We start from the raw sequence: 280603 nt of genomic DNA, 5'->3' as shown, positions 1-280603 counted from the left end.
GAGTGTCCTCCTCTCCTTTCTTATATAACACTGAACGTTCACTCAGAGAGCATGCTGACTAGCAGAACACCAGTATGTACATTACAGAACCATAAGTATATGGACACCTGCTCATCCAACATCTCATTTCAAAATCATGGGCATTAATATGGAGTTCCCCCCCCCCCCCCCTTTTGCTGCTATAACAGCTCCACTCTTCTTGGAAGACTTTCACTAGATGTTGGAACATTGCTGCGGGGACTTGCTTCCATTCAGCCACAAGCGCATTAGTGAGGATATGTGCTGATTTTGGGTGATTAGGCCAATGGGGTTGAGGTCAGGGCTCTGTGCAGGCCAGTCAAGTTCTTCCACACCGATCTCGACAAACCATTTCTGTATGGAACTTGCTTTGTGCACGGGGGCATTGTCATACTGAAACAGGAAAGGGCCTCCCCCAAAACTGTTGCCATTGTCATTGTATGCTGTAGCGTAAGATTTCCCTTCACTGGAACTAAGGGGCCCGAACCATGAAAAACAGCCCCAGACCATTATTCCTTTTATTATTTCCTTGTTGCAAAGGTGGCATCATATGATGTTGCCACGTTGAAAGTCACAGAGCTCTTCAGTACAGACCATTTTACTGCCAGTGTTTGTCTATGGAGATTGCATGGCGGTGTGCTCGATTTTATACACCGTCAGCAACAGGTGTGGCTGGAATAGCCAAATCCACTAATTTGAAGGGGTGTCCACATACTTTTGTATGTATATTGTACCTCAGGACATAAAAATAACAAAGTGCTCAGCTGTTCCTTTTTCATTATTGCGAAGTAATCTGTTTTTAAGAAATGCTTTGTGGAACACACTAAACATGGACCAAACCCTCTCTCTACTGCCCCTCTCAGGCCCAACCTCTCTCTCTACTGCCCCTCTCAGGCCCAACCTCTCTCTCTCTACTGCCCCTCTCAGGCCCAACCTCTCTCTCTACTGCCCCTCTCAGGCCCAACCTCTCTCTCTACTGCCCCTCTCAGGCCCAACCTCTCTCTCTACTGCCTCTCTCATGCCCAACCTCTCTCTCTACTGCCCCTTTCAGGCCCAACCTCTCTCTACTGCCCCTCTCAGGCCCAACCTCTCTCTCTACCCTGGCCCTCTCTCAAGGCCCACCTCTCGCTAACTGCCCCTCTCAGGCCCAACCTCTCTCTCTACTGCCCCTCTCAGGCCCAACCTCTCTCTCTACTGCCCCTCTCAGGCCCAACCTCTCTCTCTACTGCCTCTCTCATGCCCAACCTCTCTCTCTACTGCCCCTTTCAGGCCCAACCTCTCTCTACTGCCCCTCTCAGGCCCAACCTGTCTCTCTACCCTGCCCCTCTCAAGGCCCACCTCTCGCTACTGCCCCTCTCAGGCCCAACCTCTCTCTCTACTGCCCCTTTCAAGCCCAACCTCTCTCTACTGCCCCTCTCTCCTCTCAATACTGTACCACAATAATAACAAACCTGCCCTCTGAAAAGATGCCAAGTGTCAAAAAGCACACTTTAACTGTTCTGTGTTTTTTCTGTCTTCTTTCTCTCCCCTCTCCCCTCCCCCTCCACAGATCCCCTCTGCTGCTCTCCTAATGGAGGTGCTGTGTGTGAAGATGAAGGAGAGGAAAGTGCTGACAGAAGCGCTGGCCGCGCTCACAACACCAGTCAGCGAAATCGCCTGACTCCCACTCCGGGCTGAGGGCTGCGGCTGGGAAAAACTGTCATCCTCTCACTCTCCTCCTCCTCTTCTCTCTCCATCCCTCCTTCGTGCCCAGGCCTTTCTTTCTCAGCGGGGGCTGAGTTGGCCAAGTCGAACCTGAAGTTGCTCTCTGTGTGTGGCGTGTGCGTGAGCGCGCACGTGTATGAAGTTGCCTCCACGCCGCACTTCCAGAACAAATATTTACGAGAAAAGCGCTGTCGACTCACTCCGAGCCACTCGCTCACGCAGCGGTCTAGTGCCGTGCCGGGGCCCAGCCTTTGTAAATGAGCCCCCAACATCTGCGTTAGTGGTTAGCGTGCTCCATCTGCGAGACAGGGCCCTTTAGCGTCAGGCTAATTTACAGTACAGAGACAAACGCTCTCTATCTCTTTCTCTCCTACTCCAAACGCCATCCTGAGGTGATGATAACATTATGCTTACGTTTTTACTTCAAGTTAGACATGATTTGTTATGTTTTTTTTATTTTGATATTTTCAGTAATTTATTGTGGATCTCAAGGACCCCCCAGGGTGCTCGGAGTGGGACCTGACCCAACAGTGCAGACTCAACGAAAGAAAAAGTATCCTCTTAAAGTAAGAAGCAGACATACTCTCTCTCCTCTTAGGATATACTGGACTCAAACCCGACACATGCATTCCATGTCCCATTTGGACCGGTTGGATTCCATTGTTCCATTCACGTTTCAGTGACCAAATGCTCTTAACGTGAATGATAGCATAAAATATACATTTTGTGTGTTTTGTTTGTTATGTCTAGGTATATTCTGAATGTGTTTTTATTTCAGGATACTACTAGACATTTGTGTGTTCACTTCATACTGTATTTTACAATAGGTAATTATGTTATATTGTTAATTGATTGAAACTGAATTGAAATAAAAGTGCGTTGCCATTGTTTTATTTTTACACTATGGAGTCAAGATTATGGATCTGTCACATTAAAGTTGCACTATGCAGAAATCTCTCCACCATTTCCTGGTTGCTAAAACTCGAATCGTTTTCCTAATGTCAGTTTATGTAACAAATAAGTATAGGTATAAGAATATTGTACCATCTAAACCGCTGTGAAATATATTTTCTATAACCAACAATACAGTTTTTTCAGTTGTTTAAAGCTGTAATGTAGAAAACCAAAGTAAAATACACAAAAACACAACTTAAGAACGGGAAGCATAGAACAGCACACACAGAATGGATTTACCACTCCTTAGACTTGCTTTCAAGTGGAATGATAGATCTATATCTCACATTTCTATTGCATGAAAAGTTACATATGGCCACTTTAAAACAATGATTATTTTCTTCATGCATCATGTGCTGTAATGTTTTCATGTCCAGAATGTACTGTTGGGCCAGTGGTTAAAGTTGAGACCAAATCATTTCTATATCCAGGCTAGTCTCGTTAGAACTGAGGCTAATGGAAAGACAGTACTCTGTCCTGCCTTGTTGACAGTGATGGACCATGATTCAGTTCCTCTATTGGACGGGCGGAGGCGGGGCTCCCTGTCTCCAGATGATTGACAGGCGACTGGTAGACCATCGGCATGGTTTCCGACGGTAATGAGCAACCCCCACTGTTGACTTCATTAACGAGGGTCTTCAGTGGGCCACACACACAAGCAGCCCAGTGGTAGAGAGGGAGCAGTCTCACCCTTGACGTACCTCTCCAGCCCTTTATGTTTCTCTTCTCTCTCTCTCTTTCTCTTCTTTCATTATTCATAGTGAATATCAAACCGTGATCTGGGTCTCCTCTGTCCTTGAGCAGGAGTCCTACACCCGAGACCACCACACTTCTCTCTCTGATCATGTCTTCCTCTCCTTTCTCATCCCTTTGTTTTCAATTATTCCCTCTTTTTTTAAGTACAATTAACAACCTTATGTAAAATCATCCATTCAGGAATTAACAAGAAATAATTCAACTTTTTATCCCACCCCCCTTTCAAATATATGCTAATGATGTGTTTTTTTTCCTTTATCTTTCTATAATAAAGGGTGGATTAGCCCAGGACTGTCTCTCCAGCAACACAGGGACCAATTTAGCTGTGATCCCGGGGAGCACTATGCCCAGTGGTTAATTACCATTCATTAACATAGTTTGCATCTTTTATTCTCCGTTGAATACCCAGGAGCGAGCTATTGTCAATATTTGTCCCATATAAATTTGTGCTTGGTTTCTCTCCCTAGTCACTGTCCTCTGGCGTAATGCTGCTAATGACAAACATTAATAACTGAGAAATCCAGCGTGCAGTGGGGATGATACAAGAACAGAGGAAGGAGGGGGGGGGGGTGTAGTGTAGAGTCGCACAAATTAGCATGGAGCCCCCTTTTATTCTCTCTCTCCGTGTTTTAATGCATAGTCAACATGTTTGCTTATACCCGCACCATCCGGCCCTGTCTGCTTGACACTCAGCCTCTATTTATGTGACATATTCAAATGACTACCCAGAAACCTCTTGGGTTTAATTAACCTGGCCTTGGCTCTCTGTGCCCCCCCCACCCCCCCTGCCCCCGTGAAGACGTTAACAGATCCTGAACGCACCCTTCACACTCCTGCCTTCCCTTGTGCTAGTCCTCGTACCACGTCCACACGCTCCCCCCATCCTTCGCTCTATAGGAATGGAGAATTAGAGCCATCCACTTGTCGTTTTTCCCCTCCCTCTCTCGCTTTCTCTGTCTTCCTCCCCTCTTTCTCTCTCTTGTACAACTCTCATTAAGGGCAGGTCTCCGAGGGGAATTACTTTGATCACTAGTTCCAGTTGCGAAGTTTTCCATCTCCTTCCTCTGTCTTTTATTCCTCCCCACGTGATCAACTCTGTGGCATTTCTTTTCTTTGCCATTTCTTTATTTAATCCACCTGTCCAGTTATTTTTTCTGCAGAGCTTTCCTCTGGGGTTGCTCCTCTCCTGGATGGGGTAAGAGGGGGCCAGGGTCAGGAGTTGACTGGGAGGCCGATCAATGATAGGGGTTGAGGGGTGTGGTAGTGTCTCGGGGCACCCCTGGTGTGATTACGAAAGCCCCCCTATGTCACTTGGGTGGGGAGCGCTGGGAGAGAGCAGGGGGGCCAAGGAGTACAAAGACAGAGGTGGATCTCAGCTGCCAATCGCCGCAGCCTCCAGCCCATCACAATTAGCCCTCCGCCTCCCTCTCCTCCTCACTGCCTCCTCCTCCTCCTCACTGCCTCCTCCTCCTCCTCACTGCCTCCCTCTCCTCCTCACTGCCTCCCTCTCCTCCTCACTGCCTCCTCTCCTCCTCACTGCCTCCCTACTCCTCCTTACTGCCTCCCTCTCCTCCTCACTGCCTCCTCTCCTCCTCACTGCCTCCCTACTCCTCCTCTCTGCCTCCCTACTCCTCCTCACTGCCTCCCTCTCCTCCTCACTGCCTCCCTCTCCTCCTCACTGCCTCCCTCTCCTCCTCACTGCCTCCCTCTCCTCCTCACTGCCTCCCTACTCCTCCTCACTGCCTCCCTCTCTCTCATCACTGCCTGCCTACTCCTCCTCTCTGCCTCCCTACTCCTCTCTGCCTCACTCTCCTCCTCTCTGCCTCACTCTCCTCCTCCTCTCTGCCTCCCTACTCTCCTCTCTGCCTCACTCCCCTCCTCTTCCTCCTCTCTGCCTCACTCTCCTCCTCTCTGCTCACTCTCCTCTCTGCCTCCCCTACTCCTACTCTCTCTGCCTCACTCCCCTCCTCTCTTTCCTCCCTCTCCTCTCTGCCTCCCTACTCCTCCTCTCTGCCTCCCTCCCTCTCCTCCTCTCTGCCTCCCTCCCTCTCCTCCTCTCTGCCTCCCTCCCTCTCTACTTTTTGCTCTCTCCCTTTCCTCCTCTCTGCCTCTCTGCCTCCCTCTCCCCCTCTCTGCCTCCCTCTCCTCTTCTCTGCCTCCCTCCCTCTCCTCCTCTCTGCCTCCTCTCCTCCTCTCTGCCTCCCTCTCCTTCTCATTTCGACACTAGTGTAACAGGAACCAGGAGCCTGAGAGAAACAGCCTCCGGTGAGTTGACTGACTTCCCCTTTTCTCCCTGACACAGTTTCTCTCCCTGCTTCTCTCAGCACCAGGAGATGGTCTGGCTTTGATATGACAGACAACCAGACAGACTTGGCTCACTGTGTAAAGTAATAGGTGTGTCTGTGACTCTCAGCCAAATGCATTGTCAAATGTATAATGCAGCATGTTTACTGTACTGTTGATTCTACCTTGGAGAAAAGGAAGTGTCGCGTTGGGTTTTTTTTTTCTACTTTTTGGATTTAGATCGCGATCCAATGAAAATAATTGCTACCGTACGATAAAGATGTACACTGACCATCAACACTACATTTCACTACATTAACCGTTCAGGGTCTTTCACATAAGGACATATAAAAGGAAAGGAAACAAGGAAGGAGAGGGAGGGAGCCATTTTAAAACTATTGAGATGCACCCCAGCTCATATTAGGACCAGTCTCCACAGTATCAAGTCATGTTCAATGTCACCTCTCTTTCTCTCTCTATGGTGAAGAGGAGGACAGGAGGACTGCAGCTTCCCTCTGGTCCTCTGAGGAGGTGGATTAGACGGCCAGATCAGCTCTACTGCCTCTTCTCTTTTCTCCCCGGGAGCTCAGTCAACAAAGGCAGCCCAGGACATCAGAGGCAGGGCAGCGCTGAGCAGGGCTTAGTCCAGCCTGGGAAGAGAGAGGGATGAGAGGGAAAGGAGGAGCAGAGAAAGAAAGAGAGGAGTAGAGACTGAGAGGAAGACTAACGGGAGATGCAGAGTGAACGAGAGAGGCCGTACTAGGAATCCTTAGAGGATAAGGCCGTGGAACTCTCCCCAGAAGCAGTCTGCTATCCTGTCTTTTGCTTTTTTGTTTTTGAAAAGGGCCACATCCACAGATAATCTAGCGCTTTTTATGTTGTCTGTTGTCTGTGGAGTGGATAGACTTGCTCAACTATTAGATCAGTAATGAGTTTATATGGATCTCTCTACTAGATATCTCTCTACTAGAAGAGATACTGATCATGATGTTTCATCTGGAGAGCACGATCAAATCCCTCTTGGGGTTTCCTCCTATTGGAGAGATATCAGAAGTCCGACTTGGCTTCCAAAACTGGCTTCCTTTCATTTTATTGGCTCTGTGGGGTTCTAGATTGCTGTAGATGAAAGAGAGGAGACGAGGAGAGGAACTGTTGAGAATGAGATGCACCCCTGGACTGGTCTTGGTTTGGCTGGAGACTTTCTCCGTGGGTCTCGTCTTAGTGAGTGACTCTGATAGCTACTTCACCAGTCTTTCGTTATGATATCTGTACAATGGAAATATATTGCTCATGTTTTGTTTAAGTATAATTGATTATTGAGCAATATTTGTATATAGTACCATGTACAGTGCATTCGGAATGTATTCAGACCCCTTGACTTTTTCCACATTTTGTTATGTTACAGCCATATTCTAAAATTGATAAAATTAATGTTTTTACTCATCAATCTACACAATACGTTTTTTGATTTTTTTTCTAATTTATTAAAAATAAAACCTGAAATACCTTATTTACTTAAGTATTCAGACCCTTTGCTATGAGACTCGAAATTGAGCTCAGGTGCATCCTGTTTCCATTTATCATCCTTGAGATGTTTCTACAACTTGATTGGAGTCCACCTGTGGTAAATTCAATTGATTGGACATGATTTGGAAAGGCACACACCTGTGTCATGACATTGGCCTGGGGGTAGGTTTATGACAGTCATAAATACATCTTCCCCCTTTTCCTCTCTCTACCCTACTGATGTTACATTTGCAAAACCCTTGGTTAACATAGAGATTCTGGGAACATCAGAAGGGGACGGGGGGGGGGAATAAACTATATTCTGGTAATCTGACCAATTGAACATATGCGGTGGTACTTAATGAATATGATGTCAGTTCGGTTGTCATCTGAGACATTCTCATCAATGATAAGATGACAAACTCTACAGTGGAAAATCTACACATCAGAGTTATCGGATTCATGTGGAATTGTTGTTCATTTTAAATGTTTGAATATGAAATTATTCGTGATGGGATGAAATGTGAGTTTTGGGTTTTTCATAAGGCTCTGCTCAATCAGTGGCCCGTCCCTGTGAAGGGACATGGGCTATAAAACTTTTCAAACACGCCCTCCTCTCCCTTCCTATATAAAGCCTTGACGACAATATAACCTCCTGTTCCGAGGATGTGAGGACGACGGTCCTATGTCAGAATGGTTCAGATAATAACTACAGAACAAAGCCAACATCAGCGTAAGCTTTGGTTGCGAATGGTATGAACTATGAACTCTTATTCACTACAGAAGTGATACCTCCTAGCCGTTGAGTTAGCAACAGCCGCTGCAAACGAGGGTTAGGAAGGAACAGACAGAGTATCCCGTCTATCACACAACAACGTTACTACAACGTATCCATTGACAACCAGAGACATTCTTCAAAGGACTCGGTTGGGCAACACGGCCTTCCATCTACCGCCAACCTACCGAAGCGCAGCTCAGAGTAAATATTTATTGCATTTTCCTTTTCCAAATGGGCGGTAATGTAGAATGCATAAGATACTGTATTTACGATAGCACAGCTTCGCCCTTTGTTCCTCAGTCTTCCCACTCTTTCACTCAAACCCAGCCCTTTTATTTTGTGTAACAATCATGTCATATCTGTTCTGCCCGCTAAGGACGTTTTCCTTTATGACGTAATTTGTAATCAAGTTATGATTTAATTTTGTGTATGTGTAATTCTGTGTGATTAGTTAGGTATTTAGTAGAAAAATAATTGGTAGTTAATTACATTTACATGAATAGCTCAATCAGGTAATATTAATTACGGAGAAATTATTTTATAGAATAGCATGTCATATCACTTAATCCGGCATAGCCAAAGACACGACACCTGTCTATATAAGGTCCCACAGTTGACAGTACATATCAGAGCAAAACCAAGCCATGACTTTGAAGGAATTGTCGTAGAGCTCCAAGACAGGATTGTGGAGAGGCACATATCTGGGGAAGGGTACCAAAAAATGTCTGCAGCATTGAAGGTCCCCAAGAACACAGTGGCCTCCATCATTCTTAAATGGAAGAAGTTTGGAACAACCAAGACTGTTCCTAGAGCTGGCCATCCGGCCAAACTGAACAATCGGAGGAGAAGGGCGTTGGTCAGGGAGGTGACCAAGAACCCGATGGTCACTCAGACAGAGCTCCAGAGTTCCTTTGTGGAGATGGGGAAAACCTTCCAGAAGGACAAACATCTCTGCAGCACTTCACCAATCAGGCCTTTATGGTAGAGTGGCCAGACAGAAGCCACTCCTCAATAAAAGGCAAATGACAGCGCACTTGGACTTTGCCAAAAGGCATCTAAAGACTCTCAGACCATGAGAATCAAGATTCTCTGGTCTGATGAAATCAAGATTGAACTCTTTGGCCTGAATGCCAAGAGTCATGTCTGGAGGATTTGTGTATCTTGTTTTGTTCCATGTTAATTTATTTATTAAATTCACTCCCTGTACTTGCTTCCTTATTATTAGCTTGCACGTTACAGAATAAAGCCTCACCAAGGGAAGCAACAGCGATTTTTTTTAGCTTTTTTACTGGTAATGTCAGGTCCAAGGGCGGCTGCCGAAGCAACAGGGGAAGCCTCCGCTTGCTCGTTAGGCTTCCATGCCTCAGCTGGCTCGTCGGGATCCCATGCCTCAGCCGGCTCGTCAGGCTCCCATGCCTCAGCTGCCTCGACCGGTTCCCATACCTCAGCTGCCTCGACAAGTTCCCATGCCTCAGCTGCCTCGACAGATTCATCTGTTGGGGATGAATCAGAATTAGTTGGGTAACAGATAAATAAGATGTTTTATTTACTTTCATAATATACTTATGTGAGATACTTGTCATTAGAATGTCTCCTTTTGGACTATACTGTTGGCAGTTGCACTTTTCCCTTCTCAGCTAGGGAAAAGTCACTTGGGGCCCAGAGAGGGGAGAGGTCAGGCTTGTCTTCATATGTGAATGTATCTGTTAAACCATGTGAAGGGATGATTAAGGGGGAACCAATTATCTCTTGGCTCCACAATGTCTGTGCACAAGTCACGCTCCTCAGTGAGCTTGTCCAGGAGTGGGGAGGGGGTGTATTTGAGATGGGCGTATCTAGAGTTGACAATTGATATATGCCATTGGATGAGGTAATGTTTTGGTACTATGAAGTACCAAGAATGAGGTTAGAACCTTGTCTTGGAGACCAAACTGAATGATAATCTATAGCGAATGCTATCTGGCTATGGGATACTCCTCTCTCAAGTAAAAAGTTCCTGAGATCTGTGGTTCATCATGTGAGTGAAAGATACTAGTATTCTTTTGTAAGCACTCTCAGAATTCATTTACAGACACTGAATTGATCTGAGAGTCAAAGGGCTATGGTGAAGCTCATATAATTAAAGATGAAGTTTAAGTATAACTCTGACTGGTGTGTGGTTTGTAAACTCTCCTCATTTAGTAATACAGGAAATTACCACGACAAATCGCTGCTAAAGGTGCTTCAACAAAGTACTGAGTAAAGGATCTGACTTGTAAATGTGATATTTCTGTTTATTTTACTATACATTTTGCACAAAAAAATGTAAACTGTTTTTGCTTTGTCATTATGGGGTAATGTGTGTAGTAGATTGATAACTGGGGGGGGGGGGGGGGGGGGGGGACTATTTAATCAATTTTAAAGTAAGGCTGTAACGTGGAAAAAGTCAAGGGGTCTGAATACTTTCCAAATATACTATATTATATTTGTACTATATTTCTGTCTGACTAAGCCTATCATTCCTAGCCTGGTTAAATCATATTGAATAAGACCCCTAACCTAACTTTGTCTATTGTCTTTCTTTCTTGCAGGTGATGGCCCACACACACACACACAATAACATTCTTGCTACTTGGTTCTTCATTGATCATAGCTGCTTGGGGCAGCAGGTATAACCTCCAGGTTAGATCATTGGAACCTAAAGGTCGCTGGTTCGAATCCTGGTGAAGCCTGCCGCTGTGCACTTGAGCAAGGCACTTAACCCCAATTGCTCCGGGGCCCTGTAGGTGTCTCAGGGGGAGTTGGGATATGCAAACAACACATTTCCAGCACAAATAGAAGCATATATATATATATATATATACATATTTTTCCTTTTGTTTTCTCCTGTCTCTGTGCAGCGTACACTTTGGTCTGGGGCTGAAGCACCTCAAAGCATCCCTCCACCTTCACTAACTTTCTCTAGCCCTCATTAGCGAATGGCTGAAGTTATTGTTACAGGGGGTAACGGTGCCCACACACACACACACACCTCAGGTAATCATGGTAATGAATTCAGGCCCCCATCTCTCTCTCCATCTTTCTTTCGTTCTCTCTCGCTCCCCCTCTTTCGCTCAGTGGTGGGCAAAGAGCACGAGGAGCCCAAACAACAAAGGATTGTTTGTTTGCATAACATTAGGGTGTGCGCACACAATGGCGGGGCCGACCGCAGGACTGACTGGAGGCTTCCCGTGAACACAGGTGGAGCAGCCGAGCATCTGTGGGACCAATTAGACGAGCACAGGTACATTAGCATGTTTGAGTGGGGGGGGGGATGAGGAGATGGGAGAAGGGGTGTAAGGTATGTAGGCCTAATAATTAACCTCAAGGTACATTAGCATGTTTGAGTGGGATAGAGGGGGGAGGGGTAAGATGTGTATGCTCATGATAAACCACACCCTCTTGTCTTGACCAAGGTACATCAGCATGTTTGAGAGGGGTGGAACATTAAGGTGTGCAATGATTAACCTCTTAGTGGTATAACCTCTCCAAGTGGTGTGTTGTTGTTTTAAGCCATTTTTTTCCCGATAAGGTGAGTGTGACTGCTGATCACTGCTCCATACAGACTAAACACACCCACAGCTGGTCCCTCTTGTTATTAAAGGAGATTTTTGTCTCTGTCGTTTATTTCCACCTTTTCCTGTCTTAGATGATAGAGTTATAGCCACTGCAATTGGTCAGTTGTGTGGAGAGAAGAAAGTATCTACCTTTTCACTTTGGCCTGGCCTCTCACCATCTGTCTCCATGGTACAGGTAAGATTTATGGGCTCGAGATGACAAACGGAAAGAGACCTTCACTGGAGGTCTGGGAGACACACACACACACTGCTCACTCGGCCGTGGGATACAGCACTTTATCAGAGCTGAAGCCACTGACCAGTACTACTCATTCAGGACAACTGCATTCAGGTGGCTGACAGATGAGGTTGATATATAACTGATACTGTCTCTCTTTGAGTTGTTGTTTAGTTCTGTGATGTCATTTTCAGCTGTAATGTAGTGAAGTAGTATAGTATGCTTTTCTATTGAAGGATTAGTAACTACTTTGACTGGATCTGAATTTATACTCCAGTGTAGTGGTGAACCGTCGTTCAGGGCAAGAGCCCCACCTGTTTTGAGCCCCACACGTTTAGCTAAAAAAAATATATATATACACTGCTCAAAAAATAAAGGGGACACTAAAATAACACATCCTAGATCTGAATGAATGAAATATTCTTATTAAATACTTTTTTCTTTACATAGTTGAATGTGCTGACAACAAAATCACACAAAAATGATCAATGGAAATCAAATTTATCAACTCATGGAGGTCTGGATTTGGAGTCACACTCAAAATTAAAGTGGAAAACCACACTACAGGCTGATCCAACTTTGATGTAATGTTCTTAAAACAAGTCAAAATGAGGCTCAGTAGTGTGTGGCCTCCACGTGCCTGTATGACCTCCCTACAACGCCTGGGCATGCTCCTGATGAGGTGGCGGATGGTCTCCTGAGGGATCTCCTCGCAGACCTGGACTAAAGCATCCGCCAACTCCTGGACAGTCTGAGGTGCAAAGTGGCGTTGGTGGATGGAGCGAGACATGATGTCCAGATGTGCAATTGGATTCAGGTCTGGGGAACGGCGGGCAGTCATAGCATCAATGCCTCCTCTTGCAGAACTGCTGACACACTCCAGCCACATGAGGTCTAGCATTGTCTTGCATTAGGAGGAACCAGGGCAACCGCACCAGCATAGTCTCCATGAGGACATCGGTACCTAATGGCAGTCAGGCTACTCTGGCGAGCATGGAGGCTGCGGCCTGCAACACCATGACTGACCCACCGCCACGGTCACATGTGCAGAGGTTCTAGTCTCCACTCTGTCACTTGTCTGAACCTGCTTTCATCTGTGAAGAGCACACTCCAGTGGCGAACAATCTTGGTGTTCTCTGGCAAATGCAACGTCCTGCACGGCTGTAAGCACAACATGGATGGTCATACCACATGAGTCTGGTCTGTCTGAGCAGACACATGCATTTCTGCAGGTTATGCAGGGCTCTGGCATCCTCCTGCACAAAGGCAGTAGGTATCCTGCTGCTGTTGCTACGGCTCCACGTCTCCTGATGTAGCCTGTCTCCTGGTAGGCCTCCTTGCTCTGGACACTACGCTGACAGACACAGCAAAACTTCTTGCCACAGCTCGCATTGATGCCATCCTGGATGAGCTGCACACCTGAGCCACAGACTCGTCTCATGCTACCACTAAAGTGAAAGCACGCCAGCATAGGAACTTCCAGGCACCAGCATAGAAACTGAGAAGTGGTCTGTGGTCACCACATGCAGAACCACTCCGATGTCTTGCATGCCTATAATTTCCACTGTTGTCTATTCCATTTGCACAACATGTGAAATGTATTGAATTAGTGTTGCTCCTCAGTGGACAGTTTGATTTCACAGAAGTGTGATTGACTTGGAGTTACATTGTCTTTGTTCCCTTTATTTTTTGAGCAGTGTATATTTATTATGATATTTATTTTTTTGCCTGTTTTGCATGTTATTTTGGCATTAATACGTGTCACATATCAGTTTTCAAACAATTTAAAATATATAATTTTGAGTTAATAAACCCTCATACAAACATGGTCTCTTTTTGCTTTCTTGAGTAAGGCAGCTCCAAAATGCAGTTGTTTCAGCCTAGCTTAGTGCTTTCTGTGGCGGTGGGACAGCCAGCAAAAAATACAGAGTGTAGGTGTTGGTAATCTTCTCTGATTGCGCCGTAATTGGCTCAGTGTTCTGTCACTCATGGGAACGCTACGTCACTGCAACCTCAGTCTACAGGGAGAGCTAGAAAGTTAAAGCCCCCTTAGGTGCTGCCATAGATTTACATTAGAAGCACCCATCCAAGAAGGCTCAAGGTCATTGGCCACAGATAAAATGACGTCAAATCACGTTATATCTACAGTAGCTTTCTTTGGACTGATCACGTCAACCTTACTTTCAAAGTCTTAGCTAACAGTCATCATATGTCATGTCAACATCTTATTATTTCAATCCTTGTATTTGAAGAAAATTGTAGTTAAAGCGTATCGGTGCTCATCGGCCTTTAGACATAAACACTACACAAGTTGTAAATTGCAAATTCAACAATGAGTGGTTTGGAAGGAATCAGTTGCTAACTGCAAGCATTGCAAAGTAATCACTATTTAGCTTCCCCTCCCTGCTATTGGGTGGAGAGGGTGTGTGGTCCAAGTCTGGGTTTCAGGGTCTCTTTTCCAAGCTTAAAAGGATAAATATTCACACGCAACACCCTGGGCCAGAAAAGGTTGAATACATTGGCCATGCTGTCAATCCATCATGACTGCCCTGTTCAAAACAACTGGAAACTCGGAACTGGGAAATCTCAGACTTCAGTGAGTTCAAGACAACTGGGAACTCCGACTGGGAAAATAAGTTTTGAACAGTCATCCATCTCGGAATTTCACGTTGGGAACTCAGCCACTTTCTAGAGTTCCGACCTGAAGATCACTGACATCATGATTCGACCTTGTTTTTTTCTAGGTTCCCAGTAGTCTTGAAAGCACCATAAATCCATAGAATGCCAGACTGCCAAATTTTCCCACAAGAAGGACCGCCGCGCCACCTTCCTGTTCAAGTGAGCACAGCACAACGAGTCCAAATATATGTATGCTGAATGGTATGCTGCTGAATATGTATACTGAGGCTAAGAAAGTAATACTTAGTGTATGTTGTGTAGTAAGCTGTTAGTAGCCCATGTGCCTCAACCTAATAGTTTGGTCCCTTTCCCCCACATAACTTAGCCTACTGTTCTGACTTGGTGGTGCACATGTAGCCTATAGCCTGTTTTAGAGAAATGTCATCATCGAATATTGTAGGAGCTTTCATTGTCTCCTTATATGCCCCCTTTATTTATCATACGGTTCTGACTTGGTGTATAGGGACAATACTGTAATTCTGAATTCTGTACACTTCAAAAGTGCTGAACAAATAGCTATACTACGTCCGTCTTAGCTCGCTCCTTAATGTCTTAATCAAAGTTACAGATTGCCTCTTATCTGCTCGTTCCCTTACCACAGTTTATACATCTCAATTGTCAGTAGAAACCACATTTGTTAAGCAAGTCAGCCATATCAGCTATGTATTTATTTATTTTTAAGCCAGTAAATGAGGCTGAATAAACTGTTTCGAGGCCAGACATGGCTCTGTTGATAGCCAGGTGTAGCATGGTAAGTATTCACTCCATTGTGTTGAAAAGAAAGCTCTGCTGTTGGGACAGATTTATGTTGGCCTTAACAGTTTGTGGGCACCTTTGTCACCATTAATGCATTGTTTAGTGTTGTATTGTATAGTGGCTTTGCTGGCATACATCTAAAAAATATATGTTGAGTTTGCCCCACCAAGATTGACATGCTAAAATCGCCACTGCCCCAGTGGCATGTTAATTAGAGCGTAGATGCTTCTTCTGTCCATTGTTCATTCGCGGTGCGCCTAGGTCTACCCATTTGACCACAAGGTGTCGCCAAGACAATGTACTTTATCATTCAAGCAGACATGTATTTTAGCGTTTGGGCCTTACGTGCTGCGTATACCATTTGACCACAAGGTGGCGGCAATACAGTGTTATACAGTAGTTCTGAAAGAAATACATAGTGCCAGACAGTCATGTTTTTAAATAGATGCACTTTGGGTTGTTGTCCACATGATGGCCCTATTTCCATAGGAAAGACTGGCCTGCCTGCACTGGCATTGACAAACTACTTTGTATGCCGGTTTGGGCCTAAACCTACAAGCGAGTCGAATGTTGTGTTCACATTTGCTGGACGAATTAAATGGATTTGAGTCACACCGCCGCCTCCATGCCATATCACCATAATGCACTAATTACCTGCTTCTGCATTATTCACACGTATCACCATGAATCATACCCCATGTTGTTTATTAGTGTAAACCATATGTGTGAGTAAATAGTGTTTATCACACTCAATATGACTCTCTCTCACACACACACACACACACTGCGATCATGTCATAGGCCTAGACCTCCCACCACTGACCCGAAAATGCATAATATGGCTTCAGCTTGCAAAAATGAGCAATTAATCAGTAATACAATGTTATTGTTGCACATTGAGGCTGTTCACCAACAACCATAGATCTACTTGAGTTCTGTATTAGGGATAGTCAATGAACAGGGGGAAGAAAGTAATGAGTAAATTGAACTGACGTTATATAGTTACACAAGAATGAAGGCTACTCATTTCCAGGGCAGGCATATAAGCCAAGTCTTTAATTTCCACCAATATATATTTCAGAAGTTACCTATCACAGGGCCTCCAGCTACACCGTGTGTAATTTTATAGCTAGATATCGACATTTAGCTTGGGCCCTCTTCCAGGGCTGAAATAGTGTCCATATTGGATGCATCTCAAACTGTTTGCCAAAATGAAACTATCGGCCTGCCGTCTGGCGCCTAAGGGCTGAGCTGCAAAAATGTGAAGCTTCTTCGGCTCAGTGTTAATTTAAGGACCATAGCTAGGCTACTTTTTTATAGTAAGCAGGCCAAGAATATTGTGATGGCCGGATGGTGTGTAGGCTAGGTATGTTAGGCTATTCAATATGTGTGAACACATTTGATGTTTTAGTCGTATCATTTATTGGAATTAAGTTTAGATTGAATAGGCTCAACTTTTGAGCTCATGTATGTTTTATGTGTATTCATTGTTGTTCTTAATCTGTACCTTTACGACTTCAGTAGGACTGTAGTCATAAGTGTCGAATCTATTTAATGTGGAAAGGACCTTTAGCTCTGTGTGCCCAATCGTTCCTGCTTGAGCGCCCATGCTGGTTGCTGTCCATGGTGCTAGAACCGGCTACGTACGTGGTGCTGAAACTCCCAACTCATAGCTACTGCGGATACAATGTCTGGTAGGCTACTTTTTTAAACCTTTATTTAACTAGGCAAGTCAGTTAAGAACAAATTCTTATTTTCAATGACGGCCTAGGAACAGTAGGTTAATTGCCTATTCAGGGGAAGAGCGACAGATGTGTACCTTGTAAGCTCGGGGATTTGAACTTGCAACCTTTCGGTCCAACGCTCTAACCACTAGGCTACCCTGCCTCCCCATATGCCTTTTTAATCTGTGGTGTATAACAAGGTTGTAATGCACATTGTTCTATTTGGATTTCGTAGGCTATTAAAATGGGAATGAAAGGCCGATTCTTGATTCTAGCTTCAAGTGATGTAATTCCCTTCGTGCCAATTTGTTTTTTCATACTTGTCTGCCATGTCACGTCCCGATTTAGCGCTTATATCCCCTTATTCGCCACACTCTCCTCTAAAATGGCGTGATTACAGCGTATGGCCGTTTAAACATGCCGTGTCGTGCAGTGGTAGATAGACTGGCCAACTCTGTAGCCTACGCTGCTGCTTTAAAAAAAGAGCCTGGTTGCGGAGCGCTGACGTCACTGGCGTGTCGTACATGTGGGTTTGACATTCGGTAGACTATGCTGATCACTGATCACGGCCCCCGCTCAAAGGAGATTCCCAATAGTTAAGAGCAATACAGAGGGGTTTTCCTCGGAAGCAATATCATCCCACGCAATTAGGAGCCGAGATTCCTGCAAAACAATCCCACATCAGCTCGTAATCCATCTAGAATCGTCGTGTATAGCAGCAGCAGGAGCCATGTCTGTAGCTGGGTTTAAGAAACAGTTCCACAAAGCTACTCAGGTAAGCCGCATTGTTAATTCAAATAATACAGGACATTGTCGTGCCTTTTGGATATAGTAGCCTAATCGTGTAGATGCATTGAGAATGTCAAGGGTTTTCGTGATTGCTGGTTAATGCTTTGTGAGGTTGGTGTTGAAAGGATAACATAACGGTATCTGCCTCATTAGTTATGCGCAGCGTTTTTCCGTGGTAGACAGTTTGTAGCATATTCGCGGTTGCATCATGGCTAATACGCTTTATTGTGAGGAAATTGATCTTCCTATCACAACTGCACTGTATGCGCCTTCAATGGCGCTCGAATCCCCTAAATGAATGACATTAAAAAGGACTGGCGCGACGCAGCAATGCGCCACGGGCCGCATCATTCTTATCCCTCTGAAACGTGCAGAGAGAGTGATAAATTAACCTTTGACATTCTATGCAGAGAGTGATTTCAGGTCAAAAGAACAAAATGGGGATTGTTTTCACGATAATCCCTTTGCTCTACGGTCCGTGCTATCCGGGATCCTTGGGATGTCCCTAGCGGATTGGAAAATGCCATGTTTTAAATGGTTAAGATTAGTGTTTAGTGTAGGGACGTCCCAAGGATACCGGATAGTACTGACCGTCTACATCACAGACCGTCGGTACAGGACAGATGGTCTGAAAATGTGATGATTGGTACACCTTCTCCACTTCACATGACGTTCCGCCTGTACCGGAGAAAAACTCCAGCTTGGAACAACGAATAATGTTATTATCTGTTTTTTCTACCATAAGGGCTAGACCAGTGCGTTATTAAATCGCCTTTATGTAACCGTTAAATGGGTCCTGGTTGAAATCCTCCCAACGCGGTTGCGCAGGTTGACCTCGCCGCCCTCTAAAACCGGGCATCTCACGACCAACATCTAACTGTCCTGACAAACTGTCTAGAGTTAGGCCTACTGAATCTAATTCCTCCCAGGGTGCTTTCTCCAACTTGCTGACGATGCAGAAAACCGTACAATGTGTGAAATGATCCGTCATTTAAGTATAATTGTAATGCATCCCGGTGGACGCATCTACACACTGCAATATGGTTTAGGGCCATCCCAATCTCTGTTTAGTGTTTTACTGGTTTAAAAATAGACTATAGCTAATGCTGTTTTAATCACTTTGGACGGATTTAAGACACCGTTGGGAAGTGTCTGTGCGCCCCATTGGCCTGTCCCCTTTAAAACGCCCGGCTCACCGCGGTTCAGTCCTGCCAAAGTGATGTCCAAAGACGTGTTCTGCACCAGCCCTGAGTGTCTCTAACTGAAGGGCTTACATTTTATCTTCAAGCTGGGTTTAACCTCCCTGGAGAGTTCGCGGGGGTGTTGTGTTGGAGTGCAGGGTGACATGCGCTCTGGGCCACACGCAGCAGGAGGACCTAGAACAGGGCTGAGTCACCCTGTCACTCTGGCCATGTCTACACTTGACACTTGCATGTTACTTCTGCTATCAGAATGCGAAGATCGCATTGAAAAGACTGGCCTAGACACACAAAAGTGGCTTTGTGGTCTGATTGTGTTCAGATCTGGCTGACCACTTCAGGAGGTGGTCAGGGCTGCATTGTGTGTGGATTCCTCCTCAGTGTGGATGCAATCAGGCTACCGAAAGCGCATACAGTGGGCGACATCATCAGCACTTCTTCCACAAGTCTCCAGAAAACTTGTGTTTTGGGACCGAGAGGCACCTTTTCATTATAACATTGGAGGAAATGCGTTTCTAGCATGTGAGGAACATGTTTGCTGGCCTTATAAATGTTAGCCAGCTAGCTAATATTTAGAAAAACTATTTTTGTTTGGTAGTTCTGCTAACCTGTTTGCAATCCCTGTAGTGTTTGTTTGCTAGCTTGCAGGCTAGCTACAGAGGTTAGCTGGCTAGTTTGCTACGGTAGTTAGCAGCTGACATCAGTTGTTGTGTTATCATATTTAGCCTATTCCACCGTTTTGTAGAGTGAATACTGGCATTTGAATATAGCGCTGGAAAAGGGAATCCAGACACACTGTGGACACGCTAGACATGTTTCATGTAGATGCCTGACGCGTTCGGAACTCCATGATCAGAACTCTATGATCAGAACACTAACACGGCATGAACTGTCAAGTCTAAACAAGGCCTCTGTCCTCTCTCACACTGGTTTAGTACACTACACACACACACACCCCCCACACACACACATGACATTAGTCATCAGCTGACAGTCAATTCAGTAATATTGTATGTGCAGTCACTTGTTAAGAGACAAGCAAAGACAATGACTGAATCATACAGTCAATGAATACTGCCAAATGCACAGCAACAGGTCATTGAATGTCAGCTGCTTCGATCTCAACATTCAGTTCATGTTCAATACACTTTGAACATTGTGTCCCATAACTGTTACGCCACATGCAATGTGTTACCAATGAATGATGCAAGTTAATGGTTTCTAATGTATCATAAGGCCGTTTCAACCTGTCAGAGTATATGTACTACTACTTTGAGGAACAGTGAGTTGTACAAATATCCTTGTGGTAGAAGTAGCCAAGCCATGTCTGGGTAGAATAGTGATGTAGTTGTGGTCAAGACACCTGAAGGAGGGAGCTGTCTGTCACTGTCACCGTGGGAAACCTTTTCTCTCCCTTTAGATTTGACCTCGGAGCACCCAGAGACTGTGTGTATGTGTCACCATAGACATACAGATGTAGTCATACATCGTTGGTCTTTACAGCAATGGGCCTATATTTAATGTATTACTGTTATTTTACCAGGTAAGTTGACTGAGAACACATTCTCATTTACAGCAACGACCTGGAGAATACTTACAGGGGAGAGGAGGGGGATGAACGAGCCAATTGAAAGCTGTGGATGATTAGATGGCCATGATGGCATGATGTTAATGTAGCCAGGACACCAGGGATCTTTAGTGACCACAGAGAGTCAGGACACAAGTTTAATATCCCATCCAAAAGATGGCACCCTACACAGGGCAATGTCCCAATCACTGCCCTGGGGCATTGGGATAGTTCTTAGACCTGAGGAAAGAGTGCCTCCTACTGGCCCTCCAACACCACTTCCAGCAGCATCTGTTCTCCCATCCAGGGACCAACCCTGCTTAGCTTCAGAAGCAAGCCAGCAGTGGGATGCAGGGTGCAGTATGCTGCTTGCCAATATGAGTGTATGAGTGTATAAACCCCAAGAGGTATAGGAGGAGCTCTCTCCTGCTATCTGCCTTTACACACACACACACACGCACACACACACACACACACACTCTGCATGCTGCACTCAGTCTCCCAGGCAGTGACAGCAGGGCTCCCTCTATTCATCTGAGAGCAAATGTTATGCCTGTCCCCTGACAGAGGAGATCAGTGGGGAAGATGGGTGGATGAACAGGCCTAAGGAGGGAGGAGGGGCTTATGGGTGGGGTCTCCACTTGGCTGACCCTCAACACTGTACACCTGTAGTCCCTGTTCACCCACGACTGCGTGGCCACTCACGCCACCAACTGATTCGTCAAGTTTGCAGACGACACAACAGCAGTGGGCTTGATTACCAATAACGACGAGACGGCCTACAGGGAGGAGGTGAGGGCACTCGGAGTGTGGTGTCAGGAAAACAACCTCTCACTCAACGTCAACAAAACAAAGGAGATGATCGTGGACTTCAGGAAATAGCAGAGGGAGCACCCCTCTATCCACATAGAAGGGACAGCAGGGGAGAAGGTGGAAAGTTTTAAAGTTCCTCGGCGTACACATCACAGACAAACTGAAATGTTCCACCCCCACAGACAGCGTGGTGAAGAAGACGCAACAGCGCCTCTTCAACCTTGGAGGCTGAAGAAATTTGGCTTGTCACCCAAAACCCTCACAAACTTTTAGATGCACAATCGAGAACATCCTGTCGGGCTGTATCACAGCCTGGTACGGCAACTGCTCCGCCCACAACCGTAAGGCTCTCCAGAGGGTAGTGAGGTCTGCACAACGGACTACTTGCCCTCCATGACACCTACAGGACCCGATGTCACAGGACAGCCAAAAAGATCATCAAGGACAACAACCACCCGAGCCACTGCCTATTCACACTGCTACTATCCAGAAGGTGAGGTCAGTACAGGTGCATCAAAGCTGGGACCGAGAAGCTGTTTTTCAGTCTCTATCTCAAGGCCATCAAACTGCTAAACAGTCATCACTAACTCAGAGAAGCTGCTGCCTACATTGAGACCCAATCACTGGCCACTTTAATAAATTAATCACTAGTCACTTTAAATAATGCCACTTTAATAATGTTTACATATCTTACGTTACTCATATCACATGCATATACTGTATTTTATACCATCTATTGCACCTTGCCTATGCCGCTCATCCATATATTTATATGTAAATATTCTCATTCACCCCTTTACATATGTGTGTATTAGGTAGTTGTTGTGGAATTGTTAGATTACTTGTTAGTTATTACTGCACTGTCGGAACTAGAAGCATTTCGCTACACTTGCATTACCACCTGCTAACCATGTGTATGTGACCAATCAGATGTCATTTGATTTGGTATATGTTTTTAATATGTGGTCGTTCTGGTTACAAGACAAAGCATCCATCTCTAAAAGGTCAAAAGTGTATGTTGTTCCTTTGAAGGTTTACATCTGATCCAGGGTCACCTTTTGTGGCTTTGGCTCATAATGGTTAAGGTCCAGTGACCTGATCTGAAATCAGTTCTAACAGATGCAATGATCCAGAACATTATTGTACTGGATGTCCCGGGAATCTCAACTGACCCGACATTGACCAGAGCTAATGCTAACGGCTAATTACCCATCAGACCCTGCCTTGCCTGTGTGATTATGTAGCAGATGCTTTGCGGTGTATATTTTATGTTCCATTCCCCTCCTGCACGCTGTGCATTATCCCTTCTTCACTCAGGCTTTATGGGCCAGGGCTCTGTGGGGAACAACTGGCCATAAAAAGCTGCTGGTTTCACTGAGGGATTTAGTACACACACTTAAACAGTTGTGTACACACACACACTGTTCACTCTCTTACACAATCTCTCTCGCACGCACTGTACAAGGGCAACTGCAATGCAGTCCATTTAATATTGGTGAGAGAGGAGAGGGAAGCACGGGGCATGAAGGTTAAAGCAACCAAGTCTCCCTCCATCCCTTCACTGGACATGAATCCAGCTTTATAAGTTGAAATGAGACATTTCTCTAGAGAAGTTTAATAAGGTGCAATGAGAAATAGTCTCTCCTGCTCACTGGGAAACATGACTGTATTACGTCTTTTGATTTGGGAAGCAATTAGGATGACTCACGCCGAGGATGTTTTTCTCCAAATTGGTTGTGTTATTTAGAGTATTTCTAGAGAACAGTGTGTGTGTTACGCCATCCGTCGACTTTGTCCTTAGTGAAAGAGGAAGAAGGAAATGGAGAGAGGGATAGAGGGACAAAGAAGGAGAGCTATGAGTCAGAAGCATCAGTTAGTGTGGAGGAGAACAGATGCTCTCCAAATGTCAGGCTTATATTCCCATGGTAGGATGAGAGGCCCCATACTGAATGTTAGCCATGGCATGATTGACTCTCACACGTCATAGACTACTGCTTATCCACAGCTACCCACATCAACTAGGCTAACGTTTGTTGTGGGGCAAACACATGAACTAGGCTAACGTTTGTTGTGGGGCAAACACATGAACTAGGCTAACGTTTGTTGTGGGGCAAACGCATGAACTAGGCTAGTAGATTAGTAGAATGCACAAGGTGCAATTTCTAAATTGGGTAGTGCATCATCACTTCCTCGTGTCATGTAAGTCATGTCATTACTTCGAGAGCTATTTATAAATGTCCAGATCAAGTCGGCCATATCAGCTGTTTTTTTAATTTAGGTTTTTAGCCCGTAGATATTGTTGTCATTTTTTAGTCACTCAAATATCACATGAATACACATTGGACATGGCAAAATGTATAGAATTGCAAGACAATAAGCTTTAAACTTGCAAAATTCTCTCCACCACCAAGAGGAGTGTGAACAGTTTGTGTCATGAACAGTGCCTGTACCCATAGAAATAGATGTGGCGCATGCTGGATGTCCCCCAATGCTGCAAGGGTAGCCCCTGGTCTACCCCATGTTCTGTTATGCTAGAGGGGAAACCCTCTTCTTCACCAGAACATGCCCTCCTCAGAACATTGGTTGTGACGTTCTGTTTTTAGCCCATGGTAGCTCCGTAGTACATTGCATCTAATGGTAATAGTCTGCTAGCCTGGCCGACACGAGCCTGGCTGACACGAGCCTGGCTGACACGAGCCTGGCTGACACTAGCCTGGCTGACACTAGCCTGGCTGACGCGACCCACGTGAATCACAGCACGGGGAGAGCTGTGACACACTGGTCTAGAGGCCGTTTGTTAATGCAATTTTGTCTCAGAATTTGAGTGATGTGTTTGATTGGTTCTCTCAAATGTATGGATATGAAAATCCAACAGTAGTAATGGAAGGGGGCGGAGCTCGGGGCCTGTGTGGTTGTCCATAAGTCAGAAAGACATGGAGGAGAACCAACCAGGAAAATCACAGACCTCCTTCATTATAAACACATCGTGCTGACAACATGAAAGAGCCACTCCAAGCTCTAACATCCGAAGGAGGACTTTGAGAGTTAGGTCTTAGCCAGACTAACAGTCTGCCAACAGGTAACTAAAAATACCTTCAAAAACATCTACTGCTGGGGGAGGGAGAAAGAGAGAGTGTGGGAAGGAGGAGAGGAAATGGGGAACTTCAGAAAGTGTCTTTAGGGTCTTTGGCTGTACAGAAATGGATGTTTTAGATAAATGTCAGAAGGGAAACTCGGGCCGCCGACACATTTAGTTGATTTTAATGCTGTCGACATTGGTGATTCTAAGCTATATGGCTACTGTAATCTTCTTATACCCTATTACATGGCAGGTTATTCTACTGGCTAATATGGTTGGCTTAGCTACATGGGTGAGAACAGGAGTAAAATAGCATGGAGGTCTCTGTTCAGTAGAGGTTAAAGTAGAGCGTTGTGTGTTAAGTCACTGTTCTTAATGAAGCAGCATTTCTTCACTCCACTGCTGTGTCTGATAAATGATTCAAGCCTCTTGTGCTTTCTTCTTCTGAGAGCTACTGTGGTACAGATAGACCGCAGCAAGACAGCGAGCGAGCAGATGTGTCTGTCTGGTCTGTCTGGTCTGTGTGTGTGTGTGTGTATTCCTGAGATATGATGCTGCAGTTTCTCTATGGATATCAGGTGGCACTAAGAGCTACTGAACCAGGTCAGTGGAAGACATCAGACATATTTCCCCACATAGAAATTGAATGACAGAATTCATATCTATGACAGGTTCTATTTCTATGCTCCCCCATCACATGGTAGTTATCAGAATAGCATAGATGACAACTACAAGACGATTATGATGAGTAGAGAGATTGATAGTCATTTTGATGATGGCTTTATTACTAACTCCACATCTCCAAATAAAGGACCGGTGGGTGGTGTTTCTGTAACTCCTATGGACAGGTGTAAAACATGGCCGTGTTTATCCCAGGGTGGAGAACAGGTACCAGCATGAAGCAACGTGTGGGGGTTTTGTTTTGGAAAGGTTGGGTGTGTGTGTGTGACCGAGACAGAGACATCTCTCCATAATACGTGGAGGTGCATTCAACCTCTTATCTCGGTCAGTCCAGCGTGGGAAGAGCTGTAACTGAATACTATCTGTTCTAGACTACAGCTGCCATCATCATGCAGATATGGTATCAGAACAGCATGAACACATGAGGCAAGGTTATGTGCAAGAGGAATTGAGAAACTACAGCAGTGGTTATTTCCTACTTCTTCTTCTGTCTCTTTTGTGTTGTACAGTAGTTCCCCCTTCAGGGAGAAAATAAGTCGGTCCCATCTAGCCGCAATTCTTCTAATTAGAGATGGTCTGTAGTCTATTAGAAGAGAAGTCTCTCTTTCTCTCTGCCTCCTCTCTCTTTCTGCCTCTCTCTCTCTCTCTCTCTCTCTCTCTCTCCTCTCTCTTTCTTTCTGAAGTGTGTGCAGCATTTTTAAAACCTTTCGGTCTTGCATGACTTTTGTACACTTAAGATTACCTCTGCACTAATCTTTAATAACGAAGTAGATGTAGAAGCACGGTGGTTAGGAAAAACTCCCTAGAAAGGCATGAACCTAGGAAGAAACCTAGAGAGGAACCAGGCTCTGAGGGGTGGCCAGTCCTCTTCTGGCTGTGCCGGGTGGAGATTATAAGAGTACATGACCATTTAGGCCAGATTGTTCTTCAAGATGTTCAAAGATGACCAGCAGGGTCAAATAATAATCACAGTGGTTGTAGAGGGTGTAACAGGTCAGTCAGTACCTCAGGAGTAAATGTCAGTTGGCTTTTCATACCCGAGCATTCAGAGGTCAAGACAGCAGGTGCGGTAGAGAGCGAGTCCTAAAGAGCAGGTGCGGTAGAGAGCGAGTCCTAAACAGCCGGTGCGGGACAAGGTAGCGCGTCCAGTGAACAGTTCAGGGTTCTATCGCTGCAGGCAGAACAGTTGAAACTGGAGCAGCAGCGTGACCAGGTTGACTGGGGACAGCAAGTAGTCATCAGGCCAGGTAGTCCTGAGGCATGGTCCTGCCAGGAGGGGAGGGGGAGAGAATTAGAGGGGGCTTACTTAAATTCACACAGGACACCAGATAAGACGGGAGAATTCCAACAGACATAACAGACTGACCCTAGCTCCCCGGCATATAGACTATTGCAGAGCTTACAACGTTGGGCATTGTGACAGGTGTCCCTTAAAGGCATTTGCTCTGCCTCCTGTCATTCACATTTCCCTGCCAATCAGAAGATTGGTAGTGTCATTGATCTCTTGTTGATTGGTGTAAAGTGGTTATTTAAAGGAAGAAGATGAATCTGAGTGCTGTTTACCATAGATGGGAGAGATGACAAAGGCATTGATGATTGTAATTGAATGATTGTTTCCCTTGTATTTGATCTACTGTAACAAAGTACTGATGTTCTACCTTTGACCTGTTGAACTGCCCGTATCAAACATCTGCCAGTGTTGAATGTTATGGTGACCGGTAGACGCCACCCTGAGCCGAGGGCACACTGATAATGTCTCTGACATTATGTAGCAACTGTTGTCTTCCTCTCAGCCTCTCAGGCTGGTGTTTCCAGAACATTTGGTGCCGTCTGATTAGAGTATAAAGGGCCCGTCTCCAAGAGGCCAGCGAGACAAAACATCCACGACTGCTCTTCACTTCGGTTCACTTGAAAATCCCCTTTCCATGGCTTGTTGCAGAGGGAGAGAATCCATCCACTGTAGTAGCAAGCAGTCCCTGCAGCAAGGCCACACACAAACAAACACAATCATATTCAGCCTGTGTGTGTTTGCTGTGTCTGTGCCGAGTTGGAAGAGGGTACAACACCATGTACATCAACAGTGTCTGGAGGACACGCGTCATTAGCTGTCATCATTAGAACAGTCCAAAGGCTGCCTCTAGCACTGCAGACCAGGGTCACTCAGTACATGGGAATCCCTTTCAGCTCAGGAAGATGTAGCTGTGGATTCAGGACCACGGTATAATCCACCTGACCATAGTAATGCAGCAACGTATAACATTTAGCTTGGTGTCTTTGGTATGGATGTAGTTGAGGAGAGAGAGGCGTTGTGGGGAGAGGCTTTAGGATATGTCTACTTCAGGAATGGTGCATCCGTTGTGATGGATTTAGTAGTGTTCTGTGTGCTTGGTGTGCATCCATTATAGTGAGAGATGTGTGCATCCATTGTGATTGCTGATTTAGTAGTGTGTGTGTGTGTGTGTGTATGGCAGCAGCGTTGGACTCCCTGGATGTGGCTGCAGCCTGCCTAGGGGCCTGTAGGGCCGCAGATTGTGAGAGGAGAGGGTGAGTCATCTGGTCTGCCTCTCCTTCCTCTTTCTCATTCTGCTGCTCCTAGTCATGTATACTGCAGTGCAGTGCAGGGGAGAACCGATCCATCTGGGAGATAAGAGGGAGGGATAGGGCGAGAGGGGTGGAGAGAGAGAAATAAAGGGAGATGGTGGGAAAGGCAGGACTCATGCCAAAATACTGTAGGCAGGGGAACAAAGAAGAGAACAGTAGCTGAGAGGATCAAGTCCCAAACACCCGATGTACCTACACACACGGCACAATCTCTATAGTCATCTTTCACTGACTGGATTCTCACTTCAGCGCTGCCCTAATAAGCTAACACACACACACACACACTGCCTAATAGTCTTACACTAGAACTGCCTCATGAAGAAATCTGTATTGCTCCTGAAACCAGCTCAATATACCTTCATCAATGAGACGTTACGCAACGACTAACACTTTCTCACCCTTCAATCTTGGTCTATTTCCTGGTTGATTTTGTTTTTCTTCTGAGCTCATAGGAAGATATTGTTTATTTGCACCACTGGCAAAAGTCCATTACTCAGTTATTGATGGGTGGAGTAAATGCCTTTACAGCGGTTGTATTGATTTGGGAAAAGACTGTTATAGTGAGAGATGGTGGCGAGTAGCTATGAATCTCCAATGCTGCCTTTACTTCCTGTACTGAGCTTCAGTGAATACTCTCGGGCTAAAGCACCCGAAGACCAAGGATGCATGGATATTGTTCTGTTAGGAGTGGAGAATGGTAGATTTGTCAATTGAATTGTCCTAGAATGGACTAGCCGACAAATGTGTGTGTGTTCGTTCCTTGGTGCGTGGGTGTGTGTGTTCGTTCCTTGGTGCGTGGGTGTGTGTGTTCGTTCCTTGGTGCGTGGGTGTGTGTTCGTTCCTTGGTGCGTGGGTGTGTGTGTTCGTTCCTTGGTGCGTGGGTGTGTGTGTGTGTTCGTTCCTTGGTGCGTGGGTGTGTGTGTGTGTTCGTTCCTTGGTGCGTGGGTGTGTGTGTGTGTTCGTTCCTTGGTGCGTGGGTGTGTGTGTGTGTTCGTTCCTTGGTGCGTGGGTGTGTGTGTGTGTTCATTCCTTGGTGCGTGGGTGTGTGTGTGTGTTCATTCCTTGGTGCGTGGGTGTGTGTGTGTGTTCGTTCCTTGGTGCGTGGGTGTGTGTGTGTGTTCGTTCCTTGGTGCGTGGGTGTGTGTGTGTGTTCGTTCCTTGGTGCGTGGGTGTGTGTGTGTGTGTGTGTTTGTTCCTTGGTGCGTGGGTGTGTGTGTGTGTTTGTTCCTTGGTGCGTGGGTGTGTGTGTGTGTTCGTTCCTTGGTGCGTGGGTGTGTGTGTTCGTTCCTTGGTGCGTGGGTGTGTGTGTTCGTTCCTTGGTGCGTGGGTGTGTGTGTTCGTTCCGTGGTGCGTGGGTGTGTGTGTTCTTTCCTTGGTGCGTGGGTGTGTGTGTTCGTTCCTTGGTGCGTGGGTGTGTGTGTTCGTTCCGTGGTGCGTGGGTGTGTGTGTTCGTTCCGTGGTGCGTGGGTGTGTGTGTTCGTTCCTTGGTGCGTGGGTGTGTGTGTGTGTTCGTTCCTTGGTGCGTGGGTGTGTGTGTTCGTTCCTTGGTGTGTGTGTTCGTTCCTTGGTGCGTGGGTGTGTGTGTTCGTTCCTTGGTGCGTGGGTGTGTGTGTTCGTTCCTTGGTGCGTGGGTGTGTGTGTTCGTTCCTTGGTGCGTGGGGGTGTGTGTGAGGGTAGTCCTTGGTGCGTGGGTGTGTGTGTTCGTTCCTTGGTGCGTGGGGGTGTGTGTGAGGGTAGTCCTGGCCAATTTAAATGTAGTTCTGCAGTGCAGCAGAAGTGGTGCTGTACACTGGATCCTCTCATCATTCCAGAAACCTGAACATATTCCTTACCCCTCCTTTTCATCTGAGCTTTATTTTCTTCTTCAAAGTACCTCTATATTACTCTGGATATTTGCCTGCCAATTCCCTCCCCTCAGGATGTACTGTGTTTTTACTTACAGTACCACTTCTTGGAGTGTATTTGCTCAAAGTACTTTGGTTGTTGACGGGTGCACCGATGAGCTTCCCTGAGATGTTTGTGCGCAGAAATTATTTGGTTGTGCAAACCCACAGTTTCATCAGCTGTCCGGGTGGCTGATCTCAGATGATCCCACCGGTGAAGAAGCCGGACGTGGAGGTCCTGGACTGGTGTGATTATACATGGTCTGGGGTTGAGGCCAGTTGGACGTACTGCCAAATTCTCCAAAACAAGGTTGGAAGCAGCCTTTTATTGTCCCCAACACAATGTGGAGCTGTGTAATGATCTGTTTAAACCCCCCTAGAGTACATCCTAAGTAACATAATAAAAATGAATCTGTCAGTTTAGCTAGATATGTATTTTTCACATTGTTTGCGTCTCAATCCTATGCATCCGCCTATGGAAAGTAGCAGAGCTACAGCGCTGTTTGTCAGATCAGGAGACATCCCAAGAAATCAGCTTACATTCTGGATCAGCACTCGTACTCTGAAACGCTTTGTGAGTACAGGCCCAGTCCATTAGGGTATTGAGTGAGCTGAGCTTGTCAAATACAGAGAACGGGTAGTGCGCTGGGCTGACTCTGGATCAGTATTATAGAGGTTAATAGATGACATCCACAGAACCACTCCCGATAATCCTAATCCCTTTGCCCTGGGTTAGAACGCCCCGTAGCTAGGCAACTAATGCCTAGAGAGAGACAATGAATGGTGACATGGACACTGATTAGTGAACAGCTAATTCCACTAATTAGCCTACTGTTCTAAAGTTCTCTCTGTGTTTGTGAATGACTGACCATTGAAAGGGACACTTTTTAAAAAACTATCCTCTCTCGTCATAATGACTGTAGGCTGAAAGTGTTACCGGAGAGTGTAGTTCTATGAGCTGACGGCACAGTCACGGCCAGTCATCACTCATTCATTCCTTTGTATTTCCCCGTCCCTGTCTTGGAGAGTGATGACGCCTGGACAATAAACTAGGCAGTTTGGTCGGAGGCAGATATAGCAGCTCTCTCTTTCTCCTCCGTCTCTCCCTCTCCCCCTCCCCCCATAACATCAGTATTCAGGCCATGAAAGATGTTTTATTCAGGAGTTAGATATTACATATTCTGGGCATCACCTACTGCGGCTGGGAAACACAGGAAGGCTGGGGCTGAGAGGATGGACTGGGAGGGGAAAGTTCCAGAAGCCTCCAGAAGGAAGACAGGTGAGGGGTTCCTTAACACATGGTATTCTAAAATCTAAATATTGTTATTGGTATTATGTGTTGATGATAAGCTGTTTCATGTTCAGCATTGGCCCGGTCCAAGATGGAGGCAGTATTAGGGGCGTCACAAATCGGATGGATTCAATAGGAGTCATCAGTGCTACATCTGTGGCTAGTAAGGCACACCTGCATATGGTGACACGGCCCAGGAGAACACACACATGGTGACACGGCCCAGGAGAACACACACATGCACATGGTGACACGGCCCAGGAGAACACACACATGCACACTTACAAACACACATACACTTTCTCTGTGTTTAAACATGCGGAGCATCCAGGCCACACAGCTTTATTACCAGAATCCTATTAGGGATAGGATTCCCCCTACCTCTCTCAAACACACACACACACACACACACACACACACACACACACACACACACACACACACACACACACACACAGTGTCTCTGTGTCTGGAGACCAGACCACACACACCTGAGTTATGGATGGTGATAATAGATTGCTGTAGGGACATACAGTGCCTTCAGAAAGTATTCATACACCTTGACTTGTTCCACATGTTGTTACAGCCTGAATTTAAAATGAAATAAATCGATTTTGTTTCTCACCCATCTACACACAATAGCCCATAATGACAGTGAAAACATATATTTAAAAAAATGTTGGCACGTTTGTTGAAAATGAAATGTAGAAATGGACGTATTTACATCCCTGAGTCAATACATGTTAGAATCACCATTGGCAGAGATTACAGCTGTGAGTTTTTCTGGGTATGTCTCTAAGAGCTTTACACACCTGGATTGTACAACATTTACCCATTTGTTATTTTCTAAATTCTTCAAGCTCTGTCAAATGTGCTGTTGATCATTGCTAGAAAACCACTTTCAAGTCTTACCAAACTGTAACTCGGCCATTCAGGAACATTCACTGTCTTCTTGTTAAGCAACGCCAGTGTAGATTTGGTCTTGTGTTTTAGGTTGTCCTGCTGAAAGGTGAATTCATCTCCCAGTGTCTGGTGGAAACCAGACTGAACCAGGTTTTCTTCTAGGATTTATCTAGGTGTTTAACCATTCCAAGCATACCCATAACATGGTGGTCACGTCTGGCTCAGTTGGTAGAGGATGGTGCTTGCAAATGACTAAAATGTAAGTGATGCAGCGACCGCTATGCTTTAAACTGAGTGGTACTCAGTAATGGGTTGTAATGGATTTCTCCTCAAACTTAACACTGTGTATTCAGGACAAAAAGTTAATTGCTTTGCCACATTTTTTGCAGTTTTACTTCAGTGCCTTGTTGCAAACAGGATGCATGTATTCTGTACGGGCTTCCTTCTTTTCACTCTGTCATTTAGGTTCATATTGTGGAGTAACTACAATGTTGTTGATCCATCCTCAGTTTAACAGCTATTGAACTGTTTTTAAAGTCCCCATTGGCCTCAAGGTGAAATCCCTGAGCGGTTTCCTTCCTCTCCGGCAACTGAGTTAGGAAGGACGCCTGTATCTTTGTAGTGACTGGGCATTTTGAAACACCGTCCAAAGTGTAATTAATGACTGCATCATGCTCAAACGGATATTCAATCTGTTTTTTTTTTATTTGTACCTATCTAGCAATAGGTGCCCTTCTTTGTGAGGCATTGGAAAACCTCCGTGGTCTTTGTGGTTGAATCTGTGTTTGGAATTCACTGTTCAACTGCGGGACCTTACAATTATCTGTATGTGTGGGGTACAGAGATGAGGTAGTCATTCAAAAATCATGTTTAACACTATTATTGCACACAGCGAGTTCATGCAACTTATCATGGGACTTGTTAATCACATTTTTACTCCTGAACGTAATTTGCCATAACAAAGGGGTTGAATACTTATTGACTAAGACATTTCAGCTTTTCATGTTTTATTAATTTGTAAACATTTCGAAAAACATAATTCCACTTTGACATGATGGGGTGTTTTGTGTAGGTCATTGATAAAAACATTGCAATTTAATCCATTTTAAATTCAGGTTGTAACACAACAAAATGCAAATTACATTAAGGCAGTTTGTTACAGCAGGGAAATATTCCTACAGCAACAGGACATGTGGACTTTCTTTGTTTTTCAAAGTGGAAATGACCAACTTCAGAACCTTTTTCAACCTCATACACTACATGTTTTACATTTCCTGCAATGCTGAAAAGTTCTCCTGCAACAGGGCGATCAAATTAAGATCCTACATCTGTAACTATGATGGGTACTGCGGTCTCTGTCTGTCATTTGTGGACGTGAGCGTAATGCACTGGGTGTGGTGTCAGGGTAATATCAGTGATCTATAGTCTCATTGCTCCTCTGATATATCAGAGGGTCAGGTATTGGACAAGAGGGCATGAACCCATGGAGTATTAGTAGTTACAAGATTTCATTTCAAGCACATTTTTTTGCAGTGTAAACCCATTGTCAATGAGTAAATGTGAAGGGGGGTGCTAAACATTTTGGATCCTTGTATGTGAGTCATTGTAACTCAGGAAGAGAGGGGGAGTAGAGAGGAAAGGATGAAAGAGGAACAGAAGAGGGGCCTATGGGCTAGGGCACTTATCAGGCCTCGAAGAGAGGAGGAAAGGAAAAGAGGAGGAGTGGAAGAGAGGAGGAGAGGGAGAGGAGGAAGGGGAGAGGAAAAGGGAAGAGAGGAGGAGAGGAAGGGGAGAGGAGGAGAGGAGAGGGTCTGTACAGGACTCTGTAGCTGAATGACCCATGTGTCTGTCAGGTGAGATCAGCAGCAGGATAATGAATGGTGACTACAGAGACAGGGGGCCAACTCTGGGGCACTGTGTGAGGGTGCAGGCTTTGTGTGTGTGCTTTCATATATATGCTGTGTGTGTGTGTCGGTGAGCATCCGTTCATTCCCATGGACCAATCGGGTCGACCGATGACTCATAGACGCCACAGTGGAGCGTGTCATTACTGCACCAGCTGGCCTTAGCACTAACACGTGCTCCACCGCATAAACCCCCCTTGAGAAACCAGAGAGGTGTGTGTGTGGTATTCATGTGTGTATGCAGTATTGGAGTGTAATTGTGGGTGTGGGCTGTGATTAAGCGTGTGTGTGCTTGAAGTGTGTTTTGTGTGTCCCTACGCTTGATTCCTTTAAGGTCTTGGGGAAGATCAATCAATAAATCAAATGTATTTATAAAGCCCTTTTTACACAGCAGTTGTCACAAAGTGCTTATACAGAAACCCAGCCTCAAACCCCAAACAGCAAGCAATGCAGATGGAGAAGCACAGTGGCTAGGAGGAAACCTTGAGAGGAGCCAGGCTCTGAGGCGTGGCCAGTCCTCATCTGGCTGTGCCAGATCTCAATTGCGTACTCCTCACGTCCTCTTTTCTCTCTCCTTGGAGGAGAAGATCATTGTATGGTAACACATACAGGGTGTAAACCCTCAACATATACATACATACATACATACATACATACATACATACATACTGTACATACATACATACATACATACATACTGTACACATACATACACACACACACACACAATTCCACTGTGTTTTTACGCATGTAGCACATCCAGATCATACAGCTTTATTACCAGAACAGGATCCTCCCACCACACATTTGTTTCACTATCCTTGAGGGGACCAAACAATTGATTCCCATTCAAAATTCTATTTTCCCTAACTCTTAACCCCTAACTCCTAACCCTTAACCTAACCCCTAACCCTAATTGTAGCCCTAAACCTAACCACTAACCCTAATTGTAGCCCTAAACCTAACACCTAACCCTAATACTTTTAAAATAGACTTATTTTTTTTTCCTTCCTTCCTTCCTATCTTCCTTGAAGTACGTCCCAGATCTGACTTAATAGGTGAAAGCCATGTGAAGGTGAAGCACCCCAATGAACGAGGGATTAGAGAGTTTAGATTAAACGAGAAAATGAAGAAAGGATTTAGGTATTTGTAATTACTGTGTGAGTCACTTAGCTGGAAGTGTTGGTTTCACATTGGTCATCTGTTGGACATGTTAGACACCTGGTTAATACCTGTGGATAATGCCGTTGTGTTACGACTGTTTCCCCCTCACTGAATCGTGTGTGTGCGTGTGTGTGTGTGTGTGTGTGTGTGTGTGTGTACTGTGGAGAACACTTGTGGAAAAAGAAATGAATGATTGAGAGGTAGAACAAAGACAGAAAAGGGGGAAGAGGTCAGAGACTTGAGAGTTGGTTGGTATGGCAACGCTAAGAGGAGGAAGTTGACTGCGGTTCCGGCAGCCTTGGTTGTGTGTGTGTGTGTGTTAATGTTAATGTTAATATATGAAATCCTCAAAGGGGCTTTCTCCAGTCATTCCTAGGGATTTCCCAGTTGTGTGTTTCTGAATGACTCCTTGGGCACACTTCCAATTCCCATCAGCCCCGTCACCCTGAATTGTTTGCCTTAGAAAGGCTTTGAGATCCAGCAATTGCTTATTCCCGTTATCGCAGGCAGTAGTCGTTAAATATGGATGAGTACACATCACACATCACACACACACACATACACCGTACACATCACACACACACCCACCCACGTATGCTTCATTCATTCATACATACACACACTTACACACACACAGTACATACGCACACATATATATATATATATATATATATATATATATATATATATATATATATATACACACACCACACACACACACACACACACACACACACACACACACACACACATCGTGCACACACATGTGGTTTTGTGTTTTTCTCCCCTCCTTCCTTCCTTCCCTCCCTCCCTCCCTCCCTCCCTCCCTCCCTCCCTCCCTCCCTCCCTCCCTCCCTCCCTCCCTCCCTCCCTCCCTCCCTCCCTCCCTCCCTCCCCCTGTGCTATCTTAGATTTATAACCAAAGCCTGGATGTGTATTATGTCAATGGGGGAAGCTGTCTCAGTGCTTTCTCAAATCAAACTTTGTGTCACATGCGCCGAATACAACAAGTGTAGACTTTACTATGAAATACTTACTTACAAGCCCTTAATTAACCAACAGTGTAGGTGGTGTAGTAGATCCAGGATTGTAATGATCTACCCAGACCTCAGGGCTCAGACTGTCATCAAGCCAACTGAATACAGTAGGAGAGACGAGGGCAGTAGGAGAGACGAGGGCAGTAGGAGAGACGAGGGCAGTAGGAGAGACGAGGGCAGTAGGAGAGACGAGGGCAGTAGGAGAGACGAGGGCAGTAGGAGAGACGAGGGCAGTAGGAGAGACGAGGGCAGTAGGAGAGACGAGAGCAGGAAATATTTACCAAGTAGACTAAAGTAAAAGCCACTGAGCCACTGACTATTGAGATGCAGCCCTTGTCTCTCCTACTCTGTATTCAGTTGGCTTGATGACAGTCTGAGCCCTGAGGTCTGGGTATATCGTTACAATCCTGGATCTCCTTTCCCTCCCAGTCACAACCTTATCAACACAGAGGAAATTTAATCAAATAAACCCTGTGCTCAATGTAATAGAATGACATGTGAGTCTTTAAAGGGGCTTTGTAATTACTCACAGCGGGTTCAGTCACCAATGCCAATATTAGGCATATTGTTTTTTTGTGTGTTTAGAAAAAATATATATCTGGGCTCGGCCGGTGCTGTCTGATTGACGGTCTGCAGGAGCGTTTGCTTAGGTCTGTGAGGATGAGGAATGGGTTTCTACTGCAGTATTGATTTAGGCGTCCACAGCCGACTGCTTGTCTTTCCCAGCTCCCAGGCAAGCCGTGAATAACACTACTGCCCTCGATGGTTTGTCGCTGTAGTGAGACGGAGAGGGAACCACTCACATTTGTCTTTATCAGACTGAAATGTAGCGAATGTTCATTTGAGCTCGACTCCATTTATTTTCATCTTGTTTTATAAGATTCATCTGGAAGGTACAGTTTTTCAAGTAACGTAGACCAAATTTATAAACACCTTTTTATTTATGCCATGAATATTAGAAATGGCCGTATCAATGTATAGAGTAGAGGTGGTATAGGATATCACTAAGTTAATGTGCAGTGTGCATACTGTGCAGTAAGAAAGTAGCTAAGGATAAAGACTGTCATGTACAGTGAGTTGTAAGAAACAGAAACCGTTAACCATGGGTGTAATCATTAGTGCAAACACGTTTCTATTGGACACATTCAGGTAGGTCCCTCCCCGTTTTTGTTCCGTTTGGTTCCTAGTGAATACACCCCATGACTCGCTGAAACCTGACACCTGCTGCAGGCTGTAGTGATTCAGAAGCCCCTAGGAAGGAGATAACCCATGGTCCTCTGGCTGGGCCCCAGCCCTCCTGAATACCCCACCCTCATTGACATGCTGTCATAGCATCTGTCACATACTACTATGTTCTACCTTTCCATGACTTTTCCTCTCTCCTCCCACGCTTTTCTCTCCCTCTTTCACCCAGCCCTTCCTGCTCCTTCTCTTTTAGCATATTTTATCAATTTGTTCACTTTCATCCCTGCTCCCCCCCCTCTCTATACCTACAGACCCTGAGGTGGTTTATCACCAGCTCCTGAGAGAGACCCTGAGAATGAACTGCCATACAGTCACTCCTCCTCTCCTCCTTTCCTCTGCTTCCAGAATGTAATGAATAGCCTCTATATTTCCTTGTATTACCTCCTGGAGCTGTACATTATAGCACCATGAATACAGCCCACCACATACTACCACTCTATAGGAAGCTGTCAGTAACAGTCAGGTTCTTGTATGTCCCCTGCCGCTACTCTTCCCTCAAGCGACGTTAGCGACTGCAGCTAGCTACGTGGCCTCGGCTTTACATATTCTCTCCCAGATTTACATATTTTCAACGTGGTGTAGTGTTCATGCGTCGTTAAACGCATGCGCAGTTTCACCTTCTACTGTAGCAGATTAAAAGTACTTAGTGAAAATGGTGATTCCAAGTGGTGCCGTTGACCTGGGGCTCTGACCTCTTGACTTTGCGTGTTCATCCTGTCAGTTTGTCGTGACTGTGTGGTCTGGGTGAGGGCTTCTAATAGCCTGGAATCCCAACTGATAGATTCTGTTTGGTGTTACTAGGTGAAACGGAACGTATCGGTTGGGATTCTAGGCTGGGATTCTAATGGCCCACCATTGATGTCGTGGATCTTTGTGACTGTGTTAGGGTAGGGGATTTCTCCCTTGACATACACCAGTCGTCCAGACCATACTGACACAGAGAGGACTGGCGATGGATTCACCTACCAGAGAGGCCATTACTGCCTCCACAACCACTGGAGACGGAGATGCTGGATGGTGTGTGTTTACAGTTTATGTCTACACACACACACACACACACACACCCTCCAAAGACTCACATAATCTGAGCTCTTTCACCCGAGACAGAAATTGCTCCAGACCCATGTTTTATCTGGACAGTATCCTCTATTCTTATGTGGCCAGCTACAGTTTGATGTTTTACAACCCTATTCAGTCAATACAGTTTAGTTGTACCGAATCTGTTTTAGTCTGCCTTGTAGTGTCTGTCTGTTTGTAAATGAAGAAATGAAGTGTGCTACAAGAGCAAATATATTATAGTCTTGATTTTGTTTGTATAGTAATTCATCACATTTATAAAAATATATATTGTTTTGCCGTCTTCCGTTTAGATAAATAATGATTGGTTTATTATTTTTGACATGTCGCTGAGGATGCACCTTCTTGTTGGAGCTCAGGCTGAATGTATTTAGATAGGGCATTCAGGAGCGCTCTGAGGGTGAGCTAGTGAGTTATAGGAGAGGCTTTTCACGTTTCTTTCGGATAAATGGGCCTCTCATGGATCCAAGGATTAGGACACACACACACGTCACTAAAGGCATCTTAAGCTGTAAGAAATGTCTGTGTCAAAGGAATTGGTTTTGAATGTCAAGTTACATCAAAACAGACCGAGAGCATTTACTGTTTAATTCAAACGTATCATTGAGATATCAACCAGATGGTACCAGAATTAGGCTACATATTGTGAGATTGTATAGACGCATTCGTAGAAAAGCCTTTTTCCCAGCAGAGTACTAATGCCAATGATCTTATGATATTCATACCAACAAGATGGCGGATGCTAGTATCTACACTCTGTCCAGTACGCCACGCCTGAAGCCCCCGAGTAATAAGCAGAATCACCACTGACAAGCTGTTAGTCACTGTGTTAACACCCTAATCACATCCTCACAACATTATAATAACATTAGACAACCCCTCAAGGGCAATCCATCTCCCTGCGTGGTGTCATGTCGTAGGAAGTCGAGGCCATCTACAGTCAAATCCCTCTCATTATTCCATGTCATTATCCCTCTCATTCCTTTTCCCCTTTGAAATGGAGATTCCGGCTCAGGCTGGGGCTCGGGCTCGTGATGCATTGTTGGCATGACTACGATGCTGGAAAAGAGAAGGGGTGAGTCACTGGTCGTCGTGGCAGCAGCAGTAGTGTGGATGATGGAGCCTCTGCACTCCTCCGAGTCGTGACAAATTTCTCTCCTTGTCTTGTCTCGCTTTCTCCACCCTCATGTCTCTCGCTTTCTCCACCCTCATGTGTCTCTCGCTTTCTCCACCCTCATGTGTCTCTCTCTTTCTCCACCCTCATGTGTCTCTCTCTTTCTCCACCCTCATGTCTCTCTCTCTCTCTCCACCCTCATGGCTCTCTCTCTCTCTCTCTCTTTCTCCACCCTCATGTCTCTCTTTCTCTCTCTTTCTCCACCCTCATGTCTCTCTCTCTCTCTCTTTCTCCACCCTCATGGCTCTCTCTCTCTCTCTCTCTTTCTCCACCCTCATGTGTCTCTCTCTTTCTCCACCCTCATGTGTCTCTCTTTCTCCACCCTCATCTCTCTCTCTCTCTCTCTCTCTCTCTCTCTCTCTCTCTCTCTCTCCACCCTCATGGCTCTCTCTCTCTCTCTCTCCACCCTCATGGCTCTCTCTCTCTCTCTCTCCACCCTCATGTCTCTCTCTCTCTCTCCACCCTCATGTCTCTCTCTCTCTCTCCACCCTCATCTCTCTCTCCACCCTCATGTCTCTCTCTCTCTCTCCACCCTCATCTCTCTCTCCACCCTCATGTCTCTCTCTCTCTCCACCCTCATGTCTCTCTCTCTCTCCACCCTCATGTCTCTCTCTCTCTCCACCCTCATGTCTCTCTCTCTCTCCACCCTCATGTCTCTCTCTCTCCACCCTCATGTCTCTCTCTCTCCACCCTCATGTCTCTCTCTCTCCACCCTCATGTCTCTCTCTCTCCACCCTCATGTCTCTCTCTCTCCACCCTCATGTCTCTCTCTCTCCACCCTCATGTCTCTCTCTCTCTCTCTCTCCACCCTCATGTCTCTCGCTCTCTCTCCACCCTCATGTCTCTCGCTCTCTCTCCACCCTCATGTCTCTCTCTCTCTCTCCACCCTCATGTCTCTCTCTCTCTCTCCACCCTCATGTCTCTCTCTCTCTTTGTCCAGCCTCATGATGTGAGGCTTTCTAACCAGGATGAAAGCCTTGGACCCTCCTCACTAAATCCGGCGCTGGCAGAATAGTCGTCGCCCAGAGACGTTCATTTACATAACTCCCAAGGGCCCTTCTGAGACGCCTTCTGCCGTATGAGAGAGAGGGAGAGATGCCTACTGCCATGTAGCTGTTGAGAGAGGAGGAGAAAAGCGAGGAAGTTGGAGAGAAAATGACAGGTAGAGAAGTCGAGAAAGGCAGAGAGTAGATTGTTCTGTTATTCACACATTTAGCTAATTTCTCCTTGAACGGTGACTGTATGGGAGAGAACATGTTCTAATGCGATGTGTGGCTGTGGAATGACAATACCTCCATTTTCATTCTCTTCATATACAGTGGTAAGAAAAAGTATGTGAACCCTTCGTAAATTACCTGGATTTCTGCATTAATTGGTCATACAATTTCATCTGATCTTCATCTCAGCAATAGACAGTCTGTTTACACTAATAACGCACAAACATTTATGCGTTTTCATGTCTTTATTGAACACAATGTGTAAACATTCACAGTGCAGGGTGGGAAAGGTATGTGAATCCTTGGATTTAATAACTGGTTGACCCACCTTTGGCAGCAATAACCTCAACCAAACGTTTTCGGTAGTTTTCTGCACAACGATCAGGAGGTGTTTTGGACCATTCGTCTTTACAAAACTGTTTCAGTTCAGCAATATTCTTGAGATGTCTGGTGTGAACTGCTCTCTCGAGGTCATGCCACAGCATCTCAATCGGGTTGAGGTCATGACTCCGACTGGGCCACTCCAGAAGGACAGATAGCCTTACATTCTCCTGCAAAATGTCTTGATAAAGTTGGGAATTCATTTTTCTGCCAACGATGTCTGTCCAACGAAAGCTGTCCAGGCCATGAGGCAGCAAAGCAGCCCCAAACTATGGTGCTCCCTCCACCATACTTTACAGTTGGATGAGGTTTTGATGTTGGTGTGCTGGGCCTTTTTTCTCCACACAGAGGTGTGTGTTCCTTCCAAACAACTCAACTTAGTTTCATCTCCACAGAATATTTTGACAGTAGCGCTGTGGAACATCCAGGGGATCTTTTGCGAACTTCAGACGTGCAGCAATGGTTTTTTTTGTACAGCAGTGCCTTCTTCCGTGGTGTCATCCCATGAACACCATTCTTGTTTAGTGTTTTCCGTATCGTAGACTCGTCAATAGAGATGTTAGCATGTTGCAGAGATTTCTGTAAGTCTTTAGCTGACACTAGGATTCTTCTTAACCTCATTGAGCGTTCTGCACTGTGCTCTTGCAGTCATCTTTGCAGGATGACAGCTCCTAGGGAGAGTAGCAACGGTGTTGAACTTTTTTCATTTATAGACAATTTGTCTTACTGTGGACTGATGAACATCAAGGCTTTTAGAGATACTTTTGTAACCCTTTCCAGCTTTATGCAAGTCAACAATTCTTCATCTTCTGAGATCTCTTTTGTTTGAGGCATGGTTCACATCAGGCAATGCTCCTTGTGAATAGCAAACTGACATTTAGTGAGTGTTTTTTAAAGGGCAGGGCAGCTCTAACCAACATCTCCAATCTCATCTCATTGATTGGACTCCAGGTTAGCTGACTCCTGACTCCAGGTTAGCTGACTCCTGACTCCAGGTTAGCTGACTCCTGACTCCAGGTTAGCTGACTCCTGACTCCAGGTTAGCTGACTCCTGACTCCAGGTTAGCTGACTCCTGACTCCAGGTTAGCTGACTCCTGACTCCAGGTTAGCTGACTCCTGACTCCAGGTTAGCTGACTCCTGACTCCAGGTTAGCTGACTCCTGACTCCAGGTTAGCTGACTCCTGACTCCAGGTTAGCTGACTCCTGACTCCAGGTTAGCTGACTCCTGACTCCAATTAGCTTTCGGAGAAGTCATTAGCCTTGGGGTTCACATACTTTTTCCAACCTACACTGTGAATGTTTAAATGATGTATTCAATATAGACTAGAAACATACAATAATGTGTGTGTTATTAGTTTAAGCACACTGTGTTTGTCTTTTGTAAAATTGTATGACCAATTTATGCAGAAATCCAGGTAATCCCAACGGGTTCACATACTTTTTCTTGCCACTGTAGATATCTAATATACAGCCTGTTATTACAATGCCCTCTATTTAGACAGTCCAGTCCACTCATCCTCCCACTGTTACGTAATACCTGGTTATGAAGGAAATGACATTGAGGAAAGGTGTCGTGATAATTTATCGGCATCTGTTTTTTATGTAAATTTGATCAATTCATTGTATTATGAATACATTGCTAGCTGATTGAATGACACTAGTACAGCCATGATAGACCGTGTCAATGTCTTGTTGCATGCCAGGGTAGTGTCATCCACTGTTAATCACATGTGATCAAGTTTATGGTTAGTCCACTGTAAGGTAAGTAATACCACAGTGGTACAGTAGTCAGTGTACACTAATAGTAGATGCAGTGTTTATTGTGCAGGAAGGTCAGGCGAGAGACATACACTATGACCCCAGAGGAATGAGGTCGAAGTTATCGTGTGATTCCTCACAAAGCATCATGGGTTATGAGCTGCGCCACGAGTCTCATGCATGCAGGATTAGAATTCTCTCTCTGATAGGGGGATGAAGGTAGTTCTTACGTCTGGATTCCTCCTCTAGATTACACACACACACACACACACACACACACACACACACACACACACACACACACACACACACTCAAATCAAACAGTTTAGCAGATGTCATAGTGGGTGCAGCGATGTGCTTGTGTTACCAGCTCTTAGCAGTGCAGCAAAAATGTCAAACAAGTACACAAATAATAGTCAAAAGCATGAAATCACAAATGTAATAAGAATGAATCCATCACACTCGCATGACTCACCTTGACATGCACACAGCATAGACATTCTCAGTCTGTGTACTGTCATCACTCACGCACATTTGCACACTTATGAGTACAAAAGCACAATCTCTTTTGTACTCAAAAACGCACACACGAACAGTGCCAGCTGGTGCTCTTTCCCTCCCCTGTCTCTCCAGCAGCACATGGATGGGGAGGAATGGACACATCTCGCCTCGCGCGCCGACTCATCCTCCCACTGTTACGTAAGAGCCATGCAAAGGCTTACAGATCAGATTAGAGCAGCCAGGGGCCCTATACACAACACAACACACACACACACGGGTTGGTGACGCAGCACAGCCTGCCAAAGCCTGAGGCCCAGACATGGGTTTGGACATGAGGCTTGACCTCCTCTGTGTGGATGCTCCATTCAACATTATGTCTGGAGTCTCTCTCACTCAGATCTATAGAAAGACTGATGCTCTACTCCTGTGCTGGAAGGCACTGCTTTACCGAGAGGTAAATCAAGGTTTGTCTTGGGATTAGGGATTTAGACTCTAGCGGCTGAAGACTTGTTTTTGTAGGCTGACTTAAATGACACCCTGTTCCCTATATAGTGTACTACTTTTGGCCTGGACCCTATGTTCCCTGGTCAACAGTATGGTGCCATTTTAGGATGCAGCCTTAGATGATGTCATCCATCAGGTGGGAGGCTGTTGATGGGTGTTGATCCGTTGTCTCTGTGGTCTTGTCCACGTCACAGGCTTTCAATGCCGCTGTGTTGTCTCTGCTGCTATTGGGATCATTACTACTGTAAAGGTGGAGGAGTGGGCCGACCACCACCCATGTGCTCTTCGGGATTTGAGGATCACCACAATCATGATTTTCCTGGAGCGAGAGCGTCTGTGGTCGAAACGAAGGAAAGACAATGAGGGTATAGATTTGTTGTTCCGCTGTGTTGAAATTGCATTAATATCAGTCTAAATTTAGATGAAGCTCTTGTTTAAATTGTAATTGCTTGTCTCGATTCAGTATATATCTGTGTTAGTAGATTCTTGACACGCGTCTAAGTGTGCATCCAAACTGACACCCTATTCCCTTCTATAGTCCACTACTTTTGACCAGAGCCCATAGGGAATAGGGTGCCATTTGGGACGCATCCTAAATTAATGTACTTTGGTTTCTGCTGAGTCACAGTGCCGTCCGGTCCAGCAGAGAGGAGAGCTGAATCGTAGCATGAGAAGAGAGCTGCCTGCTCTCCCCACCAAAGTGTTGATGAGGACACACAGACCCCCAAGGACTTTGGGGGGGAGAAGGAGAGAGCGAGCGAGAGTGAGGGAGGGAGGGAGGGAGAGAAGGGAGTAAGTGAGGGAGGAGTCAGAGGCAGGGAAAGGGACAGAGACAGATACAGTGGGGGGGGGGGGGGGGGGACTGGGAGAGACGGAGGTGGAGGGAGAGAGGGAGGGAGAGAAGGAAAGAAAGCTCTTCTGGGCATTGTTACGCAAGTGTTTTCCTAACCACAACATTTGGCAAAGTCACATACCCCTCACCCATCTCCCCATCCACCCTCCCTCTCAACCGTCTGGACAGAGAGCGAGAGACTGAGGGAGAGAGCGAGCGTGGGGTAGAGAGGGACTAGGAGAGACTGAGGGAGAGAGCGAGCGTGGGGTAGAGAGGGACTAGGAGAGACTGAGGGAGAGAGCGAGCGTGGGGTAGAGAGGGACTAGGAGAGACTGAGGGAGAGCGGGAGGAAAGAGGGAAATATTTTGAAGCTTATGCTGCTCGACAGTGGAATGAGAGAGTAGTCAGAGGAAGGGAGGAATAACCTCCTCCTACTCCATGATTGCACATCGGGAGATCCCATGCCCCCTCTATTCTCCCCCACAAAGGGAGGAGGGATGAAAAGGAGTAGTAAATCTGAGAGGAAGTGACAGTTAGGTCTTTGTCCAGCCCAGCTGCTGGCCGGGACGCTCCAGTCTCTTTATAACCTCTTAATCTGGCCTGCTGTAGTTTTTAATCCCTGCCCACTGACACACGTATTTAAAGCAGGGGCCTCAATGTGCCCAGGCCGGATTAGAACCAGGGAGGAGAGGATCTGCTGGGATGGATGGAGGGAGGAAGAAGAGGAGAGGGGAGGAGAGATGGAAGGGAGTGTGGAGCAGCAGCAGTGGCCTCTCCATGTGTGGCTCACATGGAGCTCCATGTGACGCTGCCGGCCCTGATGCTACCTAGCGCTAAAGCTAATGTTGTATAGCACAGTAACACCCACTAATGATGCGTAGCGTGTTATTTTGGAACACTGCTGAGAGGACAGAGGGGATGGATGGATGGCTAGAGGGAGTTTGGGTACAGTGGGGGCTATCTTCGAGGATTGTCATTGATCCCTGTCACCCTGCCCAGAGATTTACACCAATGGGGAGAGAGAGAGTGGAAAAATAGGAGAGGAGGTTATTTCAGGCAGAGCTGCTACCCAGAGCACGAGCCAAAGTAATTACACCACATATTCCAATTAGATAATAGAACACACACACACACACACACACACACACACACACACACACACACACCATATCCTACATTCAGTGATATATCTACACATCTTCATACTGTCCATACATGTGGAATGTCTATGGGCAGGTTAAGGTTGATTATTGGGAGTAGGGAATCTGATCCTAGATCTGTGGGTAGGTTAGTGTCTAATGGTTAAGGTTGATTATTGGGAGTAGGGAATCTGATCCTAGATCTGTGGGTAGGTTAGTGTCTAATGGTTAAGGTTGATTATTGGGAGTAGGGAATCTGATCCTAGATCTGTGGGTAGGTTAGTGTCTAATGGTTAAGGTTGATTATTGGGAGTAGGGAATCTGATCCTAGATCTGTGGGTGGTGTTGGATTCCAGCTTGAAATATACTTATTCATGTTACCAGAACTTAGTAATTACTTTACATGTACAAAAGGGGTAAAGAGGAACTAGAAGAACATCTGATTACCGTCCTGTCTCTCTCTCTCTCACACACACACACACACACACACACACACACACACACTTCCACTCCCATGAGGGTCCTAGACTTAAGCAGGGCCATGACAATATCAGTAAGAGGAACCTACTGCGTTTCTGCCTAACAACAACAGGAGTGTCTATCTTAGTCATTCAAGGAGATGACGACTCCTAGTAGGGAGGTAGAAAGATGTGTGTGACTTGTATGTTGTGTTTGCAGCTGAAGCACCCGGTGGATTGAATAAACTTGCTTTGAGCTTTTTCTAGTCGTCCGTGATTTTTTTACTCTACTTGTTCAGAACCTAACAATTGGTTAGTGTGTAATGGTTAGAATTGGGAGTAGGGAATCTGATCCTAGATCTGTGGTTAAGGGTAGCTTCCACCACTGCTGTTGGATTGACTGGTAGTGTGAGAGCACACACCAAGCATCCTCTCCTCTCTTAAGATCTTACTGTGTATGAGGATTTCATCCAGGACGTTTGTCTTGCCACACCTATTGATGGACTTATATGCAGGACACTGGGCCTTGAGCTTAACACTCTCACATGGTGGCCAGGCCAGCAGCCTTTCTAGTAATCGGACTGTCTGGGTGTGTATTTATAGAGGAGGAAGTGGATGTGCTGGAGCGCTGCAGAAGGGAGACCGTCTCAGTGGGCACACAGTAGAATGAATTGGCTGAGTGCTCTCTCTGTCTCTCTGTCTCTCTCTCTGTCTCTGTCTCTCTCTCTCTCTCTGTCTCTCTCTGTCTCTCTCTCTGTCTCTCTGTCTCTCTCTCTGTCTCTCTCTCTCATCTGTTATTTAATTCACACAGTGGAACAATGGAGCTTGATCCACTCTGGAGGGGTTAACAGTTGTTTTGGTTTCTTTGGGTGTTAATAATAATCATAATCATATGTTTAATTTATATAGCGCTTTTCATTACACGAAGGGTCTCAAAGACGCTTTTAAAACGAAACAAAGGATCTTCTGGGTCTATTGTATCAGTATAGTTTTAAATGAGAGCGCGTCATTTCTCGGAGAAAGACACAAGCGTGTTGGATTAACATCTGGCCCTGAGCTTTGTTGAAGAAAACACTCTTGTGAAACGGCTAAATGGGATTTTGTTGTTGGAATGTTGTTTCACCTTGTAAAGAAAGAGAGGGTGGTGTAGGGAAAAAGATGGAGAGGGTGGTGTAGGGAAAAAGATGGAGGGTGGTGTAGGGAAAAAGAAAGAGAGGGTGGTGTAGGGAAAAAGAAAGAGAGGGTGGTGTAGGGAAAAAGAAAGAGAGGGTGGTGTAGGGAAAAAGATGGAGGGTGGTGTAGGGAAAAAGATGGAGGGTGGTGTAGGGAAAAAGAGAGGGTGGTGTAGGGAAAAAAGATGGAGGGTGGTGTAGGGAAAAAGAAAGAGAGGGTGGTGTAGGGAAAAAAGATGGAGAGGGTGGTGTAGGGAAAAAGATGGAGGGTGGTGTAGGGAAAAAGAAAGAGAGGGTGGTGTAGGGAAAAAAGATGGAGAGGGTGGTGTAGGGAAAAAAGATGGAGAGGGTGGTGTAGGGAAAAAGATGGAGGGTGGTGTAGGGAAAAAGATGGAGGGTGGTGTAGGGAAAAAGATGGAGGGTGGTGTAGGGAAAAAGATGGAGGGTGGTGTAGGGAAAAAGAAAGAGAGGGTGGTGTAGGGAAAAAAGATGGAGAGGGTGGTGTAGGGAAAAAGATGGAGAGGGTGGTGTAGGGAAAAGATGGAGGGTGGTGTAGGGAAAAAGATGGAGAGGGTGGTGTAGGGAAAAAGATGGAGGGTGGTGTAGGGAAAAAGATGGAGAGGGTGGTGTAGGGAAAAAGATGGAGAGGGTGGTGTAGGGAAAAAGATGGAGGGTGGTGTAGGGAAAAAGAAAGAGAGGGTGGTGTAGGGAAAAAGAAAGAGAGGGTGGTGTAGGGAAAAAGAAAGAGAGGGTGGTGTAGGGAAAAAGAAAGAGAGGGTGGTGTAGGGAAAAAGATGGAGGGTGGTGTAGGGAAAAAGAAAGAGAGGGTGGTGTAGGGAAAAAGATGGAGGGTGGTGTAGGGAAAAAGAAAGAGAGGGTGGTGTAGGGAAAAAGATGGAGGGTGGTGTAGGGAAAAAGAAAGAGAGGGTGGTGTAGGGAAAAAGATGGAGGGTGGTGTAGGGAAAAAGAAAGAGAGGGTGGTGTAGGGAAAAAGATGGAGGGTGGTGTAGGGAAAAAGATGGAGGGTGGTGTAGGGAAAAAGAAAGAGAGGGTGGTGTAGGGAAAAAGATGGAGGGTGGTGTAGGGAAAAAGAAAGAGAGGGTGGTGTAGGGAAAAAGATGGAGGGTGGTGTAGGGAAAAAGAAAGAGAGGGTGGTGTAGGGAAAAAGAAAGAGAGGGTGGTGTAGGGAAAAAGATGGAGGGTGGTGTAGGGAAAAAAGGGTGTTGATGCCTGAAGGAAAGGTCCCTCCCTCCCTCACTCTGTCACCCATTGGAGCGGGTGACAGTTCTAAAGGTCACAGGAGGGGGCATGCGATGTCACCACTCTGTGGGCTAATTACTATCGGCTGTTTTGAGCCTCCGAGGCGTTTAGTTTATTGGGGGGGGGAAATGAGTCCCTCTAACCTCTAGTAGACTAATGGTGCTTTCTGGTGCTGACATTCAGGTAAATACTCTTTAATTGTTTAGGTTATAAGCGCTTGTTGTATATAACCATTCTTCATATTGTTTTTTTCAACCTTTTTTTAACCAGGTAAGTCACAGTGAGATTGACATCTCTTTTTCACGTTAAGAAAAGCAGCAATTCATATGAACAAATCATAATAATAATTCTACTTCATTCATAACCATTCCTTCAACCATCATTTATTAACTCTGAAGAACCCAAAGCCCAGAATGGAGCTTCAACTAAAAATCCCTGCTAGAAAAACAACCTCCCTGCCTTTCACCACCTGAGCGCACAGTCAGATGAAATGGACTGTTGAGGAGAAAGGAGTTTTACTTATTTGTGACGGGAGATGTATTGATATGGGTTTGTCCCTGAGCTTTCAGTGATTACATTACTGTGGGTGCTCACTCATGTGGTACAGTACAATGCAGCTGTCCCAATATCTACAGCAGTGAGTGACTATGAGAACAATACAATATATCCCTTAACAGCATAGTAGGGCCTACACACTACCCAGTACCATATTCATCAACTGCAATCTGGAATCAAATCCATTTCATTCATGTAGGTGAATCAAGTTAATGAAAATTCTCCTTTTCTCCATCTGCAGCTGATTTTACAGAATTGGACTGGTGTAAATAAATTCCCAGAAGCACCCATTCCTAAGTGGCGTCTACCGCGCCTGTGTTGTCAGATCAATACAGGTGAGGGAGAGGAAGCAACTTTAGACGATGGAGATGCATCCCTAGGGGCTAGTTTCCCAGACACACAGTAAGCCTGGACTAAAAAGCCTTTTCAATGGAAACTCTCAGTTTAAATATTGTAACTCTTTAGTCTAGGACTGGGCGGTGTCTGAGAATCTGGACACTCATCTAATTAAGCATCGGATGTCCCTGCCCTGGTCAGAAGGTAAACAAAGTCATGCCAGTCTGTTTGACCCACAGTGATGATGTAACACGAATGGGGAGGATATATCAGGTGACAGATGAGCCGAGGTGTCCTCCATTGAACCAAACATACTTGACTTGGCAGAGTTTCTATAAATATCGGGGTAAATCCTAACTTCCTCTTTCACTTAGTCATGTATTGAGATCAATGGGCGACAAAGTAAAACAAATATAGACTGAAGTGGATGTTAGGATTCACCCTCCAGGGGAATATTGTGCATCTTGAACTCCGTTGAGAACAACAATGCCCAGAGATTCCTGTGGAAGCTATTCTACAGTATGTCATGCTGCTATGCCCTGGGGTGCTGTTAGTCAGTTGTGTGTACTTTTACCTGTTCTGTGTGCTCACTGTGTGAAGTCCTGTCCACAACACCACAGTCACTAGTGACGTCACTGCTTGCACCTCCAGGTGACTGCTTCAAGGCCACTATTCGCATAACTGACAGCATTAAGTCATTGGCTCTCGTGTTCATTTCAGGCTTTTGTCACGTTTACTGTCATGATTTTGTCCAGGAGGTAGAACTGAGCGATTTCCCCTCAGATAGGCCAGCTGCAATGTCAAAATTGTCTATATTGTAAAAATTCCTGAAAACAAGAAATACTTTTTAGTCTTAATTTAGGGTTAGCAGTGCGTTAAGGTTAGATGTAGGTTTAAAATCTGATGTTTCAAATCTGCGTCGACCAGCTCCACTTCATTCCATTTCCTGGTGTTCTTACTGTATGTCCCTCACCCCAACATGCCTTTTCGTTTCCTCTAATTCTCTGTTCCTCTTTTTTCTCTGTTCTCCACCTCTGGATCTCTTAGTACTGATAACACTACCTATGTTTGTTTTGTCTCTCCCTCTTTCTCCTATCTCTCTAATTATCCCGTCTTTCTCTCTCTCTCTCTCTCTGTCTCTCTCTCTATCTCTCTCTCTGTCTCTCTCTCTGTCTCTCTCTCTGTCTCTCTCTCTGTCTCTCTCTCTGTCTCTCTCTCTGTCTCTCTCTCTGTCTCTCTCTCTGTCTCTCTCTCTGTCTCTCTCTCTGTCTCTGTCTCTCTGTCTCTCTCTCTCTCTCACATATATTCACCTCTTCTCTCAGGGGCACTCCAGCCGTGCCCTATCCTTGCCAAGTGCTATCTTGGGTCAGGGCCACTTGCACACCATCCTCCATTTTGGCTCTGTCCTGCAGCAGACACTCCATTCTACAGTGTAGATCAGGAAAGTGTTGCAGTGACGGGGACACAAGCAGACAGTATACACCGTTTCTCCAGCCCACTGACATAGAAACATTACCGTGTCTCCTTAGAGAAGCAATGGGTCCTCATTGGTTCTGCGTGATTTAGTCGCTTTTCATCTAATTAGGTTCTAACGGCCAGACTTCCTGCTTTGCCGGGCAGAGCCCCTATTGTGCCAGTCACTGTTAGCTAAAGCTATGCTCCATTTCCTGTGTCTCCTCTCCCCTGCATCTTATTCATAAACACTTCATGAGTTGGGTTTGGACACACACCGACGTCGTATGCCGATCTCTATTAACCATCTGTCAATGTGTGCTCCCAATGTGTGCTCCCAATGTGTGCTCCCAATGTGTGCTTAACTGATATTTCAATCAACGGGATGTTTCTATTGAGGGGAACATTTGATTATCTGCTTTTTGTGTGTGTCCAGCAGGGGAAGCGATGAAGGCTGCAATGTGCAGTCATGGGTAGTCACAGCACTGGGGTGGCAGACAATCCATACACACACCATATCTGTATCCCGTCTTGTGATACCTCTCAATACGGTACATGACGTAGTTAAGGAGGAATGCATTAAGATACAGAGTTACTTTACCTATTTATAGTCCTGTGGAGAAATGCAAGTGGTGTCTCTCTCGCTCTCTTTCTGTCTCTCACTTTCTCTCCTTTCTTTCTCGCTCTCGCTCTCTGCCGAAATCAACTTTTCTATCTTAAAAGCCCTAAACTCCAATAGATTTGCAAAATGTCTGACAAGGGTCGGCCAATGTTGTTCTGACCATGATTGAATTGGTGATGTTCTGTGAATCGTGTTGTAGGATTGTCCTTGTAGTAATGAAATATGAGATTGGTACATGATGTCTGTCTGGCCTGACGCGTACACACACACACACACCCACACACAAATGCCCTGTTATGGAGGGCTTAATGTTCTGATGCCCGCCCTGTCTGTACCCTGCTCTCAGCCTCCGTGATGTGACACACTGCCGCATATTATTACATATCATTGACCTCCATTTTAGGACTCACAGCGTCACTGGGCTGGCATCACTGTCAGCATCACTGTCCTCTATCCGGAGATGATGATGACACAACCGCACTGCGAAAGAGTCAGAGGCTCTCTCTCTCTCTTCCTTCCTCCCTGTCTCTCCTGGGTTTGGCCTTTGATCGTTGTGGATGTGTCTGGTATTCCAGGAAGTAGCAGCGGGAGAGGAAACTGGAGTGGGGGAAGGAGTGGGGAAGGGGGAGAGGAAACAGGAGTGGGGGAAGGAGTGGGGAAGGGGGACAGGAGTGGGGGAAGGAGTGGGGGAGTGGAGACGGGAGTGGGGGAAGGAGTGGGGGAGTGGAGACGGGAGTGGGGGAAGGAGTGGGGAAGGGGGAGAGGAAACGGGAGTGGGGGAAGGAGTGGGGAAGGGGGAGAGGAAACGGGAGTGGGGGAAGGAGTGGGGAAGGGGGAGAGGAAACGGGAGTGGGGAAGGGGGAGAGGAAACGGGAGTGGGGGAAGGAGTGGGGAAGGGGGAGAGGAAACAGGAGTGGGGAGAGGAAACGGGAGTGGGGGAAGGGGGAGAGGAAACGGGAGTGGGGGAAGGGGGAGAGGAAACGGGAGTGGGGGAAGGGGGTGAGGAAACCGGAGTGGGGGAAGGAGTGGGGAAGGGGGAGAGGAAACGGGAGTGGGGGAAGGAGTGGGGAAGGGGGAGAGATTTGGGTGCAGGAGACACATAGCCAACGAGCCGAACCAGGCAGATGCCTGTCTCCATGGCAACAACTGGCAACTGTTTCACGGAGGATTTAAAGATTTCTGAGTGATGTTAAGCAGAAACTGATGACAGGAGAAGGTCTTTGCTCACTTCCTCTGCAGGAGGAATTTAGTGTCATTTTCACCATCTCATCATGAGTAGGATAAAAGCTGATTTTTAGAGCCCTTGTGCCTTCAATGAATTAGTTCCTCACTTAATACAAGTCATATCACCGTCTCTCTCTAGTAATCTTTCTATCTTGTTAGTCATTTTCCATCTGGTATGATACAGACTCGTAGGAGCACTGCAAATTCCCACTCTCCCTAAACAAGCTTGCTCACAGCAATTGATCCTTCAGTCACAAAATTGACTTCTCCTTAATTCCCTCTCATCTCTCATCCTGCCCTCTGTGAGCTGCTCGTCTGGCCTGGATGTGTCAGATTGTAGGCCTCCTGGGCACCAGGTTACTTCACAGGCTGTGGTTGTGGTGACTGACTTTATATCACAAAGCCTTGAATGAGACAGCTCCTCTAACGAGATGGTCTTTTTGGTGTGTGTGTGTGTGTGTGTGTGTGTGTGTGTGTGTGTGTGTGAAACTGTAAACTGCCAAGGTTAATCTGATATATGTCTCTTTGTGGTGTCATCATATTAATTAGAATATGAACAGGGGTCACAACCTTAGTGTTCGTGTACACTGATGACAGAGCAGACATGAGACAGCAACAACATGCAAGACACTGGCTCATATAGACGCAACACAAAACAACAGGAGGGGGGTAACCAGGAGGGTAAATAACTGTAGCTAGGAGAACGATTTCTGTTCAAATAGTTCAATGTCTGGAATTTATTCACTGCATGTTTTGAGAGACTGGCTGATTACAAAGGTAGCTGAAAATGAAATGAATGTGCTTTTGTCCAGCTACTTGAATAGTAAGACTTGATTAATAATGAAATGAGTTGTGAATTGAATTGTACACCCTGGGGAGTTTTCCATTTCAGTGTCCAACGAAGCTTTATTGACTGAAATAAAAATGAATTTGCCGTATAATTCTGGTTTTGGTATCTTTAACATTTGATTCCACCTTTGTTACATTCATCTATCGTCTTTCTTGAGGTGCAGAAAGCTTTTAAATGATATTAACCTTGACATGTTTTTGTGTCTTCTTGCAGAGGGTGAGTGAGAAGGTTGGGGGAGCAGAGGGGACTAAACATGATGATGACTTCACTGAAATGGAGAAGGCAAGAATTCTCTCTTTCTATTTCTCTAAGAATCCTCTTTCTATTTCTCTAAGAATCCTCTCTTTCTATTTCCCTAAGAATCCTCTCTTTCTATTTCTCTAAGAATCCTCTCTTTCTATTTCTCTAAGAATCCTCTCTATTTCTCTAAGAATCCTCTCTTTCTATTTCTCTAAGAATCCTCTCTTTCTATTTCTCTTCTCTAAGAATCCTCTTTCTATTTCTCTAAGAATCCTCTCTTTCTATTTCTCTTCTCTAAGAATCCTCTTTCTATTTCTCTAAGAATCCTCTTTCTATTTCTCTAAGAATCCTCTTTCTTCTTCAATATTACAATGTTGTCATGAATGAGCCCATTCTCCCAAGCCTTGTTCATTTGTGTTAGAAACTATATCCTCACCACTCCCATAGTCTTGTTGTATTACATTGTGCGGTGCACTGCACATTTACTTTTTTTCAATAAAAGAGAGACATTTATCTCAATTTAAATGCCTTGGAAAAATTCTTATGAAATTGCTTCTAGAAAGTGGGAAAATGAAGTGTGCGTGCGTTGTGATTGGGGAGAGACCAAGCCAAAACCATCATTCTGTAGTGCAGTGTCTTATTCTAGACAGCTGGGGAGGCTGAGGAGTGTATAGCAGAGCCATGCATTTAAATATAGGGCTCTGGCGAATAGTAGTGTGAGGTCTGTGTTGAAGAAGGCAGAGAGCTGGCATATCTGACCAGCATCAAGTGGGAACACAAAAGCAATCTTCACCAGCTGTCAGCTTTGTGTGTAGTCTCCCCCTCCACCTCCACACTACAGAGTACAGTCCTTCATGTTCTGTCCAGGCATGTTGTCTCTCCCTCCACCTCCACACTACAGAGTAAAGCCCCTTCATGTTCTGTCCAGGCATGTTGTCTCTCCCTCCACCTCCACACTACAGAGTAAAGCCCCTTCATGTTCTGTCCAGGCATGTTGTCTCTCCCTCCACCTCCACACTACAGAGTAAAGTCCCTTCATGTTCTGTCCAGGCATGTTGTCTCTCCCTCCACACTACAGAGTAAAGCCCCTTCATGTTCTGTCCAGGCATGTTGTCTCTCCCTCCACCTCCACACTACAGAGTAAAGTCCCTTCATGTTCTGTCCAGGCATGTTGTCTCTCCCTCCACACTACAGAGTAAAGCCCCTTCATGTTCTGTCCAGGCATGTTGTCTCTCCCTCCACCTCCACACTACAGAGTAAAGTCCCTTCATGTTCTGTCCAGGCATGTTGTCTCTCCCTCCACACATCAGAGTAAAGCCCCTTCATGTTCTGTCCAGGCGTGTTATCTCTCGCTCCATACTACAGGAACCAAAGCCTTCCTCCTCCTTCTGTGTTTTCTCTCGTTCTCTCCATCTTTTCTCCTTCTTCTCTCTTCCTCCCCTACACCCCAGCTTTATCTTCTGTCTTTCTGCCTCAATCTCCTGCTTCTCTCCTCCTCCCTCACCTCTCTCTTTTCTGTCTTAATCTCTTTCTTCCCTCTCACCCCCCCTCTCTTTTCTGTCTTTGTCATAATATCTCTCTCCTTTTTTAAATAAAAAAAATCTCTCTCTCTCTCTCTCTCTCTCTCTCTCTCTCTCTGTGTGGGTTGTAGAAGGTGGACACCACCAGTAGGGCGGTGATGGACATTATGACCAAGACCACTGAGTATCTGCAGCCCAACCCAGGTGAGAGACACGTGCCATGGCTGGTCTCAAATGGCACCCTATCCCCTATATAGTGCACTACATTTGACCTGAGCCCTATGGACCCTGCTGAAAATAAATGCACCGTGTTTTGGTCAACCCTTTTTGATAGATTTTTATTTAATTGAATAAATGATATGCATGACAATACACCATAATCAGGCACATGTTTAAAAAGTAAACTTGAACGGCAAGTTTGATTTGATTTAATTGATTGAGTGATTCATGAATGAATTGTTTGCGTGTACAGCCTCCAGAGCCAAGATGACCATGATCAACTCCATGTCTAAGATGCGTGGCCAGGAGAAGGGTCTGGGCTACATCCAGACCGAGACCGTCCTGGGAGAGTCCATGCAGAAGTTTGGCAGGGAGCTCGGGGAAGAGTCCAACTTTGGTAAGTCACTATGGCCGTGTCAGAATATCCGTACTTGCCTTCTAAATAGTAGGTTTTTGGGTATACGGAAATATAACGTTGTATAGGATGTGACATTTCTAAAATGTTGTATGTTTTAAATGCCAGGATGTTATACTCATGTAGTCTTTTCATCAAGTAGAATTCGCTGCACACTGTTTTTGCACTTGTTTGAACATGTTTGACAACAGCTCATAATCAGAGTAGGGGACTCGCTCTACAAAAATGTACGAATGACGGGGAACAAACTCGATTGTGCATTTGATGATGCCTTCTCAGTATGGATGAGTAGTATGTTGAAATGATAATGGTTCCTTACTGCATACTTTTCTACTAAACAGTATGTTCTAAACTGTATGTAGTACTATTAGTACCCAGTATATAGTTTTAGTTAGTAGTAGGCCAGACCGATTTCGATCACCGCCATTGTCTATTTATAATGGTGCTGATTGATAGACTGCCCCCAGATTTGTTTGTGCGGCCTTGCCGACTCATAAGACCAAACAAACAACGGAGCGGGCTAGCTTAGCGCTCATAAACAACATTGATGTGCAAACTCCTCAACTTGTCTGAAGGAGATGGAGGAGTACATGTTGTTATATTATGCCCCTGTGTGTTCCAGGCCTGGCTCTGATCGATGCTGGGGAGTCCATGCGTGAGCTGGGGGAAGTGAAGGACGCTCTCGACATGGAGGTCAAGCAGAACTTCCTAGACCCGCTGCAGACCCTCCACGACAAAGACCTCAAGGAGATTGCGGTGAGACTGGATTTATTCATTTTATTTGATATTTTATGCAACATTGAGACCCAGACTGGGGGAAAGTAAGGCCGCCTGGTAATACAACATGCCCAGAAACTATAGGCTACTACACCACTATTTAACATTGCTGCATGTCAGCCTCGAATTGACTGGAAACCGGGTGGTTTACCCTCCAAATTGCTTTGTGGTTTGAGGAGAACACTTACATTTTGTCAAGATGGAGATGAGTGGCCGAAACCGAGGTGCGCATGGACAACAGTGGATGAATCAATTCAGGCTACAAGTGTAGGCCAAATGACAATAGTAGAATGTCATTACAATACACACAGGTGTTTTTGTAACAGATGTCTCTTTCAATTCATCAAATTGCGGGTGCACAGAGCACTGTTGGGGTTTGAACGAATGTGTGCAGGTAGGCTACAGGAGCGCCTTGGTTAAGTGATTGTTTGACAATCAGATGAAAACATCATGACTGGTTGTGTTTATGCCACAATCAGAAGGCATAGGCGTGTCCATAAGGCTGGGGAAGCTGGGGAAGCTGGGGAAGCTGGGGAAGCTGGGGAAGCGTTCCCTAAAGTACATTTGAAGTAGCTTCTTTTTTTCTTTTTTTTAACTGTAGATTGTCTGAGATCTCATAGCCCACAGTCGAAGGGCTCGCAATTTGGGCAAATACCAAATAGATGATTGTTGAGTTGCGACTATCATTGAGAAGAAGAGAGACCCAGCCAGGCATATCGCAATATTTAAAAATACAATTGCAGAAAAACTGTTTGGAAAGCAAATGGCTATTGCTGTAAAGAGAAGACAATGAAGATATTCACCTGTCTTTTAGTTATCGAAATTCCTAACTTAATTGAGTGAACAGTAGCGAGAACATCAGCCATATCCCCGGTGAGTGTGCATGTTCACAGACTTTGTCATTGGGTCAGTACCACTGTTTTTGTTTGTTTTTGGACAAACATTTCCTCCTTCAGGTTGTATTTGTGTCTCCCCTTCCCATAGGCCGATTAGATGGATCAGACAACATCGGTTTTATTGATATGTTTGTCAGTCTCAGCAGAGTAGGCTACCCTGCAATTTTTGTAGTATAGGTGTCTCGTACCGGTAAGAAATTAAGTCTACTTTCACCCCTGGACCCAGGTCTCTTTTTTGAGTGAGTACTGCATTCAAAAAAATCCCTACATACAAAATACAAGGATAACAAGAACAGTGCACTCGCATGACATCACAAGGCAGACATAATAGCAAAACTGCATAACAGACATAACACAATAACAGCATAGCAAGCTAGACACACCACCCTAATAACAACACGGCAAGCTAGACACACCACCCTAATAACATCACGGCAAGCTAGACACACCACCCTAATAACAACATGGCAAGCTAGACACACCACCCTAATAACAACATGGCAAGCTAGACACACCACCCTAATAACAACATGGCAAGCTAGACACACCACCCTAATAACATCACGGCAAGCTAGACACACCACCCTAATAACAACATGGCAAGCTAGACACACCACCCTAATAACAACACGGCAAGCTAGACACACCACCCTAGTAACAACATGGCAAGCTAGACACACCACCCTAATAACATCACGGCAAGCTAGACAAACCACCCTAATAACAACACGGCAAGCTAGACACACCACCCTAATAACAACACGGCAAGCTAGACACACCACCCTAATAACAACACGGCAAGCTAGACACACCACCCTAATAACAACACGGCAAGCTAGACACACCACCCTAATAACAACACGGCAAGCTAGACACACCACCCTAATAACAACACGGCAAGCTAGACACACCACCCTAATAACAACACGGCAAGCTAGACACACCACCCTAATAACAACATGGCAAGCTAGACACACCACCCTAATAACATCACGGCAAGCTAGACACACCACCCTAGTAACAACATGGCAAGCTAGACACACCACCCTAGTAACAACATGGCAAGCTAGACACACCACCCTAATAACATCACGGCAAGCTAGACACACCACCCTAATAACAACACGGCAAGCTAGACACACCACCCTAATAACAACACGGCAAGCTAGACACACCACCCTAGTAACAACACGGCAAGCTAGACACACCACCCTAATAACAACACGGCAAGCTAGACACACCACCCTAATAACAACACGGCAAGCTAGACACACCACCCTAGTAACAACACGGCAAGCTAGACACAACACCGTAGTAACAACACGGCAAGCTAGACACAACACCGTAGTAACAACACGGCAAGCTAGACACAACACCGTAGTAACAACACGGCAAGCTAGACACAACACCGTAGTAACAACACGGCAAGCTAGACACAACACCGTAGTAACAACACGGCAAGCTAGACACAACACCGTAGTAACAACACGGCAAGCTAGACACAACACCGTAGTAACAACACGGCAAGCTAGACACAACACCGTAGTAACAACACGGCAAGCTAGACACAACACCGTAGTAACAACACGGCAAGCTAGACACAACACCGTAGTAACAACACGGCAAGCTAGACACAACACCGTAGTAACAACACGGCAAGCTAGACACAACACCATAGTAACAACACGGCAAGCTAGACACAACACCATAGTAACAACACGGCAAGCTAGACACAACACCATAGTAACAACACGGCAAGCTAGACACAACACCATAGTAACAACACGGCAAGCTAGACACACCACCATAGTAACAACACGGCAAGCTAGACACACCACCGTAGTAACAACACGGCAAGCTAGACACACCACCGTAGTAACAACACGGCAAGCTAGACACAACACCGTAGTAACAACACGGCAAGCTTGACACACCACCCTAGTAACAACACGGCAAGCTAGACATAACATGGTAAGCTAGACCGATGTACCGTTAATTTTCTATGTCCTTAATGAGACACATTGAAAGTCATTGCATACATTACAACATACAACTCAAATCCTAGTCACGTTGAAAGCAGACCAGGAAAATGTTGATTTAAAAAATGTAATGTTAATGCCAACGTTGCACCTTTATATGCACATAAATAAGTGGTGTAACAATCACTTCATCTAGACATTGACATCAGTTGGATAACTCCTAATGCTCAGTCAATGTTTACTGCCCTGGAGGGAGAGGCAGCATGTTTACTCTACTCTCTCGTTGGAGTTGCCCAATGCAATTACATCCGTCTCCCTGCCAGACCACAGAATCAATACTCAGCTGGTAAAGTTTAGATTCTCGGAGAGCTTCATTTAGACTTTTTTGTTCTAAGCGCAGAGGGAAAATCAACTCTGGTATACTAAAAGTTTATAATTAACTCTGAATAATCATATGCCTGAAGGTGTCTGATACGGGTAAGTATTGGTGATGGCACCACCTTCAGATTATTTTGGAAAAGCTGACCACGACTCCATTTTGTTGCTCCCAGCCTATAGACAGAAACTAAAACAAGAAGCTCCCGCGCTCAGGTCTGTTCAATGCTGGTCCGACCAATCTGATTCCACGCTTCAAGATTGCTTCGATCATGTGGACTGGGATATGTTCCGCATTGCTTCAAACAACAACAGTGACGAATACGCTGATTCGGTGAGTGAGTTCATTAGAAAGTGCATCAACGATGTCGTACCCAAAGCAACTATTAAAACATTCACAAACCAGAAACCGTGGATTGATGGCAATATTCATGCGAAACTGAAAGCGCGAACCACTGCTTTTAATCAGGGCAAGGTGACCGGAAACATGACCAAATACAAACAGTGTAGCTATTCCCTCCGGAATGCAATCGAACAAGCTAAGCGTCAGTATAGAGACAAAGTGGAGTCGCAATTCAACGGCTCAGACGCGAGGTATGTGGCAGGGTCTACAGTCAATCACGGATTACAAAAAGAAAACCAGCCCAGTCACGGACCAGGATGTCTTGCTCCCAGACAGACTAAACAGCTTCTTTGCTCGCTTTGAGGACAATACAGTGCCACTGACACGGCCCGCTACCAAAACCGGCGGACTGTCCTTCACTGCAGCCGACGTGAGTAAAACATTTAAACGTGTTAAACCTCGCAAGTCTGCAGGCCCAGACGGCATCCCCAGCCGCGTTCTCAGAGCATGCGCAGACCAGCTGGCTGGTGTGTTTACGGACATATTCAATCAATTCTTATCGCAGTCTGCTGTTCCCACATGCTTCAAGAGGGCCACCATTGTTCCTGTTCCCAAGAAAGCTAAGGTAACTGAGCTAAACGACTATCGCCCCGTAGCACTCACTTCCGTCATCATGAAGTGCTTTGAGAGACTAGTCAAGGACCATATCACCTCCACCCTACTTCAGGACTTCAGGAAACAGCAGAGGGAGCACCCCCCACCCATCCACATCGACGGGACAGGAGTGGAGAGGGTAGTAAGTTTTAAGTTCCTCGGCGTACACATCATGGACAAACTGAATTGGTCCACTCACACAGACAGTGTGGTGAAGAAGGCGCAACAGCGCCTCTTCAACCTCAGGAGGCTGAAGAAATTTGGCTTGTCACCAAAAGCACTCACAAACTTTTACAGATGCACAATGTATCACTAGCCACTTTAAACAATGGCACTTTTATATGTTTACATACCCTACATTACTCATCTCATATGTATATACTGTACTCGATACCATCTACTGCATCTTGCCTATGCCGTTCTGTACCATCACCATCATTCCATCATTACACTTGGGTGTATAAGGTAGTTGTTGTGAAATTGTTAAGTTAGATTAATCGTTGGTTATTACTGCATTGTCGGAAATAGAAGCACAAGCATTTCACTACAGCCGCATTAACATCTGCTAACCATGTGTATGTGACAAATAAAATTTGATTTGATCTGATGTGGCCGGGACCTCCGGTCATGTGGCTGGCATATGCCTGTCCAATCTGAGGTCAGGGGTTGTTTCAGGACTGGGCCATGCTGAGCTGGACCAGCACAGTACGGTTTGGGTTGGTACGAAAAGGATGAAGTCGTCTAACCATTTGGAGTGATCCATGTCTAACCTGTCACTCTTATCACCCTTTCTTCCTTCCTCTCCTCGCAGCATCACCTGAAGAAACTGGAAGGCCGCCGTCTGGACTTCGACTACAAGAAGAAGCGTCAGGGCAAGGTGACGGACGACGAGATCAAACAGGCTCTGGAGAAGTTTGACGATACCAAGGAGATCGCTGAGCTCAGCATGTTCAACCTGTTGGAGAGTGATGTAAGGAATATGTTTCTACTGTTACACACACACTGTGTGGGAAGTAGGTAGGTAGGTAGGTGTGTGTGTGTGTGTGTGTGTGTGTGTGCGCGATGACCCACCATTGACACATGAGCACCATGTTTTCCTCCTGTACTGTAGGTTCAGTGTGAAGTGGTGAACTAATTAATAAATGCAAGTATACTGTTTACCTGTGGGTCTAAGCACTAAATATCTATATTGCTAGTAGTGTAGTAAGCAGTAGTAGTAAGCAGCAGTAAGTCGTAAGCAAAAGTAGTAGTAGTAGTAGCAGCAGGTAATAGTGGTAGTAATAGTAGCAGCAGTGGTAGTAGCAGCAGGTAACAGTAGTAGCAGGTAATAGTAGTAGCAGTGGTAGTAGCAGCAGGTAATCGTAGCAGCAGGTAATCGTAGCAGCAGGTAATAGTAGCAGCAGGTAATAGTAGCAGCAGTGGTAGTAGCAGCAGGTAATAGTAGCAGCAGTGGTAGTAGCAGCAGGTAATAGTAGCAGCAGTGGTAGTAGCAGCAGTGGTAGTATTAGCAGGTAATAGTAGCAGCAGTGGTAGTAGCAGCAGGTAATAGTAGCAGCAGGTAATAGTAGCAACAGTGGTAGTAGCAGCAGTGGTAGTAGCAGCAGGTAATAGTAGCAACAGTGGTAGTAGCAGCAGGTAATAGTAGCAGCAGTAGTAGCAGCAGCAGTGGTAGTAGCAGCAGGTAATAGTAGCAGCAGTAGTAGTAGCAGCAGGTAATAGTAGCAGCAGTGGTAGTAGCAGCAGGTAATAGTAGCAGCAGTAGTAGTAGCAGCAGTGGTAGTAGCAGCAGGTAATCGTAGCAGCAGGTAATCGTAGCAGCAGGTAATAGTAGCAGCAGTGGTAGTAGCAGCAGTGGTAGTAGCAGCAGGTAATAGTAGCAGCAGTGGTAGTAGCAGCAGGTAATAGTAGCAGCAGTGGTAGTAGCAGCAGGTAATAGTAGCAGCAGTAGTAGTAGCAGCAGTGGTAGTAGCAGCAGGTAATAGTAGCAGCAGTGGTAGTAGCAGCAGGTAATAGTAGCAGCAGTGGTAGTAGCAGCAGGTAATAGTAGCAACAGTGGTAGTAGCAGCAGGTAATAGTAGCAGCAGTGGTAGTAGCAGCAGGTAATAGTAGCAGCAGTGGTAGTAGCAGCAGGTAATAGTAGCAGCAGTAGTAGTAGCAGCAGGTAATAGTAGCAGCAGTGGTAGTAGCAGCAGGTAATAGTAGCAGCAGTAGTAGTAGCAGCAGTGGTAGTAGCAGCAGGTAATAGTAGCAGCAGTGGTAGTAGCAGCAGGTAATAGTAGCAACAGTGGTAGTAGCAGCAGGTAATAGTAGCAGCAGTAGTAGTAGCAGCAGTGGTAGTAGCAGCAGGTAATAGTAGCAGCAGTGGTAGTAGCAGCAGGTAATAGTAGCAACAGTGGTAGTAGCAGCAGGTAATAGTAGCAACAGTGGTAGTAGCAGCAGGTAATAGTAGCAGCAGTAGTAGTAGCAGCAGGTAATAGTAGCAGCAGTGGGAGTAGTACTCATCATGTCTTTATACTGCATCTTCTGTCCATCACTGAGCACATGTTTTATGTTCAATAGTTTTTTTTTCTCAGCAAACTGTGTCTGTCTATTCTCTAGTCTCTGTCCTCTTCTCTCCCTCTCAGTCTCTAGTCCAAGTCACCTCCCCCTCTGGCCAGCTGCAACCACGGCAACAGAGGGGGGTCATGATTCAAAGCTCGTGTTCTACCTCTGTCAGTGGAAGAGCATCACAGGCTGACTTTGACTCACTGTGTATTGTCTGCATGTAACGTTGTGTTGTGTGGACTGGAGGTTCTCATCAAGGCAGTATCAGGGAACCTAGAGCCTCAGATATCAGATGAACAGGACTTCTATAAAGTTATAAATAATTATAATAACAGTTCTACGTTCTATAATGGCTCCTCCACCCATCTATCGATCCATCCAGTCTTTCTTGACCTTGTGTTGTCATATCAAAGTATCTGTACGTTAACCAGTTGTCCCGAACCGGCTCGTAGCCCGTAACAAAAAGGGAGAGAACATGGAGATCAAGGAATAGCAAAAATAAGTTGATGAACTAAAGTAAACTAAACAAGTAACAATGGTGTGTAGTCAGTAGTGTAAGTGTGGTTGCATGCATAAATGTGATAATGAGGGGTGTTGAAAGGTGCCAAAGCAAACAAACAAAACAGCCACAAAAATACCACACCCAACAGTGTGTCTGCATGGGGAGAGTCTCCCCAATGAAGGGGGGAAAGGTGTATTTATCCCAGGACACACCGGAGCCCACCGACATCCTAATAAGGAAAACAAGAGCAAAGAGAGAGAATTCGGTGGACCGAGTGGGAGGCTCGTCACACAGTAAGGCGGCTGTGTTGACCTGGCAGTATCACACTGTAGTTTCTGTATGTTAGCCAGACCAGTGAGTCCGGATGTATACGGTAGGACTTGGGCCACGCCGCCCATATGTAACAGTCGTCCCGTTGGGCCTTTTGTGTTTGCGTCAGCAGATTGAACAGGTGAGCCAGCTAGCCGCGCTGGTCCAAGCCCAGGTGGAGTACCATCGTCAGTGTGCTGAGATCCTCACCCAGCTGCAGTCCAAGATGGAGGACCGGTCAGTATTTATAATAATATATATATCATTATATATCATTATAATCTGTGTCTCCATGACCGGTCAGTACCGGCTGGAGGTACGGAGGATTTTTGCGAAATTACTGAAATTTACCCAAAGTTCACAGGTTTTTTATTTTGAAAACCTGGTTGGAGAAAAACCTGTGAATGTTGGGAAAGTTTCTGGAATTTTCGCAACCCTAGTAGAGAGTACGGGGGCAATACCATACCATGCCAATCGTCTTCGGATCAAGAATTGAAACCGCCTGATTATTCCTTTCCTGAATTCTCTGAATTCGCCAGAAGTGAGATGGAATTGATCCCAATAACCCTTGACCCCAAACCTTAGGTATGCCGCAGAAATAGAATGAATAGATTCTATTAATTCTTTCAACGAGCGATGCGGCAGGGGGTGGGGGGGTGGGGGATTGGGATCAGCACCCTCTTCACTATATGGGCTTGTTTCTGCAATGTATTATCCATAGGATAAGGGATTCCTCCAACAAGCCCAAGAAAGAGTTCATACCTAAGCCGCGTCAGTCCTTGGACCTCTCTAGTGAAAACCACAATGGAGCCATCCAAGGATCCAGGTCCCCAGGTGAGACTCTCCACTCCTACCATGAAACTCGACATCTCTCTCTCTCTCTCTCTCTCTCTCTCTCTCTCTCTCTCTCTACATCACTAGGTGTTATGAAATGTAATGTTATGTAGTATTTTAAACTGTATGTAACTGTCTTATGTTGCTGGACCCCAGGAAGAGTAGCTGCTACCTTGGCAGGAACTAATGGGGGATCCATAATAAATACAATCCATCCCTCTCTCTCTCCATCACTATCAACGTCTCTCTCTTCTCTCTCTTTTCCTTATGTCTATTTCTGTCTCTCTGTCTGTGTCTTCCCATCGTCTATCTATCTCCCCGTCTCTACGTTCATCCACTTATCAGGCAAATGGAAATATATACCTGTCTACTCTTTCTTCTCTTTTCCTTTCTGTTATTCCATCCAGCAACAAGGTCTCCAGGTGAGCTAAGTCATCCGTCTGTCCATCTATCTGGCTGGCTGGCTGGCTAATCATCTTATCTTCATATCTCTTCATTTCTCAATCTCGTCATCTCTCCATAGTTTCATTTCTCCATCTCTCCATCCATCCACTTCCAAATGCTATAAATCACAAATGTATTTGTTCTACCTGTGTGGCTTGCTTTGCATTTGGATTTCTCTCCTCTTTGCAGCAAGGTCTCCAGGTAAACCAAGAGTGAACCCTAGAGAGATACCATAATATGACTCTGTCTATTTCTATCACTGTCTTTCTATCTGTCCGTACGTCCGTCTCCGTCCATCTGTTTGGTGATTGTCCAAGCCATCTGTTCACTGCCATAACCCACCCATCCATCCATTTATACAACTATGTCAATTGCAGTTAAACATAAATACCTCTTCTCTTTCTCCCACATTTGCTCTCTCTCTTTCTTCCTCTTTGCAGCAAGGTCTCCAGGTGAGCCTAGAGTGAATTCTGGAGAGATACGACAGAATACCTCTATTTTATCACTCTGTCTGTGTCCATATGAACGGTCTGTCTCTTGCTCTTTCTTGGACTGTCTTTCTGGCTCCAGTCTGTTTCCTGATTTCTCTCCTGTCTTTCTCTCTGTTTGTATTCCAAGGTTTTGTTGTCAGTATTCCTGTCTTTGTTTCTCTCTATCTGCCTTTCTGTCTGTGCGTTTGTCTTTTCGATTTGTTTATCAATCAATCGACAACACAAACCAACATTTTTACGTCTTTCTCTCCTCTGATTGGCCTTGTCTCCCTTTGTCTGTCTTTCTGTCTGTTACTGTTGCACGATATACCGAAACGTCAACACTTTATCCATACTAGAACATGAAACACGGTTCCATATTTGCATAGAAGTGGCTTCTTTAATGAAAATGTGCTCTCTCTTTTTAACCAGTAATGATGTCGTTCACGAGGCAAAAAAAACAAAGTCAAATTGATTGTATAATTGATCCATTAATGGATACATGGCTGTCTCTGAAAATTGTTAACTTAAAAAAGTTAGAATGTGATGATATTGAACTCAAAAGATGCCCAACGATTGAACAGATCAGTAGCTAAGTTTCTGTCTGGATCAAGTGCCATTCTGTGGCTTTGGCTAATATGCCTTCTTTTTTTGCCATGGTATCATTTTGATATCGAGTATTGTGATGGTATTGAGTTTTTGTGATACAGTACTAAACCTGGTATCGATGTCAAAATTCTGGTATCGTGACAACACTACTGTCTGTTCAATATATCTATCAATCGATCACCTAAATACACATTCATTTTAATGCATTCCTCTCTTCTTTACCTTGTCTCCCCCTCCTTCTCTTTCTTCCTCCTCCGTCTGCCCTCCATCCCCCTTTCAGCAAGGTCTCCAGGTAAGAACTTTACTCCAGAGATAATCTTATCTTTCTTTTACTATAGGAATAACCCTAACTTCTATTTTAAGTCGAATTTTCGCTTAGTTGAATTAACTTCATTTTCGCTCATCCATTGATGTCAATTGGAGTCTAAGTGAAGATTTGACCTTGTGGAAGTTAGGATTCACCCCCATCTTTCTTTCTATACCATAGACCTCTCCAGCCATACACTATAACTCTGCTTTCTCTTCTCTCCATCTATCCCTTTCCATTGGTCCACCGCTCAATCTCTCTCTTTCTCTCTCTTTCACACTCTCCCCATCCCTCCTCCTTTCTTTCTCTCTCTCTCACCATCTCTCCATCCATTGCTCTCTCTCTCTCTCTCATTCCAGCTCCCCTAGACCAGCCATCCTGCAGGGCGCTGTATGACTTCGACCCCGAGAACGAGGGCGAGCTGGGCTTCAAGGAGGGGGACATCATCACTCTCACCAACAAGATCGACGACAACTGGTACGAGGGCATGATCCACGGCAGCTCTGGATTCTTCCCCGTCAACTACGTGGATATCCTGGTGCCCCTGCCCTAAAGTCGTTGCCACGGCAACGGCGAATCAGCAGCAGCAGTTTTCCCAGGCGACAAATCTTAATCCCTGCATCCCCAGCTCCCGCCACCCCCAAACATTCCCGGAAACCCTCCCTTTCACTCCGCTAAAAAGGAGATCTAACTACAATGAAGATATGACGACGAAATCGGCTGTGGCGAGATCAACAACAGCATGGTGTCACGCCAACGAGTGCTAACGAAACAGACTTTTGAAAAAAAAATACGAAAAATAAGCAATGATGCCGTTTTGAATGCCATCGTGGACATTTACCATCAAACCAATAAAATGCTATGGTTGTTTTTTCTTTTGTTTCCAAAAAGAGTGTTTCTCGGTTTTGTCCTCAAGTTTGTTTTCCTTCAGGAGCTTCTACAGTTCCTCAATCCTCGTCTTTCCTGGCTTCATCTAGGTTTACATTGGCTGTGTGTCTTTCAAAATGGCCGTTACTATCCTTCTCTGTACTTCGTGGAAACTTCTAGACTAGCATAATTTCATCAACGTCACATATTGTAGGCTACTATTTCTGGGCGGTTATCTGGTCCGTTAGATCACGTTTAGGTCATGTTTCACACTTTGTTAGACACTGTAGGTCAGGCATGTTTTAGTGTTTTATCTTATCAGATTTACTTCTTCTAAGTACGTTCAAGCTAAATATATGTTTTTCCCGTTTGAAAAGGGTAGCCTTCTGTTTGCATGCATGGATTGTTTCCTAGAGAGACTGTGTCCATTTCATGCTAAACAACAGATGTATGTTTATGACGGAGGGGATATCGTTTGATGTGTCTTTTCATACAGACCTAAACTGAGAGTGAGGTATGTAAGGATTCAGTGTGATTTAATCAAGATACCATAGTTAGACCAAACTGGCCACCTATGCAGGAGGGTAGGCCTACAGCAGGGCTGAGTGGTGTCAATGGCAGATCTACTCGCTTTTCTAACTGAGGGTGTAGTTCGTTTGCGATCTACATTGTTTTGTTGGCATTCTATATCACACAAGTCCTCTGTGTGATTTAGGTATGCCTCATGATTACATCTAGTGTATTTGAGTCCATGGTTATAAATTGGAGATTAATATTTACGGAAACAAAAGACTAAATTGTGTAGTTCAATTGTTTTCTAAGTGGCGTATAAGCAAAAACTGGAACCGTTTCCATAATATGAAATAATGTTTAAGAAATCTTCTCAGTGTGTATTTTACCAATGACGTGGAAATATTTGTGAAAATGGTTGCTGTATTGTGCTATTTCATATAGGAGTTTACCGCTTATCGGATTTAGCCTTATTTTCTTCAACCTGTTGGCGAAGTTGTTTTCACTGTATCAGAATGTCCTTTAGTCAGATAAACAAATAACACTATATTGAAGACTATAAGTCATGGAATCTGATAGGACTAGCTTTAGCTGATAATGCTCACAGACCAATACTGTGTTACGAGGCCAATGGAATACACAAGCAATGCTGTCTCAATCAGAAAAGGGAACATTTTATAAAAAGTGAACACGGTACCATATTTAATTCAAGGATACTAACATCAATAACCAGATGCAAATTCCCCTACCCCTTTGTGTCTTACACTTTGTCTAAATGTTGTCAGGCAATCTAGGCAACTTCTCTCTGTCAGGAGTCTCGGTCTGAAATAACCCATTCATACGGTATGTGTTGCTCTTACTGGTCCATACTGTATTTCTGTTTACTGAAGGTTCTGAGGATCCTTAGTCCCTGTCCCTTGTTGATTGTCCTTCCCTTGTCATATCCCAGGAATGAATGGCCGCACATGTAACAATACACAATATAAGGTACCAAAGCAACAGACTGTTGCATATAACAATAATCATCATTTGGTGGGAACAAGTGTGTATTAATATGCATGTGTGAGTTGGAAATGTGTTTTTTGCATATCCCACTCTCCCTGAAACGCCCTGGGAGAGTGGGGTCACGGCCAGAGTCTACTAAAGCAATTGGATACTACTGTACACTCCAAACTCTGGCCTCTGGATCTATCTAGGTTTTCTCCAGCATTTTGAGGACTTCATTCTCAGTGGTTTTCCCTTCTGCAAATCCAATGTGAAACTGTATGTGTGTAACAGACAGGGCAATAAGTGTTTCACCCATTTCTCATTGTTGTGTGACTGGGTGGGTGTGGTTTGGTTGGGCCGAGGTTGGTATGTGTTTTGTGAAGGGAGAAGGGGTTGTATGCGCCACAGGTGGTTTGGTCTACTGTGGTTTGTATCTATGACGTGTACATTTTCTATTTTTTCTGTCAGTATTATTTTTCCTTCATTGAAATCCTCCTGGATGTCTATTTGATAAAGGACCGATACAGTATAGCGCAATGATACTATTGACGAAGCTGAACCAACCGAAAACCCATCTATAGCGTTCATTTTTTTTTAAAGGGAAGCGCAACTTGAAACGGTCTCGTTTGTTGGCAGAATAAGCAGATTCAGATTGGAACTGGCTGTGCTTTCAAGTTTTATAAAAGGCTATATATTTCCTTCATTTTCTTTTCTCTTCTCTATCTTTTTTAAAACAATTATCGTGTGTATCTTTGCCCTCAATGAGGACTGTACAGCTTTTCAGTGATTTGTTTTCACCGTGTGTGTGTGTAGTAGCGCATCTACGGTATCGTATTTTATTTTTGTAACTGTGATAAAGTATATGCATATATATACAGTAATTATATAGAACTATTGTGATTCGAGGGATTGTTTGTGCTGCACACAATTGTCGTTTTTGGATTCTTTGTTTGTTTTGGTTTCATCCCTTGCACCGGATTACAAGACAATATGCTTGATGTTAAAAATGACTAAAATATCTCAATGTAATTTATTCAAATAAACAAGGTTAGAGTTGTTTGTTGTTGTTGTCTCTCTGTTGAGAAGGAGAAGTTGGTCTGGAAGGAACGTCTCTTTCTATAGAAGATCTGAAGGATATTCTCCTCCAATGCGTCTTGAGAAGGCGGCAAGGAGAGAGGATCAATGTAAGAAAGACCTTGAGAAAGATTAATAACAATTGCAATCTCCACCATTGCCGCCAGGTGGTGCGGTGATGGTCCAGTCCTGGGGAAAGCGTCAGGAAGAGGATATAGCTGTGGCCAAGGCCTCACACATACTTTAACAGCTGATTACCACTAGATGGTGCAGACAACCATCAAAATGATGCACAGATTTGATTTATGGCGTTATTGTGCGTGTGTGAGCATAAAAAGTGGGTGGCGACATGGAGTAAAGCTGTTACAGTATAGGCAGGGATGGGCAAAAAAAAATACAAAATACCATAAAGTTCAATGTATCAACATAAACTACAAAATACTTGTATTTTGAAATCTATTTATCTAAAATACATATTTTAAAATACAGAAATAGATTTGCAAGTAGCTGGCCCGAACAGCATCAACAGTCTCAGTAACAGTCACAGAAACGTTTAACTCACTATGACTGCGATGTTATCTACCTTAATGCCCTGACTGTGATGTTATCTACCTTAATGCCCTGACTGTGATGTTATCTACCTTAATGCCCTGACTGTAAGTCACTCTGGATAAGAGTGTCTGCTCAATTACCTAAATGTATATGTGAAAATGAACAACAAAGCACACTGGGTATTATTATTGGCCTTGTTTCATGGTCATATCTAGAAGGGATACAGTTTAACCTAATTCTCCCAACCTGCTAGTTAATTATCCTAACCTGTTGCATAAAGTTTCCTAAACCTGCTACGAATTAGTCAATTTTGACAAGCTGTATCATGTCTAGACAAAAGATTGTTTTGGGGCCGTAGCCATTATAATACTGATTTGTCCATTTTCCACACACATTGATATTTAGTTAATTTAGCAGGCGCTCTTATCACACCATAGTGCCATCAGACTTCTGATATCAATGCAGGGTGAAAGGGGGCCACAAAATGGTATAGAAAAGTATTTGGTTACAAAATATATTTGCGTTCTGACCAGTATAATACAAAAGACTAAATACTCCGAAATGAAATACTGCACATCTCTGCTTAGAGGTGGTAGGTTGGAGGGGGGCTGCGACATGGGTTGCGACCCGCACGGTTGCCAGTTTGAATCCCGATTGTAACTTGTTTTCCAATCTTACCCAACTTGTAATGTATTAACTTTGGGGCCAATTTCGATTTAGGAAATGTACGTCTTTCTACCGCACTTCTCAGTAGTTAGTGTTCAGATTTATCTAATGCAGATGATTAGGGCTTTGGGGGTGTGGTTCCCTTGCGGGCGCTGAATACATTTAATTAAACCGCTGAAAAGCCTCCCACTTTCTGGCCAACACATTTTCTATTGGTGCTTTCATTCAATAGGGTTTTCAGTACATTTATCTTAAGCAACCCCTTTAAATACGGTGTACCTTTAATTAGAATTTTGTTGACAGACTCACTAGAATACTTTGAGAGGACGGGTTCAGAATATACGGATCAATAAAATAAATCCATCTAAATATATATGTTGCTTCAGCACCAACTGGTAGATTTAAAAATACTCTGATCTTGTTGATTATTTAGGCACATTTTATGGTTTGGAATGGACCTATTAATCATAAAACGTAACGTTTTGGAGAGACTTTACGCACTAAATATATTGATAAATCAAAAATACAGTGGTTTGATTAATCCTGAAAGTTGTCATATTCAAGTTCAAACCCTGAATTATTGGAAGGTGGAAAGTGTACAATCAGGTTTGAACAATAAATCTATAAATCTACTCTAATCCTTACTAATCATGGAATTCAGTCCAGTCGTCGTGAACCGTGCGCCAGATTCCAGGTTAAAACTGCTACGTGTGGTCTGAGTTCCGTAATGATTCAAATGTGCTACTTGTCCCAAGTTATCGCACAATGTTATCCTAATATGATCCACTAATGCTAACGACCCTCGGGAACAACTACAGAGGCTTGAGAAAAGAAAGGTAAACGGAATGGAATGATGCAAAATGTAGTCTACAAATTGAAGAAAACGAACACTAAAATGACAGTTATAAATGTACGTGGGTATTACTGATGGTGGCTCCCGATAGTAGCTAATATTTAACATGATACAAATTGTAAGATAAAACGGATCCCGAGCATATAATAAAAAAATTCTAAAGCACATACATCAACTCAGCAGGTTCAGCCCTACAGAAACCTTTACCTTGGGTCTCCAAATATCATACACGCAAATGTTGATAAAAATTCGGAATATCAGCACAGCTATTCATAGCCTACTTCACTGTGGAAAAGGTGCCGCCATACATGTCACGTTGATATGATTTTCAGTTTGCTTCCATATGACAGGTTTCACATTAGTCTCCAGGGATCATAAGGAAAAACTCTATAAAACAATTGCTATGTGTATTAATTTATAAATTTATAATTTATACATTTATAAATTACAGTGCATGGAGAATGCTGTTATTTCTATAGGGAAGAAGAAAGTAGATGCTTTTTCCATTTGGAACCGGCAGGATCGCCCGACATTATTCATGGTTTCCTCACATCTAAAGGTGGTGGAATTAAGGCCTAGATTCAATCAGATCAAACGTTGACTAACGATAGCAGAAACCGGCATAGTTCAAGGTCAGAATAGGCATAGAGAGAAAACTGCATAAATCTGGTTGAAAACGTCCTTTTTCTAACTTTGAACAATCAATCAAATGTATTTATAAAGCCTTTTTTTACATCAGCTGATGTCACAACGTGCTGTACAGAAACCCAGCCTAAAACCCCAAACAGCAAGCAATGCAGGTGTAGAAGCATGGTGGCTAGGAAAAACTCCCTAGAAAGTCCAGAACTGAGGAAGAAACATAGAGAGGAACCAGGCTCCGAGTCCAGGCTCTGGCCAGTCCTCTTCTGGCTGTGCAGGGTGGAGATAATAACAGAACATGGCCAAGATGTTCAAATGTTCATAGATGACCAGCGGGATCAAATAATACAAATCACAGTGGTTGTAGAGGGTGCAACAGGTCAGCACCTCAGAAGTAAATGTCAGTTGGATTTTCATAGCCTCTCATTCAGAGTTAGAGACAGCAGGTGCGGTAGAGAGAGAGTCCAAACAGCAGGTCCGGGACAAGGTAGCACATCCAGTGAACAGGTCAGGGTTCCATAGCTGCAGACAGAACAGTTGAAACTGGAGCAGCAGCATGACCGGGTGGACAGGTAGTCCTGAGCCATGGTCCGATGGCTCAGGTCCTCTAAGAAAAGACAGAGAGAAAGAGAGAGAATTAGAGGGAAGCATACTTAAATTCACACAGGACACCGGATAAGACAGGATAAATACTCCATATATAACAGACCTACCCTAGCCCCCAGACACATAAACTATTGCAGCATAAATACAGGAGGCTGAAACCGGAGGGGTCGGGAGACACTGTGGCCCTGTCCGATACCCCCGGACAGGGCCAAACAGGCAGGATATAATCCCACCCACTTTGCCAAAGCACAGTCCCCACACCACTAGAGGGATATCTTCAACCACCAACCTACTACGCTGAGACAAGGCAGAGTATAGCCCACGAAGATCTTCAAATCTGCTTCTCTCACATGGATAGGCAGACCATTCCATAAAAATGGAGCTCTATAGGAGAAAGCCCTGCCTCCAGCTGTTTGCTTAGAAATTCAAGGGTCAAAAAGCAGGCCTGCATCTTGTGACCGTAGCGTACGTGTAGGTATGTACGGCAGGACCAAATCGGAAAGATAGGTAGGAGCAAGCCCATGTAATGCTTTATAGGTCAGCAGTTAAAACCTTGAAATCAGCCCTAGCCTTAACAACAGGAACCCAGTGTACAGAGGCTAGCACTGGAGTAATATGATCACATTTTTTGGTTGATTCTAGTCAAGATTCTAGCAGCCGTGTTTAGCACTAACTGAAGTTTATTTAGTGCTTTATCCGGCTAGCCAGAAAGCGGAGCATTGCAGTAGTCTTATCTAGAAATGACAAAAGCATGGATTAATTTTTCTGCATAATTTTTGGACAGAAAGTTTCAGATTTTTGCAATGTTACGTGGATGGAAAGCCCTTGAAACAGTCTTGAGATGTTCGTCAAAAGAGATATCAGGGTCCAGAGTAACGCCAAGATCCTTCACAGTTTTATTTGAGACGACTGTAAAACCATCAAGATTAATTGTCAGATCCAACAGAAGATCTCTTTGATTCTTGGGACCTAAAACTAGTATCTCTGTTTCGTCCCAGTTTAAAAGTAAAACATTTGCCGCTATCCACTTCCTTATGTCTGAAACACAGGCTTCCAGGAAGGGACATTTTGGGGCTTCACCATGTTTCATCGAAATGTACACCTGTGAATCGTCCACATAGCAATGAAAGTTAACATTATGTTTCCGAATGACATCACCAAGAGGTAAAATATATAGTGTAAACAATTTGATGATTCTTGGTTGGGGTCTGAGCAGATTATTTGTTGCAATTGCAAACTTAATAAAATGGTAGTCCGATAGTCCAGGATTATGAGGAAAAACATTACGATCCACAATATTTATTAAACTGGACAAAACTAGGTCCAGAGTATAATTGTGGCAGTGAGTAGGTCCGGAGACATATTGGACAAAACCCACTGAGTCGACGATGGTTCCGAAAGCCTTTTGGAGTGGGTTTGTGGACTTTTCCATGTGAATGTTAAAGTCACCAAAAATGTGAATATTATCTGCCATGACTACAAGGTCCGATAGAATTCAGGGAACTCAGTGAGGAACGCCGTATACAGCCCAGGAGGTCTGTAAACGGTAGCTATAAAAAGTGATTGAGTAGGTTGCATAGATTTCATGACTAGAAGCTCAAAAGACGAAAAACGCAGTCTTTTTTTTTTGTAAATTGAAATTTGGTAACGTAAATGTCAGCAACACCTCTGTCTTTGCAGGATGCACTGGGGAAATGGTCACTAGGGTAACCAGGAGGAGAGGCCTCATTTATCACAGAAAATGCATCAGGCTTAAGCCATGTTCCAGTCAGGCCAATCACATCAAGATTATGATCAGTGGTTCATTGACTACAACTGCCTTGGAAGTGAGGGATCTAACATTAACTAGCCCTATTTTGAGATGTGAGATATCACAATCTCTTTCAATAATGAGAGGAATGGAGGAGGTCTTAAGGCGAACACCTCCATGTTTAGTTTTGCCCAACCCAGGTCGAGGCACAGACACGGTCTCAATGGGGATAGCTGAGCTGACTACACTGACTGTGCTAGTGGCAGACTCAGAACCCAGGTTGGTTGTCTTCTGGGTTAATCAAGCCTCAGGTTGGTTGTCTTCTGGGTTAATCAAGCCTCAGATTGGTTGTCTTCTGTAGGCGTCAGGCCTCAGGTTGGTTGTCTTCTGGAAATTTCAGGCCTCAGGTTGGTTGTCTTCTGGAGGTATCAGGCCTCAGGTTGGTTGTCTTCTGGAAGTATCAGGCCTCAGGTTGGTTGTCTTCTGGAAGTATCAGGCCTCAGGTTGGTTGTCTCCTGGAGGTATCAGGCCTCAGGTTGGTTGTCTTCTGGATGTATCAGGCCTCAGGTTGGTTGTCTTCTCTGAGGTATCAGGCCTCAGGTTGTCTTCCGGAGGTATCAGAACCCAGGTTTGTTGTCTACTGGAAGTATCAGAACCCAGGTTGGTTGTTTTCTGGAGGTGTCAGAACCCAGGTTGGTTGTCTTCTGGAAGTATCAGGTCTCAGGATGGTTGTCTTCCAGAGGTATCAGGTCTCAGGTTGGTTGTCTTCTGGAGGTATCGGAACCCAGGTTGGTTGTCTACTGGAAGTATCAGAACCCAGGTTGGTTGTTTTCTGGAGGTGTCAGAACCCAGGTTGGTTGTCTTCTGGAAGTGTCAGAACCCAGGATGGTTATTTTCTGGAGGTGTCAGAACTCAGGTTGGTTGTCTTCTGGAAGTATCAGGCATCAGGTTGGTTGTCTTCCAGAGGTATCAGAACCCAGGTTGGTTGTCTTCTGGAAGTATCAGGCATCAGGTTGTCTTCTGGAAGTATCAGGCCTCAGGTTGGTTGTCTTCTGGAAGTATCAGGCCTCAGGTTGGTTGTCTTCTGGAAGTATCAGGATCAGGTTGGTTGTCTTCCAGAGGTATCAGAACCCAGGTTGGTTGTTTTCTGGAAGTATCAGGTCTCAGGTTGTCTTCTGTAAGTATCAGGCCTCAGGTTGGTTGTCTTCTGGAAGTATCAGGTCTCAGGTTGTCTTCTGAAAGTATCAGGCCTCAGGTTGTCTTCTGGAGGTACAGTATCAGGCCTCAGGGCAAAGAGATATAGGATACCTGACAGAATGACAAAGTGAGGAAAGATCAGAGGCTTGTCACTAACACCACATTAAACACACATGGAACTCCAAAATATGTTTTCACAGTAACGTGTAGGCTACTCCTGTTTTCTATTGAAGCCAGTTGCTCAGTTTCAGGCCACAGCCAATCACAGCCAATGTCAGTGACAGGTGAGCAACATGTGAGATTGTTTGATCTACAGTGTATTGGCATATGTGTTTGGGGGGTTATAGCAACCAGATGATTGATAGTTGTCGTTGTAGTGTGTGGCATTGCTATGGTCCCCACCCACAGTCTGTCATCAGTCCACCAGGCTCTCCCTCTTCTTCTTTCCATCTGGAAGTTTCCAGGTCTCCATGTCGCTCAAGTAAATACACACCCTCTCCAACCTCAAACACACACCCATACACATACATGTACATGTAACTACCCATACACGCATGCACGTGCACACACACGCATGCACGCACGCACGCACACACGCACACACACACACACACACACACACACACACACACACACACACACACACACACACACACACACACACACACACACACACACACACACACAGACACACACACACACACACACACACACACACACACACACACACACACACACACACACACACACACACACACACACACACACACACACTCACACGAACACACCCTTGACACAGACCCATCCAAACAGTAGGCCTACCCTACAGCACTGAGTCACCTTGCTCTAGTCTTTCAATGTCACTGAAGCATATCACCACACACACCCACACACCTCTCAGTGTGTGCTGGCCCTCGGCCAGGTGTTCTGTCAGTCTGTCACAGAGCTGATCACCGCAAATATAGACACAGCCTGGTACTGTGGCACGCCACTGTTTGACCTGATCTGCAAACACTGGTACACATTGGGCAACGGCATAACCAACACTGTTGTCCTATTGGAGCGGGGGCTTATCCAAGCAGGAATGTCAACATGTAGCCTGTTGTATGTTTGTCTAGAGGGTTCTTTGGATACAGGTGGAGAATTTGTTAGGGATGTACATGGACTGTGTTTGTACACTCACCTACCGTTTAGAAATTCAAAGATCTCCGTTCTATTGCTCAGCTGTAATCTATCAGAGTTGTTCCATTGATCTAGTCTAACGGACCCTACCCATGTATGAGTCATGAGTAGGATCCATGACCAACTGAACTGACCAGAAAAAAGGTCCTAGGTATAGGCATCACCGGAGGTCGGTGGCACCTTAAATGGGGAGGGCGGGCTCATCGTGATGCCTGGAACAGAATACATTGAATGGTATTGAATGTGTTTGATGCCGTTTCATTTGCTCCATTCCAGCCATTATAATGAGCCATTCTTCCCTCAGAAGCCTCCTGTGGTAGGCCTAGTTTTCCCTGGCTCACACACATCTAAGAGCTTTCCCACACACACATTTCTCTCATAAACACACAGACTCCACAAGCACACACACACACACCCTCTCACTCTCCTAGGTAGTGATGACGCTAGCGCCATCCCCCAACCACCATCCCAGCTGTGAGCCGGCCACAGGAGGAGATGTGATTAGGGGGACACAGACAGACAGGCAATCCAGTATAAAGCATTCCACAGGCCCACTAGTCGTCTTGGTGGGTGGTCCAGGCCCCTGTATTGGACCAATCACCATAGACAGCTCAGCTACCTTTGCAAGAGGCCCGGCTATTCTGCATTTGTCTCTACCCATGCAGATCTTCAGTGGATGTCGACGACACGCAGCAGGGCCTGCTATTCAAAACCGTGACGAGAGATGAGATATGACGGCTTGTGGTATTTAAATGTCAGACAATATGTTACAATTACTGAACACATTTCATTGGTTCTTCAGACATGTCTTTCACAAGAGCCTCATTAAATATTTACAGGCCACCTACTCGTTCAAATAATGATGATTTATCTAAAAAGACCATGGGGAACCAGGAAACTCATTCAGGTGTTTAATGCATCCCTTGATGTATATGGAGTGTGGGAGGTGTGGCATATCAAGAAGCTGATTAAACAGCATGATCATTACACAGATGCACCTTGTGCTGGGGAGAATAAAAGACCCATTTAAAATGTGCAGTTTTGTCACACCACATAATGCCAAAGTTTTGAGGGAGCATGCAATTGGAATGCTGAATACAGGAATGTCCACCAGAGCTGTTGCCAGAGAAGTTAATTGTTCATTTCTCTACCATAAACTGCCTCGAATATCATTTTAGAGAATTTGGCAATACGTCTAACCGGCCTCACAACCGCAGACCCCATGTAACTACGCCAGCTCAGGACCTCCACATCCGGCCCACCCACTGAGAAGTATTTCTGTCTGTAATGAAGCCCTTTTGTTGGGAAAAACTATTTCTGATTGACTGGGCCTGGCTCCCCAATAGGTGGGCCTGGCTGCCAAGTGAGTGGGCTTATGCCCTCCAAGGCCCAACCGTGGCTGCGCCCCTGCCCAGTCACGCGAAATCCATAGATTTGCGCCTTTCCTTATATGAACTGTAACTCAGTAAAATCTTTGAAATTGTTGCATTTATATTTTTGTTCAGTATAAATCACAGAACTGATCGTTTGCTGACTCTACTCTTGCATCCAGAAATGAGGCATTTTGATTTAAATGGAATTCATAAAACAGTTGAAGTTGGAAAAACAACCAGGAGCAATGGCTATGTTTTGCAATGGCTATGAAACTACAGGCGAGGAAGCTGCCTGGCACTTTGTCTGTATTAAAGGCCTACTTCATTTGAAATACAACAATATTAATGTATCTAGCTTTCTGCATTAAAGGCCTACTCCTTCATTTGAAAAACAAACAGCATTAATTTGAATGATCTAAAACGACTGCAAAATAGCGGACTGGGCCTTTAAGAGACAATATTATGCGGTGGCCCAGCCAGCTACGGCAAGCAGAGGCACGGCGGTGGCGCTATAACACTTCATCATATTTGGCATCTGAATCACACACGGTGGCAGCCTGCTTTTCACACTGTGCAACCCCAGATCACAGTAGACCGCAAGACTGCCGTCCAAACCACCTGCAGACATGTCCAACATTTTTCTACATGCTCAATAATGCCCACCCATCAGCCATACACATGCACACCGCGTACACACGCAAGCACACACACCAGTATAAATCAAAGGCCATTCTCTTGTTCTAGCGAAGTAAAATGAGGCGGGAGGGGCCCCAAGACAGGAGAGGTAGTCAGATAAAAGGGAAGTAAGTGTAAGAGAGAGACAGAGACAGAGACAGAGAAAGAGTGAGAGAGAGACAGAGCGAGAGAAAGAGTGAGAGAGAGAGAGATGTACAGACTCAGTGAGCATAGCCTTGCTATTGAGAGAGGCCGCCATTGGCAGACATGGATCTCAAGAGAAGACAGGCTATGTGCACACTGCCCACAAAATGAGGTGGAAACTGAGCTGCACTTCCTAACCTCCTGCCAAATGTATGACCATATTAGAGACAAATATTTCCCTCAGATTAAAACAGACCCCAAAATAATTTGAAAACAAATCCAATTATGATAAACTACCATATCTGTTTATTTATTTTCCCTTTTGCACTTTAACTATTTGCACATCTTTACAACACTGTCTATTGCCATAATATGACATTTGAAATGTCTCTATTCCATTGTAACTTTTGTGAGTGTAATGTTTACTGTTCATTTTATATTGTTTGTTTCACTTCTGTTTATTATCTCTTTCACTTGCTTTGGCAATGTTAACGAATGTTTCCCATGCCAATAAAGCCCTTGAATTGAATTGAGAGAGAAAAAAAGAGAGAAAGAGAGAAAGAAAGAGGGAGAGAGAGAAAGAGAGAGAGAGAGAGAGAGAGCTAGACTAACCAACATAGAGAGAAAAAGACGACTAAGGCAGCTCTCAGTGGGGGAGTGTGCCAGTGTGTGTCGTTACATGCTTCCCTCCGGCGTTGGTGCATAGTTTCTCTATTCAGCGTGGAAAGCCCGGCTCTCAACACCAGACAGGCTTATACCCCGTCTGTCAGCTACCGCTCACACAGCCAGCGAAGGGAGATGACAAACGAGGCAGTAAGACGGGTCAGACAGCTACAGGGAAGAGAGAAGAAGGGAGAAAGGGAGGGAGAGAGAGACCGTGGGTGTTATACGGGGCCTTGGCAGCTGGTTCTCAGGAAAGTTGATGTGTGTCTTGGCATGTGTACATGCTCCGTGGCTGTGTGTGTTCACATGTGTGTTCCATGTCTGTATGTGTGTGTGCTAACAACACCATGGGGGTGCAGCATGCAGGGTGTCTGACACCACGCTACGTCTGGCAGCCCTTCAAGATAGTGGACGTTCCCTGGCTGGTGTTTCCGGATCGGGATTCAGATCTCAACATGTGTCCTGTCTCCCTGTGATGCCGTCAGTCAGGCTTACACAGGAATCTGGCAGGGGGAGGTAGGGGGATGGGGGAGGGGGACAGAAGGAAAGAGGCACCCTGGGGTGCTGTCCTATAGAGGACTCAAGAAAACACAAAAACCTCATACTATGCTGTGGTTGTAATATGAATACCAATATACATCCATACGAATTAGATTTCCATTGGCAGTTAGTCTCCTTATTAGGACGACTTATTTTAAAATGGCAGGTTCTTCAGTTTACATATCTGGCCTGTAAAAGGGTGATGTAAAAATAGCTTTATAAATACATTTGATTTATTGAAATGTGTTTAAATACAATAAAAGCTACACATTTCCAAGCTCACACAAGTTAGATGTGTACTTGGTGGAAGGGCAGGACAAACAGAGCATCAAACAGAGCTCTCCTGGTGCTGCTGGGTTAAGGGCCACCGCACAGCATGCAAAGTAGCTCAGTGGGAGAGCATCTGGAGTGCAAATACAAACTCACTTCAAATACAGTCAGTAGCAAACACACATAAAGTGGACAGCCACATAAAGTGGACAGTGGACAGCCACATAAAGTGGACAGCCACATAAAGTGGACAGCCACATAAAGTGGACAGCCACATAAAGTGGACAGCCTCACGGAGAATCAGGTGTATCAACCATCCTTCTATATAGAGTCTTGTCTAATATTCTAAGTAGCCACACCTGGGGTCAATCAAGCTAATTCACCTAATTAACCAATCAGCTGAGGGGTGTGGTGGAAGACCAATTCAGGGCTGCATTCAGCAGGGCACAACGTGAAATACATAATGTAGAATGGACATGTCTATCTTCCATTGATATTGTACTGTACAGAACACACATGTGCCGTTCGTACAAACTCTAGTCTTAAGGCCTATAATGATCGCTCATCTTAGGTCTTTGAAGATTTGAAAATGTCAGCATTTCAGTTTTACAAACATAGCCATCATGTTCATATTTGAAAATGTATTACTACTTACTTTCCCTCTGACCTTCCTGTTTATATGTATCTACCTCCATACAGGTCGACAGATCACCCATAGAGGGGTTGGCAGACAAAGTCAGGAAAATGATGGGCGCATCGATGGGGCCAGAAGCTGTGTGTTGTTATGATTCTGAACGGTCAGATAGCTAGCAGCAATGGCAAGCTGCCACGTAGGGAATCGTAGGTGGATATTTTGTTTCAGCTAGTTTTGTCTTGTTCCTGATGTCATGTCTTGTTTTGAGGTGTTTTGACTGATTTCATGCCAATGCTAATATGGCTCAAATTAGCTAGCTAGCTGACCAACAACTGTAACAATGTATTTGAGACAACAAATGCTCATTGTGCAAATATATGTATGTTTTCAATAAACATTTGGAGACTAAATATAGTTTACATGTTGTCAACAATCTAAGCCAAGCCTGTTTTTCCCCATAGTTGGCAAGCATCGGTTTTGTTGGTTGCTAACCAATCAACCAGGCGTTCTGTAAGGCCCTTGGCTTGAATAACGAGTTTAGACCAGATTTCAATGGCACAGTTAGTCAGTGACTCAACTAAGTCATCTTTTGCTGATGGCAAAGACCTTGACATTGGCCTAATTTGTCAAGCTACAGTGAAATGTCACTAAAGGCTTGTTCAAATTGGCAGTTTGAAGTAACTCAAATCCTATTTATTTGCCTCTCTGATTCGAATCTGTTCTTTTTTCTGCAGTCTGAACAGCCAAAAAGCACATAGAATTAGATATTTCAAGCCACACTACAAACCACCTTTGTAGGTGGTTTGTAGTCACATTCATATAGCTACTCTGTTGACAGTTTGACAAGAACATGTGGTAGCTAACTAGCTTGTTAATTGTTTACAAACAAATTTGTGAATGTGTACTCCTTGTTCACGCATGACTGCATGGCCACGACTCCAACTCCATCATCAAGTTTGCAGATGGTACAACAGTGGTAGGCCTGATCACCGACAACGATGACACATCCAATAGGGAGAGAATTTGGTGCCAGGACAACAACTTCTCCCTCAACGTGATCAAGACAAAGGAGATGATTGTGGACTACAGAAAAAGGAGGACCGAGCACACCCCCATTCTCATCAACGGGACTGTAGTGGAGCAGGTTGAGAGCTTCGTGTTCCTTGGTGTCCACATCAACAACAAACTAGAATGGTCCAAACACACCAAGACAGTCGTGAAGAGGGCACGACAAAGCCAATTCCCCCTCAGGAGACTGATTGGTTGCATCACTGCCTAGTATGGCCACTGCTCGGACTCTGACCCCAAGGCACTACAGAGGGTAGTGTGTACGGCCCAGAACATCACTGGGGCCAAGCTTCCTGCCATCCAGGACCTCTATACCAGGTGGTGTCAGAGGAAGGCCCTAAAATTTGTCAAAGACTACAGCCACCCTAGTCATTGACTGTTCTCTCCGCTATCGCAAAGCAACGGTACCGGAGCGCCAAGTCTAGGTCCAAAAGGCTTCTTAACAGCTTCTACCTCCAAGTCATAAGACTCCTGAACAGCTAATCAAAGGGCTACCCAGACCCCTCTTTTACACTGCTGCTACTCTCTGTTAATTATCTATGCATAGTCACTTTAACTCTACCTACATGTACATATTACCACAATTACCTCGACTAACCGGTGCCCCCGCACATTGACTCTGTACCGATCGATACCCCCTGTATATAGCCTCGCTATTGTTATTTTACTGCTGCTGTTTAATTATGTGTTACTTTTATTTTCTATTTTTTACTTATCCATTTTTTTACTTAACACTTATTTTTCTTAAAACAGCATTGTTGGTTAAGGGCTTGTAAGTAAGCATTTCACTGTATGGTCAACACCTGTTGTATTCGGCGCATGTGACAAATACAATTGGATTTGATTTGATTAGAAAGCTAAACATCTACCTAGCTAGCTAGATGACTGCTGTGGCTAGACAAAAGGGACTTGTTTTGAAAGTTGGATCATGTAATCCTTTGGGGCTCCTGAGTGGTGCAGCGGTATAAGGCACTGCATCCCAGTGCAAGAGATGTCACTATGGTTCAATTCCTGTCTAGCACCTGGCTGTGATTGGGAGTCCCATATTGCGGTGCACAGTTTGGCTGTGGTAGGCTGTCATTGTAAATAAGAATTTGTTCTTAACTGGCTTTCCTAGTTAAATAAATGTAAAAATCCTTTGAGGCTTTAAACATGATCTTACCCTACAATTTTGAACGTTCAAAGGAACTGGGAAATGTCCATGGCATTGTTGTCACCTTAGCTTGTTACATAACTTCCTAGTGATAGGAACCACGAGCACCACCACCAATCAGCCTACACCACTGCACACACACCCATCATTACTATAACAACTAGCGTAGCCATGTCAGAAAATGACTGCTGTCTGTACACACACAAATCTGATCTGGTCACTTGTAACTTGCTGTTTGGACAGTCAGTAGTCCAAAACGGATTTGAAAAGCAAAACTGATTTGAACATTAAGGCCTGCAGTTTGAACAAGGCTTTAGTGTTTCGGGGCTGAGCCCAGCAATGAGTTTCGGTGAGAAAGTACAGGGACGTTTCCCCTCAGAGCTAGCTAGTGGAACCAGTCCTCTGCTGGGTCTCATTCTCCTACGGTAATCCAACAGGGAGTCACACCCGTGGAGAAGCATTGTGCTGTGGTGAAAACTCCCTCTACGCATGACCGATCCGTCGGATCGAACACACACACATCCAGACTATCAGACACGCACATACACACACTCACACATGGTTTTGCCCGGCCCTTTATGTCTAACACAACCATAGGAACCAGAGGAAGGAAAGGTTACTTTAGTTGTCAGGTTATTCAAATACAGCAGGTCGAGCATCTAAGTACTTACCTCAAGGCCCCCAACCAACCAAAACACCACCACATCTTAGCAGGCGGAGCCACATGTAAAGCTGGAGGTGAGTCCTTCCTGGGTCAGAGGTCAGCATTGTGACATGTGGAGTGGTGATCCATAATGACATGTTGACCGACAAGACGGGAACTCCTCAGTCGTTCATTTTGTGTCAAAACAGTGATGATCATGTTTGTAACATCGTCCACCTTACCTGAGTCCTGAATACCCGCATCAGCTCCCTGAACTAAGGCTTAGGCTTTAACTCAGCAGGCTAACACAGTGTTATGGTGTGCAGAAGACCCAGGTTTGAAACCCAGTTGGTCACAGTTGCACTCCTGTGGTTTACATTTATGGCAAGAGTTTGATTATATAAGTCATATAAAGGAAACCGCAACCTAAATAGTCCATAAACTCCCATATAAAACCACACAAAGACCTGGAAGGTAACAAATGGAGTAGCCAGACAACTCAACTATGTATCAATAGAAAAATGATAATACACCTGCACCTGCAAGCAAAGAGTAATGAGTCGGTGCCTGTTGAGGGAGATTATCCACATTGTTGGGTCACTTCCTACTGTATGTGTGTTTCCTCCACAATGGGCTCACCTTTTCACCCCTGGTGCAGATATCCTTGCCAGACACAAGCCCAAGGCACCTCCGACCACTTAGGAAGGCCCCATAGTAGTCGTCTTACAAAGTGCCTGAGGAATCCGCAATTATGTCATGTATATATGATGTCAATGTAACAGTTATCAATGAAACAATATACGTTCTATCTGTCTGTTTTAAATGGGTTAATCTATGTTTGGAAAGAGTCACATTAAATTAATTCAAAACAACACGGGATCCAAATTGTGGTGTAATTAGCCACGTTATGCCTCCAGCAGTGATCTTTAGGGAAACCTACCCACAATGAGAATAAAATGCAGCATACGAGTACCTGAATGCCTGCACACAAGATGTGGCTTGTGTTGGCTCTTTGCCTTAAGTACAGATAATCCACAAGTGTCAGTGATTGAGGAGGTTCAAATCCCACAGCAACAGACATTGCAGGTGGCACGGGAAAGAAACGTCATGCCAGGAGCTTTGTTTAAGACCTCTTTCCCTTCAAATACTTACCATTCAGAATGCAGAGCTCCAGACCAGAGCGAGCTCCCCCTGACAAACCGAGCTGCAGAGGAATTTGAGACTGACACGCTGCTAATGCATAACACACACATTTGAAGACACAGGCATGCAAATACACAGGTCATGTTTTTGCCACTGTAGACTGTTTTGCAGTGCATCCTGTTTGAATGGTCATGGCAAACTCCCAGCCAGGTCACAGAGATCAGCCAGGTCACAGACATCAGCCAGGTCACAGAGATCAGCCAGGTCACCCGTGATAAAAGTCAGTATTCGACGTCCATCCATGTCTGAGGACGTCAAGAGATGACGTGGAAACCAGCCTCTAGGGGCGACAGTGAGCGCTGTTACCGTCAAGTAGGTTTCGGTTTTGCTCTGGAGTTGTGGATGGGGATGGTGGATGGGCATTAGAGAAAATAAACCTTAATGTGTTAACTAGGCAAGTCAGTTAGGAACAACTTCATATTTACAATGACAGCCTACCGGGGAACAGTGGGTTAACTGCCTTGTTCAGGGGCAGAACAACAGATTTCTACCTTGTCAACTCAGGGATTTGATCCAGCAACCTTTTGGTCACTAGCCCAATGCTCTAACCACTAGGGTACCTGCTGCCCCAGTAGCATAAGCATCTGCCTCTGAGTCCAAAGGTTGTTTTAAGCCTATCCCAAACCTTAAGCCTTACCTTAACTATTTGAAGTTAATGCCAAACCTTAACAATTCGGAGTTAATGCCTAACCTTAACCATTCGGAGTTAATGCCTAACCTTAAGATTTCGGAGTTAATGACTAACCTTAACCATTCGGAGTTAATGCCTAACCTTAACCATTCGGAGTTAATGCCTAACCTTAACCATTCGTAGTTAATGCCTAACCTTAAACATTTGGAGTTAAGGCCTACACTTAACCTTAAACCCTTTGAAATTTGACATTTGCAACAACATTGAAATTAGACGTTTGAGAAACATGGATGAACGTCTAATTCGGACGTGATACTGTGAGAGCTAGTTGCAGAGATAGCCGCATCAGTCCTGTTGAGAGTTTGAGGATGTATCTAGAGTCTATACATTATGACTCACAACAAGTCTCCCATTCAAAAAACGTGTTTTATTGGTCACAGACACCAGATACAGTGCCTTGCGAAAGTATTCGGCCCCCTTGAACTTTGCGACCTTTTGCCACATTTCAGGCTTCAAACATAAAGATATAAAACTTTATTTTTTTGTGAAGAATCAACAACAAGTGGGACACAATCATGAAGTGGAACGACATTTATTGGATATTTCAAAATTTTAACAAATCAAAAACTGAAAAATTGGGCGTGCAAAATTATTCAGCCCCCTTAAGTTAATACTTTGTAGCGCCACCTTTTGCTGCGATTACAGCTGTAAGTCGCTTGGGGTATGTCTCTATCAGTTTTGCACATCGAGAGACTGAATTTTTTTCCCATTCCTCCTTGCAAAACAGCTCGAGCTCAGTGAGGTTGGATGGAGAGCATTTGTGAACAGCAGTTTTCAGTTCTTTCCACAGATTCTCGATTGGATTCAGGTCTGGACTTTGACTTGGCCATTCTAACACCTGGATATGTTTATTTTTGAACCATTCCATTGTAGATTTTGCTTTATGTTTTGGATCATTGTCTTGTTGGAAGACAAATCTCCGTCCCAGTCTCAGGTCTTTTGCAGACTCCATCAGGTTTTCTTTCAGAATGGTCCTGTATTTGGCTCCATCCATCTTCCCATCAATTTTAACCATCTTCCCTGTCCCTGCTGAAGAAAAGCAGGCCCAAACCATGATGCTGCCACCACCATGTTTGACAGTAGGGATGGTGTGTTCAGCTGTGTTGCTTTTACGCCAAACATAACGTTTTGCATTGTTGCCAAAAAGTTCAATTTTGGTTTCATCTGACCAGAGCACCTTCTTCCACATGTTTGGTGTGTCTCCCAGGTGGCTTGTGGCAAACTTTAAACGACACTTTTTATGGATATCTTTAAGAAATGGCTTTCTTCTTGCCACTCTTCCATAAAGGCCAGATTTGTGCAATATACGACTGATTGTTGTCCTATGGACAGAGTCTCCCACCTCAGCTGTAGATCTCTGCAATTCATCCAGAGTGATCATGGGCCTCTTGGCTGCATCTCTGATCAGTCTTCTCCTTGTATGAGCTGAAAGTTTAGAGGGACGCCCAGGTTTTGGTAGATTTGCAGTGGTCTGATACTCCTTCCATTTCAATATTATCGCTTGCACAGTGCTCCTTGGGATGTTTAAAGCTTGGGAAATCTTTTTGTATCCAAATCCGGCTTTAAACTTCTTCACAACAGTATCTCGGACCTGCCTGGTGTGTTCCTTATTCTTCATGATGCTCTCTGCGCTTTTGACGGACCTCTGAGACTATCACAGTGCAGGTGCATTTATACGGAGACTTGATTACACACAGGTGGATTGTATTTATCATCATTAGTCATTTAGGTCAACATTGGATCATTCAGAGATCCTCACTGAACTTCTGGAGAGAGTTTGCTGCACTGAAAGTAAAGGGGCTGAATAATTTTGCACGCCCAATTTTTCAGTTTTTGATTTGTTAAAAAAGTTTGAAATATCCAATAAATGTCGTTCCACTTCATGATTGTGTCCCACTTGTTGGTGATTCTTCACAAAAAAAATACAGTTTTATATCTTTATGTTTGAAGCCTGAAATGTGGCAAAAGGTCGCAAAGTTCAAGGGGGCCGAATACTTTCGCAAGGCACTGTAGGTGCAGTGAAACATACAACAATGGGATTTGATGCCTGACATTAGATCAGATTATAATCATGTTTATTACGACAATAAATTGCTTTATGTGACTTCAGGCTACCTTAGAGTCCGTTCTGAGATCCGTATAAAGATGCAGTAGATATCATACACCGATGGTTGATCTCGAGGAACTGAAACCTCAAAAGCTACAGTAAATATTTTGACAGTGTGTCTTGTCAAGTGTGTTGCTATCAAAACACAAGTCTTGCTGTGAGGAAGCATCTGAAGTAATGACAGACAACAACAGCAAACCTACTCAGGTCCCTACTTTGGCAAAGTCAAAGAAAGAAAGGCTAGAAGAAGCCATTGCAAGAGCAATAAACTACAGGTGTAGGATCTTAATTTGAATAGTATTGTCGCAGCAAAATAATCCTGCAGCAACAGGATTTCAACATTTAGTCCATAATGTTGCTTGATCGGTGGCCAAAATTAGGCTACATGAAAAGTGCAATACTGTCAATATGACCATGGGTTATTGCGAGTTTTCAGTGAATTTATGTAAATCAAGCTCATCTGCGTTTCCAGTGGTGCAGGAAATGTCTCAGCAACAAAATAGTGATCAAATTAGGATCCTACATCTGCATAACCTACCTGTAATGTGAATAAACATAGAGATTTGTTATCACTGCTATTGACTTTTTTAAGAAGATAATTATGAGTGGCTTACTGTGACTGAGAATTGGCGTTAGTTTGCACATAAACACCTGTTGATTAAAAGTTTACATATCATTGATGGAGTGTTATATTTCTCATAGCACCTATCTGTTTTTCTAAGCAGTACTTACCAGTGGGGCTTATTATACAAACATGTTGTGATATCAAATAATTGAACAATTTCAACATCGGATCATCATGACAGATGTGTGAGTACGGAGCCAGAGTCCTTTCCTCAGTCTGTAGGGCTTTAAAGACATGTCAAGGTTTGACAGCTGTGAAAACACAGCACTGTGTTCACAGATCTAAATGGAAACCTGATGAATACCTGTATCTTCCTGCTTAGGAATTGTGGGGATTTAAGTAGCGGTTGAAAAGCTTGTCAGGAACTGACAAACAAAGATGTAATTGTACACAACCAGAGAGTTGCAACACTTTTGACCAAAGAACCAATTACGGGTTGTGTTAGTAGTTTATACCATTGTAATAAAAATGTTCACATACAGTACAAGTCAAAAGTTTAGACACACCGACTGATTCAAGAGTTTTCCTTTATTTAACCATTTATGACTCCATATGTGTTATTTCATAGTTTTGATGTCTTCACTATTATTCTACAATGGAGAAAATAGTACAAATAAAGAAAAATGAATGAGCAGAATGAATGAGCAGGTGTGTCTGAACTTTGACAGGTACTGTATGTTAAGTTGTGGTGATAAGAGATGATGTCTTATCACCAAGCAGCTGAAATATTTGTTTGGTTACATCTTATTAAAGATTAAGCATATCATATCAGGTGTTTGAAGGACCCATGTATTGCCAACTCACTGGGCAAAAACTGGTTGGAATCAACGTGGTTTCCACGTAACTGTACTTCCACGAAAAATAAGGCAGAGACTCAATTTCATGGGAAGCCACTCTTCCTCTCCTTCCTCCCCCGCTCACCCCTCCCTCCATCCCCTCCGTCTGCTCTGCCCTGTCAGAAACCCAGACGATGAAGAGATAAATCCGTCCTAATGAACTAGAACAAAATAAGGAGTGCGTTACAGCTTCTCCGGTGCTAAACATTTACATGTGTCTCTATTGTGAAACATGAGCCTCCATTCAGGAGCAGGTCAGGGGACAAATGCTGATGTGAGGGTGGGGAGCCCGAGCCAGTCACTGTGGTTGTGGCAAGCGGAGGCATTAACAAGGTGTTGACACACATGGATCCAAACAGAGGCGTCAGTGAAGCACGGACTGACATCTGCAATCAGGCATGGTCTTAATTGTGGGCTACACCACGAGATAGTTAAAGAGAGCTGGATATACTGTCTCTATAGGGTCGGAGTTGAACTCGAGAGAGAGAGAGAGAGAGAGAGAGAGAGAGAGAGAGAGAGAGAGAGAGAGAGAGAGAGAGAGAGAGAGAGAGAGAGAGAGAGAGAGAGAGAGAGAGAGAGAGAGAGAGAGAGAGAGAGATTGAGAGAGAGAGAGAGAGAGAGAGAGAGGGAGAGAGAGAGATAGAGACCAACGAAGAGAAAGGCAAGAAGGAATGTATGTTTTTTGTATTATTAGGACGGTGACAGAGTGCAAGCAGAGCTTTAAAAACTCCAGCGATGCAGAAATGTAATCACACTACAATCACAAATTGTCATGGGAGAGCAACATGGCATAAAACTCTTCATATTAGGTGAGACTGTCAAAGTGACAATGGCCTCTATCCCTGGCTGTATTTTCTGTCCAAGGAATACTCACACGGTGAATTAACGGCGGTGGCGGGCCCTGGGCTGCACGCAGCTTCAGTTATGTAAACCGATCCAGGCTGGGAGCCAGTCAACCGTCCACGGGACTTTGCATCAAGACCAGGCCCCATCCAGCTGCAATGCAAACAAGACTGAAGCCCTACTGCTCCTGGGTGTACTGGTTGTGTCAGCACACAAACACACACAGGGTGAACAACAGACACATGTGGGCAAACACACACTGTATGCGGAGTATGTGAACATAATTCGATCAAATACACACACTAATACACATAAGCACAGAGATAACAGATACAAATAGTTACCTCATACAAAAAGTAGAACCAACACAATATCAATTCTGATATCTAAACAAACAAGATCAAGATAAGTGGAATAAATTGCCTAGTCAGGAATTAGCCTAATATTTAAATCTAAACTTTTAGATTTAAAATAGATTTAGAATAGAAAATGTATTAAATTTATGTATTACATTTTAATGAAGTAACATCAGAACTGGTGTCTGCTAATGTATAGTTAGTTATCTTGTTTTTTATTGTGCATAATATGCTGCGACCCTAATCAAAAAGTATTTAATAACTCAAAATAACAAAACGTATGTTGTTGCAACATTTCAACTTAAAAAACATTTTCATTTTTTTTTTTGCACTGCATGGATCACCGGTGCGCTTGAATGCAGCATTGCTGTATGGTGCACTTAAAATGTATTGAAATAGGCCCACATCTATCTCCGTTGCGTGGTGTTTTGTTGCAGGTTTTGTTTTTTAGTTATTAATTGTCGAGCTTTTAAAAACCGAAGCCTAGCTAGGATTGTGGCATGTGTCTGTACACTTTCCTTCCGCTGCGCGCCGTAAATGGGACACAAGTAAGCATTCAGTTAAAGTTAAATGCACCGATGAGAGCGCATCGGGCTGTAATGGTAAGTAGATGACTCAACGGTTGACTCGTTTATTCTCGCTTGTCTGTACTATTTGGCCCGCGGGGACTTGTGTTTGACACATGTGTGCTAGCCACGTTATGGCTGATTTGTGATCATTGCCCTTGCTAGTTTGATGGAATTGACATTCCCAGACGTAGTTACAGTCATTTTGTTAAACATATTGCAGTAGTGCATCCCGAAATGGGTGGAGGCTGCAAACAATGTACCAGGCCAGCTGTGATAGCAATATTTTTGGGACTACCTAGAAATGTATTGGTGAATTATATTAATACTGCATCCATCTATTCTGCCAACAATGCCTGACTGTACGACATGTACTTTTTTGTAAAATATAAACTACTTTTAAAACCTCTTATAAAGTTGGTTTTGAAGCATAAACTGGGATTTTTATATTTTTGACTGATTTGACTGTTTCATATCTGCAAAGTAGGTTTTACAACACTGTCAGTTGCACTTTAAACTGTGGCATATCTTACAGAAACTTCACCTCAGTGATCACATGAGAACTCTATCCTCCAACCTCAGGGACCCTAACCACCATGGAGACCAGACTGAAGAGGTCCTCACCCAGTCCCTGACCATGGCCATTGTTCCCAACCATTAGCGTGGCAAACACCAACCCCAAATAACCCACCTGTACACGGCCAGCAAATGGTTAAAGCAAAGCGCTGACATTCAAATAGCTTGATTTGTTTCTCTTTGTTTGCAGAGAGCCGTTTGTCCCTGTCAGCCGGAGTGCTAGTATAGAGACTGGGCCTTGCGCTCTTCATTTGCGTTGGATGGTTACTGCGACGTGGCACAGCTGGACAGATTCATTCCACGACCAGACAGTGGTCATATTCCTCTCTGGGTTGCAGTGATGCGCAACTGGAGACAGATGGCGGCCACATCCTCTCGAAGTTGCACCAATGCGTAGCTACAGGCCTCTTCGCTGTGGGGTCCTTTATGTGTCCACTCATGCTGAAATAAAGCACCCTTCAAATTTGACATGAGGAATAGGTTTGAAACTAAAGTTTGTTTTTAAAATAACTATTTTTGCACATAATTTTCGACATAACAATTCACATTTCCTGTTGCTGCAGGATTATTTTCCTGCTGGAGCAAACTGCAAAAATCTGTAAGCCACCTTGAGAAACAAGTTCCTATCTAAATACACTTCACTTCTGTAACAACAACTTGAAAGCAGACCGAAAACCACTTGGTCTGGGTTTTGATATTGTCAATTGAGAATCACTCTTGCCCACTAAAACCTCACCTTTCCTTTCCTTGTCATGTCCCTATCATTTAGTTGAATCCTTAAAACATGAGTAGCCAAGGTTTCAGCTTTCAGATTTAGTAGAAAATGTTGATACTACTAAGTCCTGTCATAATTCTCAATCATAAACAAGATTTGAATCAAATATTAAAACAACTGGGGCTATTGTGCGTGAGGGCCATGTGATGAGGCCTTCATAAACTATGGAAAATATGAGCTTGTGCTCATCCCCCACAGTGAATGTCTCTTAAATTAGTCGATCCTATTGTTCACGACCGTGGAGCATGAGGTACAGGCTTATGTGGAAAAAGGTGAGGTCCAATGCAGATACTGTTTAACTTGTTCACCTGTCATCAGTATGTGTCATTAACCATGTACAATAACAAGGCATCTTGTTAGATCTATCTATACTGGCTCATACATCTAACATATCCATTAGGAATGAAAATAGACCTTTTTGAATTTCTAAAATATAAAGATCTTTACACTAAATGCAACACTATTGAAAGTTAGTGCTGGGCAAACCCATACTGTCATCCATGTTTGAATCTATTTTCAAAATGTTAAAGGTCCATTAAAATTCAAAATAGGCCATTATGCGTAGATTACAGAATTCATTTGCATCATTAAAAACACCTGATCTTTCCAGAATTTGCATCACATGATCAAATTATTCTCTCCCTTTCTATGAATGGCTATGACTGACACACACAAACAGCCCAACAGGCAGTGAGTGGATGGTGTATTTGCATGTCACGATCTCCTCTCAATGGGTATCCAGACGGGGGTGTCAGCCGGCTTTGCATGCACTAAACACACACACCCCCGTTTTACATACAGCTTCCATGGAGGACCCTGGGGGCCAGTGTGTGGCATCTCACAACTTGCCTTAGATTATCACTAAACGTGCAGTGCTTTTTATCATCTAAATTCTATTTCTGTCGTTGTAGACAATGACAACAATAAGCTATGATGATCAGATGATGATGGAATATTTATGACACCAGCTGGCCTATTTTCTTTTACCCATAAAGCATCACTCACATATGGTAGATACATAAACAGTTGTTGTTAACTGACACAGCTTTTGAATATTGAATTAAACATTGTACCATGTACCATGTACAGTCCATTCTCCATATAAACAGAACAGGGACAAATAAGTTCTTCCATACACCGGCCATTTCACTTGAGGCTCACTAGGACTTACTTGAACAATGTGACATCAATATCTCTGACTTCCCTAGTGAAATAAAATACAAATATTGTATATTCAATAGAATTATATAATATTGACCCCATCAATACGCAGGTTATGAATGTCTGTCATCACAGGAGCCTTGCCTCAATGCTGACACGGGGCCAAGAAGCGGCCATTGTGAGATGCCCTGGATAATTCCTTCGGGCGCTAGGGATTACCTGGAAATGACAGCTATGTGGAGTCTTACGGGAACCCAGGGCGTATTCACCTCTGTGGTGATGACACCTCATGGTGTAAGGCCCTTAGCTCCAGAGCCTTCAGACCAGGGGACCCACAGCCCCAGCCCACCCCAGGAGGCAGGGCCTTTCATCGGGCTGTTGTCTGGGGGAAGCCTCCCTCCCTCCACCTCTCTGGATCTGACACTAGCACTTTGTGTAACTCTGTTAGTGTTGAGTGCTGGGAGAGTGCAGCAGGGGTTTCCCCATTCTGTTTGCTTAAAGGATTGAGTTAGTTAACCCCAGCACTCTGGAGCAGACTGTGACTCATCATCACATACCAAACGGGCTGTTGAGAGGAGTGAGTGAGGTACTGTTGTTGGCGCTGGTCAAATGGCAAAATGTTTTGTTCATCAAGTTGATGACAAGCAGATCTAATAGCACGTGTATTTCAGTGAGGTAAAATGCCAATCAATATTATGGTCCTAATACATGGTCATATGGTCATATGGTCATACTGTACAAACACAAAAATACTTGTAAAAGCTCTACCATACAAACAAAGGAAGAATAGTGAAATTATCTTCAAATAATGATGCTGCCATATATTCACGACAATTTTTTTTAAATGACTCGTAATTCTGATTTGATGTTTGTCCCTCATTCTCAGGTTATGTCCAGGAGCGTGCTGCCTGCATGGCCTTGCTTTGCATGCATAAAATCACAGGGCAGGTTCAGTCTGGACAACATTTACATCTCTTAACACAGCTGGGCCCGGCTCACCACTGGGCCAAAACAAACAAGGAAACGCAGAAGAACAACAATCCCTAGGTTAAATCACCACTAAAGAGGCCTTTTAGTGTTCAACATCAAAACAACAAGGCTCAATTTTGGACCTTTTCAAATCAACTTGAGGTGTAACTTTAGAGCTGTATTTGAATGGTTGGAAGGAAAGACAGTTTGTTCATTGGTCACAGGGTTTGAAAAGTACCTTAATAGAACCTATTGGACAGCTGTAGTGTGGTACTGAGATCATCAGATTCATTTATTTACTGAAATCTGGTTCAATTGGAATGAACTAAAAACAGAGAATATGCTTTTTATATGTTTTCGTAATTTCAATCGTTTACTGTCTTGTACATGTTACTAAAAAGTCAGTGCTACTCTACATCCAATATTTACAGCAAAAACCACAAAAAAAATTCTAAATATACACTTTAAAAAAACTGCCAGTGGCATTACATACATTTTAAAACACATGAACAATTAAACCCTTATCCATTTTACTGAGGTGAGTCAGTCCCTGGGTGGGGGTGTGGCTCAGGTGTGCTGCAGAGTTGGTAGTCGAGACCTCAGGTAGCTCACTGACACTCTCACACACACAACTGGAAGAACGTGTTTACAGTCACTGTATTCTCTCATCTCTACCTGACGAGACTATCCTGGATATATAGAAAACTGTCACTGTATTCTCTCCTCTCTACCTGACGAGACTATCCTGGATATGTAGAAAACTGGGAATGCAAACCGTCTTTATTTGTTGAACTGCTTTTATTGGACTCGAGGACTGTGAGTTTTTGAGGACTGAGTTTTTGAGGACTGTGAGTTTTTGAGGACTGTGAGTTTTTGAGGACTGAGTTTTTGAGGACTGTGAGTTTTTGAAGAAGGAATGTTGAAACTTTCCTTTCTAGTAAATATTTTATTGCTCTTCTCTCTCTGCGTCTGCTACTGTTCCTGTCGATGACATACTGCACTTTTGGACAACCTTAGAACGACCTAGACCATTAACTTTGCAAGTTAGTCCGTTCTGTTTTTGGACATTTACAAACTACCCTCAACCATGCCGGTGGTGAAAGTGGAGAAAGACAGTCCTTCTGAGATCTCCCTGCCTGCTCCCACCCCTCCTCCTACTACCACAGCAGTATCGGATGAACCGTCAAGGGGCCGTCGCAGGAAGAGACCCCTCCAGCGAGGAAAGCCCCCCTACAGCTACATCGCCCTCATCTCCATGGCGATAGCCAACTCGCCCAACCATAAGCTGACCCTGGGCGGCATCTACAAGTTCATCACGGAGCGGTTCCCCTTCTACCAAGACAACTCCAAGAAGTGGCAGAACTCCATCCGCCACAACCTCACCCTCAACGACTGCTTCATCAAGATCCCTAGGGAGCCAGGGAGGCCCGGGAAGGGTAACTACTGGGCCCTGGACCCCAACGCAGAGGACATGTTCGATAGCGGCAGCTTCCTCCGGCGCAGGAAGAGGTTCAAGCGCTGTGACTTTACGACCTACACGTCATATGTACATGAGTCCCCTGTCTTCTCGCCTGTCCAGATCGCTCGCTCGACCTACTCCAGCTCCGTCTACGGCTCCAATATGGCGGTGAGTCCCCCGTACGGCCAGCATGGTCAGCTACCCTCTGCCTACTACTCATCCTCCTCGCCCCCCGGGTTTGGTCCTCACTGCCAGTCCCACTCCCGCATGTTCAGCATCAACACAATCATAGGGCACCCCTCCGGGGGTCAGGGGCCCGAGATGATGCAGCAGCCCAGCCGGAGCTTCAGTCCAGAGGGAGGCCCCGCTGGGGGCCCCAGCCACTGTAACCTTGGAGCCCCAGCCTTCCAGGCCCAGTCATGTGGAGGGGCCATGCTGTCCCGCTCCTCGGCCCATGTGGGTTTTCCCTACTCGGGCCCCAATGGACACCACCACCACCCACACCACCACCCACCTCAGGGCTCCTACAGCCAGGGACACAGCCAGGGGTATGGAGGTTCAGGGCGTCTCCACTCCCACTCCTCACCCCACATGGCTGGAGATGCTGTGGAACATTATGGGAGAGTGTCCCCGGGTCAGTTGGGCTCGTTGGTCCAGTATAATGGTGCAGGTACCACCAGCACTGGAGCCTACCTAAGACACCCCACGTACTCGGGGAACATGGATAGGTTCGTGTCTGCCATCTGAGGAACTGTCTTCAAAGAATTATGCATTGGGTTGGTTTTTAGGAAAGAACAGTTCTAGTGGACTTTTCCGTTTCAGTTGGCGGCTGTGAGAGACACTGGTGATAATGGGATGGCATGACTCAAAAAGAAAAGACTAAAGGACATAAGATGAACAGGATTCTTCCGTCATGTTTTGGTGTGTTATTTTGACTTGAATCAATGTGCATGTTTTGAGATATAAAATGTCATTAATTCAGTGGCTGTGACAAATATGATACGGACTGCAATACAATGTAAACACGCTCAAGTATCAAGTGCAATGCTCAGGACACTACATTGTTAAATATAACATTGTTTAAATCCATATCATGATGCACCATAATGTGTGTACAGTTGAGATTTGAGTTTAAAGGTTAAAGTATGTGTCTGGGCTTGTATCACTTTGTAGCTTCATCGAGTGTATCTCAAAAGCCTGAATGAGGTTTTGCAGTTCGTTTTCTTTACTGTGGTGAAAATCTGCGGTTGCAAAAGCTCAATTTTCATGAGTTGAATTGTGTGCAGGGTCTTTTTTTAATGTAAATGTCTAAATATATTTGTAATGGAATTTAAACTGTGTAAATTATTGTTTCATTTTGTGCATTTGATAAAGATTTTTTTTGAAAAAAATGCTGATGTATTTTGTGCCTTTTTAAAAATAAGGAATCAGAGTTGATTTCCGTTCATTTAAGCAAAACGACAACATTACTTCAAAGATAAATGTATCATTGAATAGAATCTGCAGATGCCTGTAGTGCACGTTGTGACAAAAGGAGTTTCAATGGTAGAAATCAAAACTCTTGATTTGGATCCACTTCACTCTTTAATAATTGTTGTAATTAAAGTGCAACAATTGGAAATGGTCACGCAAGGAGTAATGGGAATGTTTCATGTTTTTATTATTCGCATCTACAGGTCAGGATACACAAAATGAAATGCTTACTTGCAGGTTCCTTCTCGACAATGCAACAACTATAAGAAACAAAAGATAAGAACACAAATATAAAGTCAATTGCTCAGTAGAATATAATAAACATTTTAGCAGAAGCATAATGATAGAATGTGACACTGAAAAGTCCACAATTCTGTAGATTTACAGCTAAAGGAATGTAGTAGAAATGCATACAGCTTAGAGAAGAGCTAAAGTAAAAGAGCCCTTCAACACATACACTTCATGCTTCATGACATTAACAAAAAGCCTGCTTCCTTCATTCCCTGCCAGAAACAGGCACTTAAGACATTTCAGACTGCATCTTTTGTGCAGCCCATTCCTCCCCTCCATCATTTCAGCTCAGTTGGACATGAAGTGTGTCTGGAGCCATAGAATGATCAGTCACTGTGAACGGCAGGCACAAGTGTCATGTCCAGACATCAGTGTACAGATGTAGGATCTTAATTTGATCACCCTGTTGCAGGAGATCTAAAACGTGTGGTGTATTTGAGGTTTTAAAATGCTTCTGAAGTCTGACGTTTCAAAGCGGATATTACAGACTTGCAAAAAATGTCTTATTAACCCCTACAAAAATATCCATGAATTACAATCCACATAATAATTCACATTTCCTGTTGCTGCAAGATTATTTTCCTGCTCTAGCAACCTGGCTCAAATTAGGATCCTACATCTGTAGCGCACACTCAGACAGAAAGCCTGGCCTAATCTTCGCTAAACAACCAGCAATCAGCAAATTAATTCACTTGGAACCTGATATTTTAACTCAGTACACTACGTGTTCAGTGGTGTCAGGTTAAACATGTGTGTGGCTCAGACAGTCTATTGTCTAAATATACTTTACACTCAAGACAACAAGACTTAAAAGGGAGGAAGAGAAGGAAAAAACTGTTTTATGCCATCGTTATGAGGTCGTTTCAGATCAGCTACATTTGAAGTCGGAAGTTAACTTACACCGTAGCATAATACATTTAAACTCAGTTTTTCACAATTCCTGACATTTAATCCAAGTAAAAATGTCCTGTCTTAGGTCAGTTAAGATCACCAATTTATTTTAGGAGTGTAAAATAATAGTAGAGATAATGATTTATTTCAGCTTTTATTTCTTTCATCACATTCCCAGTGGGTCAAAAGTTTACATACACTCAATTAGTATTTGGAAGCATTGCCTTTAAATTGTTTGACTTGGGTCAAACGTTTCGGGTAGCCTTCCACAAGCTTCCCACAATAAGTTGGGTGAATTTTGGCCCATTCCTCTTGACAGAGCTGGTGTAACGGAGTCAGGTTTGGAGGCTTCCTTGCTCGCACACGCTTTTTCAGTTCTGCCCACAAATATTCTGTAGGATTGAGGTCAGGGCTTTGTGATGGCCACTCCAATACCTTGACTTTGTTGTCCTTAATTAAGCCATTTTGCCACAACTTTGGAAGTATGCTTGGGGTCATCGTCCATTTGGAAGACCCATTTGCGACCAAGCTTTGACTTCCTGACTGATGTCTTGAGATGTTGCTTCAATATATCCCCATAATTTTCTTTCCTCATGATTACATCTATTTAGTGAAGTGCACCAGTCCCTCCTGCAGCAAAGCACCACCACAACATGAGGCTGCAACCCCCGTGCTTCACGGTTGGGATGGTGTTCTTCGGCTTGCAAGCCTCCCCCTTTTTCCTGGTCATTATGGTCATTATGGCCAAACAGTTCTATTTTTGTTTCATCAGACCAGAGGACATTTCTCCAAATAGTACAATCTTTGTACCCATGTGCAGTTGCAAACCGTAGTCTGGCATTTTTATGGCTGTTTTGGAGCAGTAGCTTCTTCCTTGCTGAGCGGCCTTTCAGGTTATGTCGATATAGGACTCGTTTGACTGTAGATATAGATACTTTTGTACCTGTTTCCTCCAGCATCGTCACAAGGTCCTTTGCTGTTGTTCTGGGATTGATTTGCACCAAAGTACGTTCATCTCTAGGAGACAGAACGCGTCTCCTTCCTGAGCGGTATGACGGCTGCGTGGTCCTACGGTGTTTATACTTGCGTACTATTGTTTGTACAGATGAATGTGGTACCTTCAGGCGTTTGGAAATTGCTCCCAAGGAAGAACCAGACTTGTGGAAGTCTACAATTATTTTTCTGAGGTCTTGGCTGATTTCTTTTGATTCTCCCATGATGTCAAGCAAAGAGGCCCTGAGGATGAAAGTAGGCCTTGAAATACATCCACTGGTACACCTCCAATTGACTCAAATGATGTAAATTAGCCTATCAGAAGCTTCTAAAGCCATGACAGCCTGAATTCAATATACCCCAAAATGACAATGTTTTTAGACATTTTGGAAAATTTATTGAAAAAAAAATACAACAAAGTCAATATATGCTTGAATCATCTTTGGCAGCGATTACAGCTGTGAGTCTTTCTGGGTAAGTCTAAGAGCTTTTCACACCTGGATTCTACAATATTTGCACATTATTATTTTTAAATTCTTCAAGCTGTCAAGTTGGTTGTTGATCATTGCTAGACAGCCATTTTCAATCTTGCCATAGATTTTCAAGGCGATAAGTCAATATTGTAACTAGGCCACTCAGGAACATTCAATGTTGTCTTGGTAAGCAACTCCAGTGTATATTTGGCCTTGTGTTTTAGGTTATTGTCCTGTTCTAAGGTGAATTTGTCTCCCAGTGTCTGTTGGAAAGCAGACAGAACCAGGTTTTCCTCTAGGATTTTGCCTGTGCTTAGATCTATGTTTCTTTTTATCCTAAAGAAAACTCCCTAGTTCTTGCAGATGACACGCATACACATAACATAATGCAGCCAACACAATGCTTGAAAATAAGAAGAGTGGTATTCAGTAATGTGTTGTTGGATTTGCCACAAACATAACCCTTTACATTCAGGACAAAATTCAGCATTTCTTGCAGTTTTACTTTTAGTGCCTTATTGCAAACAGGACGCATGTTTTGGAATATTTTAATTCTTTACAGGCTTCCTTCTTTTCACTCTGTCGTTTAGGTTAGTGTTGTGGAGTAACTACAATGTTGACCCAGCCTCATTTTTCTCCTATCACAGCCATTAAACTGTTTTAAAGTCACAATTAGCCTCATGATGAAATCCTTGAGCGGTTTCTTTCCTCTCCTGCAACTGAGTAAGGAAGGACACCTGTATGTTTGTAATGACTGAGTGTATTGATACACCATCCAAAGTGTAATTAATAAGTTCACCATGTTCAAAGGGATATTCTGCTTCCTGTTTTTTTACCCATCGTCCAATAGGTTCCCTTCTTTGTGAGGCATTGGAAAACCTCCCTGGTGTGTGTGGTTCAATCCATGTTTGAAATTCATGCTTGACTGAGGGACCTTACAGATAATTCTATGTATGGGGTACAGAGATGTATTCATTAAAAAATGTGTTAAACACTATTACTGCACACAGAGTGAGTCCATGCAACTTAAGACTTGTTAAGCAAATATTTACTCCTGAACGTATTTAAGCTTGCCCTAACAAAGGTCTTGAATACTTATTGACTCAAGACATTTCAGCTTGTCATTTTAATTTGTAAACATTTCTAAAAACATAATTCCACTTTGCCATTATGGGGTATTGTGTGTAGGCCAGTGAAACATCACAACGTAATCCATTTTAAATTCAGACTAACACAACAAAATGTGGAAAATGTCAAGGGGTGCGAATACTTTGAAGGCTCTGTACCGACATGTAGTTGTTGATAGACACATTGACTATATTCGTCATGCATTAAGTGAATCTAAATGGGTGAAGTTAGTCAAAATAAATCTGCAGATACGTTTCACGAATTTAAGTTATTAAATATCAAGTCCTTTTGACAATACAAATTCTAATATCCTACTGGTAATCAAATATAAAGTGAATATCACAAATCCATCTGGATAGACTGTGGGATACGTTCCTTGGAGCCGACAGCAACTCACGTCTTAGGTATTTGTTACATCTAATTGAGAACAGTGTCGGACAGCACGTGGTTTGGAGACGGTGTATATAAAAGGGAATGAGTCGTATTGAAAAGCAGCCAAGCAGAAACGACGAGGAGCATGGCAAACAGAAATGATTTAGATGACATTTCAGAGCGCAACATCAAGAAATGACCTAATTGTCAAATATGATTTTACTTGTCGAAAGATTTATGAAACTGTTGTAATACATCAACGATTTTGCCAACCACCAATTAGGCTACAACTGCATGCTCTGTCAACACTTAACAAGGAGGCCTCTGTCGTTGTCAGTGGGCTAACAAATTATAAAGCATTGAAAAGTATATCTTTGGAGATGTTCGTTTTTTTAACACCCAAAATGAATTCCACTTTACATCATTGTAATGTCAATCCATCAATCCAGTAATGTATAAAAGTGAGAGTAACATATTGATGTAGCCATACTTGTAAACTGTACATAATAAATACAATGTGTGAATGTAGTTTCATGGAAAACCCAGAAACATTTCAAACCAACTCCATTCTGTTTAAGTTTAGATAAAAAATTTAACTTAGTGGAGAGCAGTTGGAATCATTTCATTGAGTGTTCCAAGTCTATCAAACCAGAACGCTCTGTAATATTAAGATGACTAAATTTGATACCGTTTGCAATTGCAGAAGTGTTCAGCTGTATATTGTAATGCTGTAAACGTTTACAATACAGTTAACATAAATCAATTCCATCAAAACTACTCAAGACGTGTTACCAGATTTTTTTATTTGTACAAATAGGTTTAAGAAAACATTCAAAAAAACAGAACTGATTAAAACTACAGTTTATAATATGACATTAACCAAGATATTCGACTAGAGTCTTGAGTTCTTTGCAGTTCTTGACAACGTCAGGAACAGAAGACAATGTCTGTAGAGAAAGAAAAGGAAAAAGTGTCAAGTCTAATGCCAAACTATCAATATACACCAAGTAACACATATGAATATGACCCTTTCTATTAAAGGTAGACTCAGCATAATGATGTTGCCACGAGCAGCACTGCAGATACTGAGATGAGCAAATTGCAAGACTTCACTCTCACACAGTATTTGCGCATGTGCACGGAATCGCATCACGCTTTTACAACTTGGCAGCCACAGGACCAAAACAGGGGAGAAGTGGAGCCTCGCACTTCAGTGCTCTTAGTTATTGTGGAAATGTACCCACTATGCTGTTTACTTTCAACATCTATGTCATATCGCTGACTCTACCTTTAAATTTCAAACAGAAAAATGTATATCCCTGTACTCACCTTTCTGACCATCTCAATCATATCGTCAAGGACTCGAAGTTCCTTCTCCACTTTCTTCTGGTTGGTGTCGTGGATCATTTGCTGCAGAGACAGAGGGGAACATTGAAGATGGTGACTTGTGCATTGGATACCACTTACAGTTGAAGTCGGAGGTTTACATACACCTTAGGCAAATACATTTCAACTCAGTTCTTCACAATTCCTGACATTTAATCCTAGTAAAAATTCCCTGTCTTATGTCAGTTAGGATCACCACTTTATTTTAAGAATGTGAAATGTCAGAATAATAGTAGAGAGAATGATTTATTTCAGCTTTTATTTCTTTTGTCACATTCCCAGTGGGTGAAATAATCTGTCTGTAAACAATTGTTGGAAACATTACTTGGTGTCATGCACAAAGTAGATGTCCTAACCGACTTGCCAAAACTATAGTTTGAAAAATGAGTGGTTGAAAAATGAGTTTTAAACGACTCCAACCTAAGTGTAAGTAAACTTCCGACTTGAAGTGCTTTCCTTAAAGCTGGAATCCTTAGTTGCAACATCCATTTTTGGACTTATAAATTAATTATACACACCCATTGATCCTTGAAGAATATAACTTATATAAAATGACTCATGAGCTTAGTTCAACTGTCATACCCAATCAGAACCCAGAATATAAGCTTGTTTTAAATGTAAAACACTCTATAGCCTCATAACATGGTTAAAACTATAATTTTGATATCATATATGGAGATGCATCCATAGCTCTGCATAGGAATTTGAGTGGTTACATTTCTCTAGGCCCATCCCTCAAATGTTTACCAAATAAGAGGCGGGGTGACACACTTGTGTATAGATCGTATAGACACTTACATGTCTCTTGGCTCTCTCCAGAAGCTTTGCTCTTCCTTCCTCAGCTTCCAACAGAGTCCTCTTTAGTCTTTCCACCTGTGGTGGAGACAGTGTTTAAGGTCCTACTGCCTGTCAAAGACAACTAGTGTTGGAGGGAGAGGACTGCTTGGTATTTCAAGGCTGCAGGGTTGGTGTGAGGGGATGTATTTGAGATGTAATTGTGGCCAATTTAAAACAACCCAGGGTTGGGTCATGTAGTGCGGCGCTGTGGCGCGTTAAGATCAAAATATTCTGCGCAGAATGCCCAGTGTCTAGCTGTGGGGACAGCAGAGACATGGAAACCGTAGGGTAGCCCTAGCAGTTCTTACAGGGATAACAGGCAACCTATGGTCTGGATTGTACCTCTTTCAGTAGGCGGATCTTGTCGTCCATGGAATGCATGCTGTGTGCTGATTGGTTGCCACTCTTTCTTAGCTCGTCCCTTAGAGCCTGGGACTCCACCTGTGATTGGTGCAGTGAACGGCGCAGGTCTGCCACCTCCCTACGCAGCTCCTACAGAACACAGCAGCAATAACAATAGGCTAGATGGAAGCACATCATGACATATAGGTGACAATTCACACGAGGATAAAATGTTGCCTAAGAACTTTTAGGAAGACGAAATAAAGTGAATGTAGACAGTATTTTTTGGTCGAAAAAGTGATATAGTCCCTTACTTTGTTCTCAGATTTGTGCTTGTAAAGAAACTCCCTGGCCTCATTCACTTCACTGCAGATCCTCTTCATAGTGTCTACCTCCTGGTAAAACAGAACAAATGACCTGGGTTCAGCCTCAGTAACACAGACCACTATTCACCAAAATACCATGTTAGTCCAGTAATCAGACATGTCTCATGTCCTGTAGCCAAGAAAGTAATAAAAAATGTGTAGATTGCTCAGTAAAATCATCTATAATGCACAAGTATTGGCAGCACTTTGCCAATATGCTCACAAATACAGGGTTTAACACAGGTAAGAAGTTAAGTGTAACTAAAACTGGTGTTTTTAGTTGTACGGTCTGATCTGAGAGCAGTGTAGTGTCTCACCTGGGCCTTGTTCTGTAGAGCCACCTGGTCCCGGCCTAGCTGAGTCTGGAGACGGCTCAGCTGGCCCCTCAGCTCGGATACCTCAGCCCTGTGTCTGCGGGCCTGGGCCTGCTGCTCCCCCTGCAGCCCACAGCTGGTATCGCAACAATTATCGGTTAGGTTTACTCAGCGTATCCCAAACCCTGTGCACCAAAGTGTGATGATTAGTTGATTATTTGAATCAGCTGTGTACTGTTAGGGCAAAAACCAAAACGTGCCCCCCTTAGGGTCCCGAGGACAGAGTTTGAGAAACCCTGGGTTTAACCCTAATATGATGGAACTTGACATAGGGCAGGCAGTGTTTCCCACACTGGATTCAACTTCAACTAATCATCAAGCCCTCAACCAGTTCAGGTGTGTTTGCCGGGGCTATAAAAATGTGTGGTGTTGGGGTTACTGGAGGGCTGGAGTTGGGAAACACTGACTTATGGTGACCAGAAATGTAAATACAACAGTAAATAATTGAATGCTTAAAGGAGAAATTGTAAGCTTCACATCAACACAAAATAAATGCCCCACACGTCACAGTGCTTACATGGTGTTGTTCAGTGCCTCCTGCTCGGTGTCCTTGCTCTGTCGTAGCTGTGTGATGGTGGAGCTGAGCTCAGAGACTGTGTTAGCCAGGTCTGCTAGCAGCTCCACCACGCTACTCTGCTCCTCTTCTGGAGGCACCACTGGAGACCAGGAAGGGAGGGCATTTAGTGACTGGGCCCAGGACACATCAATACAGACAAACAAATGGGTTGTGTCCAGTAGGTACTAAACGTTTTGAAACAGTGAAACAGGGGAGGTGCTACGAACTTGTCCAATAAGAACACAGACTTTAGTTTTTCGTTGTAAGGTTTGCTACAGTGTACCCTGCTGAACAGAACCCAGATACCCCCTGGGGCTACCAGCAACCCCCCTGGGGAGATGCGATGGAGGCCTCACCCTGACACTTCTTAGGAGTGATGGGTGCGAGGCGAGTGAAGGCGCTGGTCTCGCTGCCCAACCCTTCAGCTTGTGGTTCCTCTGTCATGTCTAAGGGGGGATGTGTGTCATTGACCTGGGCCAGGTCAGTGGTGATGGCCACCATGATGCTGTCCACGAAGGAGGTGGAGGGATGACGCTCAACATGGAGGGAGGGCTGGGACACCTCGTCTTTACCACAGACCTCTGGCTTCTGAAATAACACCACACATGACAACAGACTGAGTCTTCTATAGACTGGTACAGGGTGTGTGCAGTGTGTGTGATTACCTTGGTGGTCAGAGCAGTGTGAACATCATTGGTCAGTGGTCTCAGTGTGTGATGTAACAGGGTGTGTGTGATTACCTTGGTGGTCAGAGCAGTGTGAACATCATTGGTCAGTGGTCTCAGTGTGTGATGTAACAGGGTGTGTGTGTGATTACCTTGGTGGTCAGAGCAGTGTGAACATCGTTGGTCAGTGGTCTCAGTGTGTGATGTAACAGGGTGTGTGTGATTACCTTGGTGGTCAGAGCAGTGTGAACATCGTTGGTCAGTCGTCTCAGTGTGTGGTGTAGCAGGGTGACGTCAGTAACAGCCTGGGCTAGCTGCTCTACCAGGTCCAATTGGACTGACTGGGCTCTGGCCTGACTGTCCTCCAGCTCTGCCTGCAAAGCCTCCCTCTCAGCCCTGACACACACACACACACACACACTCAGCTAAAGACAATTGTTCAATTGTTTGTAATAACCACGTCCCATGTAGTCATATGAGACAACCCCACTCCCACACACACCCCCCAGAACTCATCACAGCTCAACTCATTAAAAATAAATAATGTCTAATAACTAAATGTACTATGACTCCACAGTGAGTGGTACTGGGTCTTACTGGAGGTGGCTGAGGGCTCCTTTCAGGTCCTCACACTGGATGTTCCTCTCCCTGAGCCCCTGTAGGTTAGCCCGGAGGGTCCTCTCACTCTCCACCACCTGCTCCCTGGCCATATCATTCTCCATCTGTAGGAACTACACAGGGGAGGAGGAACAGAGCTGTTACACACAGCACTCACCACGGCTGAGTTTAGGATCAGCACACAGGAAGAGAGGGAGAGGGAGCTCTACAGAGTAAAAGGAGAGAGAGAGACTGGTAAGGAACAGAGAAAGAGACAAAAAGGTAGAGGAACTCAAAGCAAGAGAGAGCACCACCACAGTACTATAGAGAGATATCCAGAGGTCCACCTACCTCGTTCATCTCCATCATGCTGTTGAGCTGCACGTGCACTTCATGGAGATTCTGCAGCTGCAGGCTCTGGCTGTGGGAGTGGCTCTGCAGCTGGCTCAGCTGCTCCTCGCTGTGGGCCAGAGCCTGGGACAGCTCACATACACGCTGCTCTGACTGGACCAACGCACCCTCCAACCTGGACACAGGAGGGGTTCAATGAAATGTTATAAAACGGGTTGTTTGGATCCTGGATGCTGATTGGTTGCTATGCGAGAGTTGTGGGACAACTCCTCCCACAAAATAGCATGTGCTAATTCCACTGTCCCGCAGCCCAGGCACGAAATCCATAGACCTTATATCCCTCGGGGTAAAAAAAGCATCTCCACATTAGTTTTCCATGCTACTATTTGGTTTGCAACAGTTAGGGCTTGTATAAAAGGACCTGTCTGCCTCTATGACCTTGCAACAACGTATCATTTTACACATGGATTTCTCCTGTGCCAGTAGGCTTGAACACAAAACTAATAATTCACCATGGAAACCGTAAACAGTCAGAATTCCATTCATTCCTTAACCAGTGCAGTGCTGCCTATGTAGGCCTATTGGATATTTAATAAATCATTATTTATTACAGTTCTTGTATCTCATCATTGAATCTCTACTAGCTAGCTACATGCCAATGATTTGTTTAGCATAGCATCGCGGAATGAAAAGAATGATTCTAATTAACGACTGGGTCAAAACATGAGAAAATAACTAATGACCAGAAGACAAAAACAAATTTACCCGTTCAAAATAATGTTTAATGAAAAAATATATATATTTTTTTATTAATATGCTGGCAACTGTTTTATAAAAGCAATAAGGCATGAGAATCCGGAGATTCTCATGTGATAACTCCCTCCTAAGGGCTGTTCCCTCTGCCTTGAGGCCTAACAACATCCCGTAGTCAGGAGTTGGTCCCTGGGTTCTCCTGCCTTATTGCTTAATTAAACTCAATGACTAAACATGCCTTAATAGTTAAACCAATGTGCATTATTGATTACAAATAGCAAAAGGTATGCGTGTCTTAGTTCATGTTAAATCATCTTTATAGCTGCAATGTGATGGGGCTAAACAGAAAAATACATCAGAATAGCCCATTTCAATGGTAAAATACAGGTTTAAATAGTAGTGTTGATAAGAGAAATGAGGTAACTGAGTTCACTTACTGGTTGGCCCTGTCGGTAGCTTGCTGGACTTCTTGCCATGACTGTTGCAACCTGAAATAAGAAAGTTAAGGTTATTTTTCTCTATATATAAAAATACATTTAATTGACAACTGCCATAGTTGAAGCACCATAACAGCTTAGAGTGAACTTTGAACTGACTTGGTGGACTCTGCAGCCAGGGCCTGCTCTAGGAAGGCATAGGAGGCCAGGGTAGATGAGACGGTGGCAGACAGCTCCGTGACCTTCCTCTCCAGCTGAACTCGCTCCTCTTCTCCCTCACTCAGCTTCTGACGCAGAACACCCAACTCTGAGAGAGGGAGAAGGCGGGAGAGCAAGAGGGAGAGAGAATGACAATGCCAGAAAATAAACATATCAGCACTTATTTTTAAACTTACCACAATAACACTTGAAACTCAAATGCGATCTTCAATGGTTTGTTTAAATCCCTACCTGAATTAATGATGGTGGCCTGCAGATTCAAGTCCCCAACCTCCTGCCTGGCAACTTGGAGACTCATGTTGGTTTGGTCCAGTTCCTCTTGGATCTGTCATGTAGAAGTGAGCCACGACGCATTGGAATGAAGCCATAACATTGTGGAGAGACGAGTTGCAGAAGATAACAGAGAACAGAGCAAATAGAACAGGCAGTAGAGACATTGTGAGGTGTGGGAGATGAGAGAGAGAGAGAGAGAGAGAAAAGGGAGGTCAGACCTGCTCTCTCTCCTCCACAGCTTGGTCTCTCTCTGAGAGGTGCTGGTCTCTCTCTCTTATAGCGTTGGCTGCCTTCTCATTCAGCTTCACCAGTATAGGAGTTGTCCTCTGGAGGAGACGCCTGGCTGTTTTCAGCTGGGGAGAATATGACATCTTACACATGCGTCATACAGAAGAAAACAACACATAGCAACCTTTTGGATGTCTTTTCTTTTCTTTCCTGACAAGATAATGTAGCCTCCAGGTTAAGACATACCTCTTGATGCAGACTGTCGTGATCGCTCATGGTTCCTCTCAAGAGCTCAGATGCAGAGTTGAGGGATTCCACGTAGGCCTTGTTCAATGCAACCTGAGTAATGACACACACATGAGCACGGGAAAACAAATACACAGCACCAAAATAAGCATAAGCCGGGAACCAGGCGATTGCCTCTAGCCCTGATCTCAGACTGTGTGGGGTACCTGTTCTGGGTAGGTCTTGTTCAGGGCAGCCATCAGCTCCTGGTGAGATCCCACACTCTCCTCCAGCTCAGAGATACGCACGGCACAGTGAGCCCTCAGCTGCTCAGTTACACTGAAGGCTGCGTCCTTGGCGGTGAAAGCCTCCTCCATCCGTCTCCTCATGTCCTCTCTCTGCTGCAGGGTGTCTCTGACCTTCTGCACCATCCTGCCCTGGGTCTCCTTGCACTTCTCATAAAGGGACTTCATCTGACCATACTGTGTAACCAGGCTCTGCTGGTCCTCTTTAACCAGGTCTCTTATCTGCCTCATGCTGCTGAGAGCAGCCTCAGTGTCTCCACTCAGGGCTGTCATGGTGCTCCTGGTGTCCTGCATGCTGTGGAGCAGGTTCTGTAGAGTGGTCGGGTCCAGTTCTAGCTCCTTGATCCTCTCCAGGGCCGTCACATACAGGTCTTTGTAGGTTACAGTCTGGCTGAGTTCAGTGTGGTCGGTCTGGACCAGCTTGTCCCTGAATTCTGAGGGCCCGGGGCCCCTAGAGTGGCCCTGTCCCCTGGCTGTGCACAGCTGCTGCACCAGGGCCTCCACCATGATGAGAGTGGAGGTCAGCCTCTGCTCCAGCTCCTGTCTGGGGACCCCACACAGGCTCCCAGGGGCCAGACTGACACAGAGAGAAAATAGTCAGTTCTCATACCACACACGGGAAATACTTGTGAACACTTCTCTCAGACAAACACCAAAAAACAATATTTACATGGTTCATATTACATAAACACAGAACATTTGACAGAGTTCTCACTCACAAAAACACACAGGCCATTACTCACTTCCAGAGCAGAGTCTCGGTGCTGGTGCAGGCATCAGACACAGAGAACTCCCTCTTCCTCTCAAACTGACCAGAGGTGTTGGCACTGCGATCTGCCCGCCTCACTGGAGTGGTGCCAACACACATGCTGTGGCACTCCACAGCCACGGTCCCCGCTGTAGTTTCCAGTACAGGAGGGGCGGGAGCGGGTGTAGGGGCTAGGGCAGGGTTGCTAACAGGGTCCACCTTGCCCGATGCCAGGATGAGGAATTGGGCCATCTGGATGAGTTGCTGCTGAAAGGGCTCCTCACAAACCAACCTTGGTAAATGATCAAAAATACCCATCTTTACTTTCTCCACCTTGGGTTGGGATTTTACATGAGGTACATCCACTTCTGGCCTCGTCTCCACAGTCTCTGTGACTGGGTCTGGAGGAGGAGGGGGCTTGCAGGTCGATGCGGCACCCACTGCCGTCGAGTTGAACTTGGGCAGAGGCATGGGGCTCTCCAGGACGGCCCCCCAGAGTCGGCTGTCTGGGTTGGCGGGGACAACGGAGCTACCCTCAGCAGAGTTGAGGACACAACCCCTACTGTTTTCCAGAGCGGAATCCTCCATTTGGGCGAAAGACGATTTCTGAATGCCCCTTCTTCTGGTCATGGGGGTAGTGCTAAGAACGGGGCTGAAGATCTCAAACTGTAAAGCATCACTACCGCCGGCCCACGTCGCTACAGAGGGGATCTTGGGTAGCTCAGTCAACACGTCAGCAATGTTCTCAGAGCTCGCTTTATCTGTAGTGTTGGAGAGAAGAGGAGCGTTACTGCTTGAACCCAGCGCGCTGTCTGTGGCCCCATTGGACTCCTGCATTGAACCATGAGAATGGGAGTGAGATACTATCGATGGGTTGTCTTCATCTACAGGTGTGGAGCTCCTGGCCGAGGCTCCAAACTCATTGCAATGGGAGCGGTCAGTTTCCAACTGTATAGCTGGAACCACGGCGCTGTCTTCATCATGAGAAGAACCCTGTTTGGGGCCTTCAGGGAAAAGCTGACAGGCGACATCATCCAGGTCCTTCAATGACCTTAAGGATGCATTTTCCATTGAGGGTTCACTGATGGCAGCGGCGTCCGCTTCCCACACGGCACCTTCACTTTCCACATGGCTGTAAGGGTGTTTTGCATGATCGGAGGACTGCTCCTCTATGATGTTTGGGTTGACCCTGTCGTTGTACGGTAGATGACTGGTCACAGTCTGATTCTCAGGTAGGAGGATAGTGTCTTTGGACACTCTGGTGGACTCTGAGACTTCAACCTCAAGCCCAGTGCAGATGAAGGATTTGAATGTCACATGTCCTTGTCCGCCAGTGGCATTTTGAACACCAGTTGACTCTTCATTGGTATGTACCATCTCTATGGATTTCATAGTACTACAATGTGTAGGTTCTTTGAAGGAAAGGTGTGCACTAGAGGCCACATTACAATAGAGGTGATCTGCGTGGTCATCGATGGACTGCATGCCCAACTCATCTACTATAACACTTTGATATATACTGTCGTTGTATGGCTGATGGTGGTTTGCAGGCTGATCCGTTGGTAGGAGTATAGTCTCAAGTGCCACCCTGGAAGCCTCTGAAACTTCCACCTCCCCTCCGGTGCAGATGAAAGACTTAAACGTTACATCTCCCTGTCCGCCAGGAACAGTCTCAGTGATGTGGGCTATATCGGTGAACTGTGGAACACTAAGACTGGCGTTTGAACCCCCATTAAAGGACAGGTCGGCTTTAGTTGTGGACAAATCTCTTTCCAAATCACAATAGACGTGATCCACATGGTTGTCGCAGCATTGAGTAACCATACTGTCAGAGAGACATGTGTTTTCATCGTCATAGCCAGGAAGAGAAGAGATGTTCAGTTGATTCTTGGGTAGACGGATGGTTTCGTCTACAACCCTTGAGGGCTCTGAAACCTCAACCTCACCCCCAGCACAGATGAAGGACTTGAAGGTAATGTCTCCAAGTCCACTGCCTGTATCAACAGCTGTGTCCTCAGTGGTAGGAGCTGTATCACTGGTAGTAGTTTTATCACTGGGCTTTGGAACACTAGGAGAGCATAGGACCTCAGCTGGTGGAGGGCAATGTGTTAACGGGTCTGTGTAGATGAACACAGCATCATTCTGTAGGGAGAATGGGAGAAGTATAAGGTAAAGTTTACATTTCAAACAACAGTTCAGTGAACAGGATCCATAGGCCCATAGCTTGGCTGTTCGTCATACCTTGGGTGTTTTGAGGATATTGCTGCCCGACCCTGATCTCGATTTGAGTCTAGAAGATGGGGTTGAGACATGGCGCATTTCATTCTGGACACACCTCAATGGGGTGCGTTCTCCAGATCTTGTTGAAGGCTGGGTGCATTGAGAGAAGCCAACATCCAGTTATTGATAAACAACTTAGCTAGTTAATGTTAGTGACTGCTATCCACAATTATGGTCGAAAGTTCTGTTCAGTAACTTCATAATACATGTGTGAAATGCAAATCTTACCATGGTCTCTACAAATGTATGCGATCTTCTCGTGGACATGAGGGCTTGCGTGGCTGGGCTACCGTCAGAATACAAACAACCTGGCATTATTGTTGGAGCCATATCAGACCTGTTACCAACTTGCCTGGCTAGTTAGCGTTCAGATAAAAATGATGGGGTGTATTCATTGTCGGATTCAGTTGCAAAACGTCTATTGGACTAATTCAAGTAAGTCCCTCCCCGTTTCGTTCCGTTTAATAAACGTTTTTCAACAGAATCGACGGAATTAATACACCCCTGATGTAGGTAGCTATGTAACGTTAACTATGGAAAATATAACGTTATTAACGTTGACTGAAATTAGCTAATAGGCCTACCATTGAGCATATTATCCATTGTGTTAAATGACAGAGCTCATGCAGAATTTAAGTTTCACGGGGACATTTGTGTTAGTTGGCGAACGTTAGCTAGAGTTATCCCATAACGTTAGCTAGCTAACGTTATGAGTCGTGACACGATTTAAAATATTCGGCTACAAAGCGCTGTAAATAAAAGTCAGAGCTATTTCATATGGTTATTATTAACAGCTACTTAAAATATTTGCTAAAGAAAATGTTTTTGAATGAAGTAAACAAACCTGCTGTAGGAGTCAACGTCAACTGCCTGTTCTTCATTCAAACATGAGTAGGTTCGCTGCTATTGGCTATAAACCGTAAACGTAAACTCTCCAACGCCTTCGCGTAAAATCTATGGGTCGCCTTTTACCCATTACTGACACCTGCTGTTGTGTTTGTTTCGTGTATGGTATTATTTTCAAACGTTTCAGATGCTGCATGTTCACAAAGACTAAATTCAATGGAAGTCACAGCCCTGCCAATACTGGATTTTAGTCATTTTATTTTCATACAAAAGACTTAACATTCAAACATTCCAAATCAAGTTGTATACAAAAACAAACTTTTAGGGAGATTACAGAAATGCCAGATGGATCAACTGCATCTAACCCTCATTGCATCTGTCCCACTCGATGATTGGTATTAACTTTTTAATACAGACACAGCAAACTTCAATATATTGAATACTGCACTATAATCCATCACACAAAAACGACCATCCATATTCCATCATCATTAATAAACCTTCAGATAAGCAAAATATACATTAATTTCTGTCTGACTAGCTGAACTTTTTCAGCTCCTGGATCCCTCCTAGAAGTGACCCTTGTCTCCCCCCCTACCCTCTAGCTCGGTGGTGCTGGAGCTCCTGCTTGTCAGCCCCATCCTGATCATGGGTATCACGGTCACACTGCACCGGCGGCGGAACGAGCCAATGGCTGTCCTCTCTTTCAGCAGGCTGTCGCTGATGGCGTCCAGGGACATCTTCCTTCCCTTCCCCCAGCGCTGGCGGAGCAGGGCCCCCACAGTGGGGCTGGCCCCCAAGCGAGGTGTCCTCCTGCGGTGGAGGAGAGAGGAAGGAGGCCGGGGCTGGGCCTGGGGCCGGTAGGAAAGGCTGATCTGACCCAGTAAGACCTCGGTTAGACTCCTCATGTCTAGCTTCCAGTCCTTAGATGGGGAGGGGGTGGTTGTCTTCCCTTCCTTCCCCTGCTCAGACCCTCCAGTCAAGGCCTTCTTTGTCTCAGGTTTTGCCTCTGGTGGCTTCACTGTTTTATAGAAGTTCTCCCTCTTTGTCCATAGGGTTTCTGGAAGGGGCTTGTAAGGCAAGTCCTTTCGGAACAATGGAGGTAGACCTTTCTCTGGCTGTGGCTTCAGGTGACCTGTGACCTTGTGGTCAATGGCACAATTAATGGCATTCTGCTTGACTGCTTTCTGGTGTTTGACCAGAACTTGACCGGGTTTATCATGACCACAAAGCCTGGGGACTGCGGCCTCAGATATGTCAGTGCTCAAACAGTACTTCCTCATGGTTTTCAGCAGCAGGTCATTGATAGGACCGTTACCTACCTGAGCTGAGTACCACAGAGCCATGTGACCGTGCTTGTCGACGTGGTTCAGGTCATAGTCCAGCGCTTGGAGGAACAGCCTAACCAAACCCAGACGCCCGTACAAGACCGCATACACCAGAGCGGTTCGACCGTGGCGGTCACAGAGCCCCACTTGGCCTCTGTGAATCAGGAGCATGCGTGCTACACCGAGGGACCAAGACTCCCCATCATGGAGGCAGCAGAGCATTAAAGGGGTCCTCCTCTCCTCATCCCTGCTGTTGACATTAGCCCCAGCCTCGATTAGCCTTCTAGCTAGGATGAAGTCAGCCTTTAATATAGCCTGGTGGAGATTCAGTGGTCCCATTGCTTCCTAGGCAATTCAAGTCAACTGGTGAAGGCGTAGTTGTTTTCTCTCTGTTCAGTGAACTATTTACATCCAATTTAACAACACACTATTAATTAGTTGTAATTTGCTGACCCTAAAAACAGCGTCTCCTCAAACGAAAATACCCACTGTGTGTGTGTTACTCCGAGCCTCCAACTCTCTCACACACTCTCACAAGAATACAAAGTAGTAGTGTGAAAGAGTGATTTGCTGTTGCTATTGGAAAGGGGAGTGGTTCTAGTAGTAAATCTATGCCAGACAATGAAAGGCCCACCACTCCACTCCATCCAACAATGACAAGTTGACCAATCCCACAGACTGTTGTCACACTGGATATAGACAGATGCAATTAAGTTCCCAATAAATTCCTGAATTTAAAATACTTTGTACTGGACATTGGATTACTAAAACTGAGAGGTTGACAAAGGTCAAGGGAAATACTGGAAGCAATTTTGGAATCCATATCCTATCATAGCGGAGTCGATATTAAAACTGTAACAATCTAACTTAGATAGTAAAGGCGTGTTCACTACCATTACTAAACAGAACTCAACCGTAAAGATTCCATATGATAAGTTGATAGTGTGCACTGCAGTGTACTGAGGTGCTCTCTCCCAGCCTAGAGGTGCTTGGAATAAATGCTCTATAATGTAACTTAGTAAAATAAAGTGTTACGATCATACGGTATAACCAACCATTTCAACAAGCACTCTATCTTTACAAGAAAAATAAAATAATGTTTTAATTAAACAATTTTAAAACAAAAATATAAATGAAACATGTAACAATTTCAAGGATTTTACTGAGTTACAGTTCATATATGGAAATCAGTCAATTGAAATAAATAAATTAGGCCCTTTTCTGATGGATTTGACATTCCTGGGAATACAGATATGCATATGCTGGTCACAGATAACTTTAAAAAAGAAGTAGGGGTGTGGATCAGAAAACCAGTCAGTATCTGGTGTGACCACCATTTGCCTCATGCAGCATAACACATCATCTTTGCATAGAGTTGATCAGACTGTTGATATTGGCCTATATCCAATGTGAAGAAGAAGAGTCTGTTCTTACAGCGGCTCCTCCGATACACTGACCTGGGGTCAGCAGATAGGACCCCTCCTTAATGGCGGCCTCAGCCTCCTATGGATCGTGCAGGAACCGGAACCTGGGTCGGTCATGAGATTCTAGAGAAACGGGGACATTCATAGAGGAAGAAGCCAGTGAAAATAGATCTACTTTAACAATTATGGCAAAATGGATGACGGAGAAACATTACTTTTTTTTAAAAATACCGTTGACTTTAATTTGGTAGAATAGTTTAGGCATGAGATGCAATGGTATCTATACAAACCTGCTGCAAAAACAATTGGCGCCACAATGGAGCTCTCTGGTGGATGAATGCACAACTCAGTCCTTTTAAAAAGCAATAAAGCTCTCAAGTCATCCTCAGCTCGGGGAGAATTCTATAGGCTTACCTGCACTGATGGGGTAAAAGGAACTCCCCCAGCTCTCTCTCTGCATGGGGGGTGAAGTGCACCTCCAGACTGGTCACAGGAGGCTCCCTGATCCAGCTGGGAACTCGGGGAAAAAACGAGCTCCAAATTGGAATTCCAAGTTGGGAACTCTGGCCTCTTTCTAGAGCTCCGACATGAAGATCCCTGACGTCATGATTCAACCTTCCTCTTTTCCAAGTTCCCAGTTATCTTGAAAGCACCATAAATCCAGAGAATGCCAGACTTTGGTGAAAGTTTCATGACAAATTCTTCCCACAAGAAGGACCCCAGTGCCACCTTCCTGTTCAAGTGAGCACAGCACAACGGTGAGTCCAAAAATATATTGTATACTGCTGCATAAATTATGTAATATGCCAGGGAGATAAGTATACTGTAGCTAAGAAAGTAATACTATGTGTATGTTGTGTAGTAAACTGTTAGTAGCCCATGTGCCTCACCCTAGTCATTTGGTCCCTTTCCCCCTCAAAACTAAGCCTACTGTTCTGACTTGGTGGTGCACATTTAGCATATACCCTGTTTTAGAAAAATGTAATAATCTAATATTGTAAGGGCTTTCATTGTCTGCTTATATGCCCCCTTCTGACTTGGTGTACAGGGAAAATACTATAAGAACGGCCCATGTACATTTCAAAAGTGCTGAACAAATAGATTTTTGACAACGTCTGTTTTAGCTTGCTCATTAATGTCTTAATCGAAATTACAGATTGCCTCTTATCCGCTCATTGTTCCCTTATGCCATAGTTTGTACATCTCAATTGTCAGTAGAAACCACATTTGTTCAGCAAGGCAGCCATATCAGCAGTTTTTTTTAAAGCAGTAAATGAGGCTGAATGAACTGTTTCGATACCAGACAAGGCTCCGTTGATAGGGAGGTGTAGCAGAGGTAAGGATTAATTCACTCCATGGTGCTGAAAAGAAAGCTTTGCTGTTGGGACAGTTTGTGGGCACCGTTTGTCACCGTTATAGAGGAGTTAAGTATTGTTTAGTGTTGTGTTGTGTAGTGGCTTTGCTGGAATGCATCTACAAAAAGGTTGAGTTTGCCCCACCAAGATTTACATGCTAAAATTATTTGACAACTTGGAACAGCGCATCATGCCATTTAGGCTGGCACATTTTCAGTTTGCGTAATCTCCAACAGCCTACTGTCACTCACAGATTCAGACTTGCGGCAAATAAGGCTATTTTCTTGCCTGCCGAAATCCCCACCCCCCCCCACCCACCCCCCACCCCCCCTTCTATTTTGGACACTTATTCTTTGGACACTGTGTTAATTAACAAACCGCCAGACGAGCTTCAATGCCATACAACTCTCCTTCCGTGGCCTCCAACTGCTCTTAAATGCAAGTAAAACTAAATGCATGCCCTTCAACCGATCACTGCCCGCACCCGCCCACCCCGTCTAGCATCACTACTCTGGACGGTTCTGACTTAGAATATGTGGACAACTACAAATACCTAGGTGTCTGGTTAGACTGTAAACTCTCCTTCCAGACTCACATTAAGCATCTCTAATCCAAAATTAAATCTAGAATCGGCATCCTATTTCGCAACAAAGCATCCTTCACTCATGCTGCAAAACATACCCTCGTAAAACTGACTATCCTACCTATCCTTGACTTCGGCGATGTCATTTACAAAATAGCCTCCGACACTCTACTCAGCATGCTCTTGTTGGCTGGCCCTCACTTCATATTCGTCGCCAAACCCACTGGCTCCATGTCATCTATAAGTTTTTGCTAGGTAAAGCCCTGCCTTATCTCAGCTCACTGGTCACCATAGCAGCACCCACCCGTACTATGCGCTCCAGCAGGTATATTTCACTGGTCACCCCCAAAGCCAACTCCTCCTTTGGCCGCCTCTCCTTTCAGTTCTCTGCTGCCAATGGCTGGAACGAACTGCAAAAATCACTGAAGCTGGAGTCTTATATCTCCCTCACTAACTTTAAGCATCAGCTGTCAGAGCAGCTTACTGATCATTGCACCTGTACACAGCCCATCTGTAAATAGCCCACCCAACTACTTCATCCCAATATTATTATTATTTTTGCTCCTTTGCACACCAGTATCTCTATTTGCACATTCATCTTCTGCACATCTATCACTCCAGTGTTTAATTGCTAAATTGTAATTATTTCGTCACTATGGCCTAATTATTGCCTTACCTTCCTAATCTTAATACATTTGCACACACTGCATATTGATTTTTGTATTGTGTTATTGACTGCACGTTTGTTTATCCCATGTGTTGTTGTTTGTGTCGCACTGCGTTGCTTTATCTTGGCCAGGTCGCAGTTGTAAATGAGAACTAGTTCTCAACTGGCTTACCTGGTTAAATAAAGGTGAAATAAAAATAAATTTAATAAGTAACATTTTGCGACTGCAAGGCCTGGCATACTTCAGAATCATTTTGGTAGCTCATGTGGACAAATAGCCAAACCGAAAACTGCAGACATTACTAGTGCCCCCCCCCCCCCCCCCCCCCCCCCCCGCTATCAAACCGACATAAAACATTAAATGATTCAGAAATCTCAACTAGCAAGCAAGTCGCAGCAATGAAGAATTGAGTGCGTGCGCGTTCAAGCAAGTTGCAGTAATGAAGAATTGAGTGCGTGCGCGTCCACGCGAAGAGGGGTGGAGAATTCTGTCAAGGGGGGCTTTTCGGCACAACACCGGAATGTTTTTATAGTTTCTTATTTAATACCCCGTCCAGCTGGTGGCGGTAATGCACCGTTAACTTTGGATGCCAACCGCGGTTAAACCTTAAACCCCATCGAAGAAGAAGTAGACCGCTCCAGCCCACGTTACACCACCCCATTCCCGAAAATGGATCGCTCCTACAGACAGTGAGTCACGTGACCTGCTATATAAAGCTGCCAAGGCAGACAGGCAGGCAAGCTATACTGCTCGATTGAACGTAACAATGGGTAAAACGAGTGACCTAAGGGACTTTGAGCGTGGTATGATCGTAGGTGCCAGGCGCGCCGGATCAAGTGTCTCAGAAACGGCCGCCCTCCTGGGCTTTTCACGCACGACAGTTTCTAGAGTTTACCGAGAATGGTGTGACAAACAAAAAACATCCAGTCAGCGGCAGTCGTGTGGGCGAAAACAACTAGTTGATGAGAGAGGTAGAATGAGAATGGAAAGAATCGTGAAAGCTAACAGGCGGGCCACAAACAGACAAATAACAGCGCAGTACAACAGTGGTGCGCAGAACGGCATCTCGGAACGCACAACTCGTCGATCCTTGTCACGGATGGGCTACAGCAGCAGACGACCACGTCGTGCAAATGAGGAGTGGAAAAACATCGCCTGTGTAGATACGGTAAGGAGGCAATAGAATGTAGACGGTTCTATTGTCATTGACCAGATTGGCGCACATTCAACAAATCTGGTCTAACTAAGTGGAAAGTCGTCAAATCCGTCATGATTTATTTATTGTAACTGGCCCACAGTGGTTAAGTCCAATTTTCATATAGTTGGTTGTTTTCGCTGCATAACATTTAGAAGTTGCCCCTTTTCAGGTTTAGAAGTGACTGCCAAATTCTAACTCCCTTTCCTATAAACTAAGTAGCGTAGTTAGTATACAGAAATTGTGGTAGTCAGTTGTTTTTTTTTAAACTGTAATGCATGTGTTGGTTGACATCCATACAACCATTATACTCCAAGTTTTACCTTGACACACAGTATAGTGTGAAATACACATATAAATAATATCCTAAATATAGGCTATTTTGCTGGGGGACAAGGAGATTCGGGATCTTCCTTCACTGTCATTTCACTCACGTGTTTCCATGGCAATGCCATTGTTTGTTTTGGTTGGATTGATTGACCTCTTTACCACGTCAGCTGGCTGTAATCTCCAGGAGACACGTTTGATGTCAGCAGTGCTGTAAAAAGTACTCACTACATATTCGTCGCCAAACCTTCTGGCTCCAGGTCATCTACAAGTCTCTGCTAGGTATAAAGCTCCGCCTTATCTCAGCTCACTGGTCACCATAGAAACACCCACCTGTAACACGCGCTCCAGCAGGTATATTTCACTGCTCTTCCCCAAAGCCAACACCTACTTTGGCCGCCTTTACCTTCCAGTTCTCTGCTGCAAATGACTGGAACGAATTGCAAAAATCACTGAAGTTGGAGACTTATCTCCCTCACTAACTTCAAGCATCGGCTGTCAGAGCAGCTTACCGATCGCTGCAACTGTAGACAGCCCATCTGTAAATAGCCCACCCAACTACCTACCTCATCCCCATGTGTGTAATGTAATATATATATATATATATATATATATATATATTATACTGCTAAAATAAAGGGAACACTAAAATAACACATCCTAGATCTGAATGAATGAAATATTCTTATTAAATACTTTTTTCTTTACATAGTTGAATGTGCTGACAACAAAATCACACAAAAATTATCAATGGTAATCAAATTTATCAACCCATGGAGGTCTGGATTTGAAGTCGCACTCAAAATTAAAGTGGAAAACCACACTACAGGCTGATCCAACTTTGATGTAATGTTCTTAAAACAAGTCAAAATGAGGCTCAGTAGTGTGTGGCCTCCACGTGCCTGTATGACCTCCCTACAGCGCCTGGGCATGCTCCTGATGAGGTGGCGGATGGTCTCCTGAGGGATCTCCTCACAGACCTGGACTAAAGCATCCGCCAACTCCTGGACAGTCTGTGGTGCAACGTGGCGTTGGTGGATGGAGCGAGACATGATGTCCCAGATGTGCTCAATTGGATTCAGGTCTGGGGAACGGGCGGGCCAGTCCATTGCATCAATGCCTTCCTCTTGCAGGAACTGCGACACACTCCAGCCACATGAGGTCTAGCATTGTCTTGCATTAGGAGGAACCCAGGGCCAACCGCACCAGCATATGGTCTCACAAGGGGTCTGAGGATCCCATCTCGGTACCTAATGGCAGTCAGGCTACCTCTGGCGAGCACATGGAGGGCTGTGCGGCCCCCAAAGAAATGCCACCCCACACCATGACAGACCCACCGCCAAACCGGTCATGCTGGATGATGTTGCAGGCAGCAGAAAGCTCTCCACGGTGTCTCCAGACTCTGTCACGTCTGTCACATGCTCAGTGTGAACCTGCTTTCACCTGTGAAGAGCACAGGGCGCCAGTGGCATATTTGCCAATCTTGGTGTTCTCTGGCAAATGCCAAACGTCCTGCACGGTGTTGGCTGTAAGCACAAACCCCACCTGTGAACGTCGGGCCCTCATACCACCCTCATGGAGTCTGTTTCTGACCATTTGAGCAGACACATGCACATTTGTGGCCTGCTGGAGGTCATTTTGCAGGGCTCTGGCAGTGCTCCTCCTTGCACAAAGGCGGAGGTAGCGGTCCTGCTGCTGGGTTGTTGCCCTCCTACGGCCTCCTCCACGTCTCCTGATGTACTGGCCTGTCTCCTGGTAGCGCCTCCATGCTCTGGACACTATGCTGACAGACACAGCAAACCTTCTTGCCACAGCTCGCATTGATGTGCCATCCTGGATGAGCTGAACTACCTGAGCCACTTGTGTGGGTTGTAGACTCCGTCTCATGCTACCACTAGAGTGAAAGCACCGCCAGCATTCAAAAGTGACCAAAACATCAGCCAGGAAGCATAGGAACTGAGAAGTGGTCTGTGGTCTCCACCTGCAGAACCACTCCTTTATTGGGGGTGTCTTGCTAATTGCCTATAATTTCCACCTGTTGTCTATTCCATTTGCACAACAGCATGTGAAATTTATTGTCAATCAGTGTTGCTTCCTAAGTGGACAGTTTGATTTCACAGAAGTGTGATTGACTTGGAGTTACATTGTGTTTAAGTGTTCCCTTTATTTTTTTGAGCTATATATATATATATTTATATAATTCTGCTCTTTTGCACACCCGTATTTCCTCTTGCACATCCTCATCTGCACGTCTATCACTCCAGTGTTAATTTTCTAAATTGCAATTATTTTGCCACTATGGCCTATTTATTGCCTTACCACCATATTTGCTCTCACTGTATACAGATTTTCTATTGTGTTTTTGACTGTACGTTTGTTTGTGTAACTCTGTTGTTTTTGTCGCACTGCTTTGCTTTCTTGGCCAGGTCGCAGTTTTAAATGAGAACTTGATCTCAACTGGCCTACTTGGTTAAATAAAGGTGAAATAAAAAAAAACTCCCATATCTATTGGGTGAAATACCACAGTGTGCCATCAAAGTTACACGATTTATGACCTGTTGCCACAAGAAAAGGCAACCAGTGATGAACAAACACCATTGTAAATACAACCCATATTTATGTTTATTTTCCCTTTGACTATTAACTATTTGCACATCGCTACAACACTGTATATAGCCATAATGACGTTTGAAATGTCTCTATTCCTTTGGAACTTTTGTGAGAGTAATGTTTACTGTTCATTTTATATTGTTTATCACTTTTGTTTATTATATATTTCACTTGCTTTGGCAATGTTAACATGTTTCCCATGCCAATAAAACCCTTAAATGGATTGCTAACAAAAAGCATTGCATGTGTCATTAGTGACTGAACAGCGGGCCAAGTGAAGGTAGAACCGCATTGTGCGGTTCTTCCTCGTGGCAGCTGGTTTAAAGAAACAACCGCGGTGCCTCGACATTAAACATCATGCAACCGAATACCTTTATTGATGGCTCCACTCCACAGCCTTATCAATGTTTCACTTTATCTGTGTGCAAATCATGATCGTTTGACGTTCAACATTAACTTTCTTCAACCTTTTTATCAAGCTTTTGATTGAGCAACGACTGACCCTGAGTATTAGTGATGTAACATTTTGTAGCTACGATCTGAGAGTTGCAACTGTTCATACAAAAGTCAGGAAAACCATCAGTGGAATAATAACCACACATCATTGAAGTCCATATTTTGTGTATTGACTTTTTTTTTTCATCAAGTTTAGATTCAAGCTTTGTTATGGATTCAAATAAAAAATAAAGAAGTATTGATGCAGCAAGTTATAGTTGCCAAAATGTGGTCCTTCTAAACATGTTTTCCACAACACTTTTGCATAATGAGTGGCAGGTAGCCTAGCTGTTAGAGCATTGGGCCAGTAACCCAAAGGCCGCTAGTTTGAATCCTCGAGCTGACAAAGGGAAAAATCTGTGGATGTGCCCTTGAGCAAGGCACTTAACCCCAATTGCTCCACGGTCGACATTGATGATGGCAGACCTTGGCCGTGACCCGACTCTCCAAGGATGTCTCGGGGCGAGTGGGATATGCAAAAATATTAATAATTCCAATTCATACATGTGTATTAATACACACTGATATGTGGAAAATAGGACAAATATAAGCCCTCACCAAATTATTATATATGCATAAAATTACATTTGAATGTGTGTATTCTCAATTTTGAGTGTTTGTAGTGCAGCTGTAAACAATGTACGCAAACATTAAACAAATATTCTGTCTTTTGAATTACATCTTTTTTTTTATCCTTATAGGTACGGGAACTTGTCCTGGACAACTGTAGCTCAAATGAAGGAAAAATTGAAGGTCTTACAGCAGAATTTGTCAGTCTGGAATTCCTCAGTTTGATAAACGTTGGTTTAATCTCTGCCTCCAACCTTCCCAAACTTGAGAAACTCAAGAAGGTAAAGTTTTGCTTTAGAATTTATTTGTTTTTTTACACACGCTTACACTTACATTTACAGTACCTTTTTTTTACACATTTTGTGTTGTTGGGGAGAAGGGGTAAAAAAAGCTACGTTCCTAATGGCACTTGTATAATGCACTACCTTTTGAGGGCCCTGGTCTAAAGTAGTGCTCTATGTAAGGAATAGGGTTCCATTTGGGACGTAGTCATTATTTTCTGAAAGACTGTTACTTGCTTTGGTGTTTTTGGACAGAAGTGACTGATATCTTCACATTATGTTGCAGTTGGAACTCAGTGACAACAGAATCTCTGGTGGCCTTGACGTGCTAGCAGAGAAACTCCCCAACCTCACACATCTAAATCTAAGCGGGAATAAACTGAAAGACATCAGCACGTTGGAACCTTTGGTAGGTACACAACTCCCGGTAGAGCACAATACAGTGCGACACAATCTCATTGGCTCAGGCTGTCTCAAATGACACTTTTCCCTTTTTACAGTTTTGACAATAGACCTAGTTGGCAGTGTGATGTTTGTTTCCCTATGATAGTAAAGTTAATGCTGACAGACACGGCAGCTCTGCTTCTAGCTTCTAAGAAACTTTGCAGTATTTTGTTATTAGCCCAGAAAGTTTTTGTGTTAATACATACAGCCTGAAATAACTTTTGGATAACAGCGCAGCGGTCACTCACCAGCATTACGACCACGAATACGACTTTCCCAAATTTGATCCTTTGTTCGTACCCACCAGGGCAATTTAAGTTATCCCAGAGGCTGCTCCAAGACACTACCGGCGGAGAAGAGGTATTCGGAGTGGACTTCTAGTCCGACTCATGAGGCGTGCACAACATTCACCGCTTCTGAGTATATTACTTACTAATGTTCAGTCTCTGGACAATAAAGTAGACGAGCTCAGGGTGAGGATCTCCTTCCAGAGAGACATCAGGGACTGTAACATACTCTTTCACGGAATCATGGCTCTCTTGGGATATACTGTCCCTGTCCATACTGCCAGCTGGGTTCTCAGTTCATCGTGCAGACAGGAATAAAGAACTCTCCGGGAAGAAGAGTCGATGGTGTATGTTTCATGATTAACTACTCATGGTGTGTTTGGGATAACATAGATACTCAAGTCCTTTTGTTCACCCGACCTAGAATACCTCAATCAAATGCCGACTGTATTACCTCCCAAGAGAATTCTCTTAGATTAGTCACAGCCGCGTATATTCACCCTCAAGCCGATACCACAAACTGGAAACCACATCCTGAGGCCGCCTTTATTGTAACTGGGGATTTTAACAAAGCAAATTTGAGCAAATCGGTACCAAAGTTCTATCAACACATTGACTGTAGTACTCGCTTAGGAAAAACACTAAACCACTGCTACTCGCCCTTTCGCAATGCCTACAAGGCCCTCCCTTCGGCAAATCAGATCACGACTCCATTCCTTCCTAGGAGGCAGAAACTCAAACAGGAAGAACCTGTTTTAAGGTCTATTCAACGCTGGTCAGACCAATCAGAATCCATGCTTCAAGATTGTTTTGATCATGCAGACTGGGAAATGTTCCGGGTAGCCTCTGAGAATAACATTTGACGTATACACAGACACGGTGGCTGAGTTCATCATTAAGTGTATTGGGGATGTTGTTCCCGCGGTGACGATTAAAACCTACCCTAACCAGAAACCGCGGATAGATGGCAACATTCACGCAAAACTGAAAGCGCAAACCACTGAATTTAACCATGGCAAGATGATTGGGAATATGGTTGAATAAAAACAGTGTAGTTATTCCCTCCGTAAGGCAATCAAACAGGCAAAACATCAGTACAGAGACAGTGGAGTCGCAGTTCAACGGCTCAGACACGAGCCATATGTGGCAGGGTCTACAGACCGTCACGGATTACAAAAGGAAAACCACCCACTTCGGACACTGACGTCTTTCTCCCCGACAAGCTAAACACCACCATCGCCCGCTTTGAGGATAACACGGTGCCACCAACGCGGCTCGCTCCCAAGGATTGTGGGCTCTCCTTCTCCGTTGGCTGAGGTGAGTAAGACATTTAAGCATGTTAATCCTCGCAAGGCTGTCGGCCCAGACGGCATCCCTAGCTGCGTCCTCGGAGCATGCGAATAGCAGCTGGCTGGAGTGTTTACGGACCCATTCAATCTCTCCCTATACCAGTCTGCTGTCCCCACTTGCTTCAAGATGTCCACCATTGGTCCTGTTCCCAAGAAAGCGAAGGTAACTGAACTAAATAACTATCGGGTCGATAGCACGGTAGCACTCACGTCTGTCATCATGAAGTGCTTTGAGAGGCTGTTTAAGGATCCTATCACCTCTACCTTACACGCTAGACCAGGCCTGTGCAAAGGCCGGCCCGGGGACCGTATGCGGCCCGCAACCTGATTCAATACGTCCCGTGGAATCATGTTCGGATCACAAAGAATTTGCAATAGTAAAGTTTTGAAAATTGTGTTATTCAAATTAAAAGCCCAATGAATACAATCCTTTGTGTAATGATTTAACTCCCACTGCTTGTGGGACATTTATTTTGAAGGCATGTATAAATAACAACTGCACGAGGACAGACAGTGACTGACAGGCTGACAGCTAGAAATTGTGCAAAAATGTGTTTTTCAAAGAAAAGGAAAGTAGACAATGAATGTAGGGTGTTTTAGGCTGGGTTTCTGTACAGCACTTTGAGATATCAGCTGATGTACGAAGGGCTATATAAATAAATGTGATTTGATTTGTTCCAGCAAGAGTGGACATCGAAATATTTCTTATTGAGGGATCAGGAAAAGCTGTGTGCAAAGAGTGGATCGCTGTCCTGAAAGACTACAACTTGTCCCGACACTTCCAGATGACGCATGCAGAGAAATATAGGAATATGTTTTCTGAGCAGCGGGCAAGTGCATCGAAAGAGTTGCTTTGTCAGTTGCAAAAGCAGCGAGGACTTTTCACAAAACTGCATTCAGCAAATGACAGAATTGCAAGAGCTAGCTATGTACTGTCCCACAAAATTGCTAAACATAGCAAGCCATTCGCTAAGGGTAAATTCATTAAAGAATGTTTAATTGACTCTGCAGCAATACTTTGCCCCGACAAAGAGCTGTTTGAAAATGTTTCTCTGTCAAGACGAACAGTGACACAGCGTGTTGAGGACATCACAGAGAATATGGAACAACAGTTGAAAGACAAGGTAAAGGATTTCACCTATTTCTCCTTGGCCCTGGATGAGAGCAGTGATGCACATGACACGGCGCAGTTGTTGATATTCTTACGAGGCATAACCCCAGACTACAGAGGAGCTTGCTTCAGTGCAGTCAATGAAGTGCACAACCACAGGGAAATATTTATTGGGGGAGGTTAATAAGTGTGTGGCAAAGCTGGGACTGCGTTTTGAAAAGTTCTCCAGTGTGACCACTGATGGTGCCCAAACTTGACAGGAGAAAACTTTGGCCTTTTGAAAAGGATACAAGATCAAGTAACTGAGCTGAACCCAGATCTGAAAATGATTTTCCTGTATTGCATTATTCATCAGGAGGTGCTCTGTAAATGTGTACTGAAAATGAGCTATGTTGTGGATAAAGTAACTAAAGTAAGAGCAAAAATCATAAGCACAAAATCTTTAAACCACAGGCGGTTTTTGTCTCACTGTTGGAAGGGTCATGCAGATCTCCCCTACCACACAAATGTGAGATGGCTGAGTTTGGCCAAGGTGCTTAAAAGGGTGTGGGACCTGAAGTCAGAGATGGCTGAGTTTGGCCAAGGTGCTTAAAAGGGTGTGGGACCTGAAGTCAGAGATGGCTGAGTTTGGCCAAGGTGCTTAAAAGGGTGTGGGACCTGAAGTCAGAGATGGCTGAGTTTGGCCAAGGTGCTTAAAAGGGTGTGGGACCTGAAGTCAGAGATGGCTGAGTTTGGCCAAGGTGCTTAAAAGGGTGTGGGACCTGAAGTCAGAGATTGCTGAGTTTTTGCAAGTGAAGGGAAAATATGTGGATTTCCCTCAACTGCAAGATAAAGAATGGTTGGCTGATTTTAAAAAAATATTTTTTTGCCTTCACCGTGGACATCATGGCCCTCCATGAATGAACTGAATTCCAAACTACAAGGGAAGGGCCTTTTTGAACATCAGATGTACAGCCTGATCAAAACCTTCAAGGGAAAATTACTCCTCCTGACACGCCAAGTAGAAGCCAACAATCTCACCCACCTTCCGACACTACTAGTCTGTTCCCTATCAGATGACCAGTGGGAGAAGTATACATCGCTGCTGCGTGCTTTGAACAGTGAGTTCTCATTGTTTTGAGGATTTCAAAGTGTTGTAAAATGACATGCTGTTGGTTTCCTCTCCTTTCACCTTCAATGTGGAGAACACTCCCACTGACCTGCAACTTGAACTTATTGAACTTTAGTCTGATGCAGTGATTGTTTAGAAAAGTTCTATGTATGTCTCGAACAAAACTTTCCAAAGATGAGGAGTCATGCTCAGATGTTTGTACTCTTTAGGTCAACCTATATGTGTCTAGAAGAAAAAGAAACGCACACCTATGTAGGCGAGGTGCTGGCTAGCGTAGTAAACTTGAAAATAAAGGAGAGCCGCACACTCTAGGAGCTCAGATGCAAAAATGTAATATCCAACGTTTCGACAGCCAAGCTGTCTTCATCAGGGTGTAATCACAAACGCTGCGGGATGACTCGTTTATATAGTGTCAAAAGACACACAGGTGTCTGTAATCATGGCCAAGAGTGGCCTAATATCATTGGTTAATTCTCAAATATTAAAACCGCATACAAACAACAAATGGATAGCATACGATCATAGATTCATTTTAGACTACACAAGCTTACAAACAATTACAATGGCAAAGTCACAAGAATGGCTTCAGATCAAAGTCTACGTTGAGACCGAAGGGAGGAAGGGTCTTTAAATTAAAGATCCAGGCAGCCTCTCGTTTTAACAATAAATTATCAAGGTCACGCCCTCTCCTAGGGAGGGTGACATGTTCGATGCCAATATAAAGCAGAACCTATGTATGTGAACAGACATTTTCAGTGATGAAATATAACAAGTCAAGGCACAGATTATCTCTTACTGACTCCCACCTTTCAGCAATTCTGCACATAGTGACGTCAGAAACTATACCTGACTTCACTGCTCTAGTCAATGCCCATCAGACTTCACTCCTCACACTGAGTAGTTTAAATGTAATGTTGAGCGCTTTAACTTTCTTGTGTTTTTGTGCATACCCGTTAACAAGAGTTCTGTCCGTGGTGCTGAATGCACAGTGTACTTTCCCCTCCATATAGTTAATTGCATGTTTTAATAATGAAAATACCTACCAAAAGGAGAACATGGATGTGGTTTATTTATGTGCATGTTAAAGTAAAGTAAGTAGCATATCTGGATGTGATTTACAGTAATATATCTGTATAACACATATATATAACACAGTCATACACATGTATAATCCTGTAATATGATTCTGGCCCACGATGGCAAAAATATATTGTCGCCCTCCATGGGAAATAATTGCCCAGGCCTGCCCTAGACCCACTTCAATTTGCTTATCACCCCAATAGATCCACAGACAATACAACCGCCATCGCACTGCACACTGCCCTATCCCATCTGGACAAGAGGAATACCTATGTCTGAATGCTGTTCATTGACTATAGCTCAGCCTTCAACATCATAGTACCCTCCAAGCTCATCATTAAGCTCGGGGCACTGGGTCTGAACCCTGCCTTGTGCAACTGGGTCCTGGACTTCCTGACGGGACACCCCCAAGTGGTGAAGGTAGGAAATAACATCTCCACTTTGCTGATCCTCAACACTGGGGCCCCACAAGGGTACGTGCTCAGTCCCCTCCTGTACTCCCTGTTCACCCATGACTGCGTGGCCATGCATGCCTCCAACTCAATCATCAAGTTTGCAGACAACACAACAGTAGTAGGCCTGATTGCCCCCGGTGATGCATTGGGCATTGTTGGTAATCTGCCTGGCCTCAACGACACCTACAACACCCAATGTCACAGGAAGGCCAAAAAGATCTAGGACAACCACCCAAGCCACTGCCTGTTCACCCCTCTATCATCCAGAAGGCGAGGTCAGTACAGGTGCGTGAAAGCTGGGACAGAGAGACTGAAAAACAGCTTCTGTCTCAAGGCCATCAGACTGTTAAACAGCCGTCACTAGCCGGCTACCACCCGGTTACTCAACCCTGCACCTTTAGAGGCTGCTGCCCCATATACAGAGACATGAAATCACTGGCCACTTTAATAATGTTTACATACTGTGTTACTCATCTTGTGTGTGTGTGTGTGTGTATATATATATATTGTATTCCATTTTACTGTATTTTAGTCGATGCCACTCCGACATTGCTCGTCCTAATACTTATAGATTTCTTAATTCCAATATTTTACTTTTAGATTTTTGTATTGTGAATTGTTAGATACTACTGTACTGTTGGAGCTAGGAACAAGTATTTCACTACACCCGCAATAACATCTGTTAAATATGTGGCACTCAGATTTTATAGCAAATGAGAGATTTTATTCAGGCAGTGTTGTTCACCCCCTAACCTATTTGGTCCCACAGAAAAAGCTGGACAGCCTGAAGTCTCTAGACTTGTTCAACTGTGAGGTGACCAACCTGAACGACTACAGGGAGAGTGTGTTCAAGCTGCTCCCTCAGCTCACCTACCTGGACGGGTACGACGCGGAGGACCGAGAGGCATCCGACTCGGACGGAGAGGTGGCCGGTGACGACGATGAGGGTGGGCAGCCATTTAGTTTTCTTGTTGCGGGAATACGAGGAAGTGCAGATGTGAGTGGAATGGGGGTGTTCTGTAGCTCAGTCGGTAGGTCATGGCACTTGCAAAGTTAGGATAGTGGGTTTGATTCGCGGGACCACACACATAAAATGTATGCTTGCATGTCTAAGTCGCTTCGGATAAAAGCATCTACTAAATGGCATATTATATATTACAATCCAGATTAGTACATCGTGGGTGTTGTCATTCAAAGGAATTCTATTGTGTATTTGGTAGGGTTTGTCAGCATGTATCTGTGTGACTGACAATGGATGTGATATATATTTTATTATATATATATTTTTAATTTTAGAAGGGAATGAGGATGGAAAGGAGGAACACTTTGACAAGGACTGTGATGAAGAGGGAGTAGTAGGAGAGGAGGAGGAGGAGGTAAAACCTTTTTTGGTTTGTTTGTGACTCAATAGTTTAATGTGGGGTATAGTTTGAGAGCTCTGTGGATGCTGACCTGCTCTGTCACTTCTCTCCAGGAGGAAGACCTCGGCATTGATGATGAAGTTGACGAAGATGAGGACAACGATGAAGATGGTATGTAATTTTCATACTTTTTGTCACAAGCTCATGTTAAAGCTCATGTTTCACGTTTGGATACTTTACTAAGTACAGCATCATAGTATAATAAGCCTTTCCCATTTCTCCCAGAAGTCAAGGCTGTCCAAGGAGAGAAGAGAAAGTGAGAGCCTGACGACGATTAAGAGCAAAAATCGAAAGCATAGCGTTACCAACTCCTTCCCTCTCCACTAGTAGTTACTTAGGATGAGCCTTGACTAGAATACAGTATATACTGTACATATGAAGTGGGTAAAACAGTATGTAAACATTATTAAAGTGACCAGTGTTGAAAGACTATGTACATAGTGCAGCAGTCTCTAAGGTGCAGGGTTGAGTATCGGGGGGTAGCCGCCTAGTAACAATGACTAAGTTCAGGGCAGGGTACTAGGCGGAGGCCAGCTAGTGGTGACTGAGTAACAGTCTGATGGTCTGGAGATGGAAGTTGTTTTTCAGTCTCTCGTTCCCAGCTTTGATGCACCTGTACTGTCTTCGCCTTCTAGATGGTAGCGGGTTGAACAGGCCGTGGCTCGGGTCCTTGATGATCTTCTTGGCCTGTGACACTGGGTGCTGTAAATGTCCTGGAGGGTAGACCGTGTGCCCCCTGGTGATGCGTTGGGCTAACCTCATCACCCTCTGGAGAGCCTTGCGGTTGCGAACTGTGCAATTGCCGTACCAGGCGGTGATGCTCTCAATGGTGCATCTGTAGAAGATTGTGAGGGTATTAGGGGTCAAACCAAATTTCTTCAGCCTTGTCATACGTTTTTTTCGTACTGAACGCAGCCCTGGAGATTTCTACTCCCAAACTAATGAAAATAAAATGGTGACACCATTAAAATATAATTTTCCCCATCCAAAAATGAGCCAAACAACATATTGGTCCATATTATCATGCTGGTGTTATTTGGCAATAAGCATCATCACTCCAATTTCTATCAATAAGGAAATGGGATGGGACCATTTCATGAGTGCTTTTCCCCCATAAATGAGGAGAGGTTGCTGCTGCTGGTCAGTCTGAGACTGGCAGGCTGCTCATGTTTAAGGGAAGGGCTACTTTAAAAAAATGACACGTTACGAGCTACAAAAAAATGTCTGGCTTTCAAACAGGCACGTTCTTCTCTTTTCTTCCCTGCAACTCTTCTCCAGGTCCTTAGTGTACAAGAGGAAGTAGTGTGCCCCCCCCCAGATTTGGTTTTATATTTTTCTGAGTGGCTGTTTGATTTATGTAAATACCTGAATGTTTGTTTAGCAACGATCAACAACAACAGGGGTGTTTATACAAGTATTTCATTTTCAATAAATTTGCAAACATTTCTAAACTTGTTTTCACTTGGTCATTATGGGGTATTGTGTGTAGATGGGTGAAGGGGAAAAATGATTTTATCCATTTTGAATTCAAGCTAACACAATGTGGAATAATTCAAGGTGAATGAACACCTTAAATAGTGTTAAATGTTTTGTATTGCAACAGTTGTGAAAGACAATGACATACAATTTTTGGTGAATTATTCATGTGTTACATAGTGTGTTAGGCATCTGTGATAAGTTGATGTAATAGATCATCTATTATTCAGGTTCCCCTAGTACCCGAGTCCTTGATTGATGAACCTGACAAGGAATCATCTAACAATTCAAAATATCAGACGTGAGTCACATTTTAAATATATTGGATGATCTATTTTTCTCTATGCCAGGCTATGAAGAAGACAAATGACATTGACTCCTGAGGTGTTGAACTGATGCTCATAGCAACCCTGGTTATTATCTATGAATGTTGGAACATCTTGAATATCGATAAGGCCTCAATGGTCACATGTACTATTAAACCTGCACCCAGCACAGCTAGAAGAGGACTAGCCACCCCTCAGAGCCTGGTTCCTCTGCACCCAGCACAGCTAGAAAAAAACTAGCCAACCCCCAGAGCCTGGTTCCTCTGCACCCAGCACAGCTAGAAAGGACTAGCCACCCCTCAGAGCCTGGTTCCTCTGCACCCAGCATAGCTAGAAAGGACTAGTCACCCACCAGAGCCTGGTTCCTCTGCACCCAGCACAGCTGGGTATTATGTTACAGGTGAGACATACCCAGAAATTGTCAACGTCTTGTCGAGCTCTCAAACACCGGCCTTATGGATAAAACGACTACATTAGCTTGGAGGAGCTGAAAGTGAGTTGTATTGAGAAAAAAAAATGCTCTTTGCTGTCAGACCCAGGCAATCATGTAGCTCCAATTCACAAGAATGGGTTTACAGTGCAGTGGTGAAAGCAGTTTATATGAGCTCTACACAGCATTGGGAATTCAAACATAAAATGATATATATTTGATCCAATTACACATTCAATACTGTTACAAAAACATGCACTAAAGCATGTCAAGATCAATATAATTACTTCAAGGTTTCGCAAACATAACTGTCTAGTTGATGTTTTACCCTGCTGAGTTTCCTATTTACTAAAGAACAATCATTCAGAAAAAACAAGTTGTAATATCTGTATATATGTCATACTATATTGAAAACATACATTCTGAAAGAGTATGTTGATGTGATAAGACCATTTTATTCAGGTCATTTTAGGATAACTATTTATTTTACTTAAATGTTTGTATTTATGTTGTCTTATACCATGCTAATACTTTACCAAGCAATTTGGAGTGAACCCCAAAACTGGTGTGTCTTTTTGGATCAAGATTTGATCCAGAATACCAAAAGGCATGATCAGATCCTCTTTCCTATTCAGGCATCATCTAATGCACAGCCACATGCAAATCCTCTGCCAATAAAACATTAAAAACCTTAACGTGACTACTCGCAATGTCGTTATTTTCATCACCATCCATCAATGCTTGAATTGCATTTGTTTTCTTTGTACACGAACCAAACTTCCATCGGTTGGAGCCAATCAACGTGGTACATGAAAAATATCTAAATCAAATGTATGTGAATAGTTTTGGTCAAAGTAAAACGTGGTACAAAAATTGTACGGTCTTCCTAACATTTTACATAACTAGTAAGCCTTACATCCTGACTATATGGGCTAACAAATTTGCACCTGGGCACACATGCACTTCTAAGTAATTGAAGCCAGAGAGCATAATTGCTATATTCTAATTCAAATCATAGACCCATAAGATAACACATGACCAAATCAATGCATGGTCCATATAGAATTAAAACAACATTCTTAATGAGAAATATGATCTAATAAACAAATGTTTGCATAATCAAACAGGATGTTCCCCCATGATAGAAGGGTGGCATGACTAAAAACGTTTGGGAGGCACTGATCTAGCTAATGATAAGCACAAATACGGATGGGCATGTTTCAGCCTATTCATTTATAGCCACTATGCTGCTCCAGTTGGGTTACAGGTGATAATGCAGTAACACTTTATTTGAATAGTCCATCTGTAGATGCTCTTCAGACTATCAGTAACATTTCAACTAACCAGTGTTGGGGAGTATTAAACTATATGCGGTTCAACTAGTAATTGAACTACATTTTGCATCAGCTTTGTGGTAGTCAAATTAAATTCATATCATGTTATGTCATGTAACAGTGCTGTTCTGAACGACCAGTTGAAAAACGTGGTGTTGGGTTGTGGGTTCAAAATGCACAACTGCCCTTCAAATACGCCACACGGAGCAAACGTAGGAGATTTCAAAGTCTGTTCAAGAACATTGAAGAACGTTTTGGGGAAACGTGTTGTTCAGTACAAGCAATTACGCAATGCAGCAGACGTTCAGTTGAACTGAGCGCACCCCCGAACTAACTTTCTCACAATCGCTCTACAAACAAATTGCCCAGCATGGTTCATTTCTGAACTGTAAGAGTTAGACCAGTAGCTTAACGTAATACACAAATTGTTATTTCAGTTGTGATTGGGATATATTTACCAAATTATCAGGAACGTTTTAGATGTATTTTCCCTTCAAAAAATGCACCAGAAACAACCATTTCACAGCTATTTATTTTAAAATGTTATGACATGGGGGCATGCCCCATTGACCTTGACCCCTCCCCAATGGGCAACACAAAGTTACACCCTTGATGTCTATAGTCCGAAATTGTAATTTATTTTGCCACTATGGCCTATTTATTGCCTTTCCTCCGGTAATCCTACCTCATTTGCACACTGTATATAAACTTTTTTTTCTACTGTATTATTGACTATGTTTGTTTATTCTGTGTGTAACTCTGTTGTTTGTGCTGCACTGCTTTGCTTTATCTTGGCCAGGTCACAGTTGTAAATGAGAACTTGTTGTCAACTAGCCTACCTGGTTAAATAAAGGTGAAAAGAAAATAGCAGCAAAGGGGGGACCAACTCCATGATGTTCGACGAGCAGATGTCCACAAACTTTTGGTCATGTAGTGTATGTAACCATGGGTCTACACGGGGGGGGGGCATCATTGTAAAAATAAGAATTTGTTCTTAAAGCTACAACGCAACTCTTTGGGCACCCTGACCAAATTCACATAGAAAAGTGGGTTATATATCTTTCATGCTCATTGAAAGCAAGTCTAAGAAGCAGTAGATATGTTCTATGTGCTCTATTTCTATGATTCATGTTAAGTTTAGTGGTCTTTTCCTTTCGGTTTTGTACACCGGCTTCAAACAGCTGGAAAAAAACTCTGGTTATTGAGAATATATTTCACAGCGGTTTAGATGGCACAATGATTCTCTACACAGGTAGTATTCATCTCTTACCCTGAGGTCCGGCACCTGCTGGATTTCTGTTCCACCCGATAATTAATTGCACACACCTGGTGTCCCAGGTCTAAATCAGTCCCTGATTAGAGGGGAACAATGAAAAATAAGCAGTGGAACTGGCTTCGTGGTCCAGAGTTTTTAGGCACAAACTGAAATTAGGCAAACTATTAGAATTTTAGCAACCAGGTAATGGCGGTGCGATTTCTGCATATTCTACTTTTAAGTAGTTAACCACATAGCTACCCCGTCTATCTGCAATAACCATTTTTGCACGAACCATGACTCACCGCACTGCTGCTACTGTCACTTTATTCCTAGTTATATGTACACATCTACCTCGTACCCCTGCAGACTTGGTACTGGTACCTCTTGTATATAGCCATGCTATCGTTATTCATTGTACATTTTACAAAGCATGTGACAAATAACATTTGAGTTGCAGTGAAACTCCTGTTCCTATTGCAGTCTTTTTACCTTCCCTCCCATTCAAAATAAAATAAGCTGCAACATGTCATCTCGTAGAGTGACTAGAGTATCCATTGAGGAATTTGGTGCATATTGTGTGATATAAATGAGTTCTAGACTTGTCACTAGCGCAAAACGTAAACATTTTATTTACAAAGCTTGGTCATACAGAGTAAAAAAAAAAAATGTAGCTATAACCTTGATTTGTGCAACAGGCGGCCACACAAAATCACAGCTCGCTTGTCGCACAGTTGCTATAGCAATTTTATTTTTGGGGAAAAAAATAAAGAATGCAGACAAAGGGTAAGAAATAAACCTAACAATGTATTCATAATTCATCCAACAAAAATATTAAAAGCGCAGACCCAAAATGAAATACCAATCCTGAAGTCCTCACACAGGTATACATAAAGGGGAGTTGACAGTGAAATTGTGGAATGCGGAGTGGTGCGCTGCTTGAGAACCTTGGGAATGTCTCTGGATTCCATGGGGCGGAGGCAGCTCCAATCTGACCAACCGTCTGGTACAGCCTTGCCCTAGACTAGAGGTCGACCGATTAGGATTTTTCAACGCCGATACCGATTATTGGAGGACCGAAAAAAACGGACAATGTTTTATTTATTTATAATAATGACAATTACAACAATACTGAATGAACACTTATTTTAACTTAATATAATACATCAATAAAATCAATTTAGCCTCAAGTAAATAATGAAACATGTTCAATTTGGTTTAAATAATGCAAAAACAAAGTGTTGGAGAAGAAAATAAAAGTGCAATATGTGCTATGTAAGAAAGCTAACGTTTCAGTTCCTTGCTCAGAACATGAGAACATATGAAAGCTGGTGGTTCCTTTTAACATGAGTCTTCAATATTCCCAGGTAAGAAGTTTTAGGTTGTAGTTATTATAGGACTATTTCCCTCTATACCATTTGTATTTCATTAACCTTTGACTAATGGATGTTCTTATAGGCACTTTAGTATTGCCAGTGTAACAGTATAGCTTCCGTCCCTCTCCTCGTTCCTCCCTGGGCTCGAACCAGCAACACAACGACAACAGCCACCATCGAAGCAGCGTTACCCATGCAGAGCAAGGGAAACAACCATTCCAAGGCTCAGAGCGAGCGAGTGATGTTTGAAATGCTATTAGCGCGCGCTAACTAGCTAGCCATTTCACTTCGGTTACACCAGCCTCATCTCGGGACTTGATAGGCTTGAAGTCATAAACAGCGCAATGCTTGACGCACAACGAAGAGCTGCTGGCAAAACGCCCGAAAGTGCTGTTTGAATGAATGTTTATATGCCTGCTTCTGCCTACCACCGCTCAGTCAGATTATATGCAACGCAAAACACATTAGATAATATCTAGTAATATCAACCATATGTAGTTAACTAGCGATTATGATTGATTGTTTTTTATAAGATAAGTTTAATGCTAGCTAGCAACTTACCTTGGCTTACTGCATTAGCTTAACTGGCAATCTCCTTGTGGAGTACAACTAGAGAGAGGCAGGTCGTTATTGCGTGGGACTAGTTAACTGTAAGGTTGCAAGATTGGATCCCCCGAGCTGACAATGTGAAAATCTGTCATTCTGCCCCTGAACAAGGCAGTTAACCCACCGTTCCTAGGCCATCATTGAAAATAAGAATGTGTTCTTAACTGACTTGCCAAGTTAAATAAAAAGGTATAAAAATGTATAAATATAAAAAAAATAATACATTTAAAAAAAAAATCGGCACCCAAAAATACCGATTTCTGATTGTTGTGAAAACTTGAAAAATCGGCCCTAATTAACCGGCCATTCCGATTAAAATCGGTCGACCTCTACCCTAGACAGGCTCAAAGCTGGGAGAGAGTCGTGGCGTAGGCAGGGTGGGCGTCAGGGTGGAGAGGGAAGGGGTTGGTAACTTGATAGGCTGCCGTTTTCTGCTCATAATCATCGTTGTCAGGCTCTTGCTTTCTCTTCTCTCCTTGAACAGCCTTGATTTCTGGTAGAAATGGGAAAGGGTTATTATACTATACTAGTGATGCACTGACATGACATTTTTGGCCGATACCGATATGCAACATTTTCCTTGCCAAAAAACCTGATACCGATAACCAATATTTCAAATTTTAGCAGCCTTTTAAGCATTCTAGTACAGTTAAATAGTTAACACACACAACCATGGACGCAGCGGTCTAAGCCACTGCATCTGAGTGCAAGAGGCGTCACTACAGTCTCTGGTTCAAATCCAGGCTGTATCACATCCAGCCGTGATTGGGGGTCACATAGGGCGGTGCACAATTGGCCCAGCGTCGTCCAGGTTTGGCCGGGGTAGGCCGTCATTGTTGTTCTTAACTGACTTGCCTAGTTAAATAAATGGTTACACACAAACTGACTGTTGTTCAGTCGTTTCATTCTCAACCAGGATTGATATGGAATGCCGTTTGGGTCTTTGCACAGCAAAAAAGATGCATATCGATGAATTGTTGTGACATGAAATTCAAGTGATAATGTAAAAAATGTATGAACGCGTTAAATTATTGTGACATGCAGTCATATTCAGGTCCTGATTGGTCACACCATTTAACGTGTCAAATAAGCTTGTTGACCAATCAGGACCTGAATATGACTGTACGTCACAATAATTTAACATGTTCATTAATTTACGTAGTTATTAAAAATTGATTACACCATAATTTCTATTTCATATATGTCACAACGATTCATCGGTACGTATGCTATGATGCTGGTAAAGTTGTCTCGCACAGTGCTGGTCATAAAAAAAGAAGCTAGCTAGCTCATGGATGCAAACAATGTTCTTCCCCAAAAACATAGCAAAACCACATGTTTCAGTAGCATAGCTAGGTGTCATCTAAAATAACCCTAATTTATAAGACAGTTCTTATTTGATTAATGGTGGTCGGACCCATCTATGTGAAGCTAGCCACAATAAGGATTAGCCACACTAGTGGACTTTGCGGTTAGCCTTCAAAATAAAAGTTTGGCATAATGCTACTATTTGTATTAATTTGCATCACTGTCAATGACACTTATTTTGAAGGCAAACTGTGAATTCCACTATTGTGCCTAATCCTTATTGTGGCTAGCTTCACGACACATAACCCGGTCCGGTCGAGCATCACTAGCATTGGGCAACAGGGTTAAGTAGCTGGCTAGCAATTTATTTTCATGAACTGAAGTTCAATTTCAATAGGTGAACAACAAGTGGCAACCTAGCTAACACTTACGATTCCTAAATCATTGCTAAGAATAATGAAAATGACTGCAGTTTCTACTGTTATTGCTTTTCAAGCTGGTTGTATTGGTGCTACCTAAAGCTAGCTACCCCAGAAGATGAGGTCAAACAAATGACGCTTTATTAAACGCGGTATTGTAAGCATCGTTCATGGCCTTTATTAAACGCGGTATTGTAAGCATCGTTCATGGCCTTTATTAAACGCGGTATTGTAAGCATCGTTCATGGCCTTTATTAAACGCGGTATTGTAAGCATCGTTCATGGCCTTTATTAAACGCGGTATTGTAAGCATCGTTCATGGCCTTTATTAAACGCGGTATTGTAAGCATCGTTCATGGCCTTTATTAAACGCGGTATTGTAAGCATCGTTCATGGCCTTTATTAAACGCGGTATTGTAAGCATCGTTCATGGCCTTTATTAAACGCGGTATTGTAAGCATCGTTCATGGCCTTTATTAAACGCGGTATTGTAAGCATCGTTCATGGCCTTTATTAAACGCGGTATTGTAAGCATCGTTCATGGCCTTTATTAAACGCGGTATTGTAAGCATCGTTCATGGCCTTTATTAAACGCGGTATTGTAAGCATCGTTCATGGCCTTTATTAAACGCGGTATTGTAAGCATCGTTCATGGCCTTTATTAAACGCGGTATTGTAAGCATCGTTCATGGCCTTTATTAAACGCGGTATTGTAAGCATCGTTCATGGCCTTTATTAAACGCGGTATTGTAAGCATCGTTCATGGCCTTTATTAAACGCGGTATTGTAAGCATCGTTCATGGCCTTTATTAAACGCGGTATTGTAAGCATCGTTCATGGCCTTTATTAAACGCGGTATTGTAAGCATCGTTCATGGCCTTTATTAAACGCGGTATTGTAAGCATCGTTCATGGCCTTTATTAAACGCGGTATTGTAAGCATCGTTCATGGCCTTTATTAAACGCGGTATTGTAAGCATCGTTCATGGCCTTTATTAAACGCGGTATTGTAAGCATCGTTCATGGCCTTTATTAAACGCGGTATTGTAAGCATCGTTCATGGCCTTTATTAAACGCGGTATTGTAAACATCGTTCATGGCCTTTATTAAACGCGGTATTGTAAACATCGTTCATGGCCTTTATTAAACGCGGTATTGTAAACATCGTTCATGGCCTTTATTAAACGCGGTATTGTAAGCATCGTTCATGGCCTTTATTAAACGCGGTATTGTAAACATTGTTCATGGCCTTTATTAAACGCGGTATTGTAAACATCGTTCATGGCCTTTATTAAACGCGGTATTGTAAACATCGTTCATGGCCTTTATTAAACGCGGTATTGTAAGCATCGTTCATGGCCTTTATTAAACGCGGTATTGTAAACATCGTTCATGGCCTTTATTAAACGCGGTATTGTAAACATCGTTCATGGCCTTTATTAAACGCGGTATTGTAAACATTGTTCATGGCCTTTATTAAACGCGGTATTGTAAGCATCGTTCATGGCCTTTATTAAACGCGGTATTGTAAGCATCGTTCATGGCCGGTGTTTGCAGACTTTTTTGTAGAGCTTTGACAGTTCTACTGTATCATTTTTGACACGCAAAGACCCAAACGGCGTTCCATAGTATGTATGTCATAATGCTATTACGGTGTTACTCCGGTAGGAGCTATTCTGAAACATAGCGCAATTGGTAGTGTGTACCAGTGCTCGACCAGTCGGCGAAAGTCAACGTCACCCACGTGGCGTCATTAGCTCATGTACCTACTTTATAGGTATGCATGTCAGCTTTGACATCGGTTTTGCACATTGGCGCTAATCAGATGTGTTCACCGATATATCGTGCATCCCTATACTATAACGGTACTGTACTTAGTGAAGTATCCAAAAGTGAGCTTGTGTCAAAGTATGAATGACATACCATCTTCGTCAACTTCATCATCAATGCCAAGGTCTTCCTCCTGGAGAGAAGTGACAGAGCAGGTCAGCATCCACAGAGCTCTCAAACCATGTTGATCTTTTTAAACTATTGGGTCACAAACAAACCGAAAATGGCTTTACCTCCTTATCTTCGCTGATCTCATCATCCTCTCCTACTACTACTCCCTCCTCTTCATAGTCATCATCCTCCTCGTCAAAGTCTTCCTCCTCTATGTCCTCATCCTCTCCTAAAAAACAAATACACCACCTCCATTGTCAGTCAACACAGAGAAATGCCGACAAACCCTACAAATACACAACAGAATTGCCTTCCATGACAAAACATATAGATTGCAATATATAAATATTCCATTTAGCAGATGTTTTATAGTGATGCGAGCATACATTTTACGAACAGGTGGTCCCGGGAATCGAACCCAGTATCCTGCCGTTGCAAGTGCCATGCTCTACCAACTGAGCTACAGAAGACCTTCCAGTCAACGCACATCTGCACTTACATTTCCTTGTATTCCCTCAAAAACACAAACTAAATGGCTGCCCACCCTCATCGTCGTCATCGTCGACCTCTCCGTCCGAGTCGGTCGCCTCCCGGTCCTCCACGTCGTACCCGTCCAGGTAGGTGAGCTGAGGGAGCAGCTTGAACACACTCTCCCTGTAGTCGTTCAGGTTGGTCACCTCACAGTTGAACAAGTCTAGAGACTTCAGGGCATCCAGCTTTTTCTGTGGGACCAAATTGGTCAAAACTATATGGGGAAATGAAATTTGAGGCATAGCCTGAGCCAATGAGATGGTGTCGCACTGTATTGTGCTCTACTGGGAGTTGTGTACCTACCAAAGGTTCCAACGTGCTGATGTCTTTCAGTTGGTTCCCGCTTAGATTTAGATGTGTGAGGTTGGGGAGTTTCTCTGCTAGCACGTCAAGGCCACCAGAGATTCTGTTGTCACTGAGTTCCAACTGCAACATAATGTGAAGATATCAGTCACTTCTGTCCAAAAACACCAAAGCAAGTAACAGCCTTTCAGAAAATAATGACTACGTCCCAAATGGAACCCTATTCCTTACATAGAGCACTACTTTAGACCAGGGCCCTCAAAAGTGCACTATATAGGGAATAGGGTGCCATTAGGGATGAACAAATGGCTCTTTCTATACCACCCCCTGGCAGAATTTAAGGTATTTTTCAAAAGGAGTTAACACAAATGTTACTGTAAGTGTAAGCTTGTGTTAAAAATTGAGAGCCCCCCCCCCCCCCCCACCTTTTTCAGTTTCCCAAGTTTGGGAAGGTTGGAGACTGAGATTAGGCCAACGTTTATCAAACTGAGGAATTCCAGATTGACAAATTCTTCTGTAAGGCCTTTGATTTTCCCTTCATTTGATCTGCAGTTGTCCAGGACAAGTTCCCGTACCTATAAGGATAAAATAATTTGTTCAATTGTAATCCATGTCATTCAAAAGGAAAAAACACATGCATGAGTTGTTTCAGATGCATTAAACACACAATGGATAATGCACCCATATTATGAAAAACATGTTATGCATTTATATAAAAGTTGTGGGAAACCTGTTTAGAATAGTCACATGTTGGCAACAGTAACTTGCTGCATCAATATTTTTCATAGATAAAAACAAAAAGCTTTTAATCTAAACTTCAGGATGAAAAAGGTCAATACACAAAATATGGACCGCAATGATAGGAGTGGCTGTTATTCCACTAACAGTTTCCCTGACTTCTGTATGAATACTTGCAACTGCTCAGTTCCTAGTTACAAAATGTTCCATTTAATTGTTTAAAGAGCAGAGTTCACATTTAATAGTCAGGGACAGTCGTTGCGCAACAAAAGGGTTGAAGAAAGTTAACGCTGAACGTCAAAGGTCATGATTTGCACACTAACAAAGTGAAACATTGATAAGGCTGTCGAGGGGAGCCATCAAAAGCATTTGGTTGCATTGTTTTGTCGAGGCACCGCGGTTGTTTCTTTAAACCAGCTGCCACGAGGAAGAACCGCACATTACAGTTCTACCTTCACTTGCCCGCTGTTCAGTCACTAATGACACATGCAATGCTTTTTGTTAGCAAGCTCGCTACAGGCTAGCCATTGCCCTTTTAAGCGCTGCCGTGCAGTGGAGGACCTGCAAGAGAAGCCCGACTGCCCGCCATTACCTACCCTACAGCAATGGAAAGGATTGCAAATATACTCTAAAGTGAAAACATTGGAGATAAATTGATTGACTAGCCGTCGAGCGAACAACTGATAGGACAGTTTGTTAGAAATTAGGTTGCAACTGCAGCCCGCAAATCAGGGTTTTCCTACAGGAGCCTCTCTATATTGTAATGACCTGACTAGATCATAAAGGAACAATTGTCCAGACTGAGGCTCGAGTTTACGAATTGACGGTTTATTAACCCAACTTTACACAGGCTACTGTTTGGCCGTAGCCCACACCAAATAAATTAAGGATACCCCACAAACCAACCGTGACCTTCTCTTGTGAAGCCCAGACGTAAGAGAGAGAACAATGGCTAAACCTGGTCTTAACTTCCAATGCTCCATCCCCCTGCCCAACCCCCTTCCACACCACTCTGCCAACCACCAGGATGCCCAGCATCAGAACATTACAGGCATTCCCGTGATTGGGAGATAGCAAGTTGATTGGCATGTCGGACACCGAGAACACTGATAAGTACAACACAACCCATTTATAGCCTAACACACAGCTGTCTGTGCGGGTTGCTACACAGCCCCCCCACCACAAAGTCCCTCGTCCCCTACCCTCTCCAGGACGCTGCAGGGTCCCACCCAGTGCCTGTCCAACTTGGGACATCTGCCTTTTTTTCTCAGGGGGCTGTAGACCCAGACAGCTCCCCAGCCACCATGTGCCTTCCCCAGGTGTGCACGTCATAGTTCCTTTTCTGCCTCACACCTGCATTCACCAGCTTCTCTCTGGCGAAGGTGTGGGCGGTCTCTGGGCGGTCCTGGAGTCTCCGGGCATACTCCGGCCCCGGGGGAACATGAGGGCTATCCAGGGGCCGACCAAATGCCATCTCCGCAGTGGTGCGAATCTCTCTCCCCAGCATGAGGAGGGCAGGCGTGCAGGAGGTGGAGTCTTGGACAGCGGAGCGGCATGCCATGAGGACCATAGGCAGGTGCTTGTCCCAGTCACGCTGGTGTTTGGCAGAGACGATGGCCTGCTGCTGTCCAAGCATTGTGTTGAAGCGCTCCACAAGGCCATCACTTTGAGGATGGAGAGAAGTAGTGCGGGTCTTGTGCATACCCAGCCTCTCACACATGGTGGCGAACACACGGGACTCAAAGTTTCTGCCTTGGTCGCGCCAAACCTGCTGAACATCCCCGCTGTCAGGGCGTCGACAATGGTCTCTGCCTCCTGGTCAGGCAGAACATAGGCCTCAGGCCATTTTGTGAAATAGTCCATGGCCTTGAGCACCCAGCGGTTTCCACTGTCTGTGGTGGGGAACGGCCCAACTACATCCACTCCCACCCTCTCCATGGGAGCCCCCCACTGGGAACTGTTGGAGCTGAGCACGAGAGCGGCCTGGGGGTCCCTTTTTCGCTGTGCAGTGGTCACAGTGGCGGCAAAAGTCCTCCACATCCCTCTTGTGCTGCCCCCAGTAAAAGCCCTGACAGAGGCGGCGCAGTGTTGTGACCTCAAAGTGTCCAGTCCCCACCCCTCCATGAGTACTTTGGAGCACAGCCTCCCGCAATTATTTTGGGACCACCACCTGCCACCTCTCCTCTCCCGTAGCCGACTCCTTCCATGCCCGCTGTAGCACGCCATCAGCCAACCGCAGTCTCTCAAACTTTGACCACAATCCTTTGGTCGCGAGTGAGAGCGCTGTCACCTCTTCCCATGGTGGCCTCACCTGCGCCTCTACCCACTGTAGCACTGGCTGTAGGTCTGTGTCCCGTCCCTGCTGCTGCCCCCATTCAGCCACGTCGACAGTCTGCAGCTCACAGCAGACAGGCCCGCTCGCCCAACACACTGTGGCATAGACCCCCTCCTCTGCACACAGCTCTCTCTCCCGTCCCTCTCTCCGCTCACAGTGGCGGCAGCCGTCTGTAGTACAGGGCCGACGGGACTTGGTATCGGCGTTGGAGTGGCGTGCCCCTGCCCTGTGCACCACTGAAGTCATACAGCTGAACCTCCTCCAACCAGCGAGCCACCTGCCCCTCTGAAAGACATGAGCCACTGGAGAGCAGAGGGGTCAGTCCTTACAGTAAAGGGCAGGCCACCCAGGTAGTACTTGAAGTGTTTGACAGAAGCCACAACAGCCAAGAGCTCCCGCCGGGTGACACAGTAGCGGCGCTCATGTTTGTCAAATGTTTTGCTGAAGTACGAGCACCACTCTCTCCCCCTCTGACCCACCTGGGCCAGCACCCCACCCATGTCCACATGTTACTCGCGTCTGTGTCCAGGATAAAGGGCAAGGTGAGGTCAGTGGGGGGCCTCGATCAGTGCACATTTGAGGGTGGTGAAGGCCTCGTCACACTTCACTGTCTAAGTGAAATCCTTGTCCTTCGGCAGCAGGCGGTTCAGGGGAGCAGCGACGCTTGAGGAGCCCCGTACAAACCTCCTGTAGTACGAGGCCAGGCCCAGGAAGCTCTTCAGCTGATGCTGGTCGGTGGGGGTGGGCCAGTCTCGGACAGCCCCCACCTTGTCCTCCATGGTGCTGATCCCCTCCTTCCCCACTCTGTGACCCAAGAAGCACACCTCTCTCCTCATGAAGTGGCACTTCTCGGGGTGGAGCTTCAGACCTGCGGCAGCCACCCGCTCAAGCACACGCCGAAGCGCCACCAGGGATGACTGGAAGGAGCTGCCATGGGCCAGGATGTCATAGAGGTATACCAGACACTGCTGTTGGGGGATGCCATCCAGCACCCTGTCCATCAAATGCTCAAAAGTAGCTGGAGCGTTGCACAGGCCGAAGCACATAATGGTGCCAGGTTTCCTCCAGACATGACGCTTAGCATTCAGGCCAAAGACTTCAATCTTGTTTTCATCAGACCAGAGAATCTTGTTTTCCATGGTCCGAGAGTCCTTTAGGTGCCTTTTGGCAAACTCCAATTGGGCTGTCATGTGCCTTACTGAGGAGTGGCTTTCATCTGCCCACTCCAGCATGAAGACCTGATTGGTGAAGTGCTGCAGAGATGAGAGAACCTTCCAGAAGGACAACCATCTCCACAGAGGAACTCTAGAGCTCTGTCAGAGTAGCCATCAGGTTCTTGGTCACCTCCCTGACCAAGGCCCTCCTCCCCCGATTGCTCAGTCTGGCCAGGCGGCCAGCTCCAGGAAGAGTCTTGGTGGTTCCAAACTTCTTAAGAATGATTTAAGAATGATGGAGGCCACTGTGTTCTTGGTGTGCCTTCAATGATGCAGACATTTTTTGGTACCCTTCCCCAGATCTGTGCCTTGACACAATCTGTCTCATGGCTTGGTTTTTGCTCTGATGTGTACTGTGGTACCTTAAAATAGACAGGTGTGTGCCTTTCCAAATCATATCCAATCAATTGAATTCACCACAGGTGTCTCAATGATGATCAATGGAAACAGGATGCACCTGAGCTCAATTGAGTCTCATAGCAAAGGGTCTGAATACATATGTAAATAAGGTATATAATTATTATAGAATTATTAATATAATAATAATATAATTTTTAAACAACCATTTTCACTTTGTCATTATGGGGTAACAAAACGTGGACAAGGGGTCTGAATACTTTCCGAAGGTTGCTGGCTGTCACGTGACCTATATCAGTACACTTAACTTGAACATTATGAAACATATATTAGATCAAATACACCTCACGTAGCAAATAGGCCATACATTTTTGTTGACCAAATTCAAAACTCATTGACCGCCATACAAAAACTCCTTGCTTGGTTGGCGAAACAACCCCACTAGCTGGAGGGAGAAAGATTTTCAGCCAAATTAGGCCTCACTTCCTCTTTGTTATAGCTTGTACACACCAGTAGCACAGAACAATCAGACAGATATTTCACCAGTTGTATGAATGTGAAGCATCTGGTTGGTGTCTGGTTAGCATCTGGTCACGCAATACTAAATATGGTGATGAGAGGAAGCCCAGTGGCCAGCAATGGGAGAAGATGGAGTTTGGGCCGACATTTTGCTAATTTTCTCATCTATTAAACATTTGATCTCCATACAGTATTGTGTTTCCAAAACTAGAATCTGTAACAGACAAGAGTTTTGTAGACTTTACCCTTTGCCAAAGTAAAAAAAAAATGTGTTCCATATGAAAAATATGCAATAAATGTTAGAACGTGCCAATAGGATCTCACTAGCTCGTGCATGCTCTGCCCATCTCCTTGGTTGTTCTGCCAACTATGATTAATTTGCTCCCATTGGAAATGACAGGCTCAGGTCTATCTTGGGCACAGGAGGTTGGTGGCACCTTAATTGGGGAGAATGGACTTGTGTTAATGACTGGAGTGGAATGGTATCAAATGTGACTCGTTTCAGAAAAAACCTTGCGTATGTCACGGGTCACTATTTCACAGGAGAGCCATTTGAATATAATTTTTTTTTAAATCAAAATGCATATTTTGGCAGAAATGTCTTCTGAAACATAACTTTCATGTGCCTTAATAAAACTGGTATGCCTTCTGTAAATACAAATAAAATTGTTAAAATACTGAGCCTAGTTGGTTTAGCCACAGAAAGACAGCAACCTTCTCGCTAGCCATGATTGGCGGAGATAATGAGTGGACTGGACATGCCGAGAGATGAGTTCGGATTGGTCTGCCATATAGCACGCTTCTGTCCATTTGAGCTGGTCAGTATGTGTAGGTAATCCTGTCTTGTGCGGCTTTTTTTTTTTTTACAAGTATATTGCGTAGGAGAACTGCGTAAGTGTTGCTCTCCACTTTCTGGAGGACCAAGTTTTAATCAGTGGAATTAGAGAATGATAGCTAAGGAGATGGAGAAAACACCAGTCTCTGGATTACATCTCCAAACTAAGGGCAACCATGGTCAAATACATCAAACACGTGGTTTCCGGCCATTATGAGTCATTCTCCCCGCAGCAGCCTTCTGTGCTCTTGTGTTAGTTATAAAAATCTTTACCAGTAGTGTCCTTCGCCCCCACCGGTCCTTCGCCCCTGCTTGTCAGACATGGTTTTCTCCGGTACGTGGGGGCGACAGTGTGCTAGCTAGCTAACTAACAAGCTAGCACACAGTGTTGCTAACTAGCATGCTAGCACATAGTGTTTCCCCAGCTTCCCGAATGCTGTGGGAGCGACCCGGTACAGTGTCCCGCTAGCTAGCAAAGAGGACTCTGGTATACAGCAGGCGGGGGCGACGCCGTGCGTTAACTAATAAGCTAACAGTGTCGCTGACTAGCAAGCTAGCTAGTTAGCACATGGTATCACCCCAGCCTCCCATGTGTTGTGCTAGTGGGAGGTGGGGGGTGACCGGTAAACAGTGTCCTTCGCACCCGCCTGTCAGGCATGGTTTTCTCCGTTATGTGGGGGCGAAAGTGTGCTAGCTAGCTAACTAACAAGCTAGCAGTGTCACGCCAGCCTCCCGACTGCTGTGCTAGCAACCACTAGACAGTGTCCCGCTAGCAGGCAAAGAGGACTCCGGTACACAGCAGGAGAGGGTGAAACATTTATTTCCCTTTTGATCCACATTCAAAAAGGTGTCACACAAGCATGAAGATGTTGTGCTCTAGGGGTGCATTCATGCGGGAACCAATGGACTTATCGGGGTGTTTCTACAGATGCAGGAGGGGACGTCCCTAAAGATGCAGGAATGCCCACATGCAACAACGCCCTGAATTGCAGGCTGCACACTATTGGAAATCAGTAAAACAAAGATGGAGTTCCTTCCTCTAGAGCTTCAAATACGACAGAATGACAACATGGCGATTCCTGAGATGCAGTGATCTAAACGCTCCAAATAAGAATGACTGTTTACTCGCAGTAATACCGTAAAAATATCAATTAAAATGCATTCAATGTTGAATACTTGCATTCATGCATGCATGAAAAGCCAGAGGGTCGAACGGAGTTTTAGCAACCCACACACCGAACGAACGCCTTTTGCTCGGTCTCATGTCATTCAGGCCGGCTTTTTCACAAGACGGCGACCAACATGTTAATTGTCTTTCCTACACATTATAAAATGTGAAATTATTAACACAAAGTACAAAATATCGACAATGAACGTGGAGCTTGTTGGCCAGTTTCAGTAAGTTTTTTGTTTTCCTTCGTGGTAGTTGCGAGGAATAATATGGCTGGGAATATACATTCGTTGACCGCTCGCAACAGACGAAGTCGATCGAACTGGACCAAAACAATGGAATTGCCATGGAAACGCATATGGGAAAAGGCTGTGGAGGAAAGATTCCGAATTTCTTCATTGCCCCAACGAAATGAGTTTACATTTAGGCAATGTATTTTACACGTTAAGGTAAAAATCGGAGTAGAACGCTTATATGGATGTCCACATCATGTCATCGTAACCAATCAACTGTGTTACAGTTAAAAAAACGACTGACTACCACCGATTTATGTATGCTACCTAACAAGTTTAGCTATATGAACGGGAGTTAGTATTTAGCCGTCACTTCTTCTGAGCCTTAAGGGGCAACTTCTAAACATTATGCAGCGTAAACAGCCAAACATATCAATCGGGTTGTGGGCCTGTGACAATACATAAATAAACCCTTATTTGATACATCCACTTTGTTTGGCGCACATTCAACAAATCTGACCTATCTAATCAATGGAACGGTCTGCATTCCACTGACTCCTTTACCGTATCTACACAGGCGATGTTTTTCCACTCTTCGTTTGCCCGGCGTTTGCTGCTATAGCCCATCCGTGACAAGGATCGACGAGTTGTGCGTTCCGAGATGCCGTTCTGCACACCACTGTTGTACTGCGCTGTTATTTGTCTAACTGTAGCCCGCCTGTTAGTTTGCACGATTCTTTCCAATCTCCTTCGACCCCTCTTATCAACGAGCTGTTTACGCCCACTGGACTGTCGCTGACTGGATGTTTTTTGTTTGTCGCGCCATTCTCGGTAAACCACAGACACTGCCGTGCGTGAAAAGCCCAAGAGTGCGGCTGTTTGTGAGATACTGGATCCGGCGCGTCTGGAACCGACGATCATACCACGCTCAAAGTCCCTTAAGTCACTCTTTTTGCCCATTCTAACGTTCAATATAACAGTATAACTAGACGCCTGTCTGCACGCTTTATATAGCAAGCCACGTGACTGTCTGTAGGAGCGATCCATTTTCGGGAACGGGGTGGTGCACCAAATTATGTGTTTAACCCCTGGAGTGGGGTACTGTATTGCAGCCATCTTGGCACTCAATTGTGAAACAGAGTATTTTAGAAGCTACAGAAAAGCATGTGTCTACATTCGTTTTTGACACGTGTATTCTATTACAGACAACTTAATGCATTCTTTTAAATTATATGAGCTAAGCATAAAATATAAAAATGTTCCTTAAAGTAAAAGAAACGTCCCCTTTTCAGGACCCTGTCTTTCAAAGATAATTCGTAAAAATCCAAATAACACAGATCTTCATTGTAAAAGGGTTTAAACACTGTTTCCCATGCTTGAACCATAAACAATTAATGAACATCCACCTGGAATGTCATTAAGACACTAACAGCTTATAGACGGTAGGCAATTAAGGTCACAGTTATGAAAACTTAGGACACTAAAGAGGCCTTTCTACTGACTCTGAAAAACACCAAAAGAAAGATGCCCAGGATCCCTGCTCATCTGTGTGAACGTGCCTTAGACATGGTGCAAGGAGGCATGAGGACTTCAGATGTGGCCAGGGAAATAAATTGCAATGTTCGTACTGTGAGATGAACAAGACACGGAGACAGGATGGACAGCTGATCGTCTTCGCAGTGGCAGGCCACGTGTAACTGTAACCGATGTGAAATGGATAGCTAGTTAGCGGTGGTGCGCGCTTATAGCGTTTCAATCGGTGACGTCACTCACTCTGAGACCTTGAAGTAGTGGTTCCCCTTGCTCCGCAAGGGCTGCGGCTTTTGTGGAGCGATGGGTACCGATGCTTCGTGGGTGTCAGTTGTTGATGTGTGCAGAGGGTCCCTGGTTCGAGCCCAGGTTGGGGCGAGGGGACGGACTAAAGTTAAACTGTTAAACAGCTACATCCGAACATCACACCTGCGGGACAGGTACAGGATGGCAACAACAACTGCCGAAGAGCCAGATCTCAATCCCATTGAGCACGTCTGGGACCTGTTGGATCGGAAGGTGAGCGCTAGGGCCATTCCCCCCAGAAATGACCGGGAACTTGCAGGTGCTTTGGTAGAAGAGTGGGGTAACATCTCACAGCAATAATTGTCAAATCTGGTGCAGTCCATGAGGAGATGCAGCTGGTGGCCACACCAGATACTGACTGTTACTTTTGATTTTGACCCTCCCCATGAAACATAATTGAAATACTGCAGAATCCCATTCATTCCTATGGAGGACTGCTCCTACTATGGAGTGCCAATATGGCCAACCGGTGGCTTCAAAGCCTCAATGCCCAATAAATAGCATCAGCAATCCAGGGTTTATATACATCATTGGGTCTACCTAAACCTGACCAGAGTATGTAACAAATCAGCTTTAACTTGCCAGAAAATACATTTGTTTATGAATATCAAATCAAACAATGTAGCATTTGTCGAGATGTGAGGCGAGTAGAAGATGATCTGCAACATTGTATATGGCAATGGCCCCTCAACTTCAATCGACTGTTAGCAAGCTAGTATTATAAACTGGGTGGTTCGAGCCCTGAATGCTGATTGGCTGATACCCATGGTATAACATGGCTATGACAAAACATGTATTTTTACTGCTCTCATTTCATTGGAAACCAGTTTATTGGTTAGAGCATTGGCTCAGTAACCGAAAGGTTGCTGGATTGAATCCCTGAGCTGACAAGGTAAAAATCTGTCGTTCTACCCCTGAGCAAGGCAGTTAACCCACTGTTCCTCGGGCTCCGAAAACGTGGATGTCGATTAAGGCAGCCCCCTTAAATGCGGAACACACATTTCAGCTGAAGGCATTGTTGTACAACTGACTAGGTATCCCCCTTCTCCCTTTAAAGTTGGCAATAAGGCACCTTGGGGTTTGTGATATATGGCCAATATACCACAGCTAAGGGCTGTATCCAGGCACTCCACGTTGCGTCATGTATAAGAATAAGAACAGCCCTTAGCCGTGGTATATTGGCCATATCACAAACCCAGAGGTGCCTTATTGCTTAAATATAAAACGTTACATTATGGCTAGGTAGCTTAAGGGGAGGGGGGGGGGGGGGGGGGGGGGGGATAATGGTAGTTATAGCCTACAAGATGTGGATGACCCGAACTAGTGAAACATGCGTTTGCGTAGCTAGCCTAGCTAAATATCTGGGTCCCTACTGAATCAGGAAAAATGTCTAGGACTCAGTTTAGCACAAATATAGTTGGACCTGCTGTAAAAACAATGTATTATTGCTGGGGGATATATAAAAGTGCACTGTCATAAAGGGCGCCCCCATTTAAGCATTTATGCTAGCAACAAACATGGCTACCAAGGTCAATTTAAAATAAACCATTCCGCCTGTGTAATGCATTGTGGAAACGTTGACCTCCTACAACCCCGATGTAGAAGTTAAATGATTGAGACAACTTTGCAATTAAACCATGTGTGTGTGCAACCCACTAGGAGGCTGTGAATTGGTTAAACACTGCACTAATGCCAGCAAGCAAAATTAAATCGGCAGTGATGCCCCATTCATGTGCAAATTGGAAATGTCAGATTTGCTAATAGGTTTTAGTTATACACATGCTACGTTCAACCAGTTAGCATTCCGAGTTCCGACCAGCACTTGAATGTGGCATAAGGCCTGGCAGGCTGTCTGGTTGGCAGTTAGTAAGTTGCTGGTTGGCTAGCTAGAAATTACAACATGCACAGAAACCTATGACATTTGCCCATGTGTACTTTTGTTAGGCGGCATAAACAATCACTGATATCTTACAACGTAATCAGATGTATGAAATCAGATCTATTTAATCTATTCAGATCTGTCTCTGTGATACGATCACAGGCACCCTACATCTCTATGACTCCCCACACAGTAGAGTGGACATTGACACAGATACTTATGACTGTGGCGTCCAACCTGAGAGCACCAGTGTACCATCAGAAGAGGGGACCACCAGTGTACCATCAGAAGAGGGGACCACCAGTGTACCATCAGAAGAGGGGACCACCAGTGTACCATCAGAAGAGGGGACCACCAGTGTACCATCAGAAGAGGGGACCACCAGTGTACCATCAGAAGAGGGGACCACCAGTGTACCATCAGAAGAGGGGACCACCAGTGTACCATCAGAAGAGGGGACCACCAGTGTACCATCAGAAGAGGGGACCACCAGTGTACCATCAGAAGAGGGGACCACCAGTGTACCATCAGAAGAGGGGACCACCAGTGTACCATCAGAAGAGGGGACCACCAGTGTACCATCAGAAGAGGGGACCACCAGTGTACCATCAGAAGAGGGGACCACCAGTGTACCATCAGAAGAGGGGACCACCAGTGTACCATCAGAAGAGGGGACCACCAGTGTACCATCAGAAGATGGGACCGCCAGTGTGGAGACGCTGCATTCAGACTCAGTAGCTTCGTCCTCCTGTACTGTTGATCCCCAGTTGGATTTGGGGGTTGAGAGACGGGATAGTCATAGCACAGACCCCAGAATACTCCACTCAAAAGACAAATCCAAAGTTCACATCCTCCATCCAGGCGATGCCTCCAGCTCTTCTGCTCCTAAATACCCAGGCAAAGACATCACCCCTGTGCTGGGGGAGCTCAAGGCCTACATCAGCCAGGTAGATGACCACCTACCCTGGGAAGCTCTATAGGAAAGTGCCAGGCCTACAGCACCATCGCATTGTTGGGAAGGGCCTGTAGTAAAGTAAGCTTTTCACTGTTAGTCTACACCTGTTTACAAAGCATGTGACGAATAAACTTTGATTTCATGTGTTCCTATTGCCGTCTTTTCACCTTCCCTCCCATTCAAAATAAAATAAGTTGCAACATGTAATCTCGTGGAGTGACTGAAGTATCCATTGAGGTATTTGCTGCATATTGTGTGATGAGTGTTCGACTTTTCCCACTGAGGCAACCCATTGCACTCAGCAGGAGTTGAGCGACAGGCACTTGTAGCTACAACCTTGATTTGTGCAACAGTCAGCCACACTGAATCTTATCTCGCTCTTCACACAGTTGCTATAGCAATACATTTTATTGGTGAAAAAATAAGGAACAGAAAAGATGAAGAGGGAAGAAATAAACCCAACAACAACTTTCTCTTCATAATTCATCCAACAAAATATTAAAAAGCACTGACCCAAAACTAGATACAGTACCAGTCCCAAAGTCCTCACACAGGTATACATAAAGGGGGAGTTGACAGTGAAAAAGTGGAATGCGGAGTGGTGCGCTCCTTGAGGATGGCTCTCGGTTCCATGGGGCGGAGGCAGCTCCACTTGAACCACCTGTCCGATACAGTCTTTCCCCACACGGGGGCTCAAAGCTGGGAGAGAGACGTGGAGTAGGCAGGGTGTGGGTGGGTGTCAGGGTGGAGAGGGAAGGGGTTGGTAAGTTGATTGGCTTTCTTTTTTTGCTCATAATCATCATTGTCGTTAGGCTCTTGCTTCATCTTCTCTCCTTGGACAGCCTCAACTTCTGGGGGAAATGGGAAAGGGTTATTATATTATACTTCGTAAAGTATCAAAAAGTTAAACTTTTTAACATAAGCTTGTGACAAAAAGTACAAGAATGACATACCATCATCATTGTCGTCCTCATCATCAATACTAAGGTCTTCTTCCTGGGGAGATAGGACAGTGCTTTCAAACCATATCCCCCGTTGATCTTTTGGGTCACAAACAAACCAAAAAAACGGGCTTTACCTCTTCGTCGCCGCTGACTTCATCATCCTCCTCGTCAAAGTCTTCCTCCTCTCCATCCTCATCCTTCACTCCTAACATTTAAAAAAAAAAAGCAAAGAAATACATCACACCCACTGTCGAAAAACCCAACACAATAGAATCCCCTTGCATGACAATATCCACGATGTACTAACATGGTCTCTAACATGTACTGAAAAAATATATATATAAGACGCAACATATAAAGTGTTGATCCCATGTTTCATGAGCTGAAATAAAAGATCCAATAATTTTACCATTCGCACAAAAAGTGTATTTGTCAAATTTGTTTACATCCCTGTTAGTGAGCATCTCTTTTGTCGAGATAATTCATCCACCTGACAGGTGTGGCATGTCAAGAAGCTGATTGAACAGCATGATCCTTACATAGGTGCACATTGTGCTGGAGAGAATAAAAGGCCACTAAAATGTGCAGTTGTCAAAACACAATGCCACAAGTTGAGGAAGCATGCAATTTGCATGCTGATTGCTGAAATGTCCACCAGAGCTGTTGCCAGATAATTGAATGTTCATTGCTCTACCATTAGCCACCTACATAATTTTAGAGAATTTGACAGTACGTTCAACTGGCCTCACAACCGCAGACCGTGTAACCAAGCCAGCCATGACCTCCTCATCTGGCTTCATCACCCGCGGGATCATCTGAGACTAGCCACCCGGACAACTAATGATACTGAGTTTGCACAAATGAAGAATGTATGCACAAACTGTATCAGGGAAGCTCATCTGCATGCTTGTCGTCCTCACCAGGGTTTTGACCTGACTGCAGTTTGGCGTCATAACCATCTTCAGTGGGCAAATGCTCACCTTTGTGTATTGCGTTGTGTGGACGAGCGGAATGCGGATGTCAACGTTGTGAACATTAGTGGCCCATGGTGGCAGTGGGGTTATGGTATGGGCAGGCATAAGCTACGGACAACAAACACAATTGCATTTTATCAATAGCAATTTGAATGCAAAGAGATACCATGATGAGATCCTGAGGCCCATTGTCATGCCATTTATCTGCCGCCATTGTCTCGTCTTTCAGCATGATAATGGAGGACCCTTGTTGTAAGGATCTGTACACAATTCCTGGAAGCTGAATGTCACAGTTCTTCCATGGCCTGCATACTCTGACATGTAAACCATTGAGCGGTTTGGGATGCTCTGGATCAACTTGTACGACAGCGCGTTCCAGTTCCCGCCAATGTCCATCAACTTTGCACAGCCATTGAAGATGAGTGGGACAACATTCCAGACCACAATCTACAGCCTGATCAACTCTATCCAACGACCCTACCATTAAGGTATCTGTAACCAACAGATGCATATCTGTATTCCCAGTCATGTGAAATCCATAGATTAGGGCCTAATGAATCTATTTCAATGGCTGATTTCCTTATATGAACTAACTGAACTAACTGAAATTGGTGCATGTTACGTTTATTTTTGTTCAGTGTATAATGATATACCATTTAGTAGATGCTTTTAGCCAAAGTTGCTTGCAGTATTGTGTGCATAAATTTTACATATGTGTGGTCCCGAGAATCAAACCCACTATTATGCCATTGCAAGCGCCACACTCTACCAACTGAGCTACAGAAGACCCACATTCTCAACTCAAATTACAACTGCATTTTCATTTTCTATTACTTCCTCAAAACATGGGAAAAAAACGAAATCGTTGCCAACCCTCATCGTCGTCGTCCACCCCATCCACGTCAGATGCCTCTCGGTCCTTCACGTCATACCCGTCCAGGTAGATAAGCTGAGGGAGCAGTTTGAAAACACTCTCCCTGTAGTCGTTCAGGTTGGTCACCTCACAATTGAACAAGTCCAGACACTTCAGGCTGCCCAGCTTTTTCTGTGGGACCAAATGGGTGTAGGGTAATTAGGGGGTGAACAACACTACCTGAATAAATCTCTAATTAGATTTGAGAGCACACCTTATCCCCATATAGGCTAGCAAACAAATGTTGACCAGAGCCACATAGGGAAACAAACATCACACTGCCAACTAGGTCTATGGTCAAAACTCTAAAAAGGGAAAAGTGTCATTTGAGACATAGCCTGAGACAACGAGATGGTGTCGCACTGTATTGTGCTCTACCGGGAGTTTGGTGTACCTACCAAAGGTTCCAACGTGCTGATGTCTTTCAGTTTGTTCCCGCTAAGATTTAGATGTGTGAGGTTGGGGAGTTTCTCTGCTAGCACGTCAAGGCCACCAGAGATTCTGTTGTCACCGAGTTCCAACTGCAACATAATGTGAAGATATACAGTGAGCTCCAAAAGTGTTTGGCCAGTGACATTTGTTGTTTTGACTGTACTCCAGCACTTTGGATTTGAAATGATACAATGACTGTGGTTAATTTTAAATTTGAGAGTATTTTCAAGTGAGCATTTTAGAAATTACATCACATTTTGCACATACAGTATTTCTCCCATTTTAGGGGACCTAAAGTATTGGGACAAATTCACTTGTGTATTAAAGTAGTTAAAAAGTTGAGTATTTGGTCCCATATACATGGCACGCAATGACTACATCAAGCTCGTGACTGCACAAATTTGTTGGATGCATTTGCTGTTTGTTATGGTTGTTTCAGATTATTTTGTTCCCAATATAAATGAATGGTAAATAATGTAGTGTCATTTGAGTCACTTTTATTGTACATAAGAACAGATTACATTTCTAAACAGGTCTACATTAATGTGGATGCAACCATGATTACGGATAATCCTGAATAAATTGTGAATAATGATGGGAAAGTTAGATGCACAAATAGCATACGCCCAAGACATGCTAACCTCTCACCATTACAATAACAGGAGGTTAGTATTTTTTGGGGGGGGCTATGATATTTCTGCGTGCCCCTGTGACAACAATGTTGGACCCCCTTGTGGCCCCACTAAATGTGGAGTATTAAATATTTTTTTACAATATGACAACAATAACATCTAATGTAACTGGCCCCTCTAGCAGTGCCCCTGTGACAACTATGTTGGACCCCATTGTGGCTCCACTAAATGTGGAGTATGAAATAATTTTTTACAATATGACAACAATAACATCTAATGTAACTGGCCCCTCTAGCAGTGCCCCTGTGACAACTATGTTGGACCCCATTGTGGCCCCACTAAATGTGGAGTATGAAATAATTTTTTACAATATGACAACAATAACATCTAATGTAACTGGCCCCTCCAAAGTACCTGAACCTCTCCAAAGTGCCACCAGAGAGGAGGCTGGTCGTAAACTTTCTCTTGCCTTTTCAGTATTGAGAATAAGTGTCTCAGACATTCCAAACACAAATTATGCGGGAAATGGTTGGTGGGGATTGAAACAATCATGTCATATCATTTAGCATTTTGTGATGTCATTACGGATGGTATAACAATAACTATCTTTAAGAGCTTTCACAATGTAGATATCAGATTTGCATCTAAATGTTCTAAAACGTATGATTAAATATGAAACTAGCTGTGAAAAGATAGCAATGTGACTTTAGCCTTCTAAATGAGAATTGATCGACACCAAATCAGGCCCTCGAGGACTGGAGTTGCCCACCCCTGCATTAGACGGACCGGGTGATTTCAACAGAGAGAAGACAGACAAGTGTAAATAAATACATTGCAATTCTTTTCAAATGAGCGGTCGTTCATGTGCAATGTATTCACATTCCCATGAGCATAGTTTTCCAACTGTATATACGATGGGTTCCCTCTGTCTCTCCCGCTCTCTTTCTCCCCACCTCTTTCCATTGTTTAACAAGCCTTCAAAATCGGGTTAGTCCACTAGGGACCTTTCATTGCATTGTTAGTAATCAATTCAACCTATACTGTGTGTGTGTTTTTTTATGTATTTCTGTGTATAGTTAGTAAATAAATTAAGCCAATTTTTGTGTCGCTGAATCATTTAGACTATGGTTCGTGCAGATTTATGAGGTCAAGAATTTCAGAATGAGACTGATGAGGTAATAATGATTAATGGATGACTGGTATGATAATATATTCGAGTTAATTCGGAAAACGGTAACTCATTAAAAACTTTTTCCATGGTACCCCAAGTTACTAATGAGTTCATTGTTACATGATTCATTTAATCACGTAATAATTAGTTATGTGATGACTTATTTTATAAAATCAATTAAATTATAGTCACGACATACATAAAATAGCTTATCAAACAAACTTGGTTACACACGTATCCTTCACTAAAACAAGGTGCAAAAATAGAAATAAACTGAACTATTTACAAATGGCATTCGTGTTCATTTTACATCCCAGGTGTAGATGACTAGACTTCACTTTCACCATAGCTTGTGCATGTCGTGATAGTCTGAAGCAGTCCCTCTCTGACAGGAAACAAAAAGCAAACTGGTATTTCAGACAGAAGATCTGGCATTTCACAATTTTTCCCCCTTGTGTTTTGTGCAATGCTTGCAGTTCTTCCTTTTATCTGTTGGCATGCGTGTTGGGTAGTGACACTCACCTTGAATGGGGGGGGGGGGGGGGGACAGTTGCTTTTGGACCCCAATTCAGCTATTTCCAACACCAGCTGCTCTCAGAAGGCCAACTGGGAGAGGGGTTTAACCTCTTGCTTTGGCCATCGGCTTGAGGAGAATTAAATAACTTACTGTGTCAATGTCCACAAAGTGGTAGAAAAAAACTATTATTCCACTTCCTGTGGAGGACCTGGTTGTGGCCTATCAGAGCATCAGATCGGTTGACACCCCCCCGTGCTGGCATTGTAGTCCTTCACAGACACAGAGAAATTCTTCCTCAACCATGCTCCATTGGCATTTTTCTCTCTCTGAGACATGGAAATGATTTAATGCCTTATGCTGTGTGGTGAGCATGGTTACTTCCCTAGTGTCCTTCTATTTCACAAAAAGCAGCTTGTTAGTCCTGATCCCACTCTCTGCAGTCTTTGCCATGTCGTTTACCTTGGTCTTGGGGAAATCGATTCTGTTAGGACTAATGGTGCCACAAGCCCCTATTTTCTTTTTCAAGAGGTCTATGAAAAGCATGGGACTACAATAACAATTGTCCACAAAGAAGGGGAAGCCCATCAGCTGCATGAGTCATAACTAAGGCCCTTACCAGTGGGTGTGATCACCTTCATAGATGAAAAAATTTGCCCATGTAGGCAGAGGCTGAATCGGCTAACGCAAAGAGCTTGTAACCCCATTTGGTCAGCTTATTTTTAATATTATGCATCAAGCCAATTCAAGCCTTTGAGACAACCATATGCTCATCTATAGATAGATTTTGAGCAGGCTGGAAGTAAGTTTTGCATGCCTCCACCATGTCATGATAAAGGGGCTTGACTCTTGCAAGACAATCATACCCTGAAGTCCCCTTCTGGTCATTCTCCTGATCCTTTTGTGGGTCACACCTGTGACGAGTATGGTTGATGGCCAAGAATAGGTTCACTCATGATGGAGGCGGGAACTCAAACCGATAGAGTGGGGACTTGCTCCAGTTGTCAACTAGTCTTGATACCTTTACCAGTCTCATATAAATCACCTTACTAATTAGTGTTCCCAGTACAGAGGTGGTAAAGTAGAGCTGAAACAGCTGTAAGGGGGTGTATGTTTAATCACTAACCAACTGTGGGCCTTCAGGTCGTTTGGGTTTAGACCTAATTTGTTCTGGCTCCTCATCTTCAAGGACTGTATGCCACCGGTCCTCAGTTTCATCTCCCTCTGTTCTGCTGCTTCCACAGCCTCTTTGTTGAGGCCTAGATTTCCTCCCTGCCCCAGAACCTCCAGGTGAACTTACAGAGAGGGGAGTTGTGCCAGGGCCTGCAGTGGGGGAGGTTGAAGAGGAGTGGGGCCTCAGCAAAACTCAGAAAAAAAAAAAGAAACGTCCCTTTTTCAGGACCCCGTCTTTCAAAGATAATTTGTAAAAATACAAATAACTTCCCAGATCTTCATTGTAAAGAGTTTAAACATTGTTTCCCATGCTTGTTCAATGAACCATAAACAATTAATGAACATGCACCTGTGGAACGGCCGTTAACTTCTTGGGACTGGGCGGCAGTATTGAGTAGCTTGGATAAAAAGGTGCCCAGAGTAAACTGCCTGCTACTCAGTCCTAAAAGCTAAAATATGCATATAATTAGTAGATTTGGATAGAAAACACTGAAGTTTCTAAAACTGTTTGAATGATATCTGTGAGTATAACAAAACTCATATGGCAGGCAAAAACCTGAGAAAAAAATCCAACCAGGAAGTGGGAAATCTGAGGTTTGTAGTTTTTCAACTCTTTGCCTATTGAATATACAGTGTCTATGGGGTCATATTGCACTTCCTACGGGACCTGTTGGATCGGAGGGTGAGGGCTAGGGCCATTCCCCCCAAGAAGTGTCCGGGAACTTGCAGGTGCCTTGGTGGAAGAGTGGGGTAACATCTCACAGCAAGAACTGGCAAATCTGGTGCAGTCCATGAGAAGGAGATGCACTGCAGTACTTAATGCAGCTGGTGGCCTCACCAGATACTGCCTGTTACTTTTGATTTTGAACCCCCCCTTTGTTTAGGGACACATTATTCAATTTTTGTTAGTCATATGTCTGTGGAACTTGTTCAGTTTGTCTCAGTTGTTGAATCTTATGTTCATACAAATATTTACACGTTAAGTTTGCTTAAAATAAAACGCAGTTGACAGTGAGAGGACGTTACTTTTGAGTTTAGATGTCCAAATAACATTTTATTGGTCACATACACATGGTTAGCAGATGTTAATGCAAGTGTTGCGAAATGCTTGTGCTTCTGGTTCCGACAGTACAGTAATATCTAACAAGTAATCTAACAATTCCCCAACAACCTCAACTAATACACACAAATCTAAAATGGGGTGAATGAGAATATGTACATAAGTATATGGATGAGCGATGGCCGAGCGGCATAGGCAAGGTGCAGTAGATGGTATAAAATACAGTATATACACGTGATATGAGTAATGTAAGATATGTAAACATTAAAGTGGAATTGTTTAAAGTGACTAGTGATGCATTTATTAAAGTGATCGGTGATTGGGTCTCAATGTTGGCAGCAGCCTCTGAGTTAGTGATTGCTGTTTAGCAGTCTGACGGCCTTGAGATAGAAGCTGTTTTTAATCCCTCGGTCCCAACTTTGATGCACCTGTACTGACATTGCCTTCAGGATGATAGAGGTGTGAACAGGCACTGGCTCGGGTGGTTGTTGTCCTTGATCTTTTTGGCCTTCCTGTGACATTGGTTGTTGTAGGTATCCTGGAGGGCAGGTAGTTTGCCCCCGGTGATGCATTGTGCAGACCGCACCACCCTCTGGAGAGCCTTGTGGTTGAGGGCGGTGCAGTTGCTGTACCAGACTGTGATGCAAGCCTGACAGGATGCGCTCGATTGTGCATCTATAAAATTGTCAGGGTTTAGGTGAAAATACAATTTATTCAGCCTCCTGATGTTGAAGAGGCGCCGTTGCACCTTCTTCACTACACTGTCTGTGTGGGTCGACCATTTCAGTTTGTCTGATGTGTACGCCCAGGAACTTAACGTTCCACCTTCTCCACTGCTGTCCCTTCGATGTGGATAGGGGGGTGCTCTCTCTGCTGTTTCCTGAAGTCAACGATCATTTCCTTTGTTTTGTTGAGTGAGGTTTTCCTGATGCCACACTCCACGTGCACTCCACGTGCCCTGATGCCACACTCCCGTGAACAGGGAGTACAGGAGAGGGCTGAGCACACACACTTGTGGGGCCTCAGTGTTGACGGTCAGCAAAGTGGAGAGGTAGTTTCCTACCTTCACCACCCGGGGGCAGCCCGTCAGTCCAGGATCCAGTTGCACAGGGCGGGGTTGAGACCCAGGGCCTCCAGCTTGATGATGAGCTTGGAGGGTACTATGGTGTTGAATGCTGAGCTGTATTCAATGAACAGCATTCTTACATGGGTATTATTTTTGTCCAGATGGGACAGGGTAGAGTGCAGTGTGATGGCGATTGTGTCATCTGTGGACTTGTTGGGGCAGTATGCAAACTGAAGTGGGTCTAGGATGGCCGGTAAGGTGGCGGTGATATGATCCTTGACTAGCCTCAAAGCACTTCATGATAACAGAAGTGAGTGCTACGGGCGGTAGTCATTTAGTTTACTTATCTTTGCCTTCTTGGGTACAGGAACAATGGTAGCCATCTTGAAGCATGTGGGGACAACAGACTGGGATAGGGAGCGATTGAATATGTCCGTAAACACATTAGCCAGCTGGTCTGCGCATGCTCTGAGGACACAGCTAGGGATGCCGTCTGGGCCAGCAGCCTAGCGAGGGTTAACACGTTCAAATGTTTTACTCACGTCAGCCACGGAGAAGGAGTGGGGCAGTCGGTGTTAGCGAGCTGCGACGGTGGCACTGCATTATCTTCAAAGTGGGCAAAGAAGGCATTTAGTTTGTCTGGAAGTGTGACGTGGCTGTTTTTGTAGTCTGATTTCCTGTAGACCCTGACACATACGTCGTGTCGGAGCCGTTGAATTGCGACTCCACTTTGTCCCTGTACTAGCATTGTGCTTGTTTGATTGCCTTGCAGAGAATAACTACACTTTTATTAGCCATATTTCCAGACCTCTTTTCATCGTTAAATACGGTGGATCACGCTTTCAGTTTGGCGCAAATTCCGCCATTCATCCATGGTTTCTGGTTAGAGTAGGTTTTAATAGTCACAGTTGGTACAACATCTCCAATGCACTTCATTATAAAACGCACTCACCGAGTCAGCATATAAGTCAATGTTGTTCTCGGAGACTGACCGGAACATATTCCAGTCCTGGTGATCAAAACAATGTTGAAGTGTGGCGTCCGATTGGTCAAACCAGCATTTAATGGTTCTTGTCCCCGGTACATCCTGTTTGAGTTTCTGCCTATAAGACCGAACGAACAAGATTTCGGATTTGCCGAAGGGAGGGCGGGGGAGGGCTTTATATGCATCATGGAAGTTAGAGAAAGTTGTCGAGAGTATCAGTCCTGCGTGTCGTGCAATCAATATGCTGTCAGAATTTAGGTAGCCTTGTTCTCAAATTTGCTTTGTTAAAATACCCAGCTACAATAAATGCAGCCTCTGGATATTTAGTTTCCAGTTTACATAGAGTCCAGTGAAGTTCCTTGAGGACCATCTTGGTGTTCGCTTGAGGGGGAATGTACACAGCTGTAACTAACTGACAAAAATTTTCTTGTGAGGTAATATTTGATTGTAAGGAATTCTAGGTTGGGTGAGCAGAAGGACTTGAGTTCCTGTATGTTGTTATGATTACCCCATGAGTCGTTAATCAAAGCATACATCCCCGCCCCTTCCTCTTCCCAGAGAGGTGTTTATGTCTGTCGGCGCTATGCATGGAGAAGCCCGGTGGCTGAAATGATTCCGACAACATTGGCTATAGGCTAGATTTGTTCCAACCAACCCAATTATTAATTTCATACCCCCCATGCCCCATAGCTATAGCTCAAACACAGAACAAATCAAAGCTTACCTTGTAAGATGTTTGCTTTAAATATTGTGTAAAAAAAAAAAAAAAGACGCCCTGCTTTTGCAGATGGGGGCTACCGTTCTCATACCAGACTGCGGCAGGGTAGCCTAGTGGTTAGAGCGTTGGACTAGCAACTGAAAGGTTGCAAGTTCAAATCCCCAAGCTGACAAGGTACAGATCTGTTGTTCTGCCCCTGAACAGGCAGTTAACCCACTGTTCCTAGGCCGTCATTGAAAATAAGAATTTGTTCTTAACTGACTTGCCTAGTTAAATACATTTTTAAAAAAAATGAATTTAGCAGTTTTTAAAATCTTTGCTATGCTGTAATAAAGCCTTACATTTTTTTTATCAGTTAGAACAGACTGGGATTACTTATAATTTGGTTGTTTACACTGTTCCAAACAGGCAGCAAAATGATATGGTAATCTAACAGCACCCCTTTGTGTCACATAATATGCACGCAGCTCTCGCTCCTATACACTCCTTTTTCTTATTATAATGATCATAATTGTAATAAGTAAAGTCGTTATCATTTGTAGGTATAGTATAGTATCCTTGTATAACCCCCATAGAGCTGTAGACCTAAGAACGCGTCCTGTTAAGTTTTAATACCGTAACTTAGGCCTATATTTCAATATATAGGCTACTGTATCAAATCAATCAATCATTCCTGCCATCACACAGCATACGAAACATTCAGGCTTTGAAACGCAAGCAACCATTTTAGTTTGAAAATGAAATAAAAGGAAGCTTTGAATAATTAACCTAAACAATAAATAAACCGCAATTTACTAATGCATGCAACTGTTTTTAGTCTGCTGTAATAAAGGCTATATCATTTTTGTTAGATACGACTCTGGTACAACACTTAGTGTTGTTTACACTGTTCCAAATGGTCCGATTTTTTTTTTGTAATGTTATTGCAACTGTTTGGCACACATAATACTCACACAAGGCATACTCCTATACAGCTTTAGCAGGGACAGTGCAATAAACACTTGCTGTGGTGCCTTTTTCTGCAGTAGGGAGGTGGGCGAGACAACATGCACCAGTCACACCCCGTCATTTTTTTAAAACACTGTTTAATGACCGAGTCATTTGTGTGGCTTAATTATTTAATCAAACAGTGTGCTTAAAGCGTCAGACAAGCTCAGTGCATATGTAGTTGGTTTTATTCAAACACATAGGGTGTGTATGTCAATTATGGATAAAGAGGTTTAAACATTGACCAATCGTTTGGTCGAAAGAACAGGACGATTCTCGTTTGACCAATATATTTTTATGGGGACAGCCCTAGTAGCATCCACATTAAAATAAGTTTAGAAACATCAATCAAATGAATCAATAAAATGTATTTATAAAGCCCTTCTTACATCAGCTGATGTCACAAAGTGATGTACAGAAACCAAGCCTAAAACCCCAACCAGCAAGCAATGCAGGTGTAGAGGCAAGGTGGCTAGGAAAAACTCCCTAGAAGGGAGGCTATGAGGGGTGGCCAGCCCTCTTCTGGCTGTGCCGGGTAGAGATTATAACAGAACATGGCCAAGAGACATATATTCTTATTTACAAAAAAAGTGACTACAAAATTACAAACCATTAATTTGTATTGGGCACAAAATAATGTGAAACAACCAAAACAAACAGCAAACGTATCAAACAAATTTATAGAGTCACAACTTAACACGACTTATGCCACATTTTGTTATGTTCCAGCCTGAATTCAACATCGAATAAACACAAAATGAAAACATGTTTAGAAATGTTTGCAAATGTATTCAATTATATACAGTAATCTCTCATTTATATAAGTATTCACACCCGAGTCAATACTTTGTATAAGCGCCTTTGGCAGTGGTTACAACTGTGAGTCTATCTGGGTAAGTCTAAAACCTTTCCACACTTCGATTGTGCAACATTTGCCCATCATTGTTTTCCAAATTCTTCAAGCTCTGTCAAATTGGTTGTTGATCATTGCTAAACCATTTTCACGTCTTGCCCTAGATTTTAAAGTAGATTTAAGTCAACTCTGTAACTCGGCCACTGAGAAACATTCAATGTCATCTTGGTAACCAACTTCAGTGTAGATTAGGCCTTGTGTTTTAGGTTATTGTCCAGCTAAAGATGAATTCATCTCCCAGTGGTCTGGTGGAAAGCAGATTGAACCAGGTTTTCCCTGTGCTTAGCACCATTTTGTTTCTTTATACTGAAAAACGTACCCGTCCTTAACTATTACAAGCGTTCCCATTACATGATGCAGCCACCACCATGGTCGAAAATATGGAGAGGTACTCAGTAATGTGTTGTGTTAGGATAAATTCAATACTTTTAATTCAGGGCAAAGTTTATTGCTTTGCAACATTTTTTGCAGTTTTACTTTAGTGCCTTATTGCAAACAGGATGTATGTTTTGAAATATTTTTATTCTATACAGGCTTCCTTATTTTCACTCTGTCAATTAGGTTAGTATTGTAGAGTTAACTGATCCATCTTCAGTTCTATCACAGCCATTCATTTGTAAAAAATATCTAAAAACATAATTCCACTTTGACATTAGGGGGTATTGTCTGTAGGTCTGTGACAAAACAATCTAAATGGAATCCATTTTAAATTCAGGCTGTAACACAACAAAATGTGGAATAAGTCAAGGGGTGTGAATATTTTCTGAAGGTACGGTGTAGTGAATGTCCCAATACTTTTGGTCCCCTAAAATGGGAAAATACACTCAAATTAAAGCTGACATTCTGCACTTTAACCTCGGTCACTGTATAATTTCAAATCCAAAGTGCTGGAGTAGAGCCAAAACAAAATTGACAGTCGCAATACTTTGAGCAGTCACTTCTGTCAAAAAATGCCCAAGCAAGTAACAAATCTTTCAGAAAACAATGACCATGTCCCAAATGGAACCCTATTCCTTACGTAGTGCACTACTTTTGACCAGAACCCTCAAAAGTAGTGCACTGCACAAGGAATAGGTTGCCATTAGGGACTAAATTTAAGCTATTTTTCAAAAGAACACAAATGTCACTTTACTATAAGTGTAAGCTTGTGTATAAAAAAATCAATAAAAAAAAGGGCCCCTCCACACACACCCAGTCAAAAGTTTTAGAACACCTACTCCTTCAAGGGTTTTTCTTTATTTTTACATTGTAGAATAATAGTAAAGACATCAAAACTATGAAATAACACATATGGAATCATGTAGTAAACAAATAAAATGTTAAAGAAATCTAAATATATTTTATATGAGATTCTGCAACGTAGCCACCCTTTGCCTTGATAACAGCTTTGCAAACTCTTGGCATTCTCTAAACCAGCTTTGAGGTAATTTCAATTAACATGTGTGCCTTAAAAGTTCATTTGCGGAATTTCTTTCCTTCTTACTGCATTTGAACCAATCAGTTGTGTTGTGACAAGGTAGGGGAGGTATACAGAAGATAGCCCTATTTGGGAAAAGACCAAGTCCATATTATGGCAAGAACAGCTCAAATAAGCAAAGAGAAACGACAGTCCATTACTTTAAGACATGAAGGTCAGTCAATGCAGAAAATTAAAATTTCTTAAAGTGCAGTCACAAAAACCATCAAGAGCTACAATGAAACTGGCTCTCATGAGGACCGTCACAGGAATGGAAGACCGAGTCACCGCTGCTGCAGAGGATAAGTTCATAAGTTACAAGCCTCAGAAATTGCAGCCCAAATAAATTCTTGACAGAGTTCAAGTAACAGTAACATCTCAACATCAACTGTTCAGAGGAGACAGTGAATCGGGCCTTCATGGTCAAATTTCTGAATAGAAACCACTATTAAAGGACACAAATAAGAAGAGACTTGCTTGGGCCAAGAAACACGAGCAATGGACATTAGACAGGTGGAAATCTGTCCTTAGGTCTGATGAATCCAAATGTGAGATTTTTGGTTCCAACCGCCATGTCTTTGTGAGACACAAAGTAGGTGAACGGAAGAGCTTCATGTGTGGTTCCCACTGCGAAGCATGGAGGTGGTGGTCTGATGGCGTGGGGGTGCTTTGCTGGTGACACTGTCAGTGATTTATTTAGAATTCAAGGCACACTTAACCAGCATGGCTACCACAGCATTCTGCAGCGATATGCCATCCCATTTAGTTTGCGCTTAGTGGGACTATAATTTGTTTTTCAACAGGACAATGACCCAACACACCTCCTGGCTGTGTATGGGCTATTTGACCAAGATGGAGAGTGATGGAGTGCTGCATCAGATGACCTGGCCTCCACAATCACCCAAACTCAACCAAATTGTAATGGTTTGGGATGAGTTGGACCGCAGAGTGAAGGAAAAGCAGCCAACAAGTGCTCAGCATTTGTGGGAACTCCAAGACTGTTGGAAAAGCATTCCAGGTGAAGCTGGTTGAGAGAATACCAAGAGTGTGCAAAGCTGTCACCAAGGCAAAGGGTGGCTATTTGAAGAATCTCAAACATAAAATCCTTTAAGATTTGTTTAACACTTTTTTGGTTAATGCATATCCATATGTGTTATTTCCTAGTTGATGTCTTCACTATTATTCTACAATGTAGAAAATAGTAAAAATATAGAAAGAATGTTGATTGAGTAGGTGTTCTTAAACTTGAGTGAGTGAGTGTTTGTTTTAAATGAAGCAAAACATTACCTTTTTGAGTTTCCCAAGTCTGGGAAGGTTGGAAACTGAGAATAAGCCAACATTTATCAAACTGAGGAATTCCAGATTGACAAATTCTTCTGTGAGGCCTTCGATTTTCCCTTCATTTGATCTGCTGTTGTCCAGGACAAGTTCCCGTACCTATAAGGATAAAAAATAAATATTGAATGTAATCCATGAAATTCAAAGATTATATATTTTTTAATGCATGTGTACATTGTTTACAGCTGCACTACACACTCAATTGAGAATGCAAACTTTATTTTATGCATACATGATAAATAATAATTTGAGTGCTTATTTCTATTTTACAAATGTCCAGAGACACCCTCAGAGAGTGGGGTCTCTGCCAGGGTCTAATTATCTACGGCGACCCTGGAGCAATTAGGGCACACCCACAGATGTTTCACCTTGTTGCCTTAGGGATTTGAACTAGACCCAGTAACTTCATTCAAAAAGTGAGGCAAATTGTATTGACTTCATTCACACTTTTGTTTTGGTTCGGTAGCAGCAGGCATCACATGAGGAAGCACATGCCTCCCAGGCAGAAGTTCGGTTAAACCCTCTTTAGAGATTGAGATTCCACATAACTGATTGCATTTGGATGTCATGAAATGGGTCAAATAGTCTTGCAGCAAAGAAACATCTAAGCACTTTAGAAAAAGATCTGATCACATCGATTCTGATTAACAAAGCCATGATTCGATAAAAAAAAAAATGGTCAAATATGCCTCGCTTCGAAGCAAGCAACACTGAAGCATGCACGAGAGCGCCAACGGTTTTGGATGACTGTGTGATAACACTCCCGTATCCAATCTGAACAAAACCTTTAAACAGGTCAACATTCACAAAGCCGCTGGGCCAGAAGGATTACAAGGACGTGTACTCAAAGCATGTGCGGACCAACTGTCAAGTGTCTTCACTGACATTTTCAACCTTTCCCTGACAGTCTGTAATACCTACATGTTGCAAACAGACCCCCGTAGTCCCTGTGCCCAAGGAAGCGAAGGTAACCTGCCTAAATTATTACCGCCCTGTAGCACTCATGGGGGTAGCCATGAAGTGCTTTGAAAGGCAGGTCATGCCTCACATCAACAGCATCCTCAAAGACACCCTAGACCCACCCCAATTCGCTTACCGCCCCAACAGATCCACAGATGACGCAAACTCAATCCACACTACCCTTTCCCACCTGGACAAAAGGAACACCTATATGAGAATGCTGTTCATTTACTACAGATCAGCCTTTAAACACCATAGTACCCACTAAGCTGTTTATTTTGTTTATCTGTCGGCCCCGGCCTTGAACTCGGGCCCTGTGTGTAGTTAACTGGCCCTCTCTGCCCATTCATCACCATTTTACCTGTTGTTGTCTTAGCTGATTAGCTGTTGTCTTATCCGTTGTAGTCTTAGCTAGCTCTCCCAATCAACACCTGTGATTGCTTTATGCCTCGCTTTATGTCTCTCTAATGTCAATATGCCTTGTATACTTTTTAGGATAGTTATCCTTGTTTTAGTTTACTGCGGAGCCCCTAGTCCCACTCATCATGCCACAGATACCTCTTATCCCACCTCCCACACATGCGGGGACCTCACCCAGCATAACTAGTGCGTCCAGAGATTGAATCTCTTATCGTCACTCAATGCCAAGGTTTACCTCCACTGTACCTGCACTCTACCATACCCTTGTCTGTACATTATGCCCTGAAACTATTCTACCACACCCAGAAATCTCATTTTATTTTCTGTCCCCAAAGCACTAGAAGACCAGTTGATAGCCTTTAGCTGTACCCTCATCCTAATCCTCCTCTGTTCCTCGGATGATGTAGAGGTTAACCCAGGCACTGTGTGTCCCCAGGCGCTCTCATTTGTTGACTTCTGTAACCGTAAAAGCCTTGGTTTCATGCATGTTAACATCAGAAGCCTCCTCTCTAAGTTTGTTTCACTCACTGCTTTAGCACAGTACGCCAACCCTGATGTCCTTGCCGTGTCTGAATCCTGGCTTAAGGGCACCAAAACCCCTGAAATTTCCATCCCCAACTACAACATTTTCCGTCAAGATAGAACTGCCAAAGGGGGAGGAGTTGCAATCTACTGCAGAGATAGCCTGAAAGGTTGTCTCATATTTTCCAGGTCTATGCCCAAACAGTTCGAGCTTCTAATAAAAAATAAAATAAATCTCTCCATAAATAAGTCTTGCACTGTTGCCACCTGTTATAGACCCCCCCTCAGCTCCCAGCAGTGCCCTGGACACCATATGTGAATTGATTGCCCCCCCCCCCCATCTATCTTCAGAGTTCATTCTGTTATGATAAAAATTACAGACCTCTACATGCTTTGTAAGTGGAAAACCTGCAAAATCAGCAGTGTATCAAATACTTGTTCTCCCCACTGTAGATGCCCTAAATCTCACACAAATTATCAAGGAACCCACCAGGTACAACCATAAATCCGTAGACATGGGCACCCTCAGATATTATCCTGACCAACTTGTCCTCCAAATACACCTCTGCTGTTTTCAATATGAATCTTAGCGATCACTGCCCCATTGCCTGCATCCGCTATCGGTCCAAGGTCAAACGACCACCCCCAATCACTGTCAAACGCTCCCTAAAACACTTCTGCGAGCAGGCCTTTCTAAATCGACCTGGCCCGGGTATCCTGGAAGGATATTGACTTCATCCCGTCAGTGGAGGATCCCTGGTCGTTCTTTAGAAGTAATATCCTCACCATCTTAAATAAGCATGCCCCTTTTAAAAAATGTAGAACTAAGAACAGATTTTGCCCTTGGTTCATTCCAGACCTGACTGCCCTTGACCAGCACAAAAAACATCCTGTGGAGGACTGCACTAGCATCGAATAGTCCCTGCGATATGCAACTTTTCAGGGAAGTCAGGAACCAATACACGCAGTCAGTTTGAAAAAGCTAGCCTTTGCTTTCCTAACAGACATTTGCATCCTGTAGCTCTAACTCCAATAAGTTTTTGGACACTAAAGTCCATGGAACTACCGCGGTCATCACCCTCTTCAAAAGGGGTGACACTCTTGACCCAAACTGTTACAGACCTATATCCATCCTGCCCTGCATTTCTAAAGCCAAGTTAAACAGATCACTGACCATTTCGAATCCCACCGTACCTTCTCCGCTGTGCAATCAGGTTTCCGAGCTGGTCACAGATGCACCTCGTCCACGCTCAAGGTACTAAACGATATCATAACTGCCATCAATAAAAGACAGTACTGTGCAGCCGTCTTCATCGACCTGGCCAAGGCTTTTGACTCGGTCAATCACCGTATTCTTATTGGCTGACTCAACAGCCTTGGTTTCTCAAATGACTGCCTCGCCTGGTTCATCAACTACTTCTCAGACAGAGTTCAGTGTGTCAAATCGGAGGCCTGTTGTCTGGATCTCTGGCAGTCTATGGGGATACCACAGGGTTCAATTCTCAGGCCGACTCTTTTCTCTGTATACATCAACGATGTCACTCTTGCTGCGGGTGGTTCCTTGATCCACCTCTACGCAGACAACACCATTCTGTATACATCTGGCCCTTCTGACACTGTGTTAACAAACCTCCAAACGAGCTTCAATGCCATACAACACTCCTTCTGTGGCCTCCAATTGCTCTTAAACGCTAATAAAACTAAATGCATGCTCTTCAACCGATGGCTGCCCGCACCGGCCAGCCCGACTAGCATCACTACTCTGGACGGTTCTGACTTAGAACATGTGGACAACTATAAATACCTAGGTGCCTGGATAGACTAAACTCTCCTTCCGGACTCATAGTAAGCCTCGTTATTGTGTTACTTTTTATAATTTTTTACTTTTATTTTTTAACTTTAGTTTATTAGGTAAATATTTTCTTAACTCTTCTTGAACTGACCTGTTGGTTAAGGGCTTGTAGTAAGTAAGCATTTCACAGTAAGGTCTACACTTGTTGTATTCAGCCCATGTGTCAAATAAAGTTTGATTTGAGCATGAAAAACCCAGCAGTGTTGCAATTCTTGACACAAACCGATGTGCCTGGCACCTATTAACATACCCAGCTCAAAGGCACTTACATTTCTGTATTTCTCTTTCACCCTCAATGGCACAAATAGACAGCATGGCTCAATGGTCTCATGGCTCAACAATCCTTCTTTAACTGGTCTCCTCACCTTCATCTACACTGATTGTGGTGGATTTAACAAGTGACATGGGATCATAGCCGTCACCTGGTCAGTCTCATGGAAAGAGCAGGTGTTCCTACTGTTTTGTATATACACTCTGTGTGTATGGGTCCTTCTATAAATAAAGGGGCCATCACGCCTGAAGAATGAACAAGATAAACATCATTTCTATGCTTTAATAACAAACAATTCGCTGACCGCTCGCAACAGATGCGGTAAAGAGGTAAATCGAACTTAAGGCTATTGTTTGTTATTGAGGTCAAATCGGAGTATAATACTTATGATGTCAACCCCAATACATTCATGTCATCGTCACCAATCGACGTAATTAGTTAAAACCGACTGACTACTACCGATTTCTGTATGCTAGCTAGGCTAACCAGTTTATATGAACGGGAGTTAGAAGTGACTGCTAAATGCTAAGTTCTAAGTCTGAAAAGGGACTACTTTTAAATGTTATGCAGCGAAAACAGCCAAATATATCGAAATCGGACCTGATTTGGCAAATATCGACTTTGTTAGATCAGATTTGTTGAATGTGCGAAAATCTAGTAAATGTTGGAACGCAGTGTGTTCCATTGACTCCTTTACCTTATCTACACAGGCGGTGTTTTTCCACTCTTCGTTTGCCCGCCGTCTGCTGCTATAGCCCATCCGTGACAACGATCGGCGAGTTGTGCATTCAGAGATGCAGTTTTGCACACCACTGTTGTACTGCGCCGTTATTTGTCTAATTGTAGCCCGCCTGTTAGTTTGCACGATTCTTTCCAATCTCATTCGACCCCTCTTATCAACGAGCTGTTTACGCCCACTGGACTGTCGCTGACTGGATGTTTTTTGTTTGTCGCGCCATTCTCGGTAAACCACAGACACTGCTGTGCGTGAAAAGCCCAAGAGTGCGGCTGTTTGTGAGATACTGGACCCTGCGCGCCTGGAACCGACGATCATACCACGCTCAAAGTCCCTTAGATCTCTCTTTTTACCCATTCTAACGTTAAATCGAATAGTTAAGCTGGATGCCCGTCTGCCTGCTTTATAAAGCAAGCCACCGCCACGTGACTTACTGTCTGTAGGAGCAATCCATTTTCGGAAATGGGGTGGTGTTTGCAGCAATCTACGGTCAGGAGAGTATTAGGGCCAATGAGACTTTACAAAAATATAAACACAACATGGAAAGTGTTGGTCCCATGTTTCATGAGCTGAAATTCAAGAGTCCAGAAATGTTCCATATGCACAAAATGCGTATTTCTCTCAAATAGTGTGCTCAAATTTGTTTACATATCTGTTAGTGAGCAATTTATCCTTTGTCAAGACAATCCATCCACCTGACAGGTGTGGCATATCAAGAAGATGATTAAATAGCATGATCATTGCACCTTGTGCTGGGGACAATAAAAGGCCACTAAAATGTGCAGTTGTGTCACACAACACAATGTCACACATTTTAAGGGAGAATGCTGTGCGTCCCATTGTTGAAATGCCTGACTTCGATGACCTGGTGAAATTATACTTTAGAATGTATTTATCTGTATTTATTTAACTAGGCAAGTCAGTTGGAAGGTGTCCCTTCCACTGGACGGTTGAGCTAACGTAGACTAATGCGATTAGCATGAGGTTGTAAGTAACAAGAACATTTCCCAGGACACAGACATATCTGATATTGGCAGAAAGCTTAAAGTCTTGTTATTCTAACTGCACTGTCCAATTTACAGTAGCTATTACAGTGAAATAATACAATACTATTGTAGGAGGAGAGTGCACAATTTTGAACACAAAAAGTTATTAATAAAAAATGTGCCATATTTGGGCAGTCTTGATACAAAATTTGAACAGAAATACAATGGTTCATTGGATCAGGTAAACTTTGCACATACACTGCTGCTAACTAGTGACCAAAATGTATATTGAACCTGGGCTGGAATAACATTATGGCCTTTTTCTTGCATTTCAAAGATGATGGTACAAATAAAATACAAAATAACGTTGTTTTTTTGTATTATCTTTTGCCTATGTATGTTATGTTGTGAATTTGAACATGAACTATGCCCTTATTTAAGATGACTGTTTTTGTACAATGTACCCAATGATTAATGAAAACTTGCTCGGTAGGTCTATGTCCTCATTGTTGTTTTACAGACGTCTTTAAAACGTCTTATTTACACACTTTATTCAAATATTTATGAAATGCATATTGTTATATTTGGTAGCACTTATTTGTTTTTCCTTCGCCTCAACCCCTTTCGATGTGTGGAATGGATGTGGGTGGGGCTAGGTCTACATAAGGGTGCAATTTATTTTTTTTACTCACAAAAGCTCTGACGAAGGCCGTGAGGCCGATAGGGAAGCTTATTAAAGATCAGTGATACTATCAAGAGCAGTGTGCGGTTTCCTTTTTCCTTCATCTTGTTCAACTGTTACCATGCACCTGCAAAAAAGATTGCTCAGATGTGCGAGTGCCTTTTGAATTTTTAATGATCTTTTACCAGATCTATTGTGTTATATTCTCCTACATTCCTTTCACATTTCCACAAACTTCAAAGTGTTTCCTTTCAAATGGTACCAATAATATGCATATCCTTGCTTCAGGGCCTGAGCTATAGGCAGTTAGATTTGAGTATGTCATTTCAGGTGAACATTTAAAAAAAGGGGCGGATGCTTAGGAGGTTTAACTAACTATTTAGCAGTCTTATGGCTTGGGGGTAGAAGCTGTTCAGGGTCCTGCTGGTTCCAGACTTGGTCCATCGGTACCACTTGCCATGTGGTAGCCGAAATAACATTCTGACTTGGGTGGCAGGAGTCTGACATTTTTGGGGGCTTTTCTCTGAGACCGCCTAGTATAGACGTCCTGGATGGCAGGGAGCTGCTCTCAATTGTGCCACTGTATAACCTTTTGAGGATCTGAAGGCCTTTGCCAAATCTTTTCAGCCTCCTGAGGGGGAAGAGGCATTGTCGTGCCCTCTACACAACTGTGTTGGTGTGTTTGGACCATGATAACGTCAGAGCGTTCATACATCTTGCCCTTCATAGAGCAGAGCTCTTGTGAAACATGTTGTCAAGGAAGTGAGTTTCTGTTTATCCAGCACCTCCCATCAACCAATCATGTCAATGCGGAGCTATACGGAACCTTAGGCATTGTTACAAAATTTGGGAGATGCAAGGCGATATGGTACAGAGCTTGATTTGGCCTCCGGAGGCTCCGCAATTATATCAAACCCTCCGGATCGCAAATACGGAGTAGGCATAAGTTGGCTTTAAGTGATGTGGACACAGAGGAACTTGAGCTCTCGACCAGCTCCACTACAGCCCTGTTGATGTGGATGAGGACATGCTCGTCCATCCGTTTCCTGTAGTCCACGATCAGCTCCTTTGTCTTGCTGACGTTGGGGGAAGAGGTTGTTGTCCTGGCAGTCTCTGACCTCCTCCCTATGGGCCAGGGATAAAAAAAAGGTTTGTCTCTCAACTTACTGTTGAGAGTTAGAATAATAGAATACAGAAGGTGCAATTTCAAAATGTGGTTGTGCATCAGCAGTCACTTAATTAGCCCATGTCAGCAAAGCATTTTTAGATTGGTAAGTTAGTCTAGCGACCAGCTATCTAAACTTGTAGTAAGCAAGTTCGAATTACCGACTGGGGTGGGGCCCATTGATCATCATATTATATTATATTATCATATTAAAAACTGCAAACATTTGCCTCCACCCTATGGCAAAATAAGTAGAATTGCAGGAAAGTAGCTGATCCACGAGCCACTGCAGCCCCTTATGATGAGTTCTGTTTTTTTGTGGCCCCCACACCCCCATCAGTTGCCCATCCCTGCTATAGGCTGTCTCATCGACGTCAGTGATCAGGCCTCCCACCGTCGTGTCGTCGGCAAACTTAATATTGGTGTTTGGAGTTGTGCACAGTTACATAGTGTCGGGTGAACAGGGAGTATAGGAGGGGACTATGCACGTACTCCTGAGGAGCCCCCGTGTTGAGGGGATAGTGTGGTGGATGTTTTGATTCCTACCCTCACCACCTGGGGGCAGCCATCCAGGAAGTCCAGGATCCAGTTGCAGAGGGAGGTGTTCAGTCTTAGGGTCCTTAGCTTAGTGATGAGCTTGGATGGCACAATGGTAGTAATCTTCTCGTGAACATGATGATGATAGCTTAAGTGGCTGGGCTACTGTCAGAATACAAACAACCTGGTATTATTGTTGAAGCCATATCAGACATGTTACCAACTTGCCTGGCTAGCTAGCTTTTAGACTAAAGTGCTGGGGTGTATTCATTAGTCAGATTCCATCAGCAAACTGAGCAAAATGGGGCGGGACCTACCTACATTTCCCCAATAGAAACTCGTTTTTGTGGAAAAATGTTTTTGGTTTGGAGTAAATGATTTCCCTTGTAGAACATTTTTCAACAGACGAAACGTTCTGCAATTATTTTTTTTTACTAAAGATCTCACTCCTGGGGTGTAATCTTCCACCACTAATTGGCAACAAGTTTCGTTGGCAACTAAAACGAGTTTCCTTTGTGACAAATTCAGGTAGGTCCCGCCCCGTTTAAGAAACGTTTTGCAACAGAATCGCCGGAATTAATGCACCCCGATGTACAGTATGTCTAGTTAATGGGCTATGGAAGATAACGTTATCATTACGTTGACTAACATGAACTAATACCCATACCATTGGGCATATTATTCACTGTGTTAAAGGACAGAGATAAAACAGAATTTGAACTTCACGGGGACATTTGTGTAACGTTAGGTAAATTGCCGTTAGCTAGTTAGCTACAGTAGCTAGAGTTACTGGCTAACGTTATGAAACGTGACCCTGTTTAAATTATTCGGCTACAAAGCGCTGTAAATAAAAGTCCGAGCTATACTTAAAATATTTCCTAAAGAAAATGTTTTTGAATTAAGTAAACAAACATACTGCAGAAGGAAACGTCAACCACCACTTCTTTCAAACACGAGAAGGTTCGCTGCTATTGGCTATAAACCGTAAACGTCAAATCCAACGCCTTCACGTAAATCTATGGGTCGCATTTGACCAATTACTACCACCTGCTGTTGTGTTTGTTTAGTGTATGGTATTATTTTCAAAAGTTTCAAATGGTGCATGTTCACAAAGACAAAGTTCAGTGGAAGTCACAGTAAAGCCCAAATTTGATTTGAGTATTTTTATTCACAAGACAGTATTTGTTTTATTTTCATACAAAATATTCCAAGACAAGTTGTATACAAAAACAAACTTTTAGGGAGATTACAGAAATGTCAGGTGTCTCATCTGCATCTAATCCTCACCTCAATGCATCTGTCCCACTCGATGATTGGTATTAACGTTTTAATAGACTTTGATAGGACCGTTACCTACCTGAGCCGCGTACCACAGCACCATGTGATCGTGCTTGTCGACACAGTCATAGTCCAGTGCTTGGAGGATGAAGTCAGCCTTTAACATAGCCCGGTGGGGATTCAGTGGTCCCATTTGGCAATTCAAATCAACTGGTGAAGGCGTTGTTGTTTTCTCTCTATTCAGTGAACTCTTTACATCCGATTTAACTACACACTATTAATTAGTTGTAATTTGCTGACCCTAAAAACAGCGTCTCCTTACATGAAAATACCCACTGTGTGTGTGTTACTCCGAGCCTCCAACTCTCTCTCTCACACACACACACACTTGCAAGAATACAAAGTAGTAGTGTGAAAGAGTGATTTGCTGTTGCTATTGGAAAGGGGAGTGGTTCTAGTAGTAAATCTATGCCAGACAATGAAAGGCCCACCACTCCACTCCATCCAACAATGACAAGTTGACCAATCCCACAGACTGTTGACACACTGGATATAGACAGAGGGCAATTAAGTTCCCAATATAAATCCCTGAATTTAAAATACTTTGTACTGGACATTGGATAACTAAAGCTGAGAGGTTGACAAAGGTCAAGGGAAATACTGGAAGCAATTTTGGAATCCATATCCTATCATAACGGAGTCGATGTTAAAACTGCAACAATCTAACTTAGATAGTAAAGGCGTGTTCACTACCATTACTAAACAGAACTCAACCGTAAAGATTCCATCTGATAAGTGATAGTGTGCACTGCAGTGTACTGAGGTGCTCTCTCCCAGCCTAGAGGTGCTTGGAATAAATGCTCTATAATGTAACTTACTTAGTAAAATAAAGTGTTACGATCATACGGTATAACCAACCATTTCAACAAGCACTATCTTCACAGGGAAAAATAAATAAAATCAATTTTAATAACAGTTGTTGATAACATTGCATTTATTTAGTTAAATATTCATATTTTCTCAGATTTACCTGTAAAACAATTATTGAGAGCTGATTCCAAAATCAATCCATAGAACCAGAACCATTAGGATCATACAGAACCTGAACCATTCAGCTGGCCAGTTCTTTTCCAACAGCTACAAGTCTGACCCGGAGCACCTCAGCGAAGCCCTGTCCGAACCAGCAGGTGATGTCTGCCGTGTCCAAGGTGAAGAAGAAGAGTCTGTCCTTACAGCGGCTCCTCCGATACACTGACCTGGGGTCAGCAGATAGAACCCCTCTGATGGCGGCAGCAGCCTCTTTTGGACCACGCAGGAACCGGAACCTGGGTCGGTCATGAGATTCTAGAGAAACGGGGACATTCATAGAGGAAGAAGCCAGGCAAAATATATCTATTTTAACAATTATGGCAAAATGGATGACGGAGAAACATGACTTTTTTTAAATACCGTTGACTTTAATTTGGTAGAATAGTTTGGTGGTTCCAAACTTCTTCCATTTAAGAATGATTGAGGCCACTGTATTCTTGGGGACCTTCAATGCTACAGAAATGTTTTGGTACCCTTCCCCAGGTCTGTGCCTCGACACAATCATGTGTCGGAGCTCTACGGACAATCCCTGACATGCACTGTCAACTGTGGGACCTTATATGGACAGGTGTGTGCCTTTCCAAATCATGTCCAATCAATTGAATTTACCACAGGGGGACTCATTTATCATCTCAAGGATGATAAATGGAAACAGGATGCACCTGAGCTCATTTTCGAGTCTCATAGCAAAGGGTCTGAATATTTATGTAAATAAGCATTTTTTTATATTTTTGTATACATTTGTAAAAAAAAATATATACCCGTTTTCGCTTTGTCATTATGGGGTAGTGTGTAGATTGAGGATTATCTTTGAAATGTAATCCATTTTAGAATAAGGCTGTAACGTAACAAAATATGGAAAAAGTCAAGGGGTCTGAATACTTTCCCAATGCATAGGCTTACCTGTATTGATGGGGGCAAGAAACTCCCCCAGCTCTCTCTCTGCATGGGGTGTGAAGCGCACCTCCAGACTGGTCACAGGAGGCTCCCTGATCCAGCCAGCGATGGTGCTGTAGGCCTCTTCCCCATAGCAAGGCCTAGCACTATCCTCCACTGGCTCCAATGGCTTGGCTTTAGGGCCATCTGAAGCCTGAGACTTTCCTACAGAGCTCCCCAGGGTGAGGGGGTTATGTCCCTCGCTGATGTAGGCCTTGAGCTCCCCCAGCACAGCGGTGATGTCTTTGTCCAGGGCTTTCGGAGCAGAAGAGCTGGAGGCATCGCCTGGATGGAGGATGTGAACTTTGGATTTGTCTTTTGAGTGGAGTATTCTGGGGGCTGTGCTATGACTATCCTGTCTCTCAACCCCCAAGTCCAACTGGGGATCAACAGTACAGGAGGACGAAGCTACTGAGTCTGAATGCAGCGTCTCCACACTGGCGGTCCCCTCTTCTGATGGTACACTGGTGCTCTCAGGTTGGACGCCACAGTCATAAGTATCTGTGTCCATGTCCACTCTACTGTGTGGGGAGTCATAGTCAGAGATGTAGGGTTTGATATCGAGGACAGGGGTGCCTGCGATCATGTCTATCTCACTCAGATGAAGTGTGTCACCTTAAAGTAGAAAGTGAACTGTTTATTTCATAAAATACACCAATCCACATAGCAGGCAGTTCGACACTGAACAATAGTGTGCCTATGGCATGCCAAGCTTAGCAATTATGGAGACAATAAAGCTAAGCATAACTGCAATAATGTCGGACACACCCACAAACTCTCTCTCTCACACACACACAATGTACTGCTCAATCTGAAATGAGACTCTGCAACATTCTGGGGATTATATATTTGGGGATGCACCTTTAGACGGAGCACCGTCACACTGCGCAGAAGAGCAAAGCAATTCGAGCTGTTTTTGGCGACTGATACTAACCTGTGACTCTGTCCAGCTTGGCCAGGGTCAGACCCAGGGCGTTGGGCCGGTGGGGGCTACGTGTGGAGTACACCCCAACCCTCTGGCCGTTCAGTCTGGGTGGCTTCACCTTGGCCTTATAACTCAGGTGGCCGTTCTTATGGAACAGGAAGATGACCCTGGAAATGGAATGAGTGAAAGCAGGATAATGTATTTACTGTACAAGTGTAGACAAATTGGGAATAATGGGATGTAAGTTGATCAAAACAGTTCATGACAAAGAAAATTATTGTCACATCCTTGATACGTTTAGCTAATGAGAGAACTGTCTTTGCAAAAAATACATTTTGTTTTATGTAGTACTGACATTTCTGCCTTCTTAAACAGCCTTAAGTTTAGCTAGCTACCCCCTCCACTAAGTTTGGCTCCCTATCCCCGTCTCTAGTACGTACCAGACATGAGAGTAGTTGTCCAGGCCGACCAGTGAGTGTTCAGGGTTGTTGAAGACACTCTGCTGGATCTGAAGGGTGGCCCTGGAGGGCCCACATATGGTTGGCTGTCTTGGGGTGCCATTCTTCACTGAGAAACAGGAGCTGATGTAACCTATGGGGACTGTCTGGATGGTCCCTGTGAAGGAGAAATGGACATTTTAAAAAATTATTAAAGGTCCATTATCTAGCTTTGTACCAGACCAAACATATTTCAGATAGAAATGCAAGCTATAGATATGTCATTCTCATAGAAAATGATTCCCATTGGAAGAAAGTCTGATAAGCGGAAGATCCTTTGTGTGCGATATTTCTATATTGATTCTATATTGAATAGAAGTTCTAATTAAGTGCCAGTCAGATAAAGCTAAACAATGATCAAGACAAGTCATGCGAGGAAGATATAAGCGATAAATCGAGTGCCTTAGTCAGCTACCTTTCTCAAGTGAATTCCGTGTCTCTAGTTCTGCCTGTGGCCTTGGCTGACTCTTTGGAGACCGACTCTGGCCAATGTGTGTCAAAGCAGACTGGAGAGATGTCATGTGTTTTCGATGAGAACGAACAGCACTGTCCAACAATTGCCTGGGTGGGGGGGAACATTTTAATACCTGTGTTGACACATTATGGTCAGCAGCATATAGTCAGTATGTAATACAAATAACGACTTAGCTAGATTTAGCTAGTTTTTTTCCAAGATGCCATGCGTTACATCTAGCATTTATTTCATACCTGAGATTCTTGATTTCTTTTCGCATGACAGATATCTGCTGGTTGAGTTTGTTGACATGCTCGGTACAGTTGCAAGTGGCAGACATTTTGATAGTGTCTTGATTGCTTTGCTAGTTTGTCATTGATTAGATTAAATAATCAGAATTCATACAATAACATCTGATAATGTTGTAAAATATCAGAGATTGTTTGTGCTGCCTAACAAAAGTACACATCTCTGCTGAAATGCTTCCGCACATGTGTGTCGTCATTTCTAGCTGGCCAACCAGCAACTTACTAATGGAAAGCGGTGACTGAGTGCTGTAGCAAGCATACGCAAATGATTATGTAAATTGTGAAGCAAAATTTCAAACTCGTGTCCTGATGGGGAGTTATGGATGAAACTCGTAGAAATAACTATTTTTAATGGTTGTCCGTTTAGAGAAATGCCAAAACAACATGTCTACTGTAATATTGAATATATATAATGACTCCTTCGAGATTGTTTCAGTACTGTAAAAGGACAGCAGAGGGTACTATTGAGCAACTGAGACTTGTTCTTGTTTTGTAGATGATCATAACAAGGAGACAGTCATATTATCAACAAAGCATCACACCTTTATTATCATAGCGCTTATCTCAAATAAACCATTGGTATAAAAAAAATGTAAAAATCACAATTAGAAAACACAGTTACCAGAAATGATTAAATACAAATGTACTTTCAAATGCTGCCATGTTTAGCTTGTACAACTCATTTATTAAATACAGACAATGCAGTTCTTGCAACATAACACATTTAGACACCATTCATGAAGCAAAAATAAATAAATCCATGTGTCGGTTTAAAGCTGGAATTCATGCATTTCATTGTACATTACATTTCATATCCATACTCTATCAGGCTCAAAATTACAAAGATGAGTTAACCAGTAAGGCTAAACTGCATCACGTCTCAAATGCACATGTTGACAGAATAGATTACATTGCATGTAATCTGTCTGTATTTTATCAGAGGCCAGATCTGAGTGGATTTCAGAAGACGTTTCTTGGTGGATGATCTTGTGAAGGAACACCAGTGTAGAACCTTGGGAACGTAGAGAACACTCTATTCTGTTCAGGCACATTGACAGACGGCTCTTCACTTGACCCTATGACAGAAAGGTGGTTAGTTTAACATTTCTGATTATGCCATATGTGACGAGATCATATCCCCCACAGCTAGATAACATCCCAATGAGCTCATTGGCCAGACACTTCAGTAATTTCAGAAGTCATGACTGCAAAGAGACATTCATTAATTGATGCCATTAGTACCTTGATCAGTGCCCCAGTTGTTTTGAGATGGAGGGATGTCTTCCTTCTCATCAGGACCCAAGTCCTCAATCAGCACCTGGTCCAGGGTATCACTACCCTGGTCACTGCCTTCTGTGTACAGGGTCTCCAACAGGGATGGTGCAGGGGCAGTAACAGGGTTAGACATTGGAGAAGGGGCAACAACAGCCACAGGAGCAGGGGCAAGGATAGGGATAGGGTCTGGGACGAGGGGGACATACGCCGGTACGGATTCTGGCGGGCTAGGGTCCACCGGAAGGAATGGGGATAGTGAGATCAAGGTAGGGGCAGGGGTGACTTCCACTGGTTTGGACACCACCTTTACAATGACAGCCTCCTGTTCTGGCTCTTCCTGGGAAGCCGGGAGCTCCGGTGTTGGATCAGTCTTCCTCGGCCTTCCTCGTCTTCCCGAGCTACTCTTCTCCTCTCTTCCCCTCACTCTCTTCCTCCTGCTCTCTACCCTGAAGTCACACAAATAGAAATGTAATCGTGGGTCGTCATTACACTTCCTCGCAACTGGAATGTTTACACTTTGCAGCAGATTACGTTGTTAAGCTTGGCGATATTCAATCATTCATTGTTGATAGTGCAAAGTCCTTGATCTAAACGTGTGGTGCCAATAGTTGGAAACGCCTAAGCAACCTTTGGTTTCCTCTTGCTTCATATTGGACAATGTGGGCTGGAAGACTGATAGACAGCCAAATACGATCATGATCAAATATACTGTTTCATGTACACAACTTTATTTATGCATGTACACATCTTTTACTATTTCCTGCTCTTACATTCTTTAAACATACAAAAACATAAAGTCATGTTAAGTGGCTTTTCAGCCAAACCTATTTAAGCACGTAAGCACTAAGGACAAAGGGCTTGGCAGCTGTATTGAAGCCCACATAGTCCACTCAAGTTTCTAGTTAAACACGTTTGTCGGCTGAAGCAGAAAACCGTTATTAGTGGTTGAAATCTAGGCCTCTTCCTAACTCTAACATGTTTGTTAGAGGATGAGTGTGCATTACTAGTTCTGCACCTCTTCTCAATGTCTACATTTACCCATAAACCCACTGGTTAATCGCCTTCTCCTCGGCCTCTGCCTTTCTTTTCTTGAGAAGGTCTCTGTCTCTTAGTCGCCGCTGGATCCCACCTGTAACACCGACCAACATACACCAGTCAGTCAGTCAGCTGTCAACGACAGACAGGACACTTCACTCTCATTACTCATTTGAATTCTATTACATCAATAGTCCGAGTGTAAGACACATTTAGTAAATATCGTAATAAACCAACAATGATTCAATAAAAATTGGGTTACTTAGGCACTTTGTTTCATTATGATTTGTTTCACTGTCCTCTCTGTACTTGATCAATTACTGGTTTATGCTGTAGTAACAAAACTCTCTCCATATTTGAATGCTCCAGTAGTTTATGGTGTTGTATGATTTGTGTCAGAAATTGACTGCAAATCCAATGCAGCTATATAGCAGCAATTGTATAAACCATCAGCATACCAAAGTATAGGATGATAGTACATATTATACCATGGCATTGTTGAATACTCCTTTCTGATTGGCTTGAAGGGCATTCTAGAGCGTGCATTATTTCCCTATAACTCACTCTATATTTGCACGGTAGAATTCAATGGCTATTACATTGTTTGAGCTGCTTTTGAAAGAAAAAGTTTAATTGAAAACAGTATTGTATAGGATGATTAGTACATGTTAGTACATGGTGTCTGGGACTACAAACATACAGTATGAGACAAACAGACTCAGACAGAGAACATCTACAGTAAAAGTGTCTTCCAAATACATGTTCCTATTGAGTTGCAATGATCTTAATGGTACATCTGTTTGGACAGATCAACCATCAGTAAGTCCTTTGTGACCCAGTTTGCAGCCAAATACATTGGCAGGAATATGCATGAATAGAGCCAATGTTAAAAAATAAAAGGACAGTATGACATACTAATACTGGGACTAAGATAGTAACCTTTTCCAGAGAACAGTGGTACATCTGAGAAATAATAGGATATTTCACTATAAAACAGAATAGAGACAATGTTCAGAGGTCATTTACCTTGGTTATCATTGGGATTTTTATATTCCAACTCTGGTTTCTCTTTATCGAACGTCCCCTCCATTTTGCCTCCTGTAGAAATGAATGTAACTTGTTGAGAGGGGCAAGCGAGCAGAGAGGGGTAAAAACGTTGATAAAAAATGATGTCTGTTTGCAAGTCCCGCCCCCCAAAAATCCTTATCTGGTTAACCATTACCATAGCCCTGGAAGAGTTCTTATGGCTCAGCTCTTATCGTATTTGTAAAGGTGGAGGAGTTGGCACAAAACGGGTATAAAAAAGCAGGCCATGTTGCTGGCTGTGTGTGTGTGTGTGTGTGTGTGTGCGTGTGTGTGTGTGTGTGTGTGAGAGAGAGAGACAGAGAGAGAGAGAGACAGAGAGAGAGTTGTCATGGGGCTGCCTATACAGATGTGTGTGTCTGAGAATAGCAGCACAGTATAAATAAAAGGTGCGGAGTGTGTCACTGGTGCTCAGGAGAGAGAATGACCGAATTCAGGCAATTTCTCTCTTGGTGTTATGCAATATCCAGTCAGTGATATGAGAAGGAGCACAGTAGGGTTCAACAAGAGAAAATAAAGCCCAGAGGGACTGAGGCAGACAGTGTAGGTAGGCTAGCTAGCTGTGAGTCAACGCTTCTGGGATTGACTGTGTGCAGCTCGTTAGAAGGGTATAGCCATAGACATGCACACATTCCGGAAGGCTCCAAACCGGCCCTACATACATACAGTGTTTGACTTGGACTGAAAAAGGTGCCACCGGGACTCATTTTGGGTGACGGTACTGTTTATATTTAGGTGCAGGAGTTCCACAATACTTTTGAGCTAATATTCTTTAAGAGGAACAGGAGCTCAAGCAGTAGAACATTTGAGGTGCCTATACTCATCTCTGGGGAGCTCCTGCCCAAGTCAAACACTGAATACATAGTCTACATACTTTAGGCCATGTATTTTTCTCTTTCGAGAACTACAGTACAGAGAAAATGTATCCTATATACCAGATTCACTGGAACTACAGTATACATTCCTATAAGTTGGAAAGTAAACACAATGTCTTCCAATCCATTCACTGAATACTATTTAGTCTGACAAGAAGATACCTTTATGGCTGTTGTTTTTTCTTTCTCACAAATAAAGAACATAGCCAAAAAACCTTGAAATACCGCCATGTTTTGTTTTTGAATCAGGCGGCAAAGTAGCACCCCTACCCCGCGACTCAGGGTCTTCTACAGTAGAGTGGAGGCATAACCATTTTATCTCATCGCAAGGGAGCTGCTCATTCTCTGGGCGTGTTCTCAATCTTCTCCCTGCACATTGAAGCCTCAGCCTGCTGTGTCTGAGCCAGTGAGCCTCTCTGGAAGCCGCTGCTTCACTAGAGCAAATAAGACTCAACTGCCTATCAGTCTTCAGTCAGGCACAGTTCTACTAAGAGGCCCTATACTTGATTACTGTACTTAGCCTAGTTTCTGGCTTTGGAATTTTGTGTCAAATATAATTTTTCTCAAACAATAATTTTACATCAACTTAGTAGACAGCCAAGTACTTTGTTAGCCATTGAAAAAACTAAGTAAGCCATAGCCTAAACAGTTCATTCTGGGAGACTAGCAATTTCCAATGAAAGGCCACAAAGAGTACTGCCCTACAAATAATCTATGGACTACCAGATATGTGACACCTCCTCTATTTTCATCTTCAGCTTTGGAGGAGAGTTTGACAATGACACTTATGCAGAACAATTTGCAAAGCAATAGTAGGTTACCAAAATAATAACTCAATGTGCAACAAATGAGGACACACACACATACACAAAACTACCTTCAAAAATGTGTGTTGAGGAAAATCAGTTTGCCGGGATCCTGCTGTCAGAATCAAATCAACTAACACACTAACACTTCCGTGGATATTATACTCAGCCGGTTCACAATATTGTACCCCCTTCTGTCTCTTTAAGGGGCAATCTGCCCTTGCTACATCCATTTTTGGATGTATGAATTAATGATATGTACCCATTGATTCTTGAAGAATATAATTTATAAATGCCTCATGAGCTTAGTTCAACTATCCTACCTCATCAGAACCCAAAATATAAGCTTTTTTTTACTCCAATGTTTGTAAACAAATTAGCCTCAAAACATGGTTAAAATTATAATTTTGATTTCATGGCTGGTCAGTCCTTGCATCCATACCTCTGTCTATGAATTGAGAGTGGTTACATGACTCCCTCAGCCGTTTACTAAAACAGGGGCAGCGAAAAAACACTCTGTTTCCACTGCTGATTGCCCCTTTAAAGGCTTGCACATATTTCTAAGCAATCGATTAGATAAGCAGATACAGTCAGAGAGGAGAGAAGGCACCCACACACACCCATAATGCATGATAACCTCATGAGTTTGAGGAGGCTGTACAAAGACATTGCAGTGCCCTCTCCTGGTAAATACTTTCTATTACCGATTACCATGTTCAAAACATGGTTGAAATGTACAGCATAGTACAGTAGGTCCTGTAATGGTATTTATTTTAGAACATTGATTTTAAGATAGTTACATTCATATCCAAGATACAAAACTGCTGTTTTCATGTTTTACATATTGTGATTTAAAAGCTGTGATTGCGATTTTACAAATGTTACCACCATATTAATTAAAATCCATCCCAAAATAGAAACACATAGCTATCTCAAGCATAGTAATTGTATAGGTGCCGTTAGTCTTGAATGGGACACACGTTGGTGACCTGACTAGATCCTACGAAAGGCTTTTGTAGAGATGCACCTATAGATGCAAGAGACTCTTTCATTGAAAAACATTTAAATAAATAAATTGGCTTGTTGATGAATATCAATTTCCACTAAGGTAATTTGTTGCTGGTTCATAATTGCCATAGGTTTAAGTGTTTCTTGTCCTGACAGAGAGAAGGTGCTCTTTGGTGGTAGCGGGAGGCACACTGGTGGTTTCTTCTGCTTCGGGGATCTTGCGTCTCTATGCAGGAAGCGTAAGGGAGAAGTACCCCATCACGGTGTGCATATACAATGCTCCCTTCACTGTAAACCAAATAAACGCACTCTACTTACCGGTTCTAATAAAAGGGAAAATTTTATGAGATTATCAGGCATCGTCATACTGCTTGAGATGCTGATTATTATAAAATGAAATAAGTGTACACACATTAAATAGGGTGTAATGTTTATTGAGCATATGTACATTAGGACAACAATGTAATGTGTTTAGGTTACGTTGAAATGTACTGATAAACAAAGAATGCTATGAAATTAATTTGCCGCTGCCTTGTCAACAGGTATCTTATTAATTTCAAAATAAGGCCTTTTAAATACAATAATTAGGTGGTTGCTTGGGTTTGACCTGTTACACACGTACCAGTGTGTATTATACACGTGTGAAATGGAAATGTACTTTTTGCATATCCCAAATCCCCCGGAGACACCCTCGAAGTGTGGGGTCAAGGCTGGGAGGAGGGGAGCTCAAACATCTCTGCTGTAGATGTTTGAATTAAGTAAATAATAGTCCAGATTTCATTTGTTTTTTCTTTAGCAATTTTGCAATGATTTCTGATTATGTAATCAATTGATTTATTAAATAAGTTTCAAATAATCTCCGAATTACAGAATGTTACAAACTGGTTATTTTCATAAAAATAATCAAATAAAAAGACTGACAAAAAACAGTTGTTTGAAATTAGAATTGTACATAATACATCACTTTTCCCCCCAGAAATAAATCGCACATCAGTTGTTTCATGGCAGCGTCATGTTCTGTGACTGCAATGCCTGTTTAACCGCAGTGAGCGTTTCTGACCAGAGATGGCGCTATTGAGAATATATTTTGTTTTAGTCCCGTTTCCCTCCATGGTTTCTCCTCTCCGCGGGTAACTTGGCGTTTGGCTCAGTTCATTATACAGTCCCATATTCTTCCTCCATTAGGGCATCTCTCTGCCTTTGGACTGTATATAAATTACACCGACACCCAAGAGAAAAGTTCAACTTTCGTAGGGCGAGATGGACATGAAGAAGAGGATCCACTTGGAACTAAGAAACAGGACCCCATCTGATGTAAGTCGTGCCTTTTAAACCAAACCTTTAGTTTTCTGGCTAGCTTGCTACTTTTTTTTTGCTTTCCAAGTGACCTGTGTAGCTAATGGTGACCACATGGGCTTAATGTTTCTCATTTATTAATAGAGCGGAAAATACTTAACTGTAACAGGCTACATTACACTGTCCCCGTTGGGGCGTGAGGGGGGACAAGACAATATTCAATCGTTACTTTCGAAAGCCGATTATTGTTGCTTTCTGGCATTATTGCAGTGTTAACAGTTTCACAGTCACTGGGTAGATGTTGCACACACACGGTTCGAATGCACCAACGTCTCAATTATTTGTTAACTTCTACATCTGTGTTGTAGGAGACGTGTTTTTCCACGATGCGTTAGACATTGACGGAATGGTTTATTTTATATAGACCTTGGTAGCCATGTTTGTTGCTAGCATAAATTCTAAAATGGGGCGCCCTTTATTACAATGCACTTATATCCACAACAATAATCCAAAATCAAGTTTATCCCATACCCCTACTTTTGTGATTATTATTCATGAGATCACGGGTGGCTTCTTTTCAACATTTTCCACAAATTGGGTAGGGACACATTAGATAGCTAGTTTGCTAGCTAGCAAGCAAACAACATTAGTCATTAACGTGTTCTCACGAGCCATCCACATCTTGTAAGTTACAACTTACTATTACACCCCCCTTTCGATAGCTAGCAATAAACGTTTTATATTACTTTACTTGCTAAGAATCAACTGAAGTTGAGGAAATTAGCCAGCTACAATGTCGCCGATGATCTAACGTTACATGCCTACCCTCACGTTCCGTCAAATGTTATTGTTCGATTTGAGATTCATAAAATAAATAATTTCCCGCAAATGAAAGCTGATTTGTTAATGTTGCTAATTCGTAGCAGTCATCGAATGTTTGGTTCCCGCCATATTATTCACCACAACTACCACGAAAGCAAATTAAATACTTATTGAAACTGGCTAACCTCCACGTTCAGATTCGGTATTTTGTATGTTAATCATTTAAAATATCTAATGCTTCGGCTACCGACAATCTCCGAATAACGTGTTGGTCGTCGGCTAGTGCAATAGCCTGCTTGAATGACACGAGACAGAGGAAACTGCGTTCGGTGCGTGTGTTGCTAAAACTCCACGTTGACGCTCTCTGGTTTTCATGCAAACATTGATAAAAGTATTCTACATTGAAAGTTAATTTTAAGGGATGATTTTACGTAATTACTGCATGTAAACAGTCATCCATCTCCGGAGAGTTTAGAGAACTCTGCATACTGTATCTCAGGAATCGCCATGTTGTCATTCTGCCGTCTTTGAAGCTCTGGAGAAAGGAGGCTCCATCTTTGTTTGACTAATTTCCGTTCTGAATATTTCCTTCGACGTTGTTTACGAAACGGTGATCTAATGTAACAAACTGTTAAATCGGTCGTTCGTTCGACGACTAGGCGATCCATTTCCCCAATAAATTCGACTTGAAAATAAAAAAGTGTATCTTTACAGGGTATATTTGCAATCCTTTCCAATTGCTGTAGGGTAGGTAATGGCGGGCAGTCAGGCTTCTCTTGCAGGTCCTCAACTGCACGGCAGCGCTTAAAAGGGCAATGGCTAGCCTGTAGCGAGCTTGCTAACAAAAAGCATTGCATGTGTCATTAGTGACTGAACAGCGGGCAAGTGAAGGTAGAACTGTATTGTGCGGTTCTTCCTCGTGGCAGCTGGTTTAAAGAAACAACCGCGGTGCCTCGACATAAAACATCATGCAACCGAATACCTTTATTGATGGCTCCACTCGACAGCCTTATCAATGTTTCACTTTGCATCAATGTTTCACTTTGCCACTGTGCGAATCATGATATTTGACGTTCAGCGTTAACTTTCTTCAACCCTTTTATCGAGTTTTTGGTTGCGTAACGACTGTCCCTCACGTGAACTTTTTAAACGATGAGATTGTGTTGTGAGGAATTGACATGTTGCAAGTATTCATACATAAATCAGGAAAACGTCAGAATAACAACCACTTCTGTCGTTGAGGTCCATATTTTGTATATTGACCTTTTTCAACCATGAAGTTTAGATTCGATCGTAGTTTGGTTGTTGTATTGATGTCACAAGTTGTTGTTGCCAACATGTGACCATTATTAACATATTTTCCCACACCATTTTGCGTATATGCGTAAAATAAAGCTTTTATAATATGTGTGCATTCTCAATTTTAGAGTTTGTAGTGCATCTGTAAACAATGCATACATATGCTTTTCTTTGGATTACAATTTTACACATTTTTATAGGTACGAGAACTTGTCCTGGATAACTGCAGATCAAATGAAGGGAAAATCGAAGGTCTCACAGCAGAATTCGTCAATCTGGAATTCCTCAGTTTGATAAACGTTGGCCTAATCTCAGTCTCCAACCTTCCCAAACTTGGGAAACTCAAAAAGGTAATGTTTTTTTTTTACACAAGTTACTTACAGTATAAACATTTTTTGTTGACTCCTTAAAAATACCATGTAAGTTCTGCCTGGGTGGTATAGATAGAGCCATTGTATGCATTCCTAATGGAAACCCATTCCCCATATAGTGCACTATTGAGGGCCCTTGTCAAAAGTAGTGCACTGTTGTGTAAGGAATAGGGTTCCTTCCATTTAGGGCATAGTCGTTGTTTTCTGAAAGACTGTTACTTACTTGGGAGTTTTTTTGTTGTTGTTGACAGAAGTGACTGATATCTTCACATTATGTTGCAGTTGGAACTCAGTGACAACAGAATCTCTGGTGGCCTTGACGTGCTAGCAGAGAAACTCCCCAACCTCACACATCTAAATCTAAGCGGAAACAAACTGAAAGACATCAGCACGTTGGAACCTTTGGTAGGTACACCAAACTCCAAGTAGAGCACAATACAGTGCGACACTGTCTCAGGCTGTGCCTCAAATGACACTATTCCTCGTATAGTTGGCAGGCAACTGTTTTAGACTCATTTCTGATTTGTTTCCCTATGATGTGGCTCTAGTCAAAATTTGTTTGCTAGCCTATATGGGCAAAGGTGTGCTCTAAAATTGAATTAGAGATTTATTCAGCCAGTGTTTTTTTTTTCACCCCCTAATTAACCTACATCCATTTTGGTCCCACAGAAAAAGCTGGATGGCCTGAAGTCTCTAGACTTGTTCAACTGTGAGGTGACCAACCTGAACGACTACAGGGAGAGTGTGTTCAAGCTGCTCCCTCAGCTCACCTACCTGGACGGGTACGACGTGGAGGACCGAGAGGCATCCGACTCGGACGGAGAGGTCGACGGTGTGGACGATGATGATGATGAGGGTGGGCATCCATTTTTTTGTGTGTGTGTGTTTTGAGGGACAAATATGAGGACGTGTAGATGTGAGTTGAATGGGGGTCTTCTGTAGCTGAGTTGGTAGATCATGACGCTTGCAACCTCAGGATAGTAGGTTCGATTCCCGGGATCACCCACACATGTATGCTCCCGTGACTAAGTCGCTTTGAATAAAAGCATCTGCTAAATGGCATATATTACTATATATTACAATCCATAATAGTATATCGTGGGTGTTTTGTCGTGCAAGGGAATTTTATTGTGTATTTGTACTGTTTGTCGGCATGTGTCTGTGTGACAATGGATGTGATTAGATTTTTATTAGGATCTCTTTTAGTCCTCAGTTGGCCTAATCTACCAAGAGTCCTTAAATATTAAATACAATTTATAATATTATCACATTTTCACATATCCGACATAATACACTGACATTGACCAGGTAAATACTCTAAGTCTGAAAAGAGAGAGTGATTCCTTCATCTACCATAGTCCTGCACAACCTTCCAATTTATTATATCTAAATGGATCTAATGTTTTGTTTGAATTTCTATATTGAAAGGTTTTTGGTTTGCTCAGATAAATTATTCAATTGCTCTGAATCGAAAACTGATGCATTTATTTTGTTTTTTAGAAGATGAGGAGGGAGAGGAGGAAGACTTTGATGAGGAGGATGATGACGACGAAGAGGGAGTAGAAGGAGAGGAGGAAGATGAGGTCAGCGGCGATGAGGAGGTAAACTCCTTTTTGGTTTGTTTGACTCAATAGTTTAAAAGATCAACAGGGGGCATATTGTTGATTCTGACCTGCTCTGTCCCTTCTCTCCAGGAGGAAGACCTTGGCATTGAAGGTGAAGTTGAAGATGAGGATGATGAGGACGACGATGAAGAGGGTATGTCATTGTCATACTTTTTGTCACGAGCTCATGTCCGAAACTCATGTTAAAAAGTTGAACTTTCGGATACTTTACTAAGTACAGTGTAATAACTCTTTCTCATTTCCCCTAGAAGTTGAGGCTGTCAAAGGCGAGAAGAGAAAGCGAGAACCCGATGATGAAGATGACGATGATGATGACGACGAGGACGACGATTAAGAGCAAAAAACAAGAGCCTGTCAAGTTACCAACCCCTTCCCTCTCCACCCTTACACCCTGCCTACGCCACGCCTCTCCTCTCCCCCAGCTTTGAGTCCCCGTGTGGGGAAAGACTGTACCGGATGGGTGGTCCGAGTGGAGCTGCCTCCGCCCCATGGAACCGAGAGCCATTCCCAAGGTTCTCAAGCAGCGCAGCACTCCGCATTCCACAATTTCACTGTCAACTCCCCCTTTATGTATACCTGTGTGAGGACTTTGGGACTGGTATCTAGTTTTGGGTCTGTGCTTTTAATATTTTGTTGGATGAACTCTGAATTTATATTTTATGTTGTTGAATTTATTATTTCTTCCCCCTCTTCTTTTGTCTTTGTTTTATTTTCCGTTCCTTATCCCCCCAATAAAATGATTGCTATAGCAGCTGTGTGATAAGCGAGCTATGATTTTTTTGTGGCCGCCTGTTGCACAAATCAAGGTTGTAGCTACATTTTTACTTCCTGTATGACCAAACTGCTTTGTAAATAAAATGTTACAATTTTATGCTTTGCTCTCTTCCTGCCATACTTTTCTCTTGTCACATCTAGAGTTGAATGAATCTGAGTTAAGTGCACCCCCTGCTGATTGCAATAGGTTGCCTCAGTGAGAAAATTCTGTTACACTCATTTTTATATTACATAGAATATTAATTTCCTTAAGGCCCCAGAATGGATACTTCAAAGTCACTCTACAAGATGACATGTTGCACCTCATCATTTTATTATTTTGAATGGGAGGGAAGGAAAAAAATAGGAAGATGTGAAATCCACTTTAACCCCAGAGCTGCCATGTGTTCGCACTTCTCTTTGTATGTTTGACTTTGAGAGTTGCAAAAGAGGTTATTGGTTCAATTCTAATTTGTTTTGCTTTGAGTGCTCCTAGAGATTTGAGGATTCTAGTGCCCAAATGCCTGTTTTAGCATGTGCAGCACCACTGAGGACTTTCATCATTTTGAAGTAGTCAACTGGGTGGGACTTCCTATGGCTTAAGGAAAGATCACATAATTCCATCCAGGTCACCAGGAGGAATCAGCCAATGAATTAGACTTGTGAGGAAACATTCCATAACTGCAGATGGTAGTAAATTGCCAACCTTAATATGGCTGTGCAGTTGAGTATGTGCCTTCAATCCATGAGGTTATGTGTTCAAACCCCCATTTCCTGTTTTCTAGTGTATATTTAAAGATGTCAAATTTAAGAAAATAAGTATAATGAATGTAAAGGAGTCAGTGGCTCTGGCATAGGGATCTCCCCCCAGGGATCCCCCCCCCCCCCCCCCCCCCCCCCTAAACAAGGGATTATAAAGTTGAACCCAGCCCTGGCTCTGGAGCAGGGTTGCCTTAACACTGAGGACTGCCACAGAGCGCATCAAGGCCACTGGGAGTGGCTGCCTAACATAAGATGGCCAGAAAGTGGTGATGTTGGCCGGAAGGTTGCCATAAACGATCGAGTTCCCCCCCTGTGGTGCCTGAACACTAACCAGCAGTGGATATGGGGATAAGTCCCCGGGAAAAAGTTGACACTTACAGCGCTTTTTACATATTAAAACTTTTTAAGAACAGTGTCTACTTTTTTCAGGGATTTCCACCGTAACCTCTGCTGTACTCAGGAGAGGAGACCCCAGGTATTCATAACCATTTTTTAGCGTGAATGCCACCACATTGCCCTGCTTGTAAACTCAGCAAAAAAAGAAACGTCCCATTTTCATGACCCTGTCTTTCAAAGATAATTTGTAAAAATCCAAATAACTTCACAGATCTTCATTGTAAAGGTTTTAAACACTGTTTCCCATGCTTGTTCAATGAACCATAGACAATTAATGAACATGCACCTGTGGAACGGACAGTTATGAAAAGGACACTAAAGAGAACTTTCTACTGACTCTGAAAAACACCAAAAGAAAGATGCCCAGGGTCCCTGCTCATCTGCGTGAACGTGCCTTAAGCATGCTGCAAGGCATGAGGTCTGCAGATGTGGCCAGTGCAATAAATTGCAATGTCCGTACTGTGAGATGCCTAAAACAGCGCTACAGGATGGACAGCTGATCGTCCTCACAGTGGCAGGCCACATGTAACAACACCTGCACAGGATCGGTACATCCGAACATCACACCTGCGGGACATGTACAGGATGACAACAACAACTGCCCGAGTTACACCAGGAACGCACAATCCCTCCATCGGTGCTCAGACTGTCCGCAGTAGGCTGAGAGAGGCTGGACTGAGGACTTGTAGGCCTTGTTGTAAGGCAGGTCCTCACCAGACATCACTGGCAACAACGTTGCCTATAGACACAAACCCACCTTCGTTGGACCAGACAGGACTGGCAAAAAGTGCCCTTCACTGAAGCGGTTTTGTCTCACCAGGGGTGATGGTCGGATTCTCGTTTATCGTCGAAGGAATGAGCGTTACACCGAGGCCTGTACTCTGGAGCGGGGTCAATTTGGAGGTGGAGGGTCTGTCATGGTCTGGGGCGGTGTGTCACAGCATCATCGGACTGAGCTTGTTGTTATTGCAGGCAATCTTCTCAACGCTGTGTGTTACAGGGAAGACATCCTCCTCCCTCATGTGGTACCCTTCCTGCAGGCATGACCCTCCAGCATGACAATGCCACCAGCCATACTGCTCGTTCTGTGTGTGATTTCCTGCGAGACAGGAATGTCAGTGTTCTGCCATGGCCAGCGAAGAGCCCGGATCTCAATCCCATTAAGCCCGTCTGGGACCTGTTGGATCGGAGGGTGAGGGCTAGGGCCATTCCCTCAGTTGTTGAATCTTGTTGTGTTCATACAAATATTTACACGTTAAGTTTCTTTTTTTGCTGAATTTATATGAACCTACAACCTTGTGCTCCATTCACTTGATATGAAGAAATGCTGAAATAGGGAAAAGAGGAGAGGGTTTGATAGAGGACTCATCTTTGTATCTGTGCCATTATAGTGTCTGTGACAGCATGGGCAGTGCCATTGAGGCTATCTCCATTTTAAAGTATTACATTTTCTTATTCTGCATTGGCTGATTGCTCCCAACTAATAGGAAACCCTACCCAGTTGGCTACTTTAAAATGGTGGATGCCCTCAATGTCCATGTTGAAACGGGTCATATCTGTAACCCAGAGGTAATCCCTGTTGCTGCCTTAGCCAATCAGAGGGATAGTAGGGGAAGTGAAGGGAACAAATGACAATAGCCGTGGGGCAGAGACATTTGTATAGTGAGTACCGTGTGTCAAAGTAGTTTAGGATGAGCTCAGATAGGGACACTAGATTCCAGGAAATACTAGGGTTTCCTCTGAGTCTCGTGAAGAAACATCATCTGGCTAATTAGAAAAGCGATCCCTCTGTTTCTCACCACTGCACTGAATACGGACCGCTCTCGCCGGCATCGGGACTCCCGCTCCAGAAGCCACACACACAAACACGAAGCACAGTTCTGCAACGTAGTAAAAGTTATTACATTACAGAGCTCTGATAGTTAAGGGGTACCCGTTTTTTAAAGGTTGCAACCGTTTTGACTGTTGTTGAATGTGTATGTTTTTACACGTATGGTGAATGACAGTGATATGGTTTTAATCTATTGGTTGACTTGGTGTCATACTGACTGGTTTATGTTTACTCGCAATTGAATATCTTATACGATTTATGAATATGTCTATTTGCTGAGAGAGGTGTTGCTTTTCCATACTTAATATAATTTCTGAAATGAGAAATGTTGCTGTGTGCATTTTATTTCCATGTGTCTGATAACGGGTCAGGTTCAACTAAGGTTATTTGAATAGGGAATTTGTAGTGGTATTTATTATGGATCCCCATTGGCTGCTGCCAAGGCAGCATGAGAACACACCTGGGGTTGAGAATGAGAACACACCTGGGGTTGAGAATGAGAACACACCTGGGGTTGAGAATGAGAACACACCTGGGGTTGAGAATGAGAACACACCTGGGGTTGAGAATGAGAACACACCTGGGGTTGAGAATGAGAACACACCTGGGGTTATTTCATTTTAGTTAGACCCCAGACCACTATCAACCAGACTTCTCCCTGGTTAGGAAAATGGGTGTAACATATCCAAATGTAACACTACCCAGGAAAGGGCTGAAAATATCCCGTACTAATATATATAGCCTTAGAAATAAGGTTAATGAAATCAATAACATCAGATAACATTCATATTAGCCATTTCTTAGATAATCAATCAATAATCATTAAAACAAAAATGATGAAAGAAAAGCATTGCAAGTTTGAATTTTGTAAAGTTAGTGTGGGAGAGGTGGAAATATTATTGTTATCGATCAATAATGACAAACCTTCTGGCATTGACAACTTAGACAGGAAGCTACTGAGGATGGTAGCTGACTCTATTGCCACTCCTATCTGTCATAGCCTAGAGGAAAGTCTTTGTCCTCAGGCCTGGAGGGAAGCCAAAGTCATTCCGCTACCCAAGAGTGGTAAAGCGGCCTTTACTGGTTCTAACAGCAGACCAATCAGCTAGCTGCAAGCTCTTAGCAAACTGTTGGAAAATATTGTGTTACACCAAATGCCAAATACAATGCTATTTCTCTGTAAACAAATTAACAACAGACTTTCAGCATGCTTATAGAGAAGGGCATTCAACATGTACTCATGATTGGTTGAAAGAAAGTGATCACAAGAAGATTGTGGGAGCTGTACTGTTAGATTTCAGTACAGCCTTTGATATTATTGACCATAACCTGTATTTTGAAAACGTACATTACCAGTCAAAAGTTTGGACACACCTACTCATTCAAGGGTTTTTCTTGATTTTTACTATTTTCTAACTTCTAGATTTGTATTTTATTTGTAATATTATTTATTTTTTTAAATCCTTTATTTAACTAGGCAAGTCAGTTAAGAACAAATTCTTATTTTCAATGACGGCCTAGGAATAGTGAGTCAACTGCCTGTTCAGGGGCAGAACGACAGATTTGTACCTTGTCAGCTCGGGGATTTGAACTTGCAACCTAATAATGAAGACATCAAAACTATGAAATAACACATATGGAATCATTTTGTAACCACCCCAAAATATTTTGATTTGTTTAACTTCTCTAGGGTAGGGGGCAGCATTCTGAATTTTGGATGAAAAGCATGCCCAAATTAAACGGCCTGCTACTCGGGCCCAGAAGATATGATATGCATATAACTGGTAGATTTGGCAGGGGAAAACCTGAGACAAATCCATTCAGGAAGTATTTTTGGGGTGGATTTTGTAGTTTTCTATTCAATGCAATTACAGTATCCATTGACTTAGGATTCAATTTGCAGTTCCTATGCCTTCCACTAGATGTTTCAGTATTCTTATATATTGTATTCTTATAAATGAGGGAGTAAGACCAGTCTGAATGAGTGGACCCTGACGTGTCACAGAGCTTTTTCATGCGCAATCCCGAGAGAGTGCATTTCTTGTTTACCTTTTATAATGACAACGTTATTGTCCGGTTTAAATATTATAGATCATTTAGGCTAAAAACAACCTGAGGATTGAATACAAACATCGTTTGACATGTTTCTATGAACTTTATGGATACAATTCGGATTTTTTTGTCTGCCTGTTTTGACGGCGTTTGAGCCTGTGGATTACTGAAGAAAACGTGCAAACAAAACTGAGGTTTTTGGATATAAAGAGACTTTATAGAACAAAAGGAACATTTGTTGAGTAAATGAATGTCTTCTGAGTGCAACCATATGAAGATCATCAAAGGTAAGGGATTCATTTTATCTCTATTTCTGAGTTTTGTAACACTTCTGCTTGGCTGGTTACTGTTTGTAATAATTTGTCAACTGGGCTATGTTCTCAAATAATCATAAGGTATGCTTTCGCCATGAAGCATTTAAAAAAATCTGACACCATGGTTGGATTCACAAGAAGTTAATCTTTAAACCTATGTAAAATATGTTTTATAATGAGTATTTCTGTATTTGAATTTGGCGCTCTGCAATCTCACTGGATGTTGGCCAGATGGGACGCTAGCGTCCCACCTACCCTAGAGAGGTTTTAACACCTTTTTGGTTACTATATGATTACATTTGTGTTATTTCATAGTTTTGATGTCTTCACTAATATTCCACAATGAAGAAAATAAAGAAAAACCCTGGAATGAGTAGGTGTGTCCAAACTTGGTACTGTATGTTTTATGGCTTTTCAACCTCTACCATATCGTGGATTCAGAGCTATCTAATATAACTCAGAGGGTTTTCTTTAATGGGAACATCTCTAATGTCAAACATGTAAAGTGTGGTATACTGCAGGACAGCTCTCTAGGCCCTCTACTCTTTCTATTTTTACCAATGACCTGCTACTGGCATTAAACAAGGCATATGTCTCCAGTATGCTGATGATTCAACCCTATGCACATCAGCAACCACAGCTAATGAAGTCATTGCAACCCTTTTCAAAGAGTTGCAGTTTGTTTTGGAATGGGTGGCCAGTAATAAACTAGTCCTGAACATATCTAAAACTAAGAGCATTATATTTGGTACAAATCATTCCCTACATTCTAGACCTCAGCTGAATCTGGGAATGAATGGTGTGGCTGTTGAACAAGTTGAGACTAAATTACTTGGATGTTACAGGCTCTAGTTTTAGAGCCTGTAAGGCTCTAGCAGGCTCTAGTTTAGTCTTATCTTGATTATTTTCCAGTCATATGGTCAAGTGCTGCAAAGAAATTCCTAGTTAAGCTGCAGCTGGCCCAGAACAGAGCAGCATGTCTTGCTCTTCATTGTAATCAGAGGGCTAATTTTAATATTATGCATGCCAGTCTCTCTTGGTTAAGAGTTAAGGAGATACTTACTGCTTCACTTCTTGTTTTTATAAGAAACATTAATGTGTTGAAAATCCCAACTTGTTTGCATAGTCAACTTACACACAGCACTGACACACACACTTACCCCACCAGGCATGCCACCAGGGGTCTTTTCACAGTCCCCAGGTCCAGAACAAATTCAAGGAAACGTACAGTATTATACACAGCCTTGAGTGCATGGAACTCCGTTCCATCTTGTATAGAGCAAGTGAACAGAAAACCTGGATTAAAAAAAACAAATAAAGCAACACCTCATGGCACAGCACCTCTCCCCCATGTGACCTACTCGTTGTGTGTATGTACTAACATGTATGTACACACACACACACTGCATGTTAATGTACGTAAATTGTCAAGTATTTTGTCTGTAATGTTTTTTTTGTTATGTGCCGGACCCCAGTAAGACTAGATGTCACCATTGGCGTTAGCTAATGGGGATCCTAATCAATCAAATCAAATAATGTGTCCCCTATTAATCTTTATGGTTTGTCCCCACAACTTCCTGAATGCAAGGCCCTCCCCTTCCTCATAAAAGATTATGGATATACAGGGTGCTTCCCGAGTGGCGCAGTGGTCTAAGGCACTGCATCGCTAGCTGTGCTACTAGAGATTCTGGGTTCGAGTCCAGGCTCTGTTCCAGCCGGCCGCGACTAGGAGACCCATGGGGCGGCACACAATTGGCCCAGCGTCGTCCTGGTTAGGGGAGGGTTTGGCCGGGAGGGATGTCCTTGTCCCATCGCGCCCCAGCGACTCCTGTGGTGGGCCAGGTGCAGAGCACGCTGACACGGGTCACCAGGTGTACAGTGTTTCGTCCGACACATTGGTGTGGCTGGCTTCCGTGTTAAGTGGGCATTGCATCAAGAAGCGTTTCGGAGGATGCACGGCTCTCGGCCTTCGCCTCTGACTGTAACTACCAATTGGGGAGAAAAAGGGGTAAAACATTTTTTTAAAGAGTATGGATAAGATAGTTGTCTGTCCGCCCTAACAATGGGAGTCTTCGTCCACAAAGCTGGGGTGTCTAGCTCCCGGTGGGGTGTCTAGCTCCCGCCTATCCTTTCTTTGGATTGGTAGATACATCTCATTATGTTGATGTCAACCATCTGTAGTCAATGGAGAAAGATGCTATGCTACTAGCCTCATGCCATGAATGTGCATAAAGATCTCAAGACAACACCGATATAAAGTAGCCGGGATGCCACGTGTCTTACATATCAGTACACTTGCAACCACCTAAGCATTCCGAAAACTTATTTTAAAACAAACATAGCAAATAAGCCAGTCATTGTTTTATTGACAAAATGTGACACTCTCATTGACCTCCATACAAAAACTCCTTGGTGTGCTAAACAACAACAAAAAATGCCACCTGCTGGAGGGAGTCAGATTTTCCGGTAGTTGGATCTCCCTCTTCCTCTTTGTCATAATGCACCTGAACCATAGAGATAGATGGAGGACTAGTGCACAAAAGCCCGTTTTAGCATGGGAAGTGCCATTGAGGACTTTCACAATTTTGAAGTAGTCAACTGGGCGGGACTTCAAATGTGTATCCAAAAGACTTGAAAAAAGACGTAAATTATCCAAAGTAATGTTTTCACCTATTTTTTTATTCTCTACACCTGATGTAGTTCTTGATATATATAAAAACAATATTAAACATAACAGGAACAAAATTAGAATCATTTCATAAATTGTTCACTGTATTTGTGAGTTGTGTGAACACTAATAATAATATTCGTTCTGAAAGACATCATAATACCTTTACAAAAGAAAACTCAAATTGCAGCTTGATTCTTAGGCACAGTAAGGCTCAGTCATGATTGCCCAGCAGAAACCCACCATTTTCAACTTATTTATACAGATGTCCTTGTTTCCAATGAGCAAGATAATGCTAGTGATTGTAGTGTATGTCCCTCAAACTACTGCTCTTTCCACTGCTAAAATATTGCTTCTGTAAAAATGTAAATGGGACACACACACAGTTTGGGGATTTAAAATGCCATCAAGTCCCTGGAATGGACTTTGTGATTTGGTCTTGACCGTATCTTTTCTGAAGAAAAATGGGATACAGCAGTCGGTGAAGTCTACAATGCTTAAAGAGGCCCAAGCACCAAAGTAGTAGTACAGGGATGTGATTGCCAGATATCTAGCCATTGTAGTTGGCAGTAAATGCAAAAGGTCTACAAAAGACCGAGAGACTTATTGCTAAAGTACACATGCCAAGCTAGCTAGACAAGATAGACTACATGCACTCCACAATGACCATCTGGATTACAATAACAGTCGCTTTCCGGATTGTTTCTGAGACTGTCTTCCCTAAGGTGCCATTAGCTAAGTAGTGACTCCATTCAGTCAAGTACCATTTAGAAATATTACCCTTCAAATGGCAATACTCTGACTGAGCTACAGTGGCCTACATACAATAGCATTTATGAGCTGACAAATAAGGCTAAAACCAAACACATTGCAGGTGCCCTGGCCCACTTAGTGCAATATTATCCAAGCATATGCAGTTACATGTTAATGTTTTATTAATAAATCTATACTAGCGGTGACAATGATTGGCTTGCCTTCATGCTGCTCTTTGACCACGGTTCTCTAGATGCCTGCTCACAAGTGTTGAATAGCTCACAATTATATTTTGGCGTATGTGTGCCGTGCTTGTGTAAAATGTTGCTATTTAAATACAGTCAAACGTTGGCCTCTTGCTTTTCTTTGGACAGGGGCAGTGGGTCTCTGATTGTCTAACTAACATATTATGATGCACAATTACAGAGCAGTTCTAATCCCATTTCTTGCCATAGTATTTCCATTTCAAAATATTATGAACCACCAAGTAAGTACTTGCAGAGGAGGCTGGCGGGAGGAGCTATAGGAGGATGGGCTCATTGTGATGGCTGGAATGGAATAAATGGAATGATATCAAACACAAATGTTTGACTTTTGTTACATTCATTCCATTCCAGCCATTAAAATGAGCATGTCCTCCTACAGATCCTCCAACCAGCCTCCTCTGTAGTGCATCACAAAAGCAATGGACATCATATCAAAATCAAAGGCTTAGTGTTATCCTGAATAAATGAGCCTGCTCCAAACACATATATTCCCTTTTACAGTTTCCTCTGTTGTTTTCAAGAGACAACCCAATCCCTTGGGTCAGCACTTACACATTAACAACACAGTTATCAAGTTCCCTGTTAAGTCATATATTACACAATGGCTTTTTGAGGTTCATTCAATCCCTTTTTTAAAACAATCATTCCTACTTTTACACAGTGGCTTTGGAACAATGAAAACGGATGGACCAGCACCAAACAGTAAAACCTTGTGTGCCCTACCAACCCACTCCCTACATGATGTGGTGTGTGTGTTATCTGATAGTGTTAGACATACTCAATGGTGTGTCTGAAGCATGGCTGTGGCCACTGGTGTGAAAACATGCCTCTGTAATTGGTCATCATTCCATACTACCTTTTTTTTGGTCAACAAATTAAAAAAACAGAATAAATAAATGCAATTTTAAAAACGACAAGTGAGATTCCCTGTGCTGCTTTCGGGAAAAAATAAATGGTGTATTTAAAAGCTGCTGGGCAACGATTGTTCTTTCAGTTGCTTGATCTTTCACCAGTTTACCAGTCATTAAAACAAAACGCAGCTTCATTAAAGTTGGACTCAGTGAAATGACGTTGCCACGAGCAGCACCGCAGATATTGTGACGAGTGAGATGCAAGACTTCGTTCTCACACAGTCACACACTGTATCGGCGGCGCATGTGCACGTGTTCGCATTCACGCTGTTCACACAACGGTAGCGGGACAAAATTAAGCGGAGAAGTTTCGCCTCGCGCTTCAACGCCCTTAGTTGTTGTGGAAATTGACCCACTATGTTTACTTTCTGCATCTACGTCATATCGCTGAGTCTACCTTTAAATGCAAAAGAGCCAAATTGACTCAATATATACAAAATTACGCACGTCTCTTTCCCCCTCTCTCTCTCTCTCTCACCCACACATATACTCTGTCATTCTAGATATCACCGCAGACATCTCCACCAGCATCCATCCATGTACAGTTGTTTAAATATGCAAAATCACAAGGCATAGGAAATCAATTCAGTGTATCTTACAATCATGTGTGACATCTGCTCCCATCCGGACAACATTCAAATATAACCAGCAGACAACCACAGCATCTTTTAAAGACAGGCACGTCCATCTTATTTTCATTCGTTTTCAAATAAAAAAGGGCATAAACATGTTTTTTTTGTACCACAAAAACAAAACTAAAATACATCAAACTTGCATAGCTCTGAAGTGTACAAAAGGAAAAGTGACTTTGGGGAGAGGAGCAGGGAGAGGGACAAGCGGCTTGCATGTATGTTGATGCAGTAGCATTAAAATATGATACATATTGAGGAGTGACTGAGAGTCTATGGGTGTATGTACATATATGGGGGGCATGAGAAGCCCTGGTGAGGCTTTGACCGATCCACATAGACAGATAGTGTTCTGCGATGAGACAGCGAGGCCCCTGGGAAGGGCCCTTGTCTTTCGGGTAAGGAAGGTGGGGGTCGAGGGGTGTTAATTACAGTGAGACCCCCAGGGTGAGAGAGCAGGGGAGGGGGTGGTCAGAGAGTAATCCAGGGAGAGGTGAGGGTGGCTTGGTACGACGGGGGGGGGGGGGGGGGGGGGGCAAGAGGAGCCTCTTCTCAGTGCGAGTCCTGGGAATTCCTCACGTTGTTGATCTCCAGCTCCAGCTGCTTGATGCGTACGTCCCTCTGGTTGAGCATCTCCCGCAGACGCCGGATCTCCTCCTGCTGCTTGTGGAACTTCAGACGCAGCTGCACACCCAACACACACACACACACGGAACACACATTGAGAAAGAATGTTGGTGAGTGCAAGACTAGGGCCAGCATATTTTCTGACCCTATATAGTCACCTACAAAACTCCTACCCTACCCATGATGGGATAGGATACAGTCAGTACAGCCTCCATAGACTAAACCTTCCCCAGCCCACGGTAGAATAGTATACAGCCAAGCTGGGTAACTCACATCGAAACCGCCCCATACCTCGTTCTCTGTTTTGGGAGGCGAGCAGAGCGTGGGGTCCTGTCCATTGCTGACAGACGTCTTACTCCTGCACTCCTTGTTGCCAAGCTGGTCCTGGATGTACGCCAGCTGCAGTTGGCCTGGTCGGCTCTGGGACCTCCGAGTGCCCAGGGAGTTGCCCAGCCCCTTACTGCCCAGGCCGGAGCTCAGCTCCGGGTAGGAGTCCGGTACTCGACTCCCAGGCTTCAGAGACTGGAGCAACGGGCCTAGTGGAGGTGGAAGGTGAGAGAGCAAACATGATGTTTATGTAATGATTACCTTCTTACTGTCTCACATATGGTTGGTTGATGATAACACAACACAATGCTATCATTGTCAAGATTTCTTTGAAGGTCAACACATATATATTCTTTTACATCAGAACATTTGAATTACGAACCCAATTTATAACCAAATCAAGGTTCAAAGACATGATAGAGGATGATGGAATATAAACTCTACACGGTCTTCTTTGCACAGGACATTGCAGGGTAGTATATATTGTATGAATGGTGCATAATTGGCAACTTCCTGGCCATTCACATGACAAATGAGAATATCACATCTCGTAGAGGAGCAAATAGGATGCAGCTGAGGCTTTTAGGCAGACATGGGTTCAAACACTATTTGAAATACTTCAACTGGGCTAAATTGAGTTTGCCAGGGGCAATGGAACCAATAGAATAGTATCAAAACTGCAAACCCCGCCCATCTGGTACTCCAGGCAGGCTAAAGCAAAATGCTCCACATTTTTGAAAGATTTTAAATAATATTTGAACCCAGGTCTGCATCTACTGTAGGTAAACAGATTTCATGGTCAGCTAAAGGGACATCTTGAGCCTCCTTTGACCTTTTCACTGTAGGGGGCAGCAAATGGAATCCATGTTATCTCAAACAGAGAACTAATATTCAGCATTAGGCCCTATTAGGACCTTGGATTGAGAGAAAGCATTGTGACCTTGCTGTAAATGAAAGCGCCTGCATGTCTGATGGCTGACCCCTTACACTGATAATCCATATTCTGATCATATTGAAATACACAATACACTTTTTGATACATAATGTATAAATATCCCTTGAATATACGTACGTATACTACTGATAATGTACAAATTCCTTTTGAATACAGTTCTTCGTTTCCTCAGTGTAGCCAGCTACTTGTGCTTTTCTATTGCAGTTTCCCCATTGCATAATTCATGTTATTAAACTATGGAGAAACAGAATACGATAACCCTGCCTATCCCCACGACCTCTGACCTTTGTCAATGCCGCTAAGCCACTCCTCGGCCGACATGGCGGCCGCGCTCGCCGCCGTCATGGGGTAGATGTCATCCTGGTACGACTCCGACTACAGGGGATGCAAATACACACAGTTGATGCCGAGTTTGTCATGTTTTCACTACATTGCAATAAAGCATTTGGATCAGTAGATTGTGACTACATTGTGTTCTAGTGCTCAGTAGATTGTGACTACATTGTGTTCTAGTGCTCAGTAGATTGTGACTACATTGTGTTCTAGTGCTCAGTAGATTGTGACTTCATTGTGTTCTAGTGCTCAGTAGATTGTGACTACATTGTGTTCTAGTCCTCAGTAGATTGTGACTACATTGTGTTGTAGTGCTCAGTAGATTGTGACTACATTGTGTTCTAGTGCTCAGTAGATTGTGACTTCATTGTGTTCTAGTGCTCAGTAGATTGTGACTACATTGTGTTCTAGTGCTCAGTAGATTGTGACTACATTGTGTTCTAGTGCTCAGTAGATTGTGACTACATTGTGTTCTAGTGCTCAGTAGATTGTGACTACATTGTGTTCTAGTGCTCAGTAGATTGTGACTACATTGTGTTCTAGTGCCCAGTAGATTGTGACTACATTGTGTTCTAGTGATCAGTAGATTGACTATTTGTGTTCTAGTGCTCAGTAGAGTGTGGCTACATTGTGTTCTAGTGCTCAGTAGATTGTGACTACATTGTGTTCTAGTCCTCAGTAGATTGTGACTACATTGTGTTCTAGTGCTCAGTAGATTGTGACTACATTGTGTTCTAGTGATCAGTAGATTGACTATTTGTGTTCTAGTGCTCAGTAGAGTGTGACTACATTGTGTTCTAGTGCTCAGTAGATTGTGACTACATTGTGCTCTAGTGCTCAGTAGATTGTGACTACATTGTGTTCTAGTGCTCAGTAGATTGTGACTACATTGTGTTCTAGTGCTCAGTAGATTGTGACTACATTGTGTTCTAGTGCTCAGTAGATTGTGACTACATTGTGTTCTAGTGCTCAGTAGATTGTGACTACATTGTGTTCTAGTGCTCGGTAGATTGTGACTACATTGTGTTCTAGTGCTCAGTAGATTGTGACTTCACTGTGTTCTAGTGCTCAGTAGATTGTGACTACATTGTGTTCTAGTGCTGAGTAGATTGACTATTTGTGTTCTAGTGCTCAGTAGATTGTGACTACATTGTGTTCTAGTGCTCAGTAGATTGTGACTTCATTGTGTTCTAGTGCTCAGTAGATTGTGACTTCATTGTGTTCTAGTGCTCGGTAGATTGTGACTACATTGTGTTCTAGTGCTCAGTAGATTGTGACTACATTGTGTTCTAGTGCTCAGTAGATTGTGACTACATTGTGTTCTAGTGCTCAGTAGATTGTGACTACATTGTGTTCTAGTGCTCAGTAGATTGTGACTACATTGTGTTCTAGTGCTCAGTAGATTGTGACTACATTGTGTTCTAGTGCTCAGTAGAATGTGACTACATTGTGTTCTAGTGCTCAGTAGATTGTGACTACATTGTGTTCTAGTGCTCAGTAGATTGACTATTTGTGCTCTAGTGCTCAGTAGATTTACTATTTGTGTTCTAGTGCTCAGTAGATTGACTATTTGTGTTCTACTGCTCAGTAGATTGACTATATTGTGTTCTAGTGCTCAGTAGATTGTGACAACATTGTGTTCTAGTGCTCAGTAGATTGTGACTACATTGTGTTCTAGTGCTCAGTAGATTGTGACTACATTGTGTTCTAGTGCTCAGTAGATTGTGACTACATTGTGTTCTAGTGCTCAGTAGATTGTGACTACATTGTGTTCTAGTGATCAGTAGATTGTGACTACATTGTGTTCTAGTGCTCAGTAGATTGTGACTACATTGTGTTCTAGTGCTCAGTAGATTGTGACTACATTGTGTTCTAGTGCTCAGTAGATTGTGACTACATTGTGTTCTAGTGCTCAGTAGATTGTGACTACATTGTGTTCTAGTGCTCAGTAGATTGTGACTACATTGTGTTCTAGTGATCAGTAGATTGTGACTACATTGTGTTGTAGTGCTCAGTAGATTGTGACTACATTGTGTTCTAGTGATCAGTAGATTGACTACATTGTGTTCTAGTGCTCAGTAGATTGTGACTACATTGTGTTCTAGTGATCAGTAGATTGTGACTACATTGTGTTGTAGTGCTCAGTAGATTGTGACTACATTGTGTTCTAGTGATCAGTAGATTGACTACATTGTGTTCTAGTGCTCAGTAGATTGTGACTACATTGTGTTCTAGTGCTCAGTAGATTGTGACTACATTGTGTTCTAGTGCTCAGTAGATTGACTATTTGTGTTCTAGTGCTCAGTAGATTGTGACTATATTGTGTTCTAGTGCTCAGTAGATTGTGACTATATTGTGTTCTAGTGCTCAGTAAATTGTGACTAAATTGTGTTCTAGTGCTCAGTAGATTGTGACTACATTGTGTTCTAGTGCTCAGTAGATTGTGACTACATTGTGTTCTAGTGATCAGTAGATTGACTATTTGTGTTCTAGTGCTCAGTAGAGTGTGACTACATTGTGTTCTAGTGCTCAGTAGATTGTGACTACATTGTGTTCTAGTGCTCAGTAGATTGTGACTACATTGTGTTCTAGTGCTCAGTAGATTGTGACCACATTGTGTTCTAGTGCTCAGTAGATTGTGACTACATTGTGCTCTAGTGCTCAGTAGATTGTGACTACATTGTGCTCTAGTGCTCAGTAGATTGTGACTACATTGTGTTCTAGTGCTCAGTAGATTGTGACTACATTGTGTTCTAGTGCTCAGTAGATTGTGACTACATTGTGTTCTAGTGCTCAGTAGATTGTGACCACATTGTGTTCTAGTGCTCAGTAGGTTGTGACTACATTGTGTTCTAGTGATCAGTAGATTGACTATGTGTTGTAGTGCTCAGTAGATTGTTACTACATAGTGTTCTAGTGCTCAGTAGATTGTGACTACATTGTGTTCTAGTGCTCAGCAGATTGTGACTACATTGTGTTCTAGTGCTCAGTAGATTGTGACTACATTGTGTTCTAGTGCTCAGCAGATTGTGACTACATTGTGTTCTAGTGCTCAGTAGATTGTGACTACATTGTGTTCTAGTCCTCAGTAGATTGTGACTACATTGTGTTCTAGTCCTCAGTAGATTGTGACTACATTGTGTTCTAGTGCTCAGTAGATTGTGACTACATTGTGTTCTAGTGATCAGTAGATTGACTACATTGTGTTCTAGTGCTCAGTAGATTGTGACTACATTGTGTTCTAGTGCTCAGTAGATTGTGACTACATTGTGTTCTAGTGATCAGTAGATTGACTATTTGTGTTGTAGTGCTCAGTAGATTGTTACTACATAGTGTTCTAGTGCTCAGTAGATTGTGACTACATTGTGTTCTAGTGCTCAGCAGATTGTGACTACATTGTGTTCTAGTGCTCAGTAGATTGTGACTACATTGTGTTCTAGTCCTCAGTAGATTGTGACTACATTGTGTTCTAGTGCTCAGTAGATTGTGACTACATTGTGTTCTAGTGATCAGTAGATTGACTACATTGTGTTCTAGTGCTCAGTAGATTGTGACTACATTGTGTTCTAGTGCTCAGTAGATTGTGACTACATTGTGTTCTAGTGCTCAGTAGATTGTGACTACATTGTGTTCTAGTGCTCAGTAGATTGTGACTACATTGTGTTCTAGTGCTGAGTAGATTGTGACTACATTGTGTTCTAGTGCTCAGTAGATTGTGACTACATTGTGTTCTAGTGCCCAGTAGATTGTGACTACATTGTGTTCTAGTGCTCAGTAGATTGTGACTACATTGTGTTCTAGTGCTCAGTAGATTGTGACTACATTGTGTTCTAGTGCTCAGTAGATTGTGACTACATTGTGTTCTAGTGCCCAGTAGATTGTGACTACATTGTGTTCTAGTGCTCAGTAGATTGTGACTACATTGTGTTCTAGTGCTCAGTAGATTGTGACTACATTGTGTTCTAGTGCTCAGTAGATTGTGACTACATTGTGTTCTAGTGCTCAGTAGATTGTGACTACATTGTGTTCTAGTGCTCAGTAGATTGACTATTTGTGTTCTAGTGCTCAGTAGATTGTGACTACATTGTGTTCTAGTGCTCAGTAGATTTACTATTTGTGTTCTAGTGCTCAGTAGATTGTGACTATATTGTGTTCTAGTGCTCAGTAGATTGTGACTACATTGTGTTCTAGTGCTCAGTAGATTGTGACTACATTGTGTTCTAGTGCTCAGTAGATTTACTATGTGTTCTAGTGCTCAGTAGATTGTGACTATATTGTGTTCTAGTGCTCAGTAAATTGTGACTACATTGTGTTCTAGTGCTCAGTAGATTGTGACTACATTGTGTTCTAGTGCTGAGTAGATTGTGACTACATTGTGTTCTAGTGCTCAGTAGATTGACTATTTGTGTTCTAGTGCTCAGTAGATTGTGACTACATTGTGTTCTAGTGATCAGTAGATTGTGACTACATTGTGTTCTAGTGATCAGTAGATTGTGACTACATTGTGTTCTAGTGATCAGTAGATTGACTATTTGTGTTCTAGTGCTCAGTAGAGTGTGACTACATTGTGTTCTAGTGATCAGTAGATTGACTATTTGTGTTCTAGTGCTCAGTAGATTGTGACTACATTGTGTTCTAGTGATCAGTAGATTGACTATTTGTGTTCTAGTGCTCAGTAGATTGTGACTACATTGTGTTCTAGTGATCAGTAGATTGTGACTACATTGTGTTCTAGTGATCAGTAGATTGTGACTACATTGTGTTCTAGTGATCAGTAGATTGACTATTTGTGTTCTAGTGCTCAGTAGAGTGTGACTACATTGTGTTCTAGTGCTCAGTAGATTGTGACCACATTGTGTTCTAGTGCTCAGTAGATTGTGACTACATTGTGTTCTAGTGATCAGTAGATTGACTATTTGTGTTCTAGTGCTCAGTAGATTGTGACTACATTGTGTTCTAGTGATCAGTAGATTGACTATTTGTGTTCTAGTGCTCAGTAGATTGTGACTACATTGTGTTCTAGTGATCAGTAGATTGACTATATTGTGTTGTAGTGCTCAGTAGATTGTTACTACATAGTGTTCTAGTGCTCAGTAGATTGTGACTACATTGTGTTCTAGTGATCAGTAGATTGACTACATTGTGTTCTAGTGCTCAGTAGATTGTGACTACATTGTGTTCTAGTGCTCAGTAGATTGTGACTACATTGTGTTCTAGTGCTCAGTAGATTGACTATTTGTGTTCTAGTGCTCAGTAGATTGTGACTATATTGTGTTCTAGTGCTCAGTAGATTGTGACTATATTGTGTTCTAGTGCTCAGTAAATTGTGACTACATTGTGTTCTAGTGCTCAGTAGATTGTGACTACATTGTGTTCTAGTGCTCAGTAGATTGTGACTACATTGTGTTCTAGTGATCAGTAGATTGACTATTTGTGTTCTAGTGCTCAGTAGAGTGTGACTACATTGTGTTCTAGTGCTCAGTAGATTGTGACTACATTGTGTTCTAGTGCTCAGTAGATTGTGACTACATTGTGTTCTAGTGCTCAGTAGATTGTGACCACATTGTGTTCTAGTGCTCAGTAGATTGTGACTACATTGTGCTCTAGTGCTCAGTAGATTGTGACTACATTGTGCTCTAGTGCTCAGTAGATTGTGACTACATTGTGTTCTAGTGCTCAGTAGATTGTGACTACATTGTGTTCTAGTGCTCAGTAGATTGTGACTACATTGTGTTCTAGTGCTCAGTAGATTGTGACCACATTGTGTTCTAGTGCTCAGTAGGTTGTGACTACATTGTGTTCTAGTGATCAGTAGATTGACTATGTGTTGTAGTGCTCAGTAGATTGTTACTACATAGTGTTCTAGTGCTCAGTAGATTGTGACTACATTGTGTTCTAGTGCTCAGCAGATTGTGACTACATTGTGTTCTAGTGCTCAGTAGATTGTGACTACATTGTGTTCTAGTGCTCAGCAGATTGTGACTACATTGTGTTCTAGTGCTCAGTAGATTGTGACTACATTGTGTTCTAGTCCTCAGTAGATTGTGACTACATTGTGTTCTAGTCCTCAGTAGATTGTGACTACATTGTGTTCTAGTGCTCAGTAGATTGTGACTACATTGTGTTCTAGTGATCAGTAGATTGACTACATTGTGTTCTAGTGCTCAGTAGATTGTGACTACATTGTGTTCTAGTGCTCAGTAGATTGTGACTACATTGTGTTCTAGTGATCAGTAGATTGACTATTTGTGTTGTAGTGCTCAGTAGATTGTTACTACATAGTGTTCTAGTGCTCAGTAGATTGTGACTACATTGTGTTCTAGTGCTCAGCAGATTGTGACTACATTGTGTTCTAGTGCTCAGTAGATTGTGACTACATTGTGTTCTAGTCCTCAGTAGATTGTGACTACATTGTGTTCTAGTGCTCAGTAGATTGTGACTACATTGTGTTCTAGTGATCAGTAGATTGACTACATTGTGTTCTAGTGCTCAGTAGATTGTGACTACATTGTGTTCTAGTGCTCAGTAGATTGTGACTACATTGTGTTCTAGTGCTCAGTAGATTGTGACTACATTGTGTTCTAGTGCTCAGTAGATTGTGACTACATTGTGTTCTAGTGCTGAGTAGATTGTGACTACATTGTGTTCTAGTGCTCAGTAGATTGTGACTACATTGTGTTCTAGTGCCCAGTAGATTGTGACTACATTGTGTTCTAGTGCTCAGTAGATTGTGACTACATTGTGTTCTAGTGCTCAGTAGATTGTGACTACATTGTGTTCTAGTGCTCAGTAGATTGTGACTACATTGTGTTCTAGTGCCCAGTAGATTGTGACTACATTGTGTTCTAGTGCTCAGTAGATTGTGACTACATTGTGTTCTAGTGCTCAGTAGATTGTGACTACATTGTGTTCTAGTGCTCAGTAGATTGTGACTACATTGTGTTCTAGTGCTCAGTAGATTGTGACTACATTGTGTTCTAGTGCTCAGTAGATTGACTATTTGTGTTCTAGTGCTCAGTAGATTGTGACTACATTGTGTTCTAGTGCTCAGTAGATTTACTATTTGTGTTCTAGTGCTCAGTAGATTGTGACTATATTGTGTTCTAGTGCTCAGTAGATTGTGACTACATTGTGTTCTAGTGCTCAGTAGATTGTGACTACATTGTGTTCTAGTGCTCAGTAGATTTACTATGTGTTCTAGTGCTCAGTAGATTGTGACTATATTGTGTTCTAGTGCTCAGTAAATTGTGACTACATTGTGTTCTAGTGCTCAGTAGATTGTGACTACATTGTGTTCTAGTGCTGAGTAGATTGTGACTACATTGTGTTCTAGTGCTCAGTAGATTGACTATTTGTGTTCTAGTGCTCAGTAGATTGTGACTACATTGTGTTCTAGTGATCAGTAGATTGTGACTACATTGTGTTCTAGTGATCAGTAGATTGTGACTACATTGTGTTCTAGTGATCAGTAGATTGACTATTTGTGTTCTAGTGCTCAGTAGAGTGTGACTACATTGTGTTCTAGTGATCAGTAGATTGACTATTTGTGTTCTAGTGCTCAGTAGATTGTGACTACATTGTGTTCTAGTGATCAGTAGATTGACTATTTGTGTTCTAGTGCTCAGTAGATTGTGACTACATTGTGTTCTAGTGATCAGTAGATTGTGACTACATTGTGTTCTAGTGATCAGTAGATTGTGACTACATTGTGTTCTAGTGATCAGTAGATTGACTATTTGTGTTCTAGTGCTCAGTAGAGTGTGACTACATTGTGTTCTAGTGCTCAGTAGATTGTGACCACATTGTGTTCTAGTGCTCAGTAGATTGTGACTACATTGTGTTCTAGTGATCAGTAGATTGACTATTTGTGTTCTAGTGCTCAGTAGATTGTGACTACATTGTGTTCTAGTGATCAGTAGATTGACTATTTGTGTTCTAGTGCTCAGTAGATTGTGACTACATTGTGTTCTAGTGATCAGTAGATTGACTATATTGTGTTGTAGTGCTCAGTAGATTGTTACTACATAGTGTTCTAGTGCTCAGTAGATTGTGACTACATTGTGTTCTAGTGATCAGTAGATTGACTATTTGTGTTCTAGTGCTCAGTAGATTGTGACTACATTGTGTTCTAGTGATCAGTAGATTGACTATATTGTGTTGTAGTGCTCAGTAGATTGTTACTACATAGTGTTCTAGTGCTCAGTAGATTGTGACTACATTGTGTTCTAGTGCTCAGCAGATTGTGACTACATTGTGTTCTAGTGCTCAGTAGATTGTGACTACATTGTGTTCTAGTCCTCAGTAGATTGTGACAACATTGTGTTCTAGTGCTCAGTAGATTGTGACTACATTGTGTTCTAGTGATCAGTAGATTGACTACATTGTGTTCTAGTGCTCAGTAGATTGTGACTACATTGTGTTCTAGTGCCCAGTAGATTGTGACTACATTGTGTTCTAGTGCTCAGTAGATTGTGACTACATTGTGTTCTAGTGCTCAGTAGATTGTGACTACATTGTGTTCTAGTGCTCAGTAGATTGTGACTACATTGTGTTCTAGTGCTCAGTAGATTGTGACTACATTGTGTTCTAGTGCTCAGTAGATTGTGACTACATTGTGTTCTAGTGCTCAGTAGATTGTGACTACATTGTGTTCTAGTGCTCAGTAGATTGTGACTACATTGTGTTCTAGTGCTCAGTAGATTGTGACTACATTGTGTTCTAGTGCTCAGTAGATTGTGACTACATTGTGTTCTAGTGCTCAGTAGATTGTGACTACATTGTGTTCTAGTGCTCAGTAGATTGTGACTACATTGTGTTCTAGTGCTCAGTAGATTGTGACTACATTGTGTTCTAGTGCTCAGTAGATTGTGACTACATTGTGTTCTAGTGATCAGTAGATTGACTATTTGTGTTGTAGTGCTCAGTAGATTGTGACTACATTGTGTTCTAGTGCTCAGTAGATTGTGACTACATTGTGTTCTAGTGCTCAGTAGATTGTGACTACATTGTGTTCTAGTGCTCAGTAGATTGTGACTACATTGTGTTCTAGTGCTCAGTAGATTGTGACTACATTGTGTTCTAGTGCTCAGTAGATTGTGACTACATTGTGTTCTAGTGCTCAGTAGATTGTGACTACATTGTGTTCTAGTGCTCGGTAGATTGTGACTACATTGTGTTCTAGTGCTCAGTAGATTGTGACTACATTGTGTTCTAGTGATCAGTAGATTGACTATTTGTGTTCTAGTGCTCAGTAGATTGTGACTACATTGTGTTCTAGTGCTCAGTAGATTGTGACTACATTGTGTTCTAGTGCTCAGTAGATTGTGACTACATTGTGTTCTAGTGCCCAGTAGATTGTGACTACATTGTGTTCTAGTGATCAGTAGATTGACTATTTGTGTTCTAGTGCTCAGTAGATTGTGACTACATTGTGTTCTAGTGCTCAGTAGATTGTGACTACATTGTGTTCTAGTGCTCAGTAGATTGTGACTACATTGTGTTCTAGTGCTCAGTAGATTGTGACTACATTGTGTTCTAGTGCTCAGTAGATTGACTATTTGTGCTCTAGTGCTCAGTAGATTGTGACTACATTGTGTTCTAGTGCTCAGTAGATTGTGACTACATTGTGTTCTAGTGCTCAGTAGATTGACTATTTGTGCTCTAGTGCTCAGTAGATTGTGACTACATTGTGCTCTAGTGCTCAGTAGATTGTGACTACATTGTGTTCTAGTGCTCAGTAGATTGTGACTACATTGTGTTCTAGTGCTCAGTAGATTGTGACTACGTTGTGTTCTAGTGCCCAGTAGATTGTGACTACATTGTGCTCTAGTGCTCAGTAGATTGTGACTACGTTGTGTTCTAGTGCCCAGTAGATTGTGACTACATTGTGTTCTAGTGCCCAGTAGATTGTTATCCTAGATGTTCTGGTCGTCTGTGTTGGTGTGTCAGGGGTTCTTACCCTGCGAGGTACGATCATGGAGAGGGGTTCGATGAGGGCCTTGATCGTCACCAGTTTGTAGAACCTGAACACCTCACAGGAGCTCACGTCCAGGCCTCTCTTTGGCATGATACCTGAGGGTGGAGGGACACACACACACAGGAAGTTAGTAGCACTGCCTGTTTCTGACACCTTGACCAAACCGGCCCCACGTGTGTGCTTGTTGTCTATCCCCACCAGACGTGTTCATGACACGCAGGTTAAAATACCAAAACCAATATTCATTTGGGGACAGGTCGAAACACACATGAAACATTCATGGACATTTAGTTAGCTTGCTTTTGCTAACAATTTTTCCCTACGAGATAAACATTTGGGTTATTATTTTACCTGAAATGCATATGGCCCTCTTTTTAGCTGGATCTTAGTAGAATGTGGACCCATCTCCACTCCAACAATTCATTCACAAATAAAAGGGGAAACCAAGTTCGTATTCTTTGATTATCCCCTCCTCGTTCCTCTTTCAATCCCCACGTGGGTTAGTATGCTCGTGAAAACCAATGAGTAGATGGGAGAGGCGGGACTTGTAGTGCGTCAAGCGTCTCAAATAGAACCATGTAGAGCCTGGCTACGCAGACGCTCGTTGATGCCGCGAGCAGTTTGGATGAAATGATTGAATAACATCTATGTGTACGTTTATTTAGCAACCCTCGCACACGCAACGTGGCCTGTCTAGTCAGCATCAGACAAACACTCCCATCTCAATCACGGTTTCATTGTTTGATACTGTCCATGTCCGATGAGTTTGTTGATTCTAAGTCTTGCCAACAAGGGACTGCAACTTGACTTTGCGTCCTATTCAAGCCCTTCAACGGTGAGTAAGTTGTTCAACTCCAGAGGCAGAGGATAAGAGCATTCTCTAAATGAATCAAATGTCAAATGTAACTAGTACTGTTGTTCCACCACTATGAACCCTAGTGCTGTTGTTCCACCACTATGAACCCTAGTGCTGTTGTTCCACCACTATGAACCCTAGTGCTGTTGTTCCACCTCTATGAACCCTAGTGCTGCTGTTCCACCACTATGAACCCTAGTGCTGCTGTTCCACCACTATGAACCCTAGTGCTGCTGTTCCACCACTATGAACCCTAGTGCTGCTGTTCCACCACTATGAACCCTAGTGCTGCTGTTCCACCACTATGAACCCTAGTGCTGCTGTTCCACCACTATGAACCCTAGTGCTGCTGTTCCACCACTATGAACCCTAGTGCTGCTGTTCCACCACTATGAACCCTAGTGCTGCTGTTCCACCACTATGAACCCTAGTGCTGCTGTTCCACCTCTATGAACCCTAGTGCTGTTGTTCCACCACTATGAACCCTAGTGCTGCTGTTCCACCACTATGAACCCTAGTGCTGCTGTTCCACCTCTATGAACCCTAGTGCTGCTGTTCCACCACTATGAACCCTAGTGCTGCTGTTCCACCACTATGAACCCTAGTGCTGCTGTTCCACCACTATGAACCCTAGTGCTGCTGTTCCACCTCTATGAACCCTAGTGCTGCTGTTCCACCACTATGAACCCTAGTGCTGCTGTTCCACCACTATGAACCCTAGTGCTGCTGTTCCACCTCTATGAACCCTAGTGCTGCTGTTCCACCACTATGAACCCTAGTGCTGTTGTTCCACCACTATGAACCCTAGTGCTGCTGTTCCACCTCTATGAACCCTAGTGCTGTTGTTCCACCACTATGAACCCTAGTGCTGTTGTTCCACCACTATGAACCCTAGTGCTGTTGTTCCACCACTATGAACCCTAGTGCTGCTGTTCCACCTCTATGAACCCTAGTGCTGCTGTTCCACCTCTATGAACCCTAGTGCTGCTGTTCCACCTCTATGAACCCTAGTGCTGTTGTTCCACCTCTATGAACCCTAGTGCTGCTGTTCCACCACTATGAACCCTAGTGCTGCTGTTCCACCACTATGAACCCTAGTGCTGCTGTTCCACCTCTATGAACCCTAGTGCTGCTGTTCCACCACTATGAACCCTAGTGCTGCTGTTCCACCACTATGAACCCTAGTGCTGCTGTTCCACCACTATGAACCCTAGTGCTGTTGTTCCACCACTATGAACCCTAGTGCTGTTGTTCCACCACTATGAACCCTAGTGCTGCTGTTCCACCACTATGAACCCTAGTGCTGCTGTTCCACCACTATGAACCCTAGTGCTGTTGTTCCACCACTATGAACCCTAGTACTGTTGTTCCACCACTATGAACCCTAGTGCTGCTGTTGTTACTGCTGATGGTAGTATTATTCATGTCGTAAGTCATTGTCATCATAACATATGACTGAAAGCGTTGGAATCACCTTTTTGGCTAGTCAAATCAACTGGGTCATTTGCACATCTGGTTTGGTTGCAGGTGCACACAGTGTGTGTGTGTGGGTGTGTGTGTGTGTGTGCGCGCATGTGCGTGTGCTTACCCATTCCTTTCTGAGGAGTGTGTGAGCGGTACTCTGTGAGGAAGTGCATGTAGGGCTTCTCTGAGCTGATCTCATAGTACCGGATATTACCATCACCCTGAGAGAGACAGAGAGAGATGGAGAGAGAGACATAGAGAGAAAGAGATGGAGAGAGAGAGAGACAGAGAGAGAGAGAGAAAGAGATGGGGAGAGAGAGAGAGATGGAGAGACAGACATAGAGAGAAAGAGATGGAGAGAGCGAGACATAGAGAGAAAGAGATGGGGAGAGAGAGAGAGAAAGAGACAGAGAGAAAGAGATGGGGAGAGAGAGAAGAGAGAGAGAGAGAGAGACAGAGAGAAAGAGATGGGGAGAGAGAGAAGAGACAGAGAGACACAGTGAGAAAGATATGGGGAGAGAGAGACAGAGACAGAGAAAAAGAGATGGGGAGAGAGAGACAGAGAAAGAGAGACATAGAGAGAAAGAGATGTGGAGAGAGAGAGAGAGATGGAGAGAGACATATAGAGAAAGAGATGGGGGAGAGAGAGAGAGAGATGTAGAGAGAGAGAGATGGAGACAGAGAGAAAGAGATGGGGAGAGATGGAGAGAGAGAGATGGAGAGAAAGAGATGGGGAGAGAGAGATGGAGAGAGAGAGAAGAGAGACAGAGAAAAAGAGAGAGAGACAGAGAGAGAGAGACAGAGAGAAAGAGATGTGGAGAGAGAGATGGAGAGAGACATATAGAGAAAGAGATGGGAGAGAGAGAGATGGAGAGAGAGACATAGCGAGAAAGAGATGTAGAGAGAGAGAGATGGAGAGAGAGAGAGAAAGAGATGGGGAGAGAGAGAGATATGGAGAGAGAGAGAGAGAAAGAGATGGGGGGAGAGAGATGGGGAGAGAGAGATGGGGAGAGAGACAGAGAGAGAGAGATATGGAGAGAGAGAGAGAGAGAGAAAGAGATGGGGAGAGAGAGAGAGAGAGAGAGAGATGGGGAGAGAGAGAGAGAGAGAAAGAGATGGGGAGAGAGAGAGACAGAGAGAAAGAGATGGGGAGAGAGAGACGGAGAGAGAAAGAGATGGGGAGAGAGAGACGGAGAGAGAGACAGAGAGAAAGAGATGGGGAGAGAGAGAGATGGAGAGAGACAGAGAGAAAGAGATGGGGAGAGAGAGAGATGGAGAGAGACAGAGAGAGAAATAGATGGGGAGAGAGAGAGATGAGAGAGACATAGAGAGAAAGAGATGGGGAGAGAGAGGGAGAGAGAAACAGAGAGAAAGAGATGGAGAGAGATGGAGAGAGAGACAGAGAGAAAGAGATGGGGAGAGAGAGAGACAGAGAGAAAGAGATGGGGAGAGAGACAGACAGAAAGAGATGGGGGGGGGGGAGAGAGAGCAGAGAACAGAGGTCACGATCAGATGAGCTCCTGCATTTTTCAACATTTTCTTTAAAAAAATAGATTTAGAGTTAGATTTTTTTGTCAGGAACACATACAGGATGCTACCCTCTACAACATAACCCTCACTTCAAATCAAAACTCAAAACATACAACCTGATTTTGGACGGAATTACGGAATCACCTGGAAGGCTCACAACTACCAAGGATTATTATTCTACACAGCAAATTCTCTGGAAAACAACAGAAACCTGAAAACACCACCGAACCTGGAACTGAGTGAGTAATGTTTAGTTTGAAACTATATTCTATTTCCAAAAGCCAAGAAGAAAAATACACAACATTACTTTATAAGGACTGAATTGTAACATAATTCTGCCAAGCTTGATACAGCTTCAACTAGCACTGGCGTGTCAAATCAGAGGTAACAAAGCCTATTAGCCCAACAATGGCAGGAGAGTCAAACAGTCTACTCCAACCAAATGGAGAGGCCTTAGAAGCTCCCTCCTGCTGTTCAGAGGTAATTAAAATACAGTTCCCTGTGTATGTAAAGAATGATAAGGCAAGAAAAGATTACAAAATGAAGCTCCTTATGGAAAATCAAGAGACACTTTTTGCTGACTATTACAAAAATGGGAACATCAGCAACCTTATCTTCCACACAAACCATCCCCTGGCATGGCACAGTGCTATATTAGCACACTACCCCTTTGTTAAGAGAAGATTGTACTCCTTATGGACTCAAATGGGAAATATATAGAAGAAAAAACCTTTTTCCCAAACACAGTGAGTCTAAACTCTGGTGTCCAGCGCGCCCTAGACCTTCTGTCTGAGGACCAACTAGGGTCACCCAGCCACATAATAATACACACAGGCACAACGACCTGAGAACACAGCAGGAAAGGGTGGCCACAGCACTGAAGGGAGTGATTGAAAAGGCTTCTTCTACTTTCCCCAACGCACAAGTGGTTATCTCCACCCTGATACCACGAAAATACTTCCACCCTGCCACAATACAGCGGGTAAACGCAAGTATTTCCCGTGACTGTGCCTCAAAACCAAATGTTTTCCTGGCCCACCACTCCACCCTGGACTTGAACAGCCTCTATGACCAGGTCCACCTCTACAAGGCAGCAGTGTCCACCTTTGCCCGGACTCTAAAGGACATCGCTCTCAAACGTATCCCCAACACTTCACACAGGAGAAACAGATCGCAGGTCGCAGTTGCAAATGAGAACTTGTTCTCAACTAGCCTACCTGGTTAAATAAAGGTGAAATAAAAATAAATAAAAATATCAATAGACACCCCACCCAGACCAGCGAGACACCCTCCAAGACCAGCAGGACCCCCCCCCCCTGGACCCACACATAGAGGACCCACGCCAAGAGGACTTACATCCAGACCACAGCACCCCCAGACACATCCACACGCCAGCCCCAACCAATCAACACCCCCCCACGTCAACCATGCCCACACCCCATTTAGGCCCCCTCAGATCAGACCTATGCCACTCCTGCCCACCCCATGCCCCCCACTCCCGCAAAGAGGGCCACTACATGGAAGTCACACATACGCCCAGGTAGTGAGCGGGCAAACAGGCCCAACCCCCACTCTTACACTCGCCCAAGCCAATGGCATGTACCAGATGCTCAGCAGGCTCTGCTCACACTTACTGGCCTGAGGCCAAACCACGACCAACAACATTGTACACTTTATGGAACAAAAAGCCTTCACTATATCATCCTGGAATATCCAAGGCATGAGGTCATCTGCCTTTGACCTAAAGAGCAGGAACCCGGACTTCACCAAAGAAATCGGTAATACAGACATTGTCATCCTGCAAGAAACCTGTTATAGAGGAGACGGACCCACTGGTTGCCCTCTAGGTTGCAGAGAGCTGGTAGTCCCATCCACCAAACTACCAGGTGTGAAACAGGGAAGGGACTATGCTAATTTGGTACAGAGCAGACCTAACTCACTCCATTAAATTAATCAAAACAGGAACATTTTACATTTGTGTCACGAGTCCGAGCACAATTAGACCCAACCAAATCACGAGAAAACAAAAAGATAATTACTTGACACATTGGAAAGAAGAAAGAATTAACAAAAAAACAAGAGCAAACTAGAATGCTATTTGGCCCTAAACAGAGAGTACACAGTGGCAGAATACCTGACCACTGTGACTGACCCAAACTTAAGGAAAGCTTTGACTATGTACAGACTTAGTGAGCATAGCCTTGCTATTGAGAAAGGCCACCTTAGACAGACATGGATCTCAAGAGAAGACAGGCTATGTGCACACTGCCCACAAAATGAGGTGGAAACTGAGCTGCACTTCCAAACCTCCTGCCCAATGTATGACCATATTAGAGACACATATTTCCCTCAGATTACACAGATCCACAAAAGATTCGAAAACAAATCCAATTTTGATAAACTCCCATATCTACTGGGTGAAATTCCACAGTGTGCCATCACAGCAGCAAGATTTGTGACCTGTTGCCACAAGAAAAGGGCAACCAGTGAAGAACAAACACCATTGTAAATACAATCCATATTTATGCTTATTTATTTTCCCTTGTGTACTTTAACCATTTGTACATTGTCACAACACTGTGTATATATATATATATATATATATATATATATATATATATATATATATATATATATATATATATATATATATATATATATATATATATATATAATATGGCATTTGCAATGTCTTTATTGTTTTGAAACTTCTGTATGTGTAATGTTTACTGTTAATTTTTATTGTTTATTTCACTTTTATATATTATCTACCTCATTTGCTTTGGCAATGTTAACACGTTTCCCATGCCAATAAAGCCCCTTGAATTGAATTGAATTGAGATGGAGAGAGATACAGAGAGAAAGAGATGGGGAGAGAGAGCTGGAGAGAGAGACATAGAGAGAAAGAGATGGTGAGAGAGAGACAGAGAGAGATGGAGAGAGAGACAGAGAAAAAGATGGGGAGAGAGAGAGAGCGAAAGATGGGGAGAGAGAGAGAGAAAGATGGGGAGAGAGAGAGAGAGAGAGAGATGGAAAGAGAGAGGGGGGTAGAGAGAGAGGGAGGTAGAGAGAGAGACAGAGAGAAAGGGAGAGAGAGAGGGAAAGAGAGAGAGAGACGGAGAGAGAGACAGAGAGAGGGAGATGGAGAGAGAGACAGAGAGAGAGATGGAGAGAGAGACAGAGAGAAAGAGTTGGGGAGAGAGAGACAGAGAAAGGTGGGGAGAGAGAGAGAGAGATGGAAAGAGAGAGGTAGGTAGAGAGAGATGGAAAGAGAGAGGGAGGTAGAGAGAGAGAGATGGAAAGAGAGAGGTAGGTAGAGAGAGATGGAAAGAGAGAGGGAGGTAGAGAGAGACAGAGAGAGGGAGGTAGAGAGAGACAGAGAGGGAGGTAGAGAGAGACAGAGAGGGAGGTAGAGAGAGAGACAGAGAGAAAGGGAGAGAATGAGACAGAGAGAGGGAGAGAGAGAGAGACAGAGAGAGGGAGAGAGACAGAGAGAGGGAGGTAGAGAGAGACAGAGAGGGAGGTAGAGAGACAGAGAGGGAGGTAGAGAGAGACAGAGAGGGAGGTAGAGAGACAGAGAGGGAGGTAGAGAGACAGAGAGAAAGGGAGAGGGAGAGAGAGACAGACAGAGAGAGGGAGGGAGAGAGAGACAGAGAGGGAGGTAGAGAGAGACAGAGAGGGAGGTAGAGAGAGAGAGAGAAAGGGAGAGAGAGAGAGACAGAGAGAGAGAGAGACAGAAAGAGAGGGGGAGAGAGACAGAGATAGAGACAGAGAGAGAGGGGGGAGAGAGACAGAGATAGAGACAGGGAGAAAGAGAGAGAGACACCTGTCAAACATGTAGGCATGTTTGTGTGTGTGTGCTCTTGTTCTTAAAGAGTCAACCATTTAAAACGTAGTAGAATTCATTCAACCAGAAGACCTTGATGGGAATGTGTTGTATCTCAACCAGCCATGTACCAGAGACCCACCTTCCCTGCTATGTAGAGCATGTGTGTGTCTGGGTCGTAGAAAGGGAAAAGCACCCCAGACGAACCATCTAGGTCCTCCTGTAACAAAGGCACATCTAGGTCCTCCTGTAGACACACACACACACACACACACACACACACACACACACACACACACACACACACGATTACTTAATCAACTAAACTTGTTAAAACTCAAGGCAAGAACATCTTATAACTTCAATAAGAATGGAGGTTTCATTAAAGTGGAGGTAACATGAACATGTCTCCCAGTACAGAATTAAAAAGATTGACTGTTGAAAACCCCCTAATCCGTGTTGCAGTCATAATCTCCCCGCCCCCTCAGATACACACACACACCAACATACAGTGGTTGTTTTCAAATAAAATACTGGTTGTTGTGCCACAAACACATGCAGGGAGGAATCAAATGATAAATGACATAACCAAAACAGATACTATTTGTGTTTGGGGCTTTTGCATGAAAGCATCCCACAGGATTTCTATTTGGAGATACACCCATTTGGCAGCAGAGGGAGCCGTTTGTTTGATCACAATAAGATGAAGTCATCACTAATTGACACTGATCTAAGGTCAGTTTTGAATTTGCCCCCCTGAATTAGGGAAGCAAGCTGTTCCTAGCACGGTTCCTCAGGGTCAGCCTCTACCAAAGTACGATGAAGTTGCTCCTTCACACTGCTCTAAGGTCAGTTTTACATATCCTTAATGGTTGATATCAGCGATTGTGGGTGAGACAGCAAATCCTAGCAGTGTGGTTATGTGCCTGGTCTCAGAGGGCCATCTGTCAACATGTAAACTGACCCTAGATTTGTGCCTAAGGGCAGCCTCTATCAGTAGTGTGGTTGTGTACCTACCTGGTCCCAGAGGGCCATCTGTCAACATGTAAACTGACCCTAGATCTGTGCCTAAGGGCAGCCTCTATCAGTAGTGTGGTTGTGTACCTGGTCCCAGAGGGCCATCTGTCTGTGGTTCCAGCGGGAGCTGCCGGTGGACAGCAGCATCTTGAGGTTCCCCAGGAACAGCACCTTGCTGGCTTTGTGGTTCTTACAGTTGGCCTCCTGAAAAACACAGCAGGAAACAAACAAATCAAAAAACTAAAAAAGTCTATGACAAGAGGTTTATTTCTAAATGTTTTGTTGAGTCTATATTTAACCAGATTGGTCAGAGATGAAATGATGATTTGAAGAAACATGGTGGATAGATAACCCTACAGAGTTGTTTTAACTAATGTATTCACATTGCATCACAGTATGTGAGATGTTATGGGTGTCATGCTCCTGGGGTTTCAGTAGTTTCAGAAGTAAACAGTCTATTGGCGTCTGTATAAACATGATATTTTAAACGTCAGCACATCGTGTCTGCACAAATAGGTCTTTGCAACATCACTGTGTCACTATCTGCACATTGCCACGTCAGCTGGTTTGAGGGGCGGAGAGGAGAGTGAGAACAGAGAGAACATGAGTCATGGGGTGGCTGGGTGGGTGCAGATCCCAGGGGTCTATGGGGCGGCCGATGGGGAGGTGTCAGTTTTGGCTGTGTGGTGCTGGAGGGGCGTGGAAGGGCACAGGACAAGGAGAGAAGGAGAATCCTAAGCACCGTGTTGATATAAATAGTAATTATATCACTGTTACCGAGGACAATAGCATTACAACAAAAAAAATGTAATACTTGAATACAACTACAGACAAACACACAAACCCAGCAGCCCCACCCGTACAGACCTGTAGCAGGTTCCCAGTGCGTGGCTCTAGAACCCTGATCTTCTTGTCCTTGCAGGACGTGGCCAGCCTGCTGCCATCGGTATTGAAGGACATGGAGAGCACCACGTCAGTGTGGTGGCTGATGGTCCGCACCGGGTTCTTTATCACCGCCTCAGGGCTGTCCAGGTTCCAGATCATCACCTGAGGAAGGACACACACACGCATGTTATGAAATCAGATACTGAAAGTACAAACAGATTGACAAAGGATTTTCAATTCTGTAACTCGACAGGCGAGCAGGGTGTGTGTGTGGGGTCCCGGGTGGCGCAGCAGTCTAAGGCACTGCATCTCAATGCTTGAGGCGTTAGTACAGACCCTGGTTTGATTCCAGGCTGTATCACAACCGGCCATGATTGGGAGTCCCATAGGGTGGTGCACAATTGGACCAGTGTCGTCCAGGTTAGGGTTTGGCAGGGGTATGCCGCCATTGTAAATAATAATTTGTTCTTAACTGACTTGCCTAGTTAAATAAAGGTAAAATGTGTGTGTTTTAGTTTGTTTCCACCTAGGGCTGTGGCGGTCATGAAATTTTGTCAGCCGGTGATTGTGAAGCAAATAACTTCCGGGGTCACGGTAATTGACCGTTAATTAACATAAACACATTTAGGATCTCCTGTCTTCTACACATAGAGCCACTGATAGAGACTTTTGGAACATCTACATTTTAAAAAGTCTAATAAATCCATGTAATATAGCCTACACCACCATATGAAGAAAATGTAGTCTATTTCAGAAGAACAGAATAGCATACTCTAAGTTGTCCTTATGTTAGGTCCTGATGGCTGTGGGCTACACTAGCTCATTTCAGAAGAACAGGGTTGTCCTTATGTTAGGTCCTGATGGCTGTGGGCTACACTAGCTCATTTCAGAAGAACAGAGTTGTCCTTATGTTAGGTCCTGGTGGCTGTGGGCTACACTAGCTCATTTCAGAAGAACAGGGTTGTCCTTATGTTAGGTCCTGATGGCTGTGGGCTACACTAGCTCATTTCAGAAGAACAGAGTTGTCCTTATGTTAGGTCCTGATGGCTGTGGGCTACACTAGCTCATTTCAGAAGAACAGAGTTGTCCTTATGTTAGGTCCTGATGGCTGTGGGCTACACTAGCTCATTTCAGAAGAACAGAGTTGTTCTTATGTTAGGTCCTGATGGCTGTGGGCTACACTAGTTCATTTCAGAAGAACAGAGTTGTCCTTATGTTAGGTCCTGATGGCTGTGGGCTACACTAGTTCATTTCAGAAGAACAGAGTTGTCCTTATGTTAGGTCCTGATGGCTGTGGGCTACACTAGCTCATTTCAGAAGAACAGAGTTGTCCTTATGTTAGGTCCTGATGGCTGTGGGCTACACTAGCTCATTTCAGAAGAACAGAGTTGTCCTTATGTTAGGTCCTGATGGCTGTGGGCTACACTAGCTCATTTCAGAAGAACAGAGTTGTCCTTATGTTAGGTCCTGATGGCTGTGGGCTACACTAGCTCATTTCAGAAGAACAGAGTTGTCCTTATGTTAGGTCCTGATGGCTGTGGGCTACACTAGTTCATTTCAGAAGAACAGAGTTGTCCTTATGTTAGGTCCTGATGGCTGTGGGCTACACTAGCTCATTTCAGAAGAACAGAGTTGTCCTTATGTTAGGTCCTGATGGCTGTGGGCTACACTAGCTCATTTCAGAAGAACAGAGTTGTCCTTATGTTAGGTCCTGATGGCTGTGGGCTACACTAGCTCATTTCAGAAGAACAGAGTTGTCCTTATGTTAGGTCCTGATGGCTGTGGGCTACACTAGCTCATTTCAGAAGAACAGAGTTGTCCTTATGTTAGGTCCTGATGGCTGTGGGCTACACTAGCTCATTTCAGAAGAACAGAGTTGTCCTTATGTTAGGTCCTGATGGCTGTGGGCTACACTAGCTCATTTCAGAAGAACAGAGTTGTCCTTATGTTAGGTCCTGATGGCTGTGGGCTACACTAGCTCATTTCAGAAGAACAGAGTTGTCCTTATGTTAGGTCCTGATGGCTGTGGGCTACACTAGCTCATTTCAGAAGAACAGAGTTGTCCTTATGTTAGGTCCTGATGGCTGTGGGCTACACTAGCTCATTTCAGAAGAACAGAGTTGTCCTTATGTTAGGTCCTGATCTGGCTATGCCATATGGCTGTGGGCTACACTAGTTCATTCAGCAGACAAGATTTTCTTTGAATACGGTGGCATTATTTTATAGTATGAAGAATACAATTGAACATAGCTGAATAAAACAAAAAGGATATTTTCTCCAAACGATTTGAGGGAGTGGGCACATGGGGCCCACTGATGAGAGGTTATGATGAGGGGTTAATGAGTGATTATTTGTGTCTGATGAAAAAACAAGTATCGTATTCTGAAAGTATCTTTTATTTGTGGTAAGTTTTTTTTACAGATGTTTAATTGTTGTATTGTATTGTTGTATGTGTCTGATGAAATCTTGCAGAAGGGAACCCTAACATGAAACTAGGCAATAAAGTGATGAGAGGTTAACAAAGAAACAGGGACTCCTGTATGCTTCATTTAGAGTTATTTATGTCATATGTGATACAAATTTTGGGATATATGTTTAGATGTTCAAAACATTCTAAGGCTGCATGATGCGACTAACGATGATTTGAAAAAGTCACATGAAAGACATGAGCTCTGCTTTGTTTTTTTGCGCAAGCTGTACACACTTCATCAGTCTCTCATTCACAATTTGACAAGCACTTGATAATGCCTCGAATCCATGCCTTTTACCACCAGTGGCCTTTGTGCACTTGGGCTGAATATAATAATTATAATTCCCTCCTCCCAGCTGCGTGCCGAAGCACCTCTCACTCACACGGTCGTCCGTCACGTGATTGGGTTTTTCTCACAGGCTACAAGTGAAGACTGACACATTGTGGACGCAACTGCGAGTGTCCTTATCCAATTCTGAGGTGCATATTGAAGATATTGGAAGAACTGTCCAAATGTACTTTAGTAGACCTAAAGAACAGCAAAAACACTAGCCTATGTCAATCTACTATCCCCCATAGTACACAAGCACACAGTTGACCTATTCTACTCTGTGCCAGAAATAAATATTCCAAACATAGTCTGGGGCAGTTGTGGGATGCAATAGATCCCAAATTAATACAACCACTAGCATCAAAAAAACTGTTTTAAGCAATGAGCCTGATGCAACAGATGATAACATTTAGCTTAAAAAGTTGATTAACTATTAAACTATTTCTTCACATTAGAAGCACAGCAACGCACACACGGGAGTAGGCTGTAAGCACAAATGTTCCATGAGCATGAAAACCCCATTCTCAAAAGTGACCACAAATGTGATTATGCATGTAATGCTTTTATTATAAAGGTGCAATTTCTATGGTGAAAAGTGGATTAATGAGCTTCATTTTAAGAAGTTATTTGGCCACTTCAGTTGTGATACAAACCTTATCAAAACATATAGGTCTATGGGCTAGGCTACATGAGGTGTGATAAACCTTATCAAAACATATAGGTCTATGGGCTAGGCTACATGAGGTGTGATACTAACCTTATCAAAAACATATAGGTCTATGGGCTAGGCTACATGAGGTGTGATACTAACCTTATCAAAACATATAGGTCTATGGGCTAGGCTACATGAGGTGTGATAAACCTTATCAAAACATATAGGTCTATGGGCTAGGCTACATGAGGTGTGATACAAACCTTATCAAAACATATAGGTCTATGGGCTAGGCTACATGAGGTGTGATACAAACCTTATCAAAACATATAGGTCTATGGGCTAGGCTACATGAGGTGTGATACTAACCTTATCAAAACATATAGGTCTATGGGCTAGGCTACATGAGGTGTGATACAAACCTTATCAAAACATATAGATCTATGGGCTAGGCTACATGAGGTGTGATACAAACCTTATCAAAACATATAGGTCTATGGGCTAGGCTACATGAGGTGTGATACTAACCTTATCAAAACATATAGGTCTATGGGCTAGGCTACATGAGGTGTGATACTAACCTTATCAAAACATATAGGTCTATGGGCTAGGCTACATGAGGTGTGATACTAACCTTATCAAAACATATAGGTCTATGGGCTAGGCTACATGAGGTGTGATACAAACCTTATCAAAACATATAGGTCTATGGGCTAGGCTACATGAGGTGTGATACAAACCTTATCAAAACATATAGGTCTATGGGCTAGGCTACATGAGGTGTGATACTAACCTTATCAAAACATATAGGTCTATGGGCTAGGCTACATGAGGTGTGATACTAACCGTATCAAAACATATAGGTCTATGGGCTAGGCTACATGAGGTGTGATAAACCTTATCAAAACATATAGGTCTATGGGCTAGGCTACATGAGGTGTGATACAAACCTTATCAAAACATATAGGTCTATGGGCTAGGCTACATGAGGTGTGATACTAACCTTATCAAAACATATAGGTCTATGGGCTAGGCTACATGAGGTGTGCGATTAGGATTTTAAAAAGTTGCAAAAAAAAGCTTGTGCTGTTTCTTGCCTTACGCTGGGCATCATTGGCAAGAGATAGGCTAATATTGTCACCCATCACACTATTGATTTAATCTTGTCTTTACCTGTACCGGAAAAAAATATGTCATCGATGCACTTAAGTAGCGAATGGAGGACGCTTTTCCCGTGGTTAATTGTCATGCCAGACAGGTTGGCTATACTCCTGTTGTAAAGAGAAGCAATGTGCTTAATATTAGGAACGTGGAGAAATAAATATAGTAGGTGTCACGTCCTGGCCATTGAAAGCCTTTATTTGCTATGGTGAAGTAGTTCAGGGCACGACTGTGGGGTGTTCTAGTTTATTATTTCTATGTGTAGTCTAGTTTTTGTATTTCTATGTTAGATGGTATGGTTCCCAATCAGAGGCAGCTGTTTATCGTTGTCTCTGATTGGGGATCATATTTAGGTAGCCTTTTCCCACCTGTTGTTTGTGGGATCTTGTTTTTGTATTGTTGCTTTTGAGCCCTACAAGGCTGTATGTTTGTGTCTCTTTATTGTTTTGTTGCTGGTTCACATTTAAAATAAATATGATGAACCCAAATCAGCGTGCGCCTTGGTCTACCCATTATAACGATTGTTATAGTAGGCCTAGCCTATAGAAATCTGATGGGATCCTCCTCTATTAGATAGAGGCCATCACTCTGTTTTCTCACGCAATTGCATAGCCTATGGAAATGTTGTGCAACATAAGCTCATGGGCTTTCATGAAGTGTTTGATTAGATTTTCGATAACATTTGCATTGATGTCTGAGTGATTAGATGGACAATAGAGTGCTGAGTACCATCAGCAGCATCAGAGCTTGGAGAAGCCTAATTACCATGACTAAAAAGGTCACATGGAATTTGACAGCCGTCATGACTCGTGATCGCCGGTGTGGCGTTAAAACGGTCACCGTAACAGCCCCATTTCCAACACATTTATTTTACTTGCATTCTTATACTGTAAATTCCTACATGGGAGTCTAATATTCAAGTACTGAGGAGCTCAACAGATTGCCAAGGAATCTTTAAAGGTCAACAAAGAGCAATGTTCATGTGAGGCAGATAGACAGTGATCGATTTGGGTTCCGGTCCAAGGCACTGCATCTCAGTTCTAGAGGCGTCACTACAGACCCTGGTTAGATTTCAGGCTGTATCATAACCAGGCGTGATAGGGAGTCCCATAGGGCGGCGCACAATTGGCCAAGCGTCGTTCGGGTTTGGCTGGGGTAGGCCGTCATTGTAAATAATAATTTGTTCTTAACTGACTTGCCTAGTTAAATAAAGCTTAACTAAAATAAAAATGGTGATGCATACTGTTGCACTTTGCCAAGCAGATTAAGCTGCAGTAGAATGTGGTGACCCAATTGGCTGCATTTCAACATTGATAGATTATTCCTGCCAAAGCTATTTCCAGGTTAGCTCTCACTATTCTGTATATGTGCGATATATTACATTGAGTGTGTCTGAGTATCTGTATGCAAGTGTGTGTGAGCAGGAGTAGCTGTGAGGGTATATGGGTCTGAGTGTGTGTGTGAGCAGGAGTAGCTGTGAGGGTGTATGGGTCTGAGTGTGTGTGTGAGCAGGAGTAGCTGTGAGGGTATATGGGTCTGAGTGTGTGTGTGAGCAGGAGTAGCTGTGAGGGTATATGGGTCTGAGTGTGTGTGTGAGCAGGAGTAGCTGTGAGGGTATATGGGTCTGAGTGTGTGTGTGAGCAGGAGTAGCTGTGAGGGTATATGGGTCTGAGTGTGTGTGTGAGCAGGAGTAGCTGTGAGGGTATATGGGTCTGAGTGTGTGTGTGAGCAGGAGTAGCTGTGAGGGTATATGGGTCTGAGTGTGTGTGTGAGCAGGAGTAGCTGTGAGGGTATATGGGTCTGAGTGTGTGTGTGAGCAGGAGTAGCTGTGAGAGTATATGGGTCTGAGTGTGTGTGTGAGCAGGAGTAGCTGTGAGGGTGTATGGGTCTGAGTGTGTGTGTGAGCAGGAGTAGCTGTGAGGGTGTATGGGTCTGAGTGTGTGTGTGAGCAGGAGTAGCTGTGAGGGTATATGGGTCTGAGTGTGTGTGTGAGCAGGAGTAGCTGTGAGGGTATATGGGTCTGAGTGTGTGTGTGAGCAGGAGTAGCTGTGAGGGTATATGGGTCTGAGTGTGTGTGTGAGCAGGAGTAGCTGTGAGGGTATATGGGTCTGAGTGTGTGTGTGAGCAGGAGTAGCTGTGAGGGTATATGGGTCTGAGTGTGTGTGTGAGCAGGAGTAGCTGTGAGGGTATATGGGTCTGAGTGTGTGTGTGAGCAGGAGTAGCTGTGAGGGTATATGGGTCTGAGTGTGTGTGTGTGACTTTACAATGATTCAAATGGATTTGTCATTTTTTTGTCAACGATCTACACAAAATACTTGAATGTCAAAGTGGAAGAAAAATTCTAACATTTTATTTTATTAATGGAAAATAAAACACGAATATATTTTGATTAGACAAGTATTCAACCCCCTGAATCACCTTTGGCAGCGATTACATCTGTGAGTCTTTCTGGGTAAGTCTCTAAGAGCTTTACACACCTGGATCGTACAATATTTCCCTATTATTCTTTTAAAAACTCTTCAAGCTCTGTCAAGTTGGTTGTTAATCAATGCTAGACAGCCATTTTCAAGTCTTGCCATAGATTTTCAAGCCAATTGAAGTCAAAACTGTAACTAGGTCACTCAAGAACATTCAATGTTGTCTTAGTAAACTCCAGTGTATAGTTGGCCTTGCGTTTAGGTTATTGTCCTGCTGAAACTTGTATTAGCTCTATCCCCTTTTCTGTTTATCGAAACAAATTCCCTTGCCGATGACAAGCATACCCACAACATGCAGCCACCACTATGCTTGAAAGTATGAAGAGTGGTACTCAGTAATGTGTTGTCTTTGATTTTCTCCAAACATAATGCTTTAATTCAGGACAAAAAGTTAATTTCCTTGCCACATTTTTTGCAATATTACTTTAGTGCCTTGTTGCAAACAGAATGCATGTTTTGGAATAGTTTTATTCTGTACAGGGTTCCTTCTTTTCACTATGTCATTTAGGTTAGTGTTGTTGATCCATCCTCAGTTTTCTCCTATCACAACCATTTAACTGGTTGAAATCTCTGAGCGGTTTCCTTCCTCTCCGTCAACTGAGTTAGTAAGGACACCTGTATCTTTGTAGTGACTAGGTGTATTGATACACCATCCAAAGTACCAATAGGTTCCCTTTTTTGCGAGGCATTGAAAAACCTTCCTGGTTTTTGAATACTTATTGAGGCAAGACATTTCAGATTTTCATTTTTAATTCATTTGTAAAAATGTCTAAAAACACAATTCCACTTTGACATTATGGGGTATTGTGTGTAGATCAGTGACACAAAATCTCCATTGAATCCATTTTAAATTCAGGCTGTAACACAATAAAATTTGAAAAAAGTCAAGGGGTGTGAATACTTTCTGAAGGCACTGTATACATGGGCTTGTGTATCTGAGGGTTAGTGTGTGTGTGTTACCTGGTAGTCATAGCCAGTGCTGAAGAGCACATTGTTAGCAGTAGGGTGCCACTCGATGAGGCCCACCCTACGGCTGTGACCCTGCAGCTCCTTCCACGGCACCGTCAGGTTCTTCAGCACACCATGGGGAGGGATGTCCCACACCTTCACCTGTTAGAGCAACACACACACACACACACACACACACACACACACACACACACACACACACACACACACACACACACACACACACACACACACACACACACACACACACACACACACACACACACACACACACGCAGACACACGCAGACACACAAATACACATGCACACACAAGGACACACATAAAAAGTTACATACACACACTTCAAAGCTAACCATTGACTAGATAGAGCCAACTCAGAGAGCCAAACTGAAAGGTGAGGAATTTGAGACTGACCAGTGGCTAATACATAACACACAAAGAAGAGTTGTAAGTCTCAAACATGTTACAGGTGGTAGTACAGGTCAGGACTTCAGACAGCTATTACCTAGGCCCTCCAGTTATCTTTGACTGTTTAAAAGATGTTGCTCTAACCCCAGTTGGCTACTTAGTCAGTGGTATGAAATGAATGGAAAAGTGATTTTATGTGTGTGTGTGTACACTACTGACCGTGGAGTCCTCCGAGCAGGATGCTATACAGAAGTCGTTGAAGGGGTTCCATTTGATGTCCAGTACGTTACCTCTGTGGCCTGACACTTTGGGGTGAAGGGGGTCCACCTTCCCTGTCTGAATAACACAGACGGGGGGGGGGGGGGGGGGGGGGGCAATAGAACATTACATCAGGCCTCACACTCCTGCCCTGAAGTCAGTGTGTGTTTGCAAGATTCCTAGGAGCCATGGGGTCAGGAAAAAGTGGAGCTAGAGTCTGAGGTTTGATCTTATTCATCATTACATCAGGTAGAAATGTGTAGGCAGGATACAGACTATACATAAACATATGAGGACTAGGACTAAAGGTAAACAGGGGAAATCGCAAGATAAAATTAATATTCATTACTCAAAGAAACCGGTCAACAATTATCCAGTATTCAAAGTCAGGAACAGAATTCGTCCAGGTAAACATGATGTAATCGGCAGACCAGCCTAGAAAGAACCAAGTCTGACTCCTCTTCACAAGTCAGGACAGGCAGCCTACCTCAGCATACTGAATGACAACCTCACTACAGAGCTAACCAGCAAGTCTATGCAAGGCGGCATAGCAAGCCCTTCACCTACCTGAAGACAATTGAGCAATAGGCAATGACAGCAAGGAATAGTTTACGAATAATTAACTTCAATACCCTAGCTGGCTAACATGATGGCAAAGGTGGTACATAAAGAAGTCATTTAAGAAAGAGTGTGAAAACAGTTTTAAAAGCCAACCGTATTGATGTGTTTTATTCTTTAGATGTCTGTCTACTCAGACACTTCCTGAAGATCTAGACATAATCTATCAAGATCAGCAACTTATGACAGAGGTGAGCATGTTGAGCAATGCTGGGGCGTGTTCACTATTCACCATTGTTTTAACACAACATGTCTCTATTACACAATCCTTATGGTCTCAATCTGATTTGCATCAGACAATTCAAGAAGTTTAAGAATGCAGTAATCCAGGCCTGTTTTAGCACCCTTACTAATGAGTCTGAAAAGAACCACTCACAGGTCTGTTGTGACAGGTGACTGACACAACACACATACACACACTGCATGACAGCATTGGTGTCCAGGAGGAGCATGGTGTGTGTGTGTGTGTAGGCAAGGTGTGTTTGGGATAGGGGGGTGAGCCCTGAAACTACATGAATGACTCAGTCTAAGAACATGCTGTCAGAGGGAGATGGGTCATACATGTATTAGATTATAGGGACCAAACAGTGTGTGTGTGTGCGTGCCTGTGTGTGTGTCGGGGTAGGGGAGGGCGTCTCTGAGACAAGCCATAGTTTCAACTCCTTGCGACGGGTGGAGGGGGACATAGGTGAGTTATGTCATTCCTGAGTCCCTATGTAACTCCTGTCTGAGCCAAGAAGAGGCGTATGATAAATTCAGAGAGAGACCCCTTCAAGAAGAAAGAGGGGAAAAACAAGGGAGAAGACAGGAAAAAAGGAAGAGGGAAACGAGGGAGCGGTGGGTCGAGAGCCTTTCTGATGAATCACTGCAAGGTCTTTGATAAATGAAAGCCTGTAAATTCAGCTGGTGTTCAGGTGAAGAGGTCTGGAGGTGCTATAGCCGTGCAGGGAGTTGAAAGAGAAAGCCAAGTTCAGTGGAGAGATCAACACAATGCCTCCACTGATAAGAGGCTACACATAATAAAGGACATCTTTGTATACGTCATTTACGAGTCAGATTGATTTTTGATATCTAGACAGCAAAGGGAAGGAGGGAGAAAGAGTTTGTGGAGGGGTAACAAAATAAAGATGACAGGTGTTTTAGGAGGGAAAGTTATGGGTTAGACGGTTTAACTTTCCCTGCATTTTCTTTCTGTCTTTTTTTGCCGGTCTTTGGCTGGGGCGCTGTTTGAAGTGAACCCCCCCAAAACATCAGCCTTAGCAACAGACTACAGAGGGCTTGGAGGGATACCTCAACATGAAAAGTCAAAGCTAAAAACAGACATTTTAGGTAATATAACGCAGCAGGGCATTTCAAACAATATGCCCAGAATCTATCAAATGTGAAGACCCTCAAATACTCACTAATTCACCAACAATGACATCACCCTGTAGGTAGAAGTTACCCCTAACTACTGATATTCTGATCCCAGACCTATGGTTAAGAAAAACTTCTACCTCGACAAGAGAGAGATTTCACATTTATTTCTCAAAAAAAGCAAAGGTGGGCGGAGACTCACGTGATGGACAGAGAGGACCAGGAAGGCTCCGCCTCCGGCGCACTCTGTGATGACGGCAATGAAACGCGGGTTGACGGCGCAGAAGTGGTTGTCGTGGACGCTCCGCGTGATGGGCACGCCATCGTAGCAGTTCTCCTTGGTGGCGGCCTTACCGAACACGTGGCGGAACTTGGAGCTGCGATACTGAGGACGCCATGTCATCTAGGATGGAGAGAGCAAGAGAAAATGTAGAATCCTGTTTTTTGGATCAACATCATACCTCACTACACAAACACATTAGGCAGAGCGGAAGACAAGGCAGAGGAAGAGAGAAGTAGGAAGAGAGAGATGGAGGAGGGGAGGGAGAGAGAGGAAGAATGGTCAATGAAGGAGAATTGCCAGTTTCTCAAAGTTAATTTAATGGTGCCTTTAACAAGGTTTTCGATTGTTGGCCACGCGTACAACAGAACACAGATACAGAACTAGATATACGCCTTAACGAGACAGCACTTCAGCCCAATCTTACCAGAGTGTGAGAGATCCATCTATGTCAACCAGACATAAAAAAAACATCTCCGAAAAGCAGGCCACCACATAACAGTTATTAGAATCAAAATGGCAAGCTGCCCACTCCAATTGACATTCTACACGGTGACAGGATAGATGGACCTATTGTAAAGCTGCACCCTAACACTGTCAACCACCACGGGGGATTGGAACCATTCAGTAAAGTGAAGAGCAAGATAATCACTATTAGACCTCCCCCCAAACCGTAAGCCTCTTGTTAGTCCATCCGCCTCTCTGCAGCCTGCACTTCAGGATCCTATCCATTAGGGAAAACGTTTTAAAACGTTTTTCAACGGGAAGCTAAAGAGAGTGTTTCTTATTGGACCAGGTAGTCCCTCCCTGTTTCAGTCTGTTTTAGTGCCTGTTAAAGCCAACCTAGTACTCCAGCTAGTGGATAAGTCATCTATGTGCTAGAATAAGTGCCTGTGTGGAAGAACGTCTGGGACCCAGCCTGGCTAGCCAACATGTCTGTCTGCCTGCATGTCTATTACTGCTGCATGGTCATTATTTATGAATTAGAGGAGAGGCTGGTGGACCTGAGGTTACAGTACAGTAACAGTACAGGACCAAAACTGTGAGCAGGATGAAGCTGCCCCTATAGACGCTGATCTTAGGTCAGTGTTTCTCTCAAATGGTCAAGGTTAGGGTATGATGAGTGTAAACCGAAAGGTCGCTGGTTCGAAACCTGAGCTGACTAGGTGAGAAACCTGCTGGCGTGCCCGTGAGCAAGGCACTTAACCCTAATTGCTCTGGATAAGATCATCTGCTAAATTACTCAAATGTAAATAGGAGTAGTATGTAGTGGCTCCTCAAACACTGATCTAAGGTCAGTTTAACATTTTTATTTCCAATGGTTAAAGTTAAAGGTTTGCTGAGGGTAAACTGATCCTAGATCTGTGCCTAAAGGAAACCGCTATCTGGAGCCCAAAGGATATGGGCTGTTGTGTCACCTGGAAATGACCTATGGCTTAATGACATCATCCCTCTCTGTGTTTGGATGGAAGTGAGTTTTTTCTGGCGATGCAGATGGTGTCAGTAAAAATATGGCAACGAGGAAGACAGAGTGACATCATTGTGGGGGGGAAGAGGTAAAAATAAAACACTGGGAGCCAGGCAGGCCAGTGGTTGGTTGGTGCGGGTGTGGCTTTAGTGGTGGTGATTGGTTGGCCTCAACAGAAGCAGAGAGGGGGAGAGAGGGGGAGAGAGAGAGAGATGGGCAAGAGAGGGAAAGAAGGTGAGAGAGAAAGAAAGAAAAGAGAGGGGGAGAGAGAGAGAGAGGGAAAGAGAGAGGGGGGAAAGAGAGATAGAGAAAAAGAAAGCGAGAAACAGGGAATAAGATTTCCCATCCTTCAGCTCGCCTCAGTCTCTGTTTACGCGTGGCCCTATCGTCTTCTACCCCCGGGTGAGCGTTGAGAGCGCCGTGCGGTCACGCCCGAATGTTCTCTACCTGACGAGAGCTTCGTTAACCTTTTCAGGTGAGTGAATGAACCCAACCAGCCGTGGGACACAGATGGCTCACACTGATAATGCCATATCCCTGCAGCTGCACTGCCAACAGCTAGCTTCCTAGGTGAACTACACTAGTGGAAATAATGCATTGAGACTGCTGACAAATGTTTGTACCTCAAATGAACAAAAGCCAACACACAATCCCAAACAGTGAAATATCTCAATGCATGTCAAGACAGAAAGCAGGAATGTGTCTACCAGGTCCTATGTGTATATTTACACAAACACCACAACGGTCCTATCAGACTGGTCCTATCTTCTCTCCGCTCTTGCTCTGGGCAACATCTGTGTCCTCAAAAGAAAGAGAAAGCAACAGCCATATCCCATCCCTGTCAGTAGCAGTCAGAGACAGTAGCTCTCTACTACCCCTCAGTAGGAGCCTGTTGGGTGTACCTGATAGTGTCAGCCTATTGCCTGTCAGTTTTGAGTCAGTGAGAACAGGCTTGATGGGCCCTGTTGGAATGAATGACGGGACGTTGATCGTTGGTTGGCTCTGGGTGGTGTTCATAAGTGCACGCAACGGAAGAAAACAGCTGGACTTATCCAATAAATTCACTAATTTTTGTTTTCCGTTGCACAACGTTTCGCTACAGTATTCCCTTATGAACACGACCCAGCTCCAACAAGGCTCTCTCCATTGGTTCAGCTGTAGAGAGCCGAGTTGACATCGTTCTGCTCCAAGGCTCTCTATTTGAATGTGTCTTTCCCCGCTTCCAGTCATTAACCCAAATACATAGAACCTGATCATTATCTCTCAACCCGCTGCTTCTCTCCAAACCCACCTGTCTCTCTTCTTCTTCCACAGAGGGAACACAATGACCTGAAGAACTTGAAAATGGCAATCTCAAAAGCTGCGTTCGAAAATGGCAGCCTATTTGATTTATTTAACTATGAAAAGCCCATTGAGACCCAGTCTCTTTTTCGAGGGGGACCTGGCCAAGGAGGCAGCAACAATCAATACATGACAGAATTAAAACATACAACAATACAATACAACAACATGATCCAGCCTAAAAAAAGCATTTAAACTCCTCTGTAACAGAGTCTACCATCAGAATGTTCATTCAGTGGCACTAACATAGCTAGATGAAGCATGGGTTGTAGACTATTCCATGCCTCTGGTGCACAAGGTGAGAAGGCAGTCTTGCCTAATAAGAGTGCATTACTATATACAGTATATAGGGCCCTGGACAAAAGTAGTGCACTATAAAGGGAATAGGGTGCCATTTCAGACACAGACAAAGTGTGACAAGCCTCCAAGAGGAGAAAAACCACCAACCCTTTTCCTAGAAATCCAGCCTGTAGTCATAGACTTCAAATACAGAGTTAAGTAGTGAGAGAAAGTGACAGTTCCATTTTGTGCTTTAACAGCAGGTAGGTACACAGCTTGGCTGCATAGTGGGGGCCGTCTGAACAAGGAAACGATGACGAGTACAGATTATTCTATTTTTAACCCTGTCATCTTGCTGATCAAAAGTCTTCCACTGCTCCAAAAATGTCAAATATGTCTGTATAGCACATTGCAAAGGCTGGATATCTCTTGCTGTATAAAGGAGAGCAAGGTACATAAGATATAGAGCTAGCTCTATCAGTTGGACTGTAGAACATCTATTTTTGTCAACGGAGGGCTATAACCAATGACTCACAACTTCATATGGTAAAAGGGTGCTGTAAAAACCACTGTGAAACGCATCACAAAGACAAATGTAGAAGACCAATCTCAAGTTGCATTTTTCACGCCTTTCATATTTCAGTGGCTTTCAACAATCTGTTCTTTAATCCTGTGCGAGCTGGGTGCGTTACCGTCTCACCCCAGTCACCTTGGTGTGTTCAGGACTCTCCACAGCCCCATGAGCCCTGGTCAAAAGTAGTGCACTATATAGGGAATGGGGTGATATTTGGGACGCATCTCTAGCTTTCCACAGGACAACATGTCAAAGTTCAGAGCCAAGAGGAGGGCAAAGTTCACATGCATTGGCACTAATCCGGACACGTATAAGAAATCCTGCTATGCCCTCAGACAAACCATCAAACAGGCAAAGCGTCAATACAGGACAAATGTATTTTATGCTAACTGTCTTTTATTCTTGCTTCTAGGCAAGCAACACTGAAGCATGCATGAGAGCACCAGCTGTTCCATGACTGTGTGATTACGCTTTCTATAGCCGATGTGAGCAAGACCTTTAAACAGGTCAACATTCGCAAGGCTGCAGGGCCAGATGGATTACCAGGGAGTGTACCCAGAGCATGCACGGACCAACTGGGAAGTGTCTTCACTGAAATGTTCAACCTCTCCCTGACCCGAGTAAGTAATACCTACATGTTTCAAGCAGACCACCATAGTCCCTGTCCCCAAGAATGTGAAGGTAATCTGCCTAAATGACTACCGTCTCGTAGCACTCATGTCAGTAGCCATATGAAGTGCTTTGAAAGGCTGGTCAGGGCTCACACCAACACCATCATCCCGGAAACCCTAGATCCACTCCAATTCGTATACCGCACCAACAGATCCACAGATGACGCAATCTCAATCACACTCCACACTGCCCTCTCACACCTGGACAAAATTAACACCTATGTGAGAATGCTGTTCATTGACTACAGCTCAGCGTTCAACACCATAGTGCCCATAAAGCTCATCACTAAGCTAAAGATCCTGGGACTAAACACCTCCCTCTGCAACGCCTTGTGTACTCCCTGTTCACCCATGACTGCAGGCCAAGCACGATTCCATCACCATCATTAAGTCTGCTGACGACACAACAGTGGTAGGCCTGATCACCGACAACGATGAGTCAGCCTATAGGGAGGCTCAGAGACAACAACCTCTCCCTCAATGTGAGCAAGACAAAAGAGCTGATCGTGGACTACAGGAAAAGGAGGGCCGAACAGGCTCCCATTAACATCGATGGGGCTGTAGTGGAGCGGGTCGAGAGTTTCAAGTTCCTTGGTGTCCACATCACCAACGAACTATCATGGTCCAAACACAACAAGACAGTCATGAAGAGGGCACCACAGCACCTTTTCCCCCTCAGGAGACTGAAAATATTTGGCATGGGTCCCCAGATCCTCAAAAAGTTCTACAGCTGCACCATCACCGCCTGGTATGGCAACTGCTTGGCATCTGACCGTAAGGCACTACAGAGGGTAGTGTGTACGGCCCAATACATCCCTGGGGCCAAACTTCCTGTCATCCAGGACCTATTTACTAGGCGGTGTCAGAGGAAGGCACAAATTATTGTCAAAGACTCCAGTCAACCAAGTCATAGACGGTTCTCTCTGCTAACGCACGGCAAGCGGTACTGGAGCACCAAATCTAGGTCCAAAAGGCTCCTTAACAGCTTCTACCCCCAAGCCATAAGTCTGCTGAATAATTCATCAAATGGCCACCCAAAATATTTACATTGACCCCACCACACTTTGTTTTTACACTGCTGCTACTGGCTGGGCATTATGCATACATTTCACTTTACCCCTAACTACATGCACAAATTACTTTGACCAACCTGTAGCCCCGCACATTGACTTGGTACCGGTACCCCCTGTATATAGCTTTGTTATTGTTATGTAATCTTAATGTTAGTTTTTATTTAAAAAATGTACTTAGCAAATATTTTGAACTGCATTGTTGGTTAAGGGCTTGTAAGTTGTTGTATTCGGTGCATGTGACAAATAACATTTGATTTGATCTCTCTATTTACCTCTGTGGCTGAGATGGACTACAGACTCTCTGTTAGAACGCCATGCCTGAAGCTGGAGGCACCATGACACCTTCCACCCACCACTAAACCTCCAACATCTCTGACATCTATCAGTGATCTCTCTCATGTCACCTCACAACTCCCTTCACCACAGCCTAACTACAACTCCCTCACAGCCAAACTACAACTCCCTTCACCACCCTCCCAACTCCCTTCACCACAGCCTAACTACAGCTCCCTCACAGCCAAACTACAACGTCCTCCGCCACCCTCACAGCCAAACTACAACTCCCTCACAGCCAAACTACAGCTCCCTCACAGCCAAACTACAACGTCCTCCGCCACCCTCACAGCCAAACTACAACTCCTTCACAGCCTAACTACAGCTCCCTCACAGCCAAACTACAACGTCCTCCGCCACCCTCACAGCCTAACAACAACTATCTCACAGCCAAACTACAACTCCCTCACAGCCAAACTACAACTCTCTCACAGCCAAACTACAACTCTCTCACAGCCAAACTACAACTCCCTCACAGCCAAACTACAACTCCCTCACCGCCAAACTACAACTCTCTCACAACCAAACTACAACTCTCTCACAGCCAAACTACAACTCTCTCACAGCCAAACTACAACTCCCTCACAGCCAAACTACAACTCCCTCACAGCCAAACTACAACTCCCTCACAGCCATACTACAACTCTCTCACAGCCAAACTACAACTCTTTCACAGCCAAACTACAACTCTTTCACAGCCAAACTACAACTCTTTCACAGCCAAACTACAACTCTTTCACCAAACTACAACTCCGTCACAGCCAAACTACAACTCCGTCACAGCCAAACTACAACTCCGTCACAGCCAAACTACAACTCCCTCACAGCCAAACTACAACTCTTTCACAGCCAAACTACAACTCCCTCACAACCAAACTACAGCTCCCTCACAACCAAACTACAGCTCCATCACAACCAAACTACAGCTCCCTCACAACCAAACTACAGCTCCCTCACAACCAAACTACAGCTCCCTCACAACCAAACTACAACTCCCTCACAACCAAACTACAACTCCCTCTGCCCCCTTTCACAACCAAACTACAACTCCCGCTACCCCCTTCACAACCAAACTACAAATCTCTCACCTTTACCTCAACCTAATGTCTTGTCTTATGTTTATATGGTTTAGGAGAATATGTTACTATTAAACTATCTTTCCACTGATGTTTCCACTATGAGAGCCTGTGAGAGGGTTAGTGGAGGAGGGGGTAAGGTGGGAGAAGAGGGCGAGTCGGGATAGTTGAGGAGGGGGTAAGGTGGGAGAAGAGGGCGAGTCTGGGATAGTTGTGGAGGGGGTAAGGTGGGAGAAGAGGGCGAGTCTGGGATAGTTGTGGAGGGGGTAAGGTGGGAGAAGAGGGCGAGTCTGGGATAGTTGAGGAGGGGGTAAGGTGAGTGAGGAAGGGGGAGATAGAGTGAGGGCTGTTGCCGGGTCGCCTGCCGTGTTTTGTAAGCGCTCAAAGGGAAACACGAGCCAGGGAATGTCCAGGTCTGTGTGTGTGAGTCTACGTTCCTGTCTGACATGATACTCAAGACGACAGCCGCGCGCTACAGGCTTTCTCCCTGTAAGAGAAGGCCATGCAGCACAGGTAACACAATAACAGCCCAACACTGTAGAATGTACATGGAAAAGAGGAATGTACTATAGAAGGAGATGCCTTGATGGAGCGAGTGGGATGTGTGTGTGTGTGTGTGTGTGTGCTGAGGTGGGATAGCATAGCCTTCTGATTGATTTGTACTGTAAAGGGTTGCATTGGCCTACAATGAGAGAAGTAACGTGCAGATATAGGCATAGTCCCATTGTTGGACACACCACACCCTGCTCACCTAATTCACCCATTAGTTAATCATTAAATTCACTCCTGTCACTGGAGAAATCCCTACGGCTTGAAGATCTGCACAACACAAAGCAGCACTTTATATTGCTATCTGAACCCACATAATACCAGGATTCCATTGCCTGGTGTTCTGCTTTTGAAACTTTTAAAAGGACGTTTTACCAGACTTTACCAGAGTGTATCAACATGTAGGAAGTGGTGAGTGAGTGTTGACAGTAGTTTGGCACTACACCTGTATACTGTATAGGGAAGTTGTTTGGCCATGGGACTATAGGCTATCTGTTTGTGCAAAACATGCATACATGTTATTTCCACATTCATACTTCCTCTGGGCTTCAATACCATTGACTTTGGCAGCAGTCGTATGCATACAATTCTAGCATTCTAAGAATGCACCGACTCGCACGCACACACTCAGGTGCACAAACGCATGTTAATGCATACAATTCTAGCATTCTAAGAATGCACCGACTCGCACGCACACACACAGGTGCACAAACGCATGTTATTGCATACATAAGCAACTGGAAAACAGCTGACTGTTGTTCATTCAGAGTTAGCATTTGTTCTGTATGGCGTGCAGCCTGTATACAGATGCTTGTACACTTCAACACACACATTGTCCTGTAGTGGGAGTTTGCCCATTGATAGTGCTGCAAGTCCCAGGCTCTCTCTCTCTCTAGTATAACATTTCACCTGCTGCAGATCCTCCACAAGCTCAAAGTGCTCTTTCTTTCCCCATGGTCTGTAGCCAGACTCATATATTATATATATGTATATATACACACACACACACACACACACACACACACACACACACACACACACACACACACACACACACACACACACACACACACACACACACACACACACACACACACACACACACACAGCCTTAACATGAATGAGAAATGGGACCCAGAGCTTGATGAATAGGTCTTGTGGGTCTTGTGTGTCTTCCATAGTTCAGTGGCAGAGAGCCTTAGATGACCCGACCATAAAACCCATCTGTGATTTAACACTTGACTGACTCAGTATAGGGATGATGTCATGTTTACTATTCTAAAACTGTAACAGCTCCTTCTTCACATTCCCTTTTCGGTTGAGCCAGAGGCAGCAGGATTATGCTGCCGCTGGCGATGTGCGTGAATAATTACTTTGTAATGACAACTTCATAGAGCTTTGCCGACAGGATCTTTTAAAAATACTATGCACGGACGCAAACAACACACTTTAAACGCTCCCTAGAGGTGTTAGGTGTATCTTGTTGGAGCCTGCCTCAGCTCCTCAGGAGCCAGAAAACTGCACACTGTAATCACCCTGTCCCTCACTCAGCTATCCCACACACACACACACACACACACACAACTGTCAAGCCCTGTGGTGAGCTCACCCCACACCAACAAACACGTTACCACACACACATTATAGGAAGAGAGAGGTAGAGATGAAAGGACAGGAAACTAAAGGAATGAGAGGTAGTGAAGAGGACAGACAGAAAGAAGGAGCAAGTATCAAAGATCAAGACAGTATGAGTGAACAGCGGAAAGTGAAAAATAGAGAGAAAGATCTGTCATTCCCTCTGTCTGAAGCCTACTCACCCTGTCTAGTCAGTGTGGGATGGCAGGCAGGCCAACTGAGAGGAGAAAAAGAGAAGAGCTCCTTGAGAGAGAGAGAGCAGGTGCTGTCTATATGTCACGTCTAGATGGCTTGCCTCTGTAAATCTCTTCTCTCCCGTCTCGCTCTCTGAGGCACGTGGAGCAAGCCAGCCTCCTGCAACACAGGCTTCAAAGAGTACAGCCACTGAGTGATATCATCCAACTCTACAGACCAAGCCCTTACAGTCCTGCTGCTGGAGTCCAACCAGAGCTCATCCAACTCTCTCTGGGTAGAGCAGTACAGCAGGTCTACGGACACAGAGTTCAGTATACAGTAGCTGGTGGTCACTGTAAGCAGGAGAGAGCAGGAGCGTGTGTGTGTGTGTACACTCCCTAAAAGGGTGGTGCCTAACCCAGTGACGAAGAGAAACAGGGAGGAGATGGGAGGGTGAAAGATCCTCCGATCGCCACTCCCTCTGCCTTCACTCCTCCTCCACAGTATTGGTTCAATCAGAATTCCTCCCTCTATCTTGGAGTTGCCACAACCAGAGATAGAGAGAATGGGACAAAACCAGTAATCAACCAGAGATAGAGAGAATGGGACAAAACCAGTAATCACCCAGAGATGGAGAGAATGGGATAAAACCAGTAATCAACCAGAGATAGAGAGAACGGGACAAAACCAGTAATCAACCTGAGATTGAGAGAACGGGACAAAACCAGTAATCAACCAGAGATAGAGAGAACGGGATAAAACCAGTAATCAACCAGAGATGGAGAGAACGGGACAAAACCAGTAATCAACCAGAGATAGAGAGAACGGGACAAAACCAGTAATCAACCAGAGATAGAGAGAACGGGATAAAACCAGTAATCCACCAGAGATTGAGAGAACGGGACAAAACCAGTAATCAACCAGAGATTGAGAGAACAGGACAAAACCAGTAATCAACCAGAGATTGAGAGAACGGGACAAAACCAGTAATCAACCAGAGATAGAGAGAACGGGACAAAACCAGTAATCAACCAGAGATTGAGAGAACAGGACAAAACCAGTAATCAACCAAAGATGGAGAGAACGGGATGAAACCAGTAATCCTCTCTCTCCCTTCTTTTGCTTTCATGTCTGTCCATCCTGTTCCGATAACAAACAACCACTAACCAGACAGGCCTTTGAACCCGCAATGCCCTGAACACAAAACCCATAAAAATGAAATAAGAATTCACAATGTATGAAGATTCTCATCTCAATGCAAAATCTCCACATTCCAACTCACAATACCAGGATACAAGAGTCTATCGACTACATTCTAATGTGAGGTGGTGGTGTCTTGCTCTACCAAAGACTAGGCCTAATCTGTGGGGGAGATTGACTGCTCTTTAAATGAATGGTTTCCATCCAGCAGGGAGAAAAGCACACATTGCACAATGTGGTCATGTAAAGGGAGGGAGGCTGGTTTGGCCTCTCGCCAAACTTCCACGAAAATTCATCCACATGTGCTGCACTGACAGCGAGACATTGGTAATCGCTACACGCCAGCCCCTGTCAAAAACATTATATAACAGCATATTTTGCACTGGAGGCAAGGCAATGTGGCTAACAGCCTAACAGGTCAATAAGAGTGAAGTGGATAGCTAGGCTAGGCTAACAGGTTAATAAGAGTGAAGTGGATAGCTGGGCTAGGCTAACAGGTCAATAAGAGTGAAGCGGATAGCTAGGCTAGGCTAACAGGTCAATAAGAGTGAAGTGGATAGCTAGGCTAGGCTAACAGGTCAATAAGAGTGAAGTGGATAGCTAGGCTAGGCTAACAGGTCAATAAGAGTGAAGTGGATAGCTAGGCTAGGCTAACAGGTCAATAAGAGTGAAGCGGATAGCTAGGCTAGGCTAACAGGTCAATAAGAGTGAAGTGGATAGCTAGGCTAGGCTAACAGGTCAATAAGAGTGAAGTGGATAGCTAGGCTAGGCTAACAGGTCAATAAGAGTGAAGTGGATAGCTAGGCTAGGAGGTCAATATGAGTGACGTGGATAGGCTAGGCTAAGCTATATGAGGACAGGAGAGAGGGGATATATAACAGGCATCGACAGCTGGACTTCACATGGTGAAACAGCAGGTCAGAAAAGTGGCCAGGCGATCGATACACATGTGCACGTCAGTGTTGGCTGGTGGGAGGCGCTATAGGAGGAAGGGCTCATTGTAATGGCTGGAATGGAACAAATGGAACGGTATCAAAACACATCAAACATATGGAAACCACATGTCCGACTCCATTCCATTTATACAATTACAGCCATTACAATGAGCACGTCCTCCTATAGCTCCTCCTACCAGCCTCCTCTGGTGCATGAACACACACACACACACACACATACACACGTCCAAAGTCCAGCAGAACCTCTAAACTTTGTGTGTGAGAGAGATAAGCGACAGGTCAGAGAAATAGTTTGTCTGAGTTGCAGAAAAGGAATTATCTACCTGGAGACATTGGTGATTGATCCACCTAATCCAAGTCCCAGATATATGTCATTTAGCAGACGCTTTATAGGATATCCTAATCAAAGACACACACACACACACACACACACACACACACACACACACACACACACACACACACACCAGGTATGACTGAATGAAGTCCAACTAAGTGTTGGTGACGACAGAAACAGCTCAATCACACAGAGATGTGCACAACAACATGCTCCAGGAGTCAGAAGTAGAGCGATCCCTCCCCCACACCCCCTGGGTCAACCAAAACAACACCATCAATATCAAGGGGAGGCCAATGGCCACTGATATGTATACTATAATACCACAGGAGACTGGTGAGGGGAGGACGGATCATATTAATGGCTGGAATGGGGTGAATGGAATGATATCAAACAAATGGCAACCATTTGTTTGATGAGTTGGAAACCATTCCATTTGTTCCATTACAGCCATCAATATAAGCCTGTCCTCCCCAATTAAGGTGCCACCAACCTCCTGTGTATAATACACATACAAGTGAATTTGTCCCAATACTTTTGGCCCCCTAAAATGTGGGGGACTGTGGACAAAAAGTGCATTCCTTTCTAAACGGTTCACACAATACGGATGAAAATCCCCTCAAATGAAAGCTGATGGTCTGCACTTTAACCTCGTGGTCATTGTGTATCATTTCAAATCCAAGGTGCTGAAGTACAGAGCCAAAACAACAACAAGAATTGTCACTGTCCCAATACTTTTGAAGTTTACTGTATATTAGGCTAGACAGACAGGGACACTATAGAAACTCATTATAGATAAACAATGGCAGTCAATTTCCATCCATTATTATTGAAGAGGCATGTTCAAGAGAACCGGGTTTCAATGGCTTTTTAAAGTGTTGTCAACCTTCAATGTGTGCACGATAATCCAGGTTGTATAGAGTGCTTGAAGAGTGATTTCTTGGAAACCGGCTTACGTAAGACACCAAACACACATGCGCTGTGCATATTTTGCCCACACACATTGATGTGAGCGAGTGCGATGCTGTGATCTATTGCAGGTTTTCCTTTGAGATCGGACCAACTGAAAGCTGTGCCAACCCTCTTTATCTGGCCAATGTCTAATCTTGAGCATTCTGCCAAGGAAAGGAGTACAACCGAGACATCAGAGCAACACAGTCAGTGGTCTGGGCCAATACCAGAGTCTGCTTATTAAAGAGGAAGATAAGACTATCTGATTAGTCCATCAGTTAGAGTCAGTATAATGTACAAGTCGTCCTCTTTCATCATGAACTCAGGTTTGTTCGATGTAGGACCATGCATTCATCTTAGAGTAGGTAAACTAGGTTACATTTCTTAGCTATTATCCTAGACTGCAAACCGCCTAATAGCTTGGGAGCCTTTCCAGAAATCTAACAGCTAACGGTTCTCTCTAATCACAGATCACACAGTCGTGAGGTAATAGGCAGCTACTGTGGGAAACGGGGCTCATGTCTTTGACATGGCTGAGCTATAATGGCCATCCCTTCCTCACTGTCATTTCTGATAGGCGGCCTGGCTGTTTTGACGGAGAAACACCTGGTTTAGGCACAAAGTGCTGTGCTGCCTTTTGTCTGGATGTCTGTTGCCTTTGCTTTATTTGAGGATGAGGGTTGAGGAAGTGTAAAATATATGGTTGTTTGGAGACCTAGATGTTTGTAGGGTGTCGGTCGGTAATCATTATTTAGTGTTAATTAGGATCCCCATTAGCTGACAAGGGAGCTGCTTTATGAGAATCGTCTCCGGGGTGTGGAACATGAAGGCAGGCTGGTCCTGTGTTTTGGTGTCGCGTGGCTCTGGATTACAGGGCGGTCTCTCAGAAAAGGGTGTGTCTGCCATGTGTGTTTGTGCTGTAGATTTTATGATTTGAACCCATTCACCGACAGAGCTAATATTTTATTCCCTTTAGCCTGCATATTTTGTGTATACTGTTGATCGAATCTCATTGTACATCTGACTAACGGCTGATGTCATTTCGGGGACTTTTACAGCTGCACAGGTAGGGCCAGTAATTGCGTAACTATTCTCCAGTCCTGAAGCTGTTGTGTGCCAATGTACACAGAAGCAACCATTAAAAGCAGATCCAAAACAGATCCACTGAGATCATTTGTAGTAAAGGTAAATACATGACCATTTCCTGTCTTTTTCATGACGTTGTCCCCCTCGACCGATCAACCAAAGAACAGGTCAGTCCCTCAAGCTTACCTGTAGGGGTGTGTTAGGCAGCATACCACCCTGCGTCCCACTGCTGGCTTGCCTCTGAAGCTAAGCAAAGCAAGGCTGGTCCTGGTCGGTCCCTGGATGGAAGTGGTGTTGAAGGGCCAGTAATAATCACTCTTTCCTCTGGTCTAATATATATATATATATATATATACACACACACACACACACACACACACACACACACACACACACACACACACACTACCGTTCAAAAGTTTGGGGTCACTTAGAAATGTCCTTGTTTTTGAAAGAAAAGCACATTTTTTTGTCCATTAAAATAACATAAAATTGCTCAAAAATAAAGTGTAGACATTGTCAATGTTGTAAATGACTATTGTAGCTGGAAATGGGAGATTTTAAATGTAATATCTACATAGGTGTAGAGGCCCATTATCAGCAACCATCACTCCTGTGTTCCAATGCGTTGTACGAGATCTTCAGTTTCTTGGCAATTTCTCACATGGAATAGCCTTCATTTCTCAGAACAAGAATAGACTGACGAGTTTCAGAAGACAGATCTTTGTTTCTGGCCATTTTGAGCCTGTAATCGAACCCACAAATGCTGATGCTCCAGATACTCAACTAGTCTAAAGAAGGCCAGTTTTATTGCTTCTTTAATCAGAACAACAGTTTTCAGCTATGCTAACATAATTGCAAAAGGGTTTTCTAATGATCAATTAGCCTTTTAAAATGATAAACCTGGATTAGCTATATCTCCCAATGCCCCAGGATAGTGATTAGGGACATTGCCCTGTGTAGGGTGCCGTCTTTCGGATGGGATATTAAACTTGTGTCCTGACTCTCTGTGGTCACTAAAGATCCCCGGTGTCCTGGCTACATTCCAAATCTGTCCCTCATACCATCATGGCCATCTAATCATCCACAGTTTTCAATTAGCTCATTCAACCCCCCTCCTCTCCCCTGTAACTATTCTCCAGGTCGTTGCTGTAAATGAGAATGTGTTCTCAGTCAACTTACCTGGTAAAATAAGGGTTAAATAAATGGACTATGTCATGTAACGCACCCAGACAAACCCACACACACACACACACACGTATGGACAAATATAATAAAACACGTCAACAGAAGTCTTTCAAATGATGTACAGTGCATTTGGAAAGTATTCAGACCCATTGACTTTTCCCACAATTTTTTTTACATTACAGCTTTATTCTAAAATTGACTAGAGTGACCCTAAGCACACAGCCAAGACAACGTAGGAGTGGCTTTGGGACGAGTCTCTGAATGTCCTTGAGTGGCCCAGCCTGAGCCCAGACTTAAACCCGATCTAAGATAACTGGAGAGACCTGAAAATAGCTGTGCAGTGACGCTCCCCATCCAACCTGACAGGGCTTGAGATGATCTGCAGAGAAGAATGGGAGAAACTCCCCAAATACAGGTGGCCAAGCTTTAGCATCATACCCAAGAAAACTCGAGGCTGTAATCGCTGCCAAAGGTGCTTCAACAAAGTACTGAGTAAAGGGTCTGAATACCTATGTAAATGTGATGTGTTTTTTATTTTAAATACATTTGCACAAATTTCTAAAAACCTGTTTTTGCTTTGTCATTATGGGGTATTGTGTGTAGACTGATGAGGCGGAACAAGTATTTAATCAATTTAGAATAAGGCTGTAACGTAACAAAATGTGGAAAAAGTCAAGGGGTCTGAATACTTTCAGAATGCACTGTACGTCTCTGGCTACTATTTGCATGTTCCTTCCTATGTTGTCTTTGGTGGTTTGCCATGCAAAAGAGGTTTGGGACCACTCCCATAACACATAGCAGATAAACTAACCAACAGCAAAATTGGAACATGCATTTATTTTTTAGATACAGTGAATCAATGACATTTTCTCCTGCCATCATAGATATGGTAAAAGTGAGGTAGCAACAACATTTATTTTTCTCTTCTGTCAACACAGAAAATCTCTTGCAAGTAAATCAAAGATTGACTAACAGTTTGAGAATGTGGTGTGATTTTCTGAGATGTAGGATAAACCCAGCCTGCACACCATTCCAGTGGCGACCCGTCATTCAGGGCAGGTGGGGCTCAAAACAGGTTGAGCAGCCAGAATGACGGGTCACCACTGGAATGGTGTGTAGGCTAGCACAACAAGGTGAGTCCAAAAATGTAACGTATGCTGGAGCATAAATGATGTAATATGCCATGGAGATATGTATATTCTAGCTAAGAAAGTAATACTAAGTGTATGTTGTGTAGTAAGTTGTTAGTAGCCATGTGCCTCACCCTAATAATTTGTTCCCTTTCCCCCTCATAACTTAGCCTACTGTTTTGACTTGATGGTGCACATGTAGCCTATAGCCTGTTTTAGAGAAACGTCATCATCGAATATTGTAAGAGCTTTCATTGTCTGCTTATATGCCCCCTTTATTCATCCTACGGTTCTGACTTGGTGTACAGGGAGTATACTGTAAGAACGGCCCATGTTCTGAATTCTGTCGCTGTACATTTCAAAAGTGCTGAACAAATAGTTATATTGACTTCGTCCGTCTTAGCTCGCTCATTAATGTCTTCATCGAAATTACGGATTGCCTCTTATGCGCTCATCGTTCCCTTATGCCATAGTTTGTACATTGCAATTGTCAGTAGAAACCACATCTGCACCATTCACAAGTTATCACGCTTGAAACATACCGTAACAATTGCAGAGGTCTCTACAATAACCCGGTTTTTGACAAATCAGTCATTGTGACACAATACTGCAAATGAAAAATCAGATCACAATGTACACTATGCGTTCATCTGTTCAAACAAGCAAAGCAGATCAAATCTCTGAGTCAACTCAACACTGAGGCAACAGGTGGGTTTGGTATCTCTCTCTGCCTAGCCAGCACTCGTCCATACCTGACAACACAGACAGACCACCTCTTCACACACATCTGTCTTTCTGTGGAAATACCCACTGCTAAGTATTCTTACCATCATACACCCCATCAAAAGTACAGTACCCACCTATAGCTCCATCATCCTGTCTGAATGCACCTGACACTATGGGACTGGAGACTGAGGTGGTCTCATGATCCTACCTCTAATCTAATTGGACGGAAACACTATAGGGATCCTTGGGTGACGGATTTGAGATGCGATCTGTTTTGTCACTGCACGTGAAGTTGAAAAGAAGTTCCAGATATAGTTACAGTACATAGAACGTTGGAGTTATGAAGTTGGGATATATAGAAGAGTTCTAGATCGTTATAGGCTCTAGAAAAATGATAGCATGGAGCGCCAAGTATCCAGCATTATATTTTGACATCGTCTTAAGTTAAAAAAAAAGTGTCAAAAGATTTCATATCAAGGGGTTCATTCCCCTTATGGAAAGTCCTTTATTGGATGTAAAGCGACTATGATCTCACCTGTGATATGGTTACTACCTGTGGTGCGGTGTTGAGTCAGAGGTGTGTGCGTGTCTGTACAGCTGGCCCTGTTGATTCTTCCAGGCCAGAGGTGACTCATTTAAAGCCCCATGGCGTTAACCTGCTTATTAGCTGTGTTGCTCATTGAATGATATCATGATATGGCTGCTGCTTGATACTGAAACCTATATTGGCAAGTCTCTCGTAACATTTCACAGCCTTATACAGACTTTATCGGCCTAGCTTTCAACAGGTCCAAAGACAAGAATTTCAGTTCACTTCAAGGACAAATAGCCAACTAAACCTATGCTTGAAATATGAAAAGAAAAACAATACTTTAAACCACCTCAATGGAAACATTTTAAATATAGCCTGCGATCTCCTCATGACACTCGTTACCCAACTTTCATTTCCCTCAGCCGTCCTTTTCTATTATGACCAAACATCCAAGGTGACGAGATAGACGTTACAACCCCCCCCCCCCCCCCCCCCCGAAGCATTGCAACAAATATCAGATGCGTCCGTGAAACTCTAAACTAAATCAATCCCTTTATTGACTTACAGTAAAAAGCCTCTGCCTGACTGTAGTGGAGGGGTGGGGGTGGGGGGTGGGGTGCATTTTAACACAGCAGAGATAATGACTACATCATTATTACTATGTCTTTGGAGGCCGTGTCTGAATGGCTGGGGGGGAGAGGGCCTGGTGTAAATCAAATAAAGACATGGAGAGGAGAGGGCGTATAGAACCAGTCTGGAATCCTCAGGGACTTTAGGAAGAGATTCCAGTAAATGTCCATGATGTATTCGTCCCTGTGCTTTTACAGGTAGTTGGGGTTCAGGGAGCTGTTTGTAAAGGACAGACATAACCGGGTGGTGTGAAGCGTTAAGTATGGAGGAAACGTAATTATGGATATCATGTCCTGGGCTCTGAGGGGTGAGCCATGTTGGAGCCGGACCTCTGGAGGGAATTTCTTTGTCTAGTCTTAATTCTGAAATGCTCTGGCTGCTATTGAGAGGATTGACTGATCCTCAGTAGCTACAGCCCCTGGCAGAGTGGAGAGTTTTACACACTACTATCTTCTAGCCAGGAAACCTTATCTGATACTAAAAAAAATGTACTCGATTTCACTGAGTTCAAAACTGACTTTACCCAGATGAGCAGTGAGCACCCCATTCCATAGAAGCCTCTTAGTAACAGCGGCATATCTAGACTCCGCTGAGCTCAATGTCAATTTGTCAAAGTAGCAGGAGATAGCAAAGAGAGGAAAAGGGCTACGTCGAATCCAAAGTTGGATATCGGTCAGGCTTTAAATTGGCCTTGTTCTTGAAACCATGTGTAGTGCTGCTCTGGTAATGAATAGCAGCTATAAAACAGGTTATGACATCCAATTCATTCCTCTTACCTTTTCACTCTCATGCATTGGTTTTATTCTACAACCTCAGGGAATGAAATTGGAATGAAACCTAAATATTTGATGCTTGTTAATGTAAAATGTTCAATTATTCAGTGGAGGTGATAAGAACAAGTAGGCCTAGCGTCAACGCAAGTAGCCATATCACGCCATTCCCATAACTTCAGATCTCCACCAGCCATTTACTCCATTACTCCTAAATCAACAGCCAGCTTCACTAATGACACCCATCCATCCAAACCATAATAACGGCAGCCGAGGTAAGTTACACTTTAAGCAACGGGAGGAGGAGGTTGCATTTATACTATGCTGATCCAACCCCTCTATCCATCTCTCTAACAACAGCAACTACAGGATCCTAGAGGCTCACAACCAGCTCCATGATGACATCAGACTGTCTGATGCTTTCGCTAATCAGATCTCTGCCATTGGCTGACTGCATTAGTGTGGCGTGATATGGTTACTACAGCATTCACAGCTGTTTTCTGACTGGCCAAAGTAATGCTCAAGGAGCTCACACTATTAGTCTGGAGACATTGGCTGTTTCTGAGGTAGGGCCATTAGGGCCACTTAAGGTCTGGCTGGTTAACAGAGAGAAATAACATGTCAATGGGAGAGCGAGGCCCGCTCCTCCTCCTCATCCTCCTCTCTGCCTCCTCTCTATGAATAATAGAGAAGACTTGTTCTAGTCACTGACACATCCACCTTCTGCTCTTTTATTTATTTAACCTTTGTTTAACTAGGCAAGTCAGTTAAGAACAAATTCTTATTTATAATGAAGGCCTACCAAAAGTCAGAGGCCTCCTTGCAGGGACGGGAGCTGGGATTAAAAATAAAAATATAGGACAAAACACACCGTACGACAAGAGACACCACAACGCTACATAAAGAGAGACCTTAAGACAACAACACAGCATGGTAGCAACACATGACAACAACCCGGTAGCAACAAAACATGGCAGCAGACCAACATGTTAGCAGCACAAAACATGGTACAAACATTATTGGGCACAGACAACAGCACAAAGGGCAAGAAGGTCATGACCCTCAGACTACATCCTCCAGGAAAACATAAATAAACACAATGTTTTTGTACCAATCAGTGAAATACGTAGGCCCACTGAATGGTAGGTAGTTGTAAAAAGATGAATCTCCTTCACAAGTATCTGAGAAATCTGTATCATAGTTTCTCTGTACACTCCATTTTCTACAATGTTAAATGTAAAACAAATCAAATTTAGAGACACAGGAGTCATCATACAACAAGGACTGTGCCAACTGAGCTAGTCTACCAAGAGACACTCAAATGAGTGAAGAATAATTCTGGGTCAAGTTGTTGTTTGTTTTCTGGAAGAGCCACGGACTGGGTACTTACTGTCAGAGAGATCCTCCACTTGAAGTTCTCTCCATATGACTAGAATCAAGATCAATTCATTCAATACCCTAATGCACCGATTAATACACTTACAGACCAACTATACGGGGCACGTTAGCATAAGGGAACCAACCGTAAGCATTGTAATCAACAAGAGGCTTCAGCGGTCGCAGAAGGCCTTCCTGTTTGGACACAGTGGGAAACATCTAGGCCTACATCTCAGCAGCCTGGACATTTTCTGGGATGGAGCATACCATTGGGAACACCAATCGGAGCAGGATTGGAGCTGGGCAAATCCAGGGGAGGAGGACTCTCCATTTTTAAAGTAATCCCCTCCCTCTCCCCGTGTCCACCCCAACTGAAGCCCACCCATCTGGGATAATCCGTTAGGACAGCTGGTGTGTCAGAAAACGTCCATGACAACCTTCATGACTGACGTCGGTCAACTATGACATAACAGCACGGGAGCATAGCACAACGTAAGAACATACTGTACATGCAAGCAAACACTTCAATGCACTTTCAGAAACTGCCACGAGAAATACGTGTTATGGTAATGACAACTGTAGAGGACAGTGTGTGTGTGTGTGTGTGTGTGTGTGTGTGTGTCAGCGACTACGACAGTGACAGTCGGGGGTGGTCTCGGTATGTCACGTGCAGATGGCTCGGTGGTTACGTAAAAGCATTTGAGGATTTCAGTAAGAGCCATTGTAAGGGATGTAATCATCCCAAACAACAGATTGGTCCCTTGGATGGAATTTGTGCGGTACAGTATTTGGAGAGCTCGGCTCAGCCACAAAACTCCCTGCCGTAATGGTCAGGTGCCCAATATGATTATTTCATCAAACAAATGTTATATCTAAGAGTTGTGGGAATAATAAGGAACACAAACAGATTAAACAATAAAAATGTTTCATTGATAGAAATTCAGTATGTGAGAGCATGTGATGGCTGGTTGTTCAATACTACAACCACAACATTCAAACAAACCAATCTCAGTTCACCTCAACAAAACACAGTAATCTTGAAATCAATCAATCCGCACCACTTTCCTAGAACCTCTCTCCACTACAGATAAATCAAGTCACTGGAACGTCATCTGTGGAGACTCATGGAAAAGGGTGAATAATCAGACCTTTGTGAGAAGAATGTAACCAGGAAGACAATAGATTTATGTTGTTAGCTCAATGGCACAATCAGAAGGAGTGTGGGTTAGAGTCCAGAGAGATGAAATCATGTCTCCAGGTAGCCAGGGCTGGATTACCATAATGGCTTGTAGGGCATGTCACCCCCCCAGACGGCATATGAGGGTGATTTTCATGAAACTCATTTGAAAATGTCTGTAGCAAATTGAGTTTAAAAACCATGATGCATCTGCAAAAATAAACTACCATTCTGAGGACTAGAATGTGTATGTCACGTTCTGACCTTTATTTCCTTTGTTTTGTCATTATTTAGGATGGTCAGGGCGTGAGTTGGGGTGGGCAGTCTATGTTTGTTTTTCTATGATTTTGGGATTTCTATGTTTCGGCCTAGTATGGTTCTCAATCAGAGGCAGGTGTCATTAGTTGTCTCTAATTGATAATCATACTTAGGTAGCCTGGGTTTCACTGTTTGTTTGTGGGTGTTTGTTTCCGTGTCTGTTTTTCACCACACGGTACTGTTTTGGTTTTCGTTCGTTTCACGTTTATTGTTTTTGTATCAGTTGTGTTCATGTTGAGTATTTCTTATTAAAAGAACCATGGACACTTACCACGCTGCATATTGGTCCTCCGATCCTTCTCGCCTCTCCTCTTCAGACGAAGAGGAGGAAAACCTTTACAGTGTAGCTTTTAAATAAAGACATTTTCACCTGAATTTGATACATTTTCAACCAAATTCTCATTACTGAAATTAGTATGGATTTAATTAAAATTGGCTCATGTTATATATAATATTTATAAAAAGCTAACTTATTTGAATAAAACACAAAATTATGTTGCTGTAGTTTGTCCCATAAATCATACAAATTGTATAATAGTTTAAGTTGACATTGTACACAATAAATATTATGGTTTAAACACAGTGTCTGTGTCTCATTACCATAACACTTTTTCAAGTTCCTGTAAAAACTCCAATCAGTAAAAAATAAAAGTAGTAGTACATAGACAAGCCCAAGTTTAGTTCATTTGTTCACTTATATGCCTCCAGAATTAGGTTCTTATTCCCAAACACCCGCTTTACACCATTTGTCCTTCTCATTACCGAAATGGCTAAAAAGCTCAAATTGGGAAAAAGTCTGATTCAATTTTATTATAATAATAAATGTCAAATTAAATATTTGTATTTTCAGTGTTATGTTTAACTCGGGCCTTTTCATTATGGGAGATGTTTTTATTTTTTATATTAGAAATATTGATTTGTTTATTCATTTTTGGGACTTTGAAAACTGTTACGGTAATGAGAATGTTGGTACAATGCATAATATCTGATATAGATCATTACAGATCTTAATCTCAGTGATTCAACAGGAAATGTTGTGAAAAGTGACACCGTTTTGTGAGAATGACCCATGAACACGTTATAAGCCATGACAAAGTGTAGAATTGCAGGAATTTAGCTTTAAAACGGCAAAATATTCTCTCAGCCTCATGGAAAAATTTATAGAATAGCATGAGATTAGCTACAAAACTGTAGCTGTGCTAGTCCGGCCCTGCAGGTATCCCCTTGGCACTGATCTAGGATGTGCTTACAGGCCCATATTCCTGACCTTAACATTTAGGGGAGTAAAACACTAAACAGACCTTAGATCAAGAGTCAGAGAATACAAATCACCTGAGCCCATACTGTGAGGCCATAGACATCACTGGGGGCGAGCTCCCTGCCCTCCAAGACATCTACTCAAAGCGGTGTTTGACGAGGGCCCAGAAGGTCGTCAAGGACTCCTGTCACCCGAGCCAGGAACCATTCACTCTGTTACCATCTGGTAAGCGGTATCTGAGCATCTGGTCTCGGACCAACAGGCTCAGAGACAGCTTCTACCACCAGGCCATCAGACTACTTAACAGCTAACCGTAGCTGTCTCCCTGCACAGACCCGGGCCCGGTTTCCCGATAGCGAAGGAAACTTAGGCTGGCGCGTGTTTTAACCATGCATCTTTCCCACAACGGCAAAAGACATAACATGTGTTTCCCAAAAGTGTGTCATTGAGGCATGTGTCGATACTGATAGGATCAAAAGAAAGGCAGCGCTGCTCTCGGGTCAACTTTCTCCAATCAAATCTTACCTTAGCATTAGAATTACTCCACAACACTGACAACGGATCAGTTCCTCGAGAAATATTATCACCTATGGCTGCAAACATTGAGACGGCTTATTCTAATGCTTACCCTATAATAATGCACTAAATCAAGATTTGACACATCATTGTGCACATTAGGCTACAAATCATGAAACATATTGAGGCAAAAATTACAGACAGTAGCCAAATCAAACTCAATTGAATGAAAATGAAATGTATTTCAATATCATTTAAATATACGGGCCTATGAAGCCTATACTGTAGGAATGTTATTTAAACTTTTCATGCAGTCATCTCAGTTCTATTTGAAGCATCGTTTTATCCTGCTTGTTTGTAAAAAATTGCAAAGACATTGGCAACAGAGAGACAGATACGCGTCTTGATTCTATGTATGGCGGAGATCTTCTGTGAAGAAAGTGACGCGGTTGGGAAAACACATCTAACGAAGCACTAAGCTGTTCCACAAGTGGTCTGAGGCAGTCGGGAAATAACACACGTTTTCAAGGGCACATTTTGTAACGATTGTTTTGGGGAACAGCTCGGAGATTCAACAATGCTCCTACAAAAGGTTCTAACGATGAACTTAGCCTGAAGATGCTTTTGGGAAACCGGGCCCGGCACCTTAGTGACTGTTGCCACTGACTCTCCACATTTTAGTCACTTTATATGTAAATACAGTCATACTTGACACAGCACATTAATGATCTATTCTGTATATCCTATTGTGCACATACCAATATATTACTCTGCATACTACCTCTTCTATTACTTATTTATTATTGATTATTATTAATAATAGTACTGGAATGTTGAGGTAGCTAGCACACGAGCATTTCACTGCACCTTTCATACCTGCTGTATAAACTGTGTACGTGACAAAAAACATTTGATTTGACAGGCAGGCCATCATCAGTGGGGAATGTCATAGGAAAGGCCTTCCTGTTTGAAATCAGATAAATAACTCCTCTCTGAGTCAGAGCTCCATGGAAGAACACAGTCTACATGCAGGCTTATTGGTATGGGACATGACTGAGTGAGGCAGATGTACAGTCAGTCAGTGTGTTCATGTCTCCTCCTGCAAACAGACTAGATATCCATGACAATGAGGCAACCAAGTACATGAAGTGACATCCCTCCCCTTCAGGCCCTCTTATAGAGTGGTTCAGTTCCTAAGTGTCCAAACGCAAAACACAGAGTCATAGGCACGTACACACACACTTACTCACACACGCAGACAGGCACACACACATAACGGTTGTCAACCACTATGACTAACTGGCCAAGTCAAGTAGGCAACTTTTCCTCAATTAAGTAAATCAAATGTTGGCTATTCCCAAATGAGAATAGAGACACAGCACAGAGAGTGGAAAAGATTGGGCACTAGGCTGACAACAGAACATAGTGTTGTGTTATTCCTCTGTGTTCTCTACAGTATCCTATCTGACAGTGTTACACAACACCACCTCCTCATTGGTTGATTCCCCTCTGTGCTGATTGCAGGCAACATTCCAAGGATGTGCTACTGACCCAATACATTCTCAGAGTGAACAGGGCGGCATGTGTAACACAGAAAGACCGACTTCAGCAATTTCTCAAACACCATCAATGTATGTAAGCTTCCTGTAGCAGAACTCAAATGCAAGTTACTCTGGGGTAGCAGGTAGCCTAGTGGTTAGAGCGTTGGGCCAGTAACTGAAAGGTAACAAGATCAAAATCTGTCGTTATTCCCCTGAACAAGGCAGTTAACCTACTGATCCCCGGTAAGCCGTCATTGTAAATAAGAATGTATTCTTAACTGACTTGCCTAGTTAAATAAAGGTTACATATAAATATATATATATATATATATATATATATATATGTGCATACAGGTAGTCAGGGAAACATAATTTAACATAGTTCTGGATTTCACAATACAGAACATAAACCATTTCCTATCTCAGTTACTCAACAGTGAGTGATGTATGCTAGCTAGTCTAGGTTCCATGTTTTCTCTGAGATTGTGTCTGTCAATCAAATGTAAGTAAGCTACAAAGCACTCAGGTTCAAGGCCATGTTTGCACAGGGCCACACCTCCAATCAAGAGAGCTCTTACAGTGAGGACTTTGATACCTCCTGCTACAATAAAGTTGCTGTACTTTGCTGCATGGTCCTTCTATTGACTTCATTCAGCAGTATTACAGTAAATAACCTGAATATGGGTCACATATTCGGTTTACATACTTACTGTATAATTGTAAATATTATACATGACTGTACATATGACCACTATTTTTGTCAGAATATAACCTAAATCACGACTTGTGAACGTACAAAAGGGCATTGCAACCAGTCACAACCCTGTGGCATAGAAGCTACGGTTAATAAACGGGCAGTGTGGACAGGTGTGAAAGACAAAAAAGTGCATCCCAAATGGCACCATATTCCCAATAGTGCACTACTTTTGACCAGAGCCCTATTCCGATTAATCGGAATAGCCGATTAATTAGGGCCGATTTCAAGTTTTCATATCAATCGGAAATCTTTTTTTTTTTTTTTTACCTTTATTTAACTAGGCAAGTCAGTTTAAGAACACATTCTTATTTTCAATGACGGTCTAGGAACGATGGGTTAACAACGACAGATTTTCACCTGGTCAGCTCGGGGGATCCAATCTTGCAATCTTACAGTTAACGAGTCCAACGCAATAATGACCTGCATCTTGTTGCACTCCACAAGTAGACTGCCTGTTATGCGAATGCAGTAAGCCAAGGTAAGTTGCTAGCTAGCATTAAACTTATCTTATAAAAAACAATCAATCAATCATAATCACTAGTTAACTACACATGGTTGATGATATTACTAGATATTATCTAGCGTGTCATGCGTCGCGTATAATCTGACTGAGCATACAAGCATCTAAGTATCTGACTGAGCGGTGGTAGGCAGAAGCAGGCCCGTAAACATTCATTCAAACAGCACTTTCGTGCATTTTGCCAGCAGCTCTTCGTTGTGCATCAAGCATTGCGCTGTTTATGACTTCAAGCATATCAAGTCCCGAGATAAGGCTGGTGTAACCGAAGTAAAATGGCTGGCTAGTTAGCGCGCGCTAATAGCGTTTCAAACATCACTCGCTCGCTCTGAGCCTTGGAATGGTTGTTTCCCTTGCTCTGCATGGGTAACGCTGCTTCGAGGGTGGCTGTTGTCGTTGTGTTCCTGGTTCGAGCCCAGGGAGGAGCGAGGAGAGGGACGGAAGCTATACTGTTACACTGGCAATACTAAAGTGCCTATAAGAACATCTAATAGTCAAAGGTTAATGAAATACAAATGGTATAGAGATAAATAGTCCTATAATTCCTATAATAACTACAACCTAAAACTTCTTACCTGGGAATATTGAAGACTCATGTTAAAAGGAACCACCCGCTTTCATATGTTCTCATGTTCTGAGCAAGGAACTTAAACGTTAGCTTTCTTACATGGCACATATTGCACTTTTACTTTCTCCAACTTTGTTTTTGCATTATTTCAACAAAATTGAACATGTTTCATTATTTACTTGAGGCTAAATTGATTTTATTGATGTATTATATTAAGTTAAAATAAGTGTTCATTCAGTATTGTTGTAATTGTCATTATTACAAATAAAATAAATGTAAAAAATCAGCCGATTAATCGGTATCGGCTTTTTTGGTCCTCCAATAATCGGTATCGTATTCTTCCATTAACCAATGTGTGGGTATAACTATCTGCCAACTGAGGATAGGACTGATTAACTGTCTGCTGCTAGACATGACGTTCTAATCATTATCCTCATTTTTCCTCACGCGTTCAATAGTCTTCCCTTTAGCCCAGCGTTTCCCAAACTCGGTCCTGGGGACCCAAATGGGTGCACGTTTTGGTTTTTGCCCTAACACTACACAGCTTATTGAAATGATCAAAGCTTGATGATTAGTTGGTTAGTTGAATCAGCTGTGACGTGCCAGTGCAGAAACCAAAACATGAACGAGTTCGGGAAACGCTGTTCTAATCTTTATCCTCATGTTCCTCACCTTTCTTCAATATTGGTTGTAAGGAGATGATTTTTTAATAAAAGATTTTTAACTTATTCTAGCTACAAAAGTGTTCTTCACCATCTCAGGCGATAATATACATTTTCCTAATGCATTATTTGGCCAGTCTTCCCTTCAGCCTGAAAGACTATAACATGTATACATCGCTACATATCTAATTGGATTGCCTCACCAACATCTCACCCCCCCCCCCCCCCCCCCCCCTTACCCCCCCGAAAAACTCTAAACTCAGTAAATTAAGCAAAATACTTGTCAAGTTGTCCTTTCAAGACAAAATAGTAGACATGTGGCTCTCTTATAATGCATGGGTTACTATTGTCGCCTACTTTTAAGCCTAAATATTACACTTGGGTTAAACAAGTGGAGACGGTTCACGCCATGCCTTATAACTAACTAACTACACTTTTATACAGAGGGAGAGGCTGTGAGTGAGGAGACAAGTCCAGGTTCATCCCACCACTAGCCTACACATATGTTCAGCATTAAACCCATGCTTCAAAACACCAAGTATGTTGCCTTCAAGTTTGTTTACGTCTTCCTCTGTGTAACACTATGGAGCAATCGTACATCATCTCTGGCGAACGGATGAAGGCACCAGTAGTACAGTAAAACGCCCTGAAAGCGATACCTGGGTGCTCCGTAACACCGCCTGCCAATCCCTTCAATGCACCCTGAAACATACCCTAAAATGCGTATATTGTTGTCCATTTGGTAGCTAGTTATCATACATCTGTGTTCATTTCATTTCTACATTACAGGAGTGAGTAGCTTACATACAGCCGCGTGGCAGTGCTGTGGACGTAGCCACACGGTCAGTCAAGCTAAATAAACCGTCCTTCAAAACAATATTTAGGCTAGGTTACGATATTAATGTAACAACAACATTCATATTTGTACCGTGAGCCGCTGGTAACATTAGTTGTTATCAAGAAACGGTAGATACAAGAGCGGTAGATACAATGTAGCAACTTCTTACCTTTGAGACGGTCATATAAGATGTGTCGGCAGGTGGAAAGATTTTCCGGAGAGGACTGAACTGCAGAGGTGGATGGATGGTGGAGTGCTTCTCTTGAGGCGGGTGTCTTAATTTGCCGTATGTCTTCAATGTCTGGCTCGGTTTTGATAGCCGGCTGGCAAGTCGATTTACATGTCAGCTGTATGACTGAGGCGGTTACCATAAGGGTATTTCTGTGTCAGCTCACAGACTTCACACACACACACACACACACTCACCGCAGTGATGAAAAAAATCGACAAGCGAGGTAAAGCTCTGCGGGACCCAACCTAAGAGGGGTGGAGTGGAAAGAGCGGTGGAAAGAGCGATGTTCAGAGCTGCGGAGGGAAGGGAGAGGAGGGGGGCTCTCTCCCACAAAGAGTGGGGTTGCTATTGTAGTTCTCCCAGTCGTCTGGTCCTCTGGAAAACAGTCCCAAAGTCGTGGTCAGGCTTTGCCTTGCAACAGACCGCTCGCCTTCCGTCCACCGTGACTAAAAAGGACCCCTTTATTGACGCATAGAGAACGTGCTATAAAGTAACCCCGGGAACAATCGTGGACGGTCCCTATGGATGCGACGTAGCTGTGACCTCACAGTGCCATTGATATTTAAAACAATGACAGGCTGCTAAGCAATATGGTCACACTCAAGTAAAGAGCCCCACTACAATAACACCATTAAATCTATTAACATATGCGTAATTTCCTTGGAACGCGTTTTGTTACCTATAAATGGCATACACGCGCTACAGGATGATCATGGTGCATATAATCCATTGAAGCCTGTAAAAAGTATTTACTGTAAGGTAAATTCCCTTATATGGGTCAATGCTGGCTGGATACTGGCACCAGTTACAGTGATGTCTTCCAACCCACAACATATGTGCCTGGGTCCTATACGGCAATTATTGGAGTTATTTAACATACGCACTAAACACACACGTACATATGGATTTTGTGTTGTAGATTTGTGGTAGTAGTGGCCTGAGGGCACACACTTAATGTGTTGTGAAATCTGTTGTGAATGTATTGTAATGTTTTTAAAATTGTATAACTGCCTTAATTTTGCTGGACCCCAGGACGAGTAGCTGCTGCCAATGGAGATTCTAATAAATACAAATACACATTTAGCCACTAGAAAATGTGCAATAAAATATGACTTTCAATGTAATTGTAACAAGGTGAGAAATATTATGCTGCCGTTGATGTTCCTTTGTAATAAGGCCAATGCATTTAAAAATAATTAAACATCTGCAACGATAGAATTACAGACCTAGTTACTCAAGCGTCTCTTACAAATAAATAATCGTCAATCTCATTTGATGTAACAGTCATTCATACTGTATTGTTTTCATCCGTCATCCTAATCCATGTTATACAAAGAAGTGACGCGCTGGAGAAGCTTTGTCTCCCCCAAGTGGAGGTACACTGTAACGGCATGATGATTTATGAACAGAGGGAGAGAACACTGAAGGGGACAGTTCAAAGAATAGGGTGATAATAGGGAGATGGTTGTTCCCTGCTGTAGACTCTCACAGACTAGACCTAGAACACATGTATGGGTTATCATTATCTTTTTCCATGTGTCTGGGAACATCTCATGTCGGTAGGAGAAGTGCTCATTACTTGTATGTTGTTGTCAGTGGGGCCACAGGGGGTTGTACACACACTTGCTCAAATATGGAATTTATCATGGAACAACTGTTCATTGTGTGTTACTGTGCATGAACATTTAATTCTCAACAGCCATGCATGTTTTTCCAAGTGGATCACATTATGGGCTGTACAAATCTTGAATGGTAGTGTCATGCTCAGTAACAGCCAATAACTCAACATGGAACACCTACCTCATAGGAACACATTCATAATGACGTCATGTGTGTTGTTGGGTTCATACTGCACAATAAATGTTTTGATTTAAAAGGTCTCTCTGTAGCATCACGGCTGAACTTAGTCTCTCTACTGTCGAGAGAGTAATGTTTCTTGTCATAAAAATATACCCAAGTGCTATGATACGTAGGGCATAAAAAACGATTTACCGACAGCCTAAGGTATGGAATATCCAGTGTAGCGAATGTCATAATTCGCTGATAGAACATTTGAAAATGATACGTGTCCTTTTTCACACTTTCACAAAAACCAGGGGTGTCATTTCTAACTTAATTTACATGTTTGTATTTCTTGAACATGATTTAGTTGGCATTACCTTCCCCTAGTCAACACTATCATTTGAAGGGTTGAACCAGGACTCTTCTGCATGCAGACCATTTGTCAAGGAAACCAAAATAAGAACAATCTTCCTATGACATTGGGAAGAACTTTAAAGGACCTTCAAATCTAGGCCTTTGCTGTTTCAAAGACTGGGGGGGGGGGGGGGGGGGGGGGGGGGTATGACGTGCACACTACAGTAAGCATATTGCATAACCGTAGTTATTTTATTAATTTCATTAAAACTGATACAGTACAGCTTAAGAGAGGGCAAGAAAGTTCCTCGCAAACATATGAACCTGTATAATATCACCTCTGTCCTTGAACACAGTTTCCATTCTAAAATGTGTTCCACATCAACTTGTTCCCTCCTACATGACTGTTTTATGACTACACAGCTGACTATACATTTTTCTTGGATATTATGAAAACGCTGTGTAAATGTAGCACACCACTCACTGTGCAGACCTGAATCCTTTATGTCATCTTGTTACCTACTGCTCTCTCGCCATAATAAAAATAATTCTGCAGAAGATACAGTACTACTGTCACAACCTCAGCCTGTGTATATTGTAATATATGTGTGTGTGTCTCTGCTACATTCACCCAGCCCTCAGAGTCAATGGGCTGGAAAGTCAGGGAGTGTGCCTGCTGTCTACCTTGGCAACTGGGCCCAGCACTGTGGAAACATGGCAGGCAAGGTGTTTACAGCACAGGAGGAGCAGAGTAGACAGCACTGCAGCATGTGCTTCACCAGAACCAGGTGTGGATCGTATTACCTGCCTTCCAGGAAGCATTCCCCTCACAATATTTAAAATACTGATAGGCTGGATTAAGTTTTCCCATATGAAATTAACCTAATGATGTGCCAATCAACTGAAATACTAATGGGTTAAGGCCGGATGAGGTGTTCCTATATGAAATTAACCTAATGAGGTGCCAATCAACTGAAATACTAATGGGTTAAGGCCGGATGAGGTGTTCCAATCAACTGAAATACTAATGGGTTAAGGACGGATGAGGTCTTCAGTAGGTTAATTTCATATAGGATGTGCCAATCAACTGAATACTAATGAGTTAAGGACGGATGAGGTGTTCCTATATGAAATTAACCTAATGATGTGCCAATCAACTGAATACTAATGGGTTAAGGACGGATGAGGTGATCCTATATGAAATTAACCTAATGATGTGCCAATCAACTGAAATACTAATGGGTTAAGGACGGATGAGGTGATCCTATATGAAATTAACCTAATGATGTGCCAATCAACTGAATACTAATGGGTTAAGGACGGATGAGGTGATCCTATATGAAATTAACCTAATGATGTGCCAATCAACTGAAATACTAATGGGTTAAGGACGGATGAGGTGTTCCTATATGAAATTAACCTAATGATGTGCCAATCAACTGAATACTAATGGGTTAAGGACGGATGAGGTGTTCCTATATGAAATTAACCTAATGATGTGCCAATCAACTGAATACTAATGGGTTAAGGACGGATGAGGTGTTCCTATATGAAATTAACCTAATGATGTGCCAATCAACTGAATACTAATGGGTTAAGGACGGATGAGGTGTTCCTATATGAAATTAACCTAATGATGTGCCAATCAACTGAATACTAATGAGTTAAGGACGGATGAGGTGTTCCAATCAACTGAATACTAATGGGTTAAGGACGGATGAGGTGTTCCTATATGAAATTAACCTAATGATGTGCCAATCAACTGAATACTAATGAGTTAAGGACGGATGAGGGGATCCTATATGAAATTAACCTAATGATGTGCCAATCAACTGAATACTAATGAGTTAAGGACGGATGAGGTGATCCTATATGAAATTAACCTAATGATGTGCCAATCAACTGAAAATATGTGAGGCATGAAGGGTGTGGTATTCTAAAGAATCTGTGCAGGCCAATACTGTAAACTAAACAATAATATATACAGTGGGGAGAACAAGTATTTGATAACTTGCAAAATCGGCAGTGTTTCCTACTTACAAAGCATGTAGAGGTCTGTAATTTTTATCATAGGTACACTTCAACTGTGAGAGACGGAATCTAAAACAAAAATCCAGAAAATCACATTGTATGATTTTTAAGTAATTAATTAGCATTCTATTGCATGACAAGTATTTGATCATCTACCAACCAGTTAGAATTCCGTCTCTCACAGACCTGTTCGTTTTTCTTTAAGAAGCCCTCCTGTTCTCCACTCATTACCTGTATCTGTTTGAACTCGTTACCTGTATAAAAGACACCTGTCCACACATTCAATCAAACAGACTCCAACCTCTCCACAATGGCCAAGATCAGTCAGCTGTGTAAGGACATCAGGGATAAAATTGTAGACCTGCACAAGGCTGGGATGGGCTACAGGACAATAGGCAAGCAGCTTGGTGAGAAGGCAACAACTGTTGGCGCAATTATTAGAAAATGGAAGAAGTTCAATCACCCTCGGTCTGGGGCTCCATGCAAGATCTCACCTCGTGGGGCATCAATGATCATGAGGAAGGTGAGGGATCAGCCCAGAACTACACGACAGGACCTGGTCAATGACCTGAAGAGAGCTGGGACCACAGTCTCAAAGAAAACCATTAGTAACACACTACGCCGTCATGGATTAAAATCCTGCAGCGCACGCAAGGTCCCCCTGCTCAAGCCAGCGCATGTCCAGGCCCATCTGAAGTTTGCCAATGACCATCTGGATGATCCAGAGGAGGAATGGGAGAAGGTCATGTGGTCTGATGAGACAAAAATAGAGCTTTTTGGTCTAAACTCCACTGGCCATGTTTGGAGGAAGAAGAAGGATGAGTACAACCCCAAGAACACCATCCCAACCGTGAAGCATGGAGGTGGAAACATCATTCTTTGGGGATGCTTTTCTGCAAAGGGGACAGGACGACTGCACAGTATTGAGGGGAGGATGGATGGGGCCATGTATTGCGAGATCTTGGCCAACAACCTCCTTCCCTCAGTAAGAGCATTGAAGATGGGTCGTGGCTGGGTCTTCCAGCATGACAACGACCCGAAACACACAGCCAGGGCAACTAAGGAGTGGCTCCGTAAGAAGCATCTCAAGGTCCTGGAGTGGCCTAGCCAGTCTCCAAACCTGAACCCAATAGAAAATCTTTGAAGGGAGCTGGAAGTCCGTATTGCCCAGCAACAGCCCAGAAACCTGAAGGATCTGGAGAAGGTCTGTATGGAGGAGTGGGCCAAAATCACTGCTGCAGTATGTGAAAACCTGGTCAGGAAACGTATGATCTCTGTAATTGCAAACAAACGTTTCTGTACCAAATATTAAGTTCTGCTTTTGATGTATCAAATTCTTATGTCATGCAATAAAATGCAAATGAATTACTTAAAAATCATACAGTGATTTTCTGGATTTTTGTTTTAGATTCCGTCTCACAGTTGAAGTGTACCTATGATAAATTACAGACCTCTACATGCTTTGTAAGTAGGAAAACCTGCAAAATTGGCAAATACTTGTTTTCCCCACTGTGTGTGTGTGTGTGTGTGTGTGTGTGTGTGTGTGTGTGTGTGTGTGTGTGTGTATATATATATATATATAAATAAAATGGGAGGGTCTAGTATCTTACCAAACAAGGAAGAAACAAGGAAACAATGGTGCAGTTAATCAAAAAACTTAAACTTTATGCAGAGGCCAGACACAAACAACGGCACTGTTCAAATTAGGGGTCTAGATCTGGATGTTATTGTGACTTGTCCGAAAAGGAACAAAAAAAAAATGCAACTTAAATTCAATATTGCAAAAGCTAAATATTTTTAATTCTTTCCCTAGTAAATGCGATAGAAACTCCATATTGCAAATTTTGAAGTACTGTAGTCTTTCTCTTTAGCCAGCCATCCTAACTGATATGCTCAATAGGAAAACAGAGCACATGAATTTGGATTTCAGGCTATTTTCTCCTAGCTTATAATGTTACTAAAGCGCTTCACACCAAAACTGTGAAATTCATTAGAGCTATGAAGTGAAATACATTTTTACATCTCATTCTTCAAACACAAAAAGTTTGAAAGCGGAACCCAGATGGATGGTCAATATTTCTTATATCAACAATTATGGTCAAATGTCTCTATTCAGAATCAGTATGTATTCACACAAAGAATTCACTTTGGCATAAGGCTAATGTAATATGTATAGAATCAATAGGCAAAAATATGAGGAAACTTAAGTCTTTAAAATAACAGGCAGAAACCAGCCCTGTGGGTTTATAGAGCTACTTTAGTAGTTCAGTTGGTTTAAATGTTGGTTTAAAAAGTTCAGCTACTTCTAAAGTTAACACCACTATTGAAATTACATAAAATACTGTTGAAGTGAAATGAAAAATTCCTCGTTTTCATCAATGAAACAGATTTAGTCAAAGTGTATAGTAAGTATTCACAAGTATTCCTACAAGCTGTACAGATTTATATTTTATTTATTTCAATGTGGCTCATAAATTGATAAGTTACAACAATCACACAGAGAAGCTGGGCGTCAGGTCACTTGCCAAAAGTTGCAAAAATATCTCTTTTCAATCTTTTTCTATCAGCGAACGTTGCAGCATATTGCAGAGCAGTACTGTAGCTGAGGGGTCAAGCTCATATTGGAAACAGTTATGATAGAACACTGACTGAACTGGTGCCAAGAGGGAGAGTGTATACACAGATACATTTGGGGGGGGGGGGGGTCATCGAGTACGCTGAGCCTCAAGGACCCTTACAGGTCTTCAACTGGTGGTCTACAGTGCAGTTACCATGGTACCGAAAGAGGCGGTCAAAGAGGGCATCCGTTCGTCCGACTGCGTGGTGTCCGTACATTCGTCCGTCTTCGCCACCCGTTATTTTCTCTAATTCTGCTCGTTCCTCTGAGTGGAGACACTGTGTGGTAGAGTCGAGACTAAGCCTGGTTATTGAATCAATAACTGCATAGGCCTAACATGGCGCTACTGTAGCAGAAACAAAAAGGCCTGAAATGCATGAAGAAGTGTCTCTCTGCTGTTTATGTGGTAGAAGATGGCAGAGATGAACACACTGCAAATTTCTTTGGGGAGGGGGGGGGGGGGGATCTTTGTCACCATCTTGTAATAAAATGAACTAAACATTAAAATGGATGACGCGATCGAGGGATGAAGGGAGGGGTGGAGTAAAGAAGAAGGTAGCATGGTGGGTTGGAGTGATAGAGAGCAATCCATCTCGGTCCATTCTTCCATTTTTCTAATAGTGTATTAGAACAACATGGCTAATGCAGCAATGTCTTTGTTGCCTCGAGTCTGCCACATTTCCATCCCTCTAGAACTCTCTAGTCATTGTTATCTTCATCCTCATCATCATCGTCGTCATCTTCACCGAATTGGTCCCGGGCGTCTAGCTCATCTTCGTCTTCATCAATCTGTGAGGAGAGGGTCACATTCTAACTTGGGCACATGGAGTACAGGGACAGTAGGGCTAGCTGGTTAGGACGACAAGTTATGTCCTCATTCAACTACTACACAGGTAGAATGACTCATCACAGCTCTCCAGGAAACCAGCCCTACATGTAACAATGAAATATTAAATATTAGCGTCATCTAAATCCTCAGCATCCAACTAACCTAACATGACCATCTACCTCCACTAAAACAATAATAATAACAAACCTTTGAACCTCTGAGGTGGAGGATCTTCCTCCGTAGTTTAAGAACACGGTCTAGATCTACAATAGGAACAGATAGTTTCTCTTACCGTCTCTCCCAGGTCTCTGAGACGTTGCTTGAGGTTGAGGATCTTCTGGTCCTGGTCGGCCAGCAGCATGAGGAGGTCGTCCTGTTCCTTCTTGGACTCCTGCACCTCCTGCTGCAGCTTGGTCTTCTCCGTCTGCTCGATGGCCACCGTGCTCTGGGCCGACGCCAACTGCTGCTCCAGCCCCGCATGGCCCTCCCTCAGGCCCCGACACTCCTCCTGGAGGGGGAGAAGAGAGCGAGGTGAGAGAGAGGTAGGACAGCTAACAAGGAAGGGCATGGCTTCAGCATGGCTGTCTGACCAAAAACATTAATAATTCAACTGCATCAGATGTTTTTTTTCTTCACTAGCATTAGAGAGAGGAAGGGCATGCCACATACACGAAGGTCATACTTAAGATGTTGAATAATTGAGCGGTTTCACAACGTCTCAGCCCACATTTGGCTGGTAACAGTCAGGAGGCAGTTACTAATGGGCTTGATATCACAGGCAGCCCAATTCTGATCTTTGTCGCACTAATTGATCTTTTGACCAATCAGATCAGCTCTGAAGAAGATCTGATGTGATTGGTCAAAAGACCAATTAGTGGAAAAAAGATCAGAATGAGTGTAAAGCAGCCCTGGAGTCAGGCTAACATGAGACGTTTATTCAGCGAGGTGAAACTTGCAGAATGTTAAAGATAGAAATGCAATGTAAGTATAGAGCTGACATGTGATTATTACTATTATTTGACCATGCTGGTCATTTATGACCATTTGAACATCTTGGCCATGTTCTGTTATAATCTCCACCCGGCACAGCCAGAAGAGGACTGGCCACCCCTCATAGCCTGGTTCCTCTCTAGGTTTCTTCCTAGGTTTTGGCCTTTCTAGGGAGTTTTTCCTAGCCACCGTGCTTCTACACCTACATTGCTTGCTATTGGGGTTTTTAGGCTGGGTTTCTGTACAGCACTTTGAGATATCAGTTGATGTACGAAGGGCTATATAAATACATTTGATTTGACATGACCCTCTAGTCTACAAAACAGACAATCAGGTTGTTCTATACCCCTCAAACTCAACTCTGGACCTTGAAGCCAGTTCCACTGCATTTGTTTCATTGTTCCCCTCTAATCAGGGGCTGATTTAGACCTGGGACACCAATTAATTATCAGGTAGAACAGAAAACCAGCAGGTTCAGGATCTTGTAGGGTAAGAGTCTAGTACCCCTGTTCAATACATTTGTATCTGAACGCTGCTCACTTCTGAACAGACAGCAGCTACCTACAGAGATGTGAGGTTGTGACAGTGCAGTACCTTAAGTCTCTCTGCCTCTGTGGTCTGAGCAGCCAGCCTGCTCTCCAGTTCAGATACTGTAACTGTGTCTGCCGAGCTCTCACTGCTGGAGGCCGGGGCCGAGGACTGAGAGAGGGGAAAGAGAGAGAGAGATAGAGACTATTTACCTCTCTGTACTAAGTGCAGTGGTCACAACATATACATTAATGCATGGGAAATATGCATGGAAAAATACAACAGTTGGGGTAAAGTGTGAAAGGCCATGTTTGTATGTAACAGCCTTAAGACGTCTCAAGACACGGTGATGGCTGGTTCTGAGTACTCACCACTGCCTCAGCTCTCCTGATGAGCTCCAGTCTCTCTGTCTGCAGCTGGCTGATCTCTGCACACTGAGCCTGGACACGACTCCTCAACGACTCCACCTCCTGGTGGGAACAACCAGCAGTAACTCCATCATCAGTATAATATCTCTATACTCATGTCTGTTCTACACATGTTCTGTCTGTGGTTGGGTCTTACCCCGAGAAGCTCTGTGTTGTCAGACCCTCCCGCTCCACCTTCTGCTGTCTGTGCTGCTGCTGCCGCCCCGCACCTCTACAAGACATCACAACCATTACAACTATTAGAACAGGAAGTGGTCAACGGCTGAGACGTCCCATCTGAAATGATGAAGCAGCACTCGGGTATCATCAACCACCATTCAGATCTACTAACACACAAAATATAATTTATCAGTCTGTCATTCTTCAGGTCCAGCTTGTCCGATTCCAGTAACATCCATGACACATGACATTTACACAGAACTCTTATCAACACAGGGAGGGATAAACTAAATACATTTTTCTGATATGTGATTCACCCCCCCAAACACACACCAGTGTGTTGATGAGTGAGTCCTTGTCGCTGAGCTGTGTGTGTTGTAGTGTGTGTTGTCTGCGGAGCTCCTCCACCTCCTCTCTGAGCTGGCTCAGCTCCTCTGAGTGGAGCCCGTTAACGTGAGCTCCCTCTCCCTGGCTGGAGGACAGACCCTGGCTGTCTTTACCTGGACACAACACAGTCAGTCATTATCACATCTACAATCCTATTTATAAATCAACAAGTGCAGTCGCCATTATAGACCATTATAGACTGTGTCAATTCCATATGAACAATTCCATGTGTCTAACCCCCCCAAATCATTACCAATTTAGCCAAGCACGATGTTGCTCTCTTGTTTCCCAATGGATCGAGGCACGCTTTTTTTGCTGTGTAATACCAGGGTATCCTACAGTACCTAGTTTCAGCTTGAGGATGTTGTACTGGTCTTTGTGTTGCTGGATCTGGGACTGCTGCTGTGTGATCTGATTCTGCATCTGTTCACTGTTCAGAGACAGGGTGGAAACCTGCTCCCTCAGCTCCTGGATCTGGGTGTCCTGGTTGAGAGATGACAGACACTTCTTTAATGACTATAGAGACATTGGCCAAAACACACAAGTAGACCTTTTAGGGTAACGGGATCGGTCGGTTGAATATTGTATGAAATGGGTTGTGTGGTTGTGGCCCGGCGAGTGTACCTTACTGAAATAGTTTTCCATTAAAAATGGACAAAAATAGCTTTTTAGCAAAAAAAAAAAAGAAAAGATTTCTCAAGCAAGAATTTAGCGAGGACTGTCTGGGAGTAGTCCGAATGTGGTTTGGAAAACTGAAAACTAGCTGTTATTGGCAGAGAGGTTTGGAACTCTGTTATTGGTCTATTAAACAATATAAGTTACCGCCTGGTGATGTCACCAGGCAAGCCAAAACTACCGCCCATGCAAAGCTGCTGATTAGAAGGTCCTGTTCAGAGTGTATTTTTCAACCGGAAACTATCAGGAAATAACACTGATCAAATGTTCACACACTTTTACAGTGTTAGTTTCATCAGATGTCGTAAAATATGATATAAAACACAGGGGAAAAAATGCCTTTTGAATGCAAGCAGCCTTTTAACTGAGTGTAGAGGGTGTATATAAACTTGTGATGCTTGAAAGCATGGAGAGTTGGTTTCTGATGTGTGTGTGTGTGTGTGTAGAAAGTCAGTATGAGGGTTTGCGGACAGGCTAGAATGAAAGGCGGCCGGTGTGTGGGACAGAAAATATATGTAGGGTTCAAAAAGTACTTAAAACCATGACAAGGAATAACCCAAGGAGGGTTTATAGTAGGATTCATTTAATCCATGCTCAAAAGAATACAAAAAGTGAAAGCGCTAATGAAGATGTAAAAAACAGGGCACACGTTTCAGCCTAATGCTTAATAGTGTGAGGCCAGTTACCTGATCTCTGATGAGATCTTTGTA

The 280603-nt window shown here is 43.6% G+C and overlaps 12 protein-coding genes across 47 annotated transcripts; 4 read left to right on the top strand and 8 right to left on the bottom strand.

The window, feature by feature from the left end:
- Positions 1-17471: 17471 nt before the first annotated feature.
- On the top strand, positions 17472-70500 carry LOC110497344 (endophilin-A1). 11 transcript variants are annotated; one of them, XM_036973414.1, is made up of 13 exons: positions 17472-17746; positions 53856-53924; positions 55534-55606; positions 55875-56018; positions 56659-56792; positions 61872-62030; positions 64549-64652; positions 65137-65249; positions 65657-65671; positions 65883-65894; positions 66134-66145; positions 67053-67064; positions 67439-70500. In XM_036973414.1, exons 1-13 carry the CDS (start codon positions 17702-17704, stop codon positions 67630-67632), a joined length of 1086 nt encoding a protein of 361 aa, XP_036829309.1. In that variant the 5' UTR covers positions 17472-17701; the 3' UTR covers positions 67633-70500. The 11 variants fall into 11 exon arrangements, with proteins under 11 accessions (XP_036829309.1, XP_036829308.1, XP_036829312.1 ...); XM_036973413.1 differs by having other exon boundaries at positions 64546-64652; XM_036973417.1 differs by lacking the exon at positions 65657-65671 and having other exon boundaries at positions 64546-64652.
- Positions 70501-96409: 25909 nt separating this feature from the next.
- On the top strand, positions 96410-98683 carry LOC110497346 (forkhead box protein E1-like). The gene has a single exon (XM_021573409.2). It carries the CDS (start codon positions 96921-96923, stop codon positions 98037-98039), a length of 1119 nt encoding a protein of 372 aa, XP_021429084.2. The 5' UTR covers positions 96410-96920; the 3' UTR covers positions 98040-98683.
- Positions 98684-103696: 5013 nt separating this feature from the next.
- LOC118936637 lies at positions 103697-114800 on the bottom strand. Of its 4 annotated transcripts, none has more exons than XM_036973432.1 (21): positions 114699-114800; positions 114083-114140; positions 113816-113944; positions 111570-113716; positions 110749-111403; positions 110543-110635; positions 110287-110421; positions 110027-110120; positions 109736-109883; positions 109577-109627; positions 108387-108561; positions 108036-108169; positions 107591-107834; positions 107130-107361; positions 106735-106873; positions 106161-106293; positions 105793-105873; positions 105479-105628; positions 105098-105172; positions 104243-104323; positions 103697-103860 (listed from the first exon to the last, which is right to left on the bottom strand). In XM_036973432.1, exons 2-21 carry the CDS (start codon positions 114119-114121, stop codon positions 103789-103791), a joined length of 5007 nt encoding a protein of 1668 aa, XP_036829327.1. In that variant the 5' UTR covers positions 114122-114140; positions 114699-114800; the 3' UTR covers positions 103697-103788. The 4 variants fall into 4 exon arrangements, with proteins under 4 accessions (XP_036829327.1, XP_036829328.1, XP_036829325.1 ...); XM_036973433.1 differs by having other exon boundaries at positions 103700-103860; positions 107666-107834; XM_036973430.1 differs by having other exon boundaries at positions 103700-103860; positions 114083-114143; positions 114699-114783.
- A 146-nt stretch (positions 114801-114946) lies between these two features.
- LOC118948719 lies at positions 114947-118299 on the bottom strand. Its single transcript, XM_036973434.1, has 2 exons — positions 117867-118299; positions 114947-117575 (listed from the first exon to the last, which is right to left on the bottom strand). Exon 2 carries the CDS (start codon positions 116365-116367, stop codon positions 115270-115272), a length of 1098 nt encoding a protein of 365 aa, XP_036829329.1. The 5' UTR covers positions 116368-117575; positions 117867-118299; the 3' UTR covers positions 114947-115269.
- A 2281-nt stretch (positions 118300-120580) lies between these two features.
- LOC118948721 (acidic leucine-rich nuclear phosphoprotein 32 family member B-like) lies at positions 120581-135726 on the top strand. 15 transcript variants are annotated; one of them, XM_036973442.1, is made up of 7 exons: positions 120581-121226; positions 125387-125536; positions 125823-125945; positions 132143-132320; positions 132670-132743; positions 132848-132905; positions 133430-135726. In XM_036973442.1, the coding sequence occupies exons 1-7, from the start codon at positions 120825-120827 to the stop codon at positions 133516-133518; spliced, it is 1074 nt and encodes a 357-aa protein (XP_036829337.1). In that variant the 5' UTR covers positions 120581-120824; the 3' UTR covers positions 133519-135726. The 15 variants fall into 15 exon arrangements, 9 of the variants coding, with proteins under 9 accessions (XP_036829337.1, XP_036829336.1, XP_036829335.1 ...); XM_036973441.1 differs by having other exon boundaries at positions 132670-132749; positions 132851-132905; XR_005042200.1 differs by having other exon boundaries at positions 120583-121226; positions 132143-132370; positions 133023-135726.
- Positions 135727-139861: 4135 nt separating this feature from the next.
- LOC110533194 (acidic leucine-rich nuclear phosphoprotein 32 family member B) lies at positions 139862-152547 on the bottom strand. Its single transcript, XM_036973437.1, has 7 exons — positions 152065-152547; positions 144524-144673; positions 144099-144221; positions 143809-143986; positions 143387-143493; positions 143247-143286; positions 139862-140090 (listed from the first exon to the last, which is right to left on the bottom strand). The coding sequence occupies exons 1-7, from the start codon at positions 152545-152547 to the stop codon at positions 139942-139944; spliced, it is 1230 nt and encodes a 409-aa protein (XP_036829332.1). The 3' UTR covers positions 139862-139941.
- A 4007-nt stretch (positions 152548-156554) lies between these two features.
- LOC118936638 (acidic leucine-rich nuclear phosphoprotein 32 family member B-like) lies at positions 156555-176653 on the bottom strand. 2 transcript variants are annotated; one of them, XM_036973438.1, is made up of 7 exons: positions 176169-176653; positions 171396-171545; positions 159400-159522; positions 158962-159133; positions 157249-157319; positions 157124-157166; positions 156555-157021 (listed from the first exon to the last, which is right to left on the bottom strand). In XM_036973438.1, exons 1-7 carry the CDS (start codon positions 176562-176564, stop codon positions 156864-156866), a joined length of 1113 nt encoding a protein of 370 aa, XP_036829333.1. In that variant the 5' UTR covers positions 176565-176653; the 3' UTR covers positions 156555-156863. The 2 variants fall into 2 exon arrangements, with proteins under 2 accessions (XP_036829333.1, XP_036829334.1); XM_036973439.1 differs by having other exon boundaries at positions 156555-157018; positions 176169-176632.
- A 4947-nt stretch (positions 176654-181600) lies between these two features.
- Positions 181601-185285, bottom strand: LOC118948720 (tRNA (adenine(37)-N6)-methyltransferase-like). The gene is made up of 6 exons (XM_036973436.1): positions 185011-185285; positions 184718-184863; positions 184246-184420; positions 183815-183972; positions 182848-183495; positions 181601-182199 (listed from the first exon to the last, which is right to left on the bottom strand). Exons 1-6 carry the CDS (start codon positions 185094-185096, stop codon positions 181967-181969), a joined length of 1446 nt encoding a protein of 481 aa, XP_036829331.1. The 5' UTR covers positions 185097-185285; the 3' UTR covers positions 181601-181966.
- Positions 185286-185584: 299 nt separating this feature from the next.
- On the bottom strand, positions 185585-188551 carry LOC110497350 (hemogen). 2 transcript variants are annotated; one of them, XM_036973450.1, is made up of 4 exons: positions 188401-188551; positions 187390-187468; positions 186307-186785; positions 185585-186140 (listed from the first exon to the last, which is right to left on the bottom strand). In XM_036973450.1, the coding sequence occupies exons 1-4, from the start codon at positions 188462-188464 to the stop codon at positions 186025-186027; spliced, it is 738 nt and encodes a 245-aa protein (XP_036829345.1). In that variant the 5' UTR covers positions 188465-188551; the 3' UTR covers positions 185585-186024. The 2 variants fall into 2 exon arrangements, with proteins under 2 accessions (XP_036829345.1, XP_036829344.1); XM_036973449.1 differs by having other exon boundaries at positions 187378-187468; positions 188401-188547.
- A 3621-nt stretch (positions 188552-192172) lies between these two features.
- Positions 192173-197430, top strand: LOC110497348 (acidic leucine-rich nuclear phosphoprotein 32 family member B). 4 transcript variants are annotated; one of them, XM_036973453.1, is made up of 7 exons: positions 192173-192460; positions 194764-194913; positions 195217-195339; positions 195604-195790; positions 196435-196535; positions 196629-196692; positions 196811-197430. In XM_036973453.1, the coding sequence occupies exons 1-7, from the start codon at positions 192407-192409 to the stop codon at positions 196891-196893; spliced, it is 762 nt and encodes a 253-aa protein (XP_036829348.1). In that variant the 5' UTR covers positions 192173-192406; the 3' UTR covers positions 196894-197430. The 4 variants fall into 4 exon arrangements, with proteins under 4 accessions (XP_036829348.1, XP_036829347.1, XP_021429086.2 ...); XM_036973452.1 differs by having other exon boundaries at positions 196808-197430; XM_021573411.2 differs by lacking the exon at positions 192173-192460 and adding an exon at positions 194310-194506.
- A 7895-nt stretch (positions 197431-205325) lies between these two features.
- LOC110497355 (coronin-2A) lies at positions 205326-269675 on the bottom strand. 4 transcript variants are annotated; one of them, XM_036973427.1, is made up of 12 exons: positions 269051-269675; positions 240596-240796; positions 238381-238497; positions 237742-237891; positions 229673-229852; positions 228893-229009; positions 227931-228035; positions 222557-222653; positions 220095-220207; positions 210088-210178; positions 208795-209057; positions 205326-208578 (listed from the first exon to the last, which is right to left on the bottom strand). In XM_036973427.1, exons 1-12 carry the CDS (start codon positions 269063-269065, stop codon positions 208447-208449), a joined length of 1581 nt encoding a protein of 526 aa, XP_036829322.1. In that variant the 5' UTR covers positions 269066-269675; the 3' UTR covers positions 205326-208446. The 4 variants fall into 4 exon arrangements, with proteins under 4 accessions (XP_036829322.1, XP_036829320.1, XP_036829323.1 ...); XM_036973425.1 differs by lacking the exon at positions 269051-269675 and adding an exon at positions 254563-254600; XM_036973428.1 differs by lacking the exon at positions 269051-269675 and adding an exon at positions 254563-254598 and having other exon boundaries at positions 208813-209057.
- A 5244-nt stretch (positions 269676-274919) lies between these two features.
- On the bottom strand, positions 274920-280596 carry LOC110497357 (general vesicular transport factor p115). Its single transcript, XM_036973435.1, has 8 exons — positions 280580-280596; positions 279563-279701; positions 279165-279331; positions 278809-278883; positions 278616-278714; positions 278311-278415; positions 277019-277234; positions 274920-276686 (listed from the first exon to the last, which is right to left on the bottom strand). Exons 2-8 carry the CDS (start codon positions 279639-279641, stop codon positions 276597-276599), a joined length of 831 nt encoding a protein of 276 aa, XP_036829330.1. The 5' UTR covers positions 279642-279701; positions 280580-280596; the 3' UTR covers positions 274920-276596.
- Between the last annotated feature and the right edge of the window lie 7 nt (positions 280597-280603).

This window comes from Oncorhynchus mykiss, unplaced genomic scaffold (assembly GCF_013265735.2).
Source record: "Oncorhynchus mykiss isolate Arlee unplaced genomic scaffold, USDA_OmykA_1.1 un_scaffold_249, whole genome shotgun sequence".
NCBI lineage: Eukaryota > Metazoa > Chordata > Actinopteri > Salmoniformes > Salmonidae > Oncorhynchus > Oncorhynchus mykiss.
The sequence above is the reverse complement of the archived record's forward strand: the minus strand, read 5'-3'. Positions and strand labels throughout refer to the sequence as shown.

Excerpts from the sequence above, each read along its gene's own strand:
- LOC110497350 (XM_036973449.1), bottom strand. The coding sequence starts at position 188,464 with ATGGAGGGGACGTTCGATAAAGAGAAACCAGAGTTGGAATATAAAAAT. Across the intron at positions 187,469-188,400 it reads AAATCCCAATGATAACCAAG|GTGGGATCCAGCGGCGACTA; the intron begins GTAAATGACCTC and ends TCGGTGTTACAG. Across the intron at positions 186,141-186,306 it reads CAACTGGGGCACTGATCAAG|GGTCAAGTGAAGAGCCGTCT; the intron begins GTACTAATGGCA and ends TTTCTGTCATAG.
- LOC110497348 (XM_036973451.1), top strand. The coding sequence starts at position 194,417 with ATGAGATTGTGTTGTGAGGAATTGACATGTTGCAAGTATTCATACATA. Across the intron at positions 194,507-194,763 it reads CAACCACTTCTGTCGTTGAG|GTACGAGAACTTGTCCTGGA; the intron begins GTCCATATTTTG and ends ACATTTTTATAG. Across the intron at positions 196,693-196,807 it reads TGAGGACGACGATGAAGAGG|AAGTTGAGGCTGTCAAAGGC; the intron begins GTATGTCATTGT and ends CATTTCCCCTAG.
- LOC118948720 (XM_036973436.1), bottom strand. The coding sequence starts at position 185,096 with ATGTCTGCCACTTGCAACTGTACCGAGCATGTCAACAAACTCAACCAG. Across the intron at positions 184,864-185,010 it reads AAAGAAATCAAGAATCTCAG|GCAATTGTTGGACAGTGCTG; the intron begins GTATGAAATAAA and ends CCCCCCACCCAG. Across the intron at positions 184,421-184,717 it reads ACGGAATTCACTTGAGAAAG|GGACCATCCAGACAGTCCCC; the intron begins GTAGCTGACTAA and ends TCTCCTTCACAG.
- LOC118948719 (XM_036973434.1), bottom strand. The coding sequence starts at position 116,367 with ATGGGACCACTGAATCTCCACCAGGCTATATTAAAGGCTGACTTCATC.
- LOC118936638 (XM_036973438.1), bottom strand. The coding sequence starts at position 176,564 with ATGGGTAAAAAGAGAGATCTAAGGGACTTTGAGCGTGGTATGATCGTC. Across the intron at positions 171,546-176,168 it reads ACACCGCCTGTGTAGATAAG|GTACGGGAACTTGTCCTGGA; the intron begins GTAAAGGAGTCA and ends TTATCCTTATAG. Across the intron at positions 157,022-157,123 it reads TGAGGACGACAATGATGATG|AAGTTGAGGCTGTCCAAGGA; the intron begins GTATGTCATTCT and ends CATTTCCCCCAG.
- LOC118948721 (XM_036973440.1), top strand. The coding sequence starts at position 120,825 with ATGGGTAAAACGAGTGACCTAAGGGACTTTGAGCGTGGTATGATCGTA. Across the intron at positions 125,946-132,142 it reads TCAGCACGTTGGAACCTTTG|AAAAAGCTGGACAGCCTGAA; the intron begins GTAGGTACACAA and ends TTGGTCCCACAG. Across the intron at positions 132,321-132,669 it reads GGCCGGTGACGACGATGAGG|AAGGGAATGAGGATGGAAAG; the intron begins GTGGGCAGCCAT and ends TTTTAATTTTAG.
- LOC118936637 (XM_036973432.1), bottom strand. The coding sequence starts at position 114,121 with ATGTCCACGAGAAGATCGCATACATTTGTAGAGACCATG. Across the intron at positions 110,636-110,748 it reads ACAAGACCTACCCAGAACAG|GTTGCATTGAACAAGGCCTA; the intron begins GTACCCCACACA and ends GTCATTACTCAG. Across the intron at positions 103,861-104,242 it reads TGATTGAGATGGTCAGAAAG|ACATTGTCTTCTGTTCCTGA; the intron begins GTGAGTACAGGG and ends CTTTCTCTACAG.
- LOC110497344 (XM_036973413.1), top strand. The coding sequence starts at position 17,702 with ATGTCTGTAGCTGGGTTTAAGAAACAGTTCCACAAAGCTACTCAG. Across the intron at positions 53,925-55,533 it reads ACTTCACTGAAATGGAGAAG|AAGGTGGACACCACCAGTAG; the intron begins GCAAGAATTCTC and ends TGTGGGTTGTAG. Across the intron at positions 64,653-65,136 it reads CAGTCCAAGATGGAGGACCG|GATAAGGGATTCCTCCAACA; the intron begins GTCAGTATTTAT and ends TATTATCCATAG.
- LOC110533194 (XM_036973437.1), bottom strand. The coding sequence starts at position 152,547 with ATGGATCGCTCCTACAGACAGTCACGTGGCTTGCTATATAAAGCGTGC. Across the intron at positions 144,674-152,064 it reads ACATCGCCTGTGTAGATACG|GTACGGGAACTTGTCCTGGA; the intron begins GTAAAGGAGTCA and ends TTATCCTTATAG. Across the intron at positions 140,091-143,246 it reads TGATGAAGTTGACGAAGATG|AAATCAAGGCTGTTCAAGGA; the intron begins GTATGTCATTCA and ends CATTTCTACCAG.
- LOC110497346 (XM_021573409.2), top strand. The coding sequence starts at position 96,921 with ATGCCGGTGGTGAAAGTGGAGAAAGACAGTCCTTCTGAGATCTCCCTG.
- LOC110497355 (XM_036973425.1), bottom strand. The coding sequence starts at position 254,586 with ATGCTGCCTAACACACCCCTACAG. Across the intron at positions 237,892-238,380 it reads CCTGCTCGGAGGACTCCACG|GTGAAGGTGTGGGACATCCC; the intron begins GTCAGTAGTGTA and ends TTGCTCTAACAG. Across the intron at positions 222,654-227,930 it reads TGCTCTACATAGCAGGGAAG|GGTGATGGTAATATCCGGTA; the intron begins GTGGGTCTCTGG and ends TGTCTCTCTCAG.
- LOC110497357 (XM_036973435.1), bottom strand. The coding sequence starts at position 279,641 with ATGCAGAATCAGATCACACAGCAGCAGTCCCAGATCCAGCAACACAAA. Across the intron at positions 278,884-279,164 it reads ACTCACTCATCAACACACTG|AGGTGCGGGGCGGCAGCAGC; the intron begins GTGTGTGTTTGG and ends GATGTCTTGTAG. Across the intron at positions 276,687-277,018 it reads TCAGAGACCTGGGAGAGACG|ATTGATGAAGACGAAGATGA; the intron begins GTAAGAGAAACT and ends CTCTCCTCACAG.